Source organism: Cryptomeria japonica, chromosome 7, assembly GCF_030272615.1.
Source record: "Cryptomeria japonica chromosome 7, Sugi_1.0, whole genome shotgun sequence".
Classification (NCBI taxonomy): domain Eukaryota; kingdom Viridiplantae; phylum Streptophyta; class Pinopsida; order Cupressales; family Cupressaceae; genus Cryptomeria; species Cryptomeria japonica.
Window position 1 is genome coordinate 183,366,614 of NC_081411.1, and position 245,816 is coordinate 183,612,429.

Here is a 245,816-nt window from a genome sequence, read left to right on the forward strand (position 1 = left end):
GAATTAAATCATTTATTTCAATTAAATCCTATTATCCCTCCATCCACTTGCAAAATCTCAAACCCCTTTCTAATCCCTTCTAGAATCTTCTAATCACTTCTAATTAACCTAACCCCTCCTCTAAAATTTGTCACATCCCTAAGCAAAAGGAAGTCACTTCTCAAACCCTCAAAGTCTTTGATAACCATTAAAGGCTTTCAACCTTCAACCACTAAATGGCTCAAAGTCTTTGAAAACCATTGAAGGCTTTCAACCTTCAACCACTTAATCCCCAAAGTCTCCAATAACCATTAATGGTTAACTCAAACCCTCCTACATGGTTAAAATATTTGTTTTGACTCAACCTTCATCCAACCCAAGGGTCTCATCAGGCCATTAATGCTTTGACCATGATTATCTCTTAATCATTTGCACAAAGGTTTATCCTTGGATTAACTCTTAATCCAGTGGGTAATCTTAATTTAGATTTGACCCTTAGCCTCTAGATAACCATGAGGTCTTCTCAAGCCTTTAATGCCTCCAACCTCTTCTCTCAACCCAACCCTATGTTGACACTTGTCACCATTTCATTGGTGCAAATTGTGCACATAGATCCCCAACTTTCAAATTCAACCCTTGATTGAATCTTTCAATCCTGACCATCCATTTCCCTATTTTTTCTATAAATAGAGCTCTCATTCCTCCATTTTCATGAACAATCATCCTTCAAATTTGTATCATCACACTTATGCTCAAATACATTCAAGCTTTCTCATTTCATATATGCTCATCATTTAGCCTCTCTTTAGAATAAAAATTAGACTAAATATGCATGTTTAGAATAATTTCTTTATCATTTTAGTTCAATCATAGACTAAATATAGTATGCTAGGATAGTATTCATACTAATCTTGTCATCTTATCATTTAGTTTATTGCATTTTAAAGATCATGCATAGCTTATAACACATTTCATACTAAAATCTATCAGAGCATCCCTCGTTCTTGCATTTGTCATCCCTGAACCATTTTGCTCAGTGATCTGAGAGCAAAACATTGATTTGAGGGACATTGTGAGATAGAGAACCATGGGACCCACCTTGGGAAGTTGAGTGATACTACGTTACTCCATAGCTTGCACCAAGAAGTCCTATGTGTGTGTGTGGACTAGTATTTAGAATATTTTCATATATTGAGTTTTATCAGCCCACTTTTCCCACATACATTTCTGGCGCCCACCGTGGGGCTCGACCCCAAATAACAAATCATTTTTTCAAACTAATGACTTTTGCAGGTCCGCGGGAAACAGGAATCGGCGTGTCGGAAACATTCCCTAGCGCATCTGGTTAACAGTCTAGCGCATCCCGCTTACTGTTTAGCGCGTGGGCTCTATACTTTGGCGCGTAAAGACCTTTCTTTAGCGTATAACTTCCACTAATATTTTCCTATAGGTCTCGACGCAGGCGAAACACAGAGTAGCGCATGCAATAAGCAAAATAGCGCATCCATCCCACAATTCAGTGCTTGTAGGTCATCATTCAGCACGTGCGATTCAAACGTTAGCGCATCAAATTTCCAATTTTCCTGCAGGTCTCAGCGAGAGAGAAAAAGTGCATTCAGCAAACAGAGTAGCGCATCAAGTGTATATCATAGAGCATGCAGTCTGTTATGTAGCGCATCCAAGACAGAAACAAAAAATTGTAACCGGGAATGAAATTTTAGACTTGTTGAAGTCCACAAAATTCTCTGTTTTTCTAACTACTGTGGTGGTATTTTGCAGGATTTCTAACATTTTATTGCAAGGGGAAGAGCTTAGTGACTTTTTTTTTAGAACTATAAATTGTTTAAATTTTACTAGCTTGTTCTAGTTAGTTAAAATTTAAAGTCTTTTTAATTCTAGTTAAAAAAAAAAAAAAAAAAATTGAACTCACCTTACTTTGGGTTGTAAAACGAACCACAACACAACAATTTTCATTTTTGCAAAAAAGGGATTTAAAACGAACTTCACCATCCTTTGGTGCATAAAAGGATTCACTTCAAATTTCTGTCAAGTAAAAGAATCACACAAGTCCAGAGTCAGTTACAACTAAAGAGGGAAGCTCTTCCCTTTTTAGCAATTTCTTTTGCTGACCAAAACATCGAATTTGCTTTGTTGACCATTTCTTTTTCATAGATCAGACAATCATTGCTTTGAAAGGATAAAACAAATACCATGTGTTTGTGGAGCAACATCTCCACATAGATTTTAGCAAATCACTAATTTGAAAGGATAAAATAAACCAAATTGATTTCTTTGTCTCGAAAGTGGAAGGAATATGCTCTCCCCTTAACTGGGTGACCAAAAATCCAGACCACTCTTACAACTTTCTTTAAATTCAAGCAATAAAACCTTTAGCAGACCTGCCTTCCCGAGGAGTTGGAATCAACTCTTAAAGCCATTTATGGCCGGTGTGAAGGGAACGGCTTTGATGCCAAGAATTCCAACCCACTATAATCAAATGTGGAAAGTGACGAAAGTCCTTTTCAATGGTTGCACGCAGTGATTAGCCTTCCCCTAGTATCCTTGAGATACGTAAAGCCTTTGTTCTAAAGGTTGGGAAGCCTCCTGAGGAAGTTTATCACTGACGGGCCGAACAGGAAGCCTGATTACGAACCATAGAAATAGAAACTTTGAGCCGAGTCAGTAACCAGACATTTATAACATCATAGTGCAAGGGTGGAGAAGAATCTGCCCCCAAGATTACTCACCATATATCTCCCAAGATAGCTACTCAACTGTGAAGCGATTCACTTTGAGTTAATTTCTAGCAAAAGACAAAAAAAACGGTCGCCCTCTAGGGGGTGACATGGTTGTTTGAGCTGACGGAGTATCGAGACTAGTGGGCTATGATGTTATTTATGACCCTTGACTAAAGAGTCTTTCTGAAGTGTATTACTTGTATCCAAACCTGTTAAAACATTGGGGATTTGAACACATCCTCGCAGAACATACACTTTTTGTTAGATTAAGCAAAAATGGTTGTACTTTTTGTGTCGTGCTTGCATTTATTACCTCAGAAAATCATCCATCAAGCTTGAAAAATTCACAAAAAATTTTAAAATCGACAAAAACCAAACCAAAGAAAAATCATCAAGGCAGTTTAGCGCATCATAGCAATCTCTTAGTGCGTGGAATACTTCTATTAGCACATCCAAACGTCTAATTAGCGCATTGGTTCAAAATAGTAGCATTTTTATCATAAGGCAAAACAGTGTAAAGTCTTTTAGCGCATCCGAAAAATAGTCGAGCGCGTGGAAGAAACATCTTAGCACGTAGGAACCAAAAGTTCGCGCATAAAGTCAAACAGTTAGCGCGTCACAAGCCCAAGGTAGTGCATAGATTTTTCAACAGTTAGACAACAATTTTTAAATAGTCCTAACTTTAGCGCGTGGAAACCACAAATTAGCGCGTACAGTCAAACAATTAGCGCGTGGCAGACCCAAGATAGCGCATAGCTTTGTCAACAGTTAGACAACAATTTTCCAAAAATCCAAACTTTAGCGTGTGTCTAGGGGCAGCTTAGCACGTGTGGTTATTCTTTTAGCACATCAAGTAATTTCAGTAGCGCATATAGACTTTGTTCTAGCACGTGATCTAAAACAGAAAAACAGAGAGCCAACCGAAAAAATTTTGAAAATTTCAAAAACCATTTTTAGAAGCCTTTTTCATCAACAACCATTTTTCATCAAACAAGAGTGACAAACAAACCACTAAAACTATTTCTTGAGCTCAATTTGTGTCAAAACAAAAGTTGTCAGAATCCTAAACGAATCACACAATAGAGGATGTCTCTCCTATCATAATCCAGAAAATTTCATCATCAGTATCAATAGAATCCTTTACCATCTTATGGATTTTTATCTCAAAACACTTGTGTAGACACCTAAAAATGGTCAACGCTTGTGAAGTCATACTTTAACATTTGCGCATTGCCTCATTTTAGGTTTTTTGCATCACATTAACATTTCTCCTATGTCACGCACTTGGTTTTTATCATTTGCGAACATCGAGTCATTCTTCTACATTCTTCCTTTATCTCGCTCTCGAATTTGGTCTTGTCGACAACACTATCCAGTCATGATTTTAATCGATCTTATCCTATTGCATCAATGTGTGTGCTTATTTGTCATCATTTTGGACATCGTCAATCCTAATTAGGGTTTTGTCCTCCAGTCAATCTTGCGATCAATTTGTCATCAATCGTGGCTCTCTTATCAATCTTATCATCAATCTTATCATTTTGGACATCGTCAATCCTAATTAGGGTTTTGTCCTCTTTTCAATCTTGTCATCTAGCGATCGGTTTATCAATCTTGTCGTTTTATGATCGATTTGTCATCGATCGTTGTCATGTTCGATCTTGTCATTTGCGATCGATTTATCATCGATCATGGTCATTTTCAATCCTGTCGTTTTGCAATATATTCTGTCATCGATCGTTGTCCTCTTATCAATTTTGTCATTTTGCGACCGATTTGTCATCGATCATTGTCTGTCTCAATTATGTCAATTTGGATCAATTTGTCATTGTTCCTCGTCAATTGGTGCATTTTCTTAATCAATCATTTTGTCGCACTGGTCATTTATCAATTCAAAATCATGACATTAATTATCTTCAATCAAGACCTAATTGTCATTTTCGCATTTCTAATTCGTCTTCTAAGGTTTTATGATTTATTCATTTAACCTAATTTGTCATTTCTTCTTCTAGGGTTACTAAATTATTTATTAATCCTAAGTTACAATTAAATCTTTATTTAATTGGCTAATTATTCTTCCTCTTGTAAATTAATTAATAAATGACAAATTATTAATTAATTTACCTAATTTCTTCTAGTTCCTAATTTCCTATTTTTCCATCAATTTCTAATTCCTAATTGTCATCAATTTCAATTTTCTAATTTTCTTAATTTCCTAATTTCAAATTCCTCCTATTTCTCTCCTAATTCTATGGGAATGACATTTCAATTTGTCATAAATTGTCATAATTGACAATCAATCAATTTTGACGTAGAATGTGTCATAATTTGTCATCAATTATCAATCAATCAAATTGTGCATGGAAAGTGCATAATTTGTCATAATTTGTCATATTGATTTGCAATTTCCATTTGAATTGCATCATGCTAATCTTGTCATTTATCCAATTCTTCTATAAATTGGATGATTTTCAATCAAAGCTAATCCGAATCCTTAATCAAACTATCGAACTTACGCTTCTAGTACTCTTGAGCTTTTCATCAATCTTGCTTTCAATTGTATGTGCACTTGTAGGTGAGATCCACAAATCCATTGAAGAGGAAAGAAGAACAATGGAGCCGCATGGAAGGAGCATTCAATTCTGCATTTGGTTTGCATAATCTTTCATTTTGAATGCTTTGTTTTTATGTCTCTATTGAGTGTGCTTAGGATTAGATCATTGCAATGTGTGATTGAGCTAATAATGAATAATATGTCCTTTTATATATTACTTTGATGATTCCTAATTCCGATGCTACAACTTGTTTAAAATTTTCACATTGTCAAATACAATTTCCAGATCAGGAAGCTTTTATCCATATCATTTGATACGCTTTGTCGTGAAGGGACATCTAAACCTTCACTTTGATAGAGTAAGATTTGAAATTTTCAAAAACAAGAATCAACTGAATCCAAACCAATCAAAGGAAACCATTGATCACTCATGCATGACTAATCCTCTTAATCTGAGAAGAAAGAGCCTCTATCGTAACATCACGTTGAAGAAACAACAACCTAGTTTTTCCAAATTCATCAAGAGAAATAAGTTTTTATACATCAATCGTCAACTCTTCAAATCTCATCGGGTATTCCTTCATCACGTCAAAAAGTATATCCAAAACAAATCTAGCGAATTTGACAAGGAACCCTTGAAAACAAGAGCATACTGTCAAAAGTCTACTTTTAATCAAACCATAAACCGTGGAGGAAAAATCAATCTAGCATTCTTACCCAACGAGTGCATCACGTATAACACATCTCGACCAGAACCACCCACCCCCGCGCAACACATCGAAGAGGATTTTATCCCCTTTGTCACCGAAAGTTTCTACTAAAATGCCTGTTACTCGCTCTAAAAGTAACAAACAAAGCGAGGCACACGCTGAGTCCAGCATGAATCGAAGATTGTCAAATCCTTTTGAAGTTCCACCCGTAGAAAAATATCTGTTGATGCTTACAAGAAAAGGCGTTAAACTTCCTGAAGATTTAGACCCAAACATTTTTCAAACCGGATCTCGACAATATGCATATCAAGAACAACACAGAAAAGAAGAAACTCACATACCTGAACAACATATTCCAGAGCAACACATTCCAGAACAACGCATACCAGAAATGCGTATACCTGAGCTAGAAACACCAGAGCAAAATATACCATTTACTACACCTTTTCAGCTGAGAACCAATACAAGGCAAGAACTTTTCCCTCGACAAGACAATATACCTTTGGTAGCCCTTACTCAACAAATGCAAATGTTGCAAAGGAAAATACAAGATATGCAACAAGGGACAATAGTGCGGTACTCTTTAAATGAAATCTGTCCTTACCCATTTGACAGAAGCTTGAACATGGTGCCTTTTCCTCCAAACTCAGACGTTCCCAAATTTGATAAATATGATGGGAAAAGTGATCCCCGAGATCATGTTTGGGAATTTTGCACACTGAGCCTTGAATTCGCTCATGATGACACCTATTTGATGAGGTTATTCCTCAGAAGCTTGGGAGGACAAACCATGGAATGGTTATCCAAAATTTTACCACCTGTCAGATCATTTGATGAGTTGGTTAACAAATTCATAACCCACTATTCCTAAAACATCCAACATGCCATAACCATGCTAGATGTTTGCAACACCAAACAAAAGAACAACGAAACATTCATGGTGTTCCTCCAATGCTGGTGATGCATGGTATCACGATATCCTCGAGATATTCCCGAAAAGGAGAAAATGGAAATCTTCATCGATAACTTGAATGGTGAGATGAGTTACAGACTAAAACTTCAATGCATACCATCTTTCGCTAAATTGATTGAAAATGGCATTCAAGTGGAAGAAGCATGTGTCAAAAAGGGAACACTCAAATTCTACAAGGAAGGAACAAACTCATCAAACTACAATAACCAAAACAACACCAACCTTGACAAATCTCGATTTTGGACTCGAAACAAAAATGAAGGAAACAATGAAACACATGATCCCAAATCTAAATAACTAGTACTTGCATTATCTGGAAATCCTCAAAACACGAAAAATCCTAAAAATGCTACTCCCAGTGCTAACATATATGCGCAAAACACTGATCAAGGATGATTCAACACAAACAACACCAATGATACTCAAAGCAAAAACATGAATCCAGGACCTAACAACAATTCACGCAACAATACGAACAATTTCCAAAAGCGTATCTTCACACCACTGGGACAATCATTAGAATCAGCATTCAGAGAACTTTTGGCAAACAAGATTCTTTCTTTGCCTCCAATCAACAACTATGAACCCCCAATCAAACCTCCTTGGTGGAATGATTCACACTATTGTGATTTCCATCGCAACAAGAGTCATAGAACAAATGAGTGCATGAGATTGAAACACATAGTATAGGACATGATTGATCGAGGTGACTTAACGGTGGATGGTCTCAAGACAAATGATGATCACGGAGCCTTCAAAAATCCTCTCCCCAATTACAAAAAAGATGGAGCATCAACTTCAGATGATACACGCAGAGCTCGTATTAATCACATCTACAACAACACCATCAACCACATATCAGTTGAAGATCATCAAGTCAATGTCATCACCATTCGAGATCAGCCTAATCATGAATCTGTCAATGTCACAACCCAAACTCAGAAATATGTCTTGAAAGGACATACTACACCTACAACTACCACACCAAAAATCCAATATGACTTGGTTAGCCAACTACGCAAGACTCTAGCTCAGATATCTATCCTAGAATTATTGAAACTATCACCAAGGCACAAAGACATATTAGAGCAAGCGCTATTGGAAACCAATGTACCTCAAAATCTGGATACAGACAAATTTCAAGCCATGGTTGCCCATATGAGTGAACCTCATAACCTCACCTTCTCAGAATGTGACGATGCTTCCTTGATCCATCCACATTATACTCCTCTCCATATCGAAGTCATTGTTTGCAAACACCGAGTCAAAAGAGTCCTAATAGATGGAGGAGCCGGCCTTAATATATGTACTTTAAAGCTTATCCGTGCACTAGGCTTCTCAGAAGAATCTATTGATCCCTGCAAAAAGATTACCATAAAAGCATATGATGATGAGGAAAGGTCCTCTAAAGGAACAGTGATATTGCCTATTCAAGTAGGACCAGTACAAAAGGATACTATATGTCAGGTCTTAGATATTGATCTAACCTACAATATTTTGTTAGGACGACCCTGGATACATGAAATGCAAGCAGTACCTTCTACGTATCACCAGTGTGTCAAGTTTTCTTATGATGGACAAGAAATATTCATATCTGCTGATCACAATCCATTTCAACATTGCAACGCAATGGGGGTAGCCCAGGATAGTTTGGTTCCTCATAATAGAGAAAAGCAGCGATCCTATACATAAGATCAACACACAGCAAAATCCAACTCCTTATGGGGAGACTTCAAACAGAAAATGCAAATTAAAGACCAAGGTATGGGAGAATACTCTTTGGAACCATTATGTTTGGCTAAATTGCCAACATCCCCTAGATCTCATGGATTGCTTACTACATCAACACATCTGGTTACTCAGCCCATCACCAAATTTGATGGTACTTTCATCCAACTGGGCACTCTCGCACATGAATCAGAAGACAAAAATGTTCTTAGCTGGTTATATAAAGATGAAGAAGATAATCATAGAGTAGCTACTCTGGACATTGTTCTACCAACACACCTGTATGGAAAATGCTACTTAATCATGAAGCAAATTGGATATGGCGGTAAAGGACCTATTGGAAAATGCAAAGAAAGAGTCACTGAACCTATAGATCTTCCTTCACAACCTAGCAGAAACAAAGCAGGATTGGGTTCTAAACTCACGTTCCTATTGAAACAGCCGCCACACCTATGTACCAAACCTCAATGGAAAGTAAAGAAGAAGTACAAAGAAGATTCCTGGTAGGAAGCACTCTTTGAATCAGCAGAAACAATCCGCAAGGCACGGGAACATCAAGATCAGAAGTTACATCAGGAAAAGCTTCTAAGTCATAAGAAGGCCCTATCTGCAGTAGTGGCTCATATTCAGACACCAATATCTCAAGAACAAATCATGTCATCTCTAGATATCGTTCTTCCTCCCCGAGGAAGTACAGTCTATGAACAAATCTAGAAAGTAGAGGATGGATCTGACACATAATCAACAAAAACCATCAAAATGGTATCCATCATCAAAGATTTCTTTTCACCATATAACATACCTATTTACAGCACAAATAGAATCTGGGATGATGCCTACGAGACTGATTCCAATGAATATGAATGGGGTACCTGCTCCAATGCTACTACAGATATCCCTAGTGATACTGATTCTATATCTATCTCCCAAGAAGAACATAACGCAGAAGATAGACCTCTTGAATTTGGACCGCAGAATATCTATGACGCTGAGGAAAGCGAACAAGAACATTATAAGCAAGTATATGTAGAGGATAATACCATCGAAGACCTCGACAAAATCCTGAACTTCTTTAAAACCAAGAACAATCACGATGAAAACTCTGTTCTAACACTCACAGTAGCCGAACTTAATCCACCTAATGATTCCTTACCACATGTCTTTCCTTACCTCATCGATTGGGATGAACCTGAAATCCATGATATACCAATTTTCTCCAATGATGAATCTATTATCCATTACCTATGTACCGTAAATCCAGAAACAGGCTCTACTAGTGAACAAAATAACGATGTCTACAAACCAGGGAGTGCCAACTCTCTCAGTCACAAAAATGAACCAAATAAAGGATCTGATGCTGAAAACCAGTCAATGGCAGCTCTAGATCACAAAAAAGTAAAAATAAAGGATGCATCTGAGGGTGAAAACATTTTTAAGGCACCTAACGATGGGAGACTTGACACACTTCCTGAGCACTTTCATGAGCAATCGCCCATATTGATTGAGCCCACTCAATCAATCAACATTAGTACCACAGAAGCAGTTAGGAACCTACACCTTGCAGAATCTCTGACAGAGGCAGAAAGATCAGCGTTCATCATTTTCTTCAAAGAACAACAAATTAACTTTGCTTGGTCCTATGTGGATATGCCTGGAGTGGATCCACACTTAATCATGCATCACTTGTCCATCTCTACAGGAGTTAAGCCAGTCAAGTAAAAGCTACGAAAGATGAATCCATAGGTGGCACTTATGGTCAAAACTGAACTAAAGAAATTATTAGATGTTGGATTCATCCGACCCATTGACTATGCAAAATGGATTTCCAACATCGTTCCAGTATCAAAACCAGATGGTAGTATCAGAATATGCACTGACTTCAGAGACGTCAACAAACCTTGTCCAAAAGACGACTTTCCTCTGCCCAGTATCGACATCATTGTAGATCTCACAGCAAGCCATGCAATGCTCTCACTAATGGACGGTTTCTCAGGCTATAACCAAATCAAAATAGCTCCAGAAGATCAAGATAAAACCGCGTTCACTTGTCCTTGGGGAACGTACTGTTGGAATGTTATGCCTTTCGGCCTGAAGAATGCAGGGGCCACTTATCAAAGAGCAATGACCACAATATTCCATGACATGATGCACACATTTATGGAAGACTATGTGGATGACTTACTAGCTAAATCCTTCACGAGAGCAGAACATCTTGGTATCCTAACAAAAATCTTTGATCGATTGGAGAAATTCCAAGTCAGGCTTAACCCTAAGAAATGTGTCTTTGGGGTTACATCAGGCAAGTTACTAGGCTACATAGTCTCAGCTAAGGGTATTGAAGTTGATCCAGCAAAGGTACAAGCCATCATGGACATGCCACCACCAAAGAATATCAGTCAACTCAGATCTCTCCAAGGATGACTTCAATCAATTAGGCGATTCATCGCTCAGCTAGCAAATAAAATTTTACCATTTAACCATTTACTACACAAAAATGTACCCTTCAAATGGGAGGCCAAGTGTGCAGAATCTTTTTACCAAATCAAACAGTACCTGATGAATCCACCGGTTTTGGTACCACCAGTCGCAGAAAAGCCTCTTATTTTATATATCTCAACAACAGATATATCACTGGGGGCACTATTGGCACAAGAAGATCAACAAGGAAAGGAAAGCGCCATATATTACATCAGTAGAACATTGAATGGCTATGAACTCAACTATACATTCATTGAAAAGGCTTGCCTAATAGTGGTCTTCGCATCTCAGAAGTTCCGACATTATATGCTAGCACACACCATCAAGTTGGTCGCAAAAATTGATCCTCTCAAATATCTACTTAGCAAGGTAGCTCTTACAGGCCGATTGGCTAAATGGATCATGATTCTCAGTGAATTTGACATCCAATACACAGAAAGACAAGCCATGAAAGGACAAGCAATTGCAGATCAGTTGGCTGAGGCACCGTTACCAGGAAAACACACCATGAAGATTGAATTTCCAGATAGGGACGTTCTTACTCTTTCTACTAAACAATGGACCCTGTACTTTGATGGATCTTATACACAACATGGTTCAGGTGTCGGCATTTTATTCATCACTCCTAAAGGACACACTATACCAAGATCATATAGGCTTATGTTTCCATGCACAAATAATGTGGCTGAATATGAGGCACTGGTCATAGGCATCAAAATGGCCATAGAATGGAAAATCACAGAGTTAAAAGTCTATGGGGACTCACAACTGGTCGTCCATCAAATCAACAATGACTATCAGACAAAGGATGACAAGCTACTACCCTACAAGCGAATGGTGGATGATTTCAAATAGTATTTTGTACACATCACCTTCGAGCAAATACCAAGGTTGAACAACAAAGCAGCCGATGCAATGGCTACTATCACTTCCTTACTACAAATTCCAGAACAATAGAGTCGTTATGAGTTCCTGGTAGAGAAATTGTTCTCCCCCGCCTATGACCATTCTGAATCCCAGGTTATCTATGCCTTGACTGGTTCAGATTCTCCGTTATATGGACCCATCTACGACTACCTCAAACACAATATCTTGCCCATTGACCAATCCCATAACCAAAAACGTAACTTTATCCGACAAGCTGCCTGTTACACCCTTACCGCTGATACTTTGTATCGTCGAGGTCTAGATGGTACTCTTCTTCGTTGTCTTGATCGTAATGATTCCGATTCTACTTTACATGAACTTCACGAAGATATTTGCGGCGCACATTCAAGTGGCACTACTCTTGCTAAAAAGCTTCTAAGGATGGGATACTACTGGCCTACAATGGAGAAAGATTCCTATCAATTCGCCAAGAAATGTCCTAAATGCCAAATCCATGGTAATCTGATACATGCACCAGCACAAGAACTACAACCATTTACCACTTCCTGGCCCTTTTGTCAGTGGGGACTAGACTTGGTTGGCAAAATTCATCCTTCATCTTCGAATGGACACAAGTTCATTATAACAGCAACAGAGTACTTTACCAAATGGATAGAAGCAGTTCCCATAACCACAGTAACCAAGAAACAAATTGCCTCTTTTATCCTAAATTATCTGATCTGCAGATATGGTATTCCAAGTTCAATCATCACAGATAATAGACGACCTTTCAAAAACCAGGATGTACAGGAACTAGTGAAAGTTCAAAATCCAACATAGGTTCTCTACACCATATTACCCATAGGGCAATGGTCAAGCGGAAGCATCTAACAAAACGATACTAAAAATCCTCAAGAAAATAGTAAATGATGCAGGAAAAGATTGACATGTACAACTCAATCCAGCACTTTGGGCATATAGAACCAGCATCCGCACACCTACAGGAGCAACACCATACTCATTGGTATATGGATCAGAAGCCATTTTACCCCTAGAGGTAGAAATCCCATCTCTCAGAGTCTCTTTGAAAGGATTAATCCCAGATGAAAAGTATCACGTTAACCGACTGCAAGACCTTGAACTCTTAGATGAAAGACATCAGCATGCTTATACTCATCTCAAAGCATATCAGCAGTGCATGTGCAGGAGCTACAATCATAAAGTCATCCCCCGCAACTTCAAGGTTGGTGACCTAGTCCTTAAAGAAAATCCAAGAAATCAGCAAGATCACGAAAAGAAAGGGAAATTTGAACCTAACTGGTTGGGTCCCTATGTCATCATATAAGTTTATGGATCAGGTGCCTATTAGCTAACAAATTCTGAAGGAGAGGTGCTTGACGAACCAACTAACAGCATTCATCTGAAAAGGTACTACACTTAAGTGGCCTAGTGCACGGAAAAAGCCAAAATAAGCAAAAAAATCAAAAAAATCCAGAAAAACAAGCAAAAACAAAGTACAATAAAAACAAATGGTGAAAACCTGGTAAACAGGCGCTTTTGTGAAAGAATGGCTCATCCATCTATATCCCTACCATTTTATCCATACAAACACTATCGGCCATCACCCGACACTTAGCAAATATCCATTCAGGACATACTTAGCATAGTCACTATCCTAATTTGTCTATATATATCCTCTTACCACTAATCCACCATGGCTTGGAATCACTGTACATATTCACATCAAGAGGCACACTCAGCTAGGGGCATTAACTTGTTCAAAACCTTGCAAACATTCAAAACATCACATCTAATAAAAAACGCAAAAGATAACATCCAACAAACCAAAACAACGCTTCATCACAAAAACCAAAACAAAACAATTCACACAAATACCAAGGATGGATGATTTTCTGAAGTACTAAATGTTGCATTCTTGCATAAAGTCTTGACTGGTTTTGCATTTTGAACTTTTTGAATTATTGGATTCTCTTCCTTGTCTCACTAAATGCTTCACAGTTAGAGATCGTGGGGAAACTCCAATATTTTCTTAGTCTTCTATCTGGAAGGCGATCACTTGTACTGTGTGAATACTTGCCTCGAGACGTGATACATCACATATCACTGAAGGCCTGATTCCGCTTCACACATACAAATGATCAAATCTTGTCTGTTTACGCAATACGCACTCTGGTCGTCCTGGTTCAATTATACTTTGACGCTTGTGCTATCTTACAAAATCAAACATCATGTAAATTTTTCTTAGGTCGATATGGTTCAATTATACCATTATGCTTGTATAAATTTTCAACATATCCTAAACAAATCAATGCTCAATGATGATATTTACAAAGAAAGCAAACAAATGGTTATATCGGATGGTAAATGCAGAATGAGGATGCTACCAAAAAACATAGTTGCATATCATTTTTACATCATTAATTGCATATCATTTTAACATCATTACATACCATTTCACATTAACTGCATATCATTTGAACCATAATTCAATTCATACATCCTGCATATCAAATCATACATCTCATTTTCAAGATACATCTCACAGCATATAAAAGCATACATCCTACATCACACATTATATCATATATCTAAGCATTGCATCATCATAAAAAGCAAAAAATAGCCCACATAACATGCATCCATATACATGCATCACATGATCAAAAATGGTGCCATATATATATATATATATATATATATATATATATCTCAAAAATGATCCAAATGTACAAAATGTGTCAAAACTGTGTCTAGTACAAAAAATACAAATGATCAAAAATACAACAGAGACCATGCCTCTCAAGTATGACTATCCCCTGACGGAGATGGTCTCGCTCCAGATGCACCCGCCCCTGGATCTCCAGGAGGGTCCTGTCTTGGTGGCCCCGTAACACCTCGGCTCTCAGATCGTGACCCAGTGGCTCGAGATCGGCTCGATCTCGACTGAGAAAAACTCTCAACTCGTCGATCCCTGGGTACTGCAGCCTCATAATGTCGCCTATAATACTCCACCTCCTGCGCTCTTAGCGCCAACTCTCTAAGGGTGTCTCTCATTAGACCACCCGCCACTGCTCTCTGCATACTCGCCACCACCTCCTCCACTCGCCCTCTCTGCTCTATCTCGGTATCTTGCTCAGTAGTCAACTGAGCAATCTATCGCTGATAAGTCAAAATCTATGCCTGCAGCTGCTGCACAGTAATCTGCAAGGTCCGGATCTAAGCATCCTCCATATGACCTGAGACTCGAACCCGTAGTGGTACCTGTGCTGGAGGAACCCCTCCCACTCGGCCTATCCTCAGTATTGGAGGTGGGAGTGCATCCCTCCTCCTCCTCTGAGCTAGTCAACTAGGCTCCTCCTCACCACCCACTGTAGCTAGCACCTCCCCCACTCTCCCCTCTCCATTGGCTCCGATAGCCAATCCACCTCTCCCCCTGTCTATCCTCCCCTGTCTCACCACTCTATCTACACCTCTATCTTCTCTTCTCACTATACCTCCCCGCCTCCCTCTGGCTCCTCTACCTCCTCCTCCTCCTCCATCCTCCCCATCATCTCCATCATCTCCTCCGTCTCCCTCCTCCTCATCTGAGTCAAATGCTGGCCTCATCTCCTCAAGATCAGATATCCTGGCCACTGCTCGCACCTCAAACAATCAAGCAAACTCATCTGTTATGCCCGCATCCTGAATCTTCGGGGCATAGTCCCAGATCTGCCCGGCCAACCCCACAAACTCCTCCACTGCCACGGCACTATCAATAGTTGGCCCCCAATCGACCACATCCTGCTGCCACCGTGCATAAAGGCACGCTCCCTGAGGAATACCCTACTGGCACCCGAACTGCCTCAAAACTTGGGTCACCACAAACCATTCAATCACGAACGGGGTCCTCTCAATCAGATACCTGGTAATAAATACAAAGGGCATCTCTAGCCCATCCTCAGCCCACACCTCACATCCTGTATACGGTCTCCAGGTGACCGTATCTATGTCATCAAAAACCCTCCTCCAATGCTCTAGTTTGTCGAGCTTACGCTGGACAACTAGACCTCTGTATCCGTAGGCATATGCTGCACCTACGGGCCTGTCCTTGTCTGCTAGTGGCCTTGCTGCTGGAATGTACTCCCAGCACCATACCTGTAATAATGTCACGCCAGCTGACAAACTGTCATAACCGAGGTATACTACCTCATGCAGACTCCTGTATAAATGAGTCAGCATAGCTGACCCCCATGCAAACCTCCGGCCTTGAGTGACCATCTCCTCCAACACTAAGCCCCATCCCACCGAGAATCCCTTTGACCTGCGATCAAGACAAAGGAATCCCCTAATGAACCCTGCTAGAACAGATGGTAGCGGTGCATAATCTAAGTCCAAAAACTCCTGCCATGGGATCTCATAGCCGCAAACAGTATCATCATGAAAAATCCGACGCAGTGCCTCTGTGCCACCCGCCTCTGACTGCTCGTAGGGTAGAAGTGCCCCTACTACAAGAATGCACAGAATCCGATAACAGTCCTCAGGTGTGACTGTCATCTCTCCCGTGGCAAAATAGAAGGTGTTCATATCACTATGCCACCTCTCTGCCAAAGCTGTCAATAACCCTCGGTTCACAGTGAACCGAGGCATATCCAGGAGAGAAGTCAATCCACATCTCTTGATAATGTCTAGGTCGGCCTGCGACAACCGCGGTATCAATGTCCACGGTCTGGGAAATCTCTCCCTCAACTGAACCATGCCCAATCGCTCTTGTCAATAAGAAAAACAAATCCAATATCAGTTTCCACATCAAATCAATGATATCAAAATCAAACTTACATCAACAAAATGAAACAATTTGCTCATCTACATCAAAGTTCAAAATCCTATCATTTCATATCAACTTGTAAAACAACTCAAGTTCTCAAAAACTATATCCAAACTTGTAACACAACTCAAGTCTCCAACATCACATAAACTTGTAAAACAACTCAAGTTTCCCACCCATATCAGCTTGTAAAACAACTCAAGTTTCCAACCCATATCGGCTTGTAACACAACTCAGGCTTCACACATTGAACTTGAAACAAAACATGCAACACAAATCATATTTTGATAAAACACAACATATTGATATCTACACATAACTTGAAAAATTGCAAATCAAAACAAGTTATATCAACACTCATATTGGGCAAAACGCATAAAAACATGACAGACAGACCAAAACACATTTTCAAATCGGCTCATCTCGCAAAAATTTTCCTGATGCGCTAAAACAGATACCCAATGTGCTAAAACCATCCCCCGCGCTAGGCTATCTCTCCTACGCGCTAATCTATTTGTCCTATGCGCTAGACTGACTCTACTCGCTAATTTTCTCCCCCCATGCGCTACCTAACCCACCCCATGCACTAGACTCTGTCTACGCGCTAATCTACACCTCTCAGGCGCTACCCGTTTAGCCCTATGCGCTAGGTTAACCCTACGCGCTAAACTCCCTTACTTATGTGAACCCCTGTGACCCCTATGCGCTAGGTCACCCCTATGCGCTAACCTGCTGACTGGACGCACTACCCGACACTATCTATGCGTTATTCTACATGCACGCGCTAACCTATTAGTTTTATGTGCTATCCTACCTTTTTTGGATGCGACCTCTAAAATTCGACTTGATGCGCTACTTCAAACTTCGTATGCGTTACTCTAGACCCTAGACGTGCTAAACCGTTAAACCCGAACTTTGAAAATCAAAAAACGACTAAAAATGACAAAATAAAAAGTCAAAAAAGGGTCAAAAACGTTGACTTACTGGTGGTCCCCGCGCTGCAGGTCTCCGATACCTCCGAACGCACTCGAAACGGTGTCTATGATATGGAATAGGCATTTTCTCTGCAGACCAAATTCTCTTTCTCCAAAGTCAATAAAGCACAAATGAATCTAAATCAAGTCCTTTTCCCCTTTTATAGGAGGAAAATGAAATTAGGGTTAGCCCAATGGACCTGTAATATGGTCGCGGTCTCCCCTATACCATAACATTTGTAACTTATCGGGCGATGAATCAATTTACACACAAAGTACATCAACGAAATCATACACACCATTCACAACTCATCCAATCAAATTATCAATTTTCAAAAACCCAAAAAAAATAAAAAAAATTGATTCATCTCCCGAGGGGGCATCACCATCAAAATATCGAATCTGGGGCATCACACATCAAATCAAAGTCGGGGCACGACTGACAAATCAAAAGAGCGACACAAAAATTTCATTGATCATAAATCATGATAAGGCATCATTTTCTTTGAAATAACATGTGCACACACGTCACTTCAAAGAGGGGCAAAATGTAGACGTATAAAAATGACCATATTCCTAAATGAATATTTTATGTTCATTTCTCTATTTGATTAAATCCAATTTAATTAAATTATCCACATTCCTCTATTTAATTAAGTAAATTACTCAATTTATTTAAATTAAATTCACTATACCCATTTAATGAATAAATCATTTTATTCAATTAAATCCCCCCTATCCACTTTTAATTAAATTCAAATTTAATTAAATAGTTATCCTAAATTAAATAAATCTAATTTATTCATTTCTCCAAATTGCAACCAAATTGAATTAAATCATTTATTTCAATTAAATCCTATTATCCCTCCATCCACTTGCAAAATCTCAAACCCCTTTCTAATCCCTTCTAGAATCTTCTAATCACTTCTAATTAACCTAACCCCTCCTCTAAACTTTGTCACATCCCTAAGCAAAAGGAAGTCACTTCTCAAACCCTCAAGTCTTTGACAACCATTAAAGGTTTTCAACCTTCAACCACTAAATGGCTCAAAGTCTTTGAAAACCATTGAAGGTTTTCAACTTTCAACCACTTAATCCCCAAAGTCTCCAATAACCATTAATGGTTAACTCAAACCCTCCTACATAGTTAAAACATTTGTTTTGACTCAACCTTCATCCAACCCAAGGGTCTCATTAGGCCATTAATGCTTTGACCATGATTATCTCTTAATCATTTGCACAAAGGTTTATCCTTGGATTAACTCTTAATCCAGTGGGTAATCCTAATTTAGACTTGACCCTTAGCCTCTAGATAACCATGAGGTCTTCTCAAGCCTTTAATGCCTCCAACCTCTTCTCTCAACCCAACCCTATGTTGACACTTGTCACCATTTCATTGGTGCAAATTGTGCACATAGATCCCCAACTTTCAAATTCAACCCTTGATTGAATCTTTCAATCCTGACCATCCATTGCCCTGTTTTTGCTATAAATAGAGCTCTCATTCCTCCATTTTCATGAACAATCATCCTTCAAATTTGTAGCATCACACTTATGCTCAAATACATTCAAGCTTTCTCATTTCATATATGCTCATCATTTAGCCTCTCTTTAGAATAGAAATTAGACTAAATATGCATGTTTAGAATAATTTCTTTATCATTTTAGTTCAATCATAGACTAAATATAGTATGCTATGATAGTATTCATACTAATCTTGTCATCTTATCATTTAGTTTATTGCATTTTAAAGATCATGCATAGCTTATAACACATTTCATACTAAAATCTATCAGAGCATCCCTCGTTCTTGCATTTGCCATCCCTGAACCATTTTGCTCAGTGATCTGAGAGAAAAACATTGGTTTGAAGGACATTGTGAGATAGAGAACCATGGGACCCACCTTGGGAAGCTGAGTGATACTACGTTACTCCATAGCTTGCACCAAGAAGTCCTCTGTGTGTGTGTGTGTGGACTAGTATTTAGAATATTTTCATATATTGAGTTTTATTAGCCCACTTTTCCCGCATACAGTTCCTGAATACCCATTTAGTACCAATCACATTCTTGTATTTAGGTCTAGGCACAAGTTCCCATGTGTTATTCTTTTCAATCTGATTCAATTCTTCTTCCATAGCCTTCATCCAATTTTCATCTTTGTAAGCTTCAACAACATCTTTAAGTTCAATTTTAGAAATCAAACATACCTCTTTAGTAGCTAGCCTTCTCCTAGTCGTTACACATTTATTTTTATCACCAATGATCTGATTTTTTGAATGATTTAATCTCACATACCTCAGAGTTTTCTGATTATTTAGATTTCCAGGTTCCTGCACCTCTCCATCAGCAGTAGCAATATCTGGATTAACTCTCTCTACTGGATAATTCTGCTTCAATTCTTCAGTCTAATTTAGTGTTCAAACAACACTCTAATCATCATCATATCCTCATGCTCTGATCTGTTTTCCATAGTTCTCATTAACCTTCACATTTGTAATTTCCATTATCTTTCTCAATCTCTTATTGTAGCACCAATAGGCTTTTCTCTTTGTAGAGTATCCCAAGAAAACTTCTTCATCGCTTCTTACATAAAACTTTTTTATATCCTCATCTCTCTTGATATAACACTTGCTTCCAAAAATTCTGAAATATCTCTGAGTAGGAACATGACCAAACCATAGCTCATAAGAAGTCTTACCAGTATCACCTTTTATATGAACTTGGTTGAATGTGTAAACAACATGTAATGCCCCACCAAGAAACCCTAAAGCATTCAACTATAAACACTTGAAAATAGTGTAAAATATTTATTTATTTTAAACAATTTCGAACACATAACGTAAAAGATAAACATTGCAATAGAAGTTGCACAAGCAAAAAACTTAACTCAAACTCCTAAAGGGTTTCCCAACATGAATTACTTAATTAAATTAATCCTTACTTAAGATTAATTAATCCACTTAAGAAATATATTTAACCATTAGGAACTTAATTACACTAATCAATGATTGTTCATACTTTGCATGAGATAACATTAACATTTCTATGCTTCATTCATGATAAAACATTCAATTACATTACAACAATGATTTAATTAAAGATCTAAATCTCATCATAATACATTGTTTTTACATTGCAAGGATAATGTAATATTACAATTGCACTTAAAATGCCAAATATCATAAAAAAGCATAATGGTTACATCAAATTACAACTGTCGTGAAGTCATACCTATACATATGATACAACCGACCACATAAGGTCCAAGAGATACAAATATGTTCCAAGAAGAACAAAGAGGATCCAACTGGTACAATTGAATGAAAAGAATCCAAGAGATACATGTAGAGCACCTACAAAGCTAATCCCTTGCGAGAAAGCATGAACAAAATACCCAATGGAAAGTGGCACTACCACCCGACCATGTGGCCCAAAAAGGAGCCATGCCTCCATGCTAGGAGATAGTAATAAGGCCTCAAGCAAACCACAATAAAGCATCACATGGTCTAACACGTACATCAGGTACTCACATAAGGCGTAAGCATACAAATATGATTCCCACAAGAGTGCTCCAAGAAAAGCTAACACAAGACTACACACTAGTGAACATAAGGGAAGAGTGTCATCACATAGCTAGTATGGGTTATCCTGGTAGGCCTCCATAGGCCCCAACCCCCATCCTGGGTTATCATGGCAACCTTTCCCGAACCCCCAGCCCCCATCCATGACTCACATGGACCCAACAAACTTTTCATGAAGATAAGGTAGTTGGTTTGTCATTCCAGGCCTTCCCATTGTATCCTAAGTCTGTACTAGCATTCAACCATGAGCGGGGCACATTTAATCTTAATGAATGTTTTAGAACCTAGCCCCAATTTATTAATTAAGTTATTACTTATTACTCAAACTTCCAAGGGGTTATCCTAGCAGCCACTTTGGGCCCCAGGCCCCACTTAGAAGCCACTCTTCCTTATGACACTACACAACCTCCAAAGAACTCCAAGGAAAAACACAAAAGCCAACCGACATAGGGAGTTCAAAACAAAATTGAAGAAACAACTTGGTTATACAAACCTTCTACCAAGGTTAAACCAATTGGAGGTGTGAAACGGATAACTGGTCTATTCACAAGATAAGACCACAACCAGAATAAAGCAAGTACAACCACAATCAACACTTAACCAATTATCTTGCACGATATACTTGCATTCAACAACATACCAACATGATTCATGAAGATCACTCTTTTCAAATCAGACACCAAAATCCTCCAATCAGAGTAAATACTCAAAGGGGTACACTTGCATATGAGACACATCCATGTTAAGGAATCATAACAATCATTCAAAATATAATTAAAAGATAATGTTATCTAATTGTAGCTATTTCAATAAACCGATTCCTTCATGATAAGTGTATATGGTGAAAATGGATAACAATAATAACGATATTGAAAGGCTAAATGAATTCAACCACAAAACCCTAACCTAACAACAACAAAGATCCACCATAACATATGAAGATTACCTAAGACAATGCAAATCAAATGAAATCACAAAGATTATACCATCACATGTCCAATAGGGTTTGGATCTCCATTCTTCCTATCTCCATTGATCTTGCTTGATATATTTGCTCTCAGATTTTATGTGCACAAGAGCTCAACAAAGAACGGAATGTGGTTGCAAGTAGGATCATAGTGTAGTCAATTGATCAAGTAGTTAGGTCATTAGGATGATAATGAAGGAAATATCATCTTATATAGAAGACACTATATGAAATGGAGGGATAAGATTGAGAGGTGTAAAAGGAGGTCGGCTAAGATTAGAGGGTAGGTAAAAGAAATAATAAAATAATGAAAGGGGTAGGTAGTGTATGAATTAAGAGATGAATGACATGTGTCATGGGTAGAAAAGGTTAATGAATTAATTAAATAAATAAAGATTTATTTAATTAATAGAAGAAGTGGGATAATTAAATAAATAAGATATTTATTTAATTTAGGAAAAAGATAATTTAAATAAATAAATGTATTTATTTAAATGAGAAATAAGGCTAGAAGAGGATAAATGAATTAATTAAATAAATAAAGATTTATTTAATTAATAGAAGAATTAAGCTTAGATAATTAAATAAATAAAATATTTATTTAATTAGACATGACAATTTTGGGTGTCTACATTTTGCCCCTTTTTGAGACAATGTGGCTTGCCGCGTTGTTTCAAAGAAGATAAGATGAACTGATACAGAGTTGCCCCAAGATGGGAATGATATGCCCCCTCAAGAGATTGGATGAAAATGTGTGAAAAGACTGCAGACAATCTCTTGATAAGAAAAAGAGGCTAGAATGGACTAACCGGATAAAGTGACAGAGTCACGGGATAATGAAGACTGACTTGGGAAACGAGGGCTAGGGCAGTCTATAAGATAGACCACGGGGGAAAATACATCCTCATTGTCATCTACACATCCACGAGAGCAGAGTGCAGAGCGAAAATAGAGCAGCAACAGTCACCAGTAATGGCTTTGGTTCACAGATTCGATCGCATTCATCGATTTCAGAGGCCAATAGATGCAAGAAAGCCAGTAAGTACCACAAATCTCCTTGTATTTTATTGCATTAATTGTTGTCATTAATGCATCTTAGGTAGTGCAATAAATGCGTGTTTATGTTAGGAAAATGCGTTTGTGTCCAAAAATGTGAATTTGTGTCTTCTAGGTCAAATCGGCAATTCTGTGATGAACGTACGTTGTCGATTGGATAAGCTGCTGAGAGGATACACTCAAGCAGGTCCTCTAGGGAAGACTAGGATAAATCAAGGCACTTTGTGATGAACAGTGAGTGCAAAATATAGTACTTTGTGATGAATAGGGAGTACTAAAATATGAGCAGCACTTTGTGATGAACAGTGAGTGCAAATGTGGGCATCACTTTGTGATGAACAGGGAATGTCAAACACGTAGTACTTTGTGATGAAAAGGGAGTACCACTAGGATAGAAGCAACACTTTGTGATGAACAATGAGTGTCACTAGGACTGAGATGATTGATTTGTGTGATTGCAGGAGTATTTGCCTATGCTGAGTCACGAGAGAGATTCCCATCGACTCAAAGATTGCGACCTGAGCTAACAGCCGAGGAGCGAGCTGCAATCGAGGCTATGGGATTGAGACATGTGTTGTATGTGCCTGAGTTTTGGGTGAACATGGGATTGCTGACTGCACTGGCTAAGAGATGGCACTCCGAGACTTGCACTTTTCATTTGTCGATGGGTGAGATGACAGTCACCCTAGAGGATGTATACCGGATCCTGAGGATACCGATCGATGGGGAGCTGATTCCCTATGATTGAGATGGAGATAGGGAGGCTCTGAGACGAGTATTCTAGGACCCAAGACTAGAGATGAGGGCAGGACATGTGGCATGGGATACCATGACATGGACAAGATTAGCACTACCAATAGTGTTGGCAGGAGTTATCAGTGGGTTCCTCTATCCGGATAGGGCGACACGAGGGGTGGTTGTAGAGGACACAGGGGCCAAGAGAGATGATCTTAGGGTGGGTCCTTCTAGGGCTCAGACTCCATCGAGGCCAGCCAGCTCTGAGGGAGGGAGTTCATCATAGCCGTAGAGGGCTCTTTATGTATCAGTATTGTACCATTTTTGTATGATGATGTAGACACCTACGGATGATTGTAGCCATATGATTTTGACATCATTATATCATGAAACTTTATATATATATATGAGATGATTCATCTTTGCGGCAGCTATATGCATGTGTACCTATGTGATGTATGTTTCGATGTTATGGATGCAAATATGTATATGATGCAATGCAATATATATTTTTTTGTTCTTTTATATTTTATATGTATATGCATGATGCAAATGTGAATGTATGTAATGCAGATGAATATGATAATGCAAATGTAAATTGTGCTAACAGGTGTTGTGTGCAGGATGTGATGCAGTTGTGATATCTATATGTATGTATGAAATGCTTATATGTGGTAATGCATGTGCAACTACATGAAATGCAAATGTTTTTGGTGTGTCATTATACTCAATCATGTGATAGCAGGCTACACGGACTCGAGAAGGATGATGGAAGTCAATCAAAAAAGGGGGATGGAAGACAAAAGATATGAAAGTGAAAGAGCTTCTTGTGCGTTATCATCATTGAGCTTTATTATGGCAAGTAGGTTATGACAATCGAGGCATATGTTCGACCTAGAAAGTCATTGTACCTATTTGCATGGAGATAAGACAGTCACAAATAAGGAATGCCCCAGTTCACACTAGACTCATAGTGTCCTCATATCCTTGGACAAGTCATAGCATTACTAAGAGACAATCCACAGACAACAAATACAAATAGATGACGATACCCCATCCTCGCCTTTCTAGTCAAAGACAACCTGGAGATAGAATCTCTAGTCAAAGACATCCTAGAAAAGCTAAAAGACATGTCACCAAAAGATAACATCAAAAGAAAACCAAGACTCGACACCAACATCCACTGTAGTCCTCAAGTTTAGTGTCTCTTGTCACTTGTATAAGTCTTATTTGATTGTGGTCACAATGTTTACTTTCACAAAAAGGATAGATAGCACTGAACCATAATGTTGTCTGAGTCTGTTGAAAGATTTGATTTGTTGAAGCCCATTGTTGCTGCTGTGTCTCATCTGAAACTGACTGAATCCATGAAACTGATACTTTATTGTGGAGAAGATGAAACTTTATTGCAGATTTGTGATGCAAATGTTGTTTTATTGCGGATTGTGCACGGATAGACTGAAGGAAGCTGGAAGAAATTGTACTCCTCGAAACATGTGATGTTCTCAGTTCCACACCCATCACTAGACATAGGATTTGCCTTAGCCATAGATAGGAGTTGATTTATTATGGATGGAAAGGGAGGTGAAAAGGGAGGTTTATTATGAATGGCTAACCAATCTTGGGTAGATCAATAACAAGCCATGATGGGAATGGGTAAGTTTATTATCAATGAATAGGTTGTCAGTGTGTGCAAAGTGAAAGGATGAAAGTGAATCCTGAAGAAGGGAGGAGCAATGTCTCTACGCATGGCGCTGGTGACCCAGTTTTCACCATGGTACTTGCCCAGGGCGCCACCAAAGTGGTTTTCACCATTAGACGAAATGTTTTTCTTTACTTTTTTTGATTTTTCAATGTTTTTTGTGTCACAAGGTGCCTGTTTGCCAGGTTTTCACCAAGTAACGATTTTTTTTTGTTTTATAATTTTTTTTGTATTTTTGAAATTTTTTGAATTTTTTTTTTTGTACTTTTGAAATTTTTTATTTTTTTGTATTTTTGAAATTTTTTATTTTTTTGTATTTTTGAAATTAGGATATTCCAAAGAGCTATATGTAAAACTTGCAAAGGTGCATGTTGGTTATAGGATCCTCCAAAGGTTCACCTTTTGTAGTTGAGAGCTAATATGCATCGGATCCATAGGCTGTTGTGATGATGTAAGGACCAAGCCAGTTTGATTCAAACTTGCCCTTCTTCTCTCTGTCTTGCTGATTTTTGGGGTTTTCTCTGAGAATCAAATCACCTACCTCAAATGTGTGAGGCTTTACCTTGTGATTGTAGTTGCATTGTTCCTTGACTGAATGATGTGTAGCTTGATTGAATGTCTTCCTCGATGAAGGAACTGAGATAGAATTACTAGTATGTGGACTACACAAGCCCGTATGCGTGCCACCTAAAGAAGTTTGGGCATCCTTGATAACAAAGTCCTTTGAGGAAGTTCCATTAAAGGTCCATGATGTATCGCTAAAAGGGGATGGATGTGTGGAACAAGTGGATGAGTTATGAAGGCTTATAATTGTGAAAAGAAGTGAAAGTAGGATAGCATGATGGAGACTTAGGATCAACAAGTATGCTTTTTGACTTGCAATTGCAAAACTTTTGCCCCCAGTTATTTTGATATTAGGGGAGATCAACTCTTGTCTTTTTCTTTCATAGGATTTTTATCCTTGACTTTGATTTTTGCAGAGTCCAATAGCTTTAGATTTTGATTTGGACTAAAGGACTTTTCTTTATTTTTGACTTTTAGGTTTTTCTTTTCAAAGCTTGATTTTTGATCCCCAATGAGTGAGGGCTTTTGTGATTCTTGTTGATCCAAGTCTGGAAGTGGAGTGGCAATGGAATGAGTGGATGATATGGTAAGGCTATGTGAGTTCTCAAGAGGGCTCGCAATACGTTTAATAGATTCTTCGCTGGAACCACTCTTAGGACTATTGATATCAAGAGTTGCTTGCACCACTAGAGGAGATTTGCATTCAGACTTAGTAGACACAACACTAGGTGGTTCATACCCAATTCCTTGGTATTGCAAATTGTTTGTAGATTGTTCTTGTTGACAAAATGTGTTAGGAGATAGTGGGAGTTGGTCAACATGAAATATATACTCACCACATCCTAGGTCTTTAACCTTGAATTTTTCTTTGAGCTCTGTTTGCTTTGATGTAGAAGCTTTCAATGATTCTGGATCCACATATGCTGAAGATGGAACAGCTTCTTGATTAGCTAGAATTGTTATTTCTAATCTAGGTCACAGATTGTTGCAATATATGAATGGATTTGGGTCAGCATTAACTATTATTTCAACTCCATTGTGAGGAAACTTAATGCATTGGTGATATTTAGACGGGACTGCCCTCATTTCATGAATCCAAGGACGTCCTAGCAATATGTTATAAGTGAGATCTAGATCCAAGACTTGACAAACCACATCCTTTGTAACTGGCCCAACTCTGAGAGGCAAGGTGACTATGCCCTTGGACGAACGTTCTTCATCATCATATGCCTTGATGGTGATTTGATTTGTAGAATTCATAGCTTTGTCAGAATATCCCAATTGTTTAATAGTGCTCAATGTATAAATGTTCAGACTTGCTCCTCCATCTATCAGGACTCGTTTTATTTGATTTTTGTGTATGCAGGCTTTGATGTGTAGTGATGCATTATGTGGCTGACTTACGGAGGCGTCATCGGCTTCAGTGAAAGTAAGGGAGTGTGGAATGGAAAGGTATCCCACCATGGCTTGAAACTGGTCCACATTCAGATCAGTAGGAATGGCGGTGTCTCTCAAGATTTTGTCAAGAATAGCTTTATGTGCGGGGGATTTGCGTAAGAGCTCAAGGATGGAGATCAGCGTGGGTGTCTTCCCTAATCGTTCTACAAGGTCGTACTCAGGTTTGGTTGATGAAGAAGCAGTGTTTTTAGTTGGAGCACCTTGCAAAGTGATTTTTCCTCGACGAGTTGTGACATGAAATTTAGAGGTAGGTTCGGAAGAAGATCCAACACCTTTTAGGACAATCTTGGGTCTCTGGGTAGAATTCTCAGGTGTTTTGTCCTTGATGATAATGGTAGAGACATAATTGTCCATCGAGATGTGATTGATAGTTGAATCATAGTTATAGGATGCTCTGGTATAGTTGGTTTGATCATCTGTGACTTTAGTTTTTCCTTTGTCATATTTTGGGAATGGTTCCTTAAACATCTCATGTTTTTTATTGGATGAGTGCCCTTCAATCTCAATGTCACCCCTATCAATGAGATCTTGTATGATGTTCTTCAGTCGGTGACAATTTCCTGTCTTTTGACCCTTGCTCTTATGAAATTCACAATACTCATCATCATTCCACCAATTTGGTTTAACCTTTGGTTCATATGGAGGAAAATCTGGAACTGTGATTACCTTGTTTGCCACTAGCTTCTTGAAGACTGACTCAAGTGGTTCTCCCAATGGGGTGTACTTCCTTCGTGATCTGGAAGTTGTTTGAGTATTCACTTGATTGTTTGTAGAACTTGATCCAGAAAAAATGAATTTGGGTCGCACTGTATTGGCATCAACAACACCATCATTTACTGTGTTCTTGTTTTTATTCCAAAATCTTGGCTTGTCTTTTCCTTTAAAGTCATCTTTGTTTTCCTTGAATATCTTAATGACTCCTTGTTCAATTAGGACCTTCTCTGTTGCTAAGCCTTTTTCAATGACGTCCTTGAAGGTGGACAAACAAGCTTTCCTTAGATCATAGCCAATGTCTTTGTTAACATTCTGGGTGAACATTTCTACCATTTGTTTTTGTGGAATTTCACAAGAGCATCTGCTGGCTAGATTTCTCCATCTTTGTAAGAATGATGCAAAAGATTCTCCCTCTTTTTGCTTGGTGTTGCACAAAGTAGTAACTGATGTGTCTGTCTCTATGTTGTAGGAGAAATGTTGGATAAATGCCTCTGCTAGATCACCCCATGACTTAATACCAGGTGGGAGTTGGAGAACCATTCCATAGCTTGATCACCTAAGCTTTGTGGGAATAATCTCATCAAATATGTCTCTTCTACTGCTACCTCAATGCAAGCTGTGAAAATTTGTCTTATGTGTGCCTTAGGATCCCCTTTTCCTCTATACTTATCAAATTTAGGTGTCACAAAGTGTGTAAGAAAAGGAGGCATTGGAATGCTTTTGTCAAATGGATAAGGACATATGTCTCTCATTGTGTATGTTGACTTTGGTGTATTTATGTCTTCCATTTTCTTTTGTAAGTCTCTGATTTGTTGCTCCAAATTGCTCTTAGGTGGAGATCGACTTCTTGGACCATATCCCATGCTTGAGGCACCAATTAGAGGAGGAGCATGTTGCATATATGGATGATATTGATCATACACATGTTCATATGGAGGAGGTCTATAGTGATGATGCGTATATGGACCACTTGGTATAGATTCATGTTGAGGAACACCATATCTATTTTTTGCATGTATACCATACTCTACAGGCATGTCATGTTCTAATGTGTTGCCTCCAAATTTGACACGGGGTTTCCTTGTGTCCAAATTTTGAGCATGGCTTTGAATATCCAATTGCTTTGGTGGTTGATCCTTAGCATTGATATGTGATTGAGCATATTTCTCTGCATAAGACTTCCATAATGGTTTGCGAAGGTGAGTATCATATGCTTGACCATGTGTATGTGGGACCTCTGGTTTTTGAAACAAAGATGATGGTGATTCAGGTACCATATGTGGTCCTCTATTGCCTCCACTATTAGGTCTCCTTTGATCCATGTTGGAGTGAGGTTGTTGCAAAGGTCGATTTTCCATTATTTAAGATATGTCAAAATTATGAGGTATCTTGGCTCCACTTTGTGCCATCATTTGTAAGAAGTATTGTCTATCTCTCCTCATTATTTCCTCAACCAATCGATTGAAATGGGGATCCATAATGGAGTCTTCCACTTATACTGAATGTACTGAAAAGTTGTCCATATCATCATTGTGTGTAGCATTGTTGTTTGTAGTGTCCATGTTCTCAACATTTGGAATGTTTCTATAGGCATCCATGTTAGGTAATGTAGTATGATCAGAATTGAAAAAGATATCATTGTCATACTCATAAGAACTCATGTTTGGGGACTCTTGAGCCTCTTTAGTTTCTCTCCTAGATTTTTGAAGGCGGGTTTCAACCATGAACTAGGTATTGACCAAGATGTGTGAGACTAGATGAAAATGGAAAAAGTATGGAAGACCAAGGGTTGGATGGAATGTAAATGAATCTGAGGTGTACTTGCAATGTCCAAAATGTAAGACCAAGTATGTATGTAGTAGAGTAGGTGTGACTTCCAAAGAGAGGATAATTTCTCTTGATGAAGTAAGTTGACCTTGACTCTAAGTAAGACCAAATGAGACCCAAAGGTGATAGACCTTGATGAGGGACCACTTAGCAAAATGTTGGTGTATGTAGTGTGTTGACAAAGTATAGTGAGGACAAGCAAGTGACCTTTTGACTCAATTTTAGACAAATGTGAATGTAATGTAAGGTGTAAAGCAATGATGGACTATGTGAGACCCAAAGACAGGTTGAATGCTAAATGAAACCTAGAGAAATGACCTAGGAAGCTCAAGAATTCCGAAACTGATTGCTCTTGTTTGTTGGATTGTAAAATTTTCCAATTTGTGAAGTTGTTGGTTGTGACCAAATCTGAATGTTTGACTATTTTTCATGACAAGAGGACACAATGTTGATGAGGACTCAATGTTTGCAAGTGTTTAGACTCAAAATGACTCCAAGAAAAGTGTGTTGTTTGATGTAAAAATGTTTTGCATACACTTGAAGACACAAAAGACACAATGTTTTGCTGTTTGGTCTTGAATGTTTTGAATGTTTAAAATAAGTCAAACACAATTCTTATGGCTGGCCAAGACAATAGTTGTTGATCCCACATGGGGTTTTACCCCCGAGGCTACGCTATTCAAAGTGAATACTTAGATGCTTGACCTCACTAGCTCCACCCTCGGCACTTACTTCTCGGGTCAGCCAAGCATCAGTCCCCATGAAAACTCCTCGTGGCAAAATTTGTATCTCTTCTAAGAACCGTATGTGTGTGGGCTGCTACCAGAGGTCCGACCTCCTACCCCAACAACTAGAAGGATTTGGGCTTCTAAAACAAAAAGGTGCTAGTAAGGGCATCTGCTCGTGTGGCCATAAATGCGGCACTTTCAGCTCTGTAAATACAAAAGGCTCCCATCCGGTAGGGGTTACACCCTACAACTGATCAAATAAATTTGATCAAACGAGTTTATGGGGAGACATAGTGTCGGTATGAACTAATCAGCACACGTTATCCATAGTTTTCACCATGAATACAGTTGTTTATAGTGGTTCGGAAGAGGTGGGTTTTCCTCGCTACCACTTGGGTCATTCTCTTCTCACTAGTAGTCCTAATGACCACACGGAAAGACAGACCCTCTAAAGATTAAACAAAAAGAGCCTATTACTCAAGACACAAAAGACAATGATTCAATTTTAGTGCACCAATTGAAGTGTTTACTAGTCTATGAAAACAAGGCACACAATAAAAATCCAAAAACCCTTGCCAAGGACCTGCAACAAAGATTTATTAGTAGTTTGGATTGTTTCAAATGATCACCCCTTCCTGCAAGCACACAAATTAGGTAAATTTTAGATCCAAAAGACTTTGTGAAATAGGGGCCTTCAACAATGCGTTTTGTTGACCAATTCAAAGATTTGATTCATCATAAAAAAAGACCACCTATAAAATTTCAAGAGATTTCCATAAATGTAACAAAATCCAAAAAATTTGCTAATTTTCTCCAAAAATTAATTTTTTATGAAAAATCATAAAAAATTCATATAAAATGCAAAATCGATCCAAAAAACCTGAAATTTTTACTAGAGAGTCCTGATCGTCTTCTAAACCTGCACAAAAAATTTTTTGCAACAAATCCAAGCAGTTTGTGAGATATGAGTAAAATAATGCAAAACCCTAATTTTCAAAGATCTGATTTTTGAAGAATAATTTTGCATCAAATTTAAAATCACAAACATCATATCTTGTGTACAATTCTAAGAGATTTCCAAAAATGTAAGAAAATCCAAAAATTTCACTAATTTGCTCTCAAAAATAATTTTTTATGAAAACTGATAAAAAATTCATATAAATTGACAAAATAATCCAAAAAATCTGAAATTTTTACTAAATCCTTATAATACTTTTCCTAACCTGCACCAAAAACTTAATATCAAAATTCAAAGCCATTTGTGAGATCTGATCAAAATAACAAAAAACCCTAATTTTAAAGATCCGATTTTTAGGGAAATATTTTGCATTAAAATTAAAATCACAAAGAACAGATCCTATGTATAATTATGAGATATTTCCAAAAATGTAAGAAAATTAAAAAAATTCTCTCATTTTCTCTCAAAATTAATTTTTTATGAAAAATCATAAAAAATTCATAGAAAATGAAACTATACTCCAAAAATTCTGAATTTTGGATTGAGAGCTCCTGATACTTTCTGCAACCTGCAAAAAAAATTTGGTACAAAATTTCCAAGCCTTTTGTGAGATATGATCGAATCTCTCCAAGATCTTGATTTTGTGTCCAAAACCCTAGCTGCACAAGATTATTCTCCAAATTGTTTTACAAAACAGCAATATAGGGTTAGAAAAATCTGCAAAAAACATAGATCTAACAAAAATCCATGTCCCATGGGACATGCCAAAATGTATATGGTGAAAATAGATAACAATAATAACGATATTGAAAGGCTAAATGAATTCAACCACAAAACCCTAGCCTAACAACAACAAAGATCCACCATAACATATGAAGATTACCTAAGACAATGCAAATCAAATTAAATCACAAATATTATACCATCACATGTCCAATAGGATTTGGATCTCCATTCTTCCTATCTCCATTGATCTTGTTTGATATATTTGCTCTCAGATTTTATGTGCACAAGAGCTCAACAAAGAACCGAATGTGGTTGCAAGTAGGATCATAGTGTAGTCAATTGATCAAGTAGTTAGGTCATTAGGATGATAATGAAGGAAGTATCATCTTATATAGAAGACACTATATGAAATGGAGGGATAAGATTGAGAGGTGTAAAAGGAGGTCGGCTAAGATTAGAGGGTAGGTAAAAGAAATAATAAAATAATGAAAGGGGTAGGTAGTGTATGAATTAAGAGATGAATGATATATGTCATGGGTAGAAAAGGTTAATGAATTAATTAAATAAATAAAGATTTATTTAATTAATAGAAGAAGTGGGATAATTAAATAAATAAGATATTTATTTAATTTAGGAAAAAGATAATTTAAATAAATAAATATATTTATTTAAATAAGAAATAAGGCTAGAAGAGGATAAATGAATTAATTAAATAAATAAAGATTTATTTAACTAATAGAAGAATTAAGCTTAGATAATTAAATAAATAAAATATTTATTTAATTAGACATGACAATTTTGGGTGTCTACAATAAGAAAAACCACAATAGGGAAAAAACGCATGAAAAGGGTCTAAGTCAACATACATCCAAATAGACTTGCACAATGCTTGATTTAAAAACCATACCCACATACACAAGAAAATTTTCCCTTTAAATAAAATTAAGCCATTAAATCTCCAAATCAAAAAGGATCAACAAAGGATTCACTTTCATTTAAATACCATACACCCTCTAAAAGAATAAAAGCAATTCATAGACTAATTAAGCCATCATTTAAAAAAAATATGGATCTTTTCAATTCAAGTCAATTTGACTAAAAACAAGTTTCATTTCTATTCAAGTTTCTAATTAATGAAAATAACAATAAAATATATTTGAAAACTAAAATCATTATTTAAGTCAAAATGGATCTTTCTAATTAAAAATCATATTGACTAAATTTAATTGATGACTATCAATATAAACTTTAATTTCCCAAAGTAAACTGCAGTTATATCCAATCAATCTTTAACATTTAATTCGTATAGTATTGTTAATTCCAATATATATATATATTCGAAATGTGATAATCCTTTTAAAACTCAAGATTCCACTAAACACCATATTCTATATATATATATATATATATATATATATATATATATATATATATATATATATATATATATATATATATATATATATCGTATTTAATTCATATTGAAATACAACCTGACCATAGGAATTAATATTAACAGCAAATAACAAAAAAGTCGAACAACAAAAACCATGGTGTATTGCCCATGCTGGGGGGGTATTAGCTCCCAACCCAAAATACAACCTGACCGTAGGAATTAATATTAACAGCAAATAACAAAAAAGTCGAACAACAAAAACCATGGTGTATTGCCCATGCTGGGGGATATTACCTCCCAACCCACAACATGGGGTGAGAGGTGCCCACGATGTGGGTCGCCTCCCCCCATGGTTGTGGGAGGAAGGGGCACCCACAGTCGTGGTCGCCTCTTCCCACAACTGTGGGTAGAGAGGCACCCACTATTGTGGGTGGCCTCTCCCCACATCGTGGGATTTGGCTCCACGGCCTCCCACGACTTCCAAATTTTTTTTATTATATTTTTAATTTTATTTTTATTAACTCTTCTCTATGAAATTCAATAGAGATATTAATAAAATCTGGCAACAGAGAAAAATCCTCAAATTCAGACTGATAAAACTTTTGTCCAAGCAAAATAAAATGACAAGATAAATCCCACAACAACATATTCCATCAAATTAAATTATCTTCCTGGAGATTATTAAAATTTAAAATCTTATTTCCTATCTGACCTTTCAAACCAATTTTTTTAAAACAATAAACTCACACCCAAGCTGGATATAACAGCAAACCCCCATTTCCTCTACTCCCAAAATTGGGAAAACTAAAACTCCCATCTCCAAATTCAGAAAACACAAACAATAGACAGGAAAGAACAACATATAAAATGATAACCAAATTTCTCCATCCATTCTTCTTCCCAAAAAAAAAGGAAAACAGAAAAACAACTGACAAGGAAATAAACAAGCAAAGGCTTTTAAAATTCCAACCTTCTATTGCTTTCCTAGAAGAGAAATTTGAGAAGAGCTTCCAATCCTCCCAAAAATGTCAGAGCTTCCACCAAAACCCCCATAACCATCAAAGAGAAAAGAATTTCTCCAGCATGAGAAAAGAATCCTCTTTTTGAATTTTTTTTTCCAATTATATAGAAATTTCACCCAAAAATCTCTTTTTAGGGCACAAATTGAAAATCTAATTTTATTTAAAAGATTACATGAATTATATTTTAAAAATTAATTATTTTTTTAAAACACCAAAAGCCATTAGATATTTTAATAACTAAAAAGTAAAATTTAACTTTCTTCTTTTAAAAAAAAAACAAACACTCAAGACATGATATAAATTCTACTAGTAAATCAACAATTTCCTTAATCAAACTATTAAGAAAAATCGATTATCTAATTAACCACAAAAATGCTCTCATAATTTACTCTAATAAACACAACACACATTAATTATTAATAACCATAAGGTATTAATAATTAATTTCTCATCAAAAAAATAAGAAGAGAATAATTAAATTCACAAAATGCATAAAACACAAAATTCAACTTAAACAAAATAAATATATGACCCACATAGCAACGTCAGAAAGATGGCCTACTTGGCGATCCGGCAGGGTTGACAAATGACTGACAAGGCTCAAAATCGAGCAAGGCTAGGGATGACATTAGGGCCTTAAAACTATCTCCACTTCCATCGCGTTATTTAGGTACGCTCAGACCTATGGAAGCAAGTGGAGTCGGTACTTTGTACCTAAAATTCTTGCATCACCAAACCACACATACATACATACATATATATATAAACACGGTAAACACATCGGTGAAGGAGAATCATGACTTTTTGTGTCTCACCGAAGTGAGTAACAGTAAATCATCTCCTCACACCCCATACACTTTCCACACATACATGATGACATATACATAATGCAACTCACACATGAATCAAATTAAAATTTCATCATTTATAAAATACAATGCATAACCAGAGTTAATATCTACTCATTCAAAGAAATGGTGCCTAATCAACATCTACTCGTCAATAAGCAATAATGCATAATCACATCCACTAAATCACGCTCCAAAACATAATACCTGGATAAAACATCACAATCACATTGTATCAACCATCTACGTAAGCCATTGAAATTCAACCATGGTCAACGAGGTAAAAAAGAGTCTAATTAGGGTAGGGGTATTACACAAGAGTTCTAACAACTTCTCTCCAATACATCTTCAAAACATTCCCTTCAATCAACATAGTCCTTGCACTATCCAAGATGGTCTTGTTCTTCCTTTCAACAACTCAATTCTGATGTGGGGTTCTAGGAGCAAATGATTGTCTTATAATTCCATGCTTCTCACGGAATGAGTCAAACTCACCAAAACAAAATTCTCCCCCTTTGTCAAATCTTAGACATTTCAGCTCCAATCTGTGTAGGGGAAAAAGCGAGACTAGGTTAACATGTCCTAATCCTACCTTTTGACACACATTGCAGAATACGAAAGAGCCTAGAGGTATCACACAATTGGCTACTTCTTTTTGTGAAAGAGAGAGCCATGGGCTACCTATTAGGGTTTCTATTCCTTTGTTGTAATTGAAAGATAAAATGATGCAAGTTCAATTCCTAACCTCAAAGTGCAAGTATGAACTAATAACAAAATTGCGGAATTGAAGTTAAACAATGGAAAGCTGCAAACACAAGGACAAGACAAGAATGCAGATGCATACCCAGAGTTAAAATCTGAGTGAAAATGTTCGGGACGGGGGTGCGGGCGCCACTGTCCTGATTCTACTCCTGAAACTGCACCTGAAACTGCTATTTTGCAACCTGGAAAACTGTCAGAAATGCTGTCTGACAGAAGGACCAGGGTGCCCAGCGCCCCTATCCCAGGGACCAGGGTGCCCAGCGCCCCTGTCCTGGCAGGACCAGGGCGCCCCACGCCCCTGTCCTGGTCTTTTTCTCTAAAACTTGGTGTATGGTTCGGTCTCCGTCTGCTTCTTTCGGATCTGCAACTTGCGGCGTCGTCTGAATCCTGAAATCTGCACTTATATCTGAAAAGGTGTTTTGGGCGGCTATATAGGGTTTTTCCTTAGTCAAACCCCCGCTTTGGTGATTTCCACCTCCACGAATAGCCAAGTTGTATTGTAAAAGTAGTGTGTGTGTAGACCTTGTGTGTGTGCAAGATCCTAAAATGCAAGTAAGCAAACTAGAGCAACCTAGAAAGTAAACCCTAATTGCTTGTAAATGATAATGTAAATGCTCCAAATCAAGATGTAAAGAGATCTAAAGCATGAATACAAGTGATATAATGAGACTTATGCAAAGACATGAAAACAACATGAAATCATACCCAACCCCAAGGGAGGGGTACAAGCCAATATTTAGTCAGTGATCCCTTATTGCTCTTCAATGCCTTCAAAGCCCTAAATGGATGAATGAAATTGATAGATGCTTGATAGATGGATGTTGAATGTTGTTGAAGTCTTCAAAGATCTGCTCTTTCGCTGCATAGAAAGTCCCTGAAACCAAAATTTTGGCCCTTTCCAATGAAGAAAGAGAGCTCTTATATATGAAACCCCTAGGTCTTAATTTCAACTTTTGGCCGACCTAGAGATTGAATCTCCCGCCAATTTCTTGGGGTTAAGCTTTATTTTATGATGGGATCGCGCTCCTAAAATTTTGAGAAAAATGTTCGGGACTGTGTGCACTCCAGGCGCCATGGTCCCGGTTTCAGGGCCGTCGGATATGATGATTTTAGAGAGAATCCCGAAGTTACAGGTGATTTCGAGATGTTTTGACCCCCGAAATCAAGCTCCCAAGTTCAAAATAGGACTTAATTAGGGTTTTTGATTAAATGATGTATCGGAGGAATAAAATGAAAAGGGCACACTTTAATGAAAGGGCCCAACTTTATGATGTGGAAGATGATGAAATAGGACCTTAGACCTAATTAATTTGATTAATTAAGTGCTAAAGGAGAAATGCAATGCAAAATGCAAACTGCACCAAGGCGGGTGCTAAACTAGGTGTGAAATTGTATTGCTTTAGCAAGTGCGTACAATTTACGACGCTACACAATCCTATCTCAATTTCAACTTTTTCTTTGAATATCTTAAATTTGTCCAATGCTTCTGATTTCTCCCTCAAAAAGGCAACCCACATCCTCCTAGAATAATCATCAATAAATAACATGAAATATCTGTCACCCTGCACACTTGTTATTGCAGTAGGCCCACAAAGGTCAGTATGCACAAGATCTAGTAATCCATCAGATGAATATTGCTTACTCTTGAAATAAATTCTTGTCTGCTTACCCATTTGGCATTCCTTACATACTAGATTAGCAGGCTTAACAATTTTAGGCAAATCTCTAACAGCTTGAGTAGAATTGATCTTAATCTTAAGTCAAAATTAACATGACACATTCTCCTATGCCATAACCAACTTTCATCAATATGAGAAATCAAGCAACTTTTCTCACTGGCATTCAAATGAAAGATATTACCTCCTGTCTTAGTTCCTGATGCAATCTCTATACCAGAGGCATTTAGGATATTGCATTTTTCATTCTTAAATCGCAATTCATAACCTTTGTCCACCATCTGTCCAAAACTCAAAATATTATGCTTCAAACCCTTAACATACAATACATCATCAGTGTTATGCTTACCATCAAAGGAAATAGAACCTTTACCACAGATCACATGGGCTTTGTCATCTCTAAATCTTACTATTCCACCATCATACCTCTCCATATTCACAAATTTTCTTTTATCACCAGTCATATGATGTGAACAACCACTGTCAATCACCCATTCATGTTTCTCTTCAACCTTAGCAGTTATAGCTTTCTCTTCAATAGTGAAACTTGTGGAATCAATAGGTACTTGTCTATCTTCTTTAATAGAAATAAACACTATTTCATCTCCTTCAAACTCTTCATCCATAGCACCTTCATTGGAAGCATAATAACAGTTCTTTTGATGCTTATATTTCTGGTTAGACTTGTAGGGCTTATCATACTTCTCATGCTTCTCATATATGTCATGCTTATCATGCCTATCATACTTAGACATTCTCTCTAGGCACCTAGAAGCAAAATGTCCTATCTTATTGCAAGAAAAACATTTCAGAGGCAATTTACCATCATACTTACTAGCTCCCTTAGGAAATCTCTGGATAATCAATACTTCAAGCTCATCCAATTCTCTTTCTTGCTCTTTCATCTCTCTTCTCTCTCTTTCATATCTAGATATTCTGCATTCCTTAGGGTCATACTTCTGCTTTCTGGATAAGGATGCTCTAAATGTTGTTTCAGACTTTCCATGTGATTCACCAAATTCACTCAATAAATGCAGCAATCTTTCCCACAAACATATCTCTTGTCATAGTAGTTACACTCCAGATCTCATCAATAGCGGCTACCTTATGTTTATAAGATGGAGAAAATGATCTCAACACCTTAGCAACAATTTAATCTTCTTCAAGGGTTCCATCAGCACAAATGATACCTAGGACAAGTCCATTCACCTTTGCTTCCCTTTCTTCAACATCTTCTCCCTTCTTCAACATCTCAGACTTCCCTTTCAAGCTCTACAACTTAGCAACTTTGACTTGTTTGTCTCCTTCATACAAGGTCTCAATATTCTCCCAAATCTCATGTACAGTCTGAAGTACCATCACATTAGTCATCTCAGAATCAATCAGGGCACTTAGCAATGCTTCCTGAGCTCTAATATTTTTTTCAACATCCTTGATCTCAGCAGTAGTAACTGGTCCATTCTGAGGAATAGAATACGAATCCTTTGTAATATTCTAGTAATCCTCTCCAAGACATCTCAAGTGTGCCTCCATCCGATTCTTCCATATAGCATAATTACTTCCATCGAATCTCATAATCTCCTTAAAAATAACACTTCTAGTTGCCAATCTCCTCAAGTGGTCAAGCTTCTTCTGGAGGATCTAACTCTGATACCAATTGTTGGCAACAATAATGAAGGAAAACTAAGAGGGGAAGCGAATCAGTTTTCACCAGATTATCAAACCTAACCTCAAATGAAAATATGATAAACTGTAGTAACAATAAAGATAAGTAAATTGATAGCACAACACACAACACCAAGATTTTGACATGGAAAACCCAGTTAAGGGAAAAACCTTGGTGGGAACCTACCCACAATAAGATGATACTTTGCAGTAGTATATGTAAATATTACAAAGGGGAATGCACATGCATTCAGGCACACTGCCTAGAGCTCGCTGCTCAAAACAGGATGACCTAGAAGTCTACAACCCTCAAAGAAGGTTCACTACCTTACAATAATGATCGAACTACAATCCAGATTACATGAACTGCAAATATAGCATCTCCTTATGCCTAATGATAGTTTTGGTTAAGCACATGTGTCTGCCCTGCAACAATATCTACTCAGTACACCACACCAAAGGATAAATTCTCTTAAGCACCAAATATACAACTCTCTAATAATGCAGACACTACATCAACACTCAAATTACATGACTAAATCATATATATATATATATCGATCATCAACCTTGGCAACAAGTTCGGCTAAACCCTCATCTCCCAATTAAAAAATTATATCTCACGATAAAAAGAACGACCACTGGACTAATATAATGATATACATGACATAACATGGACCTAAATCAAAGATGTGTTATATTGAACCAAGATAATTGGAGGTATGCTCATAGATGCTGGTAGAAAGGGATGGGGAAGTGGAATGGATAGAAGATGAAGGGGGACAAGTATTTATGCAAAAGTTTCGACTAAATGAATGGGATTATGGAAAATGAAGGTTGGATAACGGGTGCAGTTTTGAAAGACTTGTGGATAGATGGATGGGGATGTTGAGAAGATCAACATTGGTACACACCCTGAAGGGTGGTGAATTTGGAGAGGAGGGGCTCTCGAATTAGATGGAGGATCAAATGTGGATTTTGAGAAATGAGAACCAAAAAAAATGAAGGGGATGATGGACTTAAGAAAGTAGACTGTAGGGCATAAGGGCCTAAAATGGATTTCCAACATGAAATATTTTTAAATGGAGGATTGGAGGACTTATAATTAGAGGGAGATTTTGGATTAGCAAGTTTGGATGCCAATTTGGATTTTAATTTGAGATGCATTTCTTCTATGAGTAGTTTGGAACTCCACATAGTTTTTGTTTTTTTTCTTTTTGGACCTTTGTGGCCTTTTGGATTTTTTATTTCTTTTGGGTCATAGTTTTCCTTTCTTGAGCATTTATTTTTTATGGGACATGTTGATCCTTGGATTTTTGGTTTGATCCATTTTAGATTGGGTATCCAAATTGCTTCCAATAGAAATCATACATGTGCATGAGGATGGATGATGGATATTTTATGGATGGGATAAGGGAGGGAGATGTTGGAAGGAATTTGAGGATGTGTGCCTTTGTTGATCCTACAAGGGATCATTTGAGGTGATGGAGTGGTGGATGGAGGGATAGAAGGACCCAAGATGGATGAAAGGGATGAACGATTTATCTTTGAAACATAAGGACCCAAAATGGATGTGGATGAGGAAGTAATGGAATTTTGGACGTAAGGGCCCAAAATGGATGTGGAAGATGAGGGATGGTGTGATTTTGATTTACATGAAAGGATTTTGGATTTAGGAGGGATGAAAGATATACCTGTTGGGAGATTGTTGGATGAGTGTTGCAAATATGTGCTTATGAGTTATTTGAGAATATTTGAGAGATGTGTTGTCATTGATGTCAACATATTTCTTTGTTTGGTGCAGTGATGCAGTGAAGTTCAGTAAGTTGGTTTGTGTTGTATGTTGATGCTCAGTGGTTACGGATTAAAGGTTTTTTAGATGGTTATCTCTAGTTCATTCAGTGCAAGTTTTCGAGGTCGTATGAAGATTTAGTTGAGATATGAGTATCTGTGTTGTGGCCAGTTTTTCAGTTGTTCAGTGATGCCAAAGTGTTCAGCATTTTCATTTGTATTGCTACACATTGTAATATTTTGTTTTGCAGATTTGGAGATATGTTTGGGACATTGATGTATGTCCTCAATTCAAGTGGTTCGTGATTTGGAGGTTCGCAAGTGAATCTTTCATTTTTACAGTCCTTGCAGTTAGTGTTCTTGATGTTCGATATAGTGATGATGATTATTCGAGTAATTTGAGTTGGTGCAGATGTTGCTATGGTAATTCACGATGCTTGTGGATGTTTCTAGATTATGTGTCATTCATTTTGGTGGTCCGCATTGATTGTTGAGCGCGCTATTGATGACTTTCTTCGGTCCTTTGGCGTTCTTCATGTTCGTTGCCAACATGATGATTGTAGCGTGTTACGGATGTTTGAGGCATAATTCTTGGAGGTGTTTCATGTTTGAGGTGGTAATTTAGGCCCATGCTATGTCTTAGCTGACATTGTTTTGGTCCACATATGATATTGTAGTGTGTATGGTTATATTTTGTAATTAGGTGATGAGTGTTGAGCTAACCTTGATTATCTTGATTCAAGGTTGATGTCATGTATAAATAAATGTAATAATCATGTAGAGAGGTGTGTGTGGTGAGCAAATAATTTAACGATCTTTCAGAAGCAGAGAAGAAGTGTGGAGAAGTAAGTGAAAGTTGTTATGTTCTTAACCGGAACTACAACTAGGCATTGAAGATTCTATTTATCACTTCATCATTATCGGATGTGATCTAAATTTGTTTGTAAGGCAGTGAGCCTTCCCAGGTTTGTAGCCCTTTATTGTTTTTGAGCAATGATCTCTAGGTAGTGTGCCTAAATGCATGTGCATTCCCCATTGTAATATTTCATATACTTCTAACAGAGTATCATCATATTGTGGGTAGGTTCCCACCGTATATTTTTCTCTTAACCGAGTTTTCCACGTCAAAAAACTTGGTGTTGTGTGTGTTCATGATTCATGCTTTCATTGCAAATTATCAAATATGGAATTTAAGTTTTTGCAAGTTTTGGTGACAAATGATTCCCCCCCCCCCTCTCAGTTGTTTGCCCTATTTTTATCAATACTAACATCTTGAGCATGAGCTTTGTAGCCAACACCATATGAATTTCCATTTTCTTTGATTTGGAGGGGTTCTAATATGACTTGTTCATGGATGCCTAATCCCTTGCCTTGATAATTCATTTCTTCACAAATAAAAAAATTCCAATAGGATACTTATTATTTTGAAAGCAAGATGCAAGTCCATTTTGAAGGGGATGGGATGTAGAAGGGATTGTAAGATCTTGGAGGAAACCATAGTGGATGAAGGTGGAAAGAGATTCATAGATATCTTGGATAGGGATGGTGGGATCTTGTGTAGGTTGGAATCATGTGGGGATTTATGAGTAATATTAGGATCGTAAGATGGATTGTTATCATGACATGGAGATGAAGGAATAATTTGATCTTAACTTGGGATGAGCTCATTTGGTGGAGTGGAAGGGATGATTGGATCTTGAGATGGAAGGGGATCATGCAATGCAATGGAATGGATGATTTGATCTTGAGATGGAGGGAAAACATTGTATTGGATAAAAGGGATGTCTTGATCTTTATTAGGAATGGGATCATGAGGGTGATTGGGAGGGATAAGTGGATCTTTGGATGGAAGGGAATTATGGGATGGAGTGGAAGGTAGAATTGGATTTTGAGATGGAGAGGAATCATGAAATGGAGGGATGCTTTGTTCTTGAGATGGAGAGGAATCTATGCTAGCATGCTTTGGAACAAGGTCTTGACATGTTTGGGGTTGTGGGATGGTGTGATGGAGGAGGATATGTATTCTTCCACTTGGGTGGGTGAAGGGATGGAAGTATCATGAAGCTTAGGGGATTGAAGTTTGTCTTTATTTGGAGGGGATGGAGGTGGATGTATGACTTTGGGAGATCGAGCAACTTTGTTTGGAGGTGGGGATTTCATCTCCTTTGGTTGTAATTCTTGGATTATTTTGTCAGTCATGACCTTAAAGGTTGGGGATACTATGAATTTTGGAGGATTAGGATTATGTGGATATTTAGCATTAGATGGAAGATTGGAATTATGTAGTGGGGCATTAGGATTACGTGGAGGTTTGGGATTAGATGGAAGAATGGGATTATGTAGTGAGGGATTAAGATTAAGGGCTTGGAGAACTATGGTGTAAAGGAATTGGTGAGTGCAGGTGTTGTAAAAAGATGAAGATTGGGATGTATAAGTCTTCTTGTTAGTCGCTTCCTTTAAGTCTTTGATCATGTTTTTCATATGTTGGATCTCCTTGGCTAGGTTGGGCGCTTAAGTGTAGATGGAGGAGAAGATGGAGGTATATATACTAGCTAGGAGGGGTATGAACTTGTGAGGGATAAGATGGGGACATGGATGAGGGATAAGATGGATTTCCCTTGTCAAAGGTAGAGGAAGAATAAGGAATGTGAGATGGATTGGGATTGGATATGAATGGGTGAGATGGAATGGATGAAGATATGGTGGATCGATTGGAGGTTATGGGATTGACTTGGTAAGTGGGTTAGGGTGGTAGACATGAATAGGTGGAAGTTCAATAACTTTGAGGCATGCATGAGGTGCATGGACATGATTGATAGGTGTTGGAATTATTTTCAATGATGTCAAAAAGTGTTGCAAAGTGGATGCTAGAGAGGTTGCAGATTGGAGAGTGCACAGAAACAAGTGTTGCAGGTTGCAAATGGTTTAAATTCCTTACAGTCAGCATAGCATGCAAGTTATACTGCATCATCATCATATTAGAATAACAATATTGATATTGGAGTTTCCTTTGTGTTTTGTCATATCGGGATAACAATAACAATAACAAAGCAAGAGTTGCTTATCAGGTTAGCTGACAAAGGCGGCTTAACAATTTTACGTTATGTCGATCGTGTAAACGACTCCAACATCATTGTGTCGGAATAGCTATGCCAACAAGGAGACCGAGGAAGTGAATCGAAGTAGTTATTAAAGGAGGATTGACACATTATTGCTATGCCAATAGTGTTATCTATTATGATGGATGTGCATTTCGGAATAGCTATGTTGATGGATGTTGGTCACCATGGAGTTTGCGATCGTAATACCCTATGCTGCTAAAAAGAGGCTGATAGTATGTCATCAGTTTAACTTGTTCTGTCTATCTAACAAGTTTTTATTATGCCAATAGTTATGGCTATTCCGATGAGTTTTATTTTCTGCTAGAAGTCTTGAAGTTCGGGATACCTTATGTCGATGGCATAGGTCACCGTGGAGTATGCATTTCAGAATACCTATGCCGATAAAGGGAGGTTGATTGTGTGTCATCAAAATGACTTGTTTCATCATTCTAACATGATTTCCCTATGTCGATAGTTATGCACATTCTGATATGTGGTTGTTTGGCTTGGAGATTATTTTTCCGGATAGCCTATGGTGACAAGTGAAATCAGAGGTGATTTTTTTATCGAAATAACTCATGCCGATGAGAGGGATCAAAGGCATCAAGTAGTCGTCGAGATAAGTTTTGAAGGTGGAGTAGAGGAAAGATGTTAACCCGATAGTTTATGCTATACCAATGGAGCTTTGATAAATTGACTTCGGGATTGCTATAGAGATTAACATATTTGCAAACCGTATAACATGAAGGTTAGTCTCAACATGGAAACCGACTGATCTGTGCAGCCCAGTAGTCCATATGGATCTTGACCGACCTTGACCATTTGAACTAGATGAAGAATAAGAGGACAAATGGCTCCTTGGTGGACATAACAAATCAAATATGCTATAGTTGGTGATGATGGATCTCATATAGTAGTCAAACCTATCTAGGTCGATCGATAAGATGATGGTAATCTCATTAATGGAGACTAAGATGCAGATGCTTGATGGGCTCGAGAAGATTGACAGAGGTAGGATCAAATTTGGAGTACAAATCAAGATTTCTAAAAATAGCAATCCAGTGACAGAAAGTGAATTGAACATAACCCCAAAGGGAAGAAAACAGAGTAGTGTCAGTTGATTTAGAATATCAAATCCAATCTACTTCATACTGTATCCTTGAAGAGCATATTGAGATTACTAAGTTTAGTAATCTATATACAAAACAATTTGAAGACCATCAGAACATATTTAATGTAGGCAACTAGTATGTGATCATACTGAAGACAAAGAATAATATCTCTATAAGTAGAGATCTTCAAGACAACCAACTTGAATAAAATATTCAAGTTTGCAATAGAAGTAATCTTGGATGTGTGTAGAGTTGAACTAATCCAACAACAGTTGCAAATATGCTTCAACAGGAGTAGTTGAGAGAGAGATATAGGTGAAAATAAAGATAACTCCACAAGTCGGTGGGTATTATGAGGTATAAGGGGAAGTACTGAAGAGAGTGTTCTTGCTGCGAGTATAGTGAGTATTTTTTGTAGAGAGGTGATAGACTGTAATCTTCAGAAATAGAGTGAGTGAGATAGAGTGCAGTAGGAGAGACAAAGAGAGAGAGAGTGCAGTTGCAGAATCAGAGCAAAGAGGGTAGTTGTAAAAGCAAAAGATTGAGAACAGAGTAGTCTAATAAAGTTGAAGCTGAGGCAGAGAGGAGGAGACAATCAAACAAAAAGAGAAGAAAGAAAAAGAGGAAGAATGTCAGATTGTAATTGTTTCAAAACCTCATTTGCAACAAGGCATATAACTTGTATTTGAAATTTATTCTCATTGTAATCTCTGAGTGGGTTCTTAGAGCAGAGGTAGGTGCTCCTTTGTGTAGGTGCTCATAAAACTAGGGGTTGTTGCTCCTTGAGTTGGTGCTCAGAATATCAAGGGTTGGTGCTCCTTGAGTAGGTGCTTAGAATATCAGGGGTTGGTGCTCCTTGAGTTAATGTTTAGAATATCAGGGGTTGGTGATCCTTGGGTTGGTGCCCTAAACATATTGTAAACTGTTATTTACCTGTGAGGCTAGATTGGAGCAGTTGACTCCAACAGTCATTCTCACTAAGGTTTTTGTCATATTGGGTTTTCCTCGTACATCTAGTGTTATGTGATGTGCTCTTGTCTGTGTGTGTGTGTATGTTTTCATTACATCCTTAGAATTTGCACACTGAACTTAAAGTTTTAAAATACATCGATTCACCCCCCCTCTCAATGTCCATTTGTGTTCTTCAACTGACATCAGAGCCTTAGGTTCCTTTTTAGTAAAATCTTTCTCTAGCTTGAGTAGAGCTTTCTTAGTGAACACAATGACTAGAAATGATTCCTCCTCTAAAGAACCTATCTTTGATGGTACCAACTATGCCTATTGGAGTAGAAGAATGGAAACCTATATGTCTTCCCTAGGATTTGATGTTTGGATGTCTGTAAAACCTAGATATATTGTCAAAAGGGAATATGAGAATAATGCTAAAGCTAAGAATGCAATCTTAAGTGCTCTATCAGATACAAAGTTTGTCAAAGTCATGCATTGCACAACAACAAAAGAAACTTGGGATGAGTTGCAGAGTGTATATGAAGGAGATACCAAAGTGAAAGAAGCCAAACTGCAAAATCTAAGAGCTCAGTTTGAAAATCTAAAAATGAAAGAAGAAGAGAAGATAGTTGATTATCTACAAAGAGTGGATGAGATTGTGAGTGCTATAAGAGGACTTGGAGAAGAAGTCAAAGATGAAGTTACTATCAAGAAGGTTTTGAGAGCATTAACCTCAAAGTATGATACAAAGGTCTCGGCTATTGAGGAATCTAAAGACTTGAAGACTTTCTCTATGGATGAACTTTTTGGCTCTCTGTCTACCTATGAGATAAGAACAATAAGCTATGAACCCTCAAAAAGAGAAGTTGCTTTCAATACTACAAAGAAAGGAAAAGAACAAGCCTCAAATGAACATGAAAATGATTGATATTGTTGAAGCTAACTTTATTAGAAAAATCAAGAAAGGGTGAGGAAAGTATAGAGGAAAGCTACCATTCAAATGCTTTGACTATGGTAAAATAAGACATTTTGCTGCTAAGTGTCCCTATAAGAAGTGTGTGTGTGAAAAATGGTAATCTATAAGTTGTAAGGCACAAACACTTCAATAAGTCATTACATGCATGGTTAGACAGATATAATCAATTAATGTAAAAATCATAACAAATCGACCTATTTCCTTCTAAAATATGTGAGTATAGACTTGCTCTCATATTTGTCTAAGCAATACTAGTGACTAGACTACACCAAAACGAAGGATTTAATCCATATGAGCACAAAATTGAGTTAAATGGATGCAAGATTAAGCCAGATGGATGCAAGATTGAGCTAGATGGATGCAATATTTAAGCTAGATATGCAAGATTAAGCTATGAATGATTAAACTAAATATGCAAAAAGCTAAGATGCAATAATTTTAAAGCACAATATTCTCAATGAAACTAGAGAAAAAATAACATAATAACAATAAATCTCCAGGCTGTCTTGAATGAGAGATCAAAGGTTGAATTTATAGAGAATCCAAAGAGAGACCAACGGTCAAGATCAATGAATGATGAGTGGTCAATATTCTTGAAGAGGAAGCACAATCCAGGTGAATTGAAATGATTGGATGCTTTGATTCAGTTTCAAAGAAGATTAGATTGAGTTAATCTTGAGATAAATTCAATAAAGCTTGATTTAATGCATTTGGATTATAAGTATGAGTTTGTATTAGAGATAAAATTAGTTGATTCCATGCACATTCCTCTTTTTTGCTCAAGATTTTTGTTAGAAAAAATCCATTTTAATGCAACTATTACCTCTTTCCTCAAGATTTGTTTTGAGTTTTAATTTTAGAGAAAATGATTTATTCAATTTAATTGTTTTTCTTCCTTTTCTGAGATTTATTAAGTTGTCTCAATTTTAGAAAAAGAAATATCTCAAGTTGATTTCTTTTCTCAATTTAATTCCTTTTTTTTGTAAATTAATTCCTTTTGTAAATTAATTCATTTTTGATGATTTAATGGAAAATTTATTTATTAATTAAATATGCTACGATATTTAATTAAATAAATAGGATAATTGATTAAAATGATTTACTTAGAATGATTAATTAATTAAATAAACATTTAATTAATATAGTATGATTTATTTGCCATGTGACATTGATGATTTAAGAATTAATTAATTAGGTGCTCCAAATTGATTTAATTGTCTTTGGTTAGGACCTTGGTGATGTAGCTGAGATTAGGGGCCCATGGTTTAGATGACCATTTTTAGGGTATTACAAGAAGAAGGAAGATAACTATGTGTCAAGAATAAGGGTAAAAGGTTTAATAAACCAAGAAGAAGAAATTTTCAAAAGAAGAAAGTTCTTTACTCAATTGATAGTGATGTCTCTGATGATGAAAGTGAGTCAGTTGAGGAATACAGTGAAGATGAAAGACAAACTAGTGTCTTCATGGATCAAAAGATCCTTAATAAGAAACATAGAGGTGGTAAATCTGAAAATATAGATGATAGTGAGGAAGAAGATGTAGATGTTGTGGTTGACCTTGAAGGAGAATTGGTTTATGCTCTTGAAGAACTTGACAAAGTAAGAAAAGAGCTCAAGGAAAGTACAATAAGTTTGTCATTAAAGAGTATGAGTTACTAAACAAGAATATTGAAGAATCAAATGGCAATCTTACTACCATAACTACTGAGTTGGAAGAAACCAAAAGAATGTATGAAGTGACAAAACTAGATTTAGAAAACAAAGACGAGTATCAAAAGATGGAGGAAGAAATTGTGAATCTAAAAAGGGAACTTGAAAAGTGTAAAGATGTACTCAAGGTGGGAATCAAGTATGAGGGTTGTACAGATGTGTTGAACAAAATGTTAACAAGCAGAAGCACTCAAAGGATGCAGAAGGAGTTGGATTTGATGTCGGTCAATGTTTTACCAGTAAGGAATCAACAAATAAAGAGATGCATTTTGTCTCTTCAAGTAAGAGTAGAAATGTACAAACTTTCACTATCAGCAAGCCCACTAAGAAGAAAACATATGTTCTTGTTACAAAAAGTAGTTATGCTAATCCAAAGTGAAAAGCCAAGATGGATGATGGAGATTTCACAAGAGTCAAGGATATGAGAAAGAGCTCAAGAAGACCGAGCTATGCTGCTCCAAGGAGACCAATGAGAAATAATTCAACAATGATTGGTATGTACCTCAGTTTCATGGATATTGTTATAAATGTAATATCTATGGTCATAGAATTGTTGATTGTAAGCTTATGCATAGGTCTCCTCCTTGTTTTGAAAGTAGAAATCAATTTTATGCTTTGAGGGATATGAAAGTCATCTGTTATCATTGTAATGGGTATGGTCATAGAATTTATGATTGCAGGAGATATAGTTTTCAGTCCTATGATAGTCCCTTAAGTTCATCATTCAATAGAAATGTCAAATGTTATCATTGTCAAAATCTTGGACATATAGCTAAACATTGTAAAATTAGAACAACTAAGCATAAGAAGAAAATGTCACCTTTGGAACCAAAGACAAAATCAAATCAGAATATGACAGTAAAGAATAAGCAAGAATCAACACAAGAATGGGTAGAAAGAGAAAAGGATAAAGTTGATTCAAGTTTGATTGTTCAAACTGCCCTGCATGTTAAAAGGAAAAACTTGTGGGTAGTGGACAGTGGTTGCTCTAACCACATGACTGGTGATAAGAAGAAGATTAAAAAGTTTGAAGATTGGAACGGTGGTTCTATGAGGTTTGGAGATAACTTATCAATCAAAATCAAGGGAAAAGGTTTACTAAACATTTATGGCAAACTGAAAGCTCATGATGTATATTATGTGGAAGGTTTTTAAACACAATCTATTCAATGTGAGTCAAATGTGTGACAAAGGATATGAGTTTACATTTGATTCAAAAAGATGTCAAATCAAAAAAGAAAGAAATTGACAACTTGTTGTTGAAGGAAAAAGGACAGATGAAAATGTGTACAACTTCAAGCAATGTTTTGAGTCCCAATGCATGATGGGACAAGTTGATGAAAGTTGGTTGTGGCATAGAAGACTAGGTCACATCAATTTTGATAATCTTGTTAAAGTGAGCAAGAGAGGGTATGCTAGGCACATACCTCAGATTATCAAACCAGGAAGCACTTTATGTGATGAGTGTCAAAGAGGAAAACAAACTAAAGAGAGTTTCAAGACAAAGGAGTACTCAACCACAAGGCCTTTAGAGCTTGTGCATACTGATTTGTGTGGGCCTACAAGGACAAGAACCCTTAATGGAGAAAGATACTTCATGTTGCTCATAGATGATTTCTATAGGATGACATGGGTCACCTTCTTGCAAGACAAGTCTCAAGCCTATGTAAGATTCAAATTTTTTAGGAAGATGGTTGAAAAAGAAAGTGGATACAAACTAAAATGTTTAAGATCAGACCATGGAGATGAGTATACATCAAATGAATTTGAAGACTATTGTGAGAGACATGGAATCAAAAGACAATATAAAGCCCTTAGCACACCACAACAAAATGGTGTTGTGGAAAGGAAGAACAGATCAGTAAAGGAGATGGCAAGGGCAATGTTGAATGAAGCTAATCTACCTGATGTATACTGGAAAGAAGGGGTTCATACTGTTGTATACGCATTAAATAGAGTTCAACTGAGAGTGAATAGCATAATGGCACCTTATGAGTTATGGTATGATAGGAAACCATCACTCAAGTATTTCAAGGTGTTTGGTAGCAAGTGCTTCATCAAAAGAGATAAAAATGGATTAGGAAGCTTTGAATCAAGAAGTGATGAAGGTATCTTCTTAAGATAATCTACTCACATCAAGGCCTATAAATGTTTCAACAAAAGACTAAAAAAAGTAATTGAGAGTGTACATGTAAAAGTGGATGAAGATCTGCATAAAGGAAAACATAGCATAATAAATCAAATTGAAGAGCCACATGTTGAAGATGAAGAGCAATTTGAAAGTGAATAAGAATAAGTACCCAGCAAGACTCCAAATAGATATGTGCAAAAGAATCACCCTGAAGAACAAATCATACGCAACAAAAATAAGGGTGTACAAACTAGAAGAAGACTTGCAAGAAATAATGGACAAGTAAACTTCTGCCTCATGACTGAGATGGAACCCAAGACATATGTTGAGGCCAGCAAGAGTGAGAAGTGGATAAAGGCTATGGAAGAATAGTTGCAATAGATAGAAAATAGAAAAACTTGGGAATTGGTCCCTAGACTTGCAAACAAAAATGTCATTGGGACAAAATGGATCAACAAGAATAAGATGAATGAAGAAGGAAAGGTAGTGATAAACAAGGCAAGACTAGTGTACAAGTAGTATGCTCAAGTAGAGGGCATATATTTTCAAGACATTTGCACCAGTTGCAAGACTTGAAGCTATAAGAATGTTCTTGGCATTCTCAGCCTATAAAGGATACAAAGTATATCAAATGGATGTCAAATATGCATTCTTGAATGGTAATCTTGAAGAAGTCTATATTGAGCAACCTAAAGGATTTCAGCTACATGTAGATGATAAATTTGTATGCAGATTGAGAAAAGATTTGTATGGTCTAAAGTAGGCACCTAGAGCATGGTATTATAGGTTGGATAAGTACCTCCATCGACAAGGTTTCAGAAAAGGAAATGATGACAACAACCTGTACATCAAGGTAGATGGAGACTACAAGATCATAGTTGTGGTGTATGTAGATGACATCATTTTTGGAGGCAACATGGACATTTTATGCAAAGAATTTGCTAATCAGATGCAGTCCGATTTTGAGATGTCAATTCTTGGAGAGCTATCATATTTCCTTCATTTGCAGATTTCTCAGTTAGATAAAGGCATGTTTATATCACAAACCAGGTATGCAAAGGACGTGTTGAAAAAGTTTCAAATGGAGGACAACAAACCGGTTAGTACTCCCATGGTGACAGGATGCAAATTAAGCAAAGATGTTGAGTCACCTAATGTGGATCATACCTTGTATATATCCATGATTGGAAGCATGTTATATCTTACAACATCAAGGCATGATATAGTTCAAGCTATGTGTATGGTTGCAAGATTCCAAGATGCTCCAAAGCAATCACATGTGAATGTAGTTAGAAGAATCTTCAAGTATCTGCAGGGAACACTTAGTTATGGCTTATGGTATTCAAAGAAAGGAGATTTCACTTTTCAAGCCTATACTGATGCTGATTGGGCAAGTTGCAGAGATGATAGGAAGAGAACCAATGGTGGATCTTTCTCCCTTGGAGACAGACTAGTTTCATGGCACAACAAGAAACATGAATTTATCTCTTTATCTACTGCTGAAGCAGAGTATATAGCTGCTGCTACAAGTTGCTCATAGGTTGTGGATGAAAAAGACCTTAAAGGACATTCAGGTATTGTTTTCAGATCCTAATGCTATCATGTGTGACAACTCAAGTGCCATTAACATTTCCAATAACCCCACCATGCACTCAAGAACAAAGCACATTGCAATCAAATATCATTTTCTTAGGGAGAAGGTTGCACAGAAAGAGGTAAAGGTTGAAATTGTTCCCACAAGAGAGCAGATTGCTGACATTTTAACAAAGCCTCTTCCAAAGGACACATTTGACTAAGGTACAAGTTGAGTGTTGTTCCACCATCTTTCAGTACTTACATATTGTTGAGGTCTGTGGTTCAGCAGGAGTATATTGTTTTACTAATTTTCATCCTTGAACCTCATGTTTGTCTGAGGGGGAGTTCTGAAGTTTTTGTGAGCAGTATTAACACTGGTTTTTACATTGTAATAATGGTTCATCTAATGGACTCTACAGAAACCATCATGTTTGCAGGTTGTGTACACGTCCCTTTGCCATTGTTGTCAAAGGGGGAGAAAGTAGTATGTCTATTTTGACATGAAAGGGGAAGAAAGAGCTGCATGTGTGAAAAAGAGTTGTCTGTGTGCATTGTTGCTGTGTGTTGAGAGTTCTTTGTGTGCATTGCTACTATGTGTTGACATCAATGCCAAAGGGGGAGATTGTTGGCATTATTCTCAAGGATGTCAACAAGTGTTGCAAAATGGATGCCAGAGAGGTTGCAAATTGGAGAGTGCGGAGAAACAAGTGTTGCAGGTTGCAGATGGTTTCAATTCCTTACAATCAACATAACAGGCAAGTTATACTGCAACATTGTCAAATTGGAATAACTATAATGATATTGGAGTTTCCTTTGTGTTTTGTCATATCGAGATAATCATACCAATAAAAAAGTGAGTCACTTATTGGGTTATCTGACAAACATGGCTTAACGAGTTTACGTTATGCCGATTGTATAAACTATTCTGACATCGTTGTGTCGGAATAGCTATGCCGACAAGGAAATTGAGAAAGTGTATCGAAGTAGCTAATGAAGGCGGATTGACACATTATTGTTATGCCGATAGTATTAGTTGTTCCAATGGATGTGCATTTCGGAATAGCTATGCCGATGGATCTTGGTCAAAATGGAGTTTGCGATCAGAATACCCTATGTCGATAAAAAGAGGCTGATAGTATGTCATCGGTTTAACTTGTTTTGTCGATCTAACAAGTTTTTATTATGCCGATAGTTATGGCTATTCCGATGAGTTTTTGTTTTATGCTTGAAGTCTTGCAGTTCGGGATACCTTATGCCAATGAAGTAGGTCACTGTGTAATATCCATTTCGGAAGACCTGTGTCGATAAAGGGAGGTTGATTGTGTGTCATCAAAATGACATGTTCGATCGTTCTAATATGATTTCCCTATCTTGATATTTATAGCTATTCCAATATGTGGTCGTTTGGCTTGGAGATTGTGCTTCAGGATAGCCTATGGCGACAAGTGAAATCAGAGGTGAATTTTTCCTCAGAATAACTCATGCCAATGAGAGGGTTTAAAGGCATCAAGTAGTCATTGGGATAAGTTTTGAAGGTGGAGTATAGGAAAGATGTTAACCCGATAGTTAATGCTATACCGATGGAGCTTTGAGAAATCAACTTCGGGATTGCTATAGAGATGAGCATGTTTGCAGACCGCATAACACGAAGGTTAGTCTCAACATGGAAACCAACAGATCTGTGCAACCTGATAGTACATATGGATCTTGACTGACCTTGACCATATGAACTGGATGAAGAATAAGAGGACAAGTGGCTCCTTGGTGGATAGAACAAATCAGATATGTTGTAGTCGGTGATGATGAATCTCATATAGTCATCAAACCTGTTTGGGTAGATCGATAAAATGACAGTAATCTCATTAATGGCGACTGGGTTGCAGATGCTTAATGGGCTTGAGAAGATTGACAGAGGTAGGATCAGATTTGGAGTACAGATCAAGCTTGCTAAAAATAGCAATCCAGAGACAAAAAGTGAATTGAACATAACCCCAAAGGGTAGAAAACAAAGTAGTGTCAGTTGATTCAAAAGATCAAATCCAATCTACTTCAGACTGTATCCTTGAAGAGCAGATTGAGATTACTAAGTTTAGTAATCGATATACAAAACAATTTGAAGATAGACAAAACACATTTAATGTAAGAAGCTAGTATGAGATCACACTAAAGACAAAGAATAAGATCTCTACAAGTAGAGATCTTCAAGACAACCAACTTGAATAAAATATTCAAGTTTGCAATAGAAGTAATCTCTAATGTGTGTAGAGTTGAACTAATCCAACAACATTTGCAAATATTATTCGACAGGAGTAGTTGAGACAAAGATATAGGTGAAAATAAAGATAACTCCACAAGTCGATGGGTATTATGAGGTATAAGGGGAAGTACTGAAGAGAGTGTTTTTGCTGAGAGTATAGTGAGTATTTGTTGTAGAGAGCTAATAGAGCGTAATCTTCATAAATAGATTGAGTGAGATAAAGTGTTGTAGAAGAGAGAGAGAGAGAGAGAGGGAGAGAGAGAGAGAGAGAGAGAGAGAGAGAGAGAGAGAGAGAGAGAGAGAGTGTAGTTGTAGAATCAGAGCAAAGAGGGCAGTTGTAGAAGTAGAAGATTGAGAACAGTGTAGTCTGAGAAAGGTGAAGATGTGGCCTAAACATATTGGTGCCCTAAACATATTGTAAACTATTATTTACCTGTTGGGCTAGATTAGAGCAATAGACTCCAACAGCTATTCTCACCGAGGTTTGTCCCACATTGGGTTTTCCTCGTACATTTGGTGTTATGTGATGTGCTCTTGTGTGTGTGTGTCTATGTTTGAATTACATCCTTAGAATCTACACACTGAACTTAAAGTTTTAAAATACACTAATTCACCCCCCCCCCCCCCTCTCAGTGTCCATTTGAGTTCTTCAATAGGTTGGTTGAGTTGGAGGCATGGTTTGAGGATGGTGTTTGACATAGATCCTTGAACTTCCATAACCATTTTTTTAAACCAACCCATAATGTTTGGATATGATTTTTCGATTTGGATTAGATGAGGTCTTTCACGAGGATTGGGATCAAGTATGGATGAAATTTGGAAGAAGGATGATGGATGTTTAGGGATGATTTTTTATTAAAGATTTGGTGATTTGAGGCTTGATTGAGGTAAGTGAAAGGCTAATGGGTGAATGATTTTTTATAAAGGGCTAGATGGATTGGATTAGGATTTGGTTAGAATGGTATTAGGATGACAAGTGGATTGGATTAAGATTATAAATAAGGGTGGAGATTAAGGATGCTAAGGGATAGAGGATGATTAGTGTAGAGGACGAGATTTGTCATGCTCAAGGTTATGAACTTCAAGGGACAAACCTACCTTCGCTCTACCTCACTTAAATTGGCGCTAAAGGTGAGACAAGGGATGAAAATGCAAAACTAAATATAGAATAAGGTAATTGACTAAAAAACAAAGTTCCTGAACGACCCTGCTAAACCTCTGTCCTGAGGACGAGTGCACGAAACTAGGACACCAGTGTGAAGCAGTATCATTTTGTATGAACAAGGTACAAAGATCATATGAAAATGACAAATGCGACTATATTATTAAGTAAATGCAGTATATGACAAGCTAAGCTAAAAGCACAGAATATGAAGTACTAGAATGAAGTGAGAAAAAGGAATGAGGGAAGCTAACAAAAGGTCCACAATTGAAGCCACTTGCAAGATAATCGCCTTCCCACATGTATAAACCTAGACACAAGCAAGAAGGAAAATGTTGGGGGTTACATTTAGAGGTTTGCCTCAGTTAGAACCCCATTTAGGTGTTTCCACCTCCACAGACAAGCCAGATAATAACAATGATGAAAATGGAATGATAAAGATGAAAGAAACACGATTAAGATAATAGATAGATTGAAATAAAAGATTATGAATATGCAAATAAACTAAGGAAAGTAAGTGAACTCCCCTTCCAACACTTTTGAAGACAACACCGTGAGCTATTTGAGAGACTGCAACAATGGTGGTCTTCAAGATGCTAGAAAACCTGTGCAAGATAAGAGAAAAATGGATGCCAAGAGCTCAAAAAATATTAGAATGGTCAAGAAGTCCCAAGAAAGGCTAGAAACATGAAAGATTAGCCTCCCAAATGAATCTCGACATTAGTGGTTGCAGACAGAGGCATTACAAACTCTTCTGGGTGCAAGTTGTTGGCATTGTGGTGTCAATGATGTCAATCGGTATAGCAGGTTACTGGTATAGCTTGTCACTGGTAAGAAGAGGATGTCAACCGACATTGTGGTCATTGGAGTCACCGGTACACAAGTTAGTGTTGGAGGCATAAGTTGGGATGACTGGTGAATAGGCATTGGATACAGTTGGCATTATGGCAATACCAACCGGTGAGTGATGTGTTGGTAGTGTATGGTTGCCAACCAGCAAGCATGTGACCGGTAAGCAAGCAAGGTTGAGCTAATGGAGAAAGTGTAGAAAAACCGATATGCAGTTGGGTGTCATACAATAGGACTCCCACTAGATGAAGAGGTTGTCACAGGATGAAGATATGACCAACAAAGTTTGGGCTGTTGCAAGTTAGTAAGGTAGACAAAGGGGATGTCTACCGATTTATGTGCCTGATTGAAGATATGTCTGCTCAATTTTAGTAAAGTCGGGTTTAGTGCTTTGGTCCATCCACTTCTACCAGTAAGTGGTAATACTTAGCTTATCTCCCAACATGCATAGAATGCATTATAACCCTTTGGGATAAGACAATCAGAGAAGTTAAAGGCAGGTGGTTGAAGACACATACTGGATGACCAAAATGAAACATCAGAAGCCTCTAGCATGTGAAATCAGAGATGTGCACCGGATCAGCAAGGGAAAGTATGATGAGCTACCCAGAAAAGAAGAGAAAGAGTGAGGAGTGATGAGTTTGTCACTTTGACAAACCAGTTGAGAGGAGAACCAGACAAATGAAGAAGAAGGTAAGTGTTAGCATTTGTGGACATAGATTCACTTCGGGTTGTTGATATCAACAGATATGCCTATTGATGTTTGATGTATGAGATTATCATGCAACCGATATGATAGGAGGTGTGTATTAGAGACTGTTGACATGTCAATGTCAACCAATAAGAGAGCAAAGAGGCAAAGTGAAAAGCTCCTATCAGATGGACATGTGTATAGTGACTCACTCTAGATACGTGTTGTGGATTGGCAAGTATGGTGACCGAACAAATATGATCCAACCGAAAGAACAGAGAAAAGCATGGCATGAAGGTTGATCGATTAGTGTATAACCGGCAGGGCAAGAAGACCGGTAGTAAAAAGTATATACCGGTAGTGTATGCTTAGTTGGTGAATCATCCTGAACCGACATAGTGAACTGAGGTAGATATCGACAGAGTTCACACACAGTCTCCAGGTGGAAAACGTATAGTAGTTGGTGAAGAGTGTTTTGTGAGGTTGGTGATGAGTAGGTCGACATTAATGTCGACTGCGTAAATCACGGTTTGGTTGCATAGGTGTGCGGCTCAAGGCAGATCGAAGGACGTCTCTTGGTGATTTGATCAAAGTAAGAGATTAGATCATCTTGTCGACCTAGAGAAGAAAACTACTGAAACATTTAATGTGATTAACAGATGCAGGGTCGATGATCAGTTTGCAGGTTGCTAAGTATAGAAAACGTGTACTGGAAGGAATAAAAATGGTGTGTTGAGTGATCTGTTGCAAGCGGTCAATCCCAGGAACAAGATCTGATTGGATTTGGTACGCCTCGTGGTCAATGAAGAAACCCTAGACCTGCGAATATTGAATTATGTTTTGGGTGAGAAAGCCCATGTATAAATATGCAGACCAAAGACCTCAGATGATTGATGTTGGAGAAGAGAGAGAGTTGATCAGTTTGAGTATTGATAGAAAATTTCAAAAGATCACACTGACTGAGTGTTGGAAGGAGAACCGATAAGAGAGTTTAACCAGTGAGGTCAAAGTAACCAGTAAGTTGCTAAAGAGTGTAGCAAACAAATGAACCAGTAGTGTTAGAATGGTAAGAAGACAACAGAGAGTAAAGCGGTGCAGAGTAAGTGTTTGAGGAGATCCGACAAGGTAGAGTAGAGGAAGAGTAGCAAAAAGAGATTCAATCGGTAAGGGTTGAGATAACTAGTGAAGCGGTTACAGTGTCTGTTAGTTCACTTAACTGACAGTGTCTGAACCGGTAAGGTTGCAGCAAAGAGGAAAGAAGAGCAGAGAACCGATAGAGCAGAGGCAGAGAGAAGAAAAGAGGTTCATCTGGTAAAGCAGAGAACAGAGCAGAGTTAAACCGAAAGAGAAGAGTTAAATTGGAAGAGAGAATTAAAGTGCAGAAGTTACAAAACTCATTTGTAACCGGGTTATTAGTTGTAGTCACATAAATCTGTCCATTTTAATTAAATGAATATTTCGTATTTATTTGATTAAAAATACACTAGTCATCAGTTAATTAAATTAATATTTAATTAATTCATCTCCAAACATTCTTCTATTAATTAAATAAATTATTCAATTTATTTTAATTAATTCATTAAATCAAATTTCAATCAATTAAATAAATAAAATCAATTTATTTAATTAAATCCCCCTTTTCCTCTTTTAAATAAATTAAATAAAACATTTATTTAAGTCATTATCCCCCCCCACTTGCATCCCCCCCCACTTGCATTTTCCTACAAATGCAACTTGCACACATTTGGAAATAAATGAATTTTTATTTTAAATAAAATCCTATTTTCCCTCACCCACCAAATCTACTTGCAAAATCTAATCCCCTTCTAGATTCTTCTAACTCCTTCCTAATTAACTTAATCCATCCCTTAATTATTGTCACATTCCTAAGCAAAATGGAGTCACTTCTCAAATGGCCCAAAGTCTTGGATAACCATTGAAGGTTTTCAACCTTCAACCACCAAAAACCCCAAAGTCTTTGAAAACCATTAAAGGCTTCCAACTTTCAACCACTTAATCCCCAAAGTCTCCAATAACCATTAATGGTTAACTCAAACCCTCCCACATGGTTAAAACATTTGTTTTGACTCAACCTCTACCCAACCCAAGGGTCTCATCAGGTCATTAATGCTTTGACCATGATTATCTCTTCATCATTTGCACAAAGGTTTATCCTTGGATTAACTCCTAATCCAGTGGGTAATCCTAACTTAGGCTTGACCCTTAGCCTTTAGATAACCATGAGGTCTTCTCAGGCCTTTAATGCCTCCAACCTCTTCTCTCAACCCAATCCTGTGTTGACACTTGTCACCATTTTATTGGTGCAAATTGTGCACATGGATCCCCAACTTTCAAGCTTGACCCTTGATTAAACCTTTCAATCCTGGCCATCCATTGCTCCATTTTTCCTATAAATAGAGCCCATTCCTTCATAATCCAGATTCTGAAAACTTGTATGCATTTAGACTATAGCCATTTTAGAGAGCATTTAGCATAGCATTAACTAAATCTTGTCTTTTTGGTTAAAATACATCATTTTAGCATTAAAATAGCTTTTTATTTCATGTTTAGAGCTATTCTACAATCTCAATCCTCCATAAGCATCCATAGTGCAAAAAGCTGTTGAGAGCTACACTATTTTGGAACTTGAAGAGGAGAGGAACAAGGGAGAAAGGAGCTAATATCATGTTAAGAGATAGATGGAGATATCTCATTGTCTTACTTCTTTAGTTAGATTCATTAGCATGTTTTTAGTGTCTCCTTTGGAATGCCTTCATGTTTTAGTTTTTGATTGATTAACTCTAACATCTTGTGTGTTTTGTGTTGTTTGATCTTGAACTAACAATCGTGCCATTTAGGAGGGCATCATTTGGTGAACCCGACGTGAATCGAACACGCAACCTTCTGATCTTTTTTTTTTTGAAATTAACATTTTGCTTGTTGAAATTGCCACACAGGTCGCGCTTCGGCGCTATTGAACGCGTTTTAGCGCTATTGAAAATTTTATTTTAGCGCTATTGACCCTTAAATAGCGCTATTGAAAATGTTTCAGCGCTATTGACAACATTCTAGTGCTATTGTCACTGTTTCGGCGCTCTTGACACAATTCTAGCGCGTTTGTCTTCTCGGGTTTTTGTTTTCTTTCAGCGCTACTGTTTTAATTAGCGCTTCTGCTCACGCAGACTAGCGCTATTGTATTAATCAGCGCTTCTGCAAAAACACAGAATAGCGCTATTGCGACAGAGTGTCGCCCAAATGGACTTGTAACCGAAAAATCAAAAATTAGGCTTGTGGAAGCCCCCCCCTGTGAGCATTAATTTTCTTAACTTGTTCTTTTCTTTGTGCAGGTTAACAACACAACAAAAATCACAAATTTTTTTTTTTAGTGCTTAAAAAGAACTTAAAAACACAAAAAAATAGTTTCATTGTTTTCTAGTTAGGGATACATTTTGTTTTAGTGCTTAAAAATCAACAAAACAAACTTTCTTTCTTGCATCAATTGGGACTTAAAAAAATCACAATCCACACTTCAAATTTTTGGTGCAGTAAAAAGAACCATCCACTTGTCTTTATTTTTGGCAAAAACAACTTCATAGTGGTGTTAAGACCAATCAATTCTCACTTAACGACATCTGTCCCTATCCGTTTGATAGGAATCTTTATATGCCACCCTTTCCACGCGGGTTCGAAACACCAAAATTCGAAAAATATAGAGGAAAGGGAGATCCCCGCGATCATGTCCGAGAATTTCATTCCGCTTGTCTTGAAGTGGCTTATGAGGACACATACCTAATGCGCCTTTTTCCCCAAATCTTGGGAGGAACAACCACATAATGGTTTTCCCGACTTCCAGGTGGCATAAGAACATTTGAGGAACTCATCCAGAAGTTCCTATCTCATTACTCTTATAATATTGAACGCGACATCACCATGGCTGATCTATGCAACACCAAACAAAAACCAGGTGAATTATTCTCAGTATTCCTGCAACGATGGCGCCAAATGTCTAGCAGACGTTCTCTTCAGTTACCTGAACGAGAACTAGTGGAAATTTTCATTTCCAACTTAAACGAAGAAATGGAATTTCACCTGGATGTCAAAGATACAGATTCTTTTAACGATATGATCACCAAAGGTATAAAATGTGAACGAGCACTCATCAAGAAAGGACTCATCAAAATCTTTAATGAACCAAAAGATGGTCCTCGCCCGCGCTTCAATAGTGATAAACCAAACTTCTGGAACAAGAATAAAAATATTGTCAATGATGGGGTTGTGGATGCTCGAACTATCCAAAATGCACAACCTGTGGTTCGATTTGCAGGACAAAATCCTCCACCTCAAAATAACACAAATGTTCTTCCTAATCAAGGTCGCATCACATCTCAGGATGAACCAAGACCTCGTCCACAAAAACAAAAACGCACATACACTCCCTTAGGGGAACCCATTGAAACAGTGATGCGACAACTCATTTCTCAGAATTTGATCACTCTACCTAAGCTATCCAACTATGAACCTTAGGTCAAACCAGCGTGGTGGCGAGATACTGAACACTGTGAGTTCCATCAAGGAAGAGGACACAAGACAAGTAATTGTCACCGATTGAAAGATCTCATTCAAGATCTTATTGATCGAGGAGAAATTGAGATTGAAGGACATGATCCAAAAACAACCAATAATGATCATCAGATGTTCAAGAATCCACTTCCATCGCAAGATCAAAGGGGTCCTTCCACTTCCAGACGAGGTCCTGATACCACTGATTATACGCAGGCTGCATATAACTACACTGTAAATCACCTGTATGATGCCAGTGAACAAATTGCAACTATAACCTTCAAAAATCCCACCTCAAATTGCAATGTTGTTACACGTCGTGGCAAGATCACCATAAAGGCAGCTCCACAAGGCACCACCTCCATCCCGAAGCAATACAATCTTGTGGAACAATTAGACAAAACCCCTGCGCTTATATCCATTTTGGAGCTTTTGCGTTTGTCACCCTCTCATAAAACAATCTTGGATCAAGCACTCCAAGAGGCGTCAGTCCCTGCAAACCTGAACACAGACCAATTTCAAGCCATGGTTGGAAATCTAAAGTCATCACCTTGTCTCACTTTTTCTGAAAGTGACAACTCTTCCTTCCAACAACCTCATAACGCCTCACTCCACATTGAAGGCTTTGTCAACCAACACAGGATCAAGCGAGTCTTGATAGATAATGGAGCAGGCCTAAACATTTGCACACTTCAGTTGGTCACAGCATTGGGATATGCAATAGAATCAGTGGATCCTCGTAAGAAGATCACCATCAAAGCCTATGATGATGCAGAGCGTTCATCCAAAGGAGCTGTGGTACTACCAATCCGAGTGGGCCCTGTGGTAAAGCACATCATCTGTCAGGTTCTGGACCTTCCTCTGCCATATAATCTATTGTTAGGGAGACCTTGGATACATGCCATGCAAGCCGTTCCATCTACCTACCATCAGTGTATCAAGTTCCCACATAACGGTACAGAGATCACAATCCTGGGCGATGCAAATCCCTTTGCATTTTGCCATAATATCAGCCATCAACCAGAGATTACTGTTCCTAATAATAGGGAAGCCATTTCCTCCACATCATATGTAAATCCCGCCTCTCTGGCTAGTTCAAACACCCCTATACCCAAGCAAGAAAAGCTTAAAATGAAAGTAGCAGAGGAAGGTCCTGGAGAATATAACTTGAGTCAGCTCTTTTGTGTGGGACAAATGCCCATTTCTCCTAGAACACATGGTAAACCACAGCAGTTACTCCAACAACCACTAATCACGCCTGCATGTGCCTTGACGCCTTTCATCCTTGGAAAGAGTCAAGAGGAAGAAACACAAGATGAGGACCTAACGGACTGGATCTATAAAGATCCCATCACCACTGACAAACCGCAAGTTACACTTCCTACGGAACAATATGGCAAAGGCCTCCTCATTATGCAAAGAATGGGATATGATGGTCAGAGTGCTTTGGGATACTGCAAACAAGGACGACATGAACCTCTGCTACCAGAATTCAAGCCTAAAGGTAATACAGGCCTAGGCTTTGAAAAAGAGATCCTTCCTAAACTCAGATTCAAAGGAAAACCTAGCAAACCATTTTGCCCACCTACTACAAAGAGGACACCTTTCATAATCAAAGCACCATCAAACACTATCCCCACTGCCCCATCGAGGCTCACAAACCCACCACAACCATCTACAATGCCAATCATCCCACCAAACAAACCAGTAATCCCATCAATAACACCAATAGCAGCAGCAACTGTATCAGAACCCGCTGCAACATCTATGGTGCTAGTAATTCCAGCAGAAGCCACTGAGTCACCATTACCAATACTTCCAGTAACAAATCCTTTAAACCCCATCACGGTTCTTGCAGCACTGATCACTACAAAGGTACATAAACCAATCACGCCTGCCGTGTTTAACTCCAAAGACATCCCAGTATGGTATAGCAATCGGATGCTGGAGAGTGATTCAGAGATCGACTCACATGAGTGGGAATTTGATTCTGTACAGCTTAACACTTCAGATGAGGAAGACACATCACCACCTCCGCCCCGCAAAGACATCCCTGTTTACGGAGAAGCACAGATAAAGACCGCTTGGGTACCTGAGCTGGAAACATCTTCTACAGACCCTACGTCTCATCCTACGCCTGATTCTGACAGGGAGAGTACCATCAACGACCTTCACCACACTGTCTTAGCCCTCACTGATACCTCTAACGAACTTAATCTAATCGATGAAGTAATGCCCATTATCCACCCTGAACTCATCGAATGGAACCAACCAAATCCCCCATGTCTTGACCTCTTCCAAAATGATGAGGCTATCATTGACTTTTTGGAATTAAGGGATAATCTACCAAGCGGGGATCACAAAGCTGGATTCGCCATTCAACTTAATAGCGCAGCATACTTCGGGGCGGAGGCCAAACCCTTCAGCTGCAAAAATATAACAATAAAACATGGATCTTCCAGTGAAAACCACACTGTGGCGCTGTTTGATCCGACAAAAGTAAAAAGAAAGAGCGTATCCAACGGTGAAAACCTCTCTGAGGCACCTGAGGATGAAGGGTTTGACATTCTCCCTGCTAGTACACAACAGGAACGATCCACGATTCTTATCGAGGAAACCAATGAATACAATGTGGGGACTCCTGAAAATCCTCATATCATACATCTGGCATCCCTTCTCACTCCAGAGGAACAGCCTAAATTTATAGAGTTCTTCCAGAAGCGTCAGATCAACTTTGCATGGTCATATGCAGACATGCCTGGGCTTGATCCTGATTTAGTCATGCATCACCTCACCGTAGCAGAAGGAGCCAAACCTGTCAAGCAGAAGCTTCGTAAGATGCATCCCCAGATTGCAGTGCTAGTCAAAACCGAACTCAAGAAACTCCTGGATGTTGGTTTCATTAGACCAATTGATTATGCAGAATGGATCTCCAATATTGTGCCTGTCGGCAAACCAAAAGGGGGCATCTGCATTTGTATAGACTTCAGAGACCTGAATAAGGCATGTCCTAAGGATGACTTCCCCCTTCCAAATATCGACATCATAGTGGATCTAACAGCAGGACATGCGATGCTTTCACTCATGGATGGCTTTTCAGGATACAATCAAATAAAGATCGCACCAGAGGACCAACATAAGACAGCGTTCACCTGTCCATGGGGCACATATTGCTGGAATGTAATGCCTTTCGGTCTAAAGAATGCAGGAGCGACCTATCAGAGAGCAATGACAACCATCTTCCATGACATGATGCATACTATGATGGAAGATTATGTGGATGACTTACTAGCGAAATCACTCACTAGAGATGGACATCTCCAAATTTTAGATAAAATCTTTGATAGACTGGAACAATACCATGTTCGACTCAACCCAAAGAAATGTGTCTTTGGAGTGACCTCCGGGAAACTTCTAGGATACATTGTCTCAAGCAAAGGCATTGAGGTCGATCCAGCAAAGGTTAAGGCAATAATGGACATGCCACCTCCAAAGAATATCAGTCAGCTAAGGACATTACAAGGGCGACTTCAATCCATCCGAAGATTCATTGCACAATTGGCTGATAAGTGTCACCCATTCACACACCTGCTATACAAGAACATCCGCTTTCAATGGGATGACAGATGCTAGCAAGCATTTCAGACGCTTAAAGACTATCTCATGAATCCACCATTGCTGATGCCACCAGTTCCAAGTAGACCGTTGTTACTTTATATCTCAGCGACAAGTACCGCACTGGGTGTGCTACTGGCACAACATAATGCAGAAGGCAAAGAATGTGCTATATACTACATCTCTCACACACTGATTGGCTATGAACTCAATTACACACCTATTGAGCGAGCTTGCCTAGTAGTAATCTTGGCAGCCACTAAATTGCGGCACTATCTATTAACACACAAGGTACAACTCATTGCAAAGATTGATCCACTCAAGTACTTACTCAGCAAAGCAGCATTGACAGGACGTTTGGCAAAATGGGTGATGATTCTAAGTGAATTTGACATTGAGTATGTAGATCGTAAAGCTATCAAAGGGCAGGTCATTGCAGATCAGTTGGCTGATGCACCTCTCATAGGCGATCATCCTCTCATTTCCAAATTTCCAGATGAAGAGATATTCATGATTACAGAAGCACAGTCATGGAAATTATACTTTGATGGTTCATACACTAGGCACGGCTCGGGGGCAGGCATTCTGTTTATCACACCTCAAGGTGATAGCATCCTGAAGTCTTACAGGCTCACATTTCCATGCACAAACAACATAGCAGAGTATGAGGCCTTGATCACAGGACTCAGATTAGCCATACAATGGAAATTAAAAGAATTGCAAGTATATGGCGATTCCCAACTAGTCATTCGACAAGCAACAGATGAGTATCAGACCAAAGATGATAAACTCATGCCATATAAGCAAATGGTGGACAATCTAAAGACATCATTTACTACTATCACTTTTGAGCAGATACCAAGAGATCAGAATCGAGTTGCTGACGCTATGGCTACCATCGCATCTCTACTAGATCTTCCACAGAATTCAACACGCTACGAGTTCTTGGTAGAACAACTTTGGATCCCCGCTTATGATATCCCCGAATCTGAGATGATATGTCGCCTTGTTGGTTCCGAATCCCCATGGTACGGCGAGTTCTACACCTATCTCCGCGATCATACCCTTCCTCCCAACCAATCAAATCACCAACGTAAAACCTTCATTCGCCAAACTGCTCGATATACCATTATTGCCGAAACCCTATACCGACGTAGTCTTGATGGTACTCTCCTTCGATGTCTGGAACAGGATGAGATAACAAAGGTTTTGGAAGAGGTACATGAGGGAATTTGCGGGACTCACTCAAGTGGTCCATCACTAGCCAAGAAGATCATGCGAGCTGGATACTATTGGCCATCTATGGAAAAGGATTCCTACTACTTTGTCAGGAAATGCAAGAAATGTCAAGTTCACGGTGACCTGATACATGCACCAGCACAGGAACTGCAACCAATCACGACACCATGGCCTTTCTGTCAATGGGGCCTTGACCTTGTGGGTAAGATTCATCCATCTTCATCCAACAGCCATAAATTCATTATTACCGCCACCGAATATTTCACCAAGTGGATCGAAGCTGTTCCACTTACCCAAGTCACCGGCAAGCAGATCGCCTCATTCATTCTCAACTACATCATCTGCCGGTATGGTGTGCCCATGTCCATTGTCACAGATAACGGTCTTCCTTTCAAAAATCAGGATGTCCGTGAGCTTTGTGAGAAATTTCATATCCAACACCGCTTTTCTACTCCCTATTACCCACAAGGCAATGGTTAGGCTGAAGCATCCAATAAAAACATATTGAGGATCCTAAAGAAGACAGTCAATGATGCCGGCCGTGATTGGCATGTTCAATTGAATCCAGCGCTATGGGCATATCGAACTAGCATTCGAACCCCTACAGGTGCAAGTCCTTATTCATTGGTCTATGGTGTTGAAGCTATCTTACCTATTGAGGTCGAGATACCATCCTTACGAGTTTCATTGCACAATCTCATCGATGATGAAGCATACAGAGTATCCCGTCTTCAAGACTTAGAGTTACTGGATGAGAAGCGACAAGCTGCATACAATCACCTCAAAGCCTATCAGCAGCGCATGAGTAGAAGCTACAATCACCGAGTAAGATCTCGTACATTTGAGGTAGGTGATCTTGTTCTTCGAGAAAATCCTCGCAACCAACCAAACAAAGAACATCAAGGCAAGTTTGAATCAAATTGGCTGGGCCCATATGTTGTCACTGCTGTATTTGGGTCCGGGGCATATCAGTTGGCTACATCAGAAGGAGAACCGCTTGCAGATCCAATCAACAACATGCACCTCAAACGGTTTTATACCTAAGGTGTACAAGGCATCAGGCCCCCCCTGCATATTAGAAAAATACCAAAAACATTCAAAAAAAAAAAAAAAAAAGTCTTGAAGAAAATACAAAAACATTCAAAAAAAGTAAAGAAAAATCATGCATCCAAACGGTGAACAACCACTCCGGTGGCACCTTGGGTAAGTACGATGGTGAAAACCTGGCAAACAGGCGCCACTCGTAAAGGCAATGGCTCCAGTATCTTTCAGACTCGTTGCGATCACATTCATGCACACATACATCCATCCATCCCAACCATGGCTTGTTATTTGATCTACAATTAAGAAAGTACTCCATGCGTCTAGAATCCCACCTTTTCATAGTCAGGTCTAAAAACTGGGGGCAATACCCTTAACCTATTGATGGAAGTGGATTCTACATTGTCTTATGTGTCATTACGCTCTTCATTTAGGCAATCATCAAAAATATCAAAAACATTCAAAAATGTCCCAGAAAATATCAAAAACATTCAAAAACAATACAAAATCCACAAACATTAAAAAATGATTCACAAAATCCAAAAAACATCGGAAAACCCATCAAAAATCACACAAAAACATGGCAACACCTTGTACATATCTATCCGATCAGATACAAAATAAACATTGACAACTACTCACACACCGACCATTTACCAATCAAACCACACAATCGACATTAACAATCCAAACCTGTCTTTAAAACAAGGATGCATCCTTCCTTACCACAACAAAGACAAGATGACGTTTTCTTTGACAAGAAAATTATGTTAAGCTATCAAATGCTTGGTTGATTCGTGAGTAATTCATTTGTTTATCTGTATCGGGATCTTTCACCATTGTTTTGTATCGTTTGTGCATTATTTCCGATGAAGTTCTGGGGCATGTACTAATGGTGTCTACGTGGGAAGTTCACTAAGCTACGTAATCTTATGCCAAATACAGTCATAGATCATTACGGCTTGCTGACTACAGCGTATACCTCGACCATATGAGCATGAACCATTACCAAGGATCCTTATTCTTTATTATTTATGTATATATATTGTTTGGTTGCAGGTACAATGCTCATTCTTTGGTTCCTCTTCCTCCAAATTGGATAAAGATTTTATTTTCTTAAGTACGGTATGAACTTGTCTCAGGATCTGATCAGCCTAAGATCAAGGAGGACGATCCAAGTCATGCACGAAAGGAGATAATCCTTGTCTGTTCCGCAAGCAATACTCCGGTCGACTTGACCCTTATATCAAGTCGTTTGTATTAACTTGCTATATTAAAATCCATGAAAGGAATACTTAGGTCATCTTGAATTATTGTGTCAAGATGCTTGTATTCTCTTCCAACATTTTAAAGCTCAATGATGAAAATAGAGCACTATGGATCGTCATTTCACCTCATCTGTTTATATATTGCATTTCGTTGCATATCACCCATCCATTCATTCATATGTAGCATTTACATGCAAAAATAACTAAAAGCTGGTCTTGGATACAAATCACGACCGAGTACTCTGATACATCATCAATGCATCATGCAAAGTCTTACAAGATCTTGCATTCTTCATGATCATATCATCATTACATTTAGGTGCATCTTGCATTGTGACCATTCATGTCATGTTTAAACTTAAACATTGCATATAGTTCATTATTGACATTAGTTTTCATTAAACAAAATCATTTTCATCATGGCATCAATCATAAATAATTAGATTCATTCATGAGATTAACTTGTCTTTGTTTGTTTTAAATCATTTACTAAGCATTTCATCCAGTGTAAATTATCCATTATCATGTTATTAATCTTTTCACCATTTATCATTTTGCATACATTTCTTTATATGCATTCATTCATTACTAAGTATCTTCTTATGCTCATTGTAAGATTCATTCACATTGCATTCATTATCATTACATTAAGGTGCAGTTATTATACTCATTAGTTATAGTATCATCCCGTTATCATTTGTACTTACAAACATATTTTAAACGCATTTTAGATTCATAAGACCATTTGTTTACAAAACATTGGTTCATACCATTTCATATATTCATTTTACATATGCATTCATTTAGGCATCATCATATAAACACTTGTACTTTACATTTGTTTATCCATCTGCATTCATTTTAATATCATCATATAAACACTTGTACTTTACATTTGTTTATCCATCTGCATTCATTTTAATATCATCATATAAACACTTGTACTTTACATTTGTTTATTCATCTGCATTCATTTAGGCATCATCATATAAACACTGGTACTTTACATTTGTTTATCCATCTGCATTTCTCATATAAACATTTGCATTTAAAACATTTTGTTTATCCGTATTACATTCATCTAAACACACATCTAGCTGCATATTTATACATAAAATCATTCATCTAACCATTGCCTTAACATTGTCACATAAATCATCTTATCATTGCATCACAAATAAGAAACATCATAAAATCTTGTTCATACATCAACGCATAAGCATATATCATCATAGCATTCCATACATAAAGCATTACATAACTCATCATAAAAACATATATCATACACATATAAACCTGCATTCATATGTCAGTATCTCACATCATAACTCATCATAAAAACATGCATAAAAGAAACATCTCATCAAATGCATACATGTACACATATCCATCTAAGCGATAAATCATCATCATACATAAACATCCACACATCATCACATGCATAATCATCACAATATGGGATCTCCTCATATATATCATCTCATATATCAGAGTACAATGAAGTCTACAAAATCGGCTACCAAAGAGCCATCCAAGATACAGTCCAAAAATAGACAATGATACAATACATGTATGCAAAAATGCTCTCTCAAATGCCGCTCTGGCCAGATGCTGTACCTGCCCCACCCCTACCTACTCCACCACTGGTACCGGCACCACCTGATCCATCTCTCCGTGGAGGCCTCATCGAACCCCCACTCCCTCCTGCATCTCCTGATCTATCCCGCCTCAACGGACCCATCACTCCCCCACTGCTCTGCATCCTCTGTGATCGCTCGGATCTCGTCTGCCGCATCTGGGTATAACTGAGAGCTCGCTGACTGAATGGCACAACCTGCTCATATAAACCTCGCCAGTACTCTATCTCAGCCTGCGCTCGCCCAAACTGCCTCATAGTCTCCCCTGACGGACCCTGTGCTCCTGCTCGGACTCTCTCCTGCAGCTCTGCCAATCTCTCCACTGCTGTATCTCTCTCCCACAGCACCACTGTCAGCTCTGCCTCACGTGCAAATAGCTGCACATCTCTAGCTGCTACCTCCGCCTCTAATCTCTCCACCCGGGTCTGCAAATAACCTATCATATGCTCCCGCAGATCCCCAGTAGCTCCCTCCCCCATATCCATGGCTGTTGCACCTGTATCACCCCCAGCACCACCCTCCCCTGTACCACCCTCTCCTGCACCTGTATCCATTGGGATCTCTCTCTCCATCCCCCTCCCACTCAGCTGCACTCCTCCCTGCATCAACGATCCCTGTGATATCTGCAGAGGTAGTCCACCTCTCCCTCTCCGCTGCCTCGGCATCCCCAAACCTCCTCCACCTCCTCCACCTCCACCACCTCCTCCTCCTCCTCCTCCTCCACCTCCTCCTCCATCCCCTCCTCCTCCATCTCCTCGTCCTCGACCTCCTGCTCTCCGTCCTCGTCCTCGTCCTCTCTCATCCTCAAATGCTGGGATCGGCTCAGCTGGGTCTGATATCCGTAGGATCGGGTGCGCCGCCCGATACTGTGTATACTCTGCTGTAACCCCTGCATCTACGACCCTCGGTCGTAAGTCCCATGCCCTCGCCTGCAGTGTCCGGAACTCTGCCAGTGCCTGATCATACGGTAGCACTGGACCCCATGCATACCGCTCTCAGATCACTCGTGCATACTCCCCTGATCCACTCGGCAGTCCCTGCTGCCGTCCAAACTGCCTCATCACCCGTCCTGGCACCTGTCTCTCCACATGATAAGAGGTCCTCCCAATGAGAAATCGGGTCATGAAGCAATACGGTAGTGCCTCCGCATCATCCTCCCATGGCTCACACTCCAAGTATGGCCGCCAGATCACTGCATCCAAATCATCTAATGCTCGCCGCCACCACTCTAGCTTCCCCAAGTGGGGCTGGCTCATCATACCACTATACATAAACATATAGGGCTGGTCTACGGCTCGGAATCTCAGACTCACTGGTCGAGTCACTGGTAGATGCTCCCATGCCCACACATGCAGCAGCGTCATGCCTACTGCAAGCGAACCTCTCCCCCGGTACACTACCTCGTGTAACTCCTGATACATGTGCGCTAACACGCACGGCCCCCAGGCATATCGGGTCCCCTTAGTCACCATCATCTCTATAACCTGTCCCCACCCGACCGCCAATCCATGTGACCGCCTGTCTGGACACAGAAGTCCTCCAACGATCCCTGACAATACTGCTGGAAGGGGCTCATATAGTGCCGCTATATCCTCCCATGCGATCGAGCCATCATCGATGTATACATCCTCATCAAATATCCGCTGACAGGACATCGTCCCCCACGATCGATCATATGTCACCAACTGCCCTTGAATCGGAATCCGAAGAATACGCCACACGTCCTCTAATGTCACCGTCATCTCTCCCTGAGCCAGATGGAACATGCAAGTCTCACTGTGCCATCGCTCTGCTAATGCTGTAATCAGGCCGTGATTCATCCGAATCACGGACATATGCATCACCTCATAGAGCCCAGTAGCCGCAATACAATCTATCTCTAGCTGTGTCAAACGATCTCGCAACCCCTGTGTCGCGGGGTGGCGCTCGCGTAACTGCAACACGCGTAGATCCTCCTGCACATAGACGTTCATCCAAACACCATCAGTTGTTTTGTTATCAAACTTTCTTAAGTTTAAACCTAGACTATCATCAGATACTTTGATCAAGTATCTTCGGGTCTCAACAGGTAAGCAATCATGGCCGCCTAGACTTCAACAAGCATTTATCCTAACAAATGACCTAAGTCTCATCGGGCTACTATGGTTCAAAACAACTCCCACTTCATCTCGCCATCCATCAATCGTTAGGCATCAGGCGATTTATTTTGTCCGACATTGGGGCATCTCGTTATCCTAAGGCAAAAGCGCTATTTTATCTACAATAGAGCTAGTTATACACAATAGCGCTAGTTATACACAATAGCGCTACAACAACATCAAAAGCGCTCAAAAAACTCTATAATAGTGCTAAAAAACCAAAAGCGCTAAAACCGCTATACAATAGCGCTATTTACGCATCAATAGCGCTCAATTGACCCTACCATAGCGCTAATTTGTCAAAAGCGCTAAAACTTGCCTACAAAAGCACTAATTAATAGCAAAAGCGCTCAAACTAGCTTACAAAAGCGCTATTGCGGCACAATAGCGCTAATTCATGGAGCAAAAGCGCTAAAAACCTAGTTCCAGCGCTCTTGCTCCGACTTGACTTGGACTCAGCTAAAAACATACTACAAATGCATGAAAAGAAAGTTTTCGCATTTGCGTACCGCTGGTCCATAGTCGGTTGGGTGCTGGAATCATCGCACTCGCTCAAATCGGTGCTCGGTGATCGGAAACGGCATCGTTGCTCCTCCTTGCTCCTCCAAATGTCACTGTCAGAGCTCAAGTTTTCAACTGGTCGCGGTCACAAATGATCCTGTTTTCACCCCTTTCACCCCATTTATACCCCCCGCCGTCACCATAACTTCGCCCCGCTCATCGCCGTGGTCCCTGTGAACTTTCCAAGCCCCCCATTTCTCCATGTTTCTCCCGTTTTCTTCTATTTTTCCCCAGTATCCCTAATTTCTTCTTTTTTATCACCTCGCCAATTTTCATTCTTTTTCGAGAGATCGCCCGGTTTTTCGAAATTCTTCGGCCCATCTCTCGAGGGGGCATACCACCCATTAAATTTACATTTTATGGGGCATTTCTTCACACCTTTTTTTTTTTTTTTTTTTTCTTCTTTCTTTGAAACGATGCGATAAACTGCACCGTCTCAAAGAGGGGCAAATGTAGTCACATAAATCTGTCTATTTTAATTAAATGAATATTTCGTATTTATTTGATTAAAAATACACTAGTCATCAGTTAATTAAATTAATATTTAATTAATTCATCTCCAAACATTCTTCTATTAATTAAATAAATTATTCAATTTATTTTAATTAATTCATTAAATCAAATTTCAATCAATTAAATAAATAAAATCAATTTATTTAATTAAATCCCCCTTTTCCTCTTTTAAATAAATTAAATAAAACATTTATTTAATTCATTATCCCCCCCCACTTGCATTTTCCTACAAATGCAACTTGCACACATTTGGAAATAAATGAATTTTTATTTTAAATAAAATCCTATTTTCCCTCACCCACCAAATCCACTTGCAAAATCTAATCCCCTTCTAGATTCTTCTAACCCCTTCCTAATTAACTTAATCCATCCCTTAATTATTGTCACATTCCTAAGCAAAATGGAGTCACTTCTCAAATGGCCCAAAGTCTTGGATAACCATTGAAGGTTTTCAACCTTCAACCACCAAAAACCCCAAAGTCTTTGAAAACCATTAAAGGCTTCCAACTTTCAACCACTTAATCCCCAAAGTCTCCAATAACCATTAATGGTTAACTCAAACCCTCCCACATGGTTAAAACATTTGTTTTGACTCAACCTCTACCCAACCCAAGGGTCTCATCAGGTCATTAATGCTTTGACCATGATTATCTCTTAATCATTTGCACAAAGGTTTATCCTTGGATTAACTCCTAATCCAGTGGGTAATCCTAACTTAGGCTTGACCCTTAGCCTTTAGATAACCATGAGGTCTTCTCAGGCCTTTAATGCCTCCAACCTCTTCTCTCAACCCAATCCTGTGTTGACACTTGTCACCATTTTATTGGTGCAAATTGTGCACATGGATCCCCAACTTTCAAGCTTGACCCTTGATTAAACCTTTCAATCCTGGCCATCCATTGCTCCATTTTTCCTATAAATAGAGCCCATTCCTTCATAATCCAGATCCTGAAAACTTGTATGCATTTAGACTATAGCCATTTTAGAGAGCATTTAGCATAGCATTAACTAAATCTTGTCTTTTTGGTTAAAATACATCATTTTAGCATTAAAATAGCTTTTTATTTCATGTTTAGAGCTATTCTACAATCTCAATCCTCCATAAGCATCCATAGTGCAAAAAGCTGCTGAGAGCTACACTATTTTGGAACTTGGAGAGGAGAGGAACAAGGGAGAAAGGAGCTAATATCATGTTAAGAGATAGTTGGAGATATCTCATTGTCTTACTTCTTTAGTTAGATTCATTAGCATGTTTTTAGTGTCTCCTTTGGAATGCCTTCATGTTTTAGTTTTTGATTGATTAACTCTAACATCTTGTGTGTTTTGTGTTGTTTGATCTTGAACTAACAATCGTGCCATTTAGGAGGGCATCATTAGTATTGTATTGTTAACAGTCATTGTAATCACTGAGTTGGTTCTCGATGTAGGGGTTGGTGCTCCTTGGGTTGGTGCCCTAAATCAGGGGCTGGTGCTCCTTGGGTTGGTGCCCTAAAATCAGAGGTTGGTGCTCCTTGGGTTGGTGCCCTAAACTTTGTATTCATTTTTATTGTGAAGCTGGATTGGAGCAATAGACTCCAGCAACATTTCTCACCGAGGTTTTTCCCATATTGGGTTTTTCTCGCATATCCGGTCTTGTGTGATGTATCCTTGTCTATACTTGCATAATGTTATCTTCCCTTATCTCAGTGGTATGTCTTCTTGGTCTTTGATATGTTAACTGGTATTCATATTTAGGATTAAAAGGGTTAAGATTGGAAACCACTTATTCACCCCCCTCTCAGTGGCATCTTGTGTTCTACACAAGTGTAATGCTCAAACGACCACCTATGGACTAAGAAATTAGCAGGACACTAGTGCGGCACATGGACGTCTCTACAGCGCACTAGAGTCCCATGGTCAATTGGTCGACATGGTCGATAAAAGACAAGTTTCAAGCTGACAGGGGATCCATGTGGACAAAAGGACAAATATGACGATGCATGATCTCCATTGACTTGGAGCGAACATGCTTATATGACATGGAATTGCATGGTATGCAATTTATGACATTACAATTAGAAAGAGATGAATGATGGGATTATGGAGGATGATTAGGATAAGAATCAATACCTTGATTGGATTACAAAAATATATGAGGATTAGGTTCCTAAATGGAAGATTTATGGATGGATTAGGGATGGTTTAGGAATGATTACGATTGGAAGAATGATTATGATGATTAGGAGATGATAAGTGGGATGATTAGGAATGCAGTGATTAAGATGGAGAGGAATGATTAGGAGGAGGTTGATAGATGAAAGATTTGACTTAAAGATGATGTGGAAAGCTTGATTTGGAGGACAATTAGACTTAAACAAATATTTGTTGATTTTTTAAATGCTTTGATTTTTATGAGGTTGTTTTGATTTATTTTGGACTTTTGAGTTTTATGAGTTTTTTGGATTTTTAGATAAATTAAATGATTTTTTTTTAATTTTTTAGTTTTATATTTTTTGGTTTAATATGAAAACACACAAAGAAATGATGCAAAAGAGAAAAATCCTATGGCTTTATTTGGATGATGTGTCCCCTTTTGGTTTTAAATGGGGAGGGTGATCTAAACATTCAAACACATAAGACACACCAACAAGCCTACATAAGTGGGATAATCAATTATTGTATGCATAAGGCACCACAAAGAATGATGGCTAAAAATCTTAACTAGGCTTCACAAGCTCAACTAGGGGATGTCCTCTATATATGCAAGGTACATGACACCCAAATCCGTGGATGAAAGAGAATAATGCCAAACACCTAGGAGGAAATGGTTACACAATCCCCACCTTCACTTCCTAGAGGTATAAAGTTCTTTGGGGCTTAGCCAAGATTGACAAGATTCTACTTTCAAGAATGGTGTCTTTAGATTCACCCCTGGCTCTTTATACTCCACTGAAACACGAGAGTTGGGGTCATCCCTTGAGATGATGAAATCCCCAAGCAAGCCTCCTAAAAAAAGAAACAAGACCACTTATTTATGGTGCACTCAATTTCGCCACTAGGACACGAGAGGAGAGCATATGTAAGTGGTTCTTGAGTTTAGAGTACACTTGTTCATTTTAGATCCAAATCCAAATGTGAGGGGTTCATTTTAAGCTCAAATTTAAAAATATGAGGAAAACACGTTAGTAGATTTTATAAAGCAAAAATTAATTGCAAAAATGGATTCCTTATGAATTTCTTATAAATCTCAAAAAAAATATTTGTTGAAAAATGATTTTATATGACCAAGATATGTGCATTTGAAGTTTCAAAGGAAAAGTTGACTTTGAATGCATCCACTTGATTTCTAAAGACAAATTTGAAAAAGTGGTTTAATGCATGGTAAAGAGGGTGAAGTCGGCTTCCCAAAGCATTTTGAAAATTGAAAATATGACCTGTGAGCAAAAAGTTACACCCAATTTAATAAAATAGCTAGTTTTTTAAAAAATCACATAAAAGAAAGAACCTAAGTTAAGCCCTTGAGTACTGGCACTTGATCACTCATGTGACCAAAGGCTGGTGCTAGATGCTGCATAATTAGCAGATCCAAACAAAAATTAAGAAGAGAAAAGAAAATATTTTTATTTTTGAAAATATAATTAAAAGCTTTTTACTTTTCCTTAGCAATTAATCTTATAGACTTTAGAAAAAGCACATTAAAGTTTATACATCCAATTCTTTTGTGTTTCAAATTGGTTCTCCAAAACAAAAAAGACAAAAACTGCGACTGTTTATATGTATGCTTTCATTTAAAACATAGCATGGTGAATAGTGGTTTATGATGTATACATCACGTGGGTGCGCACCATTATATTTTAACACTGCAAGCAAAATGCATAGATACAATCTAAAAATAAAGTATACACAATACGCCACAAAATGCTAGATACATAGAATTTAAAATGACTTTTGTTTTATTTCTTTACTTAGTCATTTTTTTATATCAAGTAAAAAAAATTGGCTTTTGTTTTTAGCCTCGTGGCTATATATACAGTCCCCAGACTGTATACACAACCCCTGGGCTTGAAACCCTCCCAGACAGTGTTAAGATGTCATGTGGGTGTGCACACATCTCGCAGGCATATATATATATATATAAAAAAATAAAATTGCAATACACACAAACAACAAAAAATCCCATATACAAAAGGTATAAGCAAATAATAGATCAAATACAAATTCAAATGAGATATATATAGAAAATGATGTATTCACTGTCAAATGAAAATATTATGCCTGCAATAATAAAAATTGTGTATATATTTTTTGTTTTGTTTTAAATTTGAGAGTATACTCATTGTATATATTAGAAAACCTACAAAATTTGATTGTAACTAAAATATAGGAAATTATATATCAAAAATCCTCTCTTGGTCACACCGGACACAACCGTGAGGTTATTTTTATGTTTCGGGGCTACTTGTAAAAATCAACCTCCAAGACCCCTTTAGAAAAGCCTCTTTAACCTAGAAGATTAAATTCACAAAAACTCAAAAACACATATGTTAGTAGTATCAATTCACGGTGGGTTCACCAAAATGAATGGATGCAAATGTAATAAACGGAATATGCACATAAACTTGGCCTATTCAAATAAACACATGCAAACCTCAAAATGATAAGTATTTTGATATGTTGATGATTGGTTGGAGATGTGATTGCACATTGATCCAGCAGCATGACTATGTGATAATGATGATTGAGTGATGAAATAGACAGTATGATGATAGCATATGAAGAGATGATTAAAATGAGAGAAGAGGCCTCAATTTATAGATTTTTCATGCCAAGATTAAAAGATAAATGGATGGTTGGGATTAAATGGGAATGTGATCCAAGATTTGGAGGCTTAGCCTTGTGACAAGTGTCACAAGAAGCAATGAAGCGCAAGGGTAAGTGTGCTCACACATGGGGAAGGTCATGAAAGGGACATGTCTATGACATGTGTAAGAGGTAAGTTGACTTGTAAAAGTCACATGTAAAGGAAGAGGTCTCATGAAAATGACATGTCTATGACATGTAAGAGGTAGGGAGGCTATGAGGTGACTTTTCATGCTCACACATGTGAGAAAGAGGAGGGTAGGGACACTTGTCACTTGAAGACAAGTTTAAATCTTGATCCATGTAGATGGATTCAAGGGCTAGGATTGAGTGGGCAAAGATTGAGGATGAGGTGTAATAAAATATAAGGAAAATGGTAATGAGATTTAATCACGTAATTAAGTAGGTATTAATTAATTGATTTAGTTGGAGGATTTGTAGGATAAGGTTGGGCTTAATTTTTGGTTTTTATGATCAGATTAATAGAAATTAAACAAATTAACAATATGAACACTGGACACACCAAGATACACTGTGAAAACCCTCCTACTTGAGGGAGAAAAACCCAACAATAATGTCTCTTATATATTGAATCAATTCAGTTACAATATGACCCAATGATGAAGTCAAATACAATGTCAATCTACTCTGCAATAAGCATGATCTCTGACTGCTGTAAGAAGTTGAATGTACAAGGCAATTGATTAGGACTTCTCCTCAAATAACTCTGCAATGTAATCACTGATCAATCTTCCCATGATATGCGTTCGATCTGCACTTCAGGTAATATGCGATCTTCTTCTTCTCACATGTGTATGATCTGCTTTGCCTTCGATCTACTCTGCTAATGAATTCGCACTACTCCGCTAATACTCAGTCCACACATGAATATTTTACTTTCTTCTTGAATTCGTTGATTTGATTGTTCGAAGAATGAATTCACACCTTGAATATATATATATATATGGAGGAGGCACCTAATCACCAAGGGTCGACCCTCAAACATTGTGTCTCTACATAAGTCGGCCCTCTCAAACTTAATTATATTTTTATACTAATCTTGCTCTTTAAATGACTAAGGCCGATAGGTCAATTAGGCATTTTGCTAGGTCAGCCTTAGAAGGAATCTGACCTAGCTACAAACATCAACATAATTAAATAAATCTAAATTGATTTAATCAATGGTGAGGGATAAAGATGAAGGTTAAACTTAATTTACTAAATGTAAATTTATTTAATTAAGGGTGAGGGGTAAAGATAAAGGACCAATCAAATAAATAATTATTATTTATTTGATTAACTAGAATGGGATAAGGTCAAGTGTGGTCAGGTATGGATAAATTTGTGTGTCTACACTTAACTCAGACTTTTTCCTTGAAGGTTCCGCAGTGTCCTCCTTTGATCTTGTCTTGAAAGGCTTCAATCTAATCCCTTTCTTTTGTAACCAAATGCTGGTATTGGCAAGAATACACTAAAATATTTCCCTGGTGGAGGTTGATTCCATTTGAGACAATTGGATCTTTAGAAGAGGGGTCTCAACAATCTTATTTTGCACATATTTACGATCAACAACATCATCTTCATCCTCCATTGTGTCAAGAATATCTGCCAGATCAAGATTCTCAATCTACTTAAATGTGAGTCAATTGTAGTCTTATCTCCTCACATCTTCATTTGTTCTGCATTCAGCCCAGATATCCTCAATCCTATGTACATGAGTATAGCTCTTTTCGAGTTCGTCCTTCATGCCATGATAGCCAAAATCTTCTATCATCTTGAACCTTTTTATAGTGACACATTGCATCTCATTCTCCATTTTCTTGGCTTTATATGATGTAGACATTGAGTAACAACCAATTGAGAGAGAGAATTTGAAGTTGACTTTACGTGCCTCAGATTGTTGACCATGAACAATTATGATTTGCTGACTCAACTCCATGATGATAATCTTGTCACTAGGGAACCTTGGCAATATAAAGGGGTCTCCTTCATAACAACCAATCTTGATGTATGAAAATGTGGGAAATTGAAGGAAAATACACCCATATTTGTTCACAGTGTTCCATACATCTTTTGACACTCTTCTCTTCTCCAAGCCTTGATCAAGTGAGCACACGAGTGCATCGAATAAAGCATCGTTGAATCTTTTGAAGTGATCCAAGCTCTACTTGAAGGTCAACTAAGGGTAATATTTATGAACATGGACAACATTTATGTCTCCCTCTGAAGTGAGACTTGGGAAGTGTCTCATGGATGTTGCAACATATATCATATAATGTCATGTGACACTTTAATTTAGTGGTCACCTGGGATAGTTGTTCACAGATTGAGTCATTGATCAACACTCCCCAATAGATCATATCCCCACCCTTTCCGATTATTTAAATGAACTGATACATCTATTCCTAGAAGACATTTGAAATAGGCAAACCTTTGACCTTGCTTAGGAGAGTTATCATGTCTCCTATCTCTTCTTTGAAGTCGCTCCTATAGAAGAACTTAGCCCACCTAGTGATTGTTGGTCTAGATGCCTTCAGTAAGTTAGTGCAAGTATGCTCTTCTTACATTTGTCTATATTCTTATCACAATACTCTTAAGATGACTCAAAGGAATTGTCTACATATTCCTCAACATCTGAACACCTTAAGATCTTGTCAAAGAATTCAACAGTTAGCCTGATGATCACTTTCCCACTTGAATCTTTCACACTCCCTTTTTCTTTGTCAACATGAGTTGTCTATGCCAGAATAAACTTCGGATCATGAGCTACAACTGGGAATGATGCAACTAGGTGGAGGCCACTGTTAACAAGTGCGAGCATGTTGAATCTTTGTGGTTGTCTCTCATCAGTTCCAAGAACTCATACATGTCCACATGCCCAATTTTGGCATCTTTGATGTCTTTAACATTCAAAGAAACCTAGCTCTCTGGAAACATGTTCAAATATTTTTGGTATTTGAACTTCATACTTTTTCCTAGAGATGGCTTTGAAATTTGGAGCTGTAAAAACCGTCTAACAAAATCTTCCCAGTTAGAAAAAATCATTGTTTGATTAAACTTGTAAATTGGGTTTCAAAACCCGATTTACATCAAAGTAGGGCTAAACTTGTTAATCGGGTTTCAAAACTTGATTTGCTTGTATGGAAAAACAATAAAATGGTGTAAATTGTGTTTCAAAGACCCAATTCGCACTTGAGGAGTTTTAACATGCCAATTGGATTTTAAACTAGATTTACATGTGGGCAAAAACTTGTAAATCAACAAAATATGCTCATTGGGTTTTAAAACCTGGTGACCAACTTGGGCCAGCCTAAATATAAAAACGTGTTCATTGGGTTTTCAAACGAGATGAACAAATTTAATGTCTTGGTGTTAATCAAGTTTCAAAACCCAGTGAACAACTTGGGTGAAACTTGTTGTCTTCACATGTTGGTTAGGGTTTGAAACTTGACTGACACTTTATTCATGTTGATTGAGTTTCAACACTTGAGATTGGGTATTTCACAAAGTTTCAGTAGTGAAACTTTTTGTTGGATAGGATTTTAAACCCCAACCAACAATCATGAAATAAAAACTTGTACTTGGTGGGATCTATACTCCAGCCAACACGAGTTTCATGTTGGTCGAAATGTAAATCTTGCCAACACAAGGGCTTCGATATAGGCAACAACCTTTTGTGTTGGGCAGGGTTTACACCCGGACCAACACATAATACATGTTAGTTGGGGTGCAAACCCCACCCAACACAATGGCTTCAATATAGTTTGAAAAAAAAAGAGATTCGAGCCTGCAAACTCGAACCATACCCTACATGAAATGAGTGTGGTTCGGGTTTACAGGCTCGAGTCACATCCATTTAGATATAAATGTAAACACGTAGAAAAGGAAATAGAGAAAAGAGAAAAAAAAAAATACCTGCAAAAACAATTGTCACAAATTCGCTCAAATCTGCAAGCATGAAGGTGATGGATGCATGAGAAGAGGCTTAAAAGGATATAATGAAAACAAAATGACCAAGAATGACATAAAAAATGTATAAAAAGAGTTCAAACAAAAAACAAAAACCTAACTAGAAAATCATTAATGACCAATACATGTGGCATTAATACGTGCACTTCATGTTTCAAACTCTGAAGTGTAACCTTTTGCAAAACAACTTAAAGACTTGTTATTTCAGTTTTAAAACCTGAATTACAACAAAAGACCCAAAATGTGTAATTTCAAGTTTTTGACCCAAAATTACAAAAAATCAAGAAAAATACTAATTTCAAAAATGAAACATATATGTAAACAAGCGACTCTAAAGAAAACAAAGATGATTTTCAAGTAAACAACCAAAATGACTAATTGTGCATCAAATATTGCCTCAGAGGTTTCAGGCCATAAAATGGGCAAAAAATTGTGGGAGGGTTATCCATAATTCTTAACTTACTGAAAATTGAGGATAACAATTCTATAAGACAAGTTCTACAAAATCTTGTTTTATGCCCATAGTTGTTGCATGTGTAGCATATGACATTATAATCTACCAATGAAACAAAAGAATTGTAGTTCATTCTCAAAAACCCATAAGGACTTCTATATTTGTTCTGACCAAAATGTCTTGTACAAGCCCTATAATCATTTTCTCTATGACCAAAGTGATTGCATGAATAACAATAACCATAAAAGATACTTTGGAACCTCATCATATGTTCTTGTCTTGTTGGGAAGGACTTTTTGAACTTGTTCTTGTTAACTTTTGGAGGATTATTGATCTTTTTTGGATTCTAATTCTTCTTCTTGCTACTTTCACTTTTGATAGGACTTTTTAGGGCTTCAACATACCTCTTTGGTTCTTTATTTGAATTCTTTGGTGCATTATTAGAGTCTTCATTATTGGCCATTTGATTGTGTTTATAACCAAGTCTTGTCTCATTGAAAGGTGACCACTTTTCACATAATATATCATCTAAAATCTTGGTACTCTTATCAAACTTGAGGCTCTTGTTCAACTTGGAGGATGTCTTTTCTGGTTCTTTTCTCAAAGAAACAATCTTAGACTCTAACTTTTCATAATATTCATCATTTACTTTCAATTGGTTTCCTTGTCTCTTCTTAAATCCTTTCCCCTTCTTCAATTTGAAATTTGACATTAACGATCACCTTTTTGAATCTTTGAAAGCTTCACACTAACTCCACATTAGATTCATTGTCCTCTTGAAGTTGTTGCTCATGGTTTTTATTTGTTTTGATAAGTTCCTTGATCTCTCTATAGGCATGAAATGGAGTTTTTCCTCAAGATACACTTCCCCTTCATCTTCAATATGCACTTCCTTTAAATATTTTTCTCCCACATCCATTTCTTCTTTTAAAAAATTAAACATTTTTCTATGAAAAACTTATCATGATGATCTCCACATGCTTGAGAAATGTATCATAAAAATGGTTTTCATGACCCTCTCTACTTCAATCTTTCTATAATAAAGAGTCTACAACCACCTTTTGCTCACAAACATGCACTTACATTTGAACATGATGAGCACACAATTATATTGAGAGGGAAAGGGGGTGAATCAATATAATACAACTTTTACCTTGGAGAACATGATGAGCTCATCCATATGCCTTTGACATCAATGTAAATATTGCAACAATCCCTCTTATGCCTTTGACATCAATGGCAATCAATTCCAACGTAACAATGTAGCTCTGATATTCTCCAATGTGATGAAATTTGTCACAAACTGTGTGACTTCTTAACACACTCCTTGCCATTAATGAGATCCCTTATGAGATTCAAGACCTATGTGTATTCAAAGATGTATTATTTGACATTAATTGCATCTTCCACTATTTTTTTCACCCAAATAAATTTCTTAATATTATTTACCCTTTACCTACTATAGTTAATGTGTTGATGCATTACTCTCAATGAGGACTCCTCGCAACATTAAATGGAATGTTGTGGTAGTAACAAAATTGCACATGCCAACTTGCCATCATATTGTAATTTTGTATTGCATGCAATACTTTCCAATGAATATTGTATACCAAGACTATTATGAGAAAAAAACTAGAACTACAATAGCCACAATATTTGATCCTCATATTTATAGCCTAATAGTAGAGGCCCCTACATCTCTATTTAAATCTACAACATTACCATTAATAGTTGTCAATGCTTATGCCATAATCTATTTACTACTTTCTTCTTAGCATAAGGTGCAAACAAAGGTATTCACCTCATTCTAAACCTATTTTATTGCTTTGTACATGACTGCACTGTGACAATAGATCAATGCAAAATAATATTTGACATTATCTAGATTACCTAGCCATACATTAAACCAGCTTCACATGTTTCCAAGCAGGGTCCCTAGAATTGCAACCACTTCTACATGTAAATAGCATCTTCTTTTCAAAAAAATGAAAAATAACCCTAACAAGATGAGAAAAAATAAAAAATCAAACACAACCTCAACAACAACAACAACAAATGTTTTAGAAAAACTAGATAAATTGAATACTAAGAAATAAAGGGTTGTAGCTCAATTGGTTTAGCGTAATTGGTGTGGATGGTAGTATGTGATATAAAAATCCATTTGATGAAGTTCGACCTAGAAACTCTTTCCAAACTCATACAGAAACTTTCACCACTACTAAAAAAGTTCTATTGACATCACAATGTTTCACAAACTAATCGATAAGTTTTTACAAAAATTAGGGTTGAGTTTTTTGTAACTCGTGAGTTTTGTGAACTATTGTGTTTTTCAACAAAGGAAGTAATCACTCAAATAGCATTATCTTCTAATGCACATCTAAAGCAATTTAAAAGGTTGTTCAATTCTCACTTGTAGTCCAAAGGTTAACCTTTGTATTTCAATGATAGTAATGAAAGTGGGAAGAACTTGATTGTACCTGAAGCAATTCAAAGATTCTATTTCATATTGACATATCATCTTCAACATAGACCTTAGATAGTTGAGGTTTTGAGAAATGTGCCACTCATACATGGCACTTGGTTATAAGACCAATCGTTTCCACAATGAAGTCCTTTTTAATCTTGCATTAATCAAGGTATGTGACATTTTATTTTTGCTCATCTCTATCAACACCATACAATCCAAAAGGCTAAATCCAACATTTTTTTTTCTTATAGAAGTGGTGAAGATGGATACTTTTTACTAGAACTAATTAGTTAGTTGTGCTCATCAATGTCAAATGATAAATGTTAGATAGCCATAGTAAAAAATATGTACTCTTGATTGTTATTCTTGAAACGGGAAAAAGACATCCATGTAGATTTGTACTACAAGCCAATGCACCAACTCCTTTAATGAGGTGAACAAATATCATTAAAGATTCAGATGATAGATATGAAAGCATGATAACTTACATGTTCTATATTTTTACGAATTCAGGAACCTTTTGCTTCTTTTTTATTATATAATCTGCATAAAATAATATAGAACATGTATTATGTAGAATTATATACAAGATGCCCTTTTTACCCCCATATGAGGTTGCTTATTGAAACCATCACATGTAATTAAATAGCATATGACAAATTGACTCCAAAGAGTACAAAAAATACTCAATAATGTGTCATCTCCGCTTTTGGTAACAAATTTATATTTGTCCTCCTTGCCCTACCATGAAGAAAAATAGAGAATGGTCATTAAATAGACATGTTAAATTTTTCAATGTTGTACCTTATGCATATAATTAAATTGCTTATAATTTCAATAGTCGAGGAAATAAACCCAATCAGAAAATATAAAAGATCTTATGACAAGGTAAATAGACTTTCTATATCCCTCTAGTTGGAATGATATTTTGCAAACAAATATGAGTTTGCTTTTATCTTCCACTAAGGAAAGTGTGTTGATGCAAATTCAAGCATAAGATCATATAAACCTAATAGTATTTCTACACTATAACAGGACAAAACTATTCATTTTCAAATTGTTTTCCAATGTTTGGTGAACAATAGTGGAAATGCAAGTATATCAAATCATTTTCATAATACCCTTGTATGTATGTCCACTAAGAGGCACAATTTGCATTTTTAAAAAGGTAATTTTTCCTTTTTTCTTCTTAATTTAGGTTTGAGCTGCTCACAACTAATATGATGTAGAGCTGAGGGGACAAAAACCCAATTCAACAACTTGAACACACAAACTGCCCTTTGATAGTCTTGGGACAATCACCTAGAGGATTTGATTGACTCTACAATGGCAAAAGGATTAATAACATTGATGGACACTTGATGGTCTTTGGAAACCTTTGCAACATATGAACTCCACCTTTCAATAACACTCACAAAGCACACATCATGCTGAACCTTGACAGACCCAAGTCCTCTTCCACAATGGCCCTATGCTTCAAAAGGGCTACAGACACCAACTTTGGTTCAAGGCTTCACAACTTTTGAACTGACATTAGAAACGTCCTAGAGCAAGTAAATATAACATGAATAGACCAGCAATAGCCTCCAAAATCTTCTGGTTATCCCAACTATTATGCTATCCACACCATTAGGCCTAGACTCTAGTAGCCCTTCAAATAGGAACTATCCTTCACAACTTTTAAATAAGACTTGATATCCTGACTCTAAAAACATATCTGAGTACCCATTTGGCTTCTTTAAAACATATCAAAAATTAAGGTAGGGTTGTTTTGAAACACAAGCCTCAGAAATTTGATGTCCTTTGTTTCCTAGGCCTAATTAGGCCACTTTTACAAAGCAACCCTGAAATCCTTCAATCCAAACACCAAAACTAATTGCAAAAGTCTCCACAGGTCTCAAATAGACCAAATCAATATTTTTTATCAATGGACACACTCACAATTCCACCTAGCTCCAAAATCTTACCTTTTGGCCTATCTAGGCTTGCATACAATGCGGGTTTGTTAGTTCTACGCTCTCCTGGCCATAAACACATGTTCCAGAGGTTGAAACACCCCACATAGGGTTTGCACATGCTACTCCAACTCTCACAAATCATTCACCAAGAGCTTTCTATCAAAACCTACCATCTATGCATCATTCTTTGATTAAAACATGAGGAAAAATCAACTAGGGCATTGAGATATGCATAGAAAACCTCAACCTTTTGGTTCACAACTTTGGAATGTGAAAGCACATGCATAAAAGAACCATTTCATCAATTTTTAGACCATTCTGCTAGGTAAAATTAAAGGAACACCATAAAATGCAGAAATTTACATGCTTTATAGCTCCAAGCGTCCTCCAAAATCAAAAGAACTCCTTTTCAACGATGGATTCAAGTTATATATGCCTTTTTAAACTTGTTCCAACCATTTCTAACCACCCAATAAACTTCTATAGGACCTTGACACTTCACATTTTCATTTTGCATTATTGCACTTTGACAACATGACAACTTTGCAAGAATTTGCAATTTTTAACAAAATGAACTTGAAGCCATCTAATGAACTATTGACCGACTCAAACATGTATAGCATGGTCTAAATGACCTTATGAAATGACCTAAACCCAAATTAAAACAAATATTTACAAGATGGCCTCATGGAGGCATAAAGTCCATCAAGTGCTCTTGCACCATAATATCAATATGCTTTGTATTTTAATGTTAATTTTTATGGTTCAAACAAAGAATTTAACTTACAAGGGATCATTTGAGGTTGACTTTTGAGATATAGGACTTGCCAAAAACTCACTAGAATCAACGAGTCATGAGACGAGGTCGAATTGGGACTCAAAAACTTGTAATTGGGTCTATAAAAAGCTTAGTTAGACTCATCGGGCTCATTAAGATCTATTAGAAAGACTTGGTTGTGTCAATGCAACAAGAAACTAGAAAAAAAGAACAAAAGAAATAATAAAATAAACAAAAGACACTCAAAATGACCTTTAACACTTCAAAATGTCATTAAGTTCAATTGCATGCTCAAAAAAGAAGAAAGATAGCATTAAAGATGAAAATACAATTAAGTAGTAAAAAAAATAGCAAACATGGTAAAAAACCATAATTTTATGAAGCTTACACAAGTTTGTAACAATGTTGAGTGCATTCAGTGGAGTCTAAAATGCATTTGGAAGAGCCCATCATTAATTTTGGATAGCCCACCATCAATTTAGAGCTAATTTAGAGAGGTAATTACTTATTATAATTTTTTTGTGTTTGTTTTTTATTTATTTGGTATGTCTTTCTACATTTGTTTTTCTTCAACATTCTAGATTCATGGAAAAAGGAAAGAAAGAGAAAAAAGAGTTCCTCTTGTTTTCTTATTCTATAACATATATCTTTTTCTATTTTTTATAAGCAAACCCTAACTATTTTTTCTTATTTTTATTTTGTTTTATCTAGAGATCCTAAATATTTAATTTTTTATTTATTTGTTATTGCAGCGTACTTTCATTTTTTAACATTATGCAAATGCCAACACCAATTAGAAAGTACCCTTGTTAGAAACATACTATCCAAGGGCTAAGAAGGGGAGTTGACTTACAGATTTTACAATGACAAATTTCGCAATGTGAAAATTAGTGGGACAAATTTTAATCAATTAGAATAACCTTGTACAAATATCAAATTGAAATGTTACTATAAACAAATACGCACCTATTGATGATTGTGTTCTAGGGAAAATTTCGATTGGCGACATTTGAACAAAAAAAAGAACTTAAAAAGACAAAAGAAGCAATGACAATCATACAAGAAGGCTCTTCCTCTTCAAGCCCTAGTGGAAGTTTTAGTGTTGGGCCTAGATTCACAAATCAAAATAATAGAATTCATATATCATATCCTGCAAGACTCCAAATTCTCAACCATTATTTAAGAGAATGATTTGTGTTGGAATGTTCCTTCCTTTTCTTATGATATCCATACGATTTTACTCTTTATGGTTCATAAGGGTTTTCCTTATCCTAGTACTTTTGTGCTTTGTTTCTTTGCATAAGTAGTTGATGTATTCTTCTATTTTAACATTTTGACTAATTCCTCTATCTTATTTGCTTAAGTTTACAACATAATCCCCTTGAACAACATTGTCTTAGTAGCCATTTTCTTTCATTAACATGTGTTTTTCAGTTTATGTAAATTAATGCTTGTGTTATTTGGTTGCATTCACGTTGCAACTTTGAGTCTGCATTGGAAAATTTATACCTGTCAATTCATGGAGTGTTGTACCATTCCCAAGTTATAATTGTCCCATTAACACCTATGTATGTGCCTCATGGCTTAGCATTTGCAAGGTTATGTCAACTTGTGATAGCGGGCTACATTTCATTACATCATGTAGCTCCTTAACAACATGGTTTTAAAGTTCTCTTGTTGTGTGTTTTGTGGCACCTCGAACACAGAATAAAGTATTGAATATTCTATCCTCTCTTAAACAAAATCTTCCCAAATGCTGAGATGAGTGATCACTTACGATGATTCCAAGGTTTATACTATCACGTCTTGACATGTAGATAGACTCAATGGTTGAAGTGATTGCTAGTAATCCAAGGGGGCTTACGTAATGGAGATGATCACTTCAAGTCAAGGAAAACACCCTATGAGTCTAATTTGAACTTTCGAATGATTTTTAATGAGGTGCTTTGCTTACTACTACTAATGACTTACGAAAAAAAAAAGGTAAAAAGGGAATAAGGTTTGAGAATTCCTAATTTAATCCTAGAATGCAAGGGATAATGAATGACTTAGTGAAACTCGACCATGCTTTGTTTTGCCATGTAATGAACAACTAGGCAAAGCTTGTGTGAACTTCTAAGGAAAGCAAATGATATTCAAATCACTATTAACAATCATCAACACCATCAAAAGTATGCATATCGATGAGTGAATAGCGATCCAAGTTAAGCTTATTTTAAGAGTTCAGGCCAACCATGCACAACAACTTATAACCAATAAATTATAAATGGTATGAACTTATGAGTTTCACAATGAATCATCCACAATAACTTCCATTAAGTTAAAGTACTGAAGCACATTTATACTGATTTGAGATGGAAAACCATGCAAATTCTTCAAGATAGCATATAAAATCACCAAGCTTCAATGTCTTATATCAATTTAGCAACACTGTAGCAACAATTTTCCAAAATCTCTTATGAAATACAAATGAGATGAGCCAAGCTATATAGCTCAAAATACAAATGAAGGGCCATGATCGATTTAAAATCAATGGCCAAGTTTAAGCCACTCAAACCCTAACTAAGGTTTATTACAACCAATACCTAATTAGCAACTTTATGAAATATCGACCAATGAGAAGGGAACAACTTTCTTGGCACAAACTACGAGGATGGATCCACTAATAATAAAATTCAATGCCACCTAGGATCCTAACAAACCATCATCTAGAAGTTAGTTCCCTTATCCCTTTCTCTACTAGAAAAATCAATGAATTTGGACATAATGATGTCGAGCTCTTCCATTGGTACACTTGGCATGATCTCCAATTTGTTCTCTATGGGTGCTAAATTGGCCAAGGATGAAGCAAATAATTTCTCTCAATCAAGTCCCAAGTCTTGAATGTTGCTCACAAGTGCCATGAGTGACTGAATGTCATCTAGATGTTCCTCTAAAATTGCTTTTGTAGGCCTAAAGAAGATGCACCTTACTCTTTCCATCAACTTATCAATAGTCACATCTTCATCTTCTTTCATTCCTTCGAGTATTACTTATGTTGTGATGAGGACTCTATCATGTATAACATTGATCATCTCCTCAACTCGTGCACAATCTCTATTGATTTCCTCAAACATATCCTTCCTCATTTAGAGTATGCAATACCATCTATTAAAATCACATGCCTAGCAAACTTCCATCACTCCACCATGCACTAAGTTTTGTTTAGGGATGTACATCAGTACTTGTATTCCACGAGAGCTTCACTTAGTGAACCTGGGTTATATCACGGTTATATCACGTGTGTTCATGGCATACTAAAGAATCCCCCTATTTTCTAAACATATTCCCCTAAACTATTTGTTTGTCACCCCCTCCCAATACACACCTTGAATTAAAAGCCCTCCATATTTTCACCAAATATAATATTTTTTTATAGCCCAAATTAAGAAACCCCCTATTTTCACTGATAGGCAATATATTCTACCCTCAATTTTGGGATATTAGACCCCCCAATATGAATGCACGTGATATAATATTGCCTAGCTAGTAAGCCCTTGTGTTGTAGTCATAGAATGATTAGCTCCTTGACACTGTTGAATTCATCATATGAGGTGAGTAGAATTTAGATCTTGTCTTAGATAGAAATGACTCTCATAAAAGTGCAACAATTTGCCAACAAATTATTTTGCCTTAGCAAAAGCATTATCTATCCATCTCTTCACAACCTGGATTGTCATCCTCATTCCTTACAAATCTTGGATTGATTATGATGGAAGCATCGCTAGAGGGATGAATGAAGCATCGACCTGTCACACTGGCTTTGTGAGTTGTTGAACGCAACCCCTTAGGACATCTAATTCCTTTTCTAATCGCCTCTTATCCCCCTGTACAATCTTTAGTCTATCTTGGACTGCCTTTGTAGAATCATTCAATTCTTCAATCTCTTGTCAGAATGTAGTAGGCCCTGAATCAATAATTTCAACGTCATATTCATCAAGAGTGAACTCATCCCTTGCGATCTTAGAGAATTTAGTAGCTTTCTTTTTCTCAGTTGTTTTGACAATTCTCTCCAAGAAACTCTCTAAATCATCTACAGGATCCTTTTCCACTGTTATCACCTCTTTAGTCATTTTATCTTGTAGCCATGCAGGGATAGTTGATTTCTCTTCCCTCTCTTCTAATTCTTTGAGTCCTTGATATTCTTGGGAAGGAGACTTGTTCCTTTAGTTTATATCTTCATCCATAATGGCAGTATCCTCATTCATTACAATTGTATCATCTACAATTTACCCTTGCACAACCGGATCAACTTTTGGTGCCAATCTTATTTCTTGGGCTGCTCTTCTGCTTCTATTATCTTGTATGATCAATTTCAAGGATTCATTCACATTTTGGCCTTCACTTTTCCTCAATGATTGACTCTCTATTGTAGATACCCAATTCATAGTACTCTCTTGAAGAGATTAAGTGCTAGTGGAAGGATGATTTGCACTAGTATTTTGTCTCTTTTGCCTTGATCCTTTGTTATGGCTTTCTTTCCTCTTAGACCCCTTAGGATGAGATGTGTGGACTACCCCTTCCCCAAAGCTCATGCTCTTTCTCTCATTATTAGATGATTGGGAACCCAAATTCCCCATCATATCATCAGATGAAATGGCCCACATGTTGTCAACTGGAATGTTGGCCCCTTTGTTGTGCAAGTGCAACTCATTACTAAGGGCAAAAGGATATTTTTAGAAAAAAAAATTATTTTTATTGTTTAAAAAAAGCAAATTCATTATTGTTGTTGATGAAGGTGATGCAAGCATTGTACGTCACTAATACAATGATTGCATAGAAATCATACCAAATGGTGCATGCACCCAAATATTCTACAAAATATTATTTGCAGCCCAATTGAATCTATCACCTATTAGCGCCAACATATGCTACAAATCGTACAGATTTTGTACAAACATAAAATGACAACAGTGTATAGGAAATAAATTTTGAGGGCTTGGAGCAACAATTGAGCTTAGGGTTTTTGGAACTTCTAGAAACAATGGCAAGGTCTACTTTGACCCAAAATACTCTTAAAATATTTTTCAACTACCTTTTGAATTTGACAACCACTTCCCATCTTCAAACCCTCATAGATCCAACCTCACAATTCTACTTTGGTGAAAAAAAAGGCAAAAACCAACTTTCTTTAACTCCTTGAACTTAATGATGAACTCAAAATTGCTCCATCAAGCTCCAAAATGAACTTGCCATATAAACCAACAAAGAGGAAACCCCCAAAATTGTATCTCTTTCAACTTTTTATGATTCTTCAAGTCATCATATGATGCAAGAAAGGAGCATACTTAACTTTTCAAGCTCCACCAAGGTCATCAATTTGGCAATAGCTCAATGTTGTCTACAAGACTGGAGCTTTGATACCAAGTCAAAATTGGTATAGAATGCTTTGATAACATGTCACAGTTGGTATAAAATTGGAGCAGTCTGACAGTGTATCAGCGGGGTCTCCCCTGCCTGATTTGTCTTTGAATATTCCTAATGATAGTGTTGCCTAGACGGTTGTGTGTCACAGGCAGAAAGGAAAATCTTCCCCCCTTCGTCAAGGTGTGGACCCTCCCCACTCTTGAGCTGGGTTGGTTTGTTGATGGTTTGACAGTGGGTTTGTTTGCCCTATCTAACCTTGTTTGTTTGGGGTTTTCACCCTTTCTTGGTTCTTCTTTTTCAGTTTTCCGTTCAGCTTTGTATTGGGTCAGCGCCCTTGTTATCGCTGCTTTTTTTATCAAAAACATGTCACAGTTGGTAAAAAATCCTCCGATACCATGTAGGGGTTGAAGATTAGCTCATACCCCAAGATCACCTACAAAGTAAAAGATAACCTTACACAAGTGTGTATGGCAAGAAATGAGCTTGCAATTTTCAGATCTATTACACAACAAATACAAGAGGCCTTATTTATAAAAGTCATCATATGATGCAAACCGGTATCTCTTTCAACTTTTTCTAATTCTTCAAGTCATCTATTGCCAACCTTGTATGAACTTGATTTTGAAGGCACAACTCCAAGCTACTATGAATACAAGTTCTCTCCTCTTTTCACATGTTGGTCACTAAGCTAATTCTCTAAGTTAGGAAGGTTTGCAAGGGATTCTAAGGCATCAAATATTTCATTTCTAAACTACAAACAAAAGAATGCATTTGTTGAAGAGCGAGAAAGTTCTATAGTAGCTCATCTTTATGCAATAGTATGTCTCCATAACAATTTGTAATGATTCAAGAGATGTGTGATTATGCATTTTCTCTCACCACTTTTGTGGATGTGATTGTAATAAGGCTTAAGACTAAGTGTGACACCTTTAAATGCATTACAAATGATTTGTAATGGTCTTTTAACTTTTCCATATTGGTTTTTGTAGTTTTGTGAGATTATTATGTCCATCACATAGAAGGTAAGTTTTGATTTGCATGTAAATGAAATCTAATTCTGATAATACTTAATCTGACGGTATTTATTTCCTCTTTGTTGTTCACAAGTTTGTTCCCAAATGGAGTAGGTGCCAATCCATATTAGTAGTGGACAAATTAGTCTCCATTTAATCACCCTACATCCTTGTTAGTTGTAGTCAAGTAGGATTAGTTTAAGAATGCACGTTGTTCATGATTCGTTATTATAAAACAAGGAACAAATCGTAAGAAATCATAATGGATAAATCATCAAAGAATCATATCGTCCACGTTTGAATCTTCCCACTATGTATGTGTTTGATAATAGATTTGTCCCTTTTTAAAACGATAAAATAAAACCCTCTATGCCTATGAAATAGACAAACATGCAACAAACAATTGGAGAAGTTGATAATTGAATTAACAACTTTTCTCTGAATTTTAGAGGTACAACTCCCTCTTATGATATAATTTGAATTTTTATGGGGCATGCTTTTAACTAGAAAGCGGGAAAGACAAATGCAAAAGAAAAACAAGGGAAATAACAAGACTTAGGAAGAACTCAAATAAATGGCTCAAAATCCACCCATTTGTTATATATAACCAACTATAATAGGGAATTAACAGACATTCTTTTCAGATAATGTAAATGCATTACAACTCAAAGTTTCGTAAACATAGACATCCATAACTAAATACACAGATGAATTCAAGGAATTGGTTGCAAATCACAAAGTAAATGTCAACCAAAAGAACATGAATGAATGTAAAGCCTCAAACAAATTTCTATCCTCAAATTCATTTTCAAAAGCATATATAAATTATGTTTCTAAAAAGGAAAACATGTTGTCAAAATCCAAAACTTAACTTAGAACAAAAGCAAACTGATTGATTCTCACTCATGCATCAAAGTGCAAAGGGGATCAGTCCTCTTTCTTCATTGTCAACAGCCCTATATATATAACAATTTCTTAGACATAACCGTTTTTACTAAAGAAAGACCAAAAGCTATTTTAAAGCACAAGTGTCAGTACCTGAGTTCATAATTCAAAAACCAAAATTAGAAACCTCTCTCGATACTCAAACAATAGGCACAGTGGGATTCCTTTGCATGTCGATCTCTCTCTCATGTCTTTCGGCTTTCTCCTCTTCCTCTTCAAGCACAAAAATCACCTACAAGTATTCAGCATAGCTACACTTCCATTGCTAAGACAAATTTGTCAAGCCAAAAAGTATATCTCCCTGAGAATTTTTTACCAATTCCGTATTTGGTTGCATTATGGGTGCGGCATCATCTCCTTGAAGTACCATTTTTAGCATTTAATTATTAGACTGATCATCTGGATTTCTAGCTGCAACAATTTCTTCTTGCAATTGGCGGTTATGATTGTCAGCTTGCCTTTCTATCTTTCCCAATAGTGTCACCATCTCTCTGTACCCTGCAAAACACATTTGTTGCTTCCACACGAGGGTATATAATCCAAGAATAATGTCTTCTTGTTCGTTTTCTGGCCAATTCAAATTAGGGTTAGCTATAGGAAATTGATCATTATGAGGTAGAACCATTATATGAAGGATAGTTCATGTCGATACTTGGCCAACTTCAAAGATCATAATGAACAAGTGTAAACATATTAAATGCCTTCTACAAGAAAAGAAACACATTAAATGCTATAACTCGTGCCACCACCTTTGCATGCTTTTCACTATTTAATTAGCCATTATGGAGTCATACATGCAAATCTTACAGGAATATGTCTTGGAAAGAGTTCAATGTATGGTGATCGGTAAGCTAGAGATTTTAAAGCATGATTGCACAAGTTCTCAAATCCTCTGATATCTCGATGTTGTTGTGACTCCTCCATTGCTTTCAGAGGAATATTGGTTGCTTGGAAAGATCGAGTACTCAATTATCAAAGGAAGTGATATCAAAGTTCCCTAATCGACCAATCAGCCGATAGATCCCAATAATCATCGTAAGGGTCACGAAGTTGGTTCTTTTTGGAACTTTAGGAACCTTAAGGATAGTTCCACACTGCTAAGGTTCATCACTTGAGCTAGTGCACAGATGTGAGAGATCGGAAAAATGATTTTCTAAGGAAGGTTGGAAGTAACAAGACTTAGTTCCAAAGGGGAGTTGAAGGCCAATAATGCGACATAAGATTATAATATCATTATTGGCCTTCAACTCCCCTTTGGAACTAAGTCTTTGAAAAATTGGCGGGGGGAGAAAGGTGAAAACAGTATGTAATGTAAAATGAAATCATTAAATGGATTATAATATCATTGCCATCTATAGGTGCATGTGTAAGGTGTTTTATCAACTATATAAAAGGTTTAATGTAGCTAGTTTATTTTGACCTAGTGACAAGTATAGGGGTCAAGTGTATGATAGTTATTGATTTGTTATAACCATGTTATATCTTAGATGGTTTAAGCGGCCCTTATTAAGGATGTCTTTTGAAATGTCCTCTCAAGTTTAACCTAAGCTCAAAATGTAGGAGATATTATCCACTCTTGTTCATTAGCCTCTAACCCTCCATTATATGTTGATAAAACCTTTTTTTTACGATCCTAATGAAAAGTCCTCCGCTTTGAAGGTAAGAAGTGTTCTAAAATTGAAGAGAAATGATTTTAGAACCCCAATAGAATGGTGTCATTGTCCAGCATAATCTAGTTATGAGTTTTGAGGCAATTGGATACATTTTGAAAACCTCTACAATTTAGATAGTTTTTGCAACTATTCATTTTGTTTGGGTAAGTTTGCTTAGCCAACAACTCACACCAACAGAATGGCTAGGTTGCTAAGAAGAATTTATTAACATAATGTTGGGAACTTGTTGGAAATTCTCAATCTCTAATCCAACCAAAAAATTGATGAGAATCAAGGCTTACACTATTACAATATGAAAATATGTGATTGTATGTAAATCTGAAAATAAGTTACTTAATATAGAAAACCATTGAGATATCCATCTTCATTGTCATGTGAAAATTAGCCACTTTAAATGCTTAATAAACCTATCTTAGATGAACATAAAACATCAATTAAATGAACAATACTTCACCATAAGATAGAAGCAACAATGAATGACACGGATCAGCAATACAAGAAGAACATCTCACAACATGGGATTCATGTGGAGAAAACCTTGCAGAAAAAACTCCACCAAGAAGAGAGGCCAAGCATGTATTATCTTCAAATATATGAGATAAGAATATATTTACTTCCACCAATCCCATGTCTTCAATTTGGTAGCACTCTATTACTTCACCAACCTACAAAAGGCCATTACACTCTACTAACACAAGACACCAATTTTTGAAAGAGATGGTGTGAGAAAATCATTTTCGATTCCAAAAGAAGAGGCAAATACCACCTCCAAAACCATCCACCCCCCTTCGTGGAATCTATAAACTTAGTAAAGATATAATAAATCTCCACATGGTCACCTAAGCCATAACCAATCAAAACTATAACTCCTTGGTGTACAATTACTCTTTGATGACACCAACAGTTCCACAAATAGATCATGCAAAAGCATGCACACTTGGGCATCCCACTAAGGAAGAAATGTGAATGATGATAGTCAACATGCATTGAGATGCAATACAAAATACTCCCACTTTCCAAAGTGGACACATAAGAAGAATATTCCTCTAATATGCTTTGTATCTAACACGAACATGGGTCCACCTCTATGGAAGTGTTGTGACCATTTCACACATCGCCCCATTGCAAATGGGGACCCTTGCTTTTTGCTTTTTAGGGTTTGTTTTCTGGGTCTTTTAGGGTTTTGTTAGTTAGCCTTTGCATTTTTGAGTGCTGTCGGGGAGATCAATAGGATAGCAGGTCCTACTGGAGTGAAGTCCTGATCTTGAAATTTGGCTAAGTCTGAAAGTCCTGATCCTGAAATTTGGCTAAAAGTCTGGAAACTGAAAAACCTCAAAAAACTAGATTTTGCAATATAACTCCTGGAGGTCTGAAACCACTCTCAAACATCCTGAAAGTATATATGGAATATAACTTAAAGTATAAGAAATTCTTATACTTAAATGTTATATTCCATAAAAATTATCCTGATAGAGAATTCAAAAAGTCAAATTTCGCTCCTATCCTTCACTAAGGATCCAGAGCGAATTTCGCTCCTGTCCCTCTCCAAGGGACCAAGGCAAAGCGCTCCTGTCCCTCACCAAGGGTCCAGGGCGAAAATACTTATTTGAGTCATTCCTGGCCTTGTTTGGTTAAATTGAGACATCAAAAGCATGGTGAAGGACGAAATGAGCATGATAGAGCATCCAGACTTGATCAAAGACAATGAAATGATGGAGTTTTTGTCTACAAAGGTAAAAGCGCTCCTGTCCCTCACCAAGGGACCAGAGCGATTTTCTTTATATGCACAATTTTTAGACCTTTTTTGGACATTAACTTTTATTCATAGCATGAAGTAAGGTGAAATCTTCCCTAGCTAAGGAATTTCGAGATGAAAAGTGAAAAGATTTGGCCTAGATTTGCAAAATTCGCTCCTGTCCCTCATTGAAGGACCGGAGCTTGAATTTCAAATTTGCACTGTCCTTGCAGGATCAGGACAATTTTATGATTGGAAGAGATCAAGGAGGGCATGTTTTGTCCATTGAATATAATTTGAGTGGTCCACAAGCAAGGAAATATACCAAGATGACAAAAGGCGCTCCTGTCCCTTGCTGAAGGTCCAAAGCGATTTTCTAAAAAGTGCAATTTTCTTGCAAGGACGAAGCAAGTTTTGTGATTGAAACGAATGAAAGAAGGCATTTTTAGCCCGTTGAAGATAGTTTGGAAGCCTAACAAAGGACGGATAAGCTTGGATTTGCAAAATCGCTCCTGTCCCTCACTGAAGGACCGGAGCTTGAATTCCAAATTTGCATTATCCTTGCAAGATTTAAGTGATTTCGCGATTTGAAGAGGTCAAGGGAAGTATGTTTTGCTCGTTGAATATAACTTGAGTAGGCCACAAAGAAGAGAATCAACCCAAATGGCAATAGGCGCTCCTATCCCTCTCCAAGGGACCAGAGCGATTTTCTCACAAGACAAACTTCGGGCAAAGGCAAAGCAAGTTTTATGTTTGAAATGAATGAAAAGGGGTGTGATTGGTACAATGAAGATAATTTCGAAGGCTAGCAAAACACAAGTAATCTCATAGTTGCAAAATCGCTCCTGTCCCTCTCCAAGGGACTAGAGCGAAATCTTCAAAATGCCTAAGTGCCTAACATTTTGAAATGCTATTTCTTGTTGCCAGGACTCAAGATGAAGTAGGGAGTGATGTTCTACGTCTAGAAAGTAATTCGAGGTTGATATGATCAAGAGTTTGTGCAATGAACCAAAAGTCGCTCCTGTCCCTCACCAAGGGACTAGGGCGAAAATGCCTTAAGGCAAGCTCCTTCCAAATATCACATGAATTGAACTTAAAGTTCCAGATAAAATGCCATTTTGAACGTCAAGGATGAGGTTTTGAACGTAAAAAATGAAGGATGGAGGACAAAAATGCAGGAGCACTCCTATCCCTCTCCAAGGGACCAGAGCGAAGTTATCAAAATTCATTATTTTTTTGCCTTATTTTAGCAAATCGCACTAGATGCCAAGTTCGCCCAAAACTTCGAAATATTTTAAAAAATTCTAATTAAATTGGCATTTAATGAAAATCGCATAGCATTTAATAATTAATTTTAAGCCTTGGAAAATCGTTTTTTTTTTTATTAATTGAGGCATTTGAAATTAATTATTATTAAATTAAAATTAAAAGATGAAGCGCTTGAGGTATTATTTTTATTCATTTTATCAAGTCGGCCTCTTCTTTTTTTAATTTTATTTATTTTTTTTGCCTTTACTTGCAAGGTCGGCCTCATGGGTAAGTGGAAGGTGAGCGCTCTATATATTGGAGGTGTTTTTTCACAATTCAAATCATTCTTGCATTATCTCTCATGCGAACTTGAAGAGCAATTTGAGGAGGGCGAAATCCATCTTGAAGGCTATTGGAGAGGCGTATTTCTTGCTAGTTTGGAGGATAATTTCCAGATTTTTGAAGACATTTGAAGGCGAATTTCCAGATCTTGAAGAAGCTAGTGGAAGGTGGAGTTCTTTTCCAAGCTAAAGGAGGTGCATTTTATCCAAGGGAGAGCTTTGATCTACACTTTGCCTAGCAAAATTCATCTATTTTTACATCATTTCTTAGAGTTAATTCTCAAGAGGAGGTATGGCAAAATCATCTTGACACCCTTATTCAAGGTTTGATTTTTTTTTAGACATTTTTTAGAAAAGTCTAAGTATTGCATGGTTAATTAGGAAATGATAACTCAAGATTTATCATGAAGTTTCCTAAATTAGAATCTTGAATCTTCCTTTCTACACTTCAAGATATATTATTAATTGTGAAATGTTGTGTAGGTATCAAGATGGCGACTCCCAAGCTCGAAAGATCTACAGGTCGGAAGACTCTCCTCAAGGAAAATCAAGCCAGATCAAGGACGATCAAGCAAGGACAAGGACGACCTTCTTCGATCCAGCCTAGCATCGACAAGGGCGACCTCTTCCAATCCAGCATCCCAAGGCGAGGTACATCAATCATCCTGCACATCGAGGACACAAGAAGTTAGAACAAGGGTTCGTTGAAGAAGCAGATAGTTCCAGATGAATTAATTAAAGCTAGCTTCTCAACAACATCAAGTTGAATATTTACCAAGTTACAAGTGTCAGACGAGGTGGCATCCTAGTCATCACTTCTCCAGTCAGCGTGGTCCACCTCAACATGTCCAGATTCAATGTACCTAACTCATGGAAGGTGGCACAAACTCCGATGTACCTACCCCGGCTATCCATTGGTCGATTTTTCTAGAAAGGACATGTGTCCAAGCAATACAATTATTTCATTGGTCGAGCATTAAATGTTATGTAATGGTTGTAACAAACCCTAATTAGGGTTTTCATTATTGAATCTTGGCCATTGATCTCAAATTGATCTTAGCCATCGAATTGTATTGTGGGCACTATATAAGCCCTGGCATTTCATTTGTAAAGGCATTAGATAGAATAGAATAAGGGTTGGAAGCAGTTAGAAAGGAGTTAGTGAATAGAGAGTAGTTAGAAGGTGATTAGAATAGCAATTAGAGTAGAGTAGAGTAGAGAGAGAAGGCAAAGATTGTTGCCAAGATGTTGTTGTAAAAGACTTGTAACTTCATTGAAGAAATGGTGAAATTTATGGGTCGATTCGACAATTTGCATGGTCTTTATACTTCTCATATTTGATTTCATGTTATTAGATGAGTGGAAGAAATGTGCTTGATTGATGGTGGAATTCCTATATCCATACTACTAGCAGTTTGTTGATTGCAGACTTGCCTTGTGTAGTCAACTGGAATCATTCAGCTTAAGCCTAACTTCAATTGTTGCTTCTTCATTGATATGCATCAACCTGATGGTGTCTATGCCTACAGTGATGATTTGAACATCATAAAGCTTTCCTTCGAAGATCGCACTAACCTTGTGGAGATGGTCCTGGGATGTCAAAACAAGACTTACTTAGAATTTCATCAAAGATCATTCATTGCTCTTACATTCTTAGTGTTAGGATTAGATCCTTTCCTCACCCTCATCTTTTTTCCTTTTTTCAAGTCAAAGCTAGTAAGATCCTGTGTTCGAGCAATATTCAAAGCAAATCAGAAGTTCAAGCATCAAATGTAAGTCCCCTTGTGATTCCAGCAAATCACATCATACCACAGAGAGCTTATCCACACATAGAGACCCTACATACAAGAACCTTGGAGTCATCCTGATTGATCCTTTTTTGCGATATCTTCAGCAATTAGAGGCTTTATTCAAGAGAGGATAAGGTACCCTTGGGTATTTTATTCTGTGTTAGGCAGTGTACAAAATACACGTCAACAGGAAGGCAATTACATTTAGTCATAGAAAATAAATATTAAATATTGTGACTTTCATGTCCCCTAGAACACTTTCCAAGGAATGTGGAGACACATGAGAATGACTTAAGAATGCGAGGTTTATGTCACCTATCCTAAGACAAATCTTGTTGGCATAGGTTGGCATGCTACCAACTCAACAAGCCATTAACGGGTGGAAATTGATTTGAAGGATTTGTTGGAGAGAAGGTTCAAAAAAATAGCCTGAAAGATTGTGTACTCCAAGAGTTTCATCATTTGATGAGGTGGCAACTCTATTACCTTAAATCAAAGTTTTGTTGTTGACATGTGCTTTTTGACGATGCTACAAGTATTGTTTTAATTAGTAGAGTTGTTGGTTAAGGTTCATAAAGGTGTTTAATACTTTCTACATCTCTTGAAGCATGCTTTTGTTACATGGAAAGATATATCTTTGTGAAAAGAATACAATCTTGTTTCAACATGAATTATGATTGGTAATCATGGTTTATTTTGAGTAATTTGATGATACCTCATCTAAGTGCACACATAATTGTGGACTTAATATTAAAAATATCAGGCCTATTGTGCCTTGATCCTCTAACCCATCCACCCAGGAGCTATGATGTTTGAGTGAGCCAGTGATATTCAATCAACACTTGCAACTGAGATTCTATCTCCCAAAGCTGGTGGGAATACATAGTTATTCTGAATGGTCGAATTGGTGGGTCAATTTTGGAGGGCAATGATGTTGTTGGTGAGATAAAGGTAAGGAAGTTGAGGTACTCCAACTTTTCTATTCATTGGAGGTCCTTCCTTGCATTGTTGATCAAGAAGTTGATGAGGTTTGCACCTTGTGGGTGAGGAGAACAACTTATTAATGAATTTCTTAGCAAGGATTTTTATACAACTTGTGTTGAAGAGTACAAAACAATGAGGCAATTCGAAAATTGTGATTCTTCACATGAAGTGCATCAAATTTTGAAGTTATATTAGAAAGATACTAAATTGGATTCAATCAAGTTCATGATTCAATCATAGAAGAATGTGTTAATATTTGTGGTGCAGCTGGATTGTAGGCTTTGGATGAAATAAAGCATTTTGATGATTCAATCCAGCTTGAGGTTGCACTTGAAGTAACATATTTCAGCTTTTGGTGCTCAAGAGGATATTGTTTCCATGCTAATTTGTGTGCAGATTTGGATGTATATCATGCTACTATGGAGCTTGAAGATATGTGTCGTCATCTGGATGCGCATGAAGATGGATCCTACTACTTGTGGTTGGTTGTTCAAATAATTTTCTTTCTCAACTCTAGCATGATAACCAAGACACTAGCTTGCATGTGCATGTATGTAAGAATCAATTTTTCTTGCGACTCAAAGATTGATACAACATTAGTTTGAAGGAAATAATCTTATTTAGCAAGCTTGTTGACAAAGAAATATATTTTTCAACTTGTCCATGGCTTTGTGCCATGGATCTTCTTTGTAGGGTTTGACCTACAAGTGTTTGTAACTTTTGTTTACAACCATACCTCCCAATGTCTATGTGCCTTCGTGTCATTTTCTGTAAGTATATGCATTCATTGTTTTTGACTTTTTGCTCCCTTCTTGTCCCTTTTCACCTTTGGTCTACTCTAAAAGAGAGCTAGATTCTCACTATGCTTGAAAGAGGCACACATCCACTTCCACACTACAATAAAAGGTGAAGTGCTATTGTATACATTGTCTTAGTTATCATGGCTAGTGCCAAAATGTTATAATATTATTGGGGTCATTCCAACAAATACAACACCCATATTGATTGAAGTGTACAACATGTCTCTCCAATGGCACCAAGTGTAAATACAAGAACATAAATTTGATGCTTGGAAGGTTGTTTCTATCACCACGTCAAGGCGTGTTCATTAAGTTGCCCTAACAACTTCCAAATCACCATTAATACCATAAATTGAGCTCTACAAGGTAACATAAAAATATGATCTGATCTCTTGGGTGTGATTTCTTACCAATTGATCTCTACCCCAAGGGCAAATTAGATAATATGTTATGTAGACAATGGTGTATATTCCCAAGCATAATTGCATTTCTTATTTTACTTGGGATCACAATTTCAAATATGACGAATCACTAAATAGTATTTGTGCATGTAATTCAAAATTGTGCAATCTAGTTGTCAATTGAATATATTAAAACCGATTTAGTTTGTATAAACTTGTATCAATTTACTTGTGATTAAACTTTTTTCCCAGAATTGGGGCATGTAGTCCCCTATAGCATCCCTTGAAACTAGGGAATCTCTCCAAGCATCCTCAAGATGCCTCCTCATCACTATGTCCCCATCTTAGAAAAGGGGAGACACGTTACCTATAATTTTGTTTCTACCAACAGAAAGTAATTATATTTTTTATATTGTACTTAGATGTTGGTGACATTGAAACATTTTTTGAATGCATGGAAATAAAAGATTTAAAAGTAGCAGAAACTGCTAATGCCTAACCCAGCTAATTGTTTTGTTTGCTCCATGTTTTTATTTCCATTGTTGAGCTGTGAATCTCACACAACAACTATGAAACCATTTTCCTTATAAATTCTATAATATGTATGGTAGATGGTGTATAGCATATCTATGTATCACAATATTTCCTATTTTACTAAAGATCAGAATCTATAAATTGTTAATGGAATCCAGTGTATCATGCTTGTGCCAAACCCATTGAAATTCGTCATCACTACATTCTGCAACTGATAGATCTTGATGGCATTTTTCTTCATTTTTGCATATTGTATAGTCTAGTGATCTAATCACCAAACCTCTTTGTCCTGTTTTCCTTGTCAAATTTTGGGACAAAATTGGTGGGGTTTCTGATTTAGTCATTATGAGGTATTAAAAACTAATTGTCAGTTTACATAGCCATAAAAATGTTTGTTCATATCAATATAACCATTAAAATGTTGCTTTATATACGAATGTTGATACAACATTCCCCTAAATATTCTCTTTATAATTGATTTGTAACCCCCATAATATTTTAATTTAATAAGCAGGCTGCCCACATCACGTAGTGTTTAAGTCCTCTCTCATTCTTATTTCATCATGCAATCCTTACCAACATTGGCATCAAAGCGGGTTGATGGTGTTGAGGAAGCCTGAAAAGTAGGGTGCTACACTGGTCGTGAAAATCTGCAGAATACAGGAAGAGAAGGAAAGAATTTATGGTGTTTGGAGGAAGATGTTGCAAACTGTACAGAAAATTTATACCAGCTGAAAGAAGAAGTCTGGAATCATGCCCATCTAAAGGAATGGATTTGTTACATGTGATGTAAAAACCAAACACAAAAACTCAAATTCTTGTAATTATTCACATTGTAAATTTACATTACAACTGAATTGTTATCCCCATAATATTTCAATATAATAATCAGGCTTGCACACATTATGTAGTGCCTCATTGCCCTCTCATTCTCATTTCTTCATTCAATCCTTACTAATAAAGATCACAATCTAAAGAATGATGAATCACTGAATGGTATTCATCGTAGTGTATGTTTCACTGTGTTAATACTTCTATCAATTTACATGTTATTAAATAGTATTTTTTGAATATTTTTCTTATATTTGGGGATTTTTGTCCCCTACAACGTCTTCTAAACTTATGGGATTTCTCCAACCATCCTTGAGATATATCTCCCCATCCCCATGTACACCTATCTTGGTAAAATAAAGGAACACTGAGAGTAACTGCAATAGCATTTCTACCAATAGACTAATTATGCTTTTCAAAGCATATTTTCAAACAGGACATTTTTTTCACAATCCATATCACAATGATACGGCTAATTGAGATTATATTACATAGGGCTCACATAGCTAACAAAAAAAATCATTGAAACAATCTACTGGGCATGAACTGTATTTATGAAAGCAAAGCTAAAGGACAATCCTTGAGTACTCCACAAAGAACAACAAAAGGTGAAAAAGTAGTTGTCAGAAATATTCCTTAAGGGTAATAATTTTACACATTAGGTTACCATCATAAGAATCCTCCATTCATGTTGTCTGAAACTCAAAGAAACTAACCTGCCAAGTTAGATGTCCTCTTTCAGTCCTTATCTTTTACTTCTGCCTCTACATCCACAACCATTTCTGAGGGATCTGAAAAAAATACTAACCATAAATAACACTTTTTTTAAAATTATTCTAGTGATGCCTTTCAGAAACATAACAGCAATTACGGAAGGCATATAATCAAACAAAAGCTATGAATTCCAAATATAAGATGACTTCCATTGCTTAAGCATAGACAGACCTACAAGAAAAATGCAATACTAATCACAAAAACTGGGAAAATGCAAATAACACCTATGAATTCCCCAAATTAGACAATTCTTGTTGCTTCCCATTGTCTGCATAAATATGAATTATAAGTTATCATCAAGGGCCATGCCTTTGGTAATATCATTTTCCAAACTAAATCCATAGATAGAAAATATGTATTAAATTTTCAAGCATCATAATATAACTAATTCTTTTTTTTGCTAATATATCTATGCAAAATGCACCAACCATCCCATAGGATGCCTACACCTACCAGTTGTGACATTTCCACACATTGCCCAATTGCAAATGGGGACCTGTTGGTGTCTGTTTTATCATCTACCAAACATTAGGATAGGATACCCAAAGGTATTCTATCCTCTCCTAAAAAATCACTACTGATTCCAAGGTCTATATGTGCGAACAAGCGACTTTCATGGAATAGCTTTTTGGGTAGTGTATGCTGAAATTTTCAAGGGGGACTTACGTTTGACAAGTATTCTTGAACTGCTGAACTTAGATGGATTTAGCAATTTTAGGCCCTTCTTTTTTGGGGGATTTTCTGGGATTTAGACTTTGAAAAGAAAGGGGAAAAAGAGATAGGGTTCAGGAAGGCTAATCTAATCCTACGAATTCTAGAGACGGTATCAAGTGGGTGCTCTCGAGAAACCAAACCTTGCTTCGCCACACTAGGGACAACTACACAAGGCCGGTGCGATCTTCAATGGGTTGTGCTTATGATCGAGATGTTGGGATGCACAGGGGATGGGCTCAGACTAACTTTGCACGGTAGAATGGAAATCATCCATTTACCAAAAGTATGAGCGGAAATACACCATCAATTGATACTTATCAAATCCTTCATTCAAATTAACAACAATGAAAGCAAATCTAAATTATTTCTAACGAAGTGTTGAGGCAATTGAAACCATGCAAATCATTCAAATAATAGAGATTACAAAGTAGCGCACATGCAATATATTATCTGGAAATGACCTTAAGCAACAATACATCAAAAACCTCACCCTTTTCAAATGAGGGGAGGCAACCTTATATAGTTTCTCAAAAATAACTGAATGGCCGAGATCAAACAGTGATCAAGGGCCAAGATTGAAAGTCCTAAACCCTAATTAGGGTTTCCCGAAATACTATCGGTTCAAGCAAATGAAAGAGTGACAAGTGGCGCAGCTGCTAATTTTACTGAGGTGAGCGGCCACTTTCCTCTTTCAGAGATTCAACATATCTGGACACCACGAGCTTGACCTCCTCTATGGTGACACTTGGCAAACCGCCAATTTGGAAATCGACGAGATCCACATCGTCGGCGCACGTAGCAAGGATGCCTTCCCACTCTACTGCCTGGGTGAGGAAGTTGTCATCGATGGAGAGGAAGTTTGCAATCTTAGAAAGATCGCCTTTGTCAATCATCCCTGAATCTCGGAAGAAGCTTGTCTGAATCCTGGCTCTCAGGTTCTCTGCTTGTAAATGCTTCTCCCTTAGGCTTTCCTTCTGCCAGATCTCTGACGCCACCCGGAATACCTTGCCCAGGATCTCTGTAACCCTTGCCTCTGTCCAATCTATCAAGACTAAAGGTTCATTCTTCATCTTCTCAAAACCCAGCTGCTGAAGTTCTAGGCTTTCTTCCACCTGATCGGCAACTTTGAACACTTCCGTTGCTCTCACCATACTTAGAGGAATTCTTAACCAGAACCTCTTCCGGATCTTGAAACTATCAGCTGCATTAGCCCAGTAGTCTTCCAGATCTAGTCTGTGCTCAAACATTGTCCCTTCAATCTTCTTTATCCTCTAGAATGGATCGAAATCTTTTCTTGCCTTGTATTGGTAAAAGGGATACCAGGCCAGTTCTTTCTCAGCAGTAGCTGCAGCTTGTGATGATGGACATGTTTCCAGCCCATTACCAATTGTAAGTGAGGATGTGCTTGCCTTCTTCTGCTTATCCCTCTGAATCACTATATACTCCTCCAATTGTCTCGCAACCTCGAGCAACACCACTCAGTTGGTAGGGTAAGCTAGAAGCTTGTATGGAGGACCAAAGAATCCCTGAATTCGAAGGTAAGTGAACTTTGGATATTGGATGTACCATCACCTAAACCGACTGATAAAGTCCATAGACTCTTGAGAGAGCCTCTGGTGTAGTCCACCTTAAAGGGTCCAGGTAATGTGCATCAGTAAGGCATCATTCACCCTTTTGAAATGGAACTTTTCCTCCATATGGAGCTGGGGATAGCAATCATATACTGGGAATTGGTTCTCCTTGTTCCCAACTTCTCCTCTGCAAGTGAGACCTCTGTACCTGTAGGTCCTGGCTAAAGAATAGAACAAGTAAGAACTCATGAAGAAAGTCCTATTTGCCTCCAGATTCCTTAGTTGGGTGTCTAAACTGTCGCTGATCATATGGGCCCAATCTATCATTTTTACTCCATTGATTATTTCATTAATGAAATAATACATCCAGGGTTCGAATGGAGCTCCCTGAGGATTTCCTATTATTCTATTGAGTAAGACAATCATGTCCCCAATGTCCTCCTTGAAGTATGCTCGTACTAGGCTCTTTCTCTGGAGTTTAGAGGCACCCTTCCTCGGCTTATCTAACTAGGAATGATTAACTATGGCATCATATTCTTCCAGGTGATCATGGTACAAACTGTCAGCTTCATCCTTGGTCATGTATACTATGTTGTGGTACTCAGGGATCCTGAAGGCCTCTCTGGTGGCCTCATCGCTGACATTCGCCAACACTCTTCCATCAGGTGCAACAATATCCTTGCTGATGGGGTTGTAGTGTTTGGCACATTCAACTACCAGTTCATTGCACTGCATGGTGGGGAGGAAACCGGCAGCGTGCATGATACCACTCTTCATCATTTCCGTGCAATGGTGGTAGGCACAAGGTTGTCCAGACCAAACATTCGCTTCTTAAACTCCCTCAGATTGATGTGTCCGAGGTTGGTGTCGTTGATGTTTTTCCACTTGGAAGTCATCCTTGACTCTGGAGGAGCATCTTTATCTACCTGGAACTTCATGGTGCTCAAGACCTGCAGATGAATGATAAAAACTTTAAGTTAGAAAAATTTCTGCAGAATTTCAAAAAAAAATAACGGGGCCGCGAAATGACTTAAGTGTTGGAAAATTTTCCATTTTTTTTACTCTCATTACTTAGTCACCAAAGTTGAATTTTCACCTCCAGACCCTCAGCCTTGAAGCTGGTTGAAGTCACCATCAAATGTTAAAACTTTCGAAAATTTTCATACTTAGCCAAAAAAATTGAATTTTCTCCTCCAGACCCTCAGCCTTGAAGCTGGTTGAAGTCACTATCAAGTGTTTGAAACTTTCGAAAAATTTTATACTTAGCCAAAAAAGTTGAATTTTCACCTCCAGACCCTCAGCCTTGAAGCTGGTTGAAGTCTCCATCAAGTGTTAAAACTTTCAAAAAAAAAATTTATACTTAGTCAAAAAAAGTTGAATTTTCTTTCTCCAAAATCATTTATTAAATTCTAGAAAAATATCCAGAAAATTCACAATTTTAATTTTACCTCTGATTTGGCTGGACTTTTCTCCAAAATATTGAGAAAATTCAGAAAAGATGCCTTTCTCCATAAATCTGTAAGCCTTCTACCAAAATATTTATCTGACTTCCAGCAGTATCTATAATTTCCTCCAAATGATCTTCAAACTGACATACTTTACTAAGCTCTCCTTAGTAATTTTGAACTTCTTGATGTAATAATGAATTTGATAATGAAGTATTTGTAGACAAGTTTTAAGAAAAACCCCTAAAATCATCCAACTCATACTTGCCATTTTGATTTAAGTTCAAAGATATTCATTAATCCTCCAATATTCCCTTTCAAAAAATAAAAAAAAACTTTCCATTTTGAATTAATATCTAAATAAATTTTTAATATTCCCTCAATATTCTCAAAAAAAACATTCCATTTTGGATTTATTTTGAGGCTTTTTTTTTTATTTAGATATTTCTTCATTTTGGATTTAATTTTGAAATCTCTGTGGATTTTGTGACATCATGTTGACTTTGTTTGACCTTCCATGTGTAGGTTGATTTTTTTTGAATTTTATTTCCATCTTTTTCAAATTTTGGCGAATTTAGCCAGCCTCTCCAAGGTATGGTGGACTTTGATGTTGACTCCTTCATGGCCTCTTCATGGCTTCCTTCATGGCTGGGCGGACTTTGTTGTCACCTCCTTCATGGCTTCCTTCATGGCTGGGCGGACTTTGGAGTTACCTCCTTCATGGCCCCTTTTATGCCTTGGGCGGACTTTAAGTCTTGCACCTCCATGGTCTCCTAAGGTGGGCGGACTTTAGGCTCACCTCCTTGGCGGACTTTAAGTCTAGGTGCCTACATGACCTCCATTGGCTTGGGCGGACTTTAACCTCAGCACCCACATGACCTCCATCTTGGGCGGACTTCAAGCTTGGCTCCTTCATGTCTCCATCTCCCTTGGGCGGACTTCAACCTTACCTCCTTCATGGCCTCTTCATGGCTGGGCGGACTTTGACTTGGTCTCCTTCATGACCTCTTCCTGGCTGGGCAGACTTTGGCCCTTGCACCCACATGATCTCCTTAGGTGGGGCGGACTTTGGAGGTTGCTCCCTCATGGCCCCTCTTATGCCTTGGGTGGACTTTGTTGAGTGCTCCTTCGTGGCCTCTCAACCTTGGGCGGACTTTAGGCAAGGCGCCCATGTGACCTCTATAGACTTGGGTGGACTTTAACCTTAGCACCCACATGACCTCCATCTTGGGCGGACTTCAAGCTTGGCTCCTTCATGTCTCCATCTCCCTTCGTGATGGGATTTGAACCTGCAGAAACACTTTAAAACCCTTGTTAGCCAGACTTAGAAGAATTTTCAAAGAAATTTCAAAATTTCACAGTTTAATCTAAATTAACCGGATTAACTTGAAATTTGAAATCCGTGCTTAGGTGGATCATCTAAAAAAGCAAAAAGCCTAAAATCTAGGGATTTTAGCTTTTTAGGTCAAAACTTGGAATTTTCGAGATCTGGTCGGAGTTGGTCGATGGTGCAAGTGTAAACCCTAGGTTTGCATCCCGGAAAAAGCAAAAAGCCTAAAATCTAGGGATTCAGCTTTTTTAGGTCAAAACTTGGAATTTTCGAATTCCAGTGGAAGCAGGTCAGTGGTGCGAGTGTGAACCCTAGGTTTGCATCCCGAAAAAGCAAAAAGCCTAAAATCTAGGGATTCGGCTTTTTTAGGTCAAAACTTGGAATTTTCGAATTCTGGTCGAAGCAGGTCAGTGGTGCAAGTGTAAACCCTAGGTTTGCATCCCGAAAAAGCAAAAAGCCTAAAATCTAGGGATTCAGCTTTTTTAGGTCAAAACTTGGAATTTTCGAATTCCGATCGAAGCAGGTCAGTGGTTCAAGTATAAACCCTAGGTTCCCATTCTGAAAAAGAAAAAAGCAGACATCCCTAAAAAATAGGGAAAACTTTCTAAAAATAGCCATACCGAGGATTGGGCTAAAAAGGCCAAAAACGAAACTTCCTAAAAAATAGGAAAAAGCAAAAAAGCAAACTTTCTAAAAATAGAAAGTTGTCCAAATTCGTCCAAATCAATTGCGATCTTCGTCCTTTGGCCTCTCTAAGCACTCTAGTGGTGTTCGCATTTCGGAATCACATAACTTGCAAAAACTAACTTTCAATCGTCAGGCCTGAAATGCTCTAAACTGGACAAGGCTTGGTGAAACTATAGCAAAAGGTCACAGGACACTAACAAAATCCTAGAAAGCAGGAAAAGAGAGGGTCCCCATTTGCAATGGGGCGATGTGTGGAAAAGGTCACAACAGGACCCCCACTTTTTTTGCTTTCTAGGTTAGTTGTCTTAGTTTGGTCGCCTAGTAGTGCCTCTAGCTATTAACCTTTTTCTTAAGGAGGTGCTATGCCCCAAGTTGTCAGGAAGTAATTGGGTCATGTCTTCCTGTTTAGGATGAAATGAGTCAGTTAGTCCCCGACACCTTAGAAATGATAGATATATGATGATCATTTCATTTGATCATCATCATCAGAGATGGAAGAAATGATAAGTGTGAGCACGAATGCCAGTCATAGGAGTTGAGATGCTAGATGCAAGACAATCAAGATGAAGGCCTAAACACCATGGAGAAGCTTTGTTAATGATGTGAGAGCCTTGGAGTTGGTGAGGTGAGTGCCACTACTCACAAAATTGAGCAAATGAGGTCATTGTCAATGAACCCCCAAAACCCCGACCTACCTCATCTTACTGTTGTCAGTGACCCCCCAAAAGTCCGACCTGCTTCTTCTAGCACTACTAGTTGGTGGTAAGATCTTCGACCTACCTTGAGATCATTTCTAGTTGCCTACCCAAAGTCCGATCGGGTTGAAGGGCTCATATGTTTGGTGAGTTGGATGTTGATGAAGTCATTACTTAGGGTTTTGAGTGATAATGATGTATGAGATTGGTAGAATCGGATAGGAGCGAATGGTAATGCCTTGAAAACTCATTAAGCAAGTAAAGTTGATATCTTTGGGCCACTGTCAATGAAGGGGCAAATCTGCAATCACAGTCAATGAGGAGTGAAAAGCCCAACCACTATCAGTGCACCTCTAAAACCCCGAGTTGCCAGTGAGTGCCTAAAATTCCGACCAATTCCACTTGCTACCTAAATCTCTGACCTGCTAATGGTGCTTCTAGTTGACATTCAAAATCTTGCCCAGGAATGGATATGGTGTTTATGCTCTTGAAAAATGACTAATTTCATTGATCATGCAAGTATATGACGACGAACTAGGAACATCGAAGGTGCAGAGAAAGTACATAGTGTTGTGGAAGGAACACTCACTTGACACACCTCATGAGGCGAATGTCGTGGAAGGAACACTCACGTGACAAAGGTAGATGGAAAACAAAAGCAAACATCAACCCCACCATGGCACTTTATAAGCAGTGCATGTACAATAAGGCACGAGATGTGCAAGATCCCAAGTAAACAATGGATGATGGCACTTTATCTCAGTGCATTTGCATAAATAAAAAGCTCCAATGATAAGAAGACTGGAAATAGAAAGAACAGCCAAAAACAAGACATCCTACTCAAAGAAAGAAATCCCAAGACTTGAAACATCCAAGATATTTACCAAAGTGTTGAAAAGCCAAAAATTGAATAAAATAGTCCTGGAGCAGAATCTGGAAAGAAAACGCATATGACTGGAAAGTACACAGAACAAGCTTTCCAACAATATAAATTTTTTGAAAAACGGAGTTTGGATGCTCATTCTACAGCCCCGGACATGCAGAAAAGTGATCCCACTTTGACTAGAAAAAAGTACAGTCAAACAGCAAAATTGGAAAAAAATTCCAATACCATGAGATCCAGCTCAAAACCAGCCTTTCGACGCCTATTCGTTTTTGAAAAACTAACTCCATTTGCTCAAGTGATGGCAAAAAAAACCAATATGCTATCAAAACCCTTCAAGGGAAAAAAAGGGCCCCCCTGCTGGTGGCAGGGAGGTGGCACATTGGCTGGGTGGTGGTGGAGCTTGGGCAGTGGGCGGGCGGGGGCAAGCGGGGCCAACGACAGTGGGGCCTACTGCAGGCCAGGGGGCCCACAGTACCCTGCGTACTGTGGGTTAAACCCCAAAAATTGATTTTTTGTTTTTTTATAAAAAAACTTTTTGCCAAAAATTTGTTTGAAAGGATTTTTTTTTTTTTTTTTAAAAAAAACAAATTTCGGCTTGCATGCCATAAAAAGGCAAAAAAAATTCTTGAACTGTGTGCCAGGGTCGTACGGCCTGATACAAAACAAAAAAATATACCCCCAGAGGCTCAGATGTCGAAAGTGATCAAGTTTAATATGACCATAGGGGTTTTTGGGCCTTCTGAGCACGATGGTGAGGTCTATTTAGGCCCAAAGTGCTCAGAAAAAAGTCCTATCCCTGGGTGCACAAAAAAATGTCTGACAACCCCAGATCTGCTTCCAATGCAAAAAAAACTTAAAACAAGAACAGGTAGCTGCAAATCTAAAGCTCTGATACCATGTGAGAGTTGAGAAATACAACACCACAGGTGCCCAAATCATCTCTGCAAGCTGAATAAACCTGTTACAAGGAGAAGCAAGGAAGCAACAGCGAAAATCATAAACACAAGAAAATGCTCAAGAATGTGAGAGCTTTGTATTCACAAAAATGTGTAATAGAATAATGGTACAAAAAAAATAATTCAACCTCTAATAGGTCAAAAACCCCTAAAAGGGAAAACCCTAGGCTTGCACATAATAATTAATTAAAGAATTAATTATCCGGATAGGCCTTCTCCAATAACTCAAGATAGGTATCCCAACCACCTTTGAAATTGTCAGAAATGGATACAAGTCCATTTAATATATGTGCAAATGACTCTTTCTCATTTACCTCTGCCCGTGTGGGCTTTCCCACCATATCCATACATTCTTTCTTATGTACACTGAGTGAATCCAACTGGGGACTCACCAAGCCTCTCAGACTTTTGACTCTTCTTATAATTTTGTCTCTTTCCTTCTCAAGAACAAAAATTTGGGTTTCCAAAATCAAAATTTGACCATCAATGGATGTAGTCAATGAAGTCAATCCGTCAAAAGAATTAGCTATATTTGCAATTTTCTCCTAAAGTTCTTTTATCTTCTTATCCATATTAGTAGTAGGTATATCAATGTTACAACATACCCTATAAATATTTGTACATTGCTTCAAAGAATTATCTATCAATTTCAGCTTCTCATCAATCTTTTTCTTCTTAGATTCAATCACCTGATCAAATGCAGCTCTCTTAGCCTGAGTGAACCTCTCTAGTGCTTGCCAGTTTGAAATTTGTTGTAAGGATTGAAACTCCTTTGAAATATGCTCAGTAATTATCTTAAGCTTGTCAGATGGGCTCACTTCATTGTCAATCTTGCACTCCAGGACTAGTCTGTGTAAAACAATGATTGACTGATCAATAATCCCTTTATCTATAAATCCCTCCTTCATTAGTTTTTGTGACACCATCATCATGAGTTCAGTACGACTCATCTCTGTTATGTTTTTCTTTTCAACCTGCGAGGTGTCAATTGACAACAATGATGGACCAACTACCAGTTCCCTATTGGATTCCCCTTTCTTCTCCTCTGATGATTTATCCTTTATAGCTTCCTCACTTGCACCAGTGGCTTCGCCACTTGGTGCTGTCTCTGTAACTATCAGTTCCTTTATAGGAACTGTAATCTCAACCTGTACATTTATATCCAGAGGACTGTTATCCTCAATATTAGTATCTTGTACATCATTAACTTGTTCACTCTCTGTATTAACTGGTATCTCAATATTTGTCTGTACATTTGTGTTTACCAAGGGCTTGATTTCCACTATCTTAATGGTCTTCAAAATTGAGGGTGAAGTACCCATAATCCCCTTTCCTTTTCCTTCATCGAGGTGTCAACAGTGTCTGTCTTGGATTCCGGTGAAGTAAAGAATCCTATGTTCTCTCCAAAGAACTTAACCCATGCTTTTTGAGTCTCTTTTATTATTTCATTTACCCTTCCTAGCATCAAACTGGTTAGTCTATGTTTGCTATTAAAGACTTTTCTATCTGCCACCTCAAGTGTCATTTCCATTTCCTCTGGAGCAATAGTAACACAAACAGATAATAACTCTTGAATTTAAATATGCTTATCTTCTTGCATAGCTGACAGTCTTCTAGCATCTAACATATTATACAATTCAGCCAGTATTTGATTTTTAATTTCTATTAAGGCTTTCTTATAAATATCCAAGTATAATAAGGCTGCTTCCTCTACCTCTCTTTGTTCATCATCCTCTAATTTTTCATAATAGAACTGTACATTCTTTAACATGCCATCCTTAGTGATTTCATCTACTAACTTTGCACAAGTTTTAGGTGGAATGATAGTAACATTACTAGATTGAATTGTCAAATCGATGTCACTCTTCTTCTTCCTCTTTGCAATACCGGATGCAACTGAAGGTGTTGCCTTTGGTGCTTGCTTCTGTGCCGGTATTTTGAATGTAACCTTCCTAACCGGTTGTTTTTTAGCTTCTACCTTTGTTTCCTCTATTTTCTTCCTTACAACCCTCTTGAATGCCAAGGGTGTGTCATCCTCAGATTCAGACTCTGCTGTAACAGGCTCAACGTATACTTCTGGATTCTTCCTCTTTTTGCCTTTCTTCGAGACAACATCAATTAATGCTTTGATGTCCTGTGAGACCTTCTCAACAAATTTGCTTGCTTTTTCTTCCCGCTTCTTTCTCTTCTTCCGGTTGAACTCTGTTTCAACCTCTTGTGATTTTTGTTTTGCAGGTACCACGGGGCTTCTTTGCCTCATCAATAGGTGCATCAATCAACATTTTTGCATAAGCCTCAAGAATTTGCGCATCCACTTCATAGCCCATTTCCTCAATCCAAATCTTTCGGGGCTCAACCGCTTCCATAAGTGTTTCATCCTTCTTCACCATGAAGCATATGTCAGTTGAATATTTTTCTACAATATGCTTAGGAACCCTTTCCCTAGACTTCATAGATTTCTGAAATCCCTTGAAATATCCCCAAACTCTATCATCTCTCTGTTTCAATTATCTCCCTATCGGGATGTCAAATGCCCATTGCATCTTACCAAAACCGGGTGTATCATTCATGAAAAATAACATTAAGCAGACTATCAAGTTGCCATACCGGAAGGTTCCCTTCTTTTCTCCCTTAATCTTTCCAAGGTTTATTAATAACTCATCTACCATCCAACTGCATAGATCCAATTTCACATTCTCTCTCATCATTTTGTATGCAGCTAAAATGCAGGAACTGGAAATAGAATTCAGTCGGTTTGACTGAGTTACCTTATACCCGATGATCATGTTACCAAATCTGATGTCTGTGTCGGTAATAGTGCTCACTCTCATAGATCTCCTGTCAGATGTCGCGCCAGTGATTTTGTTCACATAATCATTTGAAACCTTCTTGTCTGGATATTGCCCAACCGATGGTAAACCAATGATTGCCCTAATGACTTCCTTGGTGATTTTGTAAGGTCTATCTAACCAAATAAACTCCCCATGTACTCTGCTCAAAACATATCTAATTATCTCATCTTCGAATTCCGGAATGTCTAGAATGCCAGTAAACCCTAAGTCTTCAATGTGCTTGTATTGCCAATTTGATCTTCCGAGATTCTCCCATCAACTCGCTCATGTACATGCCCTTTATTTCTAATGTTCCCAAGTCCTCAATGTGACAATGTATGTATGCCCGAACATCTTCAACATAGACAACTCCCTCTGGAACACGGGAAAATGCTCCAACCGAATCTTCCAGGGTAGCCACATGTGGACACCGCTTGAAAATTGGCCTGAGGCGGTCCTTGACCTCTACTACAGTCGGGTTTGCAACAAAAATAGGAATAGTAGATGATCCCGCTTCCATGTTTTAAAGATAAATACCTTTTGATCGCTCTCGGTAAAAACCTTCAACAAATTCTTCCAGTCGCTGATGAAATCACTCAAGAAGAAATCTGATTGCTTTGAAATGCCTTGATCACTCTTAGTCACTCTGAAATTGCTTTGAAAGTGAATTCGACCTTTTAACCTCCGAGAAAAACCATAATCTTTCATTGACATAAATGACTGCCGGTGAAAGATACTGGATCTCGAACATAACATATCCATGCCGGATAAGCATCTCCAATGTCTAGAACATCTTCCAGAACCTCTTCCTAGGGCATATGCAGCATCTTCATGAATTTTGCCTACCCCTAAGGCATCTACCTCAGTTACCGGATGAGCTACCTACCAGTGCAGGAGCAACCTCCTCTGTCGTATTAGTGACCGGTGCATTTCCATCTGATGATTGTTCTTCAGTCTTCCTAACCCATCTTTGAGTACGATCTTGCCGGATTTCACTAACCTTCTCTTTCCCTTTCTCATTTGATCCTCCATTATCAACAAGTGGATTTCTGCTTCTACAAAATTTAGCAATATGTCCAACCTCATTACATGCATAACATGTAACATTGTTCCTTTGAATTGCTTTGCTAAAACCGGTGAAATTGCTTGACCTGCACTGATTAGCCATATGTCCAAACTTTCCACATGCATAGCATTTGACATTCATTCTGCAATCTTTTGTCTTATGACCATACTTATTGCATTTAGAACATTTACCGAGAGCAGAATCAAGGTTCTTTTTTGCTCCGTTTCTACATTGTCTAGCCATGTGACCAAATCTATTGCAAACAAAACATCTACCATTAAATTGCCTTACCAGTGCCTTCTGGTTTTGATCTTCATTAGCAGTATCGGAACTCTGTCCTTGCTCAAATCCAAGTCCACTGGAATCTCCAATCTGCCTTTGTCTCTTCAATAACTCACCTAGCTGTGCTGAGCTAATCTTGAATTTTTCTTTATACTCGCAGTAGTTAGATCTTCTCTCAGAAATTATCATTTGTCTCTCAAGTTCTTGTTCATTACTCTGAGATTGTACTAAATTAGTTCTCAACATATCATTCTCATGAATCAGCCTACCACATTCTTCAAATTTATTCTTCAGGGATATAGCAAGATTTTCTTCTTTTTTCTTTCGGTCCTCAATCTCCTTAGACATCCTCATAGTTATAGCTTGCATTTCATTTTTCATAACCATGTTCTCCTGACTCAATTTCTGACATTGTTCCTTAAGTGCATCTTTCTCTTCATCATCCTGACTTTGCAAAAGTTCCTTTCTCCTAGCCTGAACAGATGATAGCCTCTCTTGTAGGAGTAGAACAAGAATGAATTCCTTATCAGAATTCAATTCATCTTGTAGCTTTAAGTTCTTCAACCTTTCAGCATCATAATCTTCAAGTCCCATCTCAAGTTGCTTCTCCAAAGCCATGTCCATGGATTCCGGATTTAGGATCTTCCCCAAGCTGTTAAAATTCCTTTGTGGCACAAGGCTCTGATACCAATTGTTGGAATCCAATAACACTGAGAGGGGGCGGTGAATCAGTGTTATACCAAAATGATCAATTTTAGCCTTATTAAAAGATGCATACACCAACCAGTATACCGGTACATACAAAATTGAAAGAAGTAAAGCAACCAATAAGCCAATCACATAAATGAGAATCATAACACACAGAACTATATGTGGAAAACCTCAAAGAGGAAAAACCACAATGGGATTTGTGACCCACAATATCAATCCACTGGCCATATGAAGAGATATTACAAAATATAAGGGGCCTGCACTTGCAGGAAGGCTTACAATCTAAAGCACACTGCTCAATCACACAAGGAGCCTCACTAACTACATATAAATCCAGACTACAATCCGGAGAAGTGTTGAACTGCTAAGATAGCATCTTCTATGCCAGAATAAAGTTCCAGTTTAAGCTCTGTCTATTCCGGTCTGAAACTCTAAACCCTTTACCGGAATAACCCTTACATAAATATCCTCACATACATAATCTCTCTGATATATTTCGCATCTCCTTCAATATCTCCTTCCAATTACATATTTGCAAGATGATTATTTCAAAATGATCTATCAAATTGACCTATATACCCTATACAATTTATCATGCCTTATGTCGGCTTACAAAGATAATTACAATATCAAATTACATGTCGGCTAGATAACATGGATGCATAAGTATTAGAAACAATTGCCGATGTCAAATCCAAGAGATGTCGGCCTCCAATATCGATAACCTTTTTCTAAACCATGTCGGCCTGCATTGCTGGTAACCAAAGAAATCCTTCTGCTCTGCCGGTGCCGTTGCCGATGTAGTGTCTGTGAAGTGCCTATCGGTACACAATTGAACCAAAACAAGAAGCCGGAACAAGATACCATGTTGCCATCAATGACAACATAGTGAAACCAACCAATTGAGTATCAATTGCCAACAATTTCCTCTCTCAAAAATTCGATCTTATCCAGGAATCTTCTTGAACTTTCTAGAAATTTTGAGTTTTGAAAATTCTTTGAGTGTTGAGAATTATTTTGAATTTTAGAAAATAATCAAAAATATTTAATGTAACAAATTTATTTCCCATCATGTTGGTCTGATTTTATGTGAATTGTGATCAAAATTTTATCTTTCTGGCATGGCAAATTTGTTCTCAATTTTAAGTCTCTGGTTAGGTATCTTCACATATTCCATTTATGCCTAGATGAATCAATGTGTCAGTGCATGCTTAACTTGCAAGGGTTTGGACAATTTTTTTTTTTATGCCTTAACGTTTGTGATTTTGGAAGGAATTTATTTCAATTTGCACATCCTATGTCTTGGCATGCTTCATGTCAATTGGACAATCACCTTCCTTTAACTTTCTTGAACTTGAATCTTGTTTGTCCTACCAATTCATGTCTTGGATCGGACCTTTGGACAAAAACCCTCAACATGCTTACACTTTTAAACCCTAGAGGGGTTTGACTGACTCATGCCACCTTTATTAACTACAAACCGGAGTTTAGCAGGGTTTGGAGATCATTTCCCATGTTTTGGTGAATTTGAAAAGAATTTGAACAGTCATATGTCCTCTTATCATGAGTAGATTTAGGAATATGATCAGATCATCTGATCTTATTTGAACAAAATTCGAACCATCTTTCTCTTGTACTTAGCGAATTAGAAGGGTATGGAAGTGCTTGCTGTCCATGGTGAATTCGAAGGTTGATCAGATAATTTATCTTGCTTATTGTCATGTCTTTATCAAGATTTATTTCATTTTCATGTGATTCTTCATTTGTCCAACCCTAGGCGGACTTGGATGAGAATATGTTAAGGCATGTTTTGTGTGAAAAATTTCCGACTTGAATGCCTTCTTTCTTGGCGAAATTTACATGTCACGTACAGGTTCATATTATGCTTGGAAGGTCATGTGGATCAAACTTGAGTAATCTTTCCTTTCCAAGGCAGATTTGGATGGCTTTTAAAGCTTCAATCTGCTATCTTCAACCATGGCAAATTGGGATTGCAGCAGTTAGACGATTTCATTTGGCTTTCAAACCCTCGAATATGTGAATTCAGATTACTTTCTCCTTGACAGGGCAGAGTTTACCCTTCCTTAGACGAGTTTGTTTTATACTCGGAAGATCATCAAGGAATCTGTCAGAAGTTTTTCTTTATAGCAGACAAGGATAATAAGTTATGAAAGCTTTATCTTTAGCAATCCTTCAATTTGCTGTGTATGATGATCTTGGATGAATCTTGGGTATGCATCTTTCTCCAAATTTGTCTTTCTTTTTATCAAGGGCGGATTTGATAGTCTTCTGAACAAGGTGAAGTGCAGATTTGGAAGATTTCTAAGGAGACTGTGTGCAGATTTGATTGATCTTTCTCTCCTTAGGCGAATTCAAGGATGAGCAATGGTGAATTTTTCTGAATATGATAAGATATGAAGAGCTTTATTGTCTTATCATCAAACCTTCAATCTGCTGTTAATGGTGAATTTGGAGGATATGCTACACTTCTTGAATGCTTCTTTCAAACCCTTGGGCTTGCTTTCATCCCTTAAGGCGAATTTTGCTAACTCTACTGCAAATTTCATAACCTGATCAAACTTTGGAGCCGCTCCTTTGGCAAATTTTAGGAAGAATTCAATCTTGCTTTGAAGAAAGAAGTGTTAATGAAGATGAAACCTTCTTTTATAGCTTCTTAGATGGCTTCTAGAAGCTTTATTCTATCTTCTAGAAATTTGAACTTCATTGCTTGGCACACGAGAAAGTAATTTTAAGAAAGTTTTATTGCTTTAAGTGCTCCTTTAGGAAGTTTGAACTCTTCATTGCTTTCTTCTAGAAGGGAGTTTGCAAATTTAGAAAGTTTTAATGCTATATTCTTCTTATAAGAAGTTTGAACTTCTCCTTGGAAGCTTCCATCACTTTTAGAAAGTTTTAATTGTTTTAATCTCCTTCTAGAATTCGAACTTGAGAAAAGTCTTTGACATGTCACATGTTTTATTGCTTTAATTGCCTTTGGATGCCAAGTCATCATTTTCAACCCCTTTGAAATGCCATGTCATCATTTTATTGCCAACTTGGAAGGCCTCCTTGTCTAGGCGAACTTTGGAAAGAATTTGGACATGTCTTCTTGAGCGAACTTTATATTCCTTGTGCCACGCTTCATCAAGGCGGACTTTGGAGGGTGTTTGACATGATGAAAGTTGCATACACTCGGCCATTTTCACGACTTGGCTTCTTATTTGTTTAACCTTGAGTAGGAGTTTGTTAACTTTCGCCACGAGTTAATTGACCCTTGGTAGGAGTTTGCCATCTATCGGACAATTTTAGCTTGGCCATGAGGTGCACTTAGAAGATTGTCAAACATTCGTGTATGAATAAGCTTAACCCTAGGCAGAAGTTTGAGTAACTCTTGCCATGGATTAGTTAACCCTCGGTAGGAATTTAACATTTGTCGATTACTTGGACAACTCTCCTATGCCTTAGCAGACATTGATCCTGCTTAAACATCTTCCAAGCTTGACATCCTTGGATGATTTTGACTGATCATCTGCCATTCCACTTGCCTAACCTTGAGCCTTGTCGAAATTATCTGCCATTATTACTTCTTCAACTTAGGCGAAATTTTCAATGTGCCATTTCCAATTCCTTCCTTTAGACTTGATCAACAGTATTCATGTCATGTTCATACTTTGCTGGTTCACCTAGAACAGAAACTCTAATTAGGGTTCCCACTCTGCTTTTTGCACTTGGAAACCTCATTTTTGAAATCTAAGAACATGGGTACTGATAATATGGCTGATCTTCTGGAACAAAACCCTAATTAGGGTTTGCATTTTTTTTTCCCCTTAAAGACATAATTTTCAAAATCTGAGAACATGGGTAGGAATAATTTGGCATGGAGATCAAAACCCTAAACTCGAAAAAAAGCAAAATTTTCAAACCCTTGCTTTTTACACTTAGAAGCAAAAATTTTCAAATCTTAAAACATGGGCAGGGTCAAAATGACCTAAAGAACAAAACCCCAATCTCAGAAAAAAACAAAAATTTCGAAGCCCTGCTTTTTATACCTAGAGGCAAGATTTTCAAATTCCAACAAAATGGGTAGTACTGAAATAACTTAAGGAACAAAACCCATATGCCACTTTCAAAAAAGCAAAATAAAAGCAGAAAAAGCAAAAATTTCTAAAAATAGCAGGTTGTCAGAAATGACCCAAAGCAATTGTGATCCTTGTCCTTTGGACCTCCTGAACACTTTGACAACAATCAAATGCAATTCTAAGCAAGATTTCTCAATTTGACTTGGGGATGACTTCAAAAACTTAACTCTCAAAATGAAGATTTACGAAAATACAGAGCTAAGACAAGACCCTAAAAAGCAAAAACAGGGGCTCCCCATCTATGATGGGGCGATGTGTGAATTAGTTCACAATAGGTTCCGGGGTCCAGGAGAGAGAAAATTCTCTCACGAATCCAAATCTATCATCATTTTGAAATTCAATTTATTTTCAAAAAAAATTCCGAGGGGGAAATTTCTTGTCCAATTCATCCTTGATTCCTTCCTTGCCTTATAAATTTTATCTTCAATTCAATCCATGTGTGTGATTTTTTCCTTGCTTGGAATTTTGTCTTGAAGGAAGAAATTTCCAACACTCAGTCAATTTTTTTACCTTTCTTGGAATTTTGTCCTAAAGGAAGGAATTTCCAACACAGCGCCAAATTTTCACCTTCTCCAAGAATTTTGTCGTAGTCAATTTTTCACTTTTCTTGGAATTTTGTCCTGAAGGAAGGAAATTCCAACACAGTCAATTATTTCACTTTTCCTAGAATTCTGTCATAAAGGAAGGAATTTCCAACACTTAGTCAATTTTTCCACTTTCAAGGAATTTTTTCCTGAAGGAAGGAATTTCCAACAATCAATTTTTCCACTTTCCTAAAATTTTGTCCTGAAGGAAGGAGTCTCCAACACACAGACAATTTTTCACTTTTTCCAAGAATTCTATCCCGAAGGAAGGAATTTCCAACACTTGGTCAATTTTTCCACTTTCTTGGAATTTTGTCCTGAAGGAAGAAATTTCCAATACTTAACAATTTTTCACCTTTCCAAGAACTCTATCATGAAGGAAGGAATTTCCATCACTTAGCCAAATTTTCACCTTTCCTATTTTTTAGAACTTTCTAAAAATAGAGTTCTGAGGCCTAGGAGAGAGAATTATCTCACAAATCCAAATCTGTAAAAATTTTGAAATTTGGATGAGATTTGTTGTCTAGAAATGGAATTTTCTAAAAATATCCCGAGGGGATTTTCTGCTTTTCCATTCCATTCTTGACCCTCAATTTCCTCTTTGCCTTGGAAAAACTTTCAACCCTAGGCGTGGAATTTCCTTGATGAAGGAATTTGATTCTTTTGGGATTTTCCATGCCTTGTGCATTTTGGCGCCTATCTCCACCTTTGGGTGTTGTTTTCCATTGATGATGGAATTTTGATGATTTTGAGATTTCCATGCATCTCTCATTTTAGCGCCCCCAGTCTGACTTGGGTGCTAAATGCCTATGGTTATGGAATTTTGAGATTTTTGACTTTTCCATGAAGACTTTGTTTTGCCGCCAGACTTCTTCCTTGGGTGTTGATTTGCCTTGGCTAGGGAATTTTGGCCATTTCTTGATTTTCCATGACAAATTCCTTTTGGCGCCCCTCTGATAACCTGGGCACTAAATTGACTTGTTGAAGGAATTCTAGATTTGACGACTTTTCCATGGCACTGTGATTTTGGCGCTGGTCTTCTTCCTTGGGCACTGATTTCATGCAAAGGAGGAATTTCATGATTTGGGAATTTTCCATGAGGACCCTGTTTTAGTGCACATCCTCAAGCTAGGCACCAAATCTACTATGCCATGGATTTTGGCACAATTTCATCTTTCAGACTTGATCAAATTTGGATGCCTTCAAATTCCAAATTAAAATGCCATTTTGAGGAGTGAGGTGAATTTTCCAAACAGAGATGATTTTTTAAGCTTTCCATTCTTGGACTAATTCTCACACAGCCATATTTTGGATCACTTTGCCTGTTTTTCTAATTCTCCAGATTTAGAAATGATTGTGAATGCTCAATCTTCAATGTTTTCCTATGAGGACCTGCCACGAATGAACTTTCCAAAAATAGAAAGTGCTTCAAATGTCAGAGTTAGAGCCCAAAACAGGACCCAGGGTGACTTTCTATAAATAGAAACTTACTAAGAAAAAGAAATTACAAAAAATAATAAGTTTGATTTTTGGTAAAATGAAGACATTCCAAGAGGCAGTGAAATCCTTAAAAAAAAGGAACTTTCTAAAAATAGAAAGTTGCTCAGAATTTGCTCAAATTTCATGTGTTGAGTCCTTAGGGGGTCTTGACTAGAATGCAACATTCAGTTTTCAAAAACTCTAAAAGGAAACCACTAAAATCTAGGACTGAAGGCAGAAACCCTAAAACTGACAAAACGAGCCCTAGACTTATAGCCAAACTAGCTCAAATGAAAAGCAGACTTAATCAAATTGACCCCACTCACTAGCAAACTCAAAAAGACCAATGAGACTGCCGCAAAAGACCCCAAAAACGAAAAACAAAAGACCGAGAGGGCCTAAAAAGTAGGGGGTCCCCATTTGGAATGGGGTGATGTGTGATTAGGTCAAAAAAGGACACCCTCTTTCCTACTTTTCAATTGTGTTAGTTTAGGGTTTTGGCAGTCAAGTGGCAATTTTGAGCTTTTAACACCGAGTCTCGCCCTTAGTTGTGGTCATGTTTCAAGACTTCATGATGCTAGAAATGTTAAATTTTGAGTTTTGAAGTCAATAGGATCAAAGTGTTTGAAAAGATGTCAAAATGTTTAAATGATCCTAAATTTTTCTAAGTGTTGAAATTGCAACTAGCCTTTAAAATGTGAGCGAAAATGTTAAAAACTGTTGCAAATCAGTATGAATTTTGTGCTAAAGTGCTAAAAGTCCATATAGGAGTCGTTTTTCCACTCTTAGGAGGTAAAATAAGTCAAAAATGCACAAAGTCCACCCCTCAAATCTTGACAAAATGTTAAAAGTCCTGATGGAAATAGAATTTCCACTACATAAAATGATGAAATTTGATGAGTTTGGGCTTTTATAGTGTGAAAATCAACTTAGTCTTGATGGAAAACATTTTTCCACCAAGCAATTAGAAAAAAACCAAAAATCCCAATGGGAGGCATTTTTCTACTCAGTTATGAAGATGAAAATGGACAAAGTCCCACTGGAGCATGATTTTAATAATATAAGATCTTGTAATGTGGCTAAATGGGGTTCACTAGTCTAATCATGCAAACTAGGAATCAAACCCATTCACAACATACATCCAGGAAACAACCAATAGGCTCAACTTTAGACCTATTGGAACGAGTTGGGCACGAAGATTGATTGTTTCCTTTTTGATTGTTGATGTAATTGGATAAGATAAAATGATTAAATGCAAGAACTGGGGCTAAAGATGCAAAATTGAGAGTAATCAACATAAACAAAAAGTTTTAGATCAAATATGTAGACTTTGAGTACGGATCTAGAAATGAGAGTCAAAGAGAAACCTATGTGTAAAATTTGAGCCTGAAAATGTTGGACTATGTAGATAGGGGTCCTAGTCCTCAAATAGTCCTGAAATTTCATCAAAAAAGTTTTTGATACTGGATGCACCCAATGTCCAGGCTTTTTCACTCTTGCAAAGTCTAGTTCTCTTTGTCTTAGTCTATACTTTCTAGATTTGTATTCCTTCTCTTAAAAACCTGTCACTTGCATACACGAGAGGAAAAATAGTGTTGGGTTGATAAGGGTTTGCCTAGGTCAAACCTCAAGTTTGGAATTAACCCTACAATAAATGAAATGAGAAAAGGAGAGTTTAACCTTGTAAGGTAGAAGCTAGATCTGGAAATGAATGCTAAATTGAAATGTTATAACTTCTTCATGAATCTCCTTTTCCTTTAAATTTTCATAAAAAGGTTGATGTAGTCATGTAGAACTAGTCTTGAATGCTTGAAATTTGAATACTTGACCTCTCCTTAACTGCCTCAATGATGCTTCATTGCTTGCTCACTTGAATTGAAATGAAAACTTGTGGAGAGATATGAGAGATGATTCAAATGAGGGGATAAGACTTGCTTTTATACCTATCCTCATGTAACGTGTTAAAAATTACAAAGAAGGCCAACATCGGAAATCATTTCCGGCTCAACTTTTTCCGACCATTAGAGGATTTTAATTCAGTCCAATTTGGCTTGGATTATGGCGCTTAGCACCCTAGTCTAGGAGGACAAGGGCGCTAGGCGAACTACTCCAATCCATCGGGGCTAAAATAAGGTCTAGGAACCAAAGAAGAGAGCAAAGATCATAGATTTGGCATTGATGTGAGCAGAATCAAACATAATCAAGGCATAGAGGATGCAATTTACGACACTACAGATCTATATTTGATTTTTAATATTGTAAATTTGGATGTCTATGCCACTACAACATTAGTAACTTAATTTCATTTCCAGTATTCTAATGTTTATCTATGCAATTTACCACCATATTTAATATTAAGTTTAGAATGTGTTCTAGAAGGCTTGCCACCAAACCTAGCTTCAGTTTTTTACAATTTTTAGTTTGAAATTAATCTAGAAGGCTTGCCCATCGAAATACATATTTTATTACATCCATGTTTTGTGACAATTGAAGTATTGAATGTGGGGTTCGCCACCAACAAGCATTTATTTATAATATAATCCCACTGCATGCTCTCACCTTGTCCACGTTGGGATCTTGGTGATCAAAAGGTGTTAAGATTTATGTATTGTCCACTGAAAATTGCAAAATTAGAATAATTTCAATTTAGGACATTACAAGCTAGGGACCTCTTGGGGGAGACCTAGATTTTGGCAGTGGTTTATTTCACCAAATTTCACCAATTTTTTTTCTCTTTTGAAGTATGCAATGTGTTTCTTTCACCAAACAATGAAAAAAAAAAGACTAACAATTAACTTGTACTTCAATTTTATCCAATCCAAATAAATCACATTGGTTGGTCTTCATCGATTCAATTAAACACGTGTAACATCTAGAAGGAAATCAAAATAAGCATAATGTAGGAACACTACTTTTTACCTTGTTCTTTTTGCCCAGAAGTAAAACCACCAAAAGGTTGTTTGACATTCCCAAAACGATCTGTTGAAAATCTTGGAGACTCCCTCACAAACTCCTCTACTGAATATATGAACAATCCAAACTAAATGAGTATTAAGAAAACAAAATTTATTTCTTAAAATATGCATAAATATATTCTTCTTGATCATATAAGTTAATTCAAATGCAAAAGGGTATTTCTTAGTTAAGAAAATGTATATGTATCTAACCCTACATGTAGTTTTAAGATAAGAATTGCAATTATGTAAGGTACGCCAAAAAATAAGAGAAAATTTAGAATCACAATTAAATGCCCGATAACAAAACTACAAAGAAGGAACATAAATCATTGAACATTGAGTTTCACTTGTCACTAAACAAATAAGATAAGAATGGGAAAGTATTTAGACCACAAAGATCAAACTTAGAAAATTGCATGCTTTTGTAATTATTGATTATCTTGCATCATGTGTAATACATTTTGACTTCCTATTCCAAAACCATTATTGCTTGCATTATTTTCAACTACCATCCACATGAATAATCTTGTCTTAGCAAAACTTTCTCTTCATGAAAAATTTAACACGTTTCCTTTTTTTATATATTGCATTTATTTATTTATGGGAATTTATGTTTCCCTTGTGTTTACACTCAAAATTGTAGCCCCACGTTCCTTAAGAATTGACACAAAAACTAGGCTTTGGAATGAAAGTCAATCTAACGAATGTGACAAGGCTCATAATTAGAGTATAAGCAATTAAGGACTAACTGACAAGAGTGGACAGATCCTGTGCACTTCTAGCTGTGCAAAACCATGGAGGATAATCCAAGAGGTCTACACCAGACAATTAAAGAGATATATCAATCACAAATATTCAGAAAGTCATATCCTTCGTACATGAAAACCTAAATATTTGTCACTAAGCTCTCACTATATTCATTGTTGATAATTATGTAGCATCTACCTATCAATTTCACACCAATTTTTCCACTTTCCGAGTGTCGTAACATGCAAGCATCATGTCAAACAGTTGGCCCCTATACTGATTCATAAGATTTGCTGAGTGCAGATACACTAGTGTCTGATGTGGGTTTAAGTACAACAACATGTTTTTGAATAGAGATATAATGAGGACTCGACAAACATTTATGAACATGAAAAGATATAATCATGATAAGACTGAAACAGAAGTTTATTCGTTCACATGCACTGCTGTGATAGCAGAAATTACACAGAAACATAGCGTGGACCCAACTGAAATTGGAAGATTATAGCAATGGAAACTGTGCAGACTTAATAATGAAATTGCTGACCTATTTCGCAGCATACAGAGAATACACAGGAGACCCTAGCAAGCTGTTCCTGTGCTCACAATCAGTAATGAAGACAATGTACAATACCACAGCAGACCCTTGCCAAGAAAGTCCTCTCTCTAAATACAATTATCAGTCTGAAATTAACTGTTGTAGCATTCAGAACTGAATAATAGAAAACTCGATGCCCTCTTTGTTGATGCCTCCGATAATAGAAGCTCTATCAACCAATGTGAGATACATCTAGACCTTAATGTGAGCAATATGGAGCATATTATAATCAACATTCAGACACAGAAATCTGGTACCAATTATTGCTGATTAATAGATTTGCTTTCTCACAGCAAGACTACAACTAATATGTTGAATCTTCAAACATACCATATATTCATTCACATGTCCAACTGGTATTTTATTTGGTGGCAACAGAATAACATATGTTGAAAATGTCTATTTAATTTGTTAGCATAATGTTATTAAGGGTCACACCCTTATAACATTTATAAAATCTTATATTTTATATGCTTTATTAAGCATATCCCATTTGAAAAAATTATAATCTAATAATTATTAGATTATTAATTATTTATGAATGGGAGTTATTGAAAAGGTGTGACTAATGTTCCCACCCTTCCTCCTATATTTAAGGAGGTATTTTTGAGAGTGAATTTGGAGATTTTATAGTGAATTATATCACTATGCCCAAAAGATACTATAGGCCATGTGGAAGTAAGGAGAAGTAGTATCTCCCAGTCCAGTCTATTTATGACAGACTATATTTTGAAAGTGGTTTAATAAAATGATGCCAAATGGGTTTTTTCACCCGAAAGGGTTTTCCCATGTGTATCTTGTGTAATGTGTAAATTTATGGTTGTAAAATTTTCATCTTATTTATTTTATATCTTGTTTATAATGATTAGTATCCTAAGATCCTAATTTCTAGTAAGGCATCAAAGAAGGTTAGTATACTAATTATTTTTACAAGTTATACCAAAAGATATAGAACTTGATGAGAAACCACTTTAAGTTCAATTAACACATGCAAGGTGATATCATTGAGTTTTTCATACTTAATCATTTTCTTTAACATACTCATTAAGTTCCCTCCATTGGCCTCTTCCTCTTGTTAAAATATTTTACTACCACTAATCTACAATGACATTCAAGATAGATAAACACATAGATGAAAACAGGTTCAATTTGTGAGTTATTATGTGAAATTTTTTATTCATGGACTCTTAAAATTCACTAAAGTAGTATTTTTTATTCCATGCCTTAGAGTAAATTTGCATGCCTTTGCCATTTCAGGAAAGAATTCTAGACTTAGCCAGCTTTTTGATCAACTATATGCTTTTTCAAATTTTCCGGATTTAGAACTTGGATTTTCAGGAATGCTTTGCCATCAATGTCTTGCCAATTTCCAGAGATAGACCTACCAAAAATAGACTTACTAACAATAGTAAGTTCTTCCAAACATCAAATTAGGGCAAACCAAGGCACGGGGACACTAAAAATAGACACTGCTAAAAATAGTTTGTTTAAACGCAAAATTAGGCCAATTCGGGAAGCAATGAAACTTATTAAAAAATAGTAAGTCCTCAGAATTCACTCGAATTTCACTAGTAGCTTCCTTGAAGGATCACGATTTCATTGCTTCATTGAAATTTTTCAAAACCCTAAGAAAATAACCTCAAATCTAAGTCTGAAGAGGAAAAACCCTAAAATAGGCATTACAAGCTCAAGACTTAGCCAAATTTACTCAAAACACTTGCAAACTTGACTAAAAAATTTTGCCAAAACACTTGGCAACATGAGGAGATTGAAGAAACTGCTGCCAAACAACCCAAAAGACCAAGTGGACTGAAAATGTAGGGTATCCCAATTTGGAATAGGGTGATGTGTGATTAGGTCACAACAGGGAGAGATGCTAAGGGTAGAAGAAGAAAGTAGCCCATCCCCAAATAGTACTGAAGTTATTGCTAGAACTTATGTAAATCTTGAACTAGAGATTAGGGAACTTCTAACATTTAGGGAGTTTTGTGAAGCCAAGAGATATGAGGTAAAGAGACAACCAAATAAAGATTTGAGACTCAAAGTGAATAAAGTAACACTTCCGAACTTTGATGGATCAAAAAAAATCACTGCCCATGCTTGGCTGCAAAAGCTAAACACCTATTTTACCCTCAGCCCAATGACCGAAGAGAATGCACTCCAATTTCCTATCCTACATTTGGAAGGATTAGCCCACGAATGGTGGCATCATGGAATTCACACCCAAGAGCACCAAAATATAACCTCTTATGAAGAATTCTCACAAAAATCTATTAAGAGGTTTGATAGGAAACATCCCCAAGAAGACTTTAAAAGACTAACTCAGCTGAAACAGCAGGGAACAATAGAAATTTACATAACTGAATTTCAAAGAATCTTAGTCCAAGTTTCAGGCATAGAGGAAGATAGGCTCACCTATCTATTTGTAGAGGGATTAAAAGATTCACTTAGAGGGTTGGTAAGTGCTCTTAACCCAATATCTCTTGAAGATGCCATTGAAAAAGCTTTGAGACTAGAAGTCTTATCAGCAAGTAACAAGACCCCAAATAATCATAACAGACCTTTCCAAAAGAAAAATGAAGTTCACAAAACCTTCCTCTCCAAGGGAGAATGTAGAAAGCTCGGGGAAAAGAACCTATGTTACACATGTAAGGAACCTTGGAAACATGGTCACTTATGCCATAAGAAGAAAAAATTATGTTATAGTTGCAAGGAAGAATGGGAACCAGGGCATAAATGTGGTAGGAGGGGTCGAGCCCAAAGGATAGAGACAACCACCGATGAAGAAATTGAGGAAAATGCTAACAAAAGAGTGAGGACTGAAGAAGAAAAACATGTAATCCTAGCCACCATTACTCATACTTCCAAACATAAACTATTCCACATCAAAAGTACACTCAGGGGGAAAAGAGTCATCCCCCTTGTGGATAATAGGGCATCCCACAATTTCATAAATGATGGATTAGTGGCAAGAAGAAAGTTACAAACTGAATGCTTTAAAGGGTTTACAGAAGCAACAGCTACTGGAGACATGGTTTAGTGCAACCAAATAGTTCATGTTCTTAGGCAAACATCCCATTAAGGAAGATTTTTATGTCATACCCCTAGATGCAGATGTAATCCTAGGCACCCCTTGGATAGACTCTTTGGGATGTTCAATGATTGATCTTCCCAACTTAACAATCCGCATTCAGCACGAGGGAAAGGAAGTGGCATTGAAGGGATTACCTAATGGAACCCCAAAGGTAGTTTCTTGCAAAAGGACAGAGAGAATTTTTAGGAAGGGGCAAGGAGAATGGGCAGCTCGGTGTATGGTCCTTGACAAGTCTACCCTACAAAGCCAAGCCATACACATTAATATAAAGCCCATCCTTAAAAAGCATAAAAAGGTTTTTGATGATATTCCTCCAAGGTTACCCCCCAAAAGAGGATTTGAACACATTATAGAGTTGGAAAAAGGAGCACAACCTATAATTACTACTCCCTATAGGCATCCACAAAACTTTAAAGAGGAGATAGAGAAAACCATTAATGAACATTTGGAAATGGGCAACATTCAACCAAGTTCAAGCGCATCATCAGTGGTACTTGTTAAAAAGGACGGTACAATGAGGATGTGTATAGACTGCTGAGCCTTAAACAAGAAAACTATTAAGAACCGATATCCTATTCCTAGAGTGGACGAACTCCCTGGGGCCAAATATTTCTCCAACATTGACTTGCAATCAAGCTATCACAAAATCAGGATGAGAAAAGAGGATATTCCAAAGATAGCATCCAGATGCCACTATGGACGTTTTGAGTTTTTGGTCCTACCTTTTAGATTAACAAATGCTCCAGCCACATTCCAATCTTGTATGAACCTGTTGGTGTGTTTTTTATGCACGCACAACTCAGAATAAAATACCCAAAGATATCCTATTCTCTCTTGATCAAAATCTTCTATGTGTTAAACAGACAAACCGTGTGATCACAAAGACGACTCCAAGGTTCTAGATTCATGCGGATAGTCTCAGTAGGTTCGTTGTGATGTGCTGGTAATCTCAAGGAGAACTTACACGATTGTTCGAGGATTGAGTCACCCAAAGGATTCTACTGATTCCAAACACCTGTAAAAATGATTTTGCAATAAGTTCTTTTTGATCCTACTTCTACTAAGACTTGGAAAAAAGAGCAAAAGGATGAGGGCTTAGGAAGATAATTCTAACCCTACACTAATCCTATGAATTTGAGAGACGGAAATTGCAAAGGTGGAATTAAAAACCAATTCTTGTTTCGCCAAATTCAACAACTACACAAGGAATTTAAAAGAATTTCATATCACTAGTATTCACCAACATTTTGAACAATGAATATAGCAATAGAAGTTAAGTTTTCTTTTACTACTTTAGGCTAACTTTGCACGATAACTGAAAATCATCCAATTATAAAAAGTATGAACACATCATTCCACATTGAGCAATTCTATCAAATCCTTCATTCAATCTAACAACTTGAAAATGAAATCTATTCTATTGAGAGCCAAGAAACCATGCTAACTTGCAAAAGTAGAAAAACATTCACCAACATTTTGAACAATGAATTATGTCTTAGCACTTAAGAAGTATCATTACAACAATTTCTCGGAAAATCTCTCCCTTTACAAATGAGAGAAGGTTTTATATACACACACCATTACAAAGCAACAGCTCAGATTGATCCAAGATCAACGACCAAGATTAACAAATAAAACCCTAATTAGGGTTAACTGCAAAAAACTCCTTCTAGCCAATGCGAAAATTACAATGTTTTGGATAACCAATTAGGAAATAGCTTCCACTTGTTTAGTCTGGTTCATTGCATCTAGACATGTCTGACTTGGAACCCTTGGATTGGTTGATTGATGCTTGGGATGCCACCTCAGCTTGCCTTGTAGATTTGATTTCCCATAATGAAGAAGTGTTGATACCTTAGGCAATATCTTTTGATCTAAAGGAAATTCAAGATGATTAGAAGATTTTATTCATTCTTATTGTGTCTTGAACTTATCACTACTTGGTGTGGAATCATTTGATTTTGGATTTCCAAAAGAAATCCAAGGTCGATGTAGAGCCTTTCATCCTTGGATGACTTGATCTTCTTGAATGTCTTGATGTGTAAGTCCTTCTTGGTTCCATTCATCTTTGGATTCCACCCTGAAGTGTGAATGTTGTCCTTCCATCATCTTTTCAACCGGTTCCTTGTTTCATTGGCACCAATCTGGAAATCCCTCCTTGTGCTGACATCTACTACCTGAAAATATGAAAAGTTTCTAAGGGAAATAGGCATGATGTCCACATGACAAATTTCAAAAGATAACTCTGATTTTCTGATTGAATTCCTGAAATCAAACCCAAAATCAGACTAAGTTTGAAAAACGAAAAATAAGACTTAGAAAAACTTGGATTTAATGTCTAATTGCAAACTTTAGAAATGGAAATCAGACTTAGTTACTGTTGTGCATCACACCACACCCCGTCTGTGACAGGGGACCCCCGTTGCCTCTAACCCATCCCCCGGTAAGAAGAGAGAGAGAAGCCTTGCCTTATTCATTCCCATGCCTTCATAAACTTGTGAAAACCCCAAACGCCCTGCAAATGCCTAGAGACAAAGGCAAAATAGCTCATCTATTCCCAAAAAACCCAATTTTCTCACAAGTGAAAGGGCATCTGAAGAGGTTCGGAAAAGCACCAAAGTTGCACAAGGAGGAAGTAGAAAATCATGCTATTCTATGCAAAGTTCTGAATTTCATCAAAGGAGGGCGTGTAATAGCAATGCTTGGCTCTTTTTCGAGTTCTGCAAGAGAGATACAAAGTTTCTGGTTCAACCAAAATGCTCAAGATTCATTCCAAAGCTAAGTCGCACTGGTTTCACAGTGCGAATGGAGAGCCAAGTCAAATATAAATCACTCATTCTCCTCTTAAAATCGTGAATTTCTCAAACTCGCACATTTTCCCCTAAAATCGCAATTTTCATCAAAGGAGGGCAAAAGTATAAGTTTGGCGATTTAAAGAAAAGTTCACTCACTTGGATCAAAATCCCCGAGTTTTGTGTCAAAAAACAAATTCGCTCCTTTTTAATATTTGGCAAGAAAGAGTAAAAGCCACATATTTCTTCTATTTTTTGCCGAATTTCTTTTCAAGAAGAGGGTTAAAGGGGGCAAGTTAGGCAAATTTCTTATTAAAATCGCACATTTTCATGGAATGGCCAAATTTCTTAAAAAAGGAAGAGACGTTGAAAGGCAGAGTTTGGTGTTTTAAAACATAAGCAAAATCGCGCAAAACCTCTAAAGTGCTCAAGTTTCACTTTCACTAGAGGGGGGCATTTGAAGCAAACAAAAAAATGATAGTATAGACTTGGCCTTTATTCTTATTTTAAGAGAAAGACAAGTTCGCTCATTTTGAGCAAATAGCCCAATTTTATATTAAGAAAAGGGGCGTTTAAAACTTAAAGAAGATAAAAATCAAAATCTCATTTTAATCCGAAGGCCGAGTTAAATCAAAGTTGTTGAGTGTCTTTCGACACTTATTTGTTAAATCATTTATTTATTTATTTATTTTTTCAAAGTAATTAATTCAAGTCAAAATTGATTGTTTGTAGATCGACGTCGTTGGGAAAAGTTAAAGTGGCAACCTGAAATGCAAATTGGAGACGTGATCACGATCAAAACCGGGAAGTGAGGATGTAGGAGCGCAAGATCAAAACGACAATCACAAAGATACGCGCCATCAACAGACGACAAGTTAGAGCCCCAACAAGATTGAAGACAGTTGCAACACTCAAAATGCTACAAATGTGCCAACTTAGAAATACACAGTTGGAATTGATTCTAGAAAATCAGTTGTAAAACTGAATTGTTTTAGTGTAAATAACTACCTTTGGGCCTCGTGTAATGTATTTCAAAGCAAAGGGACACAGGTCAATTATGCCCCAGCTACCTGGTTGACCAAATTGATGTCAAATAGTGGTCAGTATCTGGGAAAGTGGTTGGGAGGACAACTGAAAATAACTAGGCATGGGTTGAAGCTGCCAAGCTTATAGAGGGAGAATCAGGGCCCTTGGATGCAATCAATCCTAGCCATTGATCTGAATTGTAAAATCTATAAAAGGCAAGGCCTCTCTCTTGTAAAGGGTTAGAAATTTTAGACAGTTAGATTTCAGTAGTTAGATTTTTTTAGAAGTTAGAACTAGTTGTAGTTAGCAGATTAGAAATAGGGTAGGACTGTTGTGAGAAATTGTTGTAATGGTAGTTGAAATCAATACATAAACATTGAAACATGGTGTTTATTATTTTGTTTTTCTTCTGTTTGCATGGTTTCCTTTCAGCTAGTTAAAATTAATGTTCAATGGTTTAAATGGCAAAATGTGGGGGGTTTTTGATGTATTCCAAATTCATACCATTGGCGACCTGTTGATTGTAGGTCACTGTGCATGGTTAGTCTGAACCCAAAATTGTGCGTTGTTCAACTGTGAGTATTTGTCTCAGGCTGTGCCAGAATTGGGTGCCTGGATGAATCCCCATAGTCTGAAAATCCATTTATCCTTTGGAGCTTGCATCGATCTTGTCGAGTTGTGAGGTTGTCTCTAGTGAAACAAGAATTGATTTATCGAAATCTGTCTACCCGTTGCATTAACTGTTATTGTCACAGTCCTTAGGTCTCCTAAACCCTTCTCTTTTGCTTTTATTTACCAACTTGAAAATTGTAGCATCGTCAGATGCAAACCAACTTATTGTAAGCGTAAGCCCCTTGTGTTACCAGCAAAACACATCAATCACTGAGTTATGTCGCAGTCAAGACTTGATATTTGGAACCTTGAGGTTGTCCCCTTTGATCATCTAAAACAGCATTAGGGATTCCTTACGCAAGAGAGGATAGGATACTCAGCAAATTCTATTCTGCATTGACCGGAAGGAGTTGGTAATCCAACTTTAGCCACGTCAACAATTACGTTTTTTAAATTTGAAATCCAACTTACAAAAACTCTTGAAATCATGGAATTAAGTCTGATTTTTAAACCTTCTTTCTTCAAAATTGGAAAAAGCACAACAAAAAAATTTCCTTGATGAAATTCGAAAAAATTTGCAAAAGAAATCCATGTGCGGGTCTGAGAATCAGAAATTCAGACTGAGAAAAGAATTTTGAAGGACTGTGATTTCGAAAATCTGCTTTGAGAATGCTTCTAGACCTGAAAAATATTGAAGCAATCCTTCAAGTTTGTCTGATTTCCTCATTGAAATTATCTTGTACCTGCAATTTCACAACTTGGAAAAATTTCTTGGAAGAATTCGAATTCCTCTTGCCTTGTTTTTTTTGTGTTTTAATCAAATAAAATTTCAACTCTTTTTCTAAAATCCTCAAGTTGGGCGATTTGTTTTTTGTTTTCCTCCTTGCTTTATTCACTTTTTCAACTTGCTAAAACCTTTTCCTCCTAGGGCAGACTTTGCAAGTGATTAAGTTTTGGCCATGGCACAAGCGGACTTGAGGTGCATGCAAGGAATGTTTGCCAAGGGGAGGGGCAGACTTTGCATGCTCACAAGGAAAACTTTCCCATGTCTCAAAAATTTCGACTCTTTTTCTTCTCCAAGTGCTCACCCTTAATCATTTTCTGATTTTCTTTCATTTTTCACCCACTCCTAGGGCGGACATTGCATGTGCACACGTATGATTTAGCATAGAGAGGGCAGGCTTTGCATAAGGTCACATAAGATTTTGCTTCTCATGGGGGGACTTTGCGCCAGGCTACATAAGATTTTGCACCAGGCCACATAAGATTTTGCATCTCATCGGCGGACTTTGCACTAGGCCACGTAACATTTCACATCCCTTGGTCTTCAATTGAAAAATTTCCTCTTTCCAGGCGACCTCCATGATTTGAACAAGAAATTCTTGATCTTGATTCCAAACTTGACCATTTTGCCATCATCTTCAACTTAGCTTTTCAGGAACACATCTTTGAATTTGAAAGATATTTCATGCTTGGTCCGTTCTAGATGAATTTTCCCAACCTGACACTTCCCCTGACCCTGAAACCATCCACGATCAAATAAAGCAAAAAAGAAACTTTGAAAAAAGACAACTTTCTATTTTTAGAAAAAGCAAGTTTCCGAACTGGACCCAAAATGCCAAAAACAAAACTTTCTAAATTTAGAAAAAAAGTTAAAAACAAATTTCCTAAAAAATGCAAGTTGTTAGAATTGACCCTAGGAAATTGCAATTTTACTCCTTCGACCTATCTAAGCCCATCCGTAACATTAGAATGTTTGTTTGACCACTTTTCCTCCCTATTGATTTCGATGACTCCTCCAAATTTCAACAAACTTGACTCCTTCGCAGAGGCTAGAGACTGGAGACAAAACCCTAAGACACCAAAATCGAAACCATAGAGAAAAAAAAAGGGGGTCCCCATTTGCAATGGATCAATGTGTGAAAACGTCACAACAAGACCATACCTTCAGGAAGCAACTAGGGAAATTCTTACTAATATTCTTTGATGACATCCTCATTTACAGCAAGACATGGGAGGTGTTGGAATAGTTGTCATTGATGTCAAAGAGGGAAGACATAATTGTCATTGATGTCAAGGTTATGTAGAAGATTAGAATTCATTATCATAGATATCAAAGCCATGTCAAGAGGGGTCTTTGATGTATCGACAAGTTTGAAGAAAGTTGTGGTCATGTATCGAATGATACTTCATCATGTAAGACTACAAGTGTGGCAGACTTGACTTGTGAAGTGTTTGACTTCATTAATGAGACACACAATATAGATAAGGCGATTTCTTAAAAGCAGTGCTAATGATGTATACAGAGACAAATTTACTATGCTTTTATATATAAAACCGGTACCAAGTCATTTCATTATAGTGTTGTTTTGCTTAAATAAAAAATGAACTAACACAAGTCAACAATGAAATAGAAAAAAAAGCACAAGAGACTAATACACAAAGCTTGAACATATTTGAACCAAACCTCCATTAAAGTATAGATGAAGCTCAACATAGAAATGAAGCGTGAAAGCTAACACAAGGGAAAAGGTCATGATATAGGGACATAAACATAGAACTTGGTTAAAGCACAAGATAGGGCTCAAAACATTACAGGAGACCGCAAAATACCAATTGCAAGGTTGGGTGTCAAACCTTTCTCTCCCTTGATCATTACTAGGCATATTTCCTAAGCTCCATATACTATCTTTTTGACAATATTTGCAAGAATTTAGAAAGTATTCAATCTAGAAACTCAAAATGAATTTTCTTTCAGCTGTGCTCAGGGACCATGTCACCATGTCACCAATTCTTACCCACATTGTATACAGCTCAAATGAATTATAGCCAGATATATTAATTTCTCACAAGCATTGTTTCCACCATTTTAATTTTTGCAACCATTTAATGATTTTATCGGTGTCCTGCTCCATCATAATAAAACTTTTGGATTCATTCACAACTATTTTTCATATTCCTTCTCAGTAATATAGGTTTTATTCTTGGGTATTAGGGATTTTAACTTTTAGTTTGGCTTGTTGCTTATGAACTTTTTTGTGTTGTGCATCTACCATCAACCTCCATCTATCCCTTTTCTTCTCAAATAAGAATTTGCCACTTTCAGCTTTCCATTTTCTCCATATCGTACGTTGTATTTCATCGCAATTAGAAATTTAGAACATGTACTTTATAAGTTTATACACATAATATTATGAAATTTTATAAATTTGCATCATCAGTGCTACTTATGCTCCCTCAATAAATTACACAAATACATAGTAGTAGTAGTACAGAGTATTAGAGACAGCAATTTCACAAAAAAATATTTCAACTACATACACAAAAATGCATATTAGTCAAACTAGTTACAACCCAAGATCCAAATAATGGAGTTAAAACCTCAGCGTGCTACAAAACCTAAAGAGATGAAATACTCCATACCATAAAATAACTCCTATTTATGATCATCAATTTATTTGACAATACATTAATATAACTCTAGTAGTTAGCATAACTTGATGCAGCTTTTTGATAAAACCAAAGAAAATATGGTAAATTAAAGTTAGATGGAATGGCTTGTTGACCCTGAAAAATATTCTGCACCTAAGAAATCACAACATCCTGATGCAATTTTTTCAAGAAGCATCAAAAGAACTTCGCCTTCATCCAACTTACCTCCCTTATTCAAGATTATTTAATCAGCACAAAGATATATGATATGTCATTGCATCCGAACCCAATAGGAAGAGAGATTCACCTCTTTCTGGGTATCCTCTGATACCCCACACTTATTCAAGAGTCCAACATCCCTAGAAAACACAAAAATAGAATTTTAATGGTTCCTGTGTTGTTTTCTACCATAAAAGTGGGTGAAGATGTTTCCGGAAAGCTCTCGACTACCAATTTTCTTTCATGAAAAGCATTCTCACAACCAAAGTAAAATGCCATATATATAATAATATATATGATTGTTGCTTAGAAATAACTTCTACTTTTACGATGATTAAAAACATAACCAATTTTCAGACAGAAAGCAGATGCATACATTCGAATGGCTGGGTGCAGTAAGGGCAAAGTTGTGGACCATCTGTTAGATCAAACCTGTAAAACGCAGTATGTTTCAAGTCAATATAGGAAACTGAAAAGTTCAAAAAATCAAGGTGAAAGCAAAACAGTCTGAAACCATTAAAGAACTTACCTGAACACTTGAAATTCATTTCCACAATTGGGGCACTGCATCATAAATATACACAAAAGACAAATTTACTATGCCGTTCTTTTCATTTTTTATCAGCATGATTTGAAATTTGAAATTAGTTTAATATTATAATGAGGTAAACAACAATTTCATTTAGGGCATCTGCTCACATCTGAAACTTCAACCCCTTCTTCATTTTCTTGCAGTAGCAAACTACAAAAGGGTTTTGACATGGAAAGCTGATACTGTGAAGCAACTAATTAGTTTAAGGACAGTTTCTTGTATAAGAACACAGTCCAGCATCTGTCTACTTTTGGTAACCATAAAATTAAAAATTGCTTTCTTTCGATATAAGATCTGAAGCAGTCAAACTGTCAAAGACATAACAAAATAGAATATCACAGTGACTACAGAAGACAACTCTGACATGAATCTAGATCCACAACAACAAAATATTAAAAGGAAGCTATGTGGCATAAGATTGATATATATAAACCATAATGTAAAATAAGACATGATCATTGTACAGCTAGAGGTTAGGTTTGATGGTTAAAGTAAATGATCATTTCATGAGATACAGATCCAAAAATGGATCAACAATGATAGTATAACAGCTAACTAGGTCAAATAATATCTCAAAACCCATTCTTGCACTTATTGTTCGATATTTTGTCATTGATGTCAAAGGATGATGATCAATGTTGTCTAGCAATTTTTTGGTTGAGCTACTTATTTGCTTGGTTGAGCTACTTGCCTTCTTGGTTGAGCTACTTGGTTGCTTGGTAGAGCTACTTGGCTGTTTGATTGAGCTACTTGGTCCTCTGATTGAGCTACCTAGCTGTGTGTTTGAGCTACTTGGTTGTCAGTTTGAGCTGGTTGCTTGTCAAAGTCGACGGCTTACTTGTCCATACTTTGTGCCAAGTCAGTTTGACACATCACTAGTTGAATATTCAATAATTCGATGGTCTGATCTTAATATTCTTTTCACCATTTTAGATGAGTATAGACAGTTCATAAAGTGGTGATTGATACGCATGTGGAAGGATTCCTTTTTGTTAAGGAAGTTGAATGCTATGTATAAGCTATGTCAGTAAAGGATGTCAAGTGCTATTTAAAATGGGTCGAACATTATCCTTATGCAGTCAGCCAGTAAGCACACATTGAACACATAAAAAAAAAGGTTGAGCGTTTTCTTTTCTTATGGATGGTTGATAAGAACTATATTTAGCATCCTCTTTGTGTCATCGGTATTAAATTTTTGCAGTTGAAGTTACACATTTGTGGTCGTGGGTCAAGTGCCTTTGAGCATTACTTATGGCTGCGAACATTTTTTTGTATTTCCTGTATGTGCATTGAATATATTATTAAGATGGGCATAGATAATAATTATGGAGTAGTTCGGTTTTGGCAAAAATGAGTAAATGCTTTGAAATCTTCAATTTTCCTTGATGCTATATAAAAGATAATTCTTCTGAATTTCGTTGGGTGTGCAATTGAGGATTGAGTATGATTGGAGGAAATTGTGAGAGTAATCGATGCATACTTTGTGGTGAGAAAGTTGATGGTGTTTAGTGTTGTTCTAGTATTTTTGATGAAAAAAAAAAAGCTGTTGTATCCTGTTTGGGTGGTTTTCAACATGGAGAGTCAATGTATGATTTTATAGTAAGCTGCGTTTATTGCTATTGCCATTCTGGGTAGTGTGTTTTTCTTTCAAACTTGCAGCATTTCTGAGAAAAGGTTGAACCAGAGACAAATTGTGATGTGTGGTTAACTGCTGGTAGTCTTTTGGGTTTAGATGATCAGAAATACATGTTGTAGACTCCCTTTGGATCAGTTCAAGCATACTACAGAGGGTGTGATGTGTAATATTTTGCATGGTGTCTAAAGGTGCTGTGTGTGATCAAAATTTGTATTGAGTTTTGCGAATGAGTTGGTGCTCAAACTGAGGTTGGTGCCTCAGCTAATTGGAGTTGGTGCTTCAAAGAGAGTTGGTGCTCTCTATGAGTTGGTGCTCACTTATACATTTTTGGGTTGGTGCCTATTCATGTGTGTTTTAGGCACAATCGAACATAGAATAAAATACCAAAGTATTTTACCCTCTTGAACAAAATCACCTCAGATGCTAAATATCCGATCAACTAAGATGATTCCAAGGTTTCTATGATCAATTCTTGACATGTGGGTAACTCAATGGTTGATGTGATTTGCTGTTTTCACTTGGGGACTTACACAATTGTTCGGATTTGTCAAATTTATCATGAATGAGGATAGGTTGCCAATGACTTCGAATGGTTTTGCAATTCTTGATCTAATCTAACAAAGGATTTTCAAATAAAATGCAAAAGGATGAGGGTTTAGGAGTTCTAATCTAAAACCTAGAATGCAAGACGTAGTGAATGATTCAATGAAATTCAACTAGGCAAGGTTTCACCATCAAAGAACAATTTAACACATGCTTAGTACAATCATCTAAGGTAGAGTTATAGATATTCAAATTATCACCATCAAGGCAATGCATACCAATGGATGTGCAATAATTGAAGTTAAGTTTAGTTCAATTCCAATTGACCACACAAGGCGAACTTACAATCAGCAAGAAGCTAGTGGTATGGATTAACGAATTTCATTCAAATGCATTCAACACTTCTTTCATCCAATCTAAAATACTTGAAAGCAAATTCTAATCTAAATTTGGAGGCAATAAGAACCACAAATGCATACAAAATCTAAACAAAACAACCAAACTTCAATGATTTGTATTCAAACTTGTAGCATGTAGACAATTCTCAAAGATCTCTCTTACAAATGAGAGAGAAATGGGTTTATATAGTCTCAAAGATATGAATAGGATGACACCTAGTCATCAAGAAAGGAATCTTCTAGAAGATTTCGACCTGCATTCCTCTCTCTAGCAGCATACTCCACGAATCTGGCTAAGATTGAGTTGAGTTCCTCCATGGTGACGCTGGGTAAAGCTTCCTACTGCACATCAATCACATCCAAGGCATCTGAGCAAGCATCAAAGACACTTTCCCAATCCGGCATAAACTTCTGCAAATTGTTGATGTGAACCATTAGAGAAACCCAATCATCAATCTGACTCTTCTTCAACGATTCTAACTAATTGAAGTAAACAAACCTCATCTTTTCTTTCAATTCTTCTAAGTGTAAATTGTTGGAAGCATGAACATCCATTCCCAATAATTCATCAATAGATGTAAGGATCTTGGATTGAATCTCTTGGATCGATCCTTCCATCTTCATGCAATCCTATCTTGCATAATCATAAGCGGACTTCCACATAGCCAAAGAACAATACCATCCCTAGATATCATAAACATCACCTGCATGCACAACTCCCTCTTAGATCAACATAGGCATCGGGATTCATTTCAACACTCTAAGGCAAGGAATTGTCTTCTCTTGCATTGGTTGGAAATCATCCCAAACTCCTTCCAAATACTATATCTTGAATATGAGCATTGATGTCTTGTCAAATGCTTGGACAAACTGATCGCTAGGAAATCATCTGCTTGCTTCGAAACATCTTCAATCCATTTTCCAACCTCCTGATGTGTATTCCTTGTTGCCTCATAGTCAAAAGGGAATCTGCGATCAATTGCAATGGGTGACACAAAAGTAGGATCCTCACACCTTTGGGAATTCATCCCTTCAATGTATTCTTTGAATCTCCTATTCTCACTCTCAAGCATCTCTTTCTTCTCAATAGTCTTATTTAGTCGTGCCACAATTGCCTTGGCAATATCATTCAACTCCTAGAACTCTTGCTTATGTGTAGTAGGTCCAAGGTCAATTGTGGTAACCTGATAATCCATAGGGGTGACCACATCCCTAGTCTTATCACCCATCGAGACAGTTGCTTGTGCAATACACACAACTGCCTCGTCTCTAGTAATCTTAGAGAACACTTTAGCCTTCTTCTGTTCCTTTTCTTTGCTAGTTGTGACTAAGAAATCATCAATATCTTATATGGGTTGTACCTCTATCATTTTCTTCTTCTCCATACTCTGCAACAACCAATCGAGAATAGTAGAGATTTTCATCCCGTCCTTGAGGCTCATGTCCTGATCGAGTCCTCTCAAGGCTGAAATGACATCATCATCCATGTCCTTGTCCTTAATTAAATCCACCACATTGTTGCCCAAGTTGACCTCTAACTGAATAGTAGGAGATCCTGGTTGTTCACCATCTTCATCATGAGGTATCCACTGTGTTGTAACATGTAACTCTTGATTGTTCTCTAATAGGATTTTTGTATCGGAATCCTGTTTGGACTCATCATCCTTCTCTGTCATATCATTTTGCTTCATAGATGAGGAGCTCATGATTGATAAAGGAGTGTTAGACTTGTGATTTTTTTGCATCGACTCTTGGCTAACAGTCTCCTTGTCTTTCACTTGTGATTCTCCAAACATACCTTTCCTTCTCTTGGGAGCTTGACTCTCCTCATCATCATGTGGTCTTACATCTTTGATTGTCCTTCAACTTCTCATAGGTGAAAGGTGACCTTCAACTTCCTTAACTCATTGGCATACTTGTCCACCCATTCCCTAGGGTAATCATTCACTTCTCTCATTAATGCATTAAAATCCACCAACTCAAGTTGCATCCAACTGGGTAACAAGATAGGCTTGTCCTTTTCATTTATGTAATGTGGATGGACATGATCACCACCATCCTAAACCCGATCTGGGATAGAGAAGAGATTGCACTTCCTCATGAAATCCACTAACATACGAGACCACATCCTTTTCCTAACCGCATCCATCAGATTAGCCCAATAGTCATCAATGTCGGTTCTGTGTGTAAATCTTCCTCCCTTAACCTTTACAGTATTTTGAAATGGATCAAATCAAACCCTGCTAATGTAGGTTCCCATGCAATAGAGCTCTTGTTCTTCAATAACTGAATTTGCTATGGCTGCAATATGGCATACCTCCAATGTCTTCCCAAGTGCAATTGGGAGAGTTATCCCCGTTCTATGCTTTTCCTTTTGCAGGAAATCATACTCCAAAAGTTGTCTCACTACCTCAAGTAAAATCATCTTATCTATCAGATACCTAGGAAGCTTGTATGGTTTGGATCGAAATTCTTGAATCCATAGGTATGTGAAGGTAGGAAACTATATATACCACGATCTGTAATTCTCAATAAGCTTTGTTGCCTCCTTGGACAACCATTTGTGGATCTCGCCTTGCAGCAGTCTTGTGATGTACATGGTGAAAGCATTGTTCACCCTTCCATAATGTTCAATCTTGTGCATATGGAGTTGTGGATAGCACTCCTAAACTCTATATCGTCTTGGCCCATTCTTGACTTTGTCCTTGCATATCAACCCTTTGTACACAACAAATCTGGCTAGTGCATACACAAGGTAGGAGGTCATGTTGAATGTCAGCGTTTTCTCCAAACCTCTCAACTAGAAGTCGAGGTTATCACTTATTATTTTGGCCCAATTGATCATTGTTCCCTTTGATATCTATTCAATAAACTAGTACATCCAATTCTCAAATAGCGCCCCTTGAGGTGCTCCCATCACTCGATTGAGTAAAAATATCAAGTCACTATATTCATCTTCGAAGTCCAAACATAGGAGCCTCTTGGGTAGTCTAGAGTGGTGACACCTTGGCTAAATAACCCACTCATTGTTGCCAACTATCATACATGCATCTGCTCTCTTCACAAATTTTGCTAAGGCTTCATCCTTAGTCTTCTATTGCATATCCACACATCTGGGAATTCCAAACACTTTCATGATTGATTCTTCGGCTAAGTATGCAAGAACTATCCCCTTGGGTGATCTGATCATCCTGGTCCAGAAATCATAATGCTTGGCATATTGTGGCCTTGAGGGGAAAATCGACCCTCATCTAGACAACAAAATCGTCATCATTTCACTTACCTTGTCCAAAAATTTCACCTTGGGGAAAATCGATGCCCATCTTGACAATTAAGTTTCATCTTTTCATGTAAAAACATCTCTAGTGGAAAATCGTCCGTCATCTAGACTCAAAAACCTCATTAAAACTTCTCAAAATTCATCAATATAGCCCCCAGGGGAAATCCGAACACTATCTGGACAAACTCAAAAACCTCATCAAAACTTGTCAAAATTCATCAATATAGCCCCCAGGGGAAATTTGAACTCCATCTAGACAATAAAATTTCATTAAAACTCATCAATTCTTCCTAGTGGAAAAATGCACCTCATCAGGACAATATATTCTTGTCCACACTTAACTTCATCTCGCTTATTTTCTTCCTCTAGTGGAGATTCAAACCTCATCTGGACAAATCATAGCACTTAACATCATCTAGGCAAATTTGACCTAACTTAACCTCCTAGGAGCAAAAAAATGACTCCTATAGGGACACTTGATGCTCTAGCACAAAATAACACCAATTCGCAACACTTAGACATATTTACGCTCAAATTACAAGTTGTTGCAACCTCAGAATTAGGAAAAATTTAGGATCACGAAAACATTTGGGCATTTAAAACATATGATCCTATTGACTTCAAAACTCAGAACCCTAATTACACATGGGGAACCTCTAGGCAAGATCATTTCAAAAAGGAAACTCGGGCAATGAGAGCTGAAATGTCGTCTTACTGCCAAAAACCCTAACCTAACAAGACGCAGAAAGCGCGAAAGAGGGGATCCCTGTTTGCAAAGGGGCGATGTGTGAAAAGGTCACAATAATGCCCATTTGTTAATGAAAGCCGTTGTGTGCCATGGTTTTTTACCTGAAAGGATTTTCCACGTGAAACTTTGTGTTCATGTTTTCATTATGCAGTTTATTCCATGTGGTTGAAAGTTCTAAAAGTTTAAAATATTGATTCACCCCCCTGTCCCCCCTCTTAGTATTTTATGTGTGCTTTTCACTTATCACATGTATGACAATTCATTAAGCAAGAAACCAATTGGAATGGACTTGCAGAAATCAATTTGTTAAAGAGTAAAACAAAATAGAAACAAATGTGTAAAAAGTGATATGGAAACTCAAGGTATTAAGGCCAAACAAAGAACAAAGCATAAGTTCAACCACCGCTAAACTTATCTTGTGAAACACAACCAATTGAGACAGATTCAACATTGTCAACATAACAGCCCACCCTACTTTTTACTTTTTTAGTTTTTTGCAATATAGAAATGCATATGCAATGCCTCCACATTTTTTGATCACACAAATCCTAAAGTAGGCAAGGTGAGAGCATATAATGCTTTGACCACACCACTATCTATGATATATGCAAGAAGATAAATAGCAACAAGCCAACCAGAATACGCAATCGACTAAGCTGAACTAATCAACACCTCTTCCATGGACTACATAAGTGACGCATAGGTGGTAGAGCCAGCCTTGTCAACACCTCTTTGGAAGACTGCATGAATGCAATGCAAGCCATTGGAAAAATTCAAAAATGTCTAAGCTTGACTAAGACCAAGTTAGTCGATAATGCCAACTTGTTCAATACCAAATTGGGCTGAATGATTATTCTAATAGATTGGCAATGAACCAAACAAGTTGCAAAATGGGATGCATACAAGGGATAGCTTCCGATGATACTACCATTTGGGGTTTACAAGATTATCATGAAATGCATTACAAATTAATATTATCTGAGATATACTGCTGATATAGATCTGATAAAAAATTCTGATTATAAACTCAATCTGCTCAAAAAACATAATTAGTCTTTTCATATTATCTTCATATCCATTTCCATACAACACTTTAAAAGTTATAATGAGGGCTAGTTCAAGAATAAACTAAAAGGTAGAATTTTCAATCTATTCTAGTCAAACAAAGGTTGGGAACGGAAAGAAATAACATACATTCCCTTGAACCATTTCACGTCCTGCAAACCAAAGGAAGACCACTACCCCTGCCACGGGTACAAGCACTGCAAATAGCTGCATATAAAACCATCAACAGGAGATAAATATCATAATTATTGTAAATTCTTCTTATATTTGTTAGCAGTCATATTATAAAGAATGTGATGCTACTTTGCATATACTGGTATGCTATGTTAAATACATGTAAATGGTAACACAATCACCCAAGTCAGCCATTACTGCTAATATTTGTGATGTACATTTACCAAAAACTGCAGCTGAGAAGTTGTTTACCACTAAAAAATAGATAGAATACAGTTATTAACATTTATCTCTAACATAATTGAGATAAACTTTAACATCTAGTGCAAATACATTCAACAAAAAATCTTAAAGTTTAATATTAACATAATATTTGGATGGAACATCAGTTTTAAGGCCTAGTTTGTACATAAACTGCAGTTATTTAGCCAAACATAAGAGCTGCTTGCGTGCTATTACATAATTTTAAATCTCCATAAAAATCATCTTGTCATGCCCCCGCCAATCTAGGGTTAGCAGCCCTTAATTAATACAAATTATAGCCTTTATAAATAAATAAACTTGGGCAATTAGATTTAATAAGGACAGACAACTCATACTAAAAAGAAAAAAATAACAATACAGCGATTACCCAAAAGTATGTAATTAGAAATATTGTGATTTTCGAAGGAGGCCAACTAGGGTTAATTTAGAAATATAGTGAGCACCGATTACCCAAAAGTATGTAATTAAAGGGCACTGCTTAGATTGGAAGAGGTAGATCCCTTGCATGCCCCACAGACTTTATGAAGAGGTGTGACTCCATCCCAATTGAAGGTATAAAAGGAGGAACACTTCATCCAAGAAAGGCAGCAAGTGGAAAAGGAACTAAGAAATTACAAAATTCTGAAATCAAGTAAAATCTGAAAACAGAAAAGGAAAGCTGAGATACAAGGCAGAAATGATTATTATTACCATCAGCAATAATAGATTGAGAGATAGGTTTATGAATAGAAATAAATTATGAACATATATAGATACAATAGTTATACTTTGCAGAAATTAAAATAATTGATCAAGTAATTTAATTGCATTTCCTTTTAATAAGTATTTAATAGCTAGTCAATATTGAATTCATTAGAAATGGATTGCAAATAGGGGAGTATATCCGGCCTTTTGAGTTCACGAGATGTGAAGACCCAACCTATCCTTCATCAAGCATGCCACCCTAGGATGGAGCGCTCATGGGCCGGGAGGCCTATGAGTACTCCCGAGCTTTGTGAGGTAAGCAGTCTTAATGCTCTTACAAACATGCCACCCCAAGATGTAGTGCTCGAGGGCTCTAAGGCGTATGCTCCTAGGCTTGATTGAGGAGGATGGAGTGCCTCCAAGGTGGATTGAGGGATGAAGTGAACTGAGATCCTGCCATATTCGAGGGTCGCAAGGCAAATGAGTGCTCCTGGGCTTGAGGGACATTCAAGTATGCCACCTAGAGATGCAATGCTCATGGGTCGAGAGGCATACTAGTGTTCCTGGGCTTCTCAAGCATGCCACCCCACGATGGTTGGTCAAGGATCTGTTGATGTGTTTTTTAGGCACATGCAAACATAGAATAAAATACCATAGGCATCTTATCCTCTTTTGAACAAAATCTCTCGAATGCTGAAGATTAGCTTAAGGATCATTTGAGAAGACTCCAAGGTTCATGAATGTAGGGTCACTATGTGTGGATAAGCTCAATGGTTGATGCGATTATGCAGGAATCACAAGGGGACTTACTTTTGAATGCCTAAATGCTTGATTTGCTGGAACTTAGGTCCTATCTACTCAATTGGAAGATAAAAAAGGGCAAAAGAAGTAGGGTTTAAGAGAGTCTATTCTAATCCTATGAATGTAGGAATATGAGTGAATGACTAGATGGAATCCTACTAAGCTAGGTCTCACCATCAACTTGAAGAATTCAATACAAGCTCAGTGCAATCATCTAAGGACGTTTCAAAGATGTTCGAATCAATACCGCCAAACATTGATCACCATTCAAGTTAATGCATAAACAATGAGTGTAGGATAATTCGAAGTTAAGCTCATGTTATTCTAGTTGACCACACAAGGCGCACTCACAATCAGTAAGATGCTAGTGGTATGGACTAGGCGGATTCCACATGGATATATTCAACAACTTCTTCCATTCAATCTAATTATTTACCATCTAACATGAAGATCCAACAAGAAACCATGCACATTGTAACGAAACAACACACTTCACCATAACTTCAATAAAAATGGAGTTCATTTACAACTTAGGCAACAATTTTTGCCTTCTCTTCCTACTCTACTTTAACTTGTATTCTATTCTCTTAAGACTATCTATTGACTATTAACTCACTATCAGCTATTATCCTTTACAAATGAAGAGCTTGAACCTTTTATAGAGAGCTCTTTTACAACGAATGGCCAAGATTGATTCTCCATCAATGGCCAGGATTTTACAATAAAAACCCTAATTAGGGTTTATTACAACAAGCTTCTCCATAGCCAATGAGAAAATTACATTCCATGAGTGTGGACCAATAGCTATCAGGGCTAGGTGCCTCGGAGTTTGTGCCATCATGGAGGAATCAAATACATTGTATCTAGACATGTTGATGTAGACCTTCCCTGATTGGCGAGTGGTGACTGGGATGATGATTAGGATGCCACTTCACTCTCGCATTTCGTAGACATGAGTTGATTCATCATGATGAAGGGATGTTGAGAGGTATCTCTTGATACTCAACATTATCTAGCTCGCTCAAAGTAGTTAGGATGAGAGTTATTGATGTCATTGAATCTTTGCTTGCTTGCTTTTGAGTGATTGTATTGTTAAGGCCCAAAAGTGCACCTGAAAACTAAGTTATTATCACCTAGCAATTTGGGATAACATGGAAACAATCATGAGTCTCTAGGTAAACTATTATTATGATTGGACCTCCAGATAGGCAGGTTCCTGATAATGATGGATCAACTACTCTAACAAGACCTTGAAGAACAGCTTCTAGAGAAAAGGGAGAGGGGATAAATGAAGATAAAAGGAAAAATAAGGAAAACTAAATAGGGTGATACACCATATGATCTGAAAAATGACAGGAAAACTCTTCTAAATCCACCTATTTTACACATATAACATCTCTGAATTCATATCTGTAATGTCCCCATTTTAGCAGACATGGTTTTTTGGTGATTAGCCTATCATTCTGACCCTCTTAGGCTAATGAGTATGGATAGAGGGTCTCCCGAGGCTTGTATCAGCTCTAGAGTTCAGTGTGTTTCGATCTGGCTTTCATTTGGTATCATTTGGACTTCATTTGCTATACTTACTATTTATAGTAAGTTTGAGATGTTAGAGATGGACCCCTTCTATATTTAGTAAAGGGGTATGGTCATATGCAGCTTCATCATGTCAGCTCCCAGCTCAGACGACGTTTAAAAATGTTGAGTATTAATGGACATATTAATGTTTATTTAGTTTAAATAAACATTAATGTTTTGAGCTTATATTATTAAGTTATAATATAATTTTATATTATAACTTAAGGGTCCAAGTATCATTAAGGGGGACCATTTAATTAATTAATTGTGGCTCTTTTACCAAGGTGAAATATTAAATGACAAAGTGAAAATATTATATCATTAAATGTCATTTAATATCATTAATTGATTTAATGCCTTATTGGAGAAAATCGAACCTTCATGGGAAATATATATAAGGCTTTTGAAAAGAAGAGAAGGGGGATTGATTATGTGATTGGAGTTTTTGATTGAAGTTTCTCTGGAGCATTGAAGTGTAGAATACCAAGGGTTTCTGCAGGATTCAAGGCTTGTTGGCATTGGAGAGCGTGGCTTCTTCATTGTAACAGCATATAGAGGGTGTGCAATATCATCTGATTATGCTTGTGAGAGTTGGCTTCATTCAGAAGTCAATATTGAGCTGATTGGAGGGTTTATTTCAGAGTTTGTTTGCAGATTGAAAGAGACTACAGTGTGCTACAGTGCTGTGAACAGTGCGCTACAGTGCCGTGAACAGTGCGCATGAACAGTGCCGTGAACAGTGCGCTACAGTGCCGTGAACAGTGTGCTACAGTAGTTTGAGTTCTATAGAAGGGGATTTAGAAAGGTTGAACAGCTATATATATTTGACAAGGGATTTGCATATGAGGAGAATCAAACCAATATATCAAGGCAGCCATTGAAATTCTAGGTTTTCTATCTATGGTCATTGTATTAGAAAATCATTACTTCATTGCATCATTTTCTATTATGATTATATCATGAAATACTTGGAGGTTGCATATGTTTAATGGAGATATAATTTGCATATTCCACATTCATGGTAACATTCAACATTGATCAGCCACTTAGCTTTCATGCCAATTGTTTGCTTAAATGCCTAATGGCTGTAGGTATACATTGGGATGCATGACAAGTGTTTGTCTTAATGTCAACTAGCTGTACTAGTTAATTTCAGTCATTACATATGTGTGGAAAGGTCTAAAACAACTAGTATATCATTTCTATAACAACTTTGCATTGTTAGAAGCTTTCCATAACTTCATTTGCAGCCTACAAACCTAAAGAAGACAAATAAAGAATTCACTACAGTGGCTTCAAACATTGTATGCCAAGTGTTTGACAATATTCCTTGGGGTTCAAACAAGTGAAACAGGGTCAGATTAGCCAAGGGATATTACAATATCACAAAAGTGTTTCATGCAAAGGATCATTGCTCATAAAAATTGAAAGGAAATGACTTTCACAAACAATGAAATTGATAAATCACAATGCATGACCTGTGATTCATGCATGAGACAGAAAATTCAAGAAAGGTTATTTAATAAATAACACAAAAATGATAATTACTCTCAATCACACAATGAAAAATAGCTCAGAAATGTGAAGGCATATCTGATATTTTTATTGAAATTCACTGTAAGAACTGCAAATGGGTTACAAGAAAGAAAACTCAGCTAGGCTTGAGAAAAAATCCAGAACCACCTCAAACTGAAATCCTTCCATTATGCAAAAAGCCTTCCAAAGGCAAGGATAAGATGACTGCAAGTCAACTGAAAGTCTCCTTGAGTGATCTCCAAGTCAAAAATATCTCCAAATCCGAGTAGAGAAAGAAATCCCCACAAAAAGGCTTCAAACTCTGCATAAATGTGTGAAATCAGGTATAAACTCTTCGTCAACTGAAGGTTGACCCATGAAATACTCAAAATCAAGCTTTAACTGCTGGAGAACTAGCTCAAACTCATGGACAACTGCATTTCAAGCTCAAATTCGACCCCAAATTCTTGAGATAACTTCACCTCTTTAGGATTAAATATTTTCCCTCGATATGCATATTGGGAACAATTTTAAAGACACAAATAACAAATATTAATTGGATTTATAAATTATCCAATTAGAATATTCATTTTATAATTTTCATGTGTCTATGGATGAAAGGTATTGAATACTAAAGTTTAAAAGATGCAAAAAATTCAATTTCCTTATAAGAATATTACCAAGAAATTTTAATATATGCAAAATAATTAATTTGAATATTTATTAATTATATTAATGTTGCTAGAAAATGTTAATTTTTTTTTCAACATTAATATAATAAATAAATATAAAAATTAATTTACATCTTCTAAAGTTTATAAGTCTTTGAAAGACTTAGGGGTTTTAAAGCCTCCCCACGGCTAGGCAAAGTTATTATCTAACATATAAGTGGGAGTTAGGAACTTGACCACCATATATTAATTACCTTGTATCACAAAAAAAGTGATCCCATTAAAATGGGAAAAAGCAAGATAAGGGGGAATATAGCGATGAAAACCTAAAATCATAATTCATTTTGCATTGTAAGTTTTCGATGAAGAGGAAAACGCCGAGCTGTTAGGGTTTGGAGTGAAGAAGAACACACAGAGAGCTACGTGATGACTCCTTTTTGGCAGTTTTCTGGGACTTGAATAGGTCTGCTCCATGCTTGGAATTGAAAAGGGTTTTCCTTAAAACCACGGCATTGCTCCATTTTTTGCAGAAAATGAGAGGTATTTTCGAAGATTCTCACCAAAAATTTTCTTTGATTTCAAACTGCAAACTTGGAATTTTGTTTGGCACGAGCTCTGCTAGTGATATTTTACTTTTCCGTTTTCCCTTACTGGAAAAAACTGCATTATCAATGCAAGATTTTCTGTATTTTCTGGAAGCAAAACTATGTGATGACTTTTGCTATTTTATTTCTTATCTACTCTGAAATTCGGACAGAATCCGTGAACTTTGCTCTGCATTTTTCCTTTATAAAGAAAACTCTGCAATTTTTTAAAAGGAACAAAACTCTGTTGTGTAGTTTCTTTACGCACAAACCTTTTTGCAAATTTCTGAACCAGAAAACGTTGATGGTTTTTCTTGTTTTTTGTTATTTCTGCACCTTTCTGAAAATAAAATTCTGTAAATTTCATGTATCTCTGTTTTTGAAAGGAAATTTGGGGCTTTTTGCATTTGATAGAAGAAAACTCTCTTCAGGAAGGCCAATCTGATAATTTATGACTTTACCGCTTGTAGTTGCTCTGATTCTTCTTTTAGCAACTTCATTGTCCAATATAGCAATACTATCATTACACCTGGGCCTTACAGTATCTGCTACTTGCTCTTCTGACATTTTCTTGGAGACACCTAAACTCATTCCCACCGAAACCAGGGTCTCGAGTGACCTTTCACTGTTCAAGACTAGGTCTTCATCCAGATCTATTGCATCTTTCTCGAAAACACAAACAACAATACTTCCCCAAACGAGAAATATCCAAGCTCATCTCCTTTCTTTAGAAAATCACCTTCATTTTTGGTAAAAGTGATGCTACCCACCATTGTTTGCTCCAATTGCCACAAAAGCCATCTTATCAAATTCTTGACTTGAAATTATGTAGACTACTCATTTGTTCACTGTAAATACATTGCTCCTCAAAAAAGTCGATAAACTTTGGTATATACTTTGCAAAAGTTCCTTTGTATCTTTGTCAATAAGAGTAAGGCCCAATTTAGATTGGTAAATAACCCTTAGTGGCATGACAATTTTGCTTTGTATCACTTCCTCCACTAATCTTTTTGTTCTTAAGAATATGTGAAGCTGCTGATCCAGAGTTCAGGCCAACATCATAAGTAGAGAAATGAGGCCATTCACTTATCTTGAACATCCATCCATAGGATGCTTGTTTTTCAGTCAAAAATCCTCCAATCATAATCTGATTTCCAGTTCCCTCATCAAAGCATAGGCTAACATGAATCATGTCATTTAAATTGTCTGAGAGACCAAGTTCCTCTCCACAAACCGGACAGTTGTTAATAAGTATTTCCTTGCCTCCGTGATTGGTATGAAGGTTAACAATCTCCTCTGAATCAACTACATCATCACCATCAATATCTGCTTTCTGTATATACTTGCAAGTACACTCTGAACAATCACATGGTTTCTATGAGCTGGGCTCAACCCTTGTGGGAGCCTCATTTAATCCCACTCATAATAAATCCTCTGAAATCTGCAATTCTTTTACTTGTCTCTGCACATTAAACAAACAGTTAGAAAAAACACTAATTCTCTAAGCAACGAGAATGACCTTTTCTTATTTGTCTTCCAAGATGTTTATTTTTTTGTCAAAAAGGGATCTTGATTAAATAATGCAAACATATAGGCAAGATCAGTAGGAATTTAGTCATTGCTTGGATCTTTTGATCTAACCCACTTCACTTTTTGACTTTTTCAGGACAAGGAGACTGGAAGAAAAAAGATGTCGAGAATGCAAACCTACAACTTCGAGAGCAGACTTATGCCAGCCATATACCCCCAGGCAATGGCTGGTTCCTTTCTTATCTCCTCTATGCATTTTCTTTGTTTAATTCAGTTCTTCTCCTTTGCATAGGAAAATAAGGATCACTCTCACGGTCTTGTGTGAGAGAAAATTTATTCTGTAGATTACTTTCTCGTAATCTTTTCAACTGTATAAAATATAATGAATTGAAAAACAATTGAAAGATTTTCTGAAATTCACTCATGTAATTGTAATCTTTGCCTAGGTACTTGAATTTTCCATTAAATTGTAAATATTATGAAAATTTCAGTAACAATTTTGGCGATTTCTGCTTCATGTCTGCCTATTAGTCATAGGGAATCTAGTAGCCTAAATAGTCCATTGGGCGGATAGAGTCATTCTTTAGCTGTCAGCAGCAATAATATCTCTTAGAACTCAAAAACATAGCTTGACAGCAAAACATAACAGAAAACTAGAACACTAGGGTGGTTTAGACAAAACCACAAATGTGCAAGCGCACTTATTGGCAAAACAAAACTGACAACACAAGAAACCCAGCTGCATTTCTTTCACATTTATGACTATAACGGTTTTATGAATTAATCATGTCACTTTCAAGAGTCATTTTTGAGCTTTAGGAATCAAAAGAATCTGTTATATAATTTCCCCCTCTATTTAACAATGAAGCTGATTGAGGAAATTAAAAGGTTTCAGAATAACAACCCTGTCCCTTAGATAATTTTTCTTAAAAACTTCGTATCTCTGAATCTATTCAGATCCAATGTTTCTATTGTGTGATTATACTGATGACAAGGCGAAGCCTAACATCAATAATTCATCGGTTAGTCATTTAGCAGAAATACTGAATCTAAATGGTTCGAGGGGTAAAAGAAACAAATCTTTTAATACAACCAAAAGGCTTTTGCTGAAACAGAAAACAAAACTGAAAAACTAGAAAACAAGGGACAAAATGTGCAAAGCACTTATTAGCAAAACTTGGATCAAAATCATGCTTTGAGATGAATCCCATTGACTGGGATTGGTAGAATTTCCCCATCCATCTTTGAGAGCTGGAATGCGTTATGCTCCTTACATTCCACAATCATGAAAGGACCAATCCAAATATTGTCAAATTTAGTATGGTGTCTCGGTCTACTTTTAAGAACATCCCACTTGAGAACCACATCCCCCTCCTTAAAGCTTCTGAAATTTGCTTTCTTGTCAAAGGCTCTTTTTGTTTGGAGCTAATGATACTCCATTGTCCTGAAAGACTTTGCTCTTTCTTCCTCAAGTTGAAGTAATTGTGTATATCTCTGCTGCAAGGGGTCTCCTTCTTCAAACAAAATAAGTTGGTTAGCAAGGTCAAGTGTTGGAAACTCAGTTGAAATAGGCAGTCTTGCTTCTTTTCCATAAACCAACATATAAGGAGAATTACCTATAATCTGCTTAGGAGTAATTCTATCAAACCATAGGGCAGATTTAAGCTTAGCATGCCAATGTCTTTGGTTCTCTTGTAATGTTCTTTTAATAATCCTGATCAAATTCTTATTGGTTGTTCCAGCTAACCCATTACCTTGTGGGTAATAATTAAAGGCAGTATTCAGAACAATGCCATTTTTTAAAGCCCATTCAGTGACTTTTGAACAAACAAATGCCAAGGCATTATCTGATATAATTGACTCAGGTATACCAAATCTAGTTATAATATCCTCATAAAAGTTTAGGACAGCAAATTCATTAGCCTCCCTAAGTGCTATAGCTTCAATCCAACGGGTGAAATAGTTTGTTGCTGTCAAAATCCATTTATGACCAGCACTATAACTTGGATTAATAGGGCCTATGAAATCAATACCCCATCTTGCAAATGGCTGTTCAACTAAAATAGGTTGCAAAGGAAATGCAGCCAATCTTTTTTTTTCTGCAAACATAGCACATTTTCCACATTTTCTAACCCAAGAGTGAGTGTCTTTGAATAAAGTTGGACAGTAAAAACCAGCCCTTCTAATTTTCCAAGTTGTAGTTCTCGGATTAAAATGACCCCCAGAAGATCCATCATGAAATTCAAATAGAATCTTTTGAGTTTCAGTAGTATCAATACATTTAAGAAGCATTCAACTATAATCTTTCCTGAATAAGTTTCCATTGACTAAAACATAAGGAACAAATTGGAGACGGAAATACCTTCTTTTTACTTTGTCAAGGCCAGCTGGACACTCTCTAGTCTGAAGGAAATTCGTCATATCAGTTACCCAACTTGCTGATTGGTTCTGATCAACAGGATTATCTTGAACCAAGACAACTTCCTTATCAGATTCTGCATTTGAACCTTCCCCATCAGTCAGCTGCATACATAGACCTTTTCCTCTTACCAGCTTAGTATCATGAAAACTGACATCATACTCCATGACTTTAGTGATCCAGCCTAATCTCTTTTCATTTAAATCTCTGCTTAGTAAGAAATCTTTGACACTTGGATGGGTAACCATCAAATGAATTTTGTTATTAGAGACCAAATGTCTAAATTTCTTAAGACTTTTAACAACTGCTAGTTCATGTTTTTCAACAAAACTGTACCTTTGTTCATACTCTTCCAATCCTTTACTAGAGAAAGCAATGGGCTGTTCAAGTCCATCATCATTTTTTTGAACCAACATGGCAAAAATAGTGTCAAGTCCTCCATAAGCATATAAAATGAAATCTTTTGAAAAATTAGGATTTACCAATGTAGGGGCAGCAGATAAGGCCTTCTTGATTTCTTCAAAAGTGATCCTTCCCTCTTTAGACCACCTGAAAAGAGCATTCTTTTTCAACATTGTTGTCAAAGGTTTCAACAAGTCAGCAATATCCGGTATTAAGCGCCTTACAAAATTAATTCTGCCAATAAAACTTTGTAACCCTTTTTTATGGCTTGGTAAAGGTAGATCCAAAATAGCTTGAATTCTCTCAGGATCAACTATAGTACCAAATTTGGAGACTTGGTATCCCAGAAGTCTCCCTTCATGAATAGCAAATGCAGACTTTTTAGGATTTAGAGAAATACTAAATTCTCTGCATCTTTGAAGAACTTGTCTGAGATGATCAATGTGATCATCAGCTTGTTTGCTGTAAACAGTAATGTCATCCAGATAAACCGGCACAAATTTATACATAAAATTATAAAAAGCCATATCCATAGCCTTTTGGAAGGTAGCACCAGCATTTGACAGTCCAAAAGGCATCCTTCTATAAGCCATAGTGCCCCACTTGGTAGTGAAGGCAATCTTGAATTGATCTTCATCCTTTACAAGGACTTGGTTATAGCCTGAATAACCATCTAACAAGGAGAACCTTTCAGATCCAGAAACAAACTGCAAGATTTGTTCCATAGAAGGTAATGGGTGTCTATCTTTTAGAGAAGCCCTATTCAAATCTCTAAAATCTACACAAAGGCGGAGTTCTCAATTCTTTTTCCTAACTGGAACTAAATTAGAAACCCATGAAGTGTGTTTGATAGGAAAAATAATGCCACTATCTAAGAGCTTATTCAATTCTTTAAGCATAAGGGGCCCTAATCTAGGATTGATGTGTCTCTGCTTTTGCCTAATTGGCTTGGCATTTGGCTCCAACTCAATGTTATGCTGGGTAAGTTGAGGATCAAATCCTTTTAAGTCAGAATAATCCCAAGCAAATACATCATTAAATTCTTGAAATAAGGCAATACAAGCTTCTCTTTCTTTATGAGAATTAATCTTACCAATTTTGAGGAGTTTGTTTTTGAATATTTCAACCTCTTCATAGTGCTCTTCCTTAATCAGTATGCTAGTTTTATTCCTTTTTGCTTGGTCATCTAGATTAAAGATTGTCTCCAAAGTGACCAATCCTCTTGGCAACTTATTCGATTTCAGTTGGATAATCTAATCACTGAATTGCTGATTCAACTTGTTCTGATCAGCAATTGAAAACACATCCTCTTCCATGAGGAAACTCAAAATCTGCTCATCACTGTCAAAAACTTGCCAATTAAACTTGTTATCAAGAATTGATGGCCTAACAACAACTTTTACATGATGCTGCAAATTTTCCATACTTTCTAGAATATTGAATTGTGCACCTACAGCAGCAAGTCTATCAGCATGTTGATTCTTGCTTCTAGGAATGGATATAAGGTTAAATGCATCAAATTCTTCTATAATATCCGAAACCCTATTCTTGTATAACTTTAAAGCATCATTCTTAACAATATGCAAACCTCTGACTTGATTGACAATTAATTCACTATCACCAAAGACCTGCAAATATCTGATTTGCCTTTTCCTAGCCCACTCCAATCCTTAAATCAAACCTTCATATTCAGCATTATTGTTAGAACAAGGAAAAGCAAAGTGATAAGCTGAAAAATATTTGTCACCTTGTGGAGATGCAAGCATTGCACCTCCACCTACCCCATTTTTGCTTTTTGATCCATCAAAGAACAACTGCCAAACTTGATTTTGTTGTTCTGAAAATTCACTTGTATCTTTTACAAGATTTGGCATAATAGAATCTGGTTCACAAATCATATAAGTCCCAAAACCAGCATCTTCCACTTTGTTGTTTTGTGCATTATAAGCATCTTCTGCTGCCCATTCATCCAAAAGGATGTCTGGAATATCTTCGATCTGTGTATTAGGAGCTGAAGCAAAAAGATGATCATGTTCAAAGGCTAAACAGTTAGCATTCATTGGGCTGGGCACATAAGGTTCAATGTGATCCTTAGCAAGAACCTTGGACTTAATGGTGACCTTTGTACCATATCTGGTTCGGAAAAGCATATGAGACCAGTCAGATGAAAGATATCCCCCAATTTTAGCTGTGAATTCCCTTGATAAACAAAGAGCAAAGTATGGGGGTAAATCAATCACATAAATGTCTTGAGATATGGAGAAATTGGGGCAAGCATGAAGGGTTAAACTTGCTCCTTTTATGAGACCAACTATATTAACAGATGAACCATCTAATTGCACTACTCCTTTCTCAAGAGGTTCATATTCTAATCCTAACTGATCTGCTACCTTTTTTGGCATTACTGAGCTTGTAGCTCCACTATCAACCATACAATTATGAACCAGCTTATCCCCAATGATTAAAGAGACATATAATGGAGGAGGTTTCACATCTTTACCTTGTATTTTACTCCCTTTCTTGTCACTGTTCTGAGGTGCAGCTTCCTAATTGGTCAACACAACTTTGCGGGGTTCATTTGCAACTTGTTTAGAAGATACCTCATCAGATAAGGCTTGCTTAAACAAGTCAATCTGCCCTAGAATAGCTAAAGAATCCCACATAGACATAGTCACATTCATTTTTTTCATATTTTCAACTATATTGAACGAAACAATAGCGTGTACCTTTGGCTGGACCTTAGCAACAGCAGGGTGTACTTGTTGTTGTTGCTCATGAGTTGTCACGGGATGAGTTTTTTGTAGAATATGTTGTACTCTAGGCACAGATGAGTCTGCTGCTGTTGTATCTTTATTTTTTAGTGCAGAATCATTATCTAAGGCTCTTTTCTTAGCTCTGTTGTATACAGCAACAAGAGGATTATCTTTGCCTATAGCACAGAACTCATCTCCTTGCCAATTTATGTAAGTAGCATCTACAGGGATTATATCTTGTTGTTGCTCAGGTTCAGTCTCAGGCACATACTGTGAAGTTGAAGTACCTTGAACCATTAGAGCCTGCTTTATGACTCCATTTGAACACGTAGCTTGATTGTGAGGCTGGTTGCAAGGATAGCACCAGTCAAATTCTGCGGCTAGATTGTTTTGTGTAGGGACGATATCTCTGACTCCATTCAAAGGTGCAGGTGCATAAGGCCTATAAGGTCTTTGATTGACATTCTGCCTATTTCCAGCAGCATTATTATCCTGATATGGTTGCCTATTACCTTGGTATTGGTCTTGGTTTGGTTGCTGGAAAGGCTGACTTACAACTTGATTTTGAGCCTGATAAGGTTGTCTAGTCTGAAAATGCTGTTTTTTAAGGTTTACAAGCTCATTGCTGAAAGTTTGTAGCAATCCTTCAATCTTTTATTGGTTGTTCTTAATAGCTTAAAGCTCAAGAGAAGGTCCTACAACCACTATCTCTTGGCTAGGAACAATTGGCAAAGGATTGAATGGTGGTATAATTAATAGCATGTTAGACTAGATATTTGGGAAGATAGGCATTGTAGGCCTGGGTGCTATTTTACCCACTTGGATAAGACTATTCTCAGCTCTCACAGAAATACCAAAAGCTTGGGGCAAAGAGACAGCCCCCATAGACTGTATCATTACTGATATATCACTATTTAAGCTTTTCAAATAATATAGAAAAGCATGATCAACTGATGGTCTTACCAAAACAGGAATCCTATTCCACGTCCTTTGAAAACGGCTGTTGAAGTCCATCATCTGCTCTTGAGGAGCGCGTTTGATGGTGGTCAGTTGCTCTACCAAAGACAGGTGATCAGATTTGTCTTCAAAATGTTTGGTAAATAATTCACCAAGCCTATCCCACGAATTAATTGAAGCTACAGCCAACGTTCTGTACCACTCTAAGGCTTTAACCTTGAAGGATGCTGCCAATAATTTAACAGCCACATCTTCTTCAGTAACATGATGCACACTACATAGGGAAGCAACATCTCTTATGTGATCAATCACTGTAGTCTAACTTTCACCAATAAAATCAGGCAAACTTTTAAGTGCTGCCAATGGCACATCATGATGTTGTACAAAGTTCAAGGGGCTGCCTTGATCAAAAGGAACAAATGCATATACTCTTGGGAGTGCCATTATAGGAAAAACAGGAGGAACAACAGCAGTAAAAGAAGGAACAGCAGGTAAAACAGGTGCTGTAGCAAGATGTAGTACTTACTGTCAATAATGGAAATGTTGAAATTTGAGGATCAGATGTTCCCGATCTGCAAGTTGGACTTGTTGAATGCCTGATTTCCTTTCCTTGGATGATCTTATTCTCCTTCTGTACACCTGAAAAATTAGGTGTTGATAACTGAAAACGATTCAAACGCTGAGCCCTTGCAAGTGTTCTTCCTCTTCTCCTAGGAGGCTCTAGCTGCAAATACTCAAAAGAACTTGAGCTCCTAGTCTGGATCTGTCTCATAAAATATGAAAAACACTGACCTTTTCCACTCTTTTCACAAACAGAGTCACCAGATATACAAATATATCAATAAGAACAATAAAAATCTCTGACCTTAGTAGGAAAAGTGTCCCATCGGGCGTGCCAAAACTGTTAAGGCCCAAAAGTGCACCTGAAAACTAAGTTATTATCACCTAGCATTTTGGGATAACATGGGAACAATCATGAGTCTGTGGGTAAACTATTATTGTGATTGGACCTCCGAATAGGCCGGTTCCTGATAATGATGGATCACCTACGGTAACAAGACCTTGAAGAACATTTTCTGGAGAAAAGGGAGAGGGGATAAATGAAGATAAAAGGAAAAATAAGGAAAACTAAATAGGGTGATACACCATATGATTTGAAAAATGACAGGAAAACTCTTCTAAATCCACCTGTTTTACACATATAACATCTTTGAGTTCATATCACAAAAGTGTTTCATGCAAAGGATCATTGCTCATAAAAATTGAAATGAAATGACTTTCACAAACAATTAAATTGATAAATCACAATACATGACCTGTGATTCATGCATGAGACAGAAACTTCAAGAAAGGTTATCTAATAAATAACACAAAAATGATAACTACTCTCAATCACACAATGAAAAATAGCTTAGAAATACGAAGTCATAAACTGATATTTTTATTCAAATTCACTGTCAGAACTGCAAATGGGTTACAAGAAAGAAAACTCAGCTAGGCTTGAGAAAAAATCCAAAACCACCTCAAATTGAAACCCTTCCTTTATGCAAAAAGCCTTCCAAAGGCAAGGATAAGATGACTGCAAGTCAACTGAAAGTCTCCTTGAGTGATCTCCAAGTCAAAAATATCTCCAAATCCGAGTAGAGAAAGAAATCCCCACAAAAAGGCTTCAAACTCTGCATAAATGTGTGAAATCAGGTATAAACTCTTGGTCAACTGAAGGTTGACCCATGAAATGCTCAAAATCAGGCTTTAACTGCTGGAGAACTAGCTCAAACTCATGGACAACTGCATTTCAAGCTCAAATTCGACCCCAAATTCTTGAGATAACTTCACCTCTTTAGGATTCAATATTTTTCCAACATATGCATATTGGGAACAATTTTAAAGACACAAATAACAAATATTAATTGGATTTATAAATTATCCAATTAGAATATTCATTTTACAATTTTCATGTGTCTATGGATGAAAGGTATTGAATCCTAAAGTTTAAAAGATTTAAAAAATTCAATTTCCTTATAAGAATATTACCAGGAAATTTTAATATATGCAAAATAATTAATTTGAATATTTATTAATTATATTTTTTTTTTTGATCGATAAAAGGCCGAAGCCAAAAATTTATTTCTTTTATAAAAATATTACATCTCCATTCAGTGTGGGGCACCGGTAGGAAAGAATGGAGATAAGAAAACCTCCGGTCTAGCCCAGATCCCTTATGCGATCAGATAATAAAAACAACTGTAAATTTTTACAATTCCTCATCTGAGGATGGTGTCTGTCTTATTTAGACATTTTAGTTTCTTTTTGTACATAAAATCTTGCAACACTTTTCCGGTTGGATCCATCTTCACAAATTTGGCGAATCCACTAATACTTCGAGCTTTAACTTTTGTCCTGTATCCCGAATCTGCAAAACCTTATTGCAACTTACTTTGCCAGACTGTTAGAAGCATAGAATATTTATTAATTATATTAATGTTGCTAGAAAATGTTAATTTTTTTTTCAACATTAATATAATAAATAAATATAAAAATTAATATACATCTTCTAAAGTTTATAAGTCATTGAAAGACTTGGGGGTTTTAAAGCCTCCCCACGGCTAGGCAAAGTTATTATCTAACATATAAGTGGGAGTTTGGAACTCAACCACCATATATTAATTACCTTGTATCACAAAAAATGTGATCCCATTAAAATGGGAAAAAGCAAGATAAGGGGGAATATAGCGATGAAAACCTTAAATCATTATTCATTTTGCATTGTAAGTTTTTGGTGAAGAGGAAAACACCAAGATGTTAGGGTTTGGAGTGAAGAAGAACACTCAGAGAGCTACGTGATGACTCCTTTTTGGCAGTTTTCTGGGACTTGAATAGGTCTGCTCCATGCTTGGAATTGAAAAGGGTTTTCCTTAAAACCACGGCATTGCTCCATTTTTTGCAGAAAATGAGAGGTATTTTCGAAGATTCTCACCAAAAATTTTCTTTGATTTCAAACTGCAAACTTGGAATTTTGTTTGGCACGAGCTCTGCTAGTGATATTTTACTTTTCCGTTCTCCCTTACCGGAAAAAACTGCATTATCAAAGAAAGATTTTTTGTATTTTCTGGAAGGAAAACTGCGTGATGACTTTTGCCATTTATTTCGTATCTGCTCTGAAATTCGAACAGAATCCGTGAACTTTGCTCTGCATTTTTCCTTTATAAAGAAAACTCTGCAATTTTTTGAAAGGAACAAAACTTTGCTGTGTAGTTTCTTTACGCACAAACCTTTTTGCAAATTTCTGAACCAGAAAACGTTGATGGTTTTTTCCGTTTTCTGTTATTTTTGCACCTTTCTGAAAATGAAATTCTGTAAATTTCATGTATCTCTGTTTTTGAAAGGAAATTTGGGGCTTTTTGCGTTTGATAGAAGAAAACTCTCTTCGGGAAGGCCAATCTGATAATTTATGACTTTATCGCTTGTAGTTGCTTTGATTCTTCTTTCAGCTACTTCATTGTCCAATATAGCAATACTATTATTACACCTGGGCCTTATAGTATTTGCTACTTGCTCTTCTGACATTTTCTTGGAGACACCTAAACTCATTCCCACCAAAACCAGGGTCTCGAGTGACCTTTGATTGTTCAAGACTAGGTCTTCATCCAAATCTATTGCATCTTTCTCGAAAACACAAACAGCAGTACTTCCCCAAACGAGAAATATCCAAGCTCATCTCCTTTCTTCAGAAAATCACCTTCATTTTTGGTAAAAGTGATGCTACCCACCATTGTTTGCTCCAATTGCCACAAAAGCCATCTTATCAAATTCTTGACTTGAAATTATGTAGACTACTCATTTGTTCACTGTAAATACATTGCTCCTCAAAAAAGTCGATAAACTTTGGTATATACTTTGCAAAAGGTCCTTTGCATCTTTGTCAATAAGAGTAAGGCCCAATTTAGATTGGTAAATAACCCTTAGTGACATGACAATTTTGCTTTGTATCACTTCCTCCACTAATCTTTTTGTTCTTAAGAATATGTGAAGCTGCTGATCCAGAGTTCAGGCCAACATCATAAGTAGAGAAATGAGGCCAGTCACTTATCTTGAACATCCATCCATAGGATGCTTGTTTTTCAGTCAAAAATCCTCCAGTCATAATCTGATTTCCAGTTCCCTCGTCAAAGCATAGGCTAACATGAATCATGTCATTTAGATTGTCTGAGAGACCAAGTTCCTCTCCACAAACCGGACAGTTGTTAATAAGTATTTCCTTGCCTCTGTGATTGGTAAGAAGGTTAACAATCTCCTCTGAATTGACTACATCATCACCATCAATATCTGCTTTCTGTATATACCTGCAAGTACACTCTGAACAATCACATGGTTTCTATGAGCTGGGCTCAACCCTTGTGGGAGCCTCATTTAATCCCACTCATAATAAATCCTCTGAAATCTGCAATTCTTTTACTTGTCTCTGCACATTAAACAAACAGTTAGAAAAAACACTAATTCTCTAAGCAACGAGAATGACCTTTTCTTATTTGTCTTCCAAGATGTTTATTTTTTTGTCAAAAAGGGATCTTGATTAAATAATGCAAACATATAGGCAAGATCAGTAGGAATTTAGTCATTGCTTGGATCTTTTGATCTAACCCACTTCACTTTTTGACTTTTTCAGGACAAGGAGGAAACTAGAAGAGAAAAGATGTCGGGAATGCAGACCTACAACTTCGAGAGCAGACTTATGCCAGCCATATACCCCCAGGCAATGGTTGGTTCCCTTCTTACCTCCTCTATGCATTTGCTTTGTTTAATTCAGTTCTTCTCCTTTGCATAGAAAAATAAGGATCACTCTCACGGTCTTGTGTGAGAAAATTTATTCTGTAGATTACTTTCTCGTAATCTTTTCAACTGTATAAAATATAATGAATTGAAAAACAATTGAAAGATTTTCTGAAATTCACTCATGTAACTGTAATCTTTGCCTGGGTACTTGAATTTTCCATTAAATTGTAAATATTATGAGAATTTCTGTAACATGTATAACTTCTCTTTCGCACTCGTTTGATCTCTTCATGTATCCATGGTGTGGTGAAGGTTGAAATTCCTCTTGGGCGTGAAGTTTCTCCTCTTGCACGGTGGTGTAGGTCTTACAATTTTCCTCCTTTTTGCTTTGCAATCACCATCTCCTCCCATCTGCAAAACAAAAACAAACATGATATCAAATACATAATATATAACTTCAATAGTTCTTCTTAGCTTGATATATCCCTTGACTTTATGTGTTTTGCAGGTTTGATAAGATCTAGAGGAATTCGTCTTCACAAAGGAGCTTCTTGAAGTTGATTTTTGCTCTTAGAGAGGAGCTCTTTTAAGTGTATTCCATCCTTGGTGTTCATTAAGCTTTCCTCACCTTAATATTTTACTCTTGCATATTGAGCTTGTGAAGCTCATGAAGTTGAGATTTGCTTGTGTAGGCTTGAAGATGAAGATTGCTCTAGATGGTGTGCACTTGTAACTTGTTTCAATCACCTTGCTTATTCATGAAATCCACTCCAATCTTCTATGTCATGAAGTTTACCCTTGTACAAAATTCGGTCCAAACCTTTAACTTATGAAGTTCACTTTCATCCTACAACTCATGAAGTATAATTTCGCTCTCCTTGTTCAATACATGAAGTCGTAAGATCGCTTAAAATCAGTAGCTTGTGAAATGAAAACTTCACTCCAAATCATGAGTGCATGAAGTAATAACTTAGCTCCAAATTGGTGAACATGAAGTTGCTTTAATCATTTCTCCTATTTATATCCAACTTCATTCGCAAATCGCTCTACTTAACAAGATCATGAACTTCGCTCCTCTTCCTAAACACATGAAGTAGCAATTTCGCTCTTAGTTGCTTGAACCTGAAGTTTGCTCCTCTCTCCTTGAAGTTGAAGTTGTGAAATTGCTCTACTTCGCTTCTCTAAATGGGATCATGAAGTTCATTTGATGTTGTATCTTCTTTAGGCGGTTACCCTTATTCAATTTCGCTCATGCTTATGAAATTCGCTCTCCTTGGTGAGAACATGAAGTTCGCTCATCTCTCCTCCAAGATGAAGTTAAAACTTCGCTCACTCCCTTCAACTCATGAAGTTTGCACTTCGCTCTTCTCCTTTAATGCATGAACTTGATATATTTTGGTCTCAAGATCGCTTCATTTTGCTAGGTCATGAATTTCGCTCCAAAGTACTTGAACATGAAGTTGTCAATTTCATTTTAAAATGCAAACTTGTGAAGGAAGGAACTTCGCTCTATAGTGGTGAAACATGAAGTTCGCTCCTATCCTCTCCAAGGTGAAGTTGGCTCCTCTCCTCTTCAACATGAAGTTCGCTCCTCTTTCCTTGAACATGAAGTTCGCTCCTCTCATTGAACATGAAGTTCGCTCAAAGGTGAAGTTCGCTCCTCTCATCTCCAACATGAAGTTCGCTCATCTCTTCTCCAACATGAAGTTCGCTCATCTCTCCTTCAACATAAAGTTCGCTCATATCATCTCCAACATGAAGTTCACTCATCTCTCCTCCAACACGAAGTTCGCTCATCTCTCCTCCAACACGAAGTTCGCTCATCTCTCCTCCAACATGAAGTTCGCTCATCTCTCCTCCAACACGAAGTTCGCTCATCTCTCCTTCAACATGAAGTTAAAACTTCACTCCTCTCTCTTAACTCCTGAAGTTGGAAATTTTCGCTCCAAAACCCGAACTCATGAAGTAGTAAACTTCGCTCCAAATCAGTAATTCATGAAGTTGGAAGTCCGCTCCGAAATGCTCAAACATGAAGTTATTTGACAAGTTAGTCTCTCCGTCAAGATTCATATATGGAATATAACATTTAAGTTTTCTTATACTTTAAGTTATATTCCATATACATTGTCAGGGTGTTTGAGAGTGGTTTCGGACCTACATGAGTTATAATGCAAAATCTAGTTTTTAGAGGATCCTTCAAATTACCAGACTTAGTTAAATTTCAGGACATTTCAAGATCAGGATGACGTTTCAGACTTCTAAGGCGAGTTCGCCCTGACCTTGATGTAAGGGACAGGACTTAGGAGGACACTATGCATTCAACCAAGGCTTGATTTAGCAACTTGAAGCGTGACCGAGTAGTACACAAAAACCCTAGGAATGATCTAAATAACCCCTAATCACTCAACTGACATGACCTCCTGGCCATTTGATCACCTATACATCTCTAATGCAAAGGCTAATAGCAAAGACACGACTACCAACTAACAACTAAACTAAGACAACTAACCCAGAAAGAAAAAAGTGGGGGTCCCCATTTGCAATGGGGCGATGTGTGAATACCTCACAACATGATCCACCAATGCTCTCTCAATACAAGGACAACCATCCTTGATGTTGCAGTTTTCAAACATTTCTAACGAATTCCTAATACAATTACTAAAAGAATATGCTTTGAAATAGTTATTAAATATAAATGATGTTTATATGGATGTGTATGTTAATATGAAATCTTGATACTTGTGTTAATTCTTTGTAAAGTTAAATGTTATCATATGTTCTTACTTTGAATGATTATTAATATTGTTTTAGTAAGATTATCTTAAATAAAGTATTACATTTGACAATAATTTATTAAAAATATGCTTGTAAATGAATTACCTTCTCAAACCTAAGTTGAAATTGTTATTCTAGGGCAAAAATTAGAAAGATCCAAAGAAGGGACATTACACATCTCAAATACTAGCTCAAATTCACATGAACATATCAACTCACCAATTATAACAGAAGCTAAGCCAATCATAAGAGATATAATGTCCCCTTTCTAGCATATTCGATAAATTTTGTCGTTAGCCTATTTTGCTATGGTTTTGTAGGCTAACCAAGACATCTAAGGGATCTTGGGGACATTTGGCCTAGATAATTCCAGTTTCAAGCAATTTCGAGATGATTTGGTGTGGTTTCTGCTAATTTCGAGATGAAAAATATGAATATCTGATGCCATTGCAAAGTCTATAATAATAAAGATGATTACATGATTCATCATTACAATGAGTAGCCAAATACAAATACGTGTAGCAATAGCATTACAAAAGAGACGAGTCAAATACAAAATGACAAAACTGAAAAGTGAAAACTCAAACTGTAGCTAATGGAGGCCTCTAATCATCTGCAAACTCCTCCTCACTGGAACTGCTGGACTCCTGAGGATCAAGGTCCCTCAAGCTCACACCAACTAGCCCTGCATCTGAAGTGGTAGGATCATCCTCATCAATCTAAGAAGGCTCCTCTGGCTCTACATCCCATCGTGCCGCTGGACTCTCCTTGTACATAAGTGTCTTGCGGTCAATGAGACGGAAAGCACTGTGTACAGCCACAAGCTTCTCTGCTCTCTTAGAGGTAAGTCTGTTCCTCTTAAGAGAGTGGATGAAGCTATATGTAGACCAGTTCCTCTCAGCAGCTGAAGAACTGGAAACCTGGGATAGCAGACGGATGGCTAGAGTGGTGGTCAAAGATTTCGGGCCATGACATTTCCACCACAAAAGTGGGTCCTCCTGTGCCATAATGTCTATATCCATCTTTGCTGCATCTGAATAACCTCTAAGAGTGGCAAATCTTCCCCACTCAGTGCGCATTGTGCCGGCATCTCTGGAATCAAACATCTTCTCTATGCACCTAAAGAAACCTGCCTTCACCTCATCATCCTCAATCGGTGTCGTTCTACCCGGTCTAGCCTTGTACCACTTAGGATTCAAGGCAAAGGCAGCCATATGCAAAGGAGTGTTCAACTTGTCCCATCTACTCTGAATGATAGGCCGGATTTGCTCATTGTAGAATGCTAGAGAGGGGTCCTTCACTCGCACAGCAGCCCTCATCTGGCCAAGCATAGAGTCAATGCACTCATACACCTCTCCAAGGTTAGGTGCATCCCCATCCCCATATCTGATCACCTGGAATACTGGAGAAATGATGGAGACAATGTATTTCGCATCAGTCCAAAACACATCACTCTTCACTATCTCCTTCACCCTTCTCCCCTGCTCTGTCTTGGCCTCAGCCCACCTATTCCACTCATTAGTCATAACCATGAGTTGCAATGCCTCTTGCAACTCAATCATTCTCTCCAAGAGAATGAAATAGGATGCATATCTAGTCTCAACTGGTTTCAAGAACTCCTTCTTCGCGAAGGTCCTGAAGAGTGCATGTGAAATGTGGTGGTTGCAGATAAACATCTGCACATCTCTCGCATCGGTGACCACTCCTCTAATCCAGTCAATCTTCCCCATGTCCTTGAGTGCATTGTTCATGGCATGCACACAACATGGGGTCCACCAAATGTGTCTATAGGCTGCCTCAACGAGTCTCCCTGCTGCTCTACACACATAGGCTACATCTGTCACTACTTGGACCACATTTTGTGGCCCAACCTCCTCAATAGCCTCCCTGAGGACCTGAAACTGGAAATCAGCATCTTTACGATGCCCTGTACAATCAACTGCTCTAAGGAAGTATGGGCCCTCTGCACATGTGACCATGACGTTGATGAGTGGACGATGGCTAATGTTCGTCCACCCATCCATAACTATGCTGCACCCCGATGCCACCCAACATGCCTTCATCTTCTCCATCAAAATATTGATCTTGGAATAGCTTTTATCCAAGATCGAGGTCCTCATTTTCGTCTCCCCTGGTGGCACATAAGATGGTCCTCCCTTGGCCACCATATCTATCATCTTCCTATAATAAGGAGACCGTGAAACATGAAATGGAATGCCATTGGCAAAGAAGAAATTGCCAATGGATTCATCTATCTCATCTCTCAGCTGCACATTAAACATATCGGCAATGGGGTTGCTCTGTGGTGTATGCAACTTACGTTTCCCAGCCCTGGCAGCAGTAGAAGTGGAAGTAGATGGAGATCCAAACATCATTCCTCCCGCCTGCGAAGCATGATAAGTATGTGGCACTGGCACATTCTGGCTGTCGTGAAGTGATGCCCTAGCAAACAAAGTAGTAGGCATTGAAATATTTGTGTCGTCTGGAACCCCCCAAAGCCTGTTAAACTCAATTCTGTAATGTATATTTTTGGGTTCCTCCAAAAACTTACAATGTTTCACGCCTTTTCCTCTCCAAAATAGAAAGTGTGCATTCACCCTGCTAATGCTACCGAACCATTCTCTGTCACAAATATTGCACTTCCACTTCCTTGTTCCCCCACTTGAATGTGATGCAATGCCTTGTACTGATATTTGTGAAGCAAACTGTTTTAGAGGAGACTTAGGATCAAAATGACCCCTAGCATATGGTGCCAACAACTCTGAAGGGCAACCTGTACTAGCTGCTGCACTTGCCATAGAACTAGATTGGGCTTCAGGATCAGCCCCATGGTCACCCCCCTCATTTTCAGGTTCAAATTTTGAATCATTCTCACTATGAGAATGGATTTCCATGTTATCTTCACTCGTGCCTTGGGAGCTCATTGTGAAATTTTCAAATTGACACTGCATTTCACAAAATAAAAATAAAAATAAAAATAAAATCAGCCTTGTTTAACAATATATTTTTAAATTTTTTTCCTATTCATCTCAAAATGAGATTTGATGTTGAATCTTGAGGGCAAAATGATGAATCATTTTGCCCTCAAGATTCAACATCAAATCTCATTTTGAGTCTTAAGATGAATAGGGAAAAAAAATTAAAAAAACCAAAAATGACATAGAACAATGAAAATCAGAAACTAAAACAAAAAAAAAACAAGAAGAAGTTGAAAAACCCTACCTTGTGCTTGAAAAATCTCTCCAAAATGTAGAAGAATCTTCTTCTTCCTCTTCTTCTTGCTTCTTCTAGCTCCTATCACGCTTGTAGTCACTTTTCTCACCCCTTCAATCAATCTTCTTCAAGCTGTTCCTCCTCTTCAAGCTGCTGGAAAAAAAATCAGTTTTGCATAATGAGAGTGAAATCCAAACTAAATATGTTTTTGTGTTGTTTTGGGGGGTAGGGTGGGGCCCACGTCCAATTAGGGTTACCCCTTAACCCCCCCCAAAAAGCACATGTCATAAAAAACTTAAAAAAAAAATAAAAAATGCGCTTTATTCGCGTGGGAACGCGGGAGACGCCTGGGCATCCCCCCGTCCCTCGAGAGACGCCTGGACGTGTCTTGAGGGACAGGGAGACGCCCAGACGTCTCCGCGTCGGGGACGTCTCCCCGTCCCGGCGGAGTTTGGGTGGCGGTGGCGGGACGGTGGGGGACGTCGCGTCCCCGTCCCCGCGTCCCCGAGACGTCTCTGATGGGGGGACACGCCCAAAAATGGGGGGGACGCGTCCCCGTGGTTCACTGATTATAAGTGCCTTAATTTATGCGAATTTGCCTTAATCTCCCAAATGTGCTTTAATTGGCAAATTTAGTGAAAGGCTATAGGCCAGCTTAAGAAATGTTAAAGCTTGATCAAGGCTTGAGGTATCTTAGGCATTAAAATGTTCAAAGTTTAGGTCTCTCCAAGGAGGCTTGCATGAATTTTTATCTAGGTTTGTTTGCTTCATTATTCAACATCCTTACAACTTGGATTTCCCATCTCCCATGTTCTTGCCATCATAATTTTGCAACTTGCCTTCAACTTAGCCTAAACAAGGTGAATAATAGTTGTTTTCAAGAATTTCATCCTGGACCCTTTGGAAGGGTCAAGAGCGATTTTCTTGATTAGGCCTTGAATACCTCCTTTTCTTCACTCCAAAATCCTCTGGAAGGCGAGCTTATGCTTGTTTTGGTCTAACAAAGCCTAGGATTTCAAATTTTAGCCTTTCACATGGGTAAATTAGGTGCAAATGGGAATTTCGCTCTGGACCCTTTGGAAGGGTCAGGAGCGAATTTCTTTGCTTGTAGCTCATTTTTCATCATTTCAACTCCAATTCACCTCACAAGGCTAGGAAATAGTTCTCTTCTTTCATCCAATCCAAGTTTGATTTGATTCTACAAGGCAAAATAGGTGTTTTTAGGTTTTTCACTCTGGACCCTTTGGAAGGGTCAAGAGCAAAAATCTTGTTTTAGGGCTATTTCGCCATCCTTTCAACTTCAAATCACCTTCAAGACTTAGAACACCTTGCCTCACTCCTCTCCAGGGTATAAAAACCAAAACCTTGACTTGATTTGCAAAGAAAGTAGGTGCTCTTAAGCAAGCTTGAAAAACTCGGATTTTGCAATAACTCGGCAAGGCCAAAAAATTTTTAAAACTCGGGACTCGCCAAAACTCGGCGAAAAACTCGGCAAAACTCGGCAACTTTATCGAACATTTGAAAATACATTTATTTTTTATATATAATTCAAAAACACACATTTACACCAAATTTGTATAACATATATGATTTCCATGATATATAAATCAAATTTTTTTGGTAATACATAGCAACAAATGCAAGTATCATAGCATAAACCAAAAACCAAGTGCAACATATGAATAAGAGTTCAATACGTATCAACGTATCATAGTGACAGACTCATAGAGTTATAGAGTCATAGACCACAAAACAAGAACCTCTGAAATTTTGATTACATATCAAGTTCAAAGTTTGGTATCAATGAAAATAAGAAATCATAAATTGCGTCTACGACTAAAGCTCAAAACAGATTGTGGCCGCTGGGTGGGTGGTGCTGAAGTAGTGGCAACATCCTGAACACTAGCAGGTGCCTCTGCTGCATGATCAACCTCCTGCTCCTCCTCACGTGCTGCCACTTCTGCATCCCATTCCTCTCCTGCCCTCTCCAACTCACTCAGCTGCTCATTAGTAAGGAATGGATCCAAATCATTTGAAAATTTGAAATACTGTGTAATGATGACTGTGTAATACACAATCATTTGAAAATTTGAAATGATTGTGTATTACACAGTCATTTGAAATGACTGTGACTGTGTAATACACAGTCATTTTCAAATGACTGTGACTGTGTATTACACAGTCATTTGGAATGACTGTGTGTTACATAGTCATTTGAAATGACTGATGACTGTGTAATACACAGTCATTTGAAATGACTGTAATTACTAATGATTGTGTATTACACAGTCATTTGAAATGACTGTGACTGTGTAATACACAGTCATTTTCAAATGACTGTGACTGTGTAATGAATCTAATGATGACTGTGTAATACACAGTCATTTTCAAATGACTGTGTAATGAATGACTGTGTATTACACAGTCATTCGATTAAAATTTTAAATGACTGTGAATTCGAAATAAAACAATACAAAAAGATCACGAATAAACAAGTAAAAACCTGGTCGCGCATGCAAATGCAAACCCTACTGGAAATCGCATGGCGTTTTTTGCGTGCGTTTTTTGCCTTCCAGAGTCGCACGAAATGGAATAAAGACTTAGGGATTTTTTTTGCCTGCGACTTAAGTCGCATTTTTCTCGCGTTTTGTGCCGCGTTTTCGGGCGGGTTTTGGCGATTAACGGCGAGTATTTGTCAAAAAAATCGCGGCGACTATATGGAAAAATCGTGCCGAGTATTTCTGCGATTAACTCGCGCGCCATTAGGGATCGCGATTACTCGCGAGTTTTCTAATGGCTCGCCGAGTTTTGCAAGCCTGCTCTTAAGAATTTTGCTCTGGACCCTTTGGAAGGGTCAGGAGCGAAAATCACTTTTAGGCTCAATTCCTTCATCTTTCATGGTTTCTAGCAACTTAAAGTCACTCTTAGGGGCAACTTCTCCTTGATTTTACCTTATCCCACACTTGATCTTAGCAAAAAATTGATAGCAAAGAGAAGTTTTGAGAGAATTCGCTCTGGACCATCATTTTTTCAACTTGAAACTTCTTTGCAAGGTAGAATTTCATCTTTCATTGCCCTAGGAACAAGGTTTCATGTCCAAGAAAGGTCAAAAAGTAGGCTTATAAGGAATTTCGCTCTAGACCCTTTGGGAGGGTCAGGAGCGAAATTTCCTTTCCTAGCTAAAATCCTTCATTTTCATAACTTCCAAACATCCCCAAGGATTCCAACATGTCAATTCTCTCCTTCAACATGCCTTGGTCATCAAGATTTGGCCAAACAAGGAAAGAAATGCCTCTTAGGGAGATTTTCGCTCTGGACCCTTTGGAAGGGTCAGGAGCGAAAATCATATTCTTGGCTAGTTCCTCACCTTGGTTCATTTCATTTTCCTCCAACTTTGATCAAATCAACTTGCTTGCTTCACAATCAAGACAAATCTCCATCCAATTTGGTCTAGGCAAGGTCCAACTGGGTTTTCAGGGCCAAAGGGAGGCAAGAAAGGGAGATTTCGCTCTGGACCCTTTGGAAGGGTCAAGAGCGAAAATCTCATCCTAGACTGGCTTTCATCATTTCAAAGCCTAAAAACTCTTCTTCAAGGAGAAAAATGTATCAACTTTCTCAATTACGCCTCAAAAGTCAACAATCTTGATCATTTCCTTCCAAAACTCCTTAAATCATCATCCAGTGCATTCATTCATCAATTTCTGAAATCACCACTTTCATCCCTCTCTGACCACTGACTCTGCTCAATCGACTCAAACTTGGAAGAAAACAGGACTCTAACAAGAAAACCATCAAACTAGACCTACCCTGACCTGAGACCTATTCACCCTCTTCTTCAATCTCACCATCCTGATTCTCCTGAAAGGAAATACTTCATTAAGGAAAACTTAAGGTTCCAGGCAAACAACTAACGACCTCCCAAAACTAGGCTAGACTCAGCTTGAAAGAAACCCTAAAACGAGCTTTCAGAGATTAGCCCTAATCTAGCCAGCCCGGGCAACCACTCACTCACTCAAAACCTAGCAAGCAGAGAGAAAAAATAACTAAGGGAAAGCAAAACCCTAAGAAAAAGAGGGGGTCCCCATTCTGATGGGGCGATGTGTGAAATGATCACAACAAGAGGGAGTCTAATCTCCAAGTGATCATTAGAGATGATGCACGCTATTCTGTGAGAGGATTCGGTGCTACTTCTCTCAACCTTGTTTCTGGAATCTCTCTTCATCTCAGTGATGTCTTGTTTGTGCTAGGAATCAGGAGGAATCTTATCTCCATTTCAGCTTTGGAAGATAAAGGTTATCAAGTAGCATTTTTAGAAGGAAGAGTTCTTGCATGGCCAAAGAAATCTAGCATCAAAGCTGCTCGTGTGATTGGAAATTGATATGAAAGCTTGTACAAGCTTTCCACTCGTCTAGTTCAAGCTCTTCTTCATGACTCCTCCAGTTCAAGCGAGCTATGGCATAGAAGACTTGGACATCTACACTTTCGGGATCTTCCAACATTAGAGAAGATGGTTAAAGGTATGCCTAAACTTAGTCATGTTCATGATGATACATGTAAAGGTTGTGCTATGGGTAAAAACACTAAGAGTCCATTTCATAGTAGTGAGAGTAGATCAAAAGAAATATTAGCTCTTGTACATTCTAATTTATGTGGACCTATGTCTATTGCATCTTGTTGTGACATATTCACACATCGCCCCATTGCAAATGGGGACCCCTACTTTTTTTGCTTTCTGGGGTTTGCTTTCTAGGTGTTTAGGGTTTGTCTGTTAGCCTTTGCATTTTGAGTGTCGCCAGGGGATCAATAGGATGGTAGGCTTTGCTTGAGCCAGGGGAGTCAGCAGGGGCTCCAGGTTAGGGTTTCTTTGAGAGTCTTAATTAGGGCCTGGTTTTGCTCTTGTTACTAATTATGTCTTGCTTGGTGAGTGAGTATCATTCTTGAAGGTCCGAGCTAGGTCAAGTTGGTGAGTGATAAAGTCTGGAATGTCATCCTGATCTTTAAATGTCCTGAAATTTGGCTGTCTGGAATGTCCTGATCCTGAAATTTGACTAAGTCTGGAAAACTGAAGAATCCTCCAAAAACTAGATTTTGCAATATAACTCCTGGAGGTGTCACTTATACTTAAATGTTATATTCCATAAAATAATCCTGACGAAGAGGCTAAAATGTCAAAATTCGCTCCTGACCCTTCCAAAGGGTCCAGAGCGAATTTCAATTTTTGCTCCTGACCCTTCCAAAGGGTCCAGAGCGAAAATTCACCAAAGACTCAAGATCTCGCCTAAGTCAAAGAGTGGTCGAGCAAGTTTGCAAGGATATGGAAGGAAAAGGATCTAGGATCGAGTCTAAGACAAAGTCAAGTCAGTTTGAAGGTGAATTGAGCCTAGAATATAAATTTCGCTCCTAACCCTTCCAAAGGGTCCAGAGCGAAATTCTTGAAAACACTCATTTTCCCCTTTGCTAAAGTCAAGACCAAGATGGAGATGAAAGGAGAGTAGTCTATGTTTGCCTCCCAAAGAAAATTAGAGTTGAAAAAAGCAAGAATCAAGGTCAAATCATGATTTTCGCTCCTGACCCTTCCAAAGGGTCCAGAGCGAAAATCCTTGTAGCTCTTATTTCCTTCTTTGTTTTGGCTAGGTGTTGGCGTGATGTAGGATAAATTGGTATGTTCTTGCCTTGGGAGGGAGTTGGACACTTTGAAAGATGAAGATTTTAGCCAAAAAGTGAATTTCGCTCCTGACCCTTCCAAAGGGTCCAGAGCGAAATTCATCATAAACCTTTTTTGCTCCCTTGTTTTGGCTTGAAACCTTGCTCCTTTGATGGAAAACGATCTATATTTGCCTCCAAGAGAAAATTGAAGTTTAAAAAATGAACAATCAAGCCCAAATGGTGAATTTCGCTCCTGACCCTTCCAAAGGGTCCAGAGCGAAAATCCTCCTAAGGCTCATTTCCTTCCTAGTTTGACCAAATTTTGAGTTGCAAGGCATCTTGAAGGGAAGTGTGGACATGTTTGGACTTTGGAAATGTTTGAAAGCCTTGAAAAAATGAAGGATTCTAGCCAAGAAGGTGAATTTCGCTCCTAACCCTTCCAAACGGTCCAGAGCGAAATTCCTTACAAGCCTACCTTTTTGACCTTGCTTGGGCTTAAGACTTTGTTCCTTGCATGAGAATGATGTTTAGTTACCTTCTAGAGAAGATTGGAGGTGACAAGATGAAGGATCAAGTCAAGAATGAGATTTTCGCTGACCCTTCCAAAGGGTCTAGAGCGAAAATCCTAAATCCACCTATTCCTTTCACATTTGTGCCAAGTCAGGCCTAGACAAGGATGATAGAAGCCCTTAAGATTGCCCTTGAATGGATTTTTGTCTCAAAAAATGATGATTTTGGGCTAGAGGAAGAATTTCGCTCCTGACCCTTCCAGAGGGTCCAGGGCAAAATTCATTATAGGTCTTGTCCCTGGCCATGATTTCTAGCGAAATTCTCTTTTCTAGTCACTTTGAGGTCAAGCGAAATGTTGCAAGCATGGGAGAGGGATCCAAGGATAAGAGTCCAAGTAAACAAAGTGAAAAGAATGGAATTGAATGAGGATAAACAAGCAAATCATGAAATTCGCTCCTGACCCTTCCAAAGGGTCCAGGGCGAAATTGTGCAAAACCTATCTTTTCCCTCAAATTTATGCCAAGTCTAGTGTGGGTCAAGATTAGAGGTGTCCTTAGGCATGTCCTTGAATTATCAAGAGTCATCAAATATGAAGAAATGAACTCAACACAAGAAATTCGCTCTTGACCCTTCCAAAGGGTCCAGAGCGAATTTTCTCAAAAACCACCTTTTTTCCCAATTTTGTGCCAAGCCTAGTGCTGACTAAGGTGAGTTTTGATGGAAGAGGTCCTTAGAAATAACTTTGACTTATCAATGATTATCAAATGTGAAGGAATTGAGCCAAATGGTGAATTTCGTTCATGACCCTTCCAAAGGGTCCAGAGTGAAATTCCTAAAATCACTTATCTTCCTTGCAAATCAAGTCAAGCTTTTGGTTTTTATGGCTTAGGGAAGGATGGAGCAAAGTTTCCTTGACCTTGGAGGTGAGTTGAATGGTAGAATTTGTCCTAAAAAGTGCTTTTCGCTCCTGACCCTTCCAAAGGGTCCAGAGCGAAAATCTTAAAAACCATCTTATCCTCCAAATTTTGTGCTAAGTCAGGCCTAGAATAGGGTGAGAGAAGCTATTTGGAATGCCTTGGAAAGATGTTTGACCTTCAAAAGTGTGAATTTTGAGCTAAAAGGTGAATTTCGCTCCTGACCCTTCCAAAGGGTCCAGAGCGAAATTCTTCATCTACCTATTTCCTCCTTGTCTTAAGTCAAGACTAGGAGTCCTAAGGCGTAGTTGAGGTTGAAATGATGTTACTTTGCCCTACAAGATGAATTGAAGTGAAGGAGATGACGAATTGAGACCTAAAGCTTGGATTTCGCTCCTGACCCTTCCAAAGGGTCCAGAGCGAAATTCCCAGTATCACCTAAATTGCTCACAATGCCGATCAAGAAATAGATTCCCAGGCCTTGGTGGAGAAAAGACTAGTGTATGCTTGCCTTGGAAGGTATTTTGGAATAAAGACATGATGGAATTTGTCCAAAAGTGCAAAATTCGCTCTTGACCCTTCCAGAGGGTCCAGGGCGAAATTCTTATGAAGCCTGTCCATGGAAAGAATCTTGAACAAACTTCATTTTGATGTGTTCTTGTTGATGATTTAAGGTATAAAATGCTATGTCGAAATGAATTTATTATGTGTCCTTAATCATCTTTTGGGTTTGTTTTGCAGAGGAAAGAAGACCGAGACAAGGACGACCTTCTCCAGTCCAGCATCAACAAGGACGATCTTCTCCAGTCCAGCACCAACAAGGACGACCTTCTCCAGTCTAGCATCAACAAGGACGGCCTTCTCCGGTCCAACATCATCAGGGACGACCTCTTCCAGTCCAGTATTCGAAGGAAAGGTACACCATCTATCTTGCACATCGAAGACAAAGGAAGTTAAAGCAAGGGTTTGTTGAAGAAGTAGACAATTCCAAAAGAGTTAACTAAAGTTAGCTTCTCAGCATCACCAAATTGAACATCAACCAAGTGTCAGACAAGGTGGCATCCTAGTCATCACTCCTACAGACGGGTTGGTCCACCTCAGTGTGTCCAAATTCAATGTCCCTGACTCATTGGAGATGGCACAAACTTCGATGTACCTACCCCGGTTCTCTATTGGTCGAATATTCCAGAGAAGACATGTGTCCAAATAATGAAATTATTTCAATGGCCAGAATTGAGTTTGTTGTAACAAACCCTAATTAGGGTTTTCATTGTAAAATCTCGGCCATTGATCTCAAGTTGATCTAAGCCATCGAATTGTATTGAGGGCACTATATAAGCCCTAGCTCCTCATTTGTAAAGGCTAATGATAGTTAGTCAGTAGTTAGAAGGTGAATAGTTAGCTAATAGTGGATAGTCAGCAAATAGTAAGCAATTAGAGTAGAATAGAAAGAGAAGGCAAAGATTGTTGCCAAGATGTTGTAAAAGGCTTGTAAAAATTCATTGAAGAAATGGTGAAATCTATGGGTCGATTCAACAATTTGCATGGTCTCTATACTTCTCAGATTTGATTTCATGTTATTAGATTAGTGGAAGAAATGTGTTTGATTGATGGTGAAATTTGTATATCCATACTACTAGCAGTTTGTTGATTGCAGACTTTCCTTGTGTAGTCAACTGGAATCATTCAGCTTAAGCTAAATTTAATTGTCGCTTCTTCACTGATATGCATCAACCTGATGGTGTCTATGCCTGTAGCGATGATCTGAACATCATAAAGCTTTCCTCCGAAGATCGCACTAACCTTGTGGAGATGGTCCTGGGATGTCAAAACAAGACTTAGTTAGAATTTCATCAAAGATCATTCATTGCTCCTACATTCTTAGTGTCAGAATTAGATCCTTTCCTCGCCCTCATCCTTTTTTCTTTTTTTTCAAAATCTAGGCTAGTGAAATCCTGTGTTCCAGCAATATTCAAAGCAAATCAGACGTTTAGGTCGTCAAGTGTAAGTCCCCTTGTGATTCTAGCAAAATCACATCATACCACAAAGAGCTTATCCACAAGTAGAGATCCTACATAACAGAACCTTGGAGTTACTCTAATTGATCCTTCGGCGAGATCTTCAGCAGTTAGGAACTTTGTTCAAGAGAGGATAAGGTACCTTTTAGGTATTTTATTCTGTGTTTGGTCGTGTACAAAAAACACGTTAGCACATCTCCAAGTGAATTTTTGTATTGCGTAACCTTCATAGATGACTACTCTAGGAAGACTTGGATTTATTTCTTAGGGTCTAAAGAGTCTGATGAAATCCTAGGTAGATTCAAAGAGTTTAAGGCCTTAGTGGAAAACTTGTACGGGAAAATAATTAAAGTGTTAAGGTCTGATAATGGAGGTGAATACACCTCAGGTAGTTTTCATGATTTTTGTATTGAGGCGGGGATCAAGAGGGAGTTATGTGTCCCTTACAATCCGCAACAAAATGGGGTTGCAGAAAGAAAGAACAGATCTATTGTTGAAGTTGCAAAAGCCATGATTCATGATCAGAACCTTCAGACTTTTCTTAAGGCAGAAGCTTCTAGAACAGCTATGTATGTTTAGAATAGATGTCCTCATCGGATACTGCAAAATATGACTCCAGAAGAAGCCTATTCAGGAATCAAGCCAGATATTAGTCACTTGAGGATCTTTAGATGTCCAGTATAAGTTCATGTGCCTAAAAATAAGAGGACCAAGTTGGAACCTTTTGGCAAGAGAGGGATATTTGTGGGCTATAGTGAAACTTCTAAAGCCTACAGGATCCACATTCCAGGTCAGAGGTATATAGAGGTTAGCAGAGATGTCACATTCGAGGAAGATGTTGCATTCAGAAAATCCAAAGGTTCATGCATGGAGATAGATGATGAAGTTCATCCTCAAGACATGGATACTGATCATGAACCTAAGATTCAGAGGGAGTCTACCGAACCTGTAGCAGATGATGATCCAACTGAACCTTTGGATCCTACTAATGGACCTAGAGATATTGTTGTGAATCGAAAGAGACCTCTTTGGGCAAGGAACACTATGCAGGAGGCAAAACAGTTCGCAGCTCCTAGAGGTACATTCAGAGAAAATAAAAGACCTCAGAAATTCTCTAGCTATGTTGCATTGATGTGTAATCTTATTGAGACTGAACCCCCTAGTGTTGAAGAAGCTTCCAATCAGCAAGTATGGAAAGATGCTATGGATGAAGAATATCAATCCATCCTTAAGAATGATGTTTGGGACATTGTGCCTAGACCTAAGGGAAAGTTAGTTGTATCTTCCAAGTGGCTATTCAAGATTAAGCATGCAACTGATGGAAGTATTGAGAAATACAAGGCTAGATTTGTGGCTCGTGGTTTCTCTCAGAAAGAAGGTATAGATTATGAAGAAACATTTGCTCCCATTGCTCGCTACACTTCCATCAGGACCATCATCGCCATTGCAGTAGCTAAGGGATGGAAGTTACATCAAATAGATGTGAAGACAGCTTTTCTCAATGGTGTGATTGAGGAAGAGGTCTACATTGAGCAACCTGAAGGGTTCGTGATTCATGGGAAACAGTCTTATGTGTGCAAATTGAAGAAAGCATTGTACAGTCTTAAACAAGCTCCTCGTGCATGGTATGAAAGAATTGACAGATACTTAGTAGGTTTGGGTTTCTGCAAGAATGATGTTGATCTGAATCTCTACTTCAAGTTATTCAATGGTGAAATGTTAATTTTGGTACTATATGTTGTTACTGGGGAAGATCTTCTCATCCTTAGATGCAAGGAGATGACTTCTAAATTTGAGATGGACCTAGGACTCATGCATTTCTTTCTAGGTTTGGAAGTATGGCAAAGGCTAAAGGAAATTATTTTGAGTCAAGGGAAATATACCATTGATATCTTGAAGAGGTTTGGAATGTTAGATTGCAAGTCTATGCCTACACCTATGAAAACTAACTTGAAGAAGTTAAGTGAATCTGCAGCTAGTCTAGATCTTGTGGATCCCTCTATGTACAAACAGTTGATCGGATCCTTGGTGTATCTAGTTAACACTTGACCAACAGTGAGTGCACTCAATCAGTTCATGTGTGAACCAAGGCAAATACATCTAGTTGTAGCCAAGCATATCTTGCGATACTAGCGTGGCACAGTTGGATATGGCTTGAAATATTCTTCCAGTGTGGACCTAAATCTAGAAAGCTATTCTAATTTTGATTGGGCAAGGAGTGTCACTGATCGGAAGAGCACCTCTGGTTGTTGCTTCAGTTTGGGATCCACTATGATTTCTTGGTGTAGCACGAAGCAGTCTTCAGTGGCACTGAGCGCCGCAAAAGGTAGAATACATTGCAGCATGTGTGGCAACTCGCGAAGCAATGTGGCTTTGAAAGCTCCTTGTAGGATTGTTTGGACAATCATTGGAGCCTACAATTATTCATTGTGATAACTAAAGTTGTGTGAAGCTTTCTGTCAATCCTATGTTTCATGACAGATCAAAGCATGTGGAGATCAAATATCACTATGTTAGAGATATGGTGCAACGTAATGCGATTCAGATGAGGTACATCAGCACCGATGATCAAACGGCCTATATTCTCACCAAGCCTCTTGCCCAAGTAAAGTTTGTATACTTTCAAGACATGCTTGGAGTTGTGGAAAATGAAGCCCTAGCTGAGAGGGAGCCTCAGCATCAGTGATATCTTGAGATGTACTTTAATGCATTCTTCTTTGAGAGAGAAGTTTGAGGTGCAAGCCCTTGTTAGTGCATTCCTCTTTGCGAGAGAAGTTTGAGGTGCAAGCCCTTGATCCACCCTCTGTGAGTAGGTATGGTGGATCCACCCTCTGGGAGTAGCCATGGTGGATGTCATGAGACAAATTCAATGACCTAGCACTTGTGTTTATTCACCCTCTGGGAGTAGCTATGGTGAACGTCATGTTGAGATGACGACATCACGATTCCATGATGGGCACTTGTGTTTATTTGTTTTCCATCCATGGGAGTAGCTATGATGGACCCACCCTCTGGGAGTAGCCATGATGGTTGTCACTATGTGACTCAAATGTTGAGGACTCCACCCTAGCTAAGAGGGAGTGTTGATGTTGTAGCTAGGTCCGATTCCTTCTAGGGCCGACCTAGCACATGTGGGTGGCTAATTATAAGGCAAATTCAATATGCAATGTGTATTTTGGGTTGGCCCTAAATGAATGATGTAACTTGTAATAAGCAATGTAACTTGTGGATGTAATAGGGTTGGCCCTGGATCATGTAACTTGTAATTTTGGGTGCCCAAATTATGATTATTTGTGAAGCCGACCTAGATGAATAAGGTGGCTATGTTGCATATATATACACAAGGTTCAATCATGCTTCAAATACATTTTATTCACTCAGTGAATTCCTTCAGCAGAGCGACAACAAACTATATTCCTAAGAGCAGTGAATTATTGTCTAAGGGCAGTGAACTATTTCCAAAGGACAGCGAATGAATTCTAGGGCAGCAACTCTCCTTCATGATCAGCGAATGGTCTCCATGATCAGCAAATGGTCTTCATGATCAACGAACTGTCATCCTTGATTAGCAAATCATCTCCATTCAAGTATATTGCAGATAAGTTCATTATATTGTTGTGCGTGCCCTATTTTGGATTCATTACACTACCATGCACATACTGTTGTTCTTAGTGCTTCAAGTGTTGAAGCAGATTTGTAAAGACTCATACTAATTATTGTCTAATAAAAGCTAAGATTAATTGCTGGGTTTTTCACCTCCAAGACGGAGGTTTTCTCAGGGTACTCTTGTGTTCTTTGTGTTATTTATGTTATTGCTATCAGTCTGATCTAAAACTAGCAGGCCTTATAAATATAAAATAATAATAATTAGATAGCAAGTCCAACTTGCCTTGGAATTATTTAACTAACATTTATTCTTTCGAATTTGAGAGAAAGATGTCTCCCAAAGCTATAACATCAACACTCCCTCTTAGCTAGGAAGATATCTTTCCTGATATCCACGTCATGGAGTCTCTCAACATGACGCCCACAATGGCTGCACCCGTTTGTGGAAAGCTCAAAGTTTCATCACGGAGTCCCTTAATGTGATGCCATCATAGAGTCTCTCAACATGACGTCCACCATGGCTACTCCCATGCGTGGAAAGAAACAACATACAAGTGCCCATCACGGAGTCTCTCAACGTGATGTCGTCATGGAGTCTCTCAACATGATGTCCACCATGGTGTTGTGACGTTTTCACACATCGCCCCATTGCAAATGGGGACCCCTGCTTTTTGCTTTTGGGGGTTTGTTTTTTTTAGGTCTTTTAGGGTTTTGTCGGTTAGCCTTTGCATTTTGAGTGTCGCCAAGGGGATCACCTGGATAGCAAGTCTGGCTTGAGTGATGTCCTGATCCTGAAATTTAGCTAAGTCTGGAATGTCCTGATCCTGAAATTTGACTAAGTCTGGAAACTGAAAAACCTCAAAAAACTAGATTTTGCAATATAGCTCCTGAAGGTCTGAAACCACTCTCAAACATCCTGAAAGTATATATGGAATATAACTTAAAGTATAAGAAAGATGTTATATTCCATAAAAATTATCCTGATAGAGAGTTCAAAAAGTCAAATTTTGCTCATGTCCTTCACTGAGGATCTAGAGCGAAAAGCGCTCCTGTCCCTCTCCAAGGGTCCAAGGCAAAGCGCTCCTGTCCCTCTCCCAGGGTCCAGGGCGAAAAAGCTTATTGGAGTCATTCCTGACCTTGTTTGGCTAAATTGAGACATCAAAGGCATGGCGGAGGACGAAATGAACGTGATAGAGCATCCAAACTTGATCAAAGACGATGAAATGATGGAGTTTTTGTCTAGAAAGGTAAAAGCGCTCCTATCCCTCTCTGAAGGACTAGAGCGATTTTCTTTAGATACACATTTTTAGACCTTTCTTGGACTTGAACTCTTATTCATGGCATGTAACAAGATGATATCTTCCTTAGCCAAGGCATTTCGAGATGAAAGATGAGGCACTTTGGCCCAAAAAGCAAAAAGCGCTCCTGTCCCTCACTGAAGGACCGGAGCTTGATTTTCAAAATTGCACTATCTTTGCAAGGTTAAAGTGATTTTATGATTTGAAGAGGTCAAGGGAGGCATGTTTTGTCCATTGAATATAATTTAAGTGGTCTACAAAGGAGTAAATTAACCCAAATGACAAAAAGTGCTCCTGTCCCTCACTGAAGGACCATGGCACTTTTTCTAGTTTCTCCTCTTTGTTTGATATTTTATGGCAAAACTTGACTTGGATGGGAAGGACGAATGATGTTTTATGCCTTAGACGCAATTGAGGGTTTAAAGGACAAAGAAATACACCAAGATGTAAAAAAGTGCTCTTGTCCCTCTCCAAGGGTCCAGAGCGATTTTCCAAAAAGTGTAAATTTCTTGCAAAGACAAGGCAAGTTTATGATCGAAATGAATGGAAGAAGACATGATTAGCCCATTGAAGATAATTTGGAAGGCTAGCAAAGGACAGACAAACTTGAATTTACAAAAAGTGCTCTTGTCCCTCACCAAGGGACCAGGGCGAAAAACATGTTATCTAACCTTTCTCGCCAATTTTGGACAAATCTAGGCCAAGGCGCAAGTTTGAAATAATGTTTAAAATGCTTCGAGGTGGAATTGAGATGCAAGAGTTGCAAATTTTGATGACAATTGGCAAAAGTGCTCCTATCCCTCTCCAAGGGACCAGGGCGAAATCTCCAAATATGCCCATTTACCTTGCATTTTGAAATGATATTTTTATTACCAAGACTCAAGAAGTAGTGAAATGTGATATTCTACGCCTGGAGGGTAATTTGAAGTTAATGTGATCAAGAATTTGTGCAATAGACTCAAAAGTGCTCCTGTCCCTCACTGAAGGACCAGGGTGATTTTTATAAAATCAACAATTTCCCTTCGAGATTATGCCAGGGCAAGGTTGTGCGAGATGGGAAAGATCTTCCAAAGCATGGTGAACAAAGGTTTGACGTCAAAATTTGAGAATCCTAGCCTAAAAATGAAAAAGCGCTCCTGTCCTTCACTGGAGGACCAGGGCGAAAATCTTGGGAGAGCTTATTTTGCCTTGCAAAAACGAGTTAAGCATGCATGGAACAAGCGAAAGAGATCATTGCTTACTCCACAACGAGAATCGACAAATGAAAGATGAAGGATTGAGGACAAAAGTGAAAAAGCGCTCCTGTCCCTCACCCAGGGTCCAGGGCGAAAATGTCCTAAAGTCACGTTCCTTCTAAAGATCAAGTGAATTAAACTCAAGACTCCAATCAAAAATGCCATTTTAAAATGCCTAGATGAAGTTTGAGTGTGAAAATGAGGAATGCAAGGCCTAGATTGAGAAAAGCGCTCCTGTCCCTCTCCAAGGGACCAGAGCAAAGTCATTGGCATTCATTATTTTTTACCATATTTTAAACATTAATATCCTCCAAATCGCATGAGATGCCAAACTTGCCAACTTCGAAACATTTGAAAAAAATTAATTAAATTGGCATTTAATAAATTAATTTTGGGCCTCAAAAAATCGAATTTCTATTATAAAGGCATTTAAAATTAATTTTTTGTGAAATTAAAAATTAAAAGATTGAGCGCACAAGGCATTATTTTATCTTTATTTATCAAGTCGGCCTTCTTCTTGGTGGTTTTTTTAATTTTATTTTTAGGCCTATTTTGACAGGTCGGCCTCAACAAGAATCAAGGTAAAGCACTCTATATATTGGAGGTGTGTTTTTTTTTCATCATTCAAATCATTCAATCATCCTTTCAAGTGCGAATTTGGAGAGCTAATTGAAGGTGCGAAATCTAGCTGGAGTGGAGCGAATTTCTACTAAGTGGGGAGACTAAGGAGGGCGAAATTCATTTTGAAGGCTATTGGAGAGGCGATTTTCTTGCTAGATTGGAGGATAATTTCCAGATTTTTTGAAGGTATTTGAAGGCGAATTTCCAGATTTTTTGAAGGTATTTGAAGGCGAATTTCCAGATTTTTGAAGAGGCTAGTGGAGTTTATTCTTTATCAAGCTAGAGGAGGCGTACTTCATCTAAGGGATGGCTATAAATCTTGCCCAACAAAATCCAGTCTTCTTCCTTCATTTTTCAAGGTTTTGTACTTAAATACTCAAAGGAGGTATGAAGAATCATTTTTGAAGTTCTTATTCAAGACTTATTGTGATCCCATTGCAATTTTGTAAAGTCTAAGTCTTGAAGATCCAAATTCCATTCATTATTAATTTGAAAATGTGTAATTCTTGATTTATCATGACTTTTTTCAAATTAATATCTTCAGTTTTACCTTTGAAAGATCTTAAATTTCATGCTTTGAGGTTTGATGCTCAAAAGATTAACTTTAATATTTTGTGTAGGCATCAAATGGAGATCCCGGAGTTGGAAAATCAAGCCAGATCAAGGACGACCTCCTCCAGTCTAGCATCGACAGGGACGACCTTCTTTGGACTAACGTCATCAAGGGCAACTTCTCCAATCCAGCATTCCAAGGCGAGGTACATCAATCATCCTACACGTCAAAGACAAAAGGAGTTAGAGCAAGGGTTCGTTGAAGAAGTAGATAGTTCCAGATGAATTAATTAAAGCTAGCTTCTCAACAACATCAAGTTGAATATCTACCAAGTTACAAGTGTCAGATGAGGTGGCATCCTAGTCATCACTTCTCCAGTCAGTGTGGTCCACCTCAACAATGTCCAGATTCAAAGTACCTAACTCATGGGAGGTGGCACAAACTTCGATGTACCTACCCCGGCTATCCATTGGTGGAATTTTCCAGAGAGGACATGTGTCCAAGCAATACAATTTTATCATTGGTCAAGCATTAAATGTTATGTAATGGTTGTAACAAACCCTAATTAGGGTTTTCATTGTAAAATCTTGGCCATTGATCTCGAATTGATCTAAGCCATCGAATTGTATTGAGGGCACTATATAAGCCCTGGCATTTCATTTGTAAAGGGAATAGATAGAAAGCAGTTGGATATAGTTGGAAGTAATAGAATAGAGTTAGTGAATAGAGAGTAGTTAGAAGGTGATTAGAATAGCAATTAGAGTAGAGTAGAGAGAGAAGGCAAAGATTGTTGCCAAGATGTTGTTGTAAGAGACTTGTAAAACTTCATTGAAGAAATGGTGAAATTTATGGGTCGATTCGACAATTTGCATGGTCTTTATACTTCTCATATTTGATTTCGTGTTATTAGATGAGTGGAAGAAATGTGCTTGATTGATAGTGGAATTCGTATATCCATACTACTAGCAGTTTGTTGATTGCAGACTTGCCTTGCGTAGTCAACTGGAATCGTTTAGCTGAAGCCTAACTTTAATTATCGCTTCTTCATTGATATGCATCAACCTGATGGTGTCTATGTCTGCAGTGATGATCTGAACATCATAAAGCTTTCCTTCGAAGATCGCACTAACCTTGTGGAGATGGTCCTGTGATGTCAAAACAAGACTTAGTTAGAATTTCATCAAAGATCATTCATTGCTCTTACATTCTTAGTGTTAGGATTAGATCCTTTCCTCGTCCTCATCTTTTTTCCTTTTTTCAAATCTAAGGAGGTAAAATCCTGTGTTCCAGCAATATTCAAAGCAAATCAGAAGTTCAATCATCAAGTGTAAGTCCCCTTGTGATTCCAGCAAATCACATCATACCACAGAGAGCTTATCCACACGTAGAGATCCTACAGCAAAGAACCTTGAAGTCACCCTGATTGATCCTTTTCGCGATATCTTCAGCATTCAGAGGCTTTACTCAAGAGAGGATAAGGTACCCTTGGGTATTTTATTTTGTGTTTGATAGTGTACAAAATACACATCAACACATGGCTACTCCCATGTGTGGAAAAACACAAGTACAAAGAGTCCATCACGGAGTCTCTCAACGTGCTACTCCCAAACGGTGGAAAGGACCACATCTTCATCTCAGAGATGCACATGGGCTTTCACCTCAAATTTCTCCGTCTCAAAGAAAAATGCATTAACAAGGGCTTTCACCTCAAATTTCTCCGCCTCAAAGAAAAAATGCATTAACAAGGGCTTTCACCTCAAATTTCTCCACCTCAAAGAAAAAATGCATTAACAAGGGCTTTCATCTCAAATTTCTTCGTCTCAGAGAAAAATGCATTAACACAAATTTTCATGGTGATGTGACTCCCTCTGGAGCCCCACGTACTTGCATCAACCTTTTGACCTCCTCGTCCAAGGTTGCCTCTTGATGGTTTGTCAAACTCCCTCTAAATGTTAATTCCTCTTCTTTAAAGAAACTGATTGCAATCTGTATAGGTTCTTCCTCTTTGAGAGATGTCTCAACTCAGTCCCACAGTTGCAAGCTATGTCTCCATACATATCTTCAGCCTATGTGACTTCCTCACAGGATGCAACAATCTCTTCCTCCCTTGAATTCATTATGCAATCTCTCATCATCCTTTTGCTCCTCGATCCGTCCATCCACAGATCTATAGAAATTATTGATGGAAGTTGGCCATCGGTCTATATCCAACCTGAGGTCTCAGTATTGAAATGCCCAACACCTAAACCAAACCATGCTTTATCTCTCCCACATTCTTCTTTCGATATTAATGGTACACACCCCTGGAAATGCATGATCTCAACAAGTCTCCAATAACTCCCGCACCATACTATATGTATCTAGCAATAATGCTTAACTTCATCCCAAAGCTAATTTAGCTGCAGTTACAACTTATGCGAAGGCTAGACTATGCCAAGATCACTCTTGCATCAGTTCATATAGCCCATCTATTCGACTCCATGAAATTTGCCTCAACATGAAGAGCTTATTCAAAAGGTTCTCAACTATGATTCTTCAAGAAATCGGCAAATTTGATTAGTTCTTGATTCTAGACATTTCCCTAAGTTACACAGCAACTCCAAAATAAAAAATCTTCAATTTTTGTTTAATTTATACTTATTTCCAATAATTGACTGCCTTTAAACATGTGCCACATTTCACAGCAACCTTCAGAATAAACTCTTTAGTCGGTTCCCTTTGAATATTTGTGAATATCTCCAAGGATGGTGACTTTTATTGCTTACACAAATCTGATCAGGTCTTGTCTTAAACCTGCTCTAATACCATGTTAGTTTTAAAATCAGATTTGCAATAAGTAGAAAACCCAAAAATACAAAAGTACATGAAAAATAGAACACGGCATATATCCTAGGAAAACCTTCCTTCTCAAGGGAGAAAATCCCAGCCAAGAATATATCTCTTATATATTGAATGAAAGGGCAGAAATTTGCTTACAATCTGGGCCAAACTCTAGGCTGATCTGAAATAACGAAACACAGCACCTATTCCTAGATGCGAATGCACAATTACAATGAATTCTCCTTGATGTCAATCTGCTCTAAGCAAAATGATAATCTGTTGTAGATATGCAAACTCCTTGATAGGTGCGAATTGTCTTGAGAATGAATTAATTGATTGATAAAATGAAATGATCATCGCCTTCTATGTATACAAAGTAAGGTGCCTCTTCACAAGCAAGGCGACTCTTCACAAGGGTCGGTCTCATTCACAAGCAAGGCGACTCTTCACAAGGTGACTCTTCACAAGGGTCGGTCTCATTCAAGAACCAAGGCGATTTTTCATCTTGGGTCGGCCTTATAAATATAAAATAATAATAATTAGATAGCAAGTCCAACTGACTTGCCTTGGAATTATTTAACTAACATTTATTCTTTCGAATTTGAGAGAAGGATATCTCCCAAAGCTATAACATCAACATGGAGGAGGTTCACTCCTGCAGGGAAGCAATGGAAGTAATTTCCGCTTCTAGAAGGGAGCAATAGAAGAGAAATATGCTCCAATGTGATGGCAATGGAAATCGCTCCAACATGAATGCAAAGGAAGTGACATTCACTTCAAATGGTGAGCAATGGAAGTCATTACAATTTAGACACTTAGCTTGATTCCCTCTATTTACCCTCCATTCCACCCACTCAAATGCATCAAATTGCCTTCATGCGAGGCCTTAGACGAAAATTCACTCTCATGAAAGAGCAAAGGAAGACATATTTTGCTCCTGGAAGGAAGCAAAGGAAGATGTATTTCGCTCCTAGGAGGGAGCAAAGGAAGTTTGTTAAATTTATGGATCAGAATTAAGATTTATCTTTGATATTATAAATCTGAAGCAAAATATTAATATGATGAGGATATTAATTCCTCTTTTAGACGCTAGATTCTCCTAGACTGCTAAATTTAGTTATATGAATTTGCTGATGATCATGCACAGCATATATAAGTTTGGTTTCCCCAATTATGACAGCAGACTGTATACTTTTGTGGTGTCTATATGAACATCAAATAACTCTATGAATTATACAGCAAGCGAAGGATCTGATTCCACACGGATATGCTTCTGCAGGCCACGAACTAATTTGTATCTGCTTCCAAACAGCATAGCATTCTCTCCTTTTACACCTGATATAATTGGTGTATGCCAAGTGGTGTAAGTAGTATTACAACCGATGTCTATCGGTGTTGGCTTAATGCTAACAGCTGATAGTTATCGGTGTGTTAGCCTTAACAACCGATAACTATCGGTGTAGACTAACACACCGATAACTATCGGTGATCTTCATTATGTTGCCACCCGATTATCATATGCAACCCGATAATACATGCAGCCTGATATATTATATGCAACTCAATATTTAATCGGTGTTTCCATTAATCATTTATTTAATATTATTTATGTTAATCGATATATATCTAAATACAAGATTTAATAGATCGATGAACATAACCAAAATATATAGTATTAATTATTATTATCTAATCAATTTAACAATAATAATAATAAATAACATAATGATATATATAATTAAATGTTGAAGGCCTTGAGGCCAATTTAACATTTAATTTTATCCAACTGAAGCTATAAATCATCAACAAAGTGTTTTTCGCTCTGAGACTCTGGTAATGGAAGTGACCTCAAATTCGCCCTCTAGCTTGGTTTCACCAACTCATGGCTTAGGTTTTAGTCTCTATGCACAAAAGATCATCAACTAGCCCTCAATGAATGCCTTAGAAGTGAATTCTCTCTCATGGAGCAAAGGAAGAGGAATTCGCTCCAAGGTGAGGGCAATGGAAATTGTCTTAATTCTGCCACTTAGCTATGTTCCATCCACTCATGTCTAGGTATTCTTTCCATCCATGCATGTGAATGTGTCAAATTAACCTCAAGGAAGGCTTTAGAATCAAATTCTCACTCATGAGAGAGCAAAGGAAGGCATATTCGCTCCTAATGAGGGGCAATGGAAGTAACCTTCGAATTCACCACCTAGCTAGGTTTCATCAATTCTCCTCTTTTCATCAACTTAAATCTTGTAGTTTTGCTCTCCTAGTGTGCAGATGTGTCAAATTATCATTAAGGGAGGCTTTGGAAGCAAATTCGCTCTCATGAGAGAGCAAAGGAAGACGTATTCGCTCCTAGAAGGGAGCAATGGAAGCACATTTTGCTCCTAATGAGGAGCAATGGAAGTAGTCTCAAATTTGCCATCTTCTTTCCATTCCTTAGTCAAAATTATGATGTGTTTGCTTCTCAAAATGATGTTGAAGGTACTTAAACTTGCTCCTTACCCTCAACTATGTTCAAGAGGTTCAAATCGCTCCAATATGAGAGCAATGGAAGAGGATTTCGCTCCTAAGAGGGACAAAAGGAAAACGTATTCGCTCCTAGAAGGGAGAAATGGAAGACATATTTCGCTCCTAAGAGGGAGCAAAGGAAGATGTATTCACTCCTGAAGGGGAGCAAAGAAGTTTTTTTCACACAGCCAAATTTTGCATTAGGCCAGGCTAAAAGATCAAAACTCCACATTGCAATTTGTGATGACCAATAGTGAATGAGCAAAGGAAGACGTATTTGCTCCTATGAATGAGCAAAGGAAGACATATTTGCTCCTGAGAGGGACCAAAGGAAATCTTCATGTACATAGCCAAATTTTGCATTTTCAACCTGCAACTGACCTCCCTTACATACTATGCTCAAATTGACATCACTTGACCTCTTTCCAACCTAAGGAGGGAGAAATGACTCTACCATTGCCTAGCCACCTGAGAAAGTGCACTTCTTCAAACAAAAGGCTAATAGCAAAAGACCTTACTAATACCAACTGCTAAGCTAAGACAACTAACATAAAAAGCAAAAAAGTGGGGGGTCCCCATTTGCAATGGGGCAATGTGTGAATACGTCACAACAGGAACTTGTGATGTTGTGTAAAGACACCCCCTACTTGTTTTTTTGAAATTGCCTAAAACGGACATGCAAGCAATTAGGTATTAGATCACACATGCAAACACTGTTCGCTCACATGCAAACGTTGTTCGCAGGATTTTCTACTCTGATACCACTATAATATGCAGCCTTGTTTCTGTCTGATATTTTTTCAGTTTTGAACTAAGTTAGTTGTGTTTTCTGGTGGTTTCCAATCACAAATACAGTGCAGATTTATATATAACTTTGCTACACTTAATTTGAAAGAAATATTCAAATAACTTCATAAATAACACTGTTGAAAAATTCTAAATTTAAACTCAGACTACAATATTCATTTTTTCTTCAAAATAATGACAACCCAGATCACAAAATATCATTTATTATCTAGATAGAACATGCCCACAAAATACAGCAATGATAGTGTCCTTTCTGTTCACAAAATCTGCATTAAACAAGCTCCAGACCCTAGGTGTCTTCTTCAAAAAGTCTTCAAAATGGTATGATTGGCTGAGATAGTCTTCAAACAGCAATATTAATCTTTATGAGAGTTATTTCTGCCTCCCAAACCTTAGTCAGCCCCTTCTAAATTCAGACGTTTAGCTCCCAGCTTGAAATCAGCAACCAAACATTGTACAACCTAGCCAAAAATGGGACACCCAGCAATATAAGAACAACAGCTAACAACCTCTATGAAATGTCCCTTCAAATCAACCTCCTCCTTGGCTGATATGAAGTGCAAACGCTAAATTTGAACTTTGAATGATCAATTATTATAGCTATACTTCTTGTGTGAAAACACCAAGTGATTCTTTAGACAATATCCTTCAACATCGTGAAGAATGTTGCTCATGAGGGATTTTGTCCTTACAAACTGTTCTCACAAAAGCTTGCACCCTTGCTAGCTCAGCAACCTTGTGAAACATGGAAACAACCCCGAAGTGTGGGACCTTGCACAAGGGGGTTGAATCTCCTGAGAAGGCCGACTTCCATCTCAATCCAAGTGCAGGTGTTGAACCAACTCAACACTCCAAATCTTACTTCTAAACCTATCCTAACAACTTGGAGAGGTAAAGGGAAGGGAGAATTGCTTAAAATAAAAGGAGGTGATGCACCAAGAAGAGATTGTTCCTCTACCTACCCGAAATGACACAAAAAATCAACTGAAACACCTAGGAGATGCACAAACTTCAGTTGTATGAGTGACCCCAATGCATGTATGGAGGTTAGAATTTGCTAAGTGTTAAGAGGAAGGAAGGTTTCACACAAGTCACACCAAGAAACAAGTTAACACAGCATACATGGAGAGAAGAGCCACAAAACATACACCTATGAGGAAGGTAAGGAAACAAAAGTTTGAAGGCAAGAATGGTGATTTCAATTCATTATAAGGCCAATGGCCAAACTTACAGTTGCATAAATACAAGAGAATCGAGAGAGCATAAAATAGCTCAAGCCAGCAGGGAGAGAACCCTTTACAATGAGGCTTAACAACCTTTATATAGAAAACTGGTTACAAGAGTGATCATGGCCCCTATGTGTGCAAGGAAATGTCAGTTTGGGAGTGCAGGGAAGTGCATGCACTTGACTTTTGTACATGCAAGCAACCTAGCCATACCTTGAAAAAGGCAACCTTGAGAAGGGTGGATTGAGTGACCTTCCAAAGTAAGAGCATGCAGACATGACATAAGTCACCACAACAAGCATGGCCCCGTACCTCTCTTGATGGAAATCCTGCCAAAAACATTAAATGCACCCCTGTGGCTCCACAAAAGAAGGTGCACAAGTCACAAAAGTCGTTGGAGCATTTGAAGCTTGAGTGTCGATCACGCCATCCGAAAGTGTCGCCATCCGGAAAGAAGTCTGAGGACTTTGGAAACTTGGGTTCTCGAAGTGGGGAAGACAAGGAAAGAACCTGGGAACCTAAGGGTTCCGGGGTTCCGGGAAGGAGAAGGAGAGCAACAAGGAACCTCAGAACCTCAGGGTTCTGGGGTTCCGGGCAACTGAAAAAGGGGCTAAGGAAGGAACTTTGGAACCTCCGGGTTCTGGAGTTCTGGAGAAAGAAAGGAAGAAAGGCTAGGAGGGAACTTCGGAACCTCGGGGTTCCGGAGTTTTGAGGAATTGAGAAGGAGGCAAGGAAAAGGCGAGACTTAACAAAGGAACTTTAAAACCTCAGGGTTCTGGAGTTCCGGGGAAGGGAAGAAGAAGAGAAAGGAACTTTGGAACCTCGGAGTTCCAGAGTTCCGAAGAAGAAAAACAAGAGAAGGCAAAGAGAAAGAACTTTGGAACCTTGGGGTTCCGGAGTTCCGAGGAAGGAAGAAAAGGCAAAGAGAAGGAACTTCCTCCGAGCAAGGCAATACCTCACACTTCATAGTTCTTCTTCTTTTCTCCTCGATCAACTGGGGCAGTGCAAGTCCATGGATCGTCTCTCTGATCGGTTCTTACTGATGGACCAAGGGTGTCATAAAATGACAACATTTTCGCGATTTCTGTGGGATGCTTGCCTGTTCAGCATGAAGTCCAGAAGCCTTGAGCATCCATTGGGCACTGAGTCATTGAAAGACCCAAAACATGTGTATGCCATCACTTGGAGGAAAACTAGAAACTAGAGCGCACACCCTCTTAAGGAGAATGTGGCAGGTGCACAAGCACTTATGAAAGCAAAACAACTTCTAGTCTAATATTTACATATTCGTCAACACCCTCTTTAGAAGCAAGGCTTGAGATGAATCCCATTCACTAGGATTGGAAGAACTTTGCCATCAAGCCTAGAGAGATGAAATGCATTGGCCTCCTTGCAACTAGTGATGACATATGGAACACTCCAAATAGCATCAAATTTGGAGTGTCGCCCAGCTTTGGCTCTGTCTGCATCCCACTTGAGAACTAGATCTCCCTCTTTGAAGACCCTATTAGCCGCCTTTTTGTCAAAAACTTTCTTGACCTGCTCTTGATGAGTCTCAAGTGTATGCATAGCCTGACTTCTAACCTCCTCCAGCTCCATCAGCTCAGCTAGCCTTACTATCATGGCATCATTCTCTGTTAATTCCAACTGATGTGATAGTTCAAGAGAGGGTAACTCCAAGGAAGTTCGAAGTCTTGCTTCCTTCCCATATACTAGCATGAAAGGGGAGTTACCAATCGCCCTCTTGGGTGTGATCCTGCTAGCCCATAAGGCTGTCCTTAACTTAGTATGCCATGCCCTCTGATTGTCTTCAATCGTCCATTTAATTATCTTGATGAGGTTCTTGTTGGAAGATTCAGCTAAGCCATTACCTTGAGGGTGATAGTTGGATGACGTCTTCAAGTATACACCATGCTTAACTGCCCAAGAACGGATTTGGGTTCCAACAAATGCCCTAGCATTGTCTGATATGATGGTGGAGGGGACACCGAATCTTGTCACAATTTCATCAAGGAATTCCAACACTAAGGCCTCACTGGCATCCCTCAATGCAACTGCTTATGTCCACCTAGTAAAGTAGTCTGTTGCGGCCAAGATCCACTTGTGGCTAGCACTAGAAGGTGGATTTATCATGCCAATGAAGTCTAAACCCCATTGTCCAAATGGTTGATTTGCTTGGATGGGGTGAAGAGGGAGGGCAGCTAGTCTTTGCTTTCCAGAGAAGAAAGCACATTTCTTGCAACTCTTCACCCATCTATGTGAGTCATTGAATAAGGATGGCCAGTAATAACCAGCCCTGATTATTTTGATAGTCGTGGTCCTTGCAGAGAAGTGGCCCCCTGAAGAGCCATCGTGAAATTCTTCTAACAATCTGCTGACTTGATTTTGCTCGATACATCTTAGCAAGACTCCATTAGAGTCTCTTCGAAAAAGAGTGCCATTCAATAAGACATAGGGAATGGACTGCAACCTGAAATGCCTTCTTTTGGTCTGGTCCAGACCTTGGGGGTATCTACCTTCCATTAAGAAGGTGGTCATGTCACTTACCCAACTCAGTTGAGTGTCGTTGCTAGTTGGTTGATCCTCTTGTAACACAAAGGCGACCTCTGAAGTAGTCTCCGAAGATGAAACAAATTGTTCACATAGGCCCCTGCCTCTTACAAGCTTGGTGATCTTGATGTTGATGTCGTATTCCATGACCTCGGTTATCCACCCAGCCCTCTTCTCGTTGATGTCCTTGTTTAGAGAGAAATCCTTGACACTTGCATGTGACACTAAGAGCTGGATCCTGTTATTAGACATGTGTCTGAACTTTTTTAATGCCCTTACAACAATGAGGACTTGCTTCTCTACATAGCTATACTTAAGCTCATAGTCATTTAACCCCTCACTAAAGAAAGCAATAGGCGGCTCCAAGTTATCATCGTTCAACTGTGTTACGACAGCTGAGATGCTGGATTCTCCTCCAAAGGTATAGAGGATAAAATCCCTTTCATAGTTAGGATTGACAAGGGTAGGGGCCTGAGCAATTACTTGTTTGGTCTCTTCAAAACTGGCCCTCCCTTCCTTGGTCCAACTGAAAACCAAGTTTTTCTTCAACATGGAAGTGAGGGGTTTTACCATGGTGGCAAGGTTGGGAATGAACCTCCTCACAAAGTTGATCCTACCAAGGAAACTTTGCAATCCTTTCTTGTGACTGGGGAGTGGAAGAGAAAGAATAGCCTCCACTCGCTCTGGATCAATGGTCAAGCCCTCCTTGGATACAATGTGTCCTAGCAATCTTCCTTGATCAGTAGCAAATACACACTTGCTAAGGTTCAAGGACACACCATACTCCCTGCATTTCATGAACACCTGCTCAAGATGACCAAGATGGCCAGCTGCATGCTTCGAATAAACAGTTATGTCATCAAGGTATACAAGCACAAACTTTGCTAATTCCCCTTTGAAAGCCACGTCCATTGCTCTTTGAAACATGGCACTTGCATTGGTTAGCCCAAAGGGCATTTTGCAATAAGCATAGGTACCCCACTTAGTAGTAAATGCAGTCTTGTATCGGTCTGATTCTTGGACGAAAATTTGATTGTAGCCTGAATACCCATCCAAGAATGAAAATCTTTCTGAGCCACTGACCTTTTGGAGAATCTGCTCCATAGAGGGAAGGGGATAGTGATCCTTGAGGGAGGCTCTACTGAGGTCCCTAAAGTCTACACATTGTATGATTTCCCCATTCTTCTTTCTTACAGGGACAAGGTTGGCCACCCAGGAGGAGTGCTTGATAGGGAAGATGATATTGGCTTCTATGAGCTTGGTCAACTCCTTCCTCATTAGTGGCTCAATCTTGGGGTTTATTGGCCTTTACTTTTGTCTAACTGGCATTGCATCTGGGTTTAGCTCTATGGTATGTTGGGCTAAGCTAGGGTCAAAACCTTTCAAGTCTTCATAGGTCCAAGCAACTATGTCATCATATGTTTGACAAAGCTCAACAAAGGCCTCTTGTTTGATTGAGGAACACACCTTGCCCAAGTTTAGAGACCTACCCTCGGTGACAGCAACTGGCTTGTAATCACCCCTCTTTGCAGCCAACTTCATCTTCTTCTTCAACTGATCATCCGAGTTGAAAATGCCTTCCAAGGTAACTAGACCTTTAGGCAACTTGTTGGAGTTGAGTTGCATGATTTGATCTCCATACTGGTCTTGCAACTTAGATTGATTTTTAGCAAAAAATTCTGCTTCATTTTGCAAGAAGTTGACAATCTGTTGATCGCTTTCGAACACTTGCCAATTTACCTAATTGTCTGGGACAGTAGGCCTCACAACAAGCTTGATGTGTTCTTCCTGCTCACTTACAACATGAGTTGGTATGTCGAATTGAGCACCAACCGTTGCAAGCCTATCAGCATGCTTGTTCTGACCTCTAGGAATGCTCTAGATATTGAAGGCTTCAAATCCTTCAATCAAGTCCCAAACCCTGTGTTTGTATGATTTGAGCAGGTTGTTCTTTGTTACACTTTGAGCTCAGATGTGATTAACCACCAACTCACTATCTCCAAATATTTGCAAAGATCTGATCTTTCTCCTTTGTGCAAGTTGGAGACCTTGAATTAAGCCTTCATACTCAGCAACATTGTTGGTGCAGCCAAACTGAAGCCTAAAAGAGAAGAAATATTTCTCTTACTCAAGAGAAACAAGCATCACACCAGCACCTGCACCGTTCTTGTTTCTTGAACCATCAAAAAACATGCTCCATGACCCCTCTAAGTCTCCTTGTGTCTTGATGAGGTTAGGGATAGGAGTATCCTCTTCATGGATACAATAGGAGCCAAGCCCAGTCTCTTCAATCTCAGCTAATGGATCAAACTGAAAAGCATTGGCCCATTCGTCCAACAAGCAATCAAGGACCTCTTGCAAAAGAGTGGCAGGTTCACGGATAGTACACTCCTCCCCCTCATGCAAAGTGCAATTCATGTTTATAGGGCTGGGGGTGTAGGGCTCAATGTGGTTTTGGGCAATGGGCTCTGCCCTTATGGTAACCTTGGTACCATACCTTGTTCAAAATAGCATGTGGGACCAATCAGAAGACAAGTACCCACCTATCTTGGCGGTGAAGTCTCTAGACAGGCAGATGGCAAAGAAGGCAGGGAGGTCGATGATTGATACGTCTTGAAACACAGTGCAACCAGGGCATGCATGCAAGGTTAACTTCAAATTTTTAACAACCCCAACTATCTTAATAAAAGTGCCATCTAATTGGACCACCCCTTTAGTCATAGGTTCATATTCTATGCCAAGAAGGTCAGCTACCTTCTTCGTCAAGACTGAGCTACTAGCTCCTGAATCTATCATGCAGTTGTGAACCAAGTTATCTCCTATGATTAAGAAGAGATAGAAGGGGGGAGGCTTGCTGATCTTGCTTGAATCCTCTTCCTCCTTGGGTTGCACCAAACTGGTGGAGACTACCTTTCCGCTGACTGCTGCCTCATCACTTGACTGATCGACGTCCTTCAGTGCCTCTTTAAGCAAATCCCTTTGAGATGGGATGGAAAGGACCTCCCACATAGTGACATTGAGGTTGGCCTTCTTCATCCAATCAACTATGTTGAAAGGAACACTAGCTGATTTTAGAGACCCCTTGAAGGTTACAAGGTCTACCTTTCCTCTTTGGACGACTTGGGCCTCTTCCTGCCTCTTGCTCCCTTGCAAGGTACTTTGGCTTGTATCATGGACAACTACATTGGGTGTTGGAGCTTGGCCTGATGTTGAAGGTGAGGCAGCCTCCATGGCTCTCTTCTTTCACCTTGTATATTGCAGCATAGACTCACCATTTGTTTGGTTCAAACCACAGAATTCTACCTCCTACCAATTGACAAAGGTAGAATCATCTTGCAAGTAAGCTTGAGTGCCAACACTACGCTGATTTGGGTCATATTGCTGGCCAGAAGTGGTCGTCTCATTCTGCACCACTAAGGCTTGGACAAACCCTCCATTTTGGCATGCACCTTAGTTGTGTGGCTCATTGCATGGTTGACACCAATCTTGCTCTTGGGCAAGGTTGTTTTGCATTGGAACTATTGCTTTTGAGCTACTTACAGCTGTAGGGTTCACACTATTCAAGGGTCTAGCATTGCTCCATTGGTTTTGCCCTTGAAAGGGTGACCTATTCTGTTGATAACTCTGACCTTGTGCTTGGTAAAGTCTGCCATACTGAGTTTGTTGCCTTTTTAGTGCCACCAACTCATTGCCAAAGTTTTGCAATAGAGTCTTGACTTCATGGGGCTCATTAGAGAATGTAGAGGGTGTGGATGGTTGACCTGCGGGCGCCATGGGGATAGGAGCCAAGGTGGGTTGTTGAGTAGGGGCCTCTGGGAAGAGAGGCATCGAAGGCCTTGGAGCTATCTTCCCAGCCTGTATCAAACAATTTTCTGCCCTTATGGCTATGTCATATGCACAAACTTCAGTTGTATGAGTGACCCCAATGCATGTATGGAGGTTAGAATTTGCTAAGTGTTAAGAGGAGAGAAGGTTTCCCACAAGTCACACCCAGAAATAGGTTAACACAGCATACATGGAGAGAAGAGCCACAAAACATACACCTATGATGAAGGTAAGGAAACATACACAGCATACATAAGTTTGAAGGAAGGCAAGAATGGTGATTTCAATTCATTATAAGGCCAATGGCCAAACTTACAGTTGCATAAATGCAAGATAAATACAAGAGAAGTGGGACAGCATAAAATATCTCAAGCCAGCAGGGAGAGAACCCTTTACAATAAGGCTTAACAACCTTTATATAGAAAACCGGTTACAAGAGTGATCATGACCTCTGTGTGTGTAGGGAAATGTCAGTCTGGGAGTGCAAGGAAGTGCATGCACTTGACTGTTGTACATGCAAGCAACCGAGCCATACCCTGAAAAGGCAACCCTGAGAAGGGTGGATTGATTGACCTTCCAAAGTTAGAGCATGCAGACATGACATATGTCACCACAACAAGCATGACCTCGTACCTCTCTTGATGGAAATCCTGCCAAAAACATTAAATGCACCCCTGTGGCTCCACAAAAGAAGATGCACAAGTCACAAAAGTCATTGGAGCATTTGAAGCTTTGAGTGTTGATCACACCATCTAGAAGTGTTGCCACCGGAAAGAAGTTCGAGGACTTCGGAAACTCAGGTTCCCGAAGTGGGGAAGACAAGGAAAGAACCTCGGAACCTCGGGGTTCTGGCGAACTGAAAAAGGGGCTAAGGAAGGAACTTCAGAACCTCCGGGTTGCGGAGTTCCGAAGAAAGAAAGGAAGAAAGGCTAGGAGGGAAATTCGGAACCTCGGGGTTCCGGAGTTCCGAAGAAGGCAAGGGAAAGGAACTTCGGAACCTCGGGGCTCCGAAGTTCCGGGGAACTAAGAAGGAGGCAAGGAAAAGGCGAGACTTAGCAAAGGAACTTCATAACCTCGGGGTTCCGGAGTTCCGGGGAAGGGAAGAAGAAGAGAAAGGAACTTCGGAACCTCGGGGTTCCGGAGTTCCGAAGAAGAAAAACAAGATAAGGCAAAGAGAAGGAACTTCCTCCGGGCAAGGAAATACCTCACACTTCATAATTCTTCTGCTTTTCTCCTCCATCAACTAGGGCAGTGCTGGTCCATGGATCGTATTTCTGATTGGTTCTTATTGATGGACCAAGGGTGTCATAAAATGACAACACAAACTTTTGAGAAATAATCTCCAACAAACAAACTTTTAAAATCTCCAACCAAGCATACCAAATGTGTAGATCAACTATTGAGAGGGGGATGAATTAGTAGTAAATAAAACTTTAAAATCTTATCCAATTAATTCTTTTGAAAGACTTATTCAAAGCTAATGAACTTAATTCTGAAATAAAAGTTTCAAACTGAAATTTTAAAGATACACAAACATGAAAAATCAATGCACAAGATTTACGTGGAAACCGAAGATGGGAAAAACCACGGTGAAAACGCTACTAGGATCTACTGTCTGAATCCAGCCTCACAGTTAAAATCAATTACAATCTTTAAGGGCACCAAGCCTAAGGAGTCACCAAACCCCTATCTTAAGAACACCAACTCTAAGGAGTCACCAAACTCCTAATCTTAAGAGCACCAACTCTTTCAAATGTAAGCACCTATTCAACAATTTGACCATTAACTCAATATTCTTGAAGTGTCAACTATACATACAAACTTAAAGTGACTTCTATCTCAGAAGCTTTACTTTTTAGAAAATTAGATATTAGAGATGTATATAAGCAATAACAATCTGAACATTTACACCCCTTGAATGTATTGTAAGTAACCTCCTGAAAACTGAATGTAATCAAATTGTAATAATAATCTACAAGTCACACTGAGTTGTTGATGTTATAGCTTCGGGAGATATCCTTCTCTCAAAATCGAAAGAATAAATGTTAGTTAAACAATTCCAAGGCAAGTCGGACTTGCTATCTAATTATTATTATTTTATATTTATAAGGTCAACCCAAGATGAAAAGTCGCCTTGGTTCTTGAATGAGATCGACCCTTGTGAAGAGTCATCTTTCTTGTGAAGAGGCACCTTACTTTGTATATATAGAAGGTGATGATCATTTCATTTTATCAATCAATCAATTCATTCTCAAGGCAATTCGCACCTATCAAGGAGTTCGCATATCTTCAGCAGATTTTCATTTTGTTTAGAGCAAATTAACATCAAGGAGAATTCATTGTAATTGTGCATAGGCATCTAGGAATAAGTGTTGTGTTTCATTATTCAAATCAGCCTAGAGTTTGGCCCAGATTGTAAGCATATTTCTACTCTTTCATTCAATATATAAGAGATATATTCTTGGCTTGGTTTTTCTCCCTCGAGAAGGAGGGTTTTCTCAGGATATATGTTGTGTTCTATTTTTCATGTGCTTTTGTATTTCTGTGTTTCTGCTTATTGCAAATCTGATCTTAAAACTAACATGGTATCACAGCGGGTTTAAGACGAGACCTGATCAGATTTGTGTAAGCAATAAAAGTCAGCATCCTTGGAGATATTCGCAAATAATCAAAGGGAACCAGCTAAAGAGTTTATTCTGAAGGTTGCTGTGAAATGTGACACATGTTTAAAGTCAGTCAATTATTGAAAATAAGCATAAATTAAAAAAAAAAAAAAGATTTTTTAATCAAGAGTTGTCGTGTAACTCAGGGAAATGTCTAGAATTGGGAACTAATCAAATTTGTCGATGTCTTGAAGAATCATAGTTGAGAACCTTTTGAATAAGCACTTCATGTTGAGGCAAATTTCTTGGAGTCGAAGAGATGGGCTACATGAACTGACGCAAGAGTAATCTTGGAATAGTCTAGCCTTCGCATAAGTTGTAATTGCCACTACATTAGCTTTGGGATGAAGTTAAGCATTATTGCTAGACACATATGGTATGGTGCAGGAGTTACTGGAGACTTGTTGAGATCGTGCATTTATAGGGGTGTGTACCATTCATATTAGAAGAAGAATGCGGGAGAGATAGAGCACGGTTTGGTTTGGGTGTCGAGCATTTCAATATTGAGACCTCGGGAAGGATATAGACCAGTGGCCAACTTGCATTAATAAATGCTACAGATTTGTGGATGGACGGATCGAGGACCAAAAGGATGATGAGAGATTGCATAAGGAATTCAAGGGAGGAAGAGATTGTTGCATCCTGTGAGGAAGTAACATAGGCTGAAGATATGTATGGAGACACAGCTTGCAATCGTGGGATTGAGTTGAGACATCTCTCAAAGAGGAAGAACCTATACAGATTGCAAGCAGTTTCTTCAAAGAAGAGGAATTAATATTCAGAGGGAGTCTGACAAACCATCAAGAGGCAACTTTGGATGAGGAGGTCAAACGGTTGATGCAAGTACATGGAGCTCTAGAGGGAGTCACATCACCATGAAAATTTGTGTTAATGCATTTTTCTCTAAGACGGAGAAATTTGAGGTGAAAGCCCTTATTAATGCATTTTTTCTTTGAGGGGGAGAAATTTGAGGTGAAAGCCATTGTTAATGCATTTTTTCTCTAAGACGGAGAAATTTGAGGTGAAAGCCCTTGTTCATGCATTTTTCTCTGAGACGGAGAAATTTGAGGTGAAAGCCCTTGTCCATCTTTGAGACAGAGATGTGGTCCTTTCCACCCTCTAAGAGTAGCCATGGTGGATGTCATGTTGAAAGACTCCATGACATCATCACATTGAGAGACTCCGTGATGAACTCTTTGTGCTTGTGTTTTTCCACACATGGGAGTAGCCATGGTGGACGTCATGTTGACAGACTCCATGACGACATCACATTGAGAGACTACGTGATGGGCACTTATACGTGTGTTTCTTTCCACGCATGGGAGTAGCCATGGTGGACATCATGCTGAGAGACTCCATGACGACATCAGGTTAAGGGACTTCGTGATGAACCTTTGAGCTTTCCACAAATGGGTGTAGCCATTGTGGGTGTCATGTTGAGAGACTCCATGACGTGGATATCTGGAAAGATATCTCCCTAGCTAAGAGGGAGTGTTGATGTTATAGCTTCAGGAGATATCCTTCTCTCAAATTTGAAAGAATAAATGTTAGTTAAATAATTCCAAGGCAAGTCGGACTTGCTATCTAATTATTATTATTTTATATTTATAAGGCCGACCCAAGATGAAAAGTCGCCTTGGTTCTTGAATGAGACCGACCCTTGTGAAGAGTCACCTTGCTTGTGAAGAGGCACCTTACTTTGTATATATAGAAGGTGATGATCATTTCATCAATCAATTAATCAATTCATTCTCAAGACAATTCGCACCTACCAAGGAGTTCGCATATCTACAGCAGATTATCATTTTGCTTAGAGAAGATCGACATCAAGGAGAATTCATTGTAAATGTGCATTCACATCTAGGAATAGGTGTTGTGTTTCATTATTTCAGGTCGTCCTAGAGTTTGGCCCAGATTGGAAGCAGATTTCTGCTCTTTCATTCAATATATAAGAGATATATTCTTGGCTAGGTTTTTCTCCCTCGAGAAGGAGGGTTTTCCCAGGATATATGTTGTGTTCTATTTTTCAAGTGCTTTTGTATTTCTGTGTTTCTGCTTATTGCAAATCTGATCTTAAAACTAACACTCCATTGGCACTCAAAAAGTCTGAAATTCTTCTTTTAGTGTGATAGAAGGTGTATTGATTTAGTCAATTTTGTTATTTCATCAATATGATTCAAAATGTTTTCTTTTCCAGGTCTGATTGGAGAATAAAAAGTGAGGAGTGAGGAAGCACATTCAAGATTACATCGAGATGTAACACAATACAAGGCAAGCATGACATTCAACAGAAACTGGAAAGCACAATGATACCAAGAAGGTGACTGTGCAAGAAGGATTTCAGGATATTCAAAAGATTTCATAAAAAGGAGAAGTCACACAATCACCTCAAGACAAGATAGACAAGCAAGGGTAGAAGGTCAAACTTGATTATCATCACACCAAGATTTGAGCAAGTGACTTATGTTGAGTATCAAGAGGTATCGCTCAACATTCCTTCATGATGATCTACCAAGTACAAGTGCAAATTGAGGGGCATCCCAATCTTTACTCCACCAATCAAGGAAGTCCTACATCAGCATGTCTTGATTCAATGAACCAAGCTCACTCATGGGGGCACAAACTCTAATGCACCTACCCCCACTATCTATTGGTCAAACACTCCAAAAATGACATGTGTCTAAGCATTATAATTATTTCATTGGCCAAAATAAAGTTTGTTGTAACAAACCCTAATTAGGGTGTCATTGTAAAATCTTGGCCATTGATGGGGTTCAATCCTGGCCACTCATTGTAATGAGCTCTCTATATAAAGCTCAATCTCTTCATTTGTAAAGGTTAATAGTTAGCAGAAGAGAATTAGTGGATAGGAGAAAGATAGAAAATAGGAGGTTAGTAATAGTTAGAAGTTAGATTAGGAGAAGGAGGAATTGTTGTTAAGGCTTGTAAATGCATATACTCTTTTCATTGAAGATATGGTGAAATGTGTTATTTCAACAAGCTACATGGTTTCTACTTCTCATTTGCTTTCGTGTTGATTAGATGAATGAAAGGAATTGTGAATGATTGATGATGGAATTCATATATCCATACCACTAGCAATTCGCTGATTGTGAGTTTGCCTTGCGTGGTCAGCTGAAATTCTTAATGAGCTTAACTTCAATTGCTATTCACACTTTGATATGCATTACTTTGATGGTGTCTTTGTTGTTGATAGTGATTTGAACATCATGTACCTACCTTAGGAGATTGCACTAAGCTTTGTAGAGTTGTTCATTCATGGCAAAGCGAAGCTTAGTTGAACTTCATCCAATCATTCATTGTCTCTTGCATTCTTAGGAGTAGCGTAGACTTCCTAAACCCTACGTCTTTTGCCCTTTTTTACTCTCCAAGCAAGTAGTTAGGATCTAAGTTCCAGCAATTCAAGTATTCAATTATTCAATGTAAAGCCCCTTGATGAAACAGCAATCACAATGACTAACTGTGCTTATCCACACATCGTGACCTGACATACAAGAACCTTGGAGTTATCTCGTGATCCTTGTGTGAATTTTCAGCATTTGAGAGACATTGATCAAGAGAGGATAAGATAATTTTGGGTATTTTATTTTGTGTTTAAAATGTGCCCAGAAAACACATCAACATGTCCTAGTTGTCACCCTCCAAGGATGTTGAAAATCTCCGAGAAGTGTGAAATATCCTTGAAAGTGGATCTACACTTGGAAAAATACATCATATTCATCTTGATTCCTGGAACACTCTGCCAATGTCAAAAAAGTGTTTCAATAAAACCAGCACTCTTCAAGAATCTTGGAACTTTCCAAGAATGCTGGAATGGACTGAAAAAGGGACATTACACATCAAAAAGATAACTCTAGAGAAGCCCAATTAGGGAGAAAATTCTAGCAACAATCCCAGTTGTCAATCTACAAGTGTGATCCCTTCATGAGAGCCCTCAAAAATATATTGCTTCTCCTTAGCACATCTTCTCACCTCTCACAAGCGTATCCCAACTGCAACATTGTGGAATTACTTGTTGAATCAACATGTACGAGCTAGACCTATGGCTGAGGACTGCATTCAGGACCCGTGTCCTTAACAGCATCTATGGTGGAATTGAATTACAATTGAGTGTTTCCCCACTTTCGCACCCCCCAATGGGTATATTTATGACCAATAATGAGCAGAAGAGTCAGCAAGAGGAACTGGATATCTCACATACGAAGAAATGAAAGGAGAACCAATCGACCTTCCCAAATGAGGTTCAGCCATACTATTTATTGTAAATAGGACATTTTCAGCTGCTCATGAAACTGTTTGCCATAGGTGAGATTTCTGTATGTTACCAAAATAGCAATAGTTTTTGTCATCTCTCAAAATAGTCACTAATTGACATATGCTTCCAATTGGTGTGGCTCACAAGCCCTGTACACTTTTTCTTCCTTTGGTCTAATTCTCCACTCAGACAACTGAAACGGAATCCTGCCTGACCCCTTTTGTATTAAATGTACAAAAAGTTAGAGAGACGTAGCAATGTTGTATAGGTGTTTGGGCATACTCTTGAATGTATAAGATGTCTATGTAGGCCTCAAAAAGGCAGTAAACCTTTGTCCGACAGCAAAGAGATAGTGGCATGAGAAGAAGATGCCTCATTATTCTGTAGGTTATTCCCAAACTAAATTTCTCATGCTCTTTATGTATACTCCATTTTATGTTTGGTCTTGCTCTTTATTTAGTTCCTATAATCTTTTTTATGTATATTTGCACTTAACAATAACAAATTTAAGACAGAATGCTTTTCTGCACAATTACATAAGAATTAGCAACCTAATCATTCGTAACACTTTTCGAATAGATATGAAACATATTAGTGATTTAGGCAGAGAAATATCCACACTAAATATGGATCAAGATGAGAGCCAAGCAAAGCATTCAGGCTCATCATGAGAAATGAGTTATCGTAAACCACCACTCATAAGACATGGGTCACTGTGAATGGTGCAATTATTAAATATTCCACTCCATTTATCCTGAAAATGGATACTAAATAGTATTGGACCCCGAACACCTATATGCATAATGTTATAAACACACGAAAAAAGTATGGGATTAAATATTACTTATGAGTTATGAGTATTAAACAGAAGGAAATCTTCTTTACATCTTAAAAATAACCAATGCCTATATTATAGACTACTATTTAAGAAAAAAACAGAGAATTTGCTCATAATATTTGTAATTTTGATAAATCTACAAACTTTTTATACATTTAATATTAAATTACAAATGATTTTTTGAAACTAATGTTAATTGGGGAACATAACATTTTTAATCCATGAACTATTAGGCAACTAGCAGAAAATAGCCTATAGCTAAAAGAAAAGTCTCATGGGCCTAGTCTACTGGTAAAACAGGGCATCACCATAGTGATGCTCACAGGATGCAATTATGCAGCCTGTAAGTTTATGGGACCAAAAAAAGGATGTGGCTGAGTGCAATCCACCACTGAAGCTGCCATAAGTTGGGCGGATTTAACTGAAACAACTATTAGATAGCCTCAGTCTGAATGGGTAATTACTAATTGCTTGTTTCAACAGTATCATTTGTTCAAGCAGCAATTAGTTTGGTAAAGCTTGACAGAGTAGATATCCCTTAGTCTTTAGCAACTGCTTGGGTAGGTTATTCCGAGTTCAATAAGTGCACAGGATGAAAGTTGTCATAAGTAGGATGAATTTAGTTCGACTATCTTGCAGTGTACTCTATTTGCCATAGATTTTTTAAACTTAAGTTCCCTCATAAAACTATTGAAATGTCCTTGCTACTAAACACTTAAAAGTAAAATTACAACTGTAATCTACATTTGCTTAAACTATACACGCAGTATAATTCAATTGTAACATTGCATGAGTTTGCATCAAATTAAAAGAAGAAAAGTGTCTTCAGAACATTAAAATTAAGTAATCTATCTCAATTTATAATTCAAACGAAGGCTTAATGCATGGACATTTTATCTAAAATTACAAACAAAATACTTACTGATAGAGAAACGATTGCATCGAAAACCCAGCCCATCTTTCCTGTAACAGTCAGATAAGTTAAAGCTCCCGCCATAGCCAAATTAAATACCACACGCTCTGTTTCGTTCCTCTCACCTCCTCCGCCTCCTCCTCCATTAAACCTCGGGTACAATTTAACCACAATCGTTTGTTTTCTTCCTCTATTTGGGTAAAATCCCTCTGTAAAATAAACTTTCTTGTGACTCGAGCTCAAGACAATATGGCTTTCTAAAGGCCTGTGATTACTAGAATTTGAATACAATATTTTGCAGGAATTTGAGTAAATATGTTTAAATGTGTAGCGCCAACTACGAAGAGAATTATTCGAAGTGCTTAATGAGTTTATTGAAGGCCTGTAAAACTCTGAATTTATGGATAAATTTGATAAGCAAGTCAAGGGTTTGGTGTCCATTTTATTTTCAATGCATCTGCTCGTTTTGTATCTCAGGACTGAAGTTGAAGGTTTTGTGGGGTCTAAACTGGAGGGTTTTGTATATTCTTATGTAAATGTTAACGCAGCTTCGAGGGCGATTACTGTTAACAAGTTTTGTTGTAATTCGGGGCATTGCAATAGAAATTATCTTCATTTTCAAACATATAATGATATATACCATTCGATACCAGAACCTGCTAGATTTTCAATAACTATCATAAATTTTTGTAGGGTTTTAGAGTTTTGAGTGGTTGGGGTTTATCGATCTGGAATACTCTATCTATTGAAGTATAAGTTTTGTTTTTCTCTTCCACTCATCCAGGCGTCAAAATAAAAAACCCACAGTTAGTCTTCCTTCGAAATTAATCGAGGAGATGAACTCAACAACAGCCCACCATCTATGTATTCTTTTTTCTGCATTAATTCAACAAATATAAAATTTCTTCCTTCGAAATTTAGAGGTTTAGGACAATGAGGTAAAACATTAATTGATTGTTTTTTCAACCAAAGGATTTTCTTTTTAACTTTTCTTTTACAAATTGGGTATGTTAGAGATTTTTTATTTTTTATTTTTTTTAAGAAATAGTTATTTAGAAGTTAATATTTTTAGGTTCACTTTGATTAGAGTGTTGTAAATGTAATAATTAATTTACAAGCGGCATAATCTTTATTGTCTAAATTTCATTCTTAATTTCTTTCCATTAATTTTGGTCTTTACCTTTAAGCATTTTACAATTTTGAGTGAAATCTATTAAAGTCCTTTTTAACTTGTCGAGTTTTTGTATAAGTTATAGAACACCCGTCAGAATCTAACAAGTTATTTTGAACCGGTCTAAATTTTGCTTCCTTTTCTCCTATGCACTTGTTGAAACACACTGATTTTTAGTCGAGTGATGTCTACTTTGTAGCACTCTGACACTTTGTTCGGCACTTAGCTCTTGTTCAAAATTGTTCAAGTTTTGAGTTATAGATGATCTTTCGGAGCCTGGCATACCTTTTTGCACCAACTTGAAAGTCAACATCGTTTTGACTTTTCAACTCTATCGGCTTTGCTTCTTAGTTCATGATGTCATGTCGAATTCCAATGCCTTGTTTGACACTAAGTTATGAGTTTCATTTTCCTTGTCGAATTTTGATGTATGAACTTGAACCAAAATTTTCCTCTTATCTTTGAAGCATCGATTCAAGTTAGTCAAGTCTTGAGTTCAAAGTTAGACATCAGAGCTTGACAATGGTTCTCAAACCATTTTGGAGCTTGACTATTTAGTCGGCACCAAAACACATGAAGGAAGAGTAAAGACTTGAGACTTTAAAGGCCAAGTTCAAAAACCTTGGTTGCACTCAATGACATTGTCAAGATGATTTATTGCATGTTTTGGACCTAAAGAAAAGTTTAAGAACTAAGGTCGCCTCTCGACACAATCTCATGAATTGTTATAAAAAAAAACAGCTCATTTTCAAAACAATAAGAAATCAAAATTAGAACCGAAGGTAAAATGCGACAAGGTCATTTGAATTAATGTAAAGTTGACATAGTGGCATAAATTTTTAAGAATGTCAAGCATTAATTTCAGTGTGGTGGTTGGTGGGACATTAAATGCTCCCAGTCCCATTTCAAATTTTTTCCTTATTTACTCTAAAGCTTTGGCCAAAAGATTCATTATATCAAAAGGAGGAGGAATCTAGAAAGGTTAAAGTGCACCAAGTTATCCAAATCACTATCATTGTTGCAGAGAGGTCAGCTTTCCAGAACTACCATATAACCAGTCGCCTTGAGTTAGAATTTTACATTTGGCATTTAGAAGTAATTGAAACTAAAAAGTGGGTTTTTCCGACTGGATTTCATTGAAATTTATATTTTGAAAGGGAGAAAACATGAAATACAAGTATCTGGGGTACGAGCACTTGAATGGGCTTGAGTGTTCTCTACCAAAGATAGGGGACACCAAGTTGGGGTATATTAAATGGAAGGAATTCTGGCAGAGAATACAAAACCCTAACAGTCATCCAGTCACACAAAATTTAGTAGAGGGTGGGTTGCTCAAAGTTGTTGCCTTCTTGGTCTCTGTGCAATGTACAGATTTGGTGTTGGAATGTATAAACAGGTATGACCCCAATACGAGGGATATTAAGACATGAGATAATTGGGTCCTCGTAACCCTAGATTGAGCTACCATTGAGAACGTATTTCAGCTCTCGAATAGAGCAGAATATGCTCACTAGGACTTCACATTGTCCCAATGTGTTTTCAACACCAAGAAGGGTTACTACAGGAATATGATTGCAAAAGACTAGTTTGTAAACCCTAGAAAAGGGCAATTGAAGTTTCCCAAAACTATTCACAATTCTCTATTGAACTTGGGGAGATTGCAAATATGATTCTTTTGTTACGCAAATCCTAAGGGGATGAAGATGCCTTCAACTTGGATGAATGGATGTTTTTATTCGTCGAGATTATTAATATCGACGAAGCATATTTGGATTCGGCAGGTTAAATCAGTGATTGATTACACTCCATGATAACTTCTTTCAGATTGAACAGATTCTTTTGCATGTCTTCATATATGTTATATGATTTAGCTTGCACTAAACATTGGCCTGGTTTAGATTTTGTGAATAGTTTGATGAAAATATTCAAATTTATGATTTTATCTTAATTTGCAACTACAAAGGAGCTATGGAAACTTCAAAGAGTGAATGTTGTAGTCATGATGAGATTGATGAGAGAATTGAGAGGGCATCTAGAATGGACAACTTCACCTAAAATGACTACCTTGATTAAAGTGTATGCAACTATCTCTTATAGTTTCCCACTTTTAAGTACTTAAGAGTGGCTTCCCCTGAAAATTGCCTAGTTACACAGCTGATAAATTCATTTTGATTAAGATTTGTAGACAGATTTGTGAAGTAAATAAGAGATGTACCGAGAGGGAAAATCAGCATTCAGTTTCCCATCACTGTAGGGATGTATTGTAGCAAAACACAGTTGAATGCCCTAAATATTGTAAAGGCAACGAAAAAGCATGTTATGGACACATATGATGTCCTGAGGCTAAAATTTGATAGAAAAAAAAAATGTTAAGGACAATTGGGACCTTCATATCATCATGTTCCCTAGTTGGAAGATTACTGAGAAGACTACGCATAGGACCTTGAACTGAGGAGAATGGATTGGTCTTGAGTTCTATGTCAATGGTATTGTTTAAATGATAGGTCCAACATGATCGACCCTTTCTATGCTTCTCATGTACAGATGCAACCCCTAGACCCAATCAACTGGAATCTACTAGAAGAGGGCGGCTTGGATAGAAGGATTGTTGTCGTCCCAAGGAGGACTTGAGTTTGGGTTGCCAAAAGAAGGGTGACGTCTCAAAGACTACCCCAACATCAAAGAAAAAGTCAACGGAGCAGAGCAACACTAGCAATCCAAATCCATCTTCCACAACTCCACCTCCATAAACACTACCCCCATCTAATCCAGGAGGAAATGGAGATGGAGAGCCACCAAGGAGGGATCAAGATCCCAAGAAAATTTGTGGAGACGGCTCTGCACTAGATACTAGAGTAGGGGATCTAGAGAAAGAATAAGGGGATAAAGACAAAGAAGGAGGAAAGGAAACTAAACAGACTGAGAAGGATGAGAGCAAAGGGAAGGAACCAACTCAAGATGTAGCACAAGATAGAGCCATTAGTGGTAAGTTTAAGTCCCCATTCCCTTTCTCTTTGCAAAACATAGATAAGAACCCTCTAATTAAGAGAACTCTCTTCCTTAATCATGATGTCATACAAAGTGCTACCAAAACCTTGTCTTCCCCACATGGATTGAAACATACCTGTCTAATTAAAGAAAAATTGAAGCCATTAGGCAACCTTCTAGGGATACTATTTCTTAGGGATTGCAGTCTCCCCCTATCCCCAAGAAGAAAAATCTCAAAACCAACTCATGCCTAGTTGTGGATGAAAATTTCGACCATCTTTTTTTGGAAATTGCCCACGCCACATCTTAGAAAGACCCAAGCCAAGCGACTATAGCTGACTTTAGTTCTACTCACATCAATATGGAGACTCCTAGCAGGGATGCATAATTTCCAAGTTACAACCACTAAGGTGATGGAGAGACATCAATATGGAGACTCCTAGCAGGGATGCATAATTTCCAAGTTACAACCACTAAGATGATGGAGAGTTGACAAAGACAAAATGGACAAAGAAGTTTTAAAGGATATGGTTGAGGCATTATCTGTTCACGCCTAAGATCATTATTGAGTCCATCATCGTCATATGCCCCTAGCTCTTTGAAAATAATAATTTAAATCCAAAATCTAGTGTGAATAAAGAGTTGGTGGAGAAATTACAGATAGACAATCATTTTGGCCGAATTGCACAAGGATAAATTACCTAAAGGTATTCCATTTATAAATAACTTGAGCATATCTTATAATGAATTGGTTCTAGCAAGGAATAGTGTAGCCACCAAAATAAGCAATTCCAAAATGAAAGAGTCTTCACATCAACATGCTATGAAGGAACTACAAGAAATTATTGATACGGGGATTGGTGTGGCACTAGCTAGAAACATTTAAGGACACTTTACGTGACTCACAGATCCAAAGTTTAGATTGGAAATGTAGCTTTTTGCAGCAAAACATCAAAGAACGGGGTAAACTGCTCTGAGAAGCCAATATAATGGTTATTGAATTAATTCAAGAATTTGCAGATATTAGAAGAAAGGACAACTTTAGGTATGTCGTGACGGATGAATTGAAGATAGAATTCTAGAATAATATAGATACACTGGCTAATCTGAAGGCTTTTGACAAAGAAAAACATAATAAGTTTGCAAGAATTGATGCATCCTTAATTTGGTGCGCCAATCACTACAAAACCTTCATTTCTAAAGTCAAAGAAATTGGGAAAGGGATTATCTATATGGGCACTACAGGAAAAGTATGTGACCATTGCAAATCGTCAAGGTATTCCAAGAGTCCTTAAGGCGTTACAAGATTATAAAGACCATCAAGCGAAGAAACAATCTACACAACTGGGAAGAACAACCACCTCATAGATTTGAACTACTTTCTAACTTTATGATGTCACTTGTCAATTAAACTTTTTTTTATTGTTACTATTGCAAAAGACTTAATAATGTTTAAAATAATTCTTTTAAAAGAATCTATTTCTTTTAACTCATGGATATTTATGTTTGAAATGAATATTGAAAGGGATTGGAAAATTTTGATCCCCCTTATTCTTTGACATATGAGTGAGTATCGATCAAATTTGTAGGTCATATATATTGTTTTGGGATTTTTGAGGTTTGAGATCTTTGTGTATCAGATTTGAATGTCGTTCATGTTTTGTTATGAATATTTGAGTTTTATGCAAATGAATGCTATCACCCTTAAATGGCAACGTTAATGTTCTCACGAATGATTTTTGTCTTCTTAGAAGTTAAATTTGTATTTTGAATTCATTGTTTATATTTTTTAGCATAGTTATTAATCTTTGAGTCAATACCTTGTTTAGAAAAAAATTCTATTTGGTGGAGATAGTCTTTGAGCAAATAAATCTTCAATAGCAAATTGCATGTATTGTCCTATCATTTTTCTTTTCGCATTTGTTTCATAGTGTTGGGCAAATGTTAGTACCTTTATTACTTTCAGGGGAAAAGTATAGCTCAATTTATCAAAAAATAAAAATTTTATCTTAAGAAGGGAGTTGTACCTTTATTTCAAAATTTAGAGGGAAACTTTCTTTAGTTTAACCAACTGTTGATTAACTATTTAGGTCTTGTTTAAAAGCATTATTTTGGAAAAAGACCAATTTGTTAACCAACAATCTTGTATGAAATTAGTTCATGGCATTCCATATCTCGATCATCTTTATTTTTGATCTCCATATTTGCATTCTCAGTTCCCAAACGTAGTATTTGTCACCCTAGATTAGATCTGTATGTGTAGACTTGAACCAAGTCCCTTCCACAAGTCTCGCCTTTTTAAAATTCAACTTTTAAATTTGATCATATTAACCACTTCATTTGTTATTATGAGCTAACATAGTACATAACTTGTTGGTCTGTGCTCTTGGTTGTTGTATTTGAGGACTCGCTCACATATTTAGAGTCGTGTTGGGATGTGAAGGGAACATTTAGATCTTGGACGTTAAAGAAGAATCTGCATTTATTGATTTTGACATCACCCTATACTCATCATGTGTTTCTCTTTAGTCTCAATTATTTCACTAAAAGTTGTAAAGATTGTTCACTAGGGATCTAGCTTATAAGAACATAACCTCCAAAATTTGCTAGATTTCCTAAATGTGTTTGTAACCATCACCAACACTTAGGAAGTACATCATGTGTGATGAAGGGATACTCCACCCACTATTGGTGCATAATACAACAATAAATATTAACACAAAAAAAAGCAAAAAGGATAACAAAACACTTTCAATTTCTTCAATAAAATGGAATTACATATTTAGAAATTGCAATGCTATAACCACATGGGCTTAACTCACTATAAAGAAAATCAACTCTAAGAAAACTCTACAATTTGGAGCCACGATATGTACTAATGGGGATATCTTTTGTAAATTCCATTCGCCTTAAAATATTTTGGAAAGTGCAACTCCACTTTTTAGGCACCCAGAGGTCTAACCCTTCATTTTTCTATCCAAGAAGATATTTTATTTGAAATTTAGATTTTAGTCATAGAACTTCTTAAAGCCATAACTTTTGACTAGAACATCTAATTTACTATTATAACATATTGTTGGAAATACATTGATGAGATATAGAATGTTTAGATCATCTAAGAAAAAATTTGTCCACTTCTCAAGCTTATACAAGACTTCTAAGGGCTTCAAATTTGAGCCTGAAACCCTATAGGAGAATTTCTCGAGACAAAAACTAATATATATCCCAGACAACACAAGATATTGAGATGATTATTCCACCATTCAATTTTATTTTATTTTTCTCTCCTTGGGATAGGTTTTTAGTGTCATCATGGACTCCACACAATTAAAGAAACTTACAAAAAAAGAAAATATTTTTTTTTGAGGGATGCAATTTATTTCCCTTACACCCTAGATGCTCTTGCATTAGACACCTAGGGTAATTTGAGAAGTGACCTTGTCACATCTCTACTATTTGAAGAAAATCAAGATAATCAACCTTTTCCTTAGATAACCATAATGAATCTTCAACGAGCCTTCTCATCTACTTAACTATACATTCTTCATACTATTTGTTTCCTATACTTCTTCCCACATGGATATCTAAGATTTTTTCTATCTATTCCTTCTTTGGAGTAGTTATTTATATATCCCACAAGTCTTCTATCAGCCCAACCACATTATCTCCTTTAAAAATATTTTGTCAAATCAACAATGTTAAAAAATGGGTGAAATATTTTTCATAAGCAAATTCTACCTCATATCCATTTCTAGAATCATGTATAGCTTTATAATATTGCATGATCCAACTTCTTAATTTTCAACTTATTATATTCTCTAATAGGAAATTTTTATTTTCCTAGGTCAACCATAACTTCATCTCCAACCTTGAATTCTTTAAACTTTTGATCCTAGTGGTACTCCTTGTTCATCACAAAGTGTTGCTTATATTTGCACTCCCTGTTCATCACAAAGTGCTGCTCATATTAGTACTCCTTGTTCATCACAAAGTACTATGTCTTGGTACTTCATGTTCATCACAAAGTGCCTCGATCTATCTTATCCTAGGGCCTCTGCTTGAGTGTATCCTCTCAGCAGCTTATCCAATCGACAACGTATGTTCATCACGGAACTGTCAATTTGGCCTTGAAGACATACACACGCTTTCATTACATAAACACGCTTACATACTGCACAGATGCGCCTTAGCGTTTTTACCCCGCTTGACATTTTTTCTAGACATACCTAAAGCACATTTATTACTCTACCTAGCATGCATTTATGACAACAATCAATGCAACAAAGTACAAGGAGGTTTTGTGGTACTTACCGACTCTCCTGCATCTGCTGGCCTCTGAAATCGGCGAACGCGGTCGAATCTATGCACCAATGCCATCGTTGTTGACTGTTGTTGCTCTATTCTCTCTCTGCACTCTGATCTCTTGGATGTGTGGATGACAATCAGGATGTTTTCCCCTCGTAGTCTATCTTATAGACTGCCCTAGCCCTAGCCCTAGCCCTCGTTTCCTGAGTCAATCTTCTTTATCCTGTGACTCTGTCACTCAATCCTATCTTGTCATTCCTTTCTAGCCTTTCTTTCTTATCGAGAGATTGTCTGCGATCTTTTCAGACATTTTCATCCAATGGGCATATCATTCCCATCTTGGGGCAACTTTGTATCAGTTCATCTTATCTTCTTTGAAACAACACGACAAGCTGCATTGTCTCAAAGAGGGGCAAAATGTAGACACCTAAAATTGTCATGTCTAATTAAATAAATATTTTATTTATTTAATTATTTTAAGCCTAATTCTTCTATTAATTAAATAAATCTTTATTTATTTAATTAATTCATTTATCCTCTTCTAGCCTTATTTATCATTTAAATAAATTCATTTATTTATTTAAATTATCTTTTTTCTAAATTAAATAAATACTTTTATTTATTTAATTAATCCCACTTCTTCTATTAATTAAATAAATCTTTATTTATTTAATTAATTCATTATCCTTTTCTACCTATGACACATGTCATTCATCTCTTAATTCCTACACAACCTACCCTCTTATTATTTTCTTATTTTCTCTACCTACCCTCTAATCATAGCTGACCATTTATATTTTACACCTCTCAATCTTATCCCTCCATTTCTTATAGTGTATTCTATATAAGGAGATGCTTCCTTCATTATCAACCCCCTAATCAGTTGACTTCCCAACTACGCTTTTGAACTTTCATATGCAATCCTACTTGCAGCCACATTTTCGTTCTTTGTTGAGCTCTTGTGCACACAAAATCTGAGAGCAAATATATCAAGCAAGATCAATGGAGATAGGAAGAATGGAGATCCAAACCCTATTGGACATGTGATGGTATAATCTTTGTGATTTCATTTGATTTGCATTGTCTTAGTTAATCTTCATATATTATGGTGGATCTTTGTTGTTCTTAGGCTAGGGTTTTGTGGTTGAATTCATTTAGTCTTTCAATTATTGTTGTATCCATTTTCACCATAAACAATAGAATTTCCAAGGCCAAGGTTGAGGTGGTAGGAATCAATGATCTAGATTCGATCTGGAGATATCAAAGGCTAGGATTGAAGAAGTTGGAAAAGAGGTTGGAAGGAGAGACACATGGCATCTCTATGATGACAAGTGTCCAAGAATCTCCAACAAATTGCTCATGAGAGGGAAAGTGTCAAGAGAAAGAAGACATGTGGCAAAGGTGTCATGTGTCTCCAAGAGGGAATATCCAACCCACGGGAGGTTAGGATAAGGAAGTTAGGATGTACAAGATAGGATAGGGTTAGTTAGACCCTAGGTTAGATATAATGGGTTAGGTTAGAGGGTGGTTAGTTAGGTAGCTAAAAGTTAGGACACATGTGCCCCATTTGAATATAGAAATTCAAATAAATGGAAAAAGATAATTAAACTTAACAAATTTGGAATTTGTTAATTTAATCATTGGATTAGAAGAATTGAATTAAATGGGGGGAATTAATTAATTAATTAATCAAAAGGGGGGATATGAAATGGACTATATAAATAAATCATTTAGATTTATTTACAAGTAGATGAATTTAGGGGAATTAATTAAATAATTATGAATTTAATTAATTGGGAAGGGTTATTAAATAACTGAGTATTTAATCAATTATCTCCAAACCATTTTTAGGTGTATACATTTTGCCCCTCTTTGAAGCGATGTGTGACGACGTATTGGTTCAAATAAATTTTGATTTAATGTGGATATGATTTCGATATGATGCCCTAAACATTGATTGATAAATAGCGATGCGAGGATGCCCCCTAGAGAGATCAATTGAGAGAATTAAATATTTCTCTTTTTGATTTTTTTTTGGATTGGATTTTTATGAAATTGATTTCCCAATAAAATTTATCTGATTCTTGCAACTTTGGTTGATGAACGTATCAATTCTCTAATTACTTTGATATTTTGCTTTATCTGATGATTGATAGAGTTTGATTGACCTCATGATTGATGAGGGTCAATGATATAAACTCAAGATTTGATGATCTGGTAGGCTGAGTTTGATTGACTTCATGATTGATGAGTGGCAATGATGTAAACTCAAGATTGGATATAATAGATGTGTGACCTCATGATGAATGAGTGTCACTAATGGGTGCCCAAAGAGATTGATGGAAATCTCCAATGAATAGATAGGATAGTAGATCAATTGATCAAAGCGATTGATTGGATAAAGAAGAAACATTTTGTTTATATCATGTTGCAGGAAGATTTTAGATGTATTGATTCAACCAGGAAAGAGTGAGAGGGTCAACGAGGCCTACAACCTCTAAGGAGAGTTTTGTGCATCACGCCTCTTGATACATTTGGACATTATGTACTTTGATTATATTGTATACACTTTGATGAGATACTAATGATTCATGCGATTATTTTGTGATGTATCTCCAACATTTATGTGATATCCTTGTACATTGGTTGTCGATTTTTTTTAATGATATGTGAGATACTGTCTACCTGATTATTGCTCTATATGCTTTTGATGTATGGATGCACTTATTTACATGGTTTATGCATTTTCTTTCTATATGATTGTAGTTATGATTTATATGATGGATGTATACAATTTTGTTCTATATGATGTATGCATTCTATATGTTTACGTTACATGAGAGATGCAATGATTCTATATGCCATGAATATGTAATAATTATATGATGATGCACTTCTATAATATTTCAATGGTTATGTGTGTGCAGTGATTTTATATGTGATGTTGTATGTATGCTTATGGTACTATGTGATGCATATGTAATGATTTATGTATATGGATGACTATGAGACGGGTGGACTGAATCTATATGATATATCTTCTTTTGTTATTTTTATGATTTTCCATGCAGTGGATATGAAATTCCATGCAAATAATGCTATGATAATGATGTGTGATATGAGATGTGTGTTGGCATTGGGTTGTCATTGATGTCAACCAGTATGGGATAACTACCGATATGAAGGATGTATGTGCAACACTGTCAAGGAGGAGTACAGGTTGAGATACCTTTGATATCACCTTGTGTTGCAGGACACCAGTAAGGTAAGGATGCAGGACACCGACAAGGTAAGGAAGAGAATGGCATTCAGAGCAATGATCACTGAGGTCACTGATACACAAGTTAGTGCCTGACTTGTGTCGATGAGATGAATAAGTTACCGGTATAGTGTTTCACTGATAAGGAAAGGATGTGAACTAGTAAGTGATGTGTTGACATGAGGGAGTCATTTCGACTAGGTGAGTAGCTTCCGACCAGTAAAGCTCATGACTAGTGTACAAGCAAGATGGGAAAGGTTCTTCAAGGTTTTTTGTAATGAAGAGGCAAAATGCTATCAAAATCACATCAACACAAGTGAATAAGGATGAACAGGTCATCAGTATACTGTGAGGTTGCAGAACAACAGCACTCTCACTAGATGAAGATGCAGTCATCATGAGAAGCAATGACTCACAGTGACTGTGCCCACTCCGGAACACATGTACCTATTTGAAGGTTTGCCACACAAACAGGGAAGCCACATGAGTGCATTGCAGGATGTAGATGACAAGGACTCACTCTCAATAGTAAGAGAAACCTATCTCCTATTATGCATAGTGTGCATCATAGTTCCATGAGATAAGGAAGATAAGGCAAAGGAAAGTGTTTTGAAGGCTCACACAAGATCTACCGGTGAATCAAAGGAAGGCCTTGAGCGCATGAAATCAAGGAAATGCACTGGACTATCTGAGAAGGCACGTGGAGATGCTAGTACAGATGAAGAGTGACGAGTCTATCACTTTGACAAATTGGTTGAGATATGATCAGAGTTGATCAAGGAGAAGGAAAGGCTGAACATATGCAGATAGAGAAGAATGTCCTGACTGAAGATGGATTATGTGGAAGGTTGATGGCATGGTGTCATTAAGAGTGTTTATTGGTATGTAAACCCACCGGTAATGTGGACAAGGTGCAGATGCAAAAGACCTCCCACCTGATGAGAATGAGCATGCTATGAATAGACATGTCTGGTGACTAGTTAAGGTGTTCAACCGATAGTTCATAAAAAGTGCAGACATAAGGAGTTAACTGGTAAAGTGTAAGATACCGACATGGTTAGTAAACTGGTAGAAGAGAGGAATCGGTTGTGTGTTTGGTCGGTGATTCATGAACTAACACACCGATCCAAGCTAGCAGTATATTCGACTTGGTTGCCACAAAGAGATGAAGTCGTGAGCATGCAGAGGTCGGTGGAGTGCCATGTAGAGATAGGTGTCTCTACTATTGTGCATTTAATATGGATCCCATGATTTGTGGATCGGATCAGAAGAGTGCAGCTCGAGCAAGAATAAGCGACAGAGACAAATCAGGGAGTTGTTGGTGCATGGATCAAAGCAAGAAAATCAGTTTATGAGAAGACCTCGAGAAGGAAACATCAAAGTTATTAATCACAGTTTGGCAGATGCAGGTCGAGATAAAGGGTTGTGTTTTCTATATTTGGAAAATGTGTATTGGAAGGCATGACAATGGCGGAGATGAATAATTGACTGTCAGGGAGATCAAATCAGACAAGATCTGATTGGATTTGGTTTGCCTCAAAGATGATGAGGAAACCCTAACCGCCCAATGTTTGAATTGGTTTTTGACAGGAAAACCAGTTTATAAATATGCAAACCAAAATCAAAGATGGTTGCTGCTGGATGAGAGACTGTTGTTGTTGAATAGGAGAAGAGTGTTGCTGCGAAGTGATTGAGTGTTACTTCTACATGAGAGAGAAAATAAGTCAAGTACTCAATGAGTATTTGAGAAGAGACTGAGTGTGAGGGAGAACCAGGTTGAAGTGTTCAACCGGTAGAAGTGCAGAACCGATAGTGTCCATACCGGCAGAGCAGAAGTGAAGGAAGTTGCAGAGAAGGCAGTCATAGAACCGACAAAGTATAGTACCAGTAAAGTGCAGAGCAGTGAAGAGGAGATCCAGTAGAGAAGAACAAAGGAGAGGTGAACCGGTAGAGTTTATTGGCAAGCAAAGTACCAGATGAGAGCAACAGAAGAGTGATCTGATGCAGTAGAGAAGGTGTCCACGGGCAGAGTGAGGTATATGATATGGTTGCAAGATTCACTTGTAACAGAATGATTAATGTTGTATGTGATGTTATATTTGAGATCACTGAGTTGTAGCTTGATGTAGGGGTTGTAGCTCCTTTGGGTTGTAGCCCATAAACAAGCTAGGGGTTCGTTCTCCTTAGGTTGGTGCCCTAGATTAGGGGTTGTAGCCCTAAACATTGTAACAAAGTTTTGATTGTGAGGTTGGATTGGAGCAATAGACTCCAACAACATTTCTCACCGAGGTTTTTCCCATCTTGGGCTTTCCTCGTGCATACTGGTGTTATGTGTTGTCCCTTTGAGTGTGTTTGCATTTGAGTTGGTCTCTCCACTAACCGGTAAGTCTGTTCTAAGTTTGATCTAATAATCGATATGCTCACACAAGATAGTTAAAGGGAAAAGTTTGAGAACCAGTGATTTACTCGCCTCTCAGTGGTGCATTGTGTCTAACAATTGGTATCAAAGCGTAGGTACCCTATTTATCAAGCTTTCTCTCGCTTGGGTAGATTATGGCTTAAGGACACAATGGTCTGTTTAGTGCCAATCCTTGCTCCTATGTTTGATGGTTCAAACTATTCTATTTGGAGTTGCAGAATGGAAGTCCACCTATCCTCTCTAGGATTTGATGTATGGATGTCAGTTATCAATGGTCTCCCTAGGAATGTCAATACTCCCACCGAATCTGAAGAAGAAAGAAGATGCTTGTGCAATGAAGAAGCCATGAAGGCTATATTAAGTGGGCTCGTTGGTGATGTCTCCTCACAAGTGGATAAGTGTAAATCGGCAAAAATCCTATGGGACAAATTGATGAAGCTCGATGGAAATGAGCCTACTACTACAGAATCGGGTTCTGAAGATAGAATCAGAAATGCATCTCATGTATATGCAGATGATGAAGGAAGATCTGCTAGCAGCCACAACAATGATGATGAAGGAACCCACCTCTTCGTGGCTCAAGAATCAGAAGATGAGAGGCACACATCTGAGAATGATCATGCAGATAATTCTTATCGGCATGATGTGTTTGGCAGTGATGATGAAGAAGAAGAAGACAAGGCAAATAGATCTAGCCATCAAGATCTATTTGACAGTGAAGGTGAAGAAGAAGACGGAGAAGAAGTTGATCTTGAAGGAGAGCTTGTAAATGCACTTGAAGAAATCAACAAAGTAAGAAAGGAATATAAGCTATTCAAGAATGCTCTCTATAGTGGAGTAGAACTGGCTGAGAAAATGCTTTGAAGAATTTGAGAAATGCATCTCAGAGTTGAGTACTCAAGAAGAAGGCACCAAGGAGTGTCGGTGTGAAGATGCAGTATCTAGGCTAGAAGTTAAAAATGATGAATATCAACAGCTACTTGGAGAAATGGAGATTCTCCGAAATGACCTTGAGAAGTGTCAAGATGAGCTCAAGGTAAGAATCCAGTTTGATGACAATAGTGATACCTTGGACAAAATATAGAAGAAGCAAAAGCATGCCAAGGACATTGAAGGTTTAGGTAGCAGTGTCGGTGAATGTTCCACTAGAAAGAATGTCCCTCACAATGACATTTTTTTTGTCCCCTCAAATGAAGAAAACAAATGCCAAACCTTCACACTAAGAAATGCTCCCTGGAAGAATGCTGATCTAAATACAACCAGTGAAGAACTGCAGACAAGAATAAAGATCGGTGTTGTAAGAAGGAGGAACAATGCAAATCCCAAAGGAAAAGGGATGATGGGAGAAGACAACTTCACTACAAGCAAGAACATGAGAAGACAACAGAGAAGACCTCCTACTGGCAGAGGACAAAGAAATGCTACCACCCATAGGGCAAAGCAAGTGTGGCAGAAGAAGAGACCAGATGGAAAAGATGCACATAATGAACAACCCAAGATCCATTCTCAAGGAAGGAGAAATGGAGATGCCAAACCGGTAAGACCTCCCCATGTATGGCAGAATAAGTTTGTAAGTTATATGACATCCTTTACTGGTTATTGCTTTGCATGTAATAATTATGGCCATAGGACTGAGGAGATCTAGAAGGAATAATTTAGGATCTCATAGACATCATGCATATGAGAAAAATGTATCCAAGAGTAGATACATGCATGTCCCCTCTCCTGGTTATGCTAGAAATAATCTATTTGTTTTTTCTAGTAAAGTAAATGTTGTATGTTATAACTACAATGGATTTGCCCATAGAGAGTTTGAATGCAAGAAGAGGCACCTGCAATCACATGCAGGTCGGTATAGCAACTATGCTTTGCAGACAAGTGGATACAGAGCATGTGGAAGTCAAAGACCTGCATGGAACCAAAGGAGAAATGTCCCTACAGGATCAAGAGGTCCACCGGTTTTGATTGCTAGACATAGCAACATGACCAAAAGAAGACACCGACAAGGTAAGGAAGAGAATGTCATTCAGAGGAATGATCACTAAGGTCACTGGTACACAAGTTAGTGCCTAACTTGTGTGGATGAGATGAATAGGTTACCAGTATAGTGTTTCACCGGTAAGGAAAGGATGTCAACTGGTAAGTGATGTGTTGACATGAGGGAGTCAGTTCGAATAGGTGAGTAGCTGCCAACCGACAAAGCTTATGACCAATGTACAAGCAGGATGGACAAGGTGCTTGAGCATTTGTTTGTGATGAAGAGGCTGAACGCTATCAAAATCACATCAACACAGGAGGAGAAGGATGAACAGGTCATCAATATATTGTGAGGTTGTAGAACAATAGGACTCCCACCGGATGAAGATGCAGTCATCATGAGAAGCAATGACTGACAGTGAATTTTCCCACTACGGAACACATGTGCTTGTTTGAAGGTTTGCTGCACAAACAAGGAAGCCACATGAGTGCACTGCAGGATGTAGATGACAAGGACTCACTCTCACCGGTAATAGAAACCTATCTCCTATTATGCATAGTGTGCATCATAGTTCCATGAGATAAGGAAGATGAGGCAAAGGTGGGTGTTTTGAAGGCTCACACTAGATCTACTAGTGAATCAAAGGAAGGCCTTAAGTGCATGAAATCAAGGATATGCACCGGACTATCTGAGAAGGCACATGGAGATGCCAGTACAGATGAAGAGTGGTGAGTTTGTCACTTTGACAAACCGGTTGAGATATGATAAGAGTTGATTAAGGAGAAGGCAAGGTTGAACAGATGCAGATAGAGAAGAATGGCCTCACTGAAGATGGAGTATGTGGAAGGTTGATGACATGGTGTCACCAAGAGTGTTTACTGGTATGTAAGCCCACCAGTAATGTGGACAAGGTGCAGATGAAGACCTCCCACCTGATGAGAATGAGCATGTTATGGATAGAAATGTCTAGTGACCGGTTAAGGTGTTCGACCGACAGTTCAGCAATAGTGCAAACATAAGGAGTTAACTGGTAAAGTGTAAGATACCAACAGGGTTAGTAAACTGTTAGAAGAGAAGAACCGGTTGTATGTTTGGTCAGTGATTCCTGAACCGACACACCGATCCAAGCTAGCAGTATGTCGACTTGGTTGCCACGAAGAGATGAAGTGGTGATCATGCAGAGGTCGGTGGAGTGTCGTGTAGAGATAGGTGTCTCTACTAGTGTGCATTTAATATGGATCCCATGATTTGCTAATTGGACCAGAAGAGTGCGGCTCGAGGAAGAATGAGCGATAGAGACAAATCAGGGAGTTTTTGGCGCTTGGATCAAAGCGAGAAAATTAGTTTATGAGAAGACCTCGAAAAGGAAACAATAGAGGTAATAATGGTGGTTTGACAGATGCAGGTCGAGATAAAGGGTCATGTTTTTTATATTTGGAAAACGTATATTGGAAGGCGTGACAATGGCGGAGATGAACAATTGGTTGTATAGGAGATCAGATCGGACAAGATCTGATTGGATTTGGTTTTCCTCGAGGATGATGAGGAAACCCTAAGCACCCAATGTTTGAATTGGTTTTTGGTGGTAAAACTAGTTTATAAATATGCAAGCCAAAATCAGAGATGGTTGTCGCTGGATGAGAGAGTGTTGTTGTTGAATAGGAGAAGAGTGTGTTGCTATGAAGTGATTGAGTGTTACTTCTGCATGAGAGAGAAAATCAGTCAAGTACTCAATGAGTATCTGAGAAGAGACTGAGTGTGGGGGAGAACCAGGTTGAAGTGTTCAACCACTAGCAGTGTAGAACCGATAGTGTCCATACCGGCGGAGCAAAAGTGAAGGAAGTTGCAGAGAAGGTAGTCATAGAACTGAAAAAGTATAGTACCGGTAAAGAATAGAGTAATGAGGAGGAGATCCAGTAGAGAAGAACAGAGGAGAGGTGAAGTGGTAGAGTTTACCGTAAAGCAAAGCAGTAGATGAGAGCAGCAGAAGAGTGAGTTGATGCAGTAGAGAAGGTGTCTCACCAGAAGAGTGAGGTATATAATATGGTTGCAAGATTCACTTGTAACATAATGATTAATTTTGTATGTGATGTTATATTTGAGATCACTGAGTTGTAGCTCGGTGCAAGGGTTGTAGCTCCTTTGGGTTGTAGCCCATAAACAAGCTAGGGGTTGGTGCTCCTTGGGTTAGTGCCCTAAATCAGGGGTTGTAGCTCCTTGGGTTGTACGCCTAAACATTGTAATAGAGTTTTGATTGTCAGGATAGATTGGAGTAGTAGACTCTAGCAACATTGCTCACCGAGGTTTTTCCCATCTTGGGTTTTCCTCATACATACTAGTGTTATGTGTTGTCCCTTTGAGTGTGTTTGCATTTGAGTTGGTCTCTCCACTAACCGATAAGTCTGTTCTGAGTTAGATCTAATAATCGGTATGCTCACATAGGATAGTTAAAGGGAAAAGTTTGAGAACCACTTATTCACCCCTCTCTCAGTGATGCATTGTGTCTAACAATGTGTGGATTAACTAAATGAATGCATGATTTATTGTATGCTGATGAAATGCAATGCAATGAAATGCAGGATGGATGATTTATTTATTTTTGTTGATGTCTATTGATTCTGATGTATGTATATATGATGATGTATGTATGTTCATGATGGATGCAAATACATTATTTTACTATGTGATGGTGTGATGCATTATGGATTTTATTAATGGTTGGATATAATGCATGATGGATTTTATTGATGGTTGGATGCAATGCATGATGGATTCTATTTTGCATGATTGATATGAAAGTTTTATGCAATGAATGATATAACTATTTATGAATGAATGATTGGATTATCTATATGAATTATTTCTTATTGTGCAATGCTTAAATGTGATGAAATGAAATGAACTAACTTATCATGTAGGGTGCGTGAATTGATTATTTTTGTTGATGTCCAATGTACTCAAGCACTTTAATAAAAGAGATAACACCTATTTGAAACCTTTAGCCTTGGAAAAAGATTAACTTCTAGCATCTCAATGCAATATGAAATTCAATCTACTCTACATATGCAAATGCTAATGAAATGCAATGTTGCGATCAGACTTGGCACTTTGGTCATTGCTTTTTATCATCATTGAGCCTTTAAAATGTGGGAAGCGAGTGCAAACATTGATGGTATAATTGAACCATGATTACCTAAGCACTACTTTCTAGGGTTTTGATATTGCAAGTTAGCACAAGTATCAAGGTATAATTGAACCAAGATGACCTGAGTGTTGCTTGCATAAAACAGGCAGTGTTAACCATTCCTATGTGCAAATCCGAAATGTCCTCGATGATACTCTGATGATCATATCCTGAGACAAACTTGCACATATTAACGATTAATTTATAGATAGTAGACAAATAAAATATCATGTTCCTTCCTTGTTCCTCTAGTCAGAGACATCCTTGAGTCACTCAGAAAGCATGATAATGAAAATCAAGATATAACAGTTGAACCATTTGTTGTCAAAGTGTTAAAAACATTAGTCAAAATATATCATCCATTGATATGTGTCTGTCATGTCTAACTTGATAGTTGATGTGTTAAAGGTTTGATCTTGTGTTCAATGTTGGATGTGTCTGAGTTTTCACTGTAAGTGTTATCTAACTGTTGCGATTGTCTGCTTTGTTTAAGCTCAAAGTGAAATTTTGCCCCTGGCTAGGTTCAAGATTTTGCCCCACTCTAGAAACAAAGTTATTATGGATATATACGATGATCCAAGCCATGGTAAGATGACAATGCCTGATTATATACAAAAAGGATTCATGATGGATATATACAAATGTGACAAATGGATTCCAAAAGAAAACATGAACTCATAGATAGAAGAGCCAAGCTAACATATAGCACCTGTTGTTAGGTTTTCACTATTTATTTTTATTGCATATTTCCCATATTTGATTTTTTTAATTTTCACTGTTTTTCGTTGTTTTTATATTTTCTGCTTTTTCAATGTTTTTTGGATTTTCTGCTTATCACTGTTTTTGGATTTTTTGCTTTTCCACTGTTTTTTTGAATTTTTTGCCCTTTCAGACATAGAATTTCTTCAGGTACATTGTGTTGACAAGTTCTTCAAACCACACACTTTCTATCATTGACAATTTGTAGGCTTTGGATCCATATGCATCTACCACAACAAAGGGACCCGACCAGTTTGGTTCAAACTTTCCTTTTTTCTCTCTATCTTGCTGGTTGTGTTGATTTTCTCTTAAGACAAGATCTCCCAACTGAAGTACTTTCGGCTTGACCTGGTGATTGTAGCTTTTCACCATCCTTTGTTGATATGCTTTTAAGTGATCGGAACAATTTTGGCGACATTCTTGTAGTAGCTCTATTTCTTGCAACCTGGATACTCTTTTCTCCTCATCTTGAATGAGTCCCTTCAATGACACTTGTAGAGAAGGTATCTCTACTTCAATTGGTAGGATTACTTCTGACCCATGCAATAAGCCTATAGATCGGGATTCAAATGAATGTGTCATTCCCTACCAACTTCATTGATTGTCTTCTTCAAAAAAATTCAGGATTGTTTTGTTTGATGCCTCAGCTTGACCATTCCCTTGAGGATAGTAGGGTGTTGAGAATCTATGTTGGATTTGGAATTGCTCAAATAGTTATTGCACATCTTGATTCTTAAAAGGTCTTTCATTGTCAGTGATAATGGAGATGGGAATGTCATATTGACAGATGATATAGTTGATAATAAAAGAAGCTATTCGTTTTCCTGTCACTGTTGTTAGAGGGACTACCTCTATCCATTTAGTAAAGTACTTTGTATAAGTTAAAATGAACTTGTTTCCATTTGAAGATTGAGGAGAGTACTATCCAGACCTCGTCTATAAAGGGTATCAACGATAATGGTATAACGAGTGGATTGATAGATAAAGTTTCATTTCTGGTTTCATGAGAGGACTGGGGGAAGAATATTATCTTTTAGGTAAAGATAAGTTTGGCCATAGTGTGAGGAATCAGTTCCAGATATATTGTAGATGATTTGGGTGTCAAGGGAATCATGGGATAGATAAAAGAGTTCTTCCTCTCTTGATTCTCTTGAGTTTGTAGAAGAGATGTTATTGTTGCCATGGCGTCAACTACCTTATTTTCATTTTTTGGGATATGTGCAAAAGTGATCTCTCCAAAGTACTTCTTGAAATCATCAACCAGTTTCTTGTAGGGCATCGATTTATCATCCTTGGTTTAGTACTCATCATTTATCTTGTTGATAACTAGCTTGTAATCGCCATAGATATGCAATTCTATGATATTCCATTAAATGGTCATCTTGAGGTCGATGACTAGTGCTTCATACTCTGTAGTATTGTTTGTACATGGAAAGCTTAGCCTGTATGATTTAGGGATAGTGTGGCCCCGAGGCATTATGAATAGGATTCTTGCACCTGATCCATTTTGTGTGTAAGAGCCATCAAAATATATCTCCCAAGTCTTCTTGTTGATGGTGAGAACAACTACATCAGGAAATTCAATGTATAATGGAGTATCATCGTGCAGGGGCGCTTCAGCTAGTTGATCCACAATCACGTGTCCTTTTATAGATTTTCTATCAACATACTCAATGTCAAATTCACTCAGCACCATGGCTAGTTGGCTTATTAGTGTTGCCTTTCTTAGGAGATACTTCAAAGGATTGATCTTTGGAACCAGCTTAATTGAGTATGTGAGAATATAATGTCATAAATTTTGGTTTGTGAACACTACTACTAGGCATTTTTTCTCCATTGTTGTGTAGTTAAACTCATATCCAACTAGAATTATATTGATATAGTAGATTGCTCGTTCTTTTCCTTCATTGTCATGTTGTGCTAGGAGAGCTCCTGGTGATACTTTTGTAGCTAAGATGTAGAGCAATAATGGTTTTCCTTCAATCAACGATGCTAGTACTGGTGGAGTTACCATATATTCCTTGATTTGAGTGAATACTTCCTCACATTTGTTGTCCCATCTAAATAGAGTGATCTTATGCAATAAGTGATTGAATGGATGACAACAATCAACCAATTGTGCTATGAACCTTCTTATTGTCTGCAATCTCCCTTGTAGAGAATGCAACTGACTGATATTTTCTGGTGATTCCATTTTCATTATAGATTTTACCTTTGTTGGATCAACTTCTATTCCACGAGCAGATGTGATATATCCCAAAATCTTGCTTGATGTGACCCCAAAAGAACACTTCTTTGGGTTCAGTCTCAACTTGTACTTCTCTAGCCTGCCAAATATCTTGTCTAGGATTTCTAAGTGTTCTTCTCTGGTGTATGATTTTGCTAGTATATCATCCATGTAATCTTCTGTAGAACACAAGATATCACTAAGAGGTGTGGGTGAATCAGTGATTATAAACAATTTCAAACAATGTGTGCAACTGGTGGGATAATGAAAGTGTATACACGTAAAAATGGTCTGAAGATAACTAATTGAATAATCAATTATCTCAATTAATCTCCCTCCCCAATTTAATTGAATTCACTAAGCAATTTGATTAAATTTCCCTTTTCATCTACTTATTAATAAATCTAAGGATTTATTAAATAGTTTCATTTCACCCCGTTGATTAATTAATTCCCTCCATCCAAAAACATTTCTTCAAATCCTTTAATTAATTAAAACAAATCAAATTTATGAGTTGTTGAGATTAATTATCCTTTTCCTATTATTTGAATTTCTAAATTCAAATTCTCCTAACTTCTACCACTCCTAAACCTAACCATTCCTAAACCTAACCCATTCTACCTACCACCATGTCCCCTTTCATCCAACATCTTCTAGAACCTTTGTGACACTTGTCACTAAGTGTTCCCTTTAATCCAACTCCCTTTGCCAACCTCCTCCAATTTAACCATTGATATCTTCAGATCAATCTCAAATGTTGATTCATGCCAACTCACCCCTAGCCTTGGAAAATCCTATAAATAGACCTCATTTTGAGCAATATGGATCCCATCTCATTCATAGCTTAAGCATTGTTACTATAGGCATCTAGCTTCTAGCTTATCATTTCTTAGCAATGTTATCATGCTTAATTTTAGCTTAAATCTTAGCTTAATCATGCTAGATCAATCATTCATGTAGCTTAATCATGCTATTCTTGCTAGATCATGCATTTGCATCATTCAAATCCTCCATCTAAGTTTAGTCAAGTCACTGGAATTTGCATAATCAGATTTGAGAGCAGTTTTCATACTCACATTTACTAGGAGGCCATAAGTCGATTAGCTATGGTTTTTCATTTCATTGTTTCAATTTACTAACCATTGCTTGTAATGATTTATTGAATGCATTGTGGTTGCAGGTACAGGTACACTTCACAGAGCATGATAGAAAGCACTAACAAGAAACCACACACAAGAGCACATCACATAACACTAGATATACGAGGAAAACCCAATGTGGGGAAAACCTCGGTGAGAAATTTTTTGGAGATCTAGTGCTCCAATCCAGCCTCACAATGAAATAATAGTTTTGCAATGTTTAGGGCACCAACCCCTAGCAATTTATGAGAACCTACCCAAAGGAGCACCAACCCCTATTCTATTATGAGCACCAACTCAAGGAACACCAACCGCTATTCTATTCTAAGCACCAAATCAAGGAGCACCAACCCCTACACTGAGCACCCACTCAGTGAAATACAATGAGATATAAAATCAATACAATGATAAATACTTGGTTACAAATGAGTTTTGTAACACCTGGAAACAATTCTCTTTTGTCGGTTAAACTCCTTTTTGTCACACTACTTCTTATCTATCGATCCTTTGTTCTTACTATTTGAATCCTCTACAACTCAGTTTTTGCCTTGCCGGATTTTCTCTGAAAATCACTCTACTCTCCTTCACTCTCTGCTTCTATCTTATCGGTTCAAACGCTATTGGTTTAACAGACTGTTATACTCTGTAACAGTTTATCGGTTACCTTAAACCTTGTTGGTTACATCTATCTTACTAGTTCTTCTCCAACACTCGGTCGCTTCATTATTTTTCTATCACACTCAAACTGATAAACTCTCACCTCGCAGAGATTCACATTATCATAAATCTCTCATATAACATCTTCTCTTAGATCTACGATCTGCACATTTATACTCTTGCTTTCCCACCAAAACAAACCTCAAACTTCACGCATTTAGGGTTTTTTTCACCAACCACAATCTGTATCAAATCAGATCTTAGCATCTTGAATAAACAACCTGCAACAGTTCAACAAAAATCTATGTCCTCTTTTTATTCTTCCTATAAACATTTACTATATTTAGCAAACTGGACTCTATTCATCAGTCTAAAATTTGTTGATCACAATAAATGATCTAGCAGTTTCCTTCTTCAGATCAACAAGACAATCAGATATCCTTCTTCGATCATAATGTCAAAGAATAAAATCTTTGCCCTTTGATCTTCTTTGAGCCACAATCCTCTACAAACAATCTGTGTTTTTTGCAGTCGACATTTAACACAGACCTAGTCGACAACTGCCTCGCTGACACAACATTCACCTACCATTGCATGTTCACCACCTAGAGTCCACATGACATCTCTATCAGCATCCATCTTACTCGATTGTGTCAGTTCAAACTCAATCACCGACTAAACTTACTACCGATATACAATAACTGATTAACCTTTATATCATGTACTTCTTTGTTATGTCGGTTAGAACATGCTATCTCAGACCACACTTACTACGTTTGCTTTCTTACCAGTTGACATCAACATGCCAATAATTTCCAATGCTGGTACCAATTGACATACTTACTGGTTATCAATGACAATACAATGCCAGCAATCTCCTCCTTTGGCATTGATGACAACACACATATTATTGGGTTAACCTCCACAACTCGAGCTCATAATATGCACTATCTCCAACAATCTCCCCATGTTGCCCCTGTTGTCTTTCTCCCCCTTTGACACCAATTACAAAGGGCTCAGACACCAATTATCGATAGGCCAGACCACTCTACCCTATCTCCTGGCAGGCCAATTGTGACTTTTATAGATAGACAAATTGAATAGACAACTATAAAACTCACAAACGACGATCAAGTTCTCCCCCTGTGAAGTTACTCTCTTGATTAAGTTGATGGAAACTTTGGTAGATAAACAAATTGAATAGACAACTTCCCAAAGCTTCAAACCAGTCGATACTACCATACAAACATTTGATCTCCCCCTATGTCCAGCATATGGCCTAGAGTCAACAAAGTATGGTTGTGAACTCCCGCTGAACCACAAATCTCCATACGCATTTAAGTGCATAAAGTTGGTGACACAAGTCCTAACTTGGGTCTTAGATATTCAAATGATTTTACTGGTAGAGATTTGGTGAAGATATCAACAACTTGTTCACTTGTAGGAACATATTCTACCTTCACTTCTTGCTCTCCAACCTTCTCTCTGAGAAAGTGGTGTTTGATGGCAATGTGCTTTGTCCTTGAGTACATAACCGGATTCTTTGAAATATTGTTTGCACTTGAGTTATCACATCGGATTGAAATAGGTCCAGATATTTCTATCTGAATGTCCTTGAGGGTCTGCTTCATCCATAACACCTGAGAACAACATGTAACAACAACAATATATTTTGCCTCAACAATAGATAAGGGGACTGAATCTTGCTTCTTGTTGTGCCATGAAACTAACCGGTCACCTAAAAAGATTGTGCCACCGCTTGTTATTTTCCAGTCATCAATGCAACCTGCCCAATCAACATCAATGTAGGCTTGTAAAGTGAAATCTCCTTGCTTTGGATACCATAAGCCATAATTAAGTGTTCCTTGTAGGAACCTGAAGATTCTTCTAACTATATTCTCATGTGATTGTTTAGGTGCATCTTGAAATATTGCCACCATACATACTGCATGCACTATGTCTGGTCTTGAGGCAGTAAGGTATAACAGACTACCAATCATTGATCTATACAGTGTCTGATTCACTTCTAGTGACTCATCAACCTTGCTCAACTTGCATCTGGTCACCATGGGGGTACTTACCGGTTTGTTGTCTTCCATTTGAAACTTCTTCAACATATCTCTGCCATACTTGGTTTGAGAGATAAATATTCCTTTATCTTGTTGTAAAATTTGCAAACCAAGAAAATATGATAGCTCTCCAAGAATTAACATCTCAAACTCTGATTGCATCTGATCAACAAACTCTTTACACAAGATATCCTTGTTGCCTCCAAATATTATAGCATCCACATATACAACAACAATAATCAAGTGATTTCCATCTTCTTTGATGTACAAATTACTATTTGTACTTCCCTTTCTGAAACTTTTTTCCTTAAGATACTTATCCAACCTTGAATACCATGCTCTTGGAGCCCGCTTTAAACCATAAAATGTTTTCTTCAACAAACATACAAAAGTTTCATTATCATGCAGTAGAAAACCTTCTAGATGTTCTATGTAAACTTCTTCTTCCAAGTTTCCATTCAAGAAAGAAGAATTAACATCCGTTTGATATACCTTGTATCCTTTGAAGGAAGAGAATGCTAAAAACATTCTAATAGCCTCAATTCTTGCAACCGGTGCCAATTTTTCTTCAAAATCAATTCCTTCTAGTTGAGAAAACCCTTTCCACACTAACCTTGCTTTATGCCTGACAATCTTAACTTCTTCATTCATCTTGTTCCAGTAGACCCATTTAGTACCAATGACACTTTTATCTATTGGTCTAGGAACTAATTCCCAAGTCTTTTTGTTTTCAATCTGTTGTAGTTCTTCTTCCATAGCACCCATCCATTTGTCACTTTTGTTGGCCTCATTGAATGTCTTGGGTTCCATTTCACTCATGAGGCAAAAATTCACTTGTTCGTTATTCCGAGAAAGTCTTCTTCTTGTCTATACACATTTTTATTACCCATAATCTTCTCTTTCGGGTGATCTTTTTACACATATATGTCAGGTGTCTTTCTGGGTGCTTCTCCCGATTCATTTTTTGACTAAAATTCATCTTCAACACATGAATCATCATACCGGTTTACTTGTGCCTGTTTGCCTTTATGCAAATCTTTATCAACTTTTACATGCACACTTTTAATGATTCATCTCAGTCTTTTATTGTAGCATTTATAGGCCTTGTTGTGAGTAGAGTAACCCAATAAAATACCTTAATCACTCTTAGAATCAAAACCACCTATACCATCTTCATCTCTCTTGATGAATCATTTACTTCCAAACACTTTGAAATATTTAATTGATGGCTTCCAGTCATACCACAGTTCATAAGGTGTCATTCTGCTATTTGTTCTCAGTTGAACCCAGCTTAGTGTATATACATCACTATGAACTGCTTCCTTCTGGTACATATCCACTATGTTTGCTTCATTCAACATAGTTCTTGCCATCTCCTTGACAGCCCAGTTTTTCCTTTCTACAACACCATTTTGTTGTGGTGTTCTTGGGGTTGAATACTGTCTTTGCTAGACTATTCAAATATCTAGAAGACAACTGAGAGGGAGGGTGAATTAGTTGTCACGGATTACTGGAACATTTAGCAATTAAAAATTTAATACCGAAACCCAAAACATTAATATCAGAATGCTTAAAACAAATATCGGAATAATAGTTAAACCAATTAAGCATAAACAATAATTAGAGAATAAATACCATCCACATGACACCAAGATTTATACATGGAAAATATGGTAAAGGGAAAAGCCATGGTCAAAAGCCAACCCACAGTCAGATGATGCTTCTATAGTAAGTATGTGGATTACAATTGAGGGGCCTGCACTTGCAGGAAGGCCAATAGCCTAGAGCGGACTGCTCATCACAAAAGGAATCTCACTGACTACATAGAAATCCAGACTAGAATTTGGAGGAATGAATGAACTGCAAAGATAGTATCTCCTATGCCTGAGTACAATTTTGGTTAAGCTCAATACCGGAGGAATAAATCCTCTTACATAAGCCCAACTCGATCTCCAATGATCAACCAAATCCTCAACCTAAATTATATTACATTATTCGCACATTACATATCCATATCCCATTCCCATGACCGTGATCTACAATGAGATCTTACGTCATATATATACAAACCCTCGACCATAAACAATCAGTTCAGCTACCAAACGATAAACCAATTACATAATTACAAAACATGTCATCCTTAGAAAAAATAAATAATATCCACCCCATAAGACATCTCGGAAATACATCGAGAGGTCCAATCCACACGTTACATTAAATCGATCCATAACCTAGATCAATCGGGACCCAATATAGGTCCACATGCTAAAGGCATGATCTACATCTACCAAGTCTCGAACATGATCACCATCAACATCCTGAATCTCCACCAGAAGTTGCACCAACACCACTTATGCATATCATCATAGATCTTCATCAAAGCTCTACCAATGAAACCCTCGTCAGAACCACAAACCAAGCTTCCAAGCAAACAGGATAACATCCGATCACCAGATCAAAACCAACTTACTGCATATGAACATGAGTAGCATGAGTAAGCCAATTCCATAACCAAATCATATTAGAGCCCACTGGATAATGTCAAATCCAATCCAACTAGAAACCACACATCCTACCGAGACCAGAAGGGTGTCGTTAAAGCATCCAAAATAGCTAGTGTTGACATTAGTGACAAAACATCAATGCAACACATAATCAATTCCTCCAAATGGACAATAGTATTTTGATTCCATGTCTCTCACAGTAGTCTACAAACTCATTTGATGTGAACTCACCACTCCAGTCTAATCTTAGACACTTCAACTTGCATCCACTTTCCCTCTCAACCATCTTTCGAAAGATCTTGAACCTTTCATACGCTTGTGATTTGTCATGTAGAAAAGTGACCCATGTCATTCTTGAAAAATAATTAATGAACAACATGAAGTATCTTTCACCAGCTAAAGCTCTTGTCCTTGTTGGACCACACAGATCTGTATGCACAAATTATAAGGGCCTTGAGGTATTATGTTCTTTGGTTTTGAAGGTTACCTTAGTCTACTTGCCTCTTAGACATTCATCACAAAAAGTACTTGCTGGTTTGATAATTGGTGGTATATGTCTCACATAACCTTTCTTGCTCACCTTAACCAGATTATCAAAGTTTATATGGCCTAATCTTCTATGTCATAGCCAACTCTCATCTACTTGTCCCATCAAGCATTGGGACTCAAATAATTCCTTCAGATTGTGCACATTTTCATCTGTCCTTTTACCTTCTACAACAATTTGTCTGGTACCATCCTTCCTTATCTGGCAACTGGTAGAGTTAAATGTGAATTTGTATCTTTTATCACACATCTAACTCTAACTTAGCAAATTATGTTTTAGTCCTTCCACATAGTATACATCATGTGCTTTTAATTTGTCATCTATGTTCAAAGTACCTTTACCTTTTATCTTGATGGAAGAATTAGCTCTGAACCTCACCGAACCTCCATTCCAATCATCAAACTTGATGAACTTCTTTTTATCTCTAGTCATGTGATTGGAACATCCACTATCTACAACCCATAAATTTTTTCATTTTGCATGCAGGGCAATCTACACAATCAAACTTGACTTTGCTTTATTCTTATCCTTCTCAACCCAAACTAGGTTGGCTTCCATAATCTTGTCTGCTGCAATTTTTTGCTCCGTTTTTCCTCTGGTCTTTGATCCGGTAGTGACTTATTTTTCTTAGAAATCCGGAGTTTGCAGTGCTTTGCAATGTGTCCAAACATTTGGCAATGATAGCATTTGACATTGACATTGAAAGATGAACTTGAAAACCTATTGTAGGATACCGACTGACTTCTCCTACAATCATAACTCTTGTGACCAAACTCATTACATTGATAACAAATAACATTCATCTCTTGGAGTGCAGAAAACAAATTTCTACTTTCAAAAACAAATTTCTACTTTCAAAACTAGTAGGGGGCTTATGCAACAAACTACAATCAGCAATTCTATGACCAAACTTATTACACCAGTAACAGTAACCATAGAATTTGGGTACATACCAATCTTGTTGATTTGAACTGGCAAACCTTTGTCCCACTGGATATTTTTTTGTCATGCTATTGACTTTAGTTAACCCCTCTTAATTAGTCTTGAACTTTCCTTTATGGTTTGCATTCCATTTCACAGGCGGATTTCTTATAGCTTCAACATAGGTCTTCTTCTCAATAACTTTGCTGACAGTAAAGGTTTGTTTTTCCTTACTTTTACTTGAAGAGATAAATTGTATTTCCTTGTCGAGTGTGTCTTTTTTGTTTGAACTTTGTCCCTCTTCAAATCCTAAACCTCCAATATATTTTGAGTACTTATGATTACTCAACATCTTGTCCAAGGCTTCAGTGTTGCCCTCATACTTGCTCCTCATCTTCAACTCATCCTTTCTCTTTTCAAGCTCCTTTCCGAGCCTTACAATTTCTTCTTCCAAATCCTAATGCTCCTTCTCCTTCTTCATCAAATCGGAGTATGTAACTTCACATATCCTCTTGGCCTCTTCCAATTGGAGTTTCAGATCAAAAATTATTTTCTTGGTCTCCTCAAGTGATTGCTTCAAACGGTCTTGTTCTTCAGAAACAACACACTTAACCTTTTTGAGTTCCCTTCTTGTTT

The 245,816-nt window shown here is 37.6% G+C and overlaps 1 protein-coding gene across 3 annotated transcripts; it reads right to left on the minus strand.

The window, feature by feature from the left end:
- Positions 1-78,361: 78,361 nt before the first annotated feature.
- LOC131056354 (uncharacterized) lies at positions 78,362-215,895 on the minus strand. Of its 3 annotated transcripts, none has more exons than XM_057990712.2 (7): positions 215,063-215,895; positions 151,269-151,346; positions 143,407-143,441; positions 143,254-143,309; positions 130,320-130,418; positions 107,970-108,044; positions 78,362-78,500 (listed from the first exon to the last, which is right to left on the minus strand). In XM_057990712.2, the coding sequence occupies exons 1-6, from the start codon at positions 215,492-215,494 to the stop codon at positions 107,992-107,994; spliced, it is 753 nt and encodes a 250-aa protein (XP_057846695.2). In that variant the 5' UTR covers positions 215,495-215,895; the 3' UTR covers positions 78,362-78,500; positions 107,970-107,991. The 3 variants fall into 3 exon arrangements, with proteins under 3 accessions (XP_057846695.2, XP_057846694.2, XP_057846696.2); XM_057990711.2 differs by lacking the exon at positions 78,362-78,500 and adding an exon at positions 87,204-87,557 and having other exon boundaries at positions 215,063-215,892; XM_057990713.2 differs by lacking the exon at positions 78,362-78,500 and adding an exon at positions 106,900-107,072.
- Between the last annotated feature and the right edge of the window lie 29,921 nt (positions 215,896-245,816).

Coding starts and splice junctions, on each gene's coding strand:
- LOC131056354 (XM_057990712.2), bottom strand. CDS start 215,494: ATGGACACCAAACCCTTGACTTGCTTATCAAATTTATCCATAAATTCA. Junction 143,442..151,268: donor GTGAAATGGTTCAAGGGAAT/GTATGTTATTTC, acceptor TTTATGATGCAG/TGCCCCAATTGTGGAAATGA. Junction 108,045..130,319: donor TTCTGGGCAAAAAGAACAAG/GTAAAAAGTAGT, acceptor TATTTTTTTCAG/ATCCCTCAGAAATGGTTGTG.